This window comes from Lepidochelys kempii, chromosome 2 (assembly GCF_965140285.1).
Source record: "Lepidochelys kempii isolate rLepKem1 chromosome 2, rLepKem1.hap1, whole genome shotgun sequence".
Lineage (NCBI taxonomy): Eukaryota > Metazoa > Chordata > Testudines > Cheloniidae > Lepidochelys > Lepidochelys kempii.
This window is the reverse complement of record NC_136381.1, coordinates 270209751-270492276: the sequence shown is the minus strand read 5'-3', so window position 1 is coordinate 270492276 and position 282526 is coordinate 270209751. Positions and strand designations below refer to the sequence as shown.

Below are 282526 nucleotides of genomic sequence, written 5' to 3'. Positions count from 1 at the left end.
AGTGTGAATCCTTGTGGGATTTATTGTAGCACTGTTCAAACTACAATGACGTTACATCTCTCTCTCCTGCTGATCCCACATCGTTGTGGAGGATCTTCAGCGGCTAGCGTTAGAAGAGCTATCGGAATAATCCACTCAGTCCATTATTCCTATAGTAGGCACCCTTTACTAGACGGGCCTCTGAACTGTCTCTCTGTAGTGTCCAGTCCTCTCCCGGAACACACACAAGTTATTAAGTTCATTGCTCTTTTAAAGAGTCAATACACGCAGCTCATTAATTTCACTGGGGTTTGACAAACACTCACTTTAATCACAGCACTGACCTGGTTTATAATAAAGGTAAAACAAGTTTCGTAAACAAAAGTCATAGATTTAAGTGATATCAAGTGTAAGGTGTAAAGATAGGAAGGGTGATGAACAAACAGAAGTAATAATACGCTTTCTAATAGCTAAGACCTAACTTAACAAGCTACAGACATTGTTCGAGGCACTTTCCTCTCCAGTATTCCTTTCCCAGCAACGGCTGACTAGCTTTTTGTCAGGATGCTCACAGAATCCAAGGTGCTGGTTTTCCTTGTCTCTGGTGAAGGACCACTTAGGGGTTTGCTCCACTTCTCTTTATAGTCCACTCTACCTTGGCAATATATTGTTCTGAAACGTAGCTCCAGATACAGGTCCTTCTCCCTGCTGGGTGTGGATGCTGTGCTGCCAGGAGTGGATTCCATGCTGTCTTCTCCCGCACTGGAGATTTTTCCAGTGCAAAGGATCTTGTCATGCAACCTCTGATACAACTGAATAGCCCATTGAATTTGCCCACATCTGGGAATTTTTAGGCCTAACACATTTTCCAAGCTAAAGCTGGTTGCAACATTACTGTATCATCTTGGATGGTGCATGGCTTCTGCTGCTGCAGGCAGCCACAATCTGCCCGCTGCTCAAGAGATACCACTCCTGAACCCAGCATTCCCATAGGCTGGGGAAACCCCATTATCTGGCCCACTCCCCGTGCCCATTTTCTTCATCTGTTGCTGGGGCCAGAAACCATTCTTGGTCCTCACAGCTCCCCACTCTGGATCTGAACGGGCTCCCAGCTCCTTCTCCCCTCAGCACCTCAGCTCAGATCAGTGATATAAAAGAGAGGTGAACCCACAGTGCAGGACTCCTCTGTCTATTACCTCTCTGGTGCTTTGACACAAGGAGCTTCGGGACGCCTCCTCCGCCAGCCCCGTGGCAAGGGGACAGCAGCTACCTCTGCGGGGGGCAATCTGCTCTACGGAGGGACACCGCCAAATAAAAATTGCATCTGCTCACTCCAGCTCTGCTGACTATACGACACGTTCTGTGGTGTGAACAGAGGAACAGCATCACCCAGGCAGATCCAGGCAGAGCTTCTGCCAGACACTCGTACAGCATCGCCCTCTGCAGAAAGGAGCAAAGATCGTTTTCCCTGACCCCTGATCAAGAAACCAAAAGTCCTGGCTCCAGACCTGAGCCAGAAACCCACCCCAAACAAAGCACACGTTTTCTCCGCTCTTTCCACATCAGAGACCTGCAAACAGCTTGCCTTTCGCAGGACATAGAGTCCTGGGACTGCAGCCAGGAGTTTTCAAGCAAGTAAGATGGATAGATGAGATGAGGCCAGGCTGTCATCCATAAGCAGCACCCCATCTCCTCCTTTGCACATACAATGCTCAGTGCAGAGACACGCCCCTGGGGTTTCAGGTTTGTGACGTATCCCACAGCATGGCAGCAACTTTGTCTGACACCTCACAAAGCTAGAGAAATAGAAACCAAAAGGGTCTCAACCAATCATGCCGGAACCCGGGGGGCCATGTTGCCCCCCAAACTGCAAGCCTTGGGCAGGTGCGAAGTGGCACCGGTAGGGCCTGCACTCCACAGCGGAGGTGCTGCTCTGCTCCTGCCCAAGGCTTGCAGTTTGGGGGGGACAACATTCTCCCCTATCCCCCAAATTACACCCTTTCTAAAAAGTGGGGGGCATGACCCCCAGCCTCCCCGGCTGGCACTGGTGGGCCCCCCACCCCCACCACTTCTACAAAGGTTCCAGAATCCTTGGTTTTAGGAGGCTTATTCCTTCACCCTCTCACTTCCCTGGTCCTTCTCGCATGAATGGAGAGCAGCAATCCCTGAAGTCCAAAGGTGCAAACAATCCAATGTTTATTGGGGTGAATTTCCAGCAAGCATGAGTCCAGTTTCCTTCCTTAGTGTCCCCGTTCCCAGCTCTGACCCCACAGAGCCTTACCTGTGTCCCTGTTCCCATTTCCCGCTTTAGCCAAACATGATTCCCATTCCCCCCCCCCCCCACTTCCTGATTGACTGCGGACTATATAGTAAAACTTGAGTTCTGCTTTGCTATACCTTAACCAATCATTTCCCTGAAATTTAACTAACCAATTGTAACATGATTATTTAACCAATTAGATCCCACACCTTAATTAGTTTACACCCAGCAAAATTAATTACACAGCAGACAGAAACAATCCCAGAAATAGACAGAGATTATACAGACAAACAATAGCAAAGTGGGAACTATAATGACAAAACAATACAGAAGTGACGATTTCCCATCCCAGCTATTGATAGGTGAGTTCTTGCCAGACAGGAGGCTACCAAACTAAGTTTCCTTTTACATCTTCTAGGCACTTCCCTTTCTCTGGAGGCTATAGGCACTATCAGGACAGGATTGTATCCTAAGAGCCCAATAGCACCTGATTTCAATGGGACTAGTTTGGGATGTGAGGAGGGGACCGGTCGCTTCCCAGCTTATGGCTGCCTCTGCTGCTTAGCCAGAGGCCTGAGCCTAAGCACAGGGCCTCCGACTGTCACAGAGAGAGAAGGCCCTTGCACCGGCCGACAGTGATTTTGATTCTTTCTTTTATACCTCTAGAACTAGCCAAGTGATAAGAAGACACCTAAATGCTTACAGTACAGGCCTTTACAGACAGGCCTGAATATCTAGATCCTAATACTTGGTCTCAACTCAAGCCTTTGCTCGGCATCGGTTACTAGCGGCTGTCAAACAGTCCGTAGCTAATAGTGGGGGGGGGGATTACTAGAGGTACGTTCAGATTTTGACAAACAGCCAATATTGAGGACGCTGAAGCCAGAGAAGGGAATTTGCACTGACCACTGGATCAGCTTTCTCCTGCCCCACAAAGACTCTCCAGCAATGCAGCCTGTAATGGGGGTCTGGCCCTTTAAGGCTAGAGGACGGAGTTACTCATTCCATGTGTCCAGGGAAAAGCGGAAGGAGGCCTGGAAGCAGCCCCTGGGAGAGAGGCCGCTGGTCCTGGGGAAAAGTCTGTGTCTGGGAGATCAAGGTACAGAAAAACCCAGAGCACAGTTCCTGCAAAGGCCTGGGACCACGAACCCTGTAGAGTGGGTGGGGCAAAGCTCCCCCTCTCCCAGCTGCCCCAGACAGGTGTTTGGGGTAATTGGACACAACTGGGAAGGGTCAAGGAGTGGTCAGGTGATTGGGGCGGGTGACTCAAAAGGAAGCTCCAAGTGGGGGGGCCTCTCACATTCTGGGAATACCCGACATTCCAGTAGTTCTGGGAACGGTGTGTGCCCACCCCCGCCTGGGTGACCCTGCCCCCGCTGGCATGACCTCGCACTCACCATCACACCGCATGGGGGCACCATTTTGAAGAGCTCGCTGCCCCACCCCAGCCGGTGTGACCTCGCCCGCACTGTGCAGGTAAGGTCATGGCAGCAGGGGTGGGGCGGTGTGATCTTCACAATGGCATCCCCTGTCTGGTCCCAGACAAAACCACCTCTGGCTTTGTCTCTGTACCGCACAGGGGACAAACCTCAGAAAAGCAGAACTGGCCAGTTTATAACCAGAGCAATGGCCTGCTTAGCTCCAAGCGCAGTCAGAGAGAGCTGCCGAGCCAGCTGCTGGGGGAGAGAAGTCACCCAGCACAGAGCCTCGGCAAGGAGGACTGGGCAACCCCTATACTTGAGGAGCGAGTTATGGGCCGGGGAGGCAAGAACTTAAAGCCACAGTCCCAGGGAGGGCTGAGATCCTCGACGTGAGGGGTGAGCAAAGGCTGGGGAGGCCAGGACTGAATGCAGAACACACAGCCCCAGCAAGGAGAGCTGTGAAACACCTGAGCCGGAGGGGAGAGTCTAGAAGCTGGGGGGGCCTGGACTGGGAACACACGTGCCCCACGTTGGGGTGGGAGCAGGGGCTGTGCAATCTCTGAAATGAAAAGGGGAGCTCAGTGGTATTGTTTTAAAGACTCTGGGTGTACGTGAATTATTTTGGGACACAGAGGGAAATTGAGGCAGGGTGCCTGGGGGGCCACCCCTGGCCATGTGGGGAGCACCCTGGGATTGCACTTGGCTACACACCCCTTAGTGGAGAAATACAAAGTCAGCAGCTCTCCACCCACAGGACAAAGAGTCGAGGATCTGTTGTATCATTAACAGTGTATGTTAGGCTCTGCAGTTGAGACACTGGCCCTCTGCAACAAGCACCCTGTCACTCTCCGGTTATTGTCCGAGAATCTCTTATTCTTTCATAGTTTCACACGTGGTTGTTTGTACACAGTCTGGCCCAGTGTTAGCAGTGTGCTCTGGCTGCTCTGCACCCTTCTAGTGATGCCACAAACAGCCAAAACATGAGCTCAACCTGCCCGGTAACCTAGGTTCACAGCTGCTGGGCATTGGCAGAACCGTGCCGGGAACATACTGGTGAATATGACCCAATATAGATATCTACTCTTTTCTGTGTGGATGGCGGAGGGATGGGGGGGCATGGATGCAGGATGTTTGGATACCAGGTTATAGAATCATAGAATCATAGACTATCAGGGTTGGAAGGGACCACAGGAGGTCATCTAGTCCAACCCCCTGCTCAGAGCAGGACCAATCCCCAATTAAATCATCCCAGCCAGGGCTTTGTCAAGCCTGACCTTAAAAACCTCTAAGGAAGGAGGTTCCACCGCCTCCCTAGGTAACGCATTCCAGTGTTTCACCACCCTCTTAGTGAAAAAGTTTTTCCTAATATCCAATCTAAACCTCCCCCACTGCAACTTGAGACCATTACTCCTTGTCCTGTCCTCTTCTACCACTGAGAATAGTCGAGAACCATCCTCTCTGGAACCACCTCTCAGGTAGTTGAAAGCAGCTATCAAATCCCCCCTCATTCTTCTCTTCCACAGACTAAACAATCCCAGTTCCCTCAGACTCTCCTCATAAGTCATGTGTTCCAGACCCCTAATCATTTTTGTTGCCCTCCGCTGGACTCTCTCCAATTTATCCACATCCTTCTTGTAGTGTGGGGCCCAAAACTGGACACAGTACTCCAGATGAGGCCTCACCAATGTCGAATAGAGGGGGATGATCACATCCCTCGGTCTGCTGGCTATGCCCCTACTTATACATCCCAAAATGCCATTGGCCTTCTTGGCAACAAGGGCACACTGCTGGCTCATATCCAGCTTCTCGTCCACTGTCACCCCTAGGTCCTTTTCCGCAGAACTGCTGCCGAGCCATTCGGTCCCTAGTCTGTAGGTGTGCATTGGGTTCTTCTGTCCTAAGTGCAGGACCCTGCACTTACCCTTATTGAACCTCATCAGATTTCTTTTGGCCCAATCCTCCAATTTGTCTAGGTCCCTCTGTATCCTATCCCTGCCCTCCAGGGTATCTACCACTCCTCCCAGTTTAGTATCATCTGCAAATTTGCTGAGAGTGCAATCCACACCATCCTCCAGATCATTTATGAAGATATTGAACAAAAGCGGCCCCAGGACCGACCCTTGGGGTACTCCACTTGATACCGGCTGCCAACTAGACATGGAGCCATTGATCACTACCCGTTGAGCCCGACAATCTAGCCAGCTTTCTACCCACCTTATAGTGCATTCATCCAGCCCATACTTCCTTAACTTGCTGACAAGAATACTGTGGGAGACTGTGTCAAAAGCTTTGCTCAAGTCAAGAAACAATACATCCACTGCTTTTCCTTCATCCACAGAACCAGTAATCTCATCATAGAAGGCGATTAGATTAATCAGGCATGACCTTCCCTTGGTGAATCCATGCTGACTGTTCCTGATCACTTTCCTCTCCTCTAAGTGCTTCAGGATTGAGTCCTTGAGGACCTGCTCCATGATTTTTCCGGGGACTGAGGTGAGGCTGACTGGCCTGTAGTTCCCAGGATCCTCCTTCTTCCCTTTTTTAAAGATGGGCACTACATTAGCCTTTTTCCAGTCATCTGGGACTTCCCCCGTTCGCCACGAGTTTTCAAAGATAATGGCCAATGGCTCTGCAATCACAGCCGCCAATTCCTTTAGCACTCTCGGATGCAACTCGTCCGGCCCCATGGACTTGTGCATGTCCAGCTTTTCTAAATAGTCCCTAACCACCTCTGTCTCCACAGAGGGCTGGCCACCTACTCCCCATGCTGTGCTGCCCAGCGCAGCAGTCTGGGAGCTGACCTTGTTCGTGAAGACAGAGGTTATCGTCAGTCTCTCACAATGCCGTCTTTCCTCTCTAGCTCACTAGGAATCTTTTTTCCCTCCCTTCCTCTCCGGTGTGGGGCGGCTACAGTGACCCTGCTGCCGCGCCCTGCGAGTGTCAGTCCCTGTAAAGACAGCATGTGACGGAGCAGGAGACAGCATCAGCCCAGGAGCAAGGTGGGCGGAGGGCATGTTCAGCCCCCATCCCTGGCTGAGAGTGGGGCGGAGCCGCTTCTCGTTCGGCTGAAGCCGGACGCTCCATGTCGCTGCTCTGTGCAGCGCGGCAGCTGCCGAGAGAGCCCGGCGGGAGAGGCTGCTGCGGCGGCCCACTCCCTGCCCAGGCGTGGCTGCCAGGGATGGGCTGAGCATGCCCGGGGGGAGCCCAGCTCGCTCAGCCCCTGTCCCAGGCAGCCAGACCCGGTTGGGGGGGCTGCCGTCGCAGCCTCTCCCGCCGGGCTCTCTCAGGCAGCTGCCGCGCTGCACAGAGCAGCGACATGGAGCGTCCTGCGTGAGCAGGGTGACCAGATGTCCCGATTTTACAGGGACAGTGCCAATATTTGGGGCTCTCTCTTATATAGGCTCCTATCACCCCCCACCCCCATCCTGATTTTTCTCACTTGCTGTCTGGTCACCCTGGGCATGAGAAGTGGCTGGTCCCACCCCTTCTGCTCCCTGCCCTGGCTGGCTGCTAGGGACAGGGGCAGAGCATGCTGGGGCCAGGCACGGCCGGAGAAGGAGAGAGCCCCTCTCCCTCTCCCTCTCCCTCGACAGGCTGAGCAGTAAGCTGGAGGGGCACTTGAGCCCACATGCCCCCCGTACGGGTCACTTCTGGGTGGTCATGGCTACTGGTCAGTCAGATACCAGGGCCTAGGGTCAGGACTAGGCTGCCCCCAGTGAAGTAAGGCAGGATAAGTCTGGGAACGAGCAGGAACCGCTCCCACACTGCTGCTGGGCTGAAGAGCCAGTCTGCTGCCTCTTCCAGCCAACCAGGTGGGGTAGCCCATCAGGCAGCCTACTACAGCCCAGCTGTGCTCCTTAGGTTGCCAGGAGACTAGCTTTCCTGCAGGCCCTGATTTCTGCCAGTGTGAACACCTCTGCAGCGGGGGTAGCACGGCCCTGTGAGGACATGGGGGAGCTGTGACTTGCTGGGTGTGTGACAGCAGTCGCAAAGCCTAAACTCTTGAATGCAGACAGGACCGGCTCTAGGCACCAGCAAACCAAGCACATGATTGGGGCAGCACATGTCCAGGGGCAGCCTTCCAGGAGGTTTGGTTTGGTTTGGTTTTTTGCTTGGGGCTGCAAAAATCCTGGAGCCGGCTCTGAATGCAGATAAAGCAAAAGAGAAGAGGAGTGAGCGGCTGGGGAATCTATTTGTTTGTTTTCATATGTAAGCAGAGACAGGGTGGGCTCCACCCTGACATCTGGTGGTGAGGTGTGGCAAGTTGTGGAAAAGAACTTCAGGGGCTGATCTCATTTGCATAGGCACACCCACCGTGCCTAGAATGAGGCCATAACTGCCCAAATCGTCACTTTGGCTGCTGTGGGATCCCCAGTGTCTCTGTTATTGGGGCGGGAAGAATAAATTGTTAGTACCCTGATTATGGGAACTGTGCTTGGAACTGTACTTGGCCTTTTTGTTATGATGGAGGACTCACCATCAACTGAGGAGGACTCACCATCAACTGAGTAGCACTCACTAGGCAAGGGACATGGGTTCCAAAACTCTGTGAATTGAGAGAGACTTGAGACAGGTATTAGTGCCTGGTGGTGTAGGCCCCTTTTGTGAGGGCCTGAAGCACCAATTGCACCTCTGTCTCTCTCCACTGTGGAATGTCAGAGCTAATTTTGGGTCTATTAAGAGTTTTGTTACAGGTATTGTGCTGAATTCACTTCAGCCTTATAGTGCACCAGCACTAAGGCTCCCACTACTATGAGCTGAAATCACTGAGAGCTGAAATCACTGAGCACTGTGTCAAGTAGGGGGGAGCCGGAAGTTCTAGTGTGCAGTGGAGCCGGTCGTGAGACAGCAGTGTGTTCGTGAGACGGCGAGCTGAGCGGAGCCGGTCGTGAGACAGCAGTGTGTTTGTGAGACGGCGAGCTGAGCGGAGCCGGTCGTGAGACAGCGGTGTGTTCGTGAGACGGCGAGCTGAGCGGAGCCGGTCGTGAGACAGCGGTGTGTTCGTGAGACGGCGAGCTGTCTGGAGCCGGTCGTGAGACAGCGGTGTGTTCGTGAGACGGCGAGCTGAGCGGAGCCGGTCGTGAGACGGTGAGCTGTGCAGAGCGGAGCCGGTCGTGGTGGAGCGGAGCAGAGCCCTGTGGGGCAGTCAGCTTCAGGACACGTAAGGTGCCCCTTACCTCTTTCCCCCACACCCAGGCACATTTTAGCCAGATTGGGGAGTAACACTCTGCAGGTGAACTTTTGAACTCCGGGGCTGGACTTTTTTTGGACTTTGGGCGATTAGTGGATTGCTGGACTCAAGAGACGTTTGGGTTCTGGGACTCAAGAGCCTGAGGGAAAGGATGTGGCCCAAATTTTCTGGGGTGGGTCAGTGTTCATGGTTTGGTTAATGAACACTAGTTGTGGTGTTTCCCCAATTTAATGCTGATGTTGTTTGCCTCATGTTATTAAAGATTCTCTACTACACCAAGACTCTGTGCTTGCGAGAGGGGAAGTATTGCCTCCTTGAGGCGCCCAGGGGGTGTGTAAGATTTTCCCAGGTCACTGGGTGGGGGCTCGAGCCAGTTTTGCATTTGCTTTAATGAGAGGGAACCCCTGTGTATTGAACCCGGCCCTTGCTGCTATCAACTTGGCCTGGCAGAAGGGTTACATTTGTGGGGGCTCGTCCGGGATCGAGACTGGGTCAGTACCCCTCGCAAGCACATCTTAGGTGAGTCATTAAATTGGGAGAACCCAGAATCTGGTTGTTGTTGTTTTGATCTGTTATATTTGGGAAAGAAATTACAGTTTGTATAATGGCCCTACATTTGCTAGAGGATTGGTGCAAGGGGATGAATATTAACCCTAGGAACTGTGTCCTGGTGACCGGGGTGCCGGAGGCATTCGATGAAGGCTCAATAGAGCCTACCTTAAGGGCATCCACTGAGTACCTGAGTAAGTGTAAAATGCGTGGGCGCATATTTGTGAGGGAGGATGGAGATTTTGCTGTACTGTGTGAGCTGCCGTCGGCTGTGGACCCTCTACAGGTTCCAGGCACGATAGCAGTGGAAGATGGTGAGTGGAAGGTAATAACTACTGGGAGCCAGCCCTCACCGGCTCCTGCATCTGAAGTGGAGTTTTTAAAGAAAATGTCAGCCTTTTTGGGGAGAGAGGGGAAGACCTTGGCTGATATGCCGGGTCTGTTGGGCCTTGACCCAGGAGTCCCAACCCGGGAGGCTGCTCCATCACCTGATGAGTGGGTGAAGGCTTTGGGGCAAGCATTAGAGAAGGTCGTGCCACCCCACCCTGAGTCAAGCCCCTATCGTAAACTGAGGCTGTTTTCTGGGGGTCCCACCCCAATACCCGGGGAGGAAGCATTTGAACCCTGGCTGGAACACACCACTGAAATGCTGCAGGAGTGGGCAGTACCTGATGCTGAAAAGAGAAGGCGACTAGTAGAGTGCCTCAGGGGGCCAGCCCTAGATGTGATTCGCACCCTGAAGCTCAGTAACCCTGGGGTCAAGGTAAAGGACTGCCTAGAGGCCCTTGATCATGCCTTCGGGAGAACCGAGGGCTCAGAGGATGTTTATTGCAAGTTCCTCAATGCCAGGCAACAAAAGGGAGAGAAAGTTTCTGCCTACATACAGAGGTTGGAGAAATTATTACAGAGAGCCATCATGAGGGGAGCAGTAGCGGTTGAGCAAATGGACCGGACTAGATTGGCTCAGATTGTGAGGGGAATTCAATATCAGAACCCAATCCTTCTCCACCTTCGATTAAGGGAGCGCCAAGACAATCCACCGGGTTACTCTCGACTGATAAAAGAGGTCCGAGAGGAGGAAGAGAGGCAGGCAGCTGGTGAGGTTTGGGAGGTTCAGCCACCCCAGGCAACTGCCACAACATCCATACGAGCGCCCAAGGCGCTGATGGTGAATCCTCAAGAGGAACTTACCCAACGAGTGCAGGTCCTGACACAGAAAGTGGCTGAACTAGAGAATACCATCGATTCAGCAAAGACTTCAGCGTACAAGGAACCCCCTGTTACCACGGTCCAGAAGACTACATTTAGAACCTCTGCCCCACCCCGGCAACACGGGAAAGGGCAATCCTTCTTCTGCTACCGGTGTGGCCAGGATGGGCACATTGCTGCCAGGTGTCAGAATGCAGAGAATCCCCCGCTAGTATACCAAAAGCTGAGGACCACCTGGGGAAAGTCGGGAAACGGCCCCAGGGCCTGGGAAGGGAGCCGCCTAGGCCTGCAGGGTTCGGAGGCTCCCCTGCGAAGAACCATGCCACCCGAATCCCACCAGGATTGATAGGACCTCGAGCTGAGGTCACTGTAAAGGTTGAAGGGACAGAATGTAGAGCAGTGCTTGACACGGGATCCCAAGTGACTATCATATTCCAGTCTTTCTACCAGCAGATGCTTATGCATCTGCCTATACAGCCCTTGACAGGGCTTGGCCTGTGTGGTCTCAGCATGGATGAATACCCGTATCAGGGGTATGTCATTGTACACCTGGAATTCCCAGAAGAGATCGCTGGGGTAAGACAGGAGGTGGACACTGCAGCTTTAATATGCCCTGACCCTAAAGGTGTCTCTGATGTGTCCGTGCTGATAGGGACCAACTCCAGCCTCTTTAAGGTACTTGCAGATTACTGCAGACAGCGAGCAGGGGACCAATACCTGAATACCTTGGTGATACACACACATTGTGCTGCAGCCTACAGAAAAATTGAGGACGCAAAAAGAGTGATGCCTGATTTGCCGGTGGGAGCACTGAGGTACGCAGGCCCGGTCCCCTTAGTGGTGTCTGCAATGACAGAAAAGGAGGTGATTGTCATGAGTACCTGCCTGAAAGGCAATAAGAGAACATTAGCAGTGGTGGAGCAGCCAACTGAGGGAGGGCTCCCTGAAGGAGTGCTGGTTCTTAGTGGAGTCATAACCCTACCTGCTGAAGCCCAGGAAGAGGTGACTATACTGATTGCTAATGGGACAAGTCGTGATATTTTTGTGAGGCGAGGACAAAAGATAGCAGACCTCTTTGAACCCGAGTCAATTGTAACCCCCCAGTGTGAAACGCAAGTTCCGACGATAGACCCAGCAAAGTTTGACTTTGGAGATTCACCAGTGTCCGAGGAGTGGAAAGATCGCCTGAGGAAGAAACTTTGTGAAAGATCCAAGGTGTTCTCACTGCATGAGTGGGATGTGGGATGTGCAAAAGGAGTAGAACACAATATCAGACTACATGACTCTCGACCTTTTAGGGAGAGATCTAGGAAGATTGCTCTCTCTGAGATGGAAGATGTGCGACATCATCTTCAGGAGCTGGCTGCGAATGGCATCATTACAGAGTCCCGCAGCCCATACGCCTCGCCCATTGTGGTAGTCCGTAAAAAGAATGGGAAAATCCGGATGTGTATTGACTACCGCACCCTAAACAGCCGTACTGTGGTCGACCAGTACACTATGCCTCGAGTGCAAGATGCCTTAGACTGTCTGCTGGGAAGCCAGTGGTTCTCTGTGTTGGATCTTCGAAGTGGGTACTACCAGATCCCTCTGGGAGAAGAAGATAAGGAGAAGACCGCCTTCATCTGCCCATTAGGGTTTTATCAGTTCGAACGCATGCCCCAAGGGATTTCTGGAGCACCTGCCACCTTTCAACGTCTCATGGAGAGAGTTGTGGGAGACATGAATTTACTGCAAGTGTTAGTTTATTTGGATGACCTGATTGTGTTTGGAAGAACCTTAGAGGAGCATGAAGAAAGACTTCTTAAAGTGCTTGATAGGTTGGAGGATTATGGTCTGAAGCTTTCAATTGACAAATGCCAGTTCTGCAGAACCTCAGTGAAGTATGTGGGTCACATCGTATCCCAAGAGGGTGTGAGTACTGATCCTGATAAAATAGAAGCACTCACTACATGGCCACGTCCAAGTAACTATAGAGAACTCAAGACCTTTCTTGGATTTAGTGGCTACTACCGCAGGTTTGTGAAAAACTATGCTACGATTGTAAAGCCTCTGAATGATCTTACCAGGGGACATCAGTCCAGCAAGAACAAATCTAAGACCAGGAATAAGGGGAGGTTCCCAAAGCCTCCTGTGCAGAGAAACTATGGCCCCTTTGCACCATTTGGGCCACGGTGGGATGAGAGATGTGAAAGGGCTTTTCGAGAAATCATTACTTGCCTAACTCATGCTCCAGTCCTAGTTTTTGCTGACCCAAGCAAACCATTTATCCTGCATACTGATGCCAGTTTGGAGGGTCTGGGAGCAGTCCTGTACCAGGAAGTGGAAGGCAAACATAAACCTGTAGCCTTTGCCAGCCGAGGATTGTCTGATAGTGAAACTCGTTATCCCACCCACAAGCTGGAATTCTTGGCCTTGAAATGGGCCATCACTGAGAAATTTCGAGACTACTTGTATGGTGCTCAGTTCCAGGTGTGGACAGACAACAATCCACTGACCTATGTGTTAACAAGTGCTAAGCTGGATGCTACAGGGCAGAGATGGGTGGCCGCCTTGGCTAGCTATGAGTTTAGCATTCAGTACCGATCAGGGAGAAGCAATGTAGATGCAGATGCATTGTCCAGGCGTCCGCAGGCTCCAGAAGTTGCTGTGATACCTACAGATGGAGTGAGAGCTATTTGCAGTGTGAGTCGTCGAGAGCCAGAGGCCTGTGAGAGCCTTCAGGGATGTATTGCAGAAGCTTTGGGCCTGCCCCCTGAATGCATGCCTTCTGCCTCAGTGAACTATATTGCATTGGACCAATCTCCTTTGCCCATGCTCAATGCGGCTGACTGGCAAGAAGCCCAGCGGCAAGATATTGACATTCGTGATACACTACTTGCCAAAAGGGAGGGGCGAAGCCCAGCTGCAGTTGTCCCACCTAACCCGGAGGGTAAACTACTATTGAGAGAATGGACCAAATTAAAACTGATTCAGGGAGTGCTACACCGAATGACCACCGACTCTTTACAAAAGCAACGAGCACAACTAGTACTGCCAAAAAGGTACAGAGCCCTGGCCATGAGGGCCCTGCATGATGACTTTGGGCATTTAGGGATGGAGAGGACTCTGGAACTTATTCGTAGTAGGTTCTATTGGCCCCGAATGGCTGAAGATGTTCGCAGGAAATGTGAGACTTGTGCTCGATGTGTTCAAAGGAAAACTCTGCCCACGAGGGCTGCATATCTGAAGAACATCACCAGCAACAAACCTTTGGAGTTGGTATGCATTGATTTCTTGTCTGTAGAGGTAGACAAGAGGAATGTTGGGAACATTCTAGTAGTGACTGACCATTTTACACGGTATGCACAGGCATATCCCACACGTGATCAGAGGGCCACCACCGTCGCTCGAGTATTGTGGGACAAATATTTCTCAGTCTATGGATTCCCGGCTCGGATACACTCTGATCAGGGGCGGGATTTTGAGAGTCACCTTCTGAAGGAGGTGCTGAAGATAGCAGGAATTAAAAAGTCTAGGACAACGCCTTATCACCCCCAAGGTGATCCCCAGCCAGAGAGGTTCAACCGAACCCTATTAGATATGTTGGGAACTTTGCGACCAGAGCAGAAGGCAACCTGGAGCCAGCATGTCGCATTTCTGGTGCATGCCTACAATGCCACAAAGAACGATGCTACGGGAGTCACCCCATATCTTTTGATGTTTGGGCGAGAACCAAGATTACCCATAGACTTGTGCTTTGGTGTATCAGAGGATGGAGATAGCTATGAAACTCATCAGCAATACGTATCCCGACTAAGAGAGAGGCTGCAGGATGCTTATCGCTTGGCTACCGCTGCGGCTCGGAAGAACGCAGACCGCAACAAACATCGATATGATGCTAGAGTGCGTTCGCAGGAGCTCCAGCCGGGGGACAGAGTCCTGCTGCGAAATTTGGGTATCGCTGGCAAACACAAGATAGCTGACAGATGGAAGGCAATACCTTACCTGGTGATGGAAAAGCTGGGAGATCTGCCGGTCTACAAGATCAAACCTGAAGACAGTCCAGGGCAAATAAAGACGGTGCATAGAAACCTTTTGCTCCCTGTGGGGGAATTGGTAAGCACCCCTTATGAGATGGGCCATGACAGGGCAGCCGGGCAGAACAGAAGTGCTAGACCAAAGCTGCCATCCAACACAGACAGTGAGCCTCCTGCAGCTAACTTACCCCTATTCTGCACATCTGAGAGTGAGTCTGAGGAGGAAGACACAACCCTGGTGTATCCTGGGATGGAGACAAGATTTCAGTCTCGACCAGCTGAACCGAATGAGAGTTCTCCCTTTTCCACCCTAAACCCTATGGCGGAATTATTTAGGCCCCTTTCTGACACCCCTGTGCCGCTGATGAGACCCCCGTGTGATGACACACACAGGTTATTGGCCAGTGGAGACACTCAGGTAGAGGATGTCCTGGGCACCTTGGACCCTCCCACGTTAGAACTAGGAGTGCAGGGGCCTACGCCAGTAGCCAAGAGACCCTCAAAGGAAGCCTCTCCATCCATCAATCAAGAGGACGTTCCCCTTACCTCAGCAACAGAGATTCTCAATAGACGAGACAGGGTGATAAGACCAGTAAAACGGTTAACTTATGATGCACCTGGGGTGACTAGTGAGGAGCCAATACATTTAGCACACAGGATTGTGGAAGCCAAAGTGGGCTTTCTGAGGCCTTTTGGAGGAAATCAATGAGTTGGTATAAAGGGAGTATGATTTGTCGGGACGCCAAATTCTCGGCTGGGGGGAGGATGTAAGCAGAGACAGGGTGGGCTCCACCCTGACATCTGGTGGTGAGGTGTGGCAAGTTGTGGAAAAGAACTTCAGGGGCTGATCTCATTTGCATAGGCACACCCACCCTGCCTAGAATGAGGCCATAACTGCCCAAATCGTCACTTTGGCTGCTGTGGGATCCCCAGTGTCTCTGTTATTGGGGCGGGAAGAATAAATTGTTAGTACCCTGATTATGGGAACTGTGCTTGGAACTGTACTTGGCCTTTTTGTTATGATGGAGGACTCACCATCAACTGAGGAGCACTCACTAGGCAAGGGACATGGGTTCCAAAACTCTGTGAATTGAGAGAGACTTGAGACAGGTATTAGTGCCTGGTGGTGTAGGCCCCTTTTGTGAGGGCCTGAAGCACCAATTGCACCTCTGTCTCTCTCCACTGTGGAATGTCAGAGCTAATTTTGGGTCTATTAAGAGTTTTGTTACAGGTATTGTGCTGAATTCACTTCAGCCTTATAGTGCACCAGCACTAAGGCTCCCACTACTATGAGCTGAAATCACTGAGAGCTGAAATCACTGAGCACTGTGTCAAGTAGGGGGGAGCCGGAAGTTCTAGTGTGCAGTGGAGCCGGTCGTGAGACAGCAGTGTGTTCGTGAGACGGCGAGCTGAGCGGAGCCGGTCGTGAGACAGCAGTGTGTTCGTGAGACGGCGAGCTGAGCGGAGCCGGTCGTGAGACAGCGGTGTGTTCGTGAGACGGCGAGCTGAGCGGAGCCGGTCGTGAGACAGCGGTGTGTTCGTGAGACGGCGAGCTGTCTGGAGCCGGTCGTGAGACAGCGGTGTGTTCGTGAGACGGCGAGCTGAGCGGAGCCGGTCGTGAGACGGTGAGCTGTGCAGAGCGGAGCCGGTCGTGGTGGAGCGGAGCAGAGCCCTGTGGGGCAGTCAGCTTCAGGACACGTAAGGTGCCCCTTACCTCTTTCCCCCACACCCAGGCACATTTTAGCCAGATTGGGGAGTAACACTCTGCAGGTGAACTTTTGAACTCCGGGGCTGGACTTTTTTTGGACTTTGGGCGATTAGTGGATTGCTGGACTCAAGAGACGTTTGGGTTCTGGGACTCAAGAGCCTGAGGGAAAGGATGTGGCCCAAATTTTCTGGGGTGGGTCAGTGTTCATGGTTTGGTTAATGAACACTAGTTGTGGTGTTTCCCCAATTTAATGCTGATGTTGTTTGCCTCATGTTATTAAAGATTCTCTACTACACCAAGACTCTGTGCTTGCGAGAGGGGAAGTATTGCCTCCTTGAGGCGCCCAGGGGGTGTGTAAGATTTTCCCAGGTCACTGGGTGGGGGCTCGAGCCAGTTTTGCATTTGCTTTAATGAGAGGGAACCCCTGTGTATTGAACCCGGCCCTTGCTGCTATCAACTTGGCCTGGCAGAAGGGTTACACATATTTAAACAATAATCCTCTCTCCCCACTGCAACCAAAGTCACAGGCTGCACTCTAGACAAGAATTCTGTTAAGCTGCACTTTGTTGGAGACGGTTATCGCTTGTTCCTAAAAAACACGCTGATTATGTTGCTAGCACAGCACAGTGTTCACATGCAGCTCTGTGAAAGGGGGAGCAGGGGACACCTTCCCCCAGGAAGGGGCTTGAAAATACCTGTTAGCTGGAGCAAACGAGTCATTCCAAAAGGCCAAAAAGGTGGGGGGGGGGGCTATAGCAGGGTGGCTACCCCACTCCTAAAATAGCCCTGGAGAGGGCTGTGGCTGGGGAGGGCTGATTGGGGAAGCAGCCGCAGCTGGGCCACGTCTCAATCAGGCCCCAGCTGGCCTGTATAAAAAGGCTGGGAGAGAGTAGGGCCTGCCTGCCTGCCAGACAGACAGGGTACTGAGGGTGGTGCCGTGCTGGGGAAGGAGCAGGTTGAGCGGGGGCGCTCTAGGCTGGCAACTCCCCAGGCTGTAGGGTCTGGTCCAAGGCCCATAGAGGTACTAGGAGGCAGAGGAAGGCAACAGGTCCGAACCCCCTTGCTTATGATGAGTGGCCTTTACACGGCAGTCTGCCCCAGGGCGCGGGGGCTTGGTGATGACTGGCAGTAGCCCAGACTGAGGCAAGGTGGGGATAGTGGGTTGGGGGTTCCCCAGGAAGGGGAGACCCAGAGGCAGAGTGTGGGAGTACTGCCAGGGGGCAGCACCCCAGAGAAAGGGGCACCGGGGTCGGTGAGGGACACGGGGGCCAGAGCTGTGGCGGATCACTGGTCTGCAGAGAGTGGTCCATGCTGGAAAAGAGCTAATTCCCAATGACCAGCAGGAGGCGCTGCAGGGGTGAGGCGCCGCACGCTTGCAGGGGCTCTTTACAAGCATTTTATAAGCCCTAGTGACAAGTCAGATGTGGGAGAGAGGATTTAGTAAGAGAGGAGATGGTTCTATCTGAGCCAGGGAAATAATTCCCGCACACGCACCCTTCAATAGGGTGCCCCCACAAGAGACGCTTCAAGCCTAAAGGAACAGAGAGAAGATAGAAAAAGGGAACGGTGGGTGGGTGAGAAAGGTGCTCCTTGCCTGATGCAGTGGTAAGTGAGCAAGTGTTGATTATTGTCAGATTCAGGTTAGAATTATGGCTCTTTCCTCCAGCAGGCAGTTCTTGGCCTATCTGAGATCTGGCTAGAAAAGTGGATCAGAGACAAAGTCCAGATGTCAGATGAAGTTTCCTCTTCTCTCCAGCAGAGACAGTGTCTCTAGAACAGACTATGATACTTTGTTAAATTCTAAGGAACACCCTGGCTTGAGGTTCTTCAGACTTAGATTGGGTGGAGATTAAGAAAAGAGAATTGACAACAAAGCACAGGTGACAAAAATCCCACCTCCCTCCATCTGGATTTTATATATGTACAGTTATAGAAATTATCCAGTCTGTCCATAGGGAGTGTGAATGGTCTTGGAACATGCCAGAAGTTAATTTCTTAAAATAAAATCATAGAATCATAGAATATCGGGGTTGGAAGGAACCCCAGAAGGTCATCTAGTCCAACCCCCTGCTCGAAGCAGGACCAATTCCCAGTTAAATCATCCCAGCCAGGGCTTTGTCAAGCCTGACCTTAAAAACCTCTAAGGAAGGAGATTCTACCACCTCCCTAGGTAACGCATTCCAGTGTTTCACCACCCTCTTAGTGAAAAAGTTTTTCCTAATATCCAATCTAAACCTCCCCCACTGCAACTTGAGACCATTACTCCTCATTCTGTCATCTGCTACCATTGAGAACAGTCTAGAGCCATCCTCTCTGGAACCCCCTTTCAGGTAGCTGAAAGCAGCTATCAAATCCCCCCTCATTCTTCTCTTCTGCAGGCTAAACAATCCCAGCTCCCTCAGCCTCTCCTCATAACTCATGTGTCCCAGACCCCTAATCATTTTTGTTGCCCTTCGCTGGACTCTCTCCAATTTATCCACATCCTTCTTGAAGTGTGGGGCCCAAAACTGGACACAGTACTCCAGATGAGGCCTCACCAATGTCGAATACAGGGGAACGATCACGTCCCTCGATCTGCTCGCCAAGCCCCTACTTATACATCCCAAAATGCCATTGGCCTTCTTGGCAACAAGGGCACACTGCTGGCTCATATCCAGCTTCTCGTCCACTGTCACCCCTAGGTCCTTTTCCACAGAACTGCTGCCTAGCCATTCGGTCCCTAGTCTGTAGCTGTGCATTGGGTTCTTCCATCCTAAGTGCAGGACCCTGCACTTATCCTTATTGAACCTCATCAGATTTCTTTTGGCCCAATCCTCCAATTTGTCTAGGTCCCTCTGTATCCTATCCCTCCCCTCAAGCGTATCTACCACTCCTCCCAGTTTAGTATCATCTGCAAATTTGCTGAGAGTGCAATCCACACCATCCTCCAGATCATTTATGAAGATATTGAACAAAACCGGCCCCAGGACCGACCCTTGGGGCACTCCACTTGATACTGGCTGCCAACTAGACATGGAGCCATTGATCACTACCCGTTGAGCCCGACAATCTAGCCAGCTTTCTACCCACCTTATAGTGCAAAGTTCAGACAAGTTGTGACCAGGTGCCTAGAATGGATCACCACTGACAATGCCACCTCCAGGCAGACTGCAAGAAATAGGGCAGACGCCCCCCCAAAACTGGTGGTTTATTACAATTAGATTCTCCAGACCGGTAACAAAAGAGCTTCTGCAGTACCACACTGGTTAACAGGAAGCCAAACGCAGTCCCCCTTAGGCATTCCAGCCCTTGATTCCCATCCAGACAAATTGGTCTTCTACAGTGAGAGTTTACTGAAAACCTAGTTCATCATACATAAGGTTCTACTAATCCCAAAGGATCAGACACTTATCCCGAGATTAATATATCTTTCAGTTCTTACCCAAATACCACACTGCCAGCCAATTGTTAGTAAACTAACTAAGAATTTATTAATAAAAGAAAACAATGGAGTTCCAAATAGTTAAAAGTCATATACGTACAAATGCAAAAGTGGATGGGAACCTGGGAGGCAGTGACCATGAGATGGTCGAGTTCAGGATCCTGACACAAGGAAGAAAGGAAAGCAGCAGAATACGGACCCTGGACTTCAGAAAAGCAGACTTCGACTCCCTCAGGGAACTGATGGGCAAGATCCCCTGGGAGAATAACATGAGGGGGAAAGGAGTCCAGGAGAGCTGGCTGTATTTTAAAGAATCCTTCTTGAGGTTACAGGGACAAACCATCCCGATGTGTAGAAAGAATAGTAAATATGGCAGGCGACCAGCTTGGCTTCACAGTGAAATCCTTGCTGATCTTAAACACAAAAAAGAGGCTTACAAGAAGTGGAAGATTGGACAAATGACCAGAGATGAGTATATAAATATTTTTCAGGCATGTAAGAATGAAATCAGGAAAGCTAAATCACACCTGGAGTTGCAGCTAGCGAGGGATGTTAAGAGTAACAAGAAAGGTTTCTTCAGGTATGTTGGCAATAAGAAGAAAGCCAAGGAAAGTGTGGGCCCCTTACTGAATGAGGGAGGCAACCTAGTGACAGAGGATGTGGAAAAAACTAATGTACTCAAATGCTTTTTTTTGCCTCTGTCTTCACGATCAAGGTCAGCTCTCAGACTACTGTACTGGGCAGCACAGCATGGGGAGGAGGTGGCCAGCCCTCTGTGGAGAAAGAAGTGGTTCGGGACTATTTAGAAAAGCTGGACAAGCACTAGTCCATGGGGCCGGATGCGCTGCATCTGAGAGTGCTAAAGGAATTGGCGGATGTGATTGCAGAGCCAATGGCCATTATCTTTGAAAACTCGTGGCGATCGGGGGAAGTCCCGGAAGACTGGAAAAAGGCTAATGTAGTGCCAATCTTTAAAAAAGGGAAGAAGGAGGATCCTGGGAACTACAGGCCAGTCAGCCTCACCTCAGTCCCCGGAAAAATCATGGAGCAGGTCCTCAAGGAATCAATTCTGAAGCACTTAGACGAGAGGAAAGTGATCAGGAACAGTCAGCATGGATTCACCAAGGGAAAGTCATGCCGGACTAATCTAATCTTCTATGATGAGATAACTGGCTCTGTGGATGAAGGGAAAGCAGTGGATGTATTGTTTCTTGACTTGAGCAAAGCTTTTGATACGGTCTCCCACAGTATTCTTGTCAGCAAGTTAAAGAAGTATGGGCTGGATGAATGGACGATAAGGTGGATAGAAAGTTGGCTAGATTGTCGGGCTCAACGGGGAGTGATCAATGGCTCCATGTCTAGTTGGCAGCCGGTATCTAGCGGAGTGCCCCACGGGTTGGTCCTGGGGCCGATTTTGTTCAATATCTTCATTAACGATCTGGAGGATGGTGTGGATTGCACCCTCAGCAAGTTTGCGGATGACACTAAACTGGGAGGAGTGGTAGATACGCTGGAGGGTAGGGATAGGATACAGAGGGACCTAGACAAATTGGAGGATTGGGCCAAAAGAAATCTGATGAGGTTCAACAAGGACAAGTGCAGAGTCCTGCAGTTAGGACGGAAGAATCCAATGCACGGCTACAGACTAGGGACCGAATGGCTCGGCAGCAGTTCTGCAGAGAAGGACCTATGGGTGACAGTGGACGAGAAGCTGGATATGAGTCAACAATGTGCCCTTGTTGCCAAGAAGGCCAATGGCATTTTGGGGTGTATAAGTAGGGGCATTGCCAGCAGATCGAGGGACGTGATTGTTCCCCTCTATTCGACACTGGTGAGGCCTCATCTGGAGTACTGTGTCCAGTTTTGGGCCCCACACTACAAGAAGGATGTGGAGAAATTGGAGAGAGTCCAGCGAAGGGGAACAAAAATGATTGGGGTCTGGAACAAATGACTTATGAGGAGAGGCTGAGGGAACTGGGATTGTTTAGTCTGCAGAAGAGAAGAATGAGGGGCGATTTGATAGCTGCTTTTAACTACCTGAAAGGTGGATCCAAAGAGGATGGATCTAGACTATTCTCAGTGATAGCAGATGACAGGACAAGGAGTAATGGTCTCAAGTTGCAGTGGAGGAGATTTAGGTTGGATATTAGGAAAAACTTTTTCACTAGGAGGTTAGTGAAACACTGGAATGCGTTACCTAGGGAGGTGGTGGAATCCCCTTCCTTAGAAGTTTTTAATGTCAGGCTTGACAAAGCCCTGGCTGGGATTATTTACTTGGGATTGGTCCTGCTCTGGGAAGGGGGTTTGACTAGATGGCCTCCAGAGGTCCCTTCCAACTGTGTTATTCTATGATTCTATGATTCTATGAAATGGTTGCAAAGTCCTTATATCAGGTTTGTAGCAGTGATGGAATAAACTGCTGGTTGGAAAATGTCTTTCTGGGAACTTCCAAAAGATTGGAAGGTCCTCAGTCCATTGTTCAAAGTACTCCTTTTAGATGTAAATCCACAGTCCAGAGAAGTGGAGCAGGGAAGAGGCAAAGTGGAGATGTCTCAGGTTCTTTTATATCCTTTGCCATGTGCATGGAAATGTACTGTCCCAAACAAAGCCCATGGCCCCTGTGCGTGGAAAGTTACTGACAAAGATGGAGTCTGAGGTCACATGTCCACATCACATTGTCCTTATATGTTTTGCTGAATCACAGAGGTAGCCATTGGCTCCTTGCTGCCTGAGGTATCTTCAATAAAGGCTATCTGAAGAGTTGATTCTTCTGCATGGCTTATCAACACTTAAATGGTTCATCAACACGGGGCTGGCAAGAGTGGCTGTAAAACTACCTTATGGGTGTCACCCCAAGAACAAACATATTTGAGGTACAAATACATAGCCAATATCCATAACTTCAGATACAATGATGATACATGGATTTGACCAGGATAATCACAGTTGACAGATTGTAACTTTTCCATTGACACCTTACATGATATACTTTGTATAAGATTTGTTGCAATTGTATAACAGTGTTGATAATATTGGTTATGGATAATCACTGAGCCCCCTGATCTACCAGCCTGGGCTCCCTCTCACACTGTGCTGCTGTGACAAGCTGCAAAGCCCTCCAGCCTGCACTTTCACCAGCATTCGCACAGGTAGGGACACACCCAGCTGCAGTTACACACAGGCTCTCTAACCACCAGCTTCCCAGCCTACGACCCCAGAGCAGTACCGGCCTGCCCTGGTCAAATCTGGCCACCACACAGGTTTAGTACCCAGTCCGCCTCTCCCTCAATGTGAAGAGAACAATGCACACTTGTGGTAACTAAGCAGAGATTCTCCCCAAGCACTCCAGTCAAAGCTCACTGGTTTAGATTAAAACAAAAATAAGTTTATTAACTACAAAAGATAGATTTTAAGTGATAATAAGGGATAGCAAACAGATCAAAGCAGATTACCAAGCAAATAAACAAAAAACGCAAACTAAGTTTAATATACTAAATAGATTGGATATGAATTTGCAGATTCTCACTCTAGAGATGATACAAGCAGGCAGCAGATTCTTAAGGGGCAAACTGCACTTGCTTTACAGCTTGGAGTCCCAGGTGTTTCATACACAGGCTAGAAATTCCTTTAGCCTGGGTTCAGAACATCCCCCGGTTCAGTCTTTGTTCCTCGGGTCTTTCCAGGAGTCTCTTGTGTGGGGAGTGAAGAAGAATCGATAATATCACTCCCTGCCTTATATAGCTTTAGTATATGGCAGGAACCCTTTGTTTCAAAGCTTGGTTCCCAGACTGGTCTTTGGAAAAATACTGACATCCCAAGATGGAGTCCAGCATCACGTGGCCTGGTCACATGTCCTTGTAGGGTCATAGCAGCCATTACTTACAGGGTGTCTGGAGTGTTCTCAGGAAGGCTCACCAGGTAGGAGATCAGCTTCTCCTAAATCCTATTCTCTTTCCTAATGGCCATTACCCTGAAGAGGCCCTTCCCCACCAGCTATCTAGACTGAAAGCATCTTATCTAGTGGGTGTTACCTAGGTGTACCTACATTTGAAATACAGATACACAGTCAATATTCATAACTTCAGATACAAAAATGATACATGCATACAAATAGGATAGTCATATTCAGCAAATCATAACTTTTCTAATGATACCTCACATGACTTATCTTGTACAAAATGCATCATAATTATGCTATAATCCTATCATAATAATATCACAGTGAAGAATATAGGGTGCAGTGTCAGAGTCATGACACCACTTTCCTGGCCCTATCCCTGTATCTCACGTGCCCACTCAACAGGCCCAGCCACTGTACTTGTCTCATACACACGAAAAGAGAACAAAGGAGGGAATGTGGCCCATGAAGAAGAGAATAAGCTTCAAATGCAAGATTGCTGTGGGTCTTTATAGCCTCAGATACTCTCACATCACTGAGTACTAAGCACACCTCTCCACCACATACAGCAGACATAAGAGTCAGGCTCTGACAAGGCAATGCCCTGAGCTCAACATTCCTCCCAGAGGGTCACTTGAGGGACAGGTGAAGCTGGGTACCAGAGAGCCCCTAATACTTCAGGTCACCCCACACACACAGGCAGGGAGTAACCATGAACAGAGCTGTGCTTGCCAGATTGTCTCCTGGGTTCTCTTTTTCTGAGAACTGATCTGAGAAAACAACCAAGCAAATTCTAAAGTCCACAGATGTGGACTCATATAGAAAGTGCAATGGAAAACAGTTTAACTGTGTAAGATAGAATCCGAAACTGGATTATAAACAGATGAAACCATATAAAAGTTCCACTTTTCTGTGAAAGCCCCACAGCTCCGGTGGACGGCGTGCAGCCTGCAGGGATGACCAGACTCTGAAGGAAGAATACACGTTGGATCTCTGAGCGGAATTAGCAGCCCCAAGGTACCGTGTTGTGTGTGAGTTTGAAACTTGGGTACAACATTTGAAAGAGGGGCTTGTAACAGTTGTGAAAGCATTGAAAATTCTCATCAGTGGTTTGTCAACAGCAGTGGGTGTTTTTACAGCCCCAACGTTCTGGGCACCTCACACTATGGCCAAGATTGTCAAAAGTGGGTTTGGGGGCCCAGCTTGACACAGCTCAAAGGCGCCTGACTCTCAGAATGTGCTGAGCACCCACCCCTGGAAATCAGGCCCCTTGAAGGGTCTCCAGTTGGGCACCTGAAAACTGAGGCACCCACAGTCACTAGCCACTTTTGAAAATCTTGGGCTAGAAATAGAACGACATGGTCCCACCTCAGATAGATCCAGGCTGAGCTGAGAATGACATGAGGAATACGGGTACCCACCAGTAGGGAGGAATGGGGAACAGAAGGAGGAAGGTTACAGCCATAGAGCCCAGTTGGTGACGCAGTAACAGACACCTGCACGTCTTGGGAACTTAATCTGAACTTTTTATTTTTTATCTTTGATCGTGATTGAGGCCTCACTGTGTTAGGTGCTACACAGCCACATTGGACGTCCCTGTGTGCACACACACAAACACACACACAGACACAGCTTAGTCTTGTTTTTTTTTACTTAAATCATAATCAGTAATGTTGTTCACTGACTTCTTGTGGGAATCATGGAAGGAAACGTGAGAAGAGGGTGAGGACTCGGTGAACTGGATGGACAGGGCATTCCCAGAGTGGAAGGCACCACCAAGCACAAAGCTGGTTTGGCAGAAGCAGATGAATGGGCACTGAGACTGACATTACCGGTGCTGCAGAGGGGATGGCAGGTGCACTGGAATGCGTTACCTAGGGAGGTGGTGGAATCTCCTTCCCTAGAAGTTTTTAAGGTCAGGCTTGACAAAGCCCTGGCTGGGATGATTTAGTCGGGGATTGGTCCTGCTTTGAGCAGAGGGTTGGACTAGATGACCTCCTGCGGTCCCTTCCAACTCTGATATTCTATGATTCTATGATCCTGTGACGTGATAAGGGACTAAGGGGTGCAGACTGGGTATGAGGTGAGGACAAGAAGTTTGAACCACGTGCAGTGAAGTAGGGAAGAGCCAGTGGGGAGATTGAAAGAGGGAGTCGTCTGGTCAGAATGACAGGCTGGGAAGATTATTTTCGCAGCAGCGTCTTGCACTGGGGAGCTGTGATGTGGGTATCCGGGAGGCCAGAGAGGGGGAGGTTGCAGTAATTCACATTGAAGATGATCCAGGAGGACAAGAGGTTTAGCCGTGCCACTGCTGGGATGAGTCTGGCCACGGGCTGCAGCTGAGAGGGTGGCAAAGAGAGGGTTAATCTGTATTGATGTTATATAGGGAACAGTGACAAGACACAGTGCGCGCCGGGATGTGAAGCATCTGATATCGCGGTGTGACATTCTGGGGATCCCCCAGAGCAGTCAGGGGGTCTGTCACCATCTGCCTGTGACCGTGGGTCCCTTAATCCTGTGTGGCTCTGGCTCGGAGCTCTGGCACCAGCATCCAGCCCACAGGCAGAAAGGTCTCACCCTGGCTTCCAGCAGCCTCGTTATCCCTGCAGGGTGACCCCACCAGCCCTTCCAGTCCCAAGCATCCCCAAATCCGCCTACCCCGAGTTCTTCACTACCAGACCTGGGGACTTTTCCACTCTGGTTCCTCACCCCAAAGGCCTGAAGCCAGCCCCCCAGTTCTCAGTTCACTTTGGGACACACTCCACACCGTTTGCACACTAGAGACCCATCATTTGTCTCTCCTGGGTTGTACAATGCGAGGTGCTGGGGGTTAGTCTTGTCTGGCTGGGGAGGCAGCTCCTCCCTGCCTGGCTGGCCACCACCCTGCTGGGAGTGGGAGGTGAAGCTTTAGGAACCAGCTCCAGACTCTACATACACGATACATAAATCCCTAAGCACAGCCTGGATCCATCTCGCACAGTGATCAGTAAATAGAGAACATCACAGGCTTTCAGAAAAGAGCTCACTCAACATTATTATACACAATAGCATTGTACAGTTAATTAGTTAATTCCATTGCTTATTCTTTGGGGTTCAGACCCCCTGTTCTGCCCTTGGGGTGTCTGGACCCTGAGTGGGGGCAGCATATGAACCTAGATTTCAGTGGGGCAGTAGCTGCATGGTAGTTAAGGTTGAGACTCGTACTGGTTAATAGCAGATTTTTCTAAGTGCTCTAAAATCCCCCTGCACACTCAATTGCCTGGAAAATTGCTGCGATACCAATTTTTTTTTACAGTTCTTAGAACTCTTTTGTGCACAGAACTGGGGCTCAGACTATTGCTCTAATGCACCCCAAACTAATATCCTGCAGTCAGGTTTCAACTCAGATAACACCTGGCGCCCACTTCCCCTCTGGGGAGGCAGGATTCTGAAAGCCAGCTCTCCAAGGTGGCTCAAGCCTGGCTGATGAGCGAGAGAGTGAGCTGTGGCAGGCGCAGCTGAGTGAAAAGCGCGCTGAGCCCATCCCTTGTAGAGCACTTCAGGGGAACGTGCTACAGACATCGAACTGTGGGCCCTACCCACCAATTATACGCTGCAGTCTGGCTCTCCGCACGCTTCAGGGCATGCCGGTTCTTGCTGTTCTGTCGGCTCCGGGTGATGGCTGCAGGGCAGCTGCTTTTCAAACTTTTGCCCCGGGGGCAGATCTTTTTCATTAAGAACGGATATTTCAGAATGCCCTAAAATCCATGAGCACGCTCAGATTGGTTTGAAAACCACAGCGGCTCATCAGGGCCAGGGGCAGACTCAGTGGTGTGAAGCCTTGGAAACAAGCAGAGAGAACCAGAGGTCCTGGTGATGTCAAGGAATTTTGACGTGATTGGAATAACAGAGACTTGGTGGGATAACTCACATGACTGGAGTACTGTCATGGATGGGTATAAACTGTTCAGGAAGGACAGGCAGGGCAGAAAAGGTGGGGGAGTAGCACTGTATGTAAGGAAGCAGTATGACTGCTCAGAGCTCCGGTACGAAACTGCAGAAAAACCTGAGTGTCTCTGGATTAAGTTTAGAAGTGTGTGCAACAAGGGTGATGTCGTGGTGGGAGTCTGCTATAGACCACCGGACCAGTGGGATGAGGTGGACGAGGCTTTCTTCCGGCAGCTTGCAGAAGCTACTAGATCGCATGCCCTGGTTCTCATCGGTGACTTTAATTTTCATAGAATCATAGAATCATAGAATATCAGGGTTGGAAGGGACCCCAGAAGGTCATCTAGTCCAACCCCCTGCTCAAAGCAGGACCAATTCCCAGTTAAATAATCCCAGCCAGGGCTTTGTCAAGCCTGACCTTAAAAACCTCTAAGGAAGGAGATTCTACCACCTCCCTAGGTAACGCATTCCAGTGTTTCACCACCCTCTTAGTGAAAAAGTTTTTCCTAATATCCAATCTAAACCTCCCCCACTGCAACTTGAGACCATTACTCCTCGTTCTGTCATCTGCTACCATTGAGAACAGTCTAGAGCCATCCTCTTTGGAACCCCCTTTCAGGTAGTTGAAAGCAGCTATCAAATCCCCCCTCATTCTTCTCTTCTGCAGGCTAAACAATCCCAGCTCCCTCAGCCTCTCCTCATAAGTCATGTGTTCCAGTCCCCTAATCATTTTTGTTGCCCTTTGCTGGACTCTCTCCAATTTATCCACATCCTTCTTGAAGTGTGGGGCCCAAAACTGGACACAGTACTCCAGATGAGGCCTCACCAATGTCGAATAGAGGGGAACGATCACGTCCCTCGATCTGCTCGCTATGCCCCTACTTATACATCCCAAAATGCCATTGGCCTTCTTGGCAACAAGGGCACACTGCTGACTCATATCCAGCTTCTCGTCCACTGTCACCCCTAGGTCCTTTTCCGCAGAAAAGATACCTTTTCCTGATATCTGCTGAGAGAGCAATACAGCGGAGCATAGACAATCCAGGAAGTTTTTGGAAAGCGTAGGGGACAATTTCCTGGTGCAAGTGCTAGAGGAGCCAACTAGGGGGGGAGCTTTTCTTGACCTGCTGCTCACAAACCGGGAAGAATTAGTAGGGGAAGCAAAAGTGGATGAGAATCTGGGAGGCAGTGACCATGAGTTGGTCGAGTTCAGGATCCTGACACAGGGAAGAAAGGTAAGCAGCAGGATTCGGACCCTGGACTTCAGGAAAGCAGACTTCGACTCCCTCAGGGAACGGATGGCCAGGATCCCCTGGGGGACTAACATGAAGGGGAAAGGAGTCCAGGAGAGCTGGCTGTATTTCAAGGTATCCCTGTTGAGGTTACAGGGACAAACCATCTCGATGTGTCGAAAGAATAGTAAATATGGTAGGCGATCAGCTTGGCTTAACGGTGAAATCCTAGTGGATCTTAAACATAAAAAAGAAGCTTACAAGAAGTGGAAGGTTGGACATATGACCAGGGAAGAGTATAAAAATATTGCTCAGGCATGTAGGAATGAAATCAGGAGGGCCAAATCGCACCTGGAGCTGCAGCTAGCAAGAGATGTCAAGAGTAACAAGAAGGGTTTCTTCAGGTATGTTGGCAACAAGAAGAAAGCCAAGGAAAGTGTGGGCCCCTTAATGAATGAGGGAGGCAACCTAGTGACAGAGGATGTGGAAAAAGCTAATGTACTCAATGCTTTTTTTGCCTCTGTCTTCACGAACAAGGTCAGCTTCCAGACTGCTGCGCTGGGCATCACAACATGGGGAAGAGATGGCCAGCCCTCTGTGGAGAAAGAGGTGGTTAGGGACTATTTAGAAAAGCTGGACGTGCACAAATCCATGGGGCCGGACGAGTTGCATCCGAGAGTGCTAAAGGAATTGGAGGCTGTGATTGCAGAGCCATTGGCCATTATCTTTGAAAACTCGTGGCGAACGGGGGAAGTCCCAGATGACTGGGAAAAGGCTAATGTAGTGCCAATCTTTAAAAAAGGGAAGAAGGAGGATCCTGGGAACTACAGGCCAGTCAGCCTCACCTCAGTCCCCGGAAAAATCATGGAGCAGGTCTTCAAAGAATCAATCCTGAAGCACTTACATGAGAGGAAAGTGATCAGGAACAGTCAGCATGGATTCACCAAGGGAAGGTCATGCCTGACTAATCTAATTGCCTTCTATGATGAGATTACTGGTTCTGTGGATGAAGGGAAAGCAGTGGATGTATTGTTTCTTGACTTGAGCAAAGCTTTTGACACGGTCTCCCACAGTATTCTTGTCAGCAAGTTAAAGAAGTATGGGCTGGATGAATGCACTGTAAGGTGGGTAGAAAGTTGGCTAGATTGTCGGGCTCAATGGGTAGTGATCAATGGCTCCATGTCTAGTTGGCAGCCGGTGTCAAGTGGAGTGCCCCAGGGGTCGGTCCTGGGGCCGCTTTTGTTCAAGATCTTCATAAATGATCTGGAGGATGGTGTGGATTGCACTCTCAGCAAATTTGCGGATGATACTAAACTGGGAGGAGTGGTAGATACGCTGGAGGGCAGGGATAGGATACAGAGGGACCTAGACAAATTGGAGGATTGGGCCAAAAGAAATCTGATGAGGTTCAACAAGGACAAGTGCAGAGTCCTGCAGTTAGGACGGAAGAATCCAATGCACGGCTACAGACTAGGGACCGAATGGCTCGGCAGCAGTTCTGCAGAGAAGGACCTATGGGTGACAGTGGACGAGAAGCTGGATATGAGTCAACAATGTGCCCTTGTTGCCAAGAAGGCCAATGGCATTTTGGGGTGTATAAGTAGGGGCATTGCCAGCAGATCGAGGGACGTGATTGTTCCCCTCTATTCGACACTGGTGAGGCCTCATCTGGAGTACTGTGTCCAGTTTTGGGCCCCACACTACAAGAAGGATGTGGAGAAATTGGAGAGAGTCCAGCGAAGGGCAACAAAAATGATTGGGGTCTGGAACAAATGACTTATGAGGAGAGGCTGAGGGAACTGGGATTGTTTAGTCTGCAGAAGAGAAGAATGAGGGGCGATTTGATAGCTGCTTTTAACTACCTGAAAGGTGGATCCAAAGAGGATGGATCTAGACTATTCTCAGTGATAGCAGATGACAGGACAAGGAGTAATGGTCTCAAGTTGCAGTGGAGGAGATTTAGGTTGGATATTAGGAAAAACTTTTTCACTAGGAGGTTAGTGAAACACTGGAATGCGTTACCTAGGGAGGTGGTGGAATCCCCTTCCTTAGAAGTTTTTAATGTCAGGCTTGACAAAGCCCTGGCTGGGATTATTTACTTGGGATTGGTCCTGCTCTGGGAAGGGGGTTTGACTAGATGGCCTCCAGAGGTCCCTTCCAACTGTGTTATTCTATGATTCTATGATTCTATGAAATGGTTGCAAAGTCCTTATATCAGGTTTGTAGCAGTGATGGAATAAACTGCTGGTTGGAAAATGTCTTTCTGGGAACTTCCAAAAGATTGGAAGGTCCTCAGTCCATTGTTCAAAGTACTCCTTTTAGATGTAAATCCACAGTCCAGAGAAGTGGAGCAGGGAAGAGGCAAAGTGGAGATGTCTCAGGTTCTTTTATATCCTTTGCCATGTGCATGGAAATGTACTGTCCCAAACAAAGCCCATGGCCCCTGTGCGTGGAAAGTTACTGACAAAGATGGAGTCTGAGGTCACATGTCCACATCACATTGTCCTTATATGTTTTGCTGAATCACAGAGGTAGCCATTGGCTCCTTGCTGCCTGAGGTATCTTCAATAAAGGCTATCTGAAGAGTTGATTCTTCTGCATGGCTTATCAACACTTAAATGGTTCATCAACACGGGGCTGGCAAGAGTGGCTGTAAAACTACCTTATGGGTGTCACCCCAAGAACAAACATATTTGAGGTACAAATACATAGCCAATATCCATAACTTCAGATACAATGATGATACATGGATTTGACCAGGATAATCACAGTTGACAGATTGTAACTTTTCCATTGACACCTTACATGATATACTTTGTATAAGATTTGTTGCAATTGTATAACAGTGTTGATAATATTGGTTATGGATAATCACTGAGCCCCCTGATCTACCAGCCTGGGCTCCCTCTCACACTGTGCTGCTGTGACAAGCTGCAAAGCCCTCCAGCCTGCACTTTCACCAGCATTCGCACAGGTAGGGACACACCCAGCTGCAGTTACACACAGGCTCTCTAACCACCAGCTTCCCAGCCTACGACCCCAGAGCAGTACCGGCCTGCCCTGGTCAAATCTGGCCACCACACAGGTTTAGTACCCAGTCCGCCTCTCCCTCAATGTGAAGAGAACAATGCACACTTGTGGTAACTAAGCAGAGATTCTCCCCAAGCACTCCAGTCAAAGCTCACTGGTTTAGATTAAAACAAAAATAAGTTTATTAACTACAAAAGATAGATTTTAAGTGATAATAAGGGATAGCAAACAGATCAAAGCAGATTACCAAGCAAATAAACAAAAAACGCAAACTAAGTTTAATATACTAAATAGATTGGATATGAATTTGCAGATTCTCACTCTAGAGATGATACAAGCAGGCAGCAGATTCTTAAGGGGCAAACTGCACTTGCTTTACAGCTTGGAGTCCCAGGTGTTTCATACACAGGCTAGAAATTCCTTTAGCCTGGGTTCAGAACATCCCCCGGTTCAGTCTTTGTTCCTCGGGTCTTTCCAGGAGTCTCTTGTGTGGGGAGTGAAGAAGAATCGATAATATCACTCCCTGCCTTATATAGCTTTAGTATATGGCAGGAACCCTTTGTTTCAAAGCTTGGTTCCCAGACTGGTCTTTGGAAAAATACTGACATCCCAAGATGGAGTCCAGCATCACGTGGCCTGGTCACATGTCCTTGTAGGGTCATAGCAGCCATTACTTACAGGGTGTCTGGAGTGTTCTCAGGAAGGCTCACCAGGTAGGAGATCAGCTTCTCCTAAATCCTATTCTCTTTCCTAATGGCCATTACCCTGAAGAGGCCCTTCCCCACCAGCTATCTAGACTGAAAGCATCTTATCTAGTGGGTGTTACCTAGGTGTACCTACATTTGAAATACAGATACACAGTCAATATTCATAACTTCAGATACAAAAATGATACATGCATACAAATAGGATAGTCATATTCAGCAAATCATAACTTTTCTAATGATACCTCACATGACTTATCTTGTACAAAATGCATCATAATTATGCTATAATCCTATCATAATAATATCACAGTGAAGAATATAGGGTGCAGTGTCAGAGTCATGACACCACTTTCCTGGCCCTATCCCTGTATCTCACGTGCCCACTCAACAGGCCCAGCCACTGTACTTGTCTCATACACACGAAAAGAGAACAAAGGAGGGAATGTGGCCCATGAAGAAGAGAATAAGCTTCAAATGCAAGATTGCTGTGGGTCTTTATAGCCTCAGATACTCTCACATCACTGAGTACTAAGCACACCTCTCCACCACATACAGCAGACATAAGAGTCAGGCTCTGACAAGGCAATGCCCTGAGCTCAACATTCCTCCCAGAGGGTCACTTGAGGGACAGGTGAAGCTGGGTACCAGAGAGCCCCTAATACTTCAGGTCACCCCACACACACAGGCAGGGAGTAACCATGAACAGAGCTGTGCTTGCCAGATTGTCTCCTGGGTTCTCTTTTTCTGAGAACTGATCTGAGAAAACAACCAAGCAAATTCTAAAGTCCACAGATGTGGACTCATATAGAAAGTGCAATGGAAAACAGTTTAACTGTGTAAGATAGAATCCGAAACTGGATTATAAACAGATGAAACCATATAAAAGTTCCACTTTTCTGTGAAAGCCCCACAGCTCCGGTGGACGGCGTGCAGCCTGCAGGGATGACCAGACTCTGAAGGAAGAATACACGTTGGATCTCTGAGCGGAATTAGCAGCCCCAAGGTACCGTGTTGTGTGTGAGTTTGAAACTTGGGTACAACATTTGAAAGAGGGGCTTGTAACAGTTGTGAAAGCATTGAAAATTCTCATCAGTGGTTTGTCAACAGCAGTGGGTGTTTTTACAGCCCCAACGTTCTGGGCACCTCACACTATGGCCAAGATTGTCAAAAGTGGGTTTGGGGGCCCAGCTTGACACAGCTCAAAGGCGCCTGACTCTCAGAATGTGCTGAGCACCCACCCCTGGAAATCAGGCCCCTTGAAGGGTCTCCAGTTGGGCACCTGAAAACTGAGGCACCCACAGTCACTAGCCACTTTTGAAAATCTTGGGCTAGAAATAGAACGACATGGTCCCACCTCAGATAGATCCAGGCTGAGCTGAGAATGACATGAGGAATACGGGTACCCACCAGTAGGGAGGAATGGGGAACAGAAGGAGGAAGGTTACAGCCATAGAGCCCAGTTGGTGACGCAGTAACAGACACCTGCACGTCTTGGGAACTTAATCTGAACTTTTTATTTTTTATCTTTGATCGTGATTGAGGCCTCACTGTGTTAGGTGCTACACAGCCACATTGGACGTCCCTGTGTGCACACACACAAACACACACACAGACACAGCTTAGTCTTGTTTTTTTTTACTTAAATCATAATCAGTAATGTTGTTCACTGACTTCTTGTGGGAATCATGGAAGGAAACGTGAGAAGAGGGTGAGGACTCGGTGAACTGGATGGACAGGGCATTCCCAGAGTGGAAGGCACCACCAAGCACAAAGCTGGTTTGGCAGAAGCAGATGAATGGGCACTGAGACTGACATTACCGGTGCTGCAGAGGGGATGGCAGGTGCACTGGAATGCGTTACCTAGGGAGGTGGTGGAATCTCCTTCCCTAGAAGTTTTTAAGGTCAGGCTTGACAAAGCCCTGGCTGGGATGATTTAGTCGGGGATTGGTCCTGCTTTGAGCAGAGGGTTGGACTAGATGACCTCCTGCGGTCCCTTCCAACTCTGATATTCTATGATTCTATGATCCTGTGACGTGATAAGGGACTAAGGGGTGCAGACTGGGTATGAGGTGAGGACAAGAAGTTTGAACCACGTGCAGTGAAGTAGGGAAGAGCCAGTGGGGAGATTGAAAGAGGGAGTCGTCTGGTCAGAATGACAGGCTGGGAAGATTATTTTCGCAGCAGCGTCTTGCACTGGGGAGCTGTGATGTGGGTATCCGGGAGGCCAGAGAGGGGGAGGTTGCAGTAATTCACATTGAAGATGATCCAGGAGGACAAGAGGTTTAGCCGTGCCACTGCTGGGATGAGTCTGGCCACGGGCTGCAGCTGAGAGGGTGGCAAAGAGAGGGTTAATCTGTATTGATGTTATATAGGGAACAGTGACAAGACACAGTGCGCGCCGGGATGTGAAGCATCTGATATCGCGGTGTGACATTCTGGGGATCCCCCAGAGCAGTCAGGGGGTCTGTCACCATCTGCCTGTGACCGTGGGTCCCTTAATCCTGTGTGGCTCTGGCTCGGAGCTCTGGCACCAGCATCCAGCCCACAGGCAGAAAGGTCTCACCCTGGCTTCCAGCAGCCTCGTTATCCCTGCAGGGTGACCCCACCAGCCCTTCCAGTCCCAAGCATCCCCAAATCCGCCTACCCCGAGTTCTTCACTACCAGACCTGGGGACTTTTCCACTCTGGTTCCTCACCCCAAAGGCCTGAAGCCAGCCCCCCAGTTCTCAGTTCACTTTGGGACACACTCCACACCGTTTGCACACTAGAGACCCATCATTTGTCTCTCCTGGGTTGTACAATGCGAGGTGCTGGGGGTTAGTCTTGTCTGGCTGGGGAGGCAGCTCCTCCCTGCCTGGCTGGCCACCACCCTGCTGGGAGTGGGAGGTGAAGCTTTAGGAACCAGCTCCAGACTCTACATACACGATACATAAATCCCTAAGCACAGCCTGGATCCATCTCGCACAGTGATCAGTAAATAGAGAACATCACAGGCTTTCAGAAAAGAGCTCACTCAACATTATTATACACAATAGCATTGTACAGTTAATTAGTTAATTCCATTGCTTATTCTTTGGGGTTCAGACCCCCTGTTCTGCCCTTGGGGTGTCTGGACCCTGAGTGGGGGCAGCATATGAACCTAGATTTCAGTGGGGCAGTAGCTGCATGGTAGTTAAGGTTGAGACTCGTACTGGTTAATAGCAGATTTTTCTAAGTGCTCTAAAATCCCCCTGCACACTCAATTGCCTGGAAAATTGCTGCGATACCAATTTTTTTTTACAGTTCTTAGAACTCTTTTGTGCACAGAACTGGGGCTCAGACTATTGCTCTAATGCACCCCAAACTAATATCCTGCAGTCAGGTTTCAACTCAGATAACACCTGGCGCCCACTTCCCCTCTGGGGAGGCAGGATTCTGAAAGCCAGCTCTCCAAGGTGGCTCAAGCCTGGCTGATGAGCGAGAGAGTGAGCTGTGGCAGGCGCAGCTGAGTGAAAAGCGCGCTGAGCCCATCCCTTGTAGAGCACTTCAGGGGAACGTGCTACAGACATCGAACTGTGGGCCCTACCCACCAATTATACGCTGCAGTCTGGCTCTCCGCACGCTTCAGGGCATGCCGGTTCTTGCTGTTCTGTCGGCTCCGGGTGATGGCTGCAGGGCAGCTGCTTTTCAAACTTTTGCCCCGGGGGCAGATCTTTTTCATTAAGAACGGATATTTCAGAATGCCCTAAAATCCATGAGCACGCTCAGATTGGTTTGAAAACCACAGCGGCTCATCAGGGCCAGGGGCAGACTCAGTGGTGTGAAGCCTTGGAAACAAGCAGAGAGAACCAGAGGTCCTGGTGATGTCAAGGAATTTTGACGTGATTGGAATAACAGAGACTTGGTGGGATAACTCACATGACTGGAGTACTGTCATGGATGGGTATAAACTGTTCAGGAAGGACAGGCAGGGCAGAAAAGGTGGGGGAGTAGCACTGTATGTAAGGAAGCAGTATGACTGCTCAGAGCTCCGGTACGAAACTGCAGAAAAACCTGAGTGTCTCTGGATTAAGTTTAGAAGTGTGTGCAACAAGGGTGATGTCGTGGTGGGAGTCTGCTATAGACCACCGGACCAGTGGGATGAGGTGGACGAGGCTTTCTTCCGGCAGCTTGCAGAAGCTACTAGATCGCATGCCCTGGTTCTCATCGGTGACTTTAATTTTCATAGAATCATAGAATCATAGAATATCAGGGTTGGAAGGGACCCCAGAAGGTCATCTAGTCCAACCCCCTGCTCAAAGCAGGACCAATTCCCAGTTAAATAATCCCAGCCAGGGCTTTGTCAAGCCTGACCTTAAAAACCTCTAAGGAAGGAGATTCTACCACCTCCCTAGGTAACGCATTCCAGTGTTTCACCACCCTCTTAGTGAAAAAGTTTTTCCTAATATCCAATCTAAACCTCCCCCACTGCAACTTGAGACCATTACTCCTCGTTCTGTCATCTGCTACCATTGAGAACAGTCTAGAGCCATCCTCTTTGGAACCCCCTTTCAGGTAGTTGAAAGCAGCTATCAAATCCCCCCTCATTCTTCTCTTCTGCAGGCTAAACAATCCCAGCTCCCTCAGCCTCTCCTCATAAGTCATGTGTTCCAGTCCCCTAATCATTTTTGTTGCCCTTTGCTGGACTCTCTCCAATTTATCCACATCCTTCTTGAAGTGTGGGGCCCAAAACTGGACACAGTACTCCAGATGAGGCCTCACCAATGTCGAATAGAGGGGAACGATCACGTCCCTCGATCTGCTCGCTATGCCCCTACTTATACATCCCAAAATGCCATTGGCCTTCTTGGCAACAAGGGCACACTGCTGACTCATATCCAGCTTCTCGTCCACTGTCACCCCTAGGTCCTTTTCCGCAGAAAAGATACCTTTTCCTGATATCTGCTGAGAGAGCAATACAGCGGAGCATAGACAATCCAGGAAGTTTTTGGAAAGCGTAGGGGACAATTTCCTGGTGCAAGTGCTAGAGGAGCCAACTAGGGGGGGAGCTTTTCTTGACCTGCTGCTCACAAACCGGGAAGAATTAGTAGGGGAAGCAAAAGTGGATGAGAATCTGGGAGGCAGTGACCATGAGTTGGTCGAGTTCAGGATCCTGACACAGGGAAGAAAGGTAAGCAGCAGGATTCGGACCCTGGACTTCAGGAAAGCAGACTTCGACTCCCTCAGGGAACGGATGGCCAGGATCCCCTGGGGGACTAACATGAAGGGGAAAGGAGTCCAGGAGAGCTGGCTGTATTTCAAGGTATCCCTGTTGAGGTTACAGGGACAAACCATCTCGATGTGTCGAAAGAATAGTAAATATGGTAGGCGATCAGCTTGGCTTAACGGTGAAATCCTAGTGGATCTTAAACATAAAAAAGAAGCTTACAAGAAGTGGAAGGTTGGACATATGACCAGGGAAGAGTATAAAAATATTGCTCAGGCATGTAGGAATGAAATCAGGAGGGCCAAATCGCACCTGGAGCTGCAGCTAGCAAGAGATGTCAAGAGTAACAAGAAGGGTTTCTTCAGGTATGTTGGCAACAAGAAGAAAGCCAAGGAAAGTGTGGGCCCCTTAATGAATGAGGGAGGCAACCTAGTGACAGAGGATGTGGAAAAAGCTAATGTACTCAATGCTTTTTTTGCCTCTGTCTTCACGAACAAGGTCAGCTTCCAGACTGCTGCGCTGGGCATCACAACATGGGGAAGAGATGGCCAGCCCTCTGTGGAGAAAGAGGTGGTTAGGGACTATTTAGAAAAGCTGGACGTGCACAAATCCATGGGGCCGGACGAGTTGCATCCGAGAGTGCTAAAGGAATTGGAGGCTGTGATTGCAGAGCCATTGGCCATTATCTTTGAAAACTCGTGGCGAACGGGGGAAGTCCCAGATGACTGGGAAAAGGCTAATGTAGTGCCAATCTTTAAAAAAGGGAAGAAGGAGGATCCTGGGAACTACAGGCCAGTCAGCCTCACCTCAGTCCCCGGAAAAATCATGGAGCAGGTCTTCAAAGAATCAATCCTGAAGCACTTACATGAGAGGAAAGTGATCAGGAACAGTCAGCATGGATTCACCAAGGGAAGGTCATGCCTGACTAATCTAATTGCCTTCTATGATGAGATTACTGGTTCTGTGGATGAAGGGAAAGCAGTGGATGTATTGTTTCTTGACTTGAGCAAAGCTTTTGACACGGTCTCCCACAGTATTCTTGTCAGCAAGTTAAAGAAGTATGGGCTGGATGAATGCACTGTAAGGTGGGTAGAAAGTTGGCTAGATTGTCGGGCTCAATGGGTAGTGATCAATGGCTCCATGTCTAGTTGGCAGCCGGTGTCAAGTGGAGTGCCCCAGGGGTCGGTCCTGGGGCCGCTTTTGTTCAAGATCTTCATAAATGATCTGGAGGATGGTGTGGATTGCACTCTCAGCAAATTTGCGGATGATACTAAACTGGGAGGAGTGGTAGATACGCTGGAGGGCAGGGATAGGATACAGAGGGACCTAGACAAATTGGAGGATTGGGCCAAAAGAAATCTGATGAGGTTCAACAAGGACAAGTGCAGAGTCCTGCAGTTAGGACGGAAGAATCCAATGCACGGCTACAGACTAGGGACCGAATGGCTCGGCAGCAGTTCTGCAGAGAAGGACCTATGGGTGACAGTGGACGAGAAGCTGGATATGAGTCAACAATGTGCCCTTGTTGCCAAGAAGGCCAATGGCATTTTGGGGTGTATAAGTAGGGGCATTGCCAGCAGATCGAGGGACGTGATTGTTCCCCTCTATTCGACACTGGTGAGGCCTCATCTGGAGTACTGTGTCCAGTTTTGGGCCCCACACTACAAGAAGGATGTGGAGAAATTGGAGAGAGTCCAGCGAAGGGCAACAAAAATGATTGGGGTCTGGAACAAATGACTTATGAGGAGAGGCTGAGGGAACTGGGATTGTTTAGTCTGCAGAAGAGAAGAATGAGGGGCGATTTGATAGCTGCTTTTAACTACCTGAAAGGTGGATCCAAAGAGGATGGATCTAGACTATTCTCAGTGATAGCAGATGACAGGACAAGGAGTAATGGTCTCAAGTTGCAGTGGAGGAGATTTAGGTTGGATATTAGGAAAAACTTTTTCACTAGGAGGTTAGTGAAACACTGGAATGCGTTACCTAGGGAGGTGGTGGAATCCCCTTCCTTAGAAGTTTTTAATGTCAGGCTTGACAAAGCCCTGGCTGGGATTATTTACTTGGGATTGGTCCTGCTCTGGGAAGGGGGTTTGACTAGATGGCCTCCAGAGGTCCCTTCCAACTGTGTTATTCTATGATTCTATGATTCTATGAAATGGTTGCAAAGTCCTTATATCAGGTTTGTAGCAGTGATGGAATAAACTGCTGGTTGGAAAATGTCTTTCTGGGAACTTCCAAAAGATTGGAAGGTCCTCAGTCCATTGTTCAAAGTACTCCTTTTAGATGTAAATCCACAGTCCAGAGAAGTGGAGCAGGGAAGAGGCAAAGTGGAGATGTCTCAGGTTCTTTTATATCCTTTGCCATGTGCATGGAAATGTACTGTCCCAAACAAAGCCCATGGCCCCTGTGCGTGGAAAGTTACTGACAAAGATGGAGTCTGAGGTCACATGTCCACATCACATTGTCCTTATATGTTTTGCTGAATCACAGAGGTAGCCATTGGCTCCTTGCTGCCTGAGGTATCTTCAATAAAGGCTATCTGAAGAGTTGATTCTTCTGCATGGCTTATCAACACTTAAATGGTTCATCAACACGGGGCTGGCAAGAGTGGCTGTAAAACTACCTTATGGGTGTCACCCCAAGAACAAACATATTTGAGGTACAAATACATAGCCAATATCCATAACTTCAGATACAATGATGATACATGGATTTGACCAGGATAATCACAGTTGACAGATTGTAACTTTTCCATTGACACCTTACATGATATACTTTGTATAAGATTTGTTGCAATTGTATAACAGTGTTGATAATATTGGTTATGGATAATCACTGAGCCCCCTGATCTACCAGCCTGGGCTCCCTCTCACACTGTGCTGCTGTGACAAGCTGCAAAGCCCTCCAGCCTGCACTTTCACCAGCATTCGCACAGGTAGGGACACACCCAGCTGCAGTTACACACAGGCTCTCTAACCACCAGCTTCCCAGCCTACGACCCCAGAGCAGTACCGGCCTGCCCTGGTCAAATCTGGCCACCACACAGGTTTAGTACCCAGTCCGCCTCTCCCTCAATGTGAAGAGAACAATGCACACTTGTGGTAACTAAGCAGAGATTCTCCCCAAGCACTCCAGTCAAAGCTCACTGGTTTAGATTAAAACAAAAATAAGTTTATTAACTACAAAAGATAGATTTTAAGTGATAATAAGGGATAGCAAACAGATCAAAGCAGATTACCAAGCAAATAAACAAAAAACGCAAACTAAGTTTAATATACTAAATAGATTGGATATGAATTTGCAGATTCTCACTCTAGAGATGATACAAGCAGGCAGCAGATTCTTAAGGGGCAAACTGCACTTGCTTTACAGCTTGGAGTCCCAGGTGTTTCATACACAGGCTAGAAATTCCTTTAGCCTGGGTTCAGAACATCCCCCGGTTCAGTCTTTGTTCCTCGGGTCTTTCCAGGAGTCTCTTGTGTGGGGAGTGAAGAAGAATCGATAATATCACTCCCTGCCTTATATAGCTTTAGTATATGGCAGGAACCCTTTGTTTCAAAGCTTGGTTCCCAGACTGGTCTTTGGAAAAATACTGACATCCCAAGATGGAGTCCAGCATCACGTGGCCTGGTCACATGTCCTTGTAGGGTCATAGCAGCCATTACTTACAGGGTGTCTGGAGTGTTCTCAGGAAGGCTCACCAGGTAGGAGATCAGCTTCTCCTAAATCCTATTCTCTTTCCTAATGGCCATTACCCTGAAGAGGCCCTTCCCCACCAGCTATCTAGACTGAAAGCATCTTATCTAGTGGGTGTTACCTAGGTGTACCTACATTTGAAATACAGATACACAGTCAATATTCATAACTTCAGATACAAAAATGATACATGCATACAAATAGGATAGTCATATTCAGCAAATCATAACTTTTCTAATGATACCTCACATGACTTATCTTGTACAAAATGCATCATAATTATGCTATAATCCTATCATAATAATATCACAGTGAAGAATATAGGGTGCAGTGTCAGAGTCATGACACCACTTTCCTGGCCCTATCCCTGTATCTCACGTGCCCACTCAACAGGCCCAGCCACTGTACTTGTCTCATACACACGAAAAGAGAACAAAGGAGGGAATGTGGCCCATGAAGAAGAGAATAAGCTTCAAATGCAAGATTGCTGTGGGTCTTTATAGCCTCAGATACTCTCACATCACTGAGTACTAAGCACACCTCTCCACCACATACAGCAGACATAAGAGTCAGGCTCTGACAAGGCAATGCCCTGAGCTCAACATTCCTCCCAGAGGGTCACTTGAGGGACAGGTGAAGCTGGGTACCAGAGAGCCCCTAATACTTCAGGTCACCCCACACACACAGGCAGGGAGTAACCATGAACAGAGCTGTGCTTGCCAGATTGTCTCCTGGGTTCTCTTTTTCTGAGAACTGATCTGAGAAAACAACCAAGCAAATTCTAAAGTCCACAGATGTGGACTCATATAGAAAGTGCAATGGAAAACAGTTTAACTGTGTAAGATAGAATCCGAAACTGGATTATAAACAGATGAAACCATATAAAAGTTCCACTTTTCTGTGAAAGCCCCACAGCTCCGGTGGACGGCGTGCAGCCTGCAGGGATGACCAGACTCTGAAGGAAGAATACACGTTGGATCTCTGAGCGGAATTAGCAGCCCCAAGGTACCGTGTTGTGTGTGAGTTTGAAACTTGGGTACAACATTTGAAAGAGGGGCTTGTAACAGTTGTGAAAGCATTGAAAATTCTCATCAGTGGTTTGTCAACAGCAGTGGGTGTTTTTACAGCCCCAACGTTCTGGGCACCTCACACTATGGCCAAGATTGTCAAAAGTGGGTTTGGGGGCCCAGCTTGACACAGCTCAAAGGCGCCTGACTCTCAGAATGTGCTGAGCACCCACCCCTGGAAATCAGGCCCCTTGAAGGGTCTCCAGTTGGGCACCTGAAAACTGAGGCACCCACAGTCACTAGCCACTTTTGAAAATCTTGGGCTAGAAATAGAACGACATGGTCCCACCTCAGATAGATCCAGGCTGAGCTGAGAATGACATGAGGAATACGGGTACCCACCAGTAGGGAGGAATGGGGAACAGAAGGAGGAAGGTTACAGCCATAGAGCCCAGTTGGTGACGCAGTAACAGACACCTGCACGTCTTGGGAACTTAATCTGAACTTTTTATTTTTTATCTTTGATCGTGATTGAGGCCTCACTGTGTTAGGTGCTACACAGCCACATTGGACGTCCCTGTGTGCACACACACAAACACACACACAGACACAGCTTAGTCTTGTTTTTTTTTACTTAAATCATAATCAGTAATGTTGTTCACTGACTTCTTGTGGGAATCATGGAAGGAAACGTGAGAAGAGGGTGAGGACTCGGTGAACTGGATGGACAGGGCATTCCCAGAGTGGAAGGCACCACCAAGCACAAAGCTGGTTTGGCAGAAGCAGATGAATGGGCACTGAGACTGACATTACCGGTGCTGCAGAGGGGATGGCAGGTGCACTGGAATGCGTTACCTAGGGAGGTGGTGGAATCTCCTTCCCTAGAAGTTTTTAAGGTCAGGCTTGACAAAGCCCTGGCTGGGATGATTTAGTCGGGGATTGGTCCTGCTTTGAGCAGAGGGTTGGACTAGATGACCTCCTGCGGTCCCTTCCAACTCTGATATTCTATGATTCTATGATCCTGTGACGTGATAAGGGACTAAGGGGTGCAGACTGGGTATGAGGTGAGGACAAGAAGTTTGAACCACGTGCAGTGAAGTAGGGAAGAGCCAGTGGGGAGATTGAAAGAGGGAGTCGTCTGGTCAGAATGACAGGCTGGGAAGATTATTTTCGCAGCAGCGTCTTGCACTGGGGAGCTGTGATGTGGGTATCCGGGAGGCCAGAGAGGGGGAGGTTGCAGTAATTCACATTGAAGATGATCCAGGAGGACAAGAGGTTTAGCCGTGCCACTGCTGGGATGAGTCTGGCCACGGGCTGCAGCTGAGAGGGTGGCAAAGAGAGGGTTAATCTGTATTGATGTTATATAGGGAACAGTGACAAGACACAGTGCGCGCCGGGATGTGAAGCATCTGATATCGCGGTGTGACATTCTGGGGATCCCCCAGAGCAGTCAGGGGGTCTGTCACCATCTGCCTGTGACCGTGGGTCCCTTAATCCTGTGTGGCTCTGGCTCGGAGCTCTGGCACCAGCATCCAGCCCACAGGCAGAAAGGTCTCACCCTGGCTTCCAGCAGCCTCGTTATCCCTGCAGGGTGACCCCACCAGCCCTTCCAGTCCCAAGCATCCCCAAATCCGCCTACCCCGAGTTCTTCACTACCAGACCTGGGGACTTTTCCACTCTGGTTCCTCACCCCAAAGGCCTGAAGCCAGCCCCCCAGTTCTCAGTTCACTTTGGGACACACTCCACACCGTTTGCACACTAGAGACCCATCATTTGTCTCTCCTGGGTTGTACAATGCGAGGTGCTGGGGGTTAGTCTTGTCTGGCTGGGGAGGCAGCTCCTCCCTGCCTGGCTGGCCACCACCCTGCTGGGAGTGGAAGGTGAAGCTTTAGGAACCAGCTCCAGACTCTACATACACGATACATAAATCCCTAAGCACAGCCTGGATCCATCTCGCACAGTGATCAGTAAATAGAGAACATCACAGGCTTTCAGAAAAGAGCTCACTCAACATTATTATACACAATAGCATTGTACAGTTAATTAGTTAATTCCATTGCTTATTCTTTGGGGTTCAGACCCCCTGTTCTGCCCTTGGGGTGTCTGGACCCTGAGTGGGGGCAGCATATGAACCTAGATTTCAGTGGGGCAGTAGCTGCATGGTAGTTAAGGTTGAGACTCGTACTGGTTAATAGCAGATTTTTCTAAGTGCTCTAAAATCCCCCTGCACACTCAATTGCCTGGAAAATTGCTGCGATACCAATTTTTTTTTACAGTTCTTAGAACTCTTTTGTGCACAGAACTGGGGCTCAGACTATTGCTCTAATGCACCCCAAACTAATATCCTGCAGTCAGGTTTCAACTCAGATAACACCTGGCGCCCACTTCCCCTCTGGGGAGGCAGGATTCTGAAAGCCAGCTCTCCAAGGTGGCTCAAGCCTGGCTGATGAGCGAGAGAGTGAGCTGTGGCAGGCGCAGCTGAGTGAAAAGCGCGCTGAGCCCATCCCTTGTAGAGCACTTCAGGGGAACGTGCTACAGACATCGAACTGTGGGCCCTACCCACCAATTATACGCTGCAGTCTGGCTCTCCGCACGCTTCAGGGCATGCCGGTTCTTGCTGTTCTGTCGGCTCCGGGTGATGGCTGCAGGGCAGCTGCTTTTCAAACTTTTGCCCCGGGGGCAGATCTTTTTCATTAAGAACGGATATTTCAGAATGCCCTAAAATCCATGAGCACGCTCAGATTGGTTTGAAAACCACAGCGGCTCATCAGGGCCAGGGGCAGACTCAGTGGTGTGAAGCCTTGGAAACAAGCAGAGAGAACCAGAGGTCCTGGTGATGTCAAGGAATTTTGACGTGATTGGAATAACAGAGACTTGGTGGGATAACTCACATGACTGGAGTACTGTCATGGATGGGTATAAACTGTTCAGGAAGGACAGGCAGGGCAGAAAAGGTGGGGGAGTAGCACTGTATGTAAGGAAGCAGTATGACTGCTCAGAGCTCCGGTACGAAACTGCAGAAAAACCTGAGTGTCTCTGGATTAAGTTTAGAAGTGTGTGCAACAAGGGTGATGTCGTGGTGGGAGTCTGCTATAGACCACCGGACCAGGGGGATGAGGTGGACGAGGCTTTCTTCCGGCAGCTTGCAGAAGCTACTAGATCGCATGCCCTGGTTCTCATCGGTGACTTTAATTTTCATAGAATCATAGAATCATAGAATATCAGGGTTGGAAGGGACCCCAGAAGGTCATCTAGTCCAACCCCCTGCTCAAAGCAGGACCAATTCCCAGTTAAATAATCCCAGCCAGGGCTTTGTCAAGCCTGACCTTAAAAACCTCTAAGGAAGGAGATTCTACCACCTCCCTAGGTAACGCATTCCAGTGTTTCACCACCCTCTTAGTGAAAAAGTTTTTCCTAATATCCAATCTAAACCTCCCCCACTGCAACTTGAGACCATTACTCCTCGTTCTGTCATCTGCTACCATTGAGAACAGTCTAGAGCCATCCTCTTTGGAACCCCCTTTCAGGTAGTTGAAAGCAGCTATCAAATCCCCCCTCATTCTTCTCTTCTGCAGGCTAAACAATCCCAGCTCCCTCAGCCTCTCCTCATAAGTCATGTGTTCCAGTCCCCTAATCATTTTTGTTGCCCTTTGCTGGACTCTCTCCAATTTATCCACATCCTTCTTGAAGTGTGGGGCCCAAAACTGGACACAGTACTCCAGATGAGGCCTCACCAATGTCGAATAGAGGGGAACGATCACGTCCCTCGATCTGCTCGCTATGCCCCTACTTATACATCCCAAAATGCCATTGGCCTTCTTGGCAACAAGGGCACACTGCTGACTCATATCCAGCTTCTCGTCCACTGTCACCCCTAGGTCCTTTTCCGCAGAAAAGATACCTTTTCCTGATATCTGCTGAGAGAGCAATACAGCGGAGCATAGACAATCCAGGAAGTTTTTGGAAAGCGTAGGGGACAATTTCCTGGTGCAAGTGCTAGAGGAGCCAACTAGGGGGGGAGCTTTTCTTGACCTGCTGCTCACAAACCGGGAAGAATTAGTAGGGGAAGCAAAAGTGGATGAGAATCTGGGAGGCAGTGACCATGAGTTGGTCGAGTTCAGGATCCTGACACAGGGAAGAAAGGTAAGCAGCAGGATTCGGACCCTGGACTTCAGGAAAGCAGACTTCGACTCCCTCAGGGAACGGATGGCCAGGATCCCCTGGGGGACTAACATGAAGGGGAAAGGAGTCCAGGAGAGCTGGCTGTATTTCAAGGTATCCCTGTTGAGGTTACAGGGACAAACCATCCCGATGTGTCGAAAGAATAGTAAATATGGTAGGCGATCAGCTTGGCTTAACGGTGAAATCCTAGTGGATCTTAAACATAAAAAAGAAGCTTACAAGAAGTGGAAGGTTGGACATATGACCAGGGAAGAGTATAAAAATATTGCTCAGGCATGTAGGAATGAAATCAGGAGGGCCAAATCGCACCTGGAGCTGCAGCTAGCAAGAGATGTCAAGAGTAACAAGAAGGGTTTCTTCAGGTATGTTGGCAACAAGAAGAAAGCCAAGGAAAGTGTGGGCCCCTTAATGAATGAGGGAGGCAACCTAGTGACAGAGGATGTGGAAAAAGCTAATGTACTCAATGCTTTTTTTGCCTCTGTCTTCACGAACAAGGTCAGCTTCCAGACTGCTGCGCTGGGCATCACAACATGGGGAAGAGATGGCCAGCCCTCTGTGGAGAAAGAGGTGGTTAGGGACTATTTAGAAAAGCTGGACGTGCACAAATCCATGGGGCCGGACGAGTTGCATCCGAGAGTGCTAAAGGAATTGGAGGCTGTGATTGCAGAGCCATTGGCCATTATCTTTGAAAACTCGTGGCGAACGGGGGAAGTCCCAGATGACTGGGAAAAGGCTAATGTAGTGCCAATCTTTAAAAAAGGGAAGAAGGAGGATCCTGGGAACTACAGGCCAGTCAGCCTCACCTCAGTCCCCGGAAAAATCATGGAGCAGGTCTTCAAAGAATCAATCCTGAAGCACTTACATGAGAGGAAAGTGATCAGGAACAGTCAGCATGGATTCACCAAGGGAAGGTCATGCCTGACTAATCTAATTGCCTTCTATGATGAGATTACTGGTTCTGTGGATGAAGGGAAAGCAGTGGATGTATTGTTTCTTGACTTGAGCAAAGCTTTTGACACGGTCTCCCACAGTATTCTTGTCAGCAAGTTAAAGAAGTATGGGCTGGATGAATGCACTGTAAGGTGGGTAGAAAGTTGGCTAGATTGTCGGGCTCAATGGGTAGTGATCAATGGCTCCATGTCTAGTTGGCAGCCGGTGTCAAGTGGAGTGCCCCAGGGGTCGGTCCTGGGGCCGCTTTTGTTCAAGATCTTCATAAATGATCTGGAGGATGGTGTGGATTGCACTCTCAGCAAATTTGCGGATGATACTAAACTGGGAGGAGTGGTAGATACGCTGGAGGGCAGGGATAGGATACAGAGGGACCTAGACAAATTGGAGGATTGGGCCAAAAGAAATCTGATGAGGTTCAACAAGGATAAGTGCAGGGTCCTGCACTTAGGACGGAAGAACCCAATGCACAGCTACAGACTAGGGACCGAATGGCTAGGCAGCAGTTCTGCGGAAAAGGACCTAGGGGTGACAGTGGACGAGAAGCTGGATATGAGTCAGCAGTGTGCCCTTGTTGCCAAGAAGGCCAATGGCATTTTGGGATGTATAAGTAGGGGCATAGCGAGCAGATCAAGGGACGTGATCATCCCCCTCTATTCGACATTGGTGAGGCCTCATCTGGAGTACTGTGTCCAGTTTTGGGCCCCACACTAGAAGAAGGATGTGGATAAATTGGAGAGAGTCCAGCGAAGGGGAACAAAAATGATTAGGGGACTGGAACACATGACTTATGAGGAGAGTCTGAGGGAAATGGGATTGTTTAGTCTTCAGAAGAGAAGAATGAGGGGGGATTTGATAGCTGCTTTCAACTACCTGAGAGGTGGTTCCAGAGAAGATGGTTCTAGACTATTCTCAGTGGTAGAAGAGGACAGGACAAGGAGTAATGGTCTCAAGTTGCAGTGGGGGAGGTTTAGGTTGGATATTAGGAAAAACTTTTTCACTCGGAGGGTGGTGAAACACTGGAATGCGTTACCTAGGGAGGTGGTGGAATCTCCTTCCTTAGAAGTTTTTAAGGTCAGGCTTGACAAAGCCCTGGCTGGGATGATTTAATTGGGGATGGGTCCTGCTTTGAGCAGGGGGTTGGACTAGATGACCTCCTGAGGTCCCTTCCAACCCTGATATTCTATGATTCTATTATTCTAATTTGGGGTGGTTTGAAAAAGGGCTTCCTCAGATATAGCCACATAGTAATTAGCTGAATTTAATATTCAAATTGCTGTAAAACCCATGTGGAGAGGGAAATTGTCCTCGGAATGGGTGTGCCACAACTGGAAATGCGGGAGTGTTAGTGATACAAAGTTGGGGTGGTTTGATCAAGGGACTCACAAGATACAGTTTTCTCCCTTCTCAAAATGAGCTGCTAATAAAAATGTCAGATGCTTGTATCTTTTTAGAGGTAATGCTACAGAAAAATAAGGCTCTTACCTTCCTAATGGTTTATATCACTGGATTGCCCCTGAGCTCAGCTACTGAATTGTACAAAGGACCAGGTTAGAAATATTTAAAATCAGAGGCAGCGCTAGGGGCGGCTTGCAGGACCTATAGCAACCCCCGTAGCCACCCCACAGCAGCTGCTGCTCTCCAGCCACCCAGCTCTGAAGGCGGAGTGGAGAGCGCGGTGGCTGCTGGCTGAGTGCTCAGTTCTAGCAGCAGCAAAGAAGTAAGCTGGGGCAGGGGGGTCAGGGAGCCCAACAACAGCCCATGTCCCAGCCCACCAGGCAGGCCACCCAGGGCAGGGAGAGGGGCCAGGGCTCCCCACGGTGGCCTGGATTGACCTGCTCTGGGCTGGGCTCCTGCACCCTGTGCCCTGCAGTCACAGCTCCCCAAGGCCTCTGTTGGCCCCAGAGCCAGGTCCCCCCAGAAGGCTCTTACTGGCTGTGAGCAGCAAATGCCCTACACTGCCCAGCTCCGGCTTCCGGCCTCCAACCTGGCCAGAGCGTGGGGCCTTGGGGGAAGGGAGAGGAGGAGGCAGGGCCGGCACTTACCTGAGGAGGAGCAGGGGACAGGGCCATGTAGAGGAGAGGGGTGGGGCCTTGAGGCGAGGGGGGGGCACAGCCCCTGCAATTTTCTGTCTAGCCCACCTCAGTCCCCTCACCATCGGGAAGAGGCTGGTGCTGCCCCTGTTTAAAATATTATTGCCCTATGAAGCTTTGGCCCCTCTGCTTTCAGAGAGTTGGCACTGCTGCAAGCTATCCATTCCTCAGAGAACCTCCTTGAGCAGCCCTATTAATAATCAGCTGGCTCGGGGAACAAGTGCTGCTTTTTGACTCAAAGGGCCATGAGTTCAAAACTGGTCCTTGTGAGAGTTTCCTGCTGTGCGCACCGGGCCTTTGTGTGCTGGGGCCAAGGGGTTTCCCTTTGGCAGTGTGAGCGGTGTGTCTTCTTTTGAGGAAGTTCGGCACCTTACATGTGCACCCTTGCCACCTCCCCAGGGACAGTCTGATGGGCAGTGCTGTGTAGGCAATACGAAGCCCAGTGGGAGGTGCAGGTATTGATAAATTGGGTAGTCAGTTGCTTAATCACACATACCAGATAATATCAGCAAGGTTTATTGCTAGAAGTCAATAATAGAACACATGCTTCCCAGAGGAGACCCATGGGCCCCTCCCCAGGTCACAGGGGGAGGGCAAGGGCCCAGCATAGCACCCAGGGGTGAGTGTGGATGGAATGAGATGAGTATCTGTGCTGCTAACCACTCCCACCCTGGGAGTTTGTTTAGACACAGCGGGAAGCAGGGTGATTAAGATAACAGAAGGCTTGTCATTAAATTAAATTAAGGATCCTTAGATGATCCTGAAAGCATTGCCAGGCACTCCAGTTAAAAGATAGGAAACAAAGGGGAGGAATAAACGGCCAGTTTTCACAATGGAGAAAGGTAAATGTTGGTGTCCCTTAGGGGGTCTGCACTGGGACAACTGCTTGTTCAACATATTCATAAAAGATCTGGAAAAAGAGGTAATCAGTGAGGTGGCAAAATGTGCAGACGATACAAAATTACTCAGGATAGTTAAGTCCAAAGCAGACTGCGAAGAGCTACAAAAGGATCTCTCAAAACGTGCAGGACTTGGCAACAAAATGGCAGATGAAATTCAATGTTAAATGCAAAGTAATGCACGTGGAAAAATATAATCCCAACTATCCATACAAAATGATGGTGCCTAAATTCAGTGGTAGCCATGCTAGTCTGTATCAGCAAAATAAAACGAGGAGTCTTTGTGGCACCTTAGAGACTAACAAATTTATTTGGGCATAAGCTTTCGTGGGCTAAAACCCACTTCATCAGATGTATGAAGTAAAAAAAACAGGAGCAGATATAAATACATGAAAGGATGGGGGTTGCTTTACCAAGTGTGAGGTCAGTCTAACAAGATAAATCAATTAACAGCAGGACAGCAAGGGAGGAAAAATAACTTCTGAAGTGGTATGAGAGTGGCCCATTATAGACAGTTGACAAGAAGGTGTGAGTAACAGTAGGGAGAAATAAGTATTGGGGTGTGAAGAAGTGGGACTGTTCTTGATGTTTCCTCTGGGTAGTGTGGGGGTGCCTCAGTTTCCCCTAGGCAGTTCTTGGGTATCTAGGTGGTGGGGTAAGGGTGTACGATCGTTGCAGAGCCCTAGAGGGCATGTGTGTGCAGGGGTCTGGACACAGAGAATGGCCAACACCCTGTTTCCTGGCCACTAATGGCCTGGCCCTTCCTCCCTGCAAGGTGAGAGCTGAAGGGTTGGAGAACAAAGGAATCAGGTGACCTACTGGCCCGGGAAAGGGACAAAGCCCAGAGGAGGGGGGGCTGGAGAGAGTTTCAGTTTGGGGCTGGCTGGAGACATGGAGTGAAGTACAGACGGGGTTGTCTGGCTCACTGCCCCCCAGAATGGGCCCGGCTGAGGGGTCCTGTTCTCTGCACCTACAAGCTCTGTGTTAGACCATGTTCCTGTCGTCTAATAAACCTTCTGTTTTACTGGCTGGCTGAGAGTCCCGTCTGATGCGGAGTTGGGGGGCAGGACCCTCTGGCTTCCCCAGGACCCCGCCTGGGCAGACTCGCTGTTGGAAGCGCACGGAGGGGCAGAGGATGCTGAATGCTCCGAGGTCAGACCCAGGAAGGTGGAAGCTGGGTGAGCTGTGTGTCCTGCAGACAGGCTGCTCGCAGAAAGGAGACTTCCCCAGAGTCCCGACTGGCTTCGTAGGGAGCAGTTCCAGAGCATTGCCCGGGGACTCCGTGACATGGGGAAGTTAAATTTAGGTTTTGTAATGACCCAACCACTCCCAGTCTCAATTCAGGCCTAATCTGATGGTATCTAGTTTGCAAATTAATTCCAGTTCTGCAGCTTCATGTTGGAGTCTGTTTTTGAAGTTTTTTTGTACCCATCAAGAAAGAGATCTTGGAATCATTTGCATAAGAATCCTTCTCACTGTGTCTGGATCATCCCGAACTCACTCTCCAGCTTCAGAAGACCTAAAACTTATCTCCAGTCATCAATGGAGAAGACCCAACTGTGACGAAGTGGGACTGTTCTTAATGTTTCCTCTGAATAGTGTGGGGGTGCCTTACTTTCCCCTAGGCAGTTCTTAAGTATCTAGGTGGTGGGGTAAGGGTGTATGATCATTGCAGAGCCCTAGAGGGCATGTGTGTGCAGGAGTGTGGACATAGAGAATGCCCGACACCCTGTTTCCTGGCAACTGTTGGCCTGGGCCCTTCCCCGCTGCAAGGTGAGAGCTAAAGGGTTGGAGAACAAAGGAATCAGGTGACCTCCTGGCCCGGGGAAAGGGACAAAGCCCAGAGGAGGAGGGGCTGGAGGGAGTTTCAGGTTGGGTCTGGCTGGGACATGGAGTGAAGGGCAGATGTGGTTGTCTGGCTCACTGCCCCCCAAAATGGACCCGGCTGAGGGGTCCTGTTCTCTGCACCTGCAAGCTCTGTGTTAGACCATGTTCCTGTCGTCTAATAAACCTTCTGTTTTACTGGCTGGCTGAGAGTCCCGTCTGACTGCGGAGTTGGGGGGCAGGACCCTCTGGCTTCCCCAGGACCCCGCCTGGGTGGACTCGCTGTGGGAAGCACACGGAGGGGCAGAGGAGGCTGAAGGCTCCGAGGTCAGACCCAGGAAGGTGGGAGCCGGGTGAGCTGTGTGTCCTGCAGACAGGCTGCTCCCAGAGAGGAGACTTCCCCAGAGTCCTGACTGGCTTCATGGGGAGCAGTTCCAGAGCATCGACCAGGGACTCCGTGACACCAACTGAATAGTGTAGCTGTCCTTAACATGCAGGCCACGCGGGTCACATGCCCTGCCCCCCATTTAGCTGGTGCCCGCCTTCGTGTCCCTCCCAATAGTTGCCCGTCGCTTCTCCTTGGGCAGGCTAGCTCTCCCTCCCGCCTCTTCCACCCATGGTCTCGCCCACACTCCACCCCAGGCCCTGCCCTCTGAGCCCAATTCACCATGTCCCTCCTCCCTCTCTGCTCATGCTCCCCCATCCCTCCTCCCACCAGAGCTCCACAATTCTCCCCCTGCTCCTCGATTCCCCTGTATTGCCCCATCCCCCTGGCAGGGCACTCATTGTCCCCACTCCTCCATCTCATCCTGCCCCCTGCATCTCCCTTCCCCTTCCCCTTCCCCTTCCCCTGCCTTAACACACCCAATTCCCCTTGAATCCCCTCTCGCCCACACCCCCGACCAGCTGATGTGCGGATTGTCCCTGCAAGAGGCGCACGGGGCTGCCCTGCTCCAGAGGACACAGGCTCCAGAATACCACTTTCCAAAGCAGTAGCAACTTTCCCTTTAGATTCAGAGCAAGGGGGTTTGGTAGAAGAAATTAAAGGCTCGTCAGCAAAACTCTGATACCTCGGAAGTAATCTCTTCCGTAGAGTCTCTTTCACCTAAGCCAATAAAGCCAGTCTCTTAACATACAAAGGGGAGCAGTAAAACTGTGTTTGAAAGGAACATTCTCGGTTTCTTGTTTTAAATGACACACGAAGGGTAACTGTGCGCAAATGTTGCACTTTGCTGTCCAAGCTGTTAGTGCGTCTGATCAAGCCAATATTGGCTTGTTATAAGCAGAGTTGGCTTATAGTTTCTGAGGGTTGCTTGTTGGCTTGTTTTGGGTTTCTCTGTCTTGTCTGGGTTACAGATTGTTGTAATAAGCCATAAATCCAGTGTTTTTGTTCAGTCCATGATTTCTACTTTCTAGCAAAGTTCACTAGCGGATTTGGATAATTTTTGGTTGTGCCCAGAACGGGTCCAAGTTCCACACACACCCACACACACACACCCACACACACACACCTGCCTAAGGCTCTGGGAAGGAGTTTGGGTGCAGGAGGGGGTTCGGGGTCTGGGAGGAAGATTGGGTACAGAAAGGGGTTTGGGGTCTGGGATGGGGCAGGGGGTTAGAGTGCAGGAGGGGGGCCAGGGCTTGGCCAGTGCTGGCTCCCAGAAGTGACCCACATACCCCTCCGGCAGCAGCTTGGCTCTCGGGGCAGGGGCAGCACGCAGAGACACACGCACACACCCAGGGGCCGCAGCGACGTGCCAGCCACTTCCAGGAGCGTTGCAGAGTAGGCGGCAGGAAGCCACCTTAGCCCTGCCCTGCTGCCGGTGGCCCCTGGGCCCTTTTAAATTGCTCAGGGGTGGCGGGGGGGGGGGGGGACCGGAGACACTCTGGGGAAGGCACAAGTGGCTGGGAGAGAGGCCTGGCCCTGAACATTGATAGAGCTGGGCCCCTGGGCCCTAAATGTTCCTGGAGCAGGGGCACCATGGGCCCATATAACTCGCCAGCCTGGCAAAGTTATGAATTTAAGCTCCCGGGCTTGTCTTGTGAAGGTGTTGTGCAGGTTTCCTTTGAGGATGAGGGCAGAGAAGTCAGATACAGAGGGATCATTTTGTGAAAAGTGTCCTCCCACAGGTGATGTTGTTTTTTCTCTATTATCATTTTCCTGTGTGAGTTCATTCGAGAGGGTAGAGATTGTCTGGTTTCACCCACATCCTGACAGAAGTCTTTCCTCAGCCCCCTCTTCTGGCCTTCTAACAACCCCCCCAACCTCTCCAAGCTCGCCATCAGAAGCCAGCTCCCCACAGACCAGGATTCACCCACTCGAAGCAGCACCAGACCCTGCCAGAGCAACAGAGGGAAAGTCCGATATTTTGATTTCAGTTTTCATCCTGAATCAGGACAAAGTCAAAATATCAAAAATTTTCACAGAATCTAAAGTTCCAAAAGATTTTGACTTAGAACATTCCCAGCTCAAAACGTTCCTTTTAGGTTTGTTGGACCAAATTGTAACATTTTGTTTCAGCTCAGCTCAACACTGAACGGCGACCGCCCTCATTACTGTGGTGTCTCGTGTCCCCATTCTCCCCTACGGCCGGGCTTCCCAGCAAACTACATCTCCCTTGGTGCACCGTGGCTATTCAGCCAGAGGGGAGATCACAGTGTATCATGGGAGATGTAGTCCAGCCAGGGAGTTGAGCCCATAGGGTTACTGGGGGCAGGAAGCACCAAAACAACAACTTCCCTGAGGCACTGGAGTAGCTCAGGTGGACCCAGACTAATGTCAAATTGACGCAAAACAAAATGTTTTGTTTGGGTCCCACAGCCTGAAATGTTTCAATTCAGGACGAGCAAAGCCAAAAAATAAATATTTTTGTTTCATTTTCCTGATGGAAAAATAATAAAAATTCAGCAAAATCAGTTTTTCTCACAGGAAGTTTCAGTTTTGCAGAAACCACATTTTCTATCTGGGGTGGGGTGTCCACCCCACACAAGGCCTGAAAGGAGTAAATTAGGCCAATTAAACTTAGGTTGTGCCTGGAGAAAACCTTGGGAGTGCTAAGGCCTAACTGCAGGTGAAGTCCAGCTGGGAGAGGAGCTGAGCGGGATCTATAAAGGGAGGAAGTTGGCCGGCTGGGAGAGAAGGAGGAGGCCAGAGGTTGCACGCGCTGATACAAGAGAGAAGAGCAGGAAGCTGTACCGTGACACAAGGAAGCCGTCCAGGGAAGGAGCAGCGAGGGGTGGGAAAGAAGAAGCCCAGAGCTGCTGACTTGAGGGTCTCTGGACAGGAATCTGGTGCAGAGGGCAAGTCCAGGTTACCCCACCAGCCACTGAGGGAGTGGCGCAGACCAAGCAGTGGGGAGCAGACTGCCAGGGACAGTTTTCCTTAAAGGATTTGGAATACCCTGGAATTTTAATGTGACTTGGCCGGAGGGCTAAGCCTGGACGAGGAAAGGGCTGCTGCTCCCGGTGCCAGGGAGGCCATGCTGTCACTGAGGGGAACAACGGCCTGAGTAGCCGCAGGAAGGGGCGTCAGCCCAGGTGGCAGAGCTCATTCCTCAGAAGAGCCCCGAGGAGGCTCCACTGAGCCGTGAGCGGACCAACCCTGTCACACTGTCCAAGAACAAAACATTCAGACAGAAGGTTCCTGGCCAGCTCTAGAAATAGCTAGGAGCAGGACCAGCTGACACAGTGTTGAAAACACGTCTCCTTTTCTACACTAGTTTAAAAACGTAGTAACCACAACTGATCAAAACTTCCAGTTGAATGGTTTTCCAATAGAAAATGCTGATTGCAAGGATCAGCATCTTCCACGGGAACGTGTCAGTTCAGGGGAACGTTCTTCCTCCTCCTGCCGGGCTGCTGCGGGTATCTAGGGAATACATTGTGTTTCAGGGACACCAAAACAGCAGCCCGGGTAGCTGGAACATTTAGGTATTTCCAAAATAAAATGTATCAGACTTTTAGTCCCAGTAAAAATTTCCAGTTTTTGGCTTTCGGTCCTGACTGAGGATGAAACATTTTTCAAAAACTCAAAGTTTTTTATAGGATGGAAATTCCGTTTCCTGGCCAAATAACAAAACCATCCCAGCTTCCCCCGTGCTATTCACCTACTGGATACGGTGATCATTCTCTGTAGTGAGGGCAGGACTACAGGATTCATTGTGCGAAATGCACAGGCACAGAATTAAATGTATTAACAATATGACAAATCGTCACTAGTGATTTAAAAGCTCAGGGTCCAAATCACTCTTGTCCTGCACCCTGTGTAGTCACTTATACCAGTGCAAGGTGGGTGTGAAACACGACCATTCTGACCGGCAGCATTTCACACCCACTCTCAGCTCACTTCGCTCTGGTGTCTCCATAGTGTGCAGAGCTGCAGTGAATCAAGTCCCTTGTCCTCACCCTCCAGGCCCTGCTTGTTCTCTTCCCTGCCTACATCTCTCCTCACACTGTCTCCTAGTCCCCTCTTCTTACCGCTTCCTTCGTTCCTAACGGCTTAGATCCTGAGTCTCCCCTGCCTGGTGCCTGCGTCATTTTTGACACCTAGTGGGTTTAAAATGCTACTAGATCAGAGTGGAAGCGTTTCATACTCACTTTGTAGGGGCGTCAATGATAGCTGTAAAGCAGTGGAGAATCAGGCCATGGTCTCCTACCCCAGTCTGCCTTATGCTGTCCAACCATCTCCTTCTCTCCCCCTTCAACTTTCTCCTTTAAACCCACTTCTTCCAGCAATCCTGCCCTAGCTGATCTCACCAACGAGCTTTCCACATTCACATTTCCCTTCACTGTTGCCCAGTGCTCTGTGTTTACACTAGACAGTGAGATCACTGAAGTCCCCCAGTCATGTCAGTAGCATCAAAATGATGCACAGAAGAGCAAAACTAGCCCTTTTGCCAGGTTTCTACAAGGACTAGTTACTGTTGGGAATCAGTTTCAGGGGCCTCAGTATGATGCACCTGAGTGTGTGTCAGGAAATGACACAGAACCATGCTCACAAACTCACACTTCCAGTGTGATGAACCAAACTCACCTGGTCGGAGAGGTGTGAAGTCCGCAGCCAAGGAGAAGCGTTTGACTCTGCGCCCTGGAGGATTTCAGTGTAACGCGAGTTATTTCTTGCAGGTGAGACACAGAGGAAAGGGTTTGGACGTTAAACCATGGCCATGTCAGCTGAGACCATTGAGATGCCGGCTCTGGGCCGCCCTTTCCAGCTGGGGATGCTGTACGACTGCCGCAAAGATGCCCTTATCCCAGGTAATTCCCCAGCTGTAGCCCTGAACTCAGGAGTGAAAGGAGGAAAGGGTCACCGTCCGAACCCCTTCATACCTGAGAATGAGCCAAGTGTGCTTTGAGTGGCCCTGCTTATGGGTATTATGGAAAAGGCCCAGCACATTCCCCCAGGGTCAGGGTCTGAAGTAACTGGAGGTACGTGCCTTGGGCTGGTGACCTGCTGCCATTTGTTCTAGATCATGTAGAACTAAAACATCTTGTGTGCCTGATTAAATGAAACTACCCACTGCCCTCTTGGGAAGGTTTATTTTCTCCTGATCTTTTCTCAGGGTAACTGCCCGCTCACATACCCACCCACCAACCAAGAGACTCTAAATATCCCCTCACCCTCATAAGAACAGTCACACTGGGTCAGACCAAAGGTCCACCTAGACCAGTATCGTGTCTTCCAACAAAGGCTGATGCCAGGTGCCCCAGAGAGAATGAACAGAACAGGGCAATCATTGAGTGATCCATCCCCTGTTGTCCAGTCCCAGCTTTTGGCAGTCAGAGGTGTAGGGACACCCAGAGAATAGGGTTGGATCCCTGACCATCTTGCCTAATAGCCATTGATGGACCTGTCCTCCATGAACTTTTTAAATGCTTTTTTGAACCCAGTTATAGCCTGTCTTGGGACGGACTCTTAACTGGTCACCCCCTGTCTATCTTGAGGCCACCCCAGTTCCAGCCACCCAACAGCTGCTCTGTGCACAAGGAGGCTAATTTGGGGAGATCACAAGTATCTTGGTGGCTCAGTTGAAGGGAACAAGAGTCTGACTCTTCTCACAGATTCATGGATATTAAGGCCGGAAGGGACCATCAGATCAGCTAGTCTGAACCCCTGAATATCACAGGCCCTTAAATTTCACCCTGTTACCCGGTATTGAGCCCAGGAACTTGTGTTTGACTAAAGTCAGCTTGTGTTTGACTCGGATGCCAGGCAGCCACTTTCTCCCTGACTGTTCTCCAGTGCCCCCGTCCCCTGAGGAGCTCTCCCACCCGACGGTGCACCCTACGGGACCTCCAGCAGGGGCGCTGGCTCTGCCCTATGCATGGCCACGTGCCGGCCTCCTCCCCAGTTCCTCGCAGGCCGAGCCTTTAGCAGAGCTCCCTTTGCCACAACAGGAGTCACTAGTGCGGCTGAACAAAAAACATCCAGCATCCCCGCTCCCACGTGGAACTGCAGTCCCAGTCCCTGGGCGGCTCCCACTCCACGTGGACCCAAGAGTTGAACTTGACACTTAGGACCGTTCCCTAATTACTGAGTTTCAGCCAGTGTAGAGAACCAGCAGGGCAAGAGAGCAAACTCTTCTCTTCGTGCGCACACAGCATGTCCCTGCTGAAATCCATAACCCGCCTGTTGCTGAACTTGCAAGGTATTTGCACTAACAGAGCAGCGATGTAAAGTCCATGCAAAAGGAGGTTTCCCCTTTACCAAGAATTAATTTCTGCTCCTTGTGTCGTTTCTGGCTTTCTGGCTACGGTCCCGTGAAGTGCTGTGGAGAGACAGTCGTGTCAAACTCTGTTTTCTGGTTCATTGGTTTCAATCAGGAATAATTCCAGTGACTTCAGTACACGCTGGGGTGAGCAAGAGCGGAACATGGCCCCGTAGCATAGTCAGGGTGAAGCTAACGTTCCATGACAGGCCTGCTTTCTTACCCCCTCACCCTCACCCTCACCACCAACAGTTCAGCTAGAGAAAACACTGGCCACCTCCCACGGAAACTTGTCCCTGTGGGCTGTGGTCCCTGTGCAGTGGAACTGCATTGGTCCTTCTAACTTTCAGGCCTTGGATTTGGGCTTTAATGTGGTCGATGAAGCCACTGGAAACTCAGCAGAGGCCACAGGTGCGTACAGCACAGCTCCATGCCTTAGCAAGTCAGTAACAGCCTTGTGCGGCAAGCGGGTCTGGGTGAACTAAGGGTGGGCCTGGTAGCCAGGACCCCCGCGTTCTGTCCTACCCCTACTATATCATTTGCCCAGGGCTGGAGCACCCACTGACAGCCAGCTCCCCCCTTCCCGCCAGAACCTCCCGTCCACTGGCGTCTCCACCAATCAACTCATCTCCCTCCCTCCCGGCAGCTCCCGCCTGCTGCAGTCAGCTGTTCCGCAGCATGCTGGAGGTGCTGGGGCGGGAGGGAGAGGAGTGAGGATTGGGCACGCTTGGGGGAGGGGACAGAACTGGGTGGGAGGGGGCAGAGCAGGGTCAGGAAGAGGCGGGGCACAGGTGAGGCCTTGGGAGAAGAGGTGGAGGGGGCAGAGCTGGGGCGGTGCGAGAGGGTTGAGCAGCCCCGGGGCCCGGAGGAAGCCGGAGCCTGTGTCATTTAAAAAATACTTTGCAGTATAGAAACATTATTAAGACAGGTCTCAAACAGCCCTGTGAAAGTGTAAATGTCAGCGTCACAGCCGGGCCAAGCGACTTTGAGAGGTTACGTGGTTTGTCCAAGGTCCCACTGAAAATCAGCATCAGAACAGTAATGAGAATGGAGCGGGGAGATGACAGAATGAGCCAGAAGCCAAGCGGGGCAGGCCAGCCAGAGACAGATTGATCCAGGTGGAGACTGAAGGTATGTCTACACTACGAAATTAGGTCGAATTTATAAAAGTCGTTTTTTTAGAAATCGGTTTTATATATTCGAGTGTGTGTGTCCCCACAGAAAATGCTCTAAGTGCATTAAGTGCAGTAACTCGGCGGAGCGCTTCCACAGGACCGAGGCTAGAGTCGACTGCCGGAGCGTTGCACTGTGGGTAGCTATCCCACAGTTCCCGCAGTCTCCGCTGCCCATTGGAATTCTGGGTTGAGATCCCAATGCCTGATGGGGCTAAAACATTGTCGCGGGTGGTTCTGGGTACATATCGTCAGGCCCCCGTTCCCTCCCTCCCTCCGTGAAAGCAAGGACAGACAATCGTTTCGCGCCTTTTTTCCTGAGTTACCTGTGCAGACGCCATACCACGGCAAGCATGGAGCCCGCTCAGGTAACCGTCACCCTATGACTCCTGGGTGCTGGCAGACGCTGTACTGCATTGCTACGCAGCAGCAACCCATTGCCTTGTGGCAGCAGACGGTGCAATTGGACTGGTAGCCGTCATCGTCATGTCCGAGGTGCTCCTGGTCTCCTGTGGGCGCAGGGACTAAATCTGGAGTGACATGGGTGCAGGGACTAAATCTGGAGTGACTTGATCAGGTCATTCTCTTTAGTCCTGCAGTCAGTCCTATTGAACCATCTTATGGTGAGCAGGCAGGCGATACGGATTGCTAGCAGTCGTACTGTACCATCTTCTGCCGGGCAGGCAGGAGATGAGGATGGCTAGCAGTCCTATTGTACCATCTTCTGCCGAGCAGCCATGAGATGTGGATGGCATGCAGTCCTTCTGCACCGTCTGCTGCCAACCAAAGATGTAAAAGATAGATGGAGTGTATCAAAACAAGAAATAGACCAGACTTGTTTTGTACTCATTTGCAAAGCCCCCTCTGCCCCCCATCTAGGGGACTCATTCCTCTAGGTCACACTGCAGTCACTCACAGAGAAGGTGCAGCGAGGTAAATCTAGCCATGTATCAATCAGAGGCCAGGCTAACCTCCTTGTTCCAATAAGAACGATAACTTAGGTGCACCATTTCTTGTTGGAACCCTCCGTGAAGTCCTGTTTGAAATACTCCTTGATGTAAAGCCACCCCCTTTGTTGATTTTAGCTCCCTGAAGCCAACCCTGTAAGCCGTGTCGTCAGTCGCCCCTCCCTGCATCAGAGCAACGGCAAACAATCGTGCATCTGAGTTGAGAGTGCTGTCCAGAGCAGTCACAATGGAGCACTCTGGGGTAGCTCCCGGAGGCCAATACCGTCGAATTGTGTCCACAGTACCCCAAATTCGACCCGGCAAGGCCGATTTAAGCTCTAATCCACTTGTCAGGGGTGGAGTAAGGAAATCGATTTTAAGAGCCCTTTAAGTCGAAATAAAGGGCTTCATCGTGTGGACGGGTGCAGGTTTACATCGATTTAACGCTGCTAAATTAGACCTAAAGTCCTCGTGTAGACCAGGGCTGAGACATGACCCAGAAGGGGAAAGGAAAGGAACCAGGAGCTGCGGGAGGGACACTGTCCCAGGGACAGACTGCAGACAGGGCACAAGACTGGGACCAGGGTAGCAGGGGTCAGCCTTGGTGGGGGGGAGTGTTATGGCAGATTGCTTCCCACCAGGGCGTGCTACCGTGCGACAATGATGTATAGGAACTTGTTCAGGACGCGCCTGTGGGGAAAGCACAGTCAATACGGAGGAAGGACAATGCCAGAATGGTGCACTGGCTTGGCTCTCTCCCGCTTCGTGTTTGATCACTGGACATACGTGGCTCCTCACAGCTGCCCGGACGCTTGGCTCTCACCATGGCCGGGCTGCGGCTCCGAGGCCCCATCCCCCAGCCAGAGCCAAGTCAGTGTAAGAGCCACGTGGGCAGCTGTGAGAAGCCACGAACCCACCACCTGCCCTGGGTGGGGGGCCACATGGGTTGCGGACACAGGCTGGGGGCTGCTCTTGGCCCCCACACTCCAGGCAGGTGGAGGGTCTGCAGCTCCCGGCCTGCTCCGGCTTCCGGCTTGGCTGGCAGTGGGTCCTCAGGTGGAAGGGGCAGGGATCCCTGCCCCCCTACTTTTGGGGGGAAGACTCCACTGCCCCTGCACAGCAAATTGCTGCAAATCCCACTGGAAGACGTGTCTCTCTTTCCCCTCTAGTAGCTGGTCAGATCTGCAGAAGTGCTGAGTGCTCACGGCAACTCCCATCGACTCCAGGGGCAGCTCTCAAACATGTCAAGTTCTATAAACCTGCTAAAGGCTCTGGAAAAAATCAGGCCCTGGGCTTCTCAAATTGGGCACCCAAATTAGTGGATGTTTTCAACAATTTAGTCCTTACTCTCTTTGCCTCAGTTCCTCATCTGTAAAATAGGGATATTAACATCTCTCTGCCTCACAAGCGTGTTGTGAAGAGAGGTGTCTTAATGTTGTTGAAGGACTTAGATCTTACGGTGATGGGCACCCAGGAGGAAATGAACAATTCCGTATTTAGTGCAGGGTTTGAATGGTACACAGTACATAAGGCCTGGGGCCGCACATTGAATGAGAAGTATAAAAAGAAATATTAAATCAGAACCATTCCAGAGAGAACCATTCCAACTGTGCAGTGAACGAGGAGTTCTGTGGAATAGACACTATTTGATCATGTAATTAAAGACGGGTCAGAATGCATAAACACAAGGCGGCTGAATGAAGGCTGCATGGAAACCTTAATTATGGCATTTTCTAACTTTTGACTGCTTGGCTTTGCAACCTTCATTTTCTTAATGTAAAATGGTTTTGTAATTTAGGTGTATAGATATTGTACTGCAGAAGGAGGTAGTACAATCTTTCAGGTGCTTTGGGATCCACGTGGATGGTAAGTGCATATACACGTAACACTCTCATGATCAGCTGCTGAAACCGCCACAGGCGCAGCAGGCTAACGTAAAAATGTCATTGTAATCGTAGCTTTGCAGAGTTACAGTCTGTGGGTTTATGTTAAACTTTATATAAAGAAGAACAGGAGGCCTTGTGGCACCTTAGAGACTAACACATTTATTTGAGCATGAGCTTTCGTGAGCTACAGCTCACTTCATCGGATGCTCATGCTCAAATAAACTGGTTAGTCGCTAAGGTGCCACAAGGCCTCCTGTTCTTTTTGCGGATACAGACTAACACGGCTGCTACTCTGAAACCTTTTAAATGTATTGTGACAGGGTCGGGCCAGATGGCTATGGGAGAGTAATAGAAGGCAGATATATTAGCCCCAGGCTAAGTAGGTCCCTTTTCCCTGGGTAAGGCAACAGGGAAGGTTTTCTTGAAACAGAAAGGAAATTTATTTGTAACAATTACAAAGAATACAAAAGGATAAAAAAAAACTTAGCAACAAAACAACGCAATCAGAAGGTATACAACAGCTTTCAGGAGGGAGAGGTGTTCAGGTTAGCCCAGGCCCAGAGCGGGGGGGCTTCCTCGACACTCGTGGTCTTCCACCCTCCTGAGTTACCTGGTGGCCTAGAGCGGGGGGGCTTCCTCGACACTCGTGGTCTTCCACCCTCTCGAGTTACCTAGTGCCGCGCCCAGGGTCACTGACCCACCCTCTCCTGAGAGTGCCCGACAAGATGGGCACGGCTGCGGGGTGGGTGGTTGGGAGGGAGGGGGGTACACCCATGTATTATACGACCCCTCCTAGAAGACAGTAATAATGGTATTCACAGCAACTAACGGCTGTGGCCGGCGGCTCTCGCTCTTTCCCTCATTCAGAGGGTCAGACGGAGGGAACCGGACGGGGTCACCGAGCAGAGAACCCCGGACAGCGCCCACCGCTCCTCGAAGGTGTCAAGGGAGTCGGTGGACGCTGCCCAGAGGAACTCCGCCCGGATACGTGAATGTACTGAGAGTCGGAAAACGGCGCAACAGGGAAGGTTCCAGAACAATCAGGAACCTTCTGGAGACAATTAAGACAGGCTGATTAGAACACCTGCAGCCAATCAAGAAGCTGCTAGAATCAATTAAGGCAGGCTAATCGGGGCACATGGGTTTTAAAAGGGAGCTCACTTCAGTTTGTGGGGTGCGTGTGAGGAGCTGGGAGCAAGAGGCACTAGGAGCTGAGAGTGAGAACGTGGACTGTTGGAGGACTGAGGAGTACAAGTGTCATCAGACACCAGGAGGAAGGTCCTGTGGTGAGGATAAAGAAGGTGTTGGGAGGCCATGGGGAAGTAGCCCAGGGAGTTTAGCTGTCACACAGCTGTTCCAGGAGGCACTCTAGACAGCTGCATCCCACAGGGCCCTGGGCTGGAACCCGGAGTAGAGGGCGGGCCCGGGTTCCCCCCAAACCTCCCAACTCCTGGTCAGACACAGGAGGAGTCGACCTGGACTGTGGGTTCAGAAAAACGGCCAAGCTGAGGTCTGCCGTGAAGCTCCAAGGCGAGCAAATCCACCAGTAAGCGCAAGACCCACCAAGGTAGAGCAGGAACTTTGTCACAGTATGTTAATCTATTTTTATTCTCACACACAGACACAGTGAGTGAAGCATGTTATCAGATCAGACACTTTGTTCAGGAACATTCAGCTCTTATTTTTAGAAAATGTCTGGCAGTTACAGAACAGAAAGGTTTCTCACCCTCTCTGCCATTGACCATGTGTCTGTCTGTACTATTCTAGGCATCACTTTATGGGACCTGGAGACACTTCGAAATGATGTAGATGCAAAACCACAATCCAAGACTGATTTTCAGATTATTGCATCTGACACCACTGAAGACAAGGCCTCTGCCCTCAATGTCACAGCATCGCTGAAGGCCAGTTTCCTGCTTGGCCTGGTGAAAGTGGGTGGATCCGCAGAATATTTAAGTGATACCAAGACATCAAAACATCAAGCCCGTGTTTCTCTCCAGTACTCAACTACAACACAGTTCAAGCAGCTGACTATGAGTCATATTGGTCGCCAGAATGTTTCTTACCCTGATGTGTTTGACCAAGGCACGGCCACCCATGTGGTCACGGCTGTGCTGTATGGGGCACAGGCTTTCTTTGTCTTTGATCGGGAAGTTTCCTCATCTGAGAACATACAAGACATACAGGGAAACCTCCAGATTGCAATTAAAAAGATACCCCTGGTTTCCATAGAGGGGGAAGGAGCTCTCCGAATGGATGACAGGGAAAAAGCACAAGCTGAAAAATTTAGTTGTAAGTTTTATGGTGATTTTTCTCTTGAAAACAATCCAGTTACTTACCAAGATGCCATGAAAGTTTATTCCACCCTCCCCAAGCTGCTGGGTGCCCAGGGGGAGAAGGCCGTCCCAGTGAGAGTCTGGCTGTACCCGCTGACCAAGCTGGATTCCAAAGCTGCTCAGCTGGTTCATGAGATCAGCTTAACACTGATCTTTGATATTCAAACCGTCCTGGAGCAGCTGACAGAATTAGACATGCGATGCAATGATGCAGTGAAGAATCCGATCGCCACAACGTTCTCCGAAATCAAGAGGAAAATCCAGCAATTCAAAGATCTGAGTATGCAACACAGACAGACTTTCCAGAAACAGCTAGCAAGAATCCTACCCTCCATCCGTGGAGGTGGAAAAGAGGAAGGGGACCTGGTGGACATTTTAACCTACAAAAACCAATCCCCGTTCAACACCCAGCAACTCAATGAATTTCTGGATAAAAAGGAACGAGAAATGAATTTCATCAATTCCTATCTTTCTGTACTAAAGGATGTGGACGTGGTGTCCTCCCGGAATAAACTGGATGAAATAGTACTTGACCCCAGCAATAACTTTGTCGTCGCCTTTATGTTCACTTCATTACATGAAGAGGAGCCATATTTATCCGATTTAAAACTTTGGCTTCAGACCCAGTTTATGAAGAATACCCAAGATCCTGCATCAGCCAGTTCTGTCAGTGAGAAATCCAAACTGTGGTTTGAGGACAAAGAGAGAAACCAAAAAGCCCGAAAATCTGCGAAATCCATTTCACACTTTGCCCGGGTCAATAAATCTAATGGGAAAACTCGATTCATTGTGGCCTCGGTCCCAGATGAGGACAATCCTGGAGCTTCAATTTACCTCTATGAAAATGGAGACCTGGTCAACACTAACTATGAACTTCCATCGAAACCTCTTTCTCTTGTGACAGATGGAGTCAGACATGACCATGTGCAGCTCACGTTTAAACCAGCAGCCTTTGGGAGAAAGGAGATATCCTGCTATCGGGTGGAGTACAGAATTATAGGGCAGGAGAACTGGATGGCTGTGGATACAAATGATAAACAAGAGACCTTCACAGTAACGGGGCTCCGTCCAAACACCACATACCAGTTCCAATATGCTGCAGTGAGCAAACCAGGGTTCAGTGAGAGCAGTGATGTGAGTGATCCTGTGAAGATGCTTCCTACCAGCCCTCCTGGAAAACCAGAAAAAGCTACTGTAGTATCATCAGCCATAGACCTCACCTGGGAGAGTCCAAGCATCATTGGAGATGGAGTCAGTATAAGGGAGTATAAGGTGGAATACAAAGAGCAAGCTGAAGGTGAAAGACATGAGGGGAAAGACAAATGGCTGGAACGAAGAACAGGAAAGAGAGCAGAGTTCTGTACCATTGATGGATTGAGGCCTCAGACGTCCTACAGATTCCGGGTGTCAGCTGTGTGTGCAGACGGGACTGTGAGTCACCCAGGTGAGGAGGGATCAATTTCCACATCGGGATTAGAATTAAGGACACTAGCACAAGATTTCTTCGAGAAGAGCGCTCTGATAGAAAAAGGGCAGCCCTCAGTTTATGCACTTCCAATAGAGAAGGCGGAGTTTGATTCTAACGCAACACATCCAAAGTTTCGACTGGGAAAAGAGAACCTACAGATCCCTAACAAAGTCATTATGGTGCTGGGAGCAACTGGGTCAGGAAAAACTACACTCATCAATGGGATGATCAACTATGTCCTGGGTGTGCAATGGAAAGATGAATTCAGGTTCAAACTAATCCATGAGACTACAAACAGAAGCCAAGCTGAGAGCCAGACATCTGAAGTGACAGCCTATGAAGTTAATCACAAAAATGGTTTCAAAGTCCCCTACTCCCTGACTATAATAGACACGCCGGGATTTGGCGACACCAGAGGGATCGAGCAAGACAAAGAGATAACAAGGCAGATCCGAGAGTTTTTCTCCACCCAAGGAGCCACTGATCACATAGACGCCGTCTGCGTCGTAGTTCAGGCCTCACTAGCTCGTTTGACACATGCCCAGAAATACGTGTTTGACTCCGTGCTCTCCATTTTTGGGAAGGATATAAAAGACAATATACAAATCCTGATCACCTTCGCCGATGGACAGACGCCCCCTGTTCTAGAGGCTATTAAAACAGCTGACGTCCCTTGTGCTAGAGATGCTAAGGGCAACCCTATTCACTTCAAATTCAATAACTCCGCGCTCTTTGCCTGTCATGCTGGAGCTGACGAGGGCAGTTTTAATTTTGATGAAATGTTCTGGAAAATGGGAGCCATGAGCATGAAGACATTTTTTGAATCCTTAGTTAAAATAGAAACCAGAAGTTTAACATTAACGCAGGAAGTCCTCAGAGAGCGGAAGGAGCTGGAGACGGCCGTGGAAGGGCTGCAGCCGCAAATCAAAGCTGGTCTGGTGAAGCTAGAAGAACTGAGAAAGACACAGGAAGCTCTGGAACAGCATCAGGGGGATATGGAGGCCAATAAAGACTTTGAGTATGAGGTAGAGAAAACAGTGCCAGTGCAGGAGGACATCTCTGGTACAGGTCAGTATATAACAAACTGCCAGCAGTGTCACTATACCTGTCACTACCCCTGTGGAATCCCTAACGATGCTGGTAAGCACAACTGTGCGGCTATAGACGGGAATACAGGACGTTGCACAGTTTGCCCTGGTAAATGTGTCTGGAACGTTCATTTCAATCAAAAGTACAGGTGGGAATATAAACTAGTAAAAGAGAAACAGACCTATGCACAACTGAAAGAAAAGTATGAGAAGGCATCTGGTGAGGTGTTATCGACAAAGAGTGTGGTTGAGAAGCTGTCTCAGGAATACGCTGCAGTGGAAGAGATATTAATGAAGCTTATTGATAAATCATCTCACAGCCTCCAGCGTTTGCAAGCAATTGCTCTGAAACCCAACCCGCTGTCCACTCCGGAATACATTGACCTGCTGATCATGTCGGAACAACAGGAACTAAAGCCTGGGTACCAAGAAAGAATAAAATCACTGAGAGAGGTTAGGGAAGTAGCTGAGATCATAAGAAAGATTGCCAATAAGGAGGCCCTGCTGCCAGGAGAGAAGAATATGTACAAGAAGCTTGAAGAAAAACAGTCTACATTCAAAAAATTTGTGAAAGAAAAAGTGGATATGGTTAAAAGCTGGTTTAGATAAAACCTGACTGCAACTTATCCATGAAAATGAAAGCGCCGTTTAAACAAAGCATGTAGCTGAGCTGTGATTCACGATTGGTGTCTCTCGTTGTTTTATAACATTTACTTTTAAGATTCAAGAACCTGATTCTCCTCTGACTTACCCCACTTTTATTGCACTGACATCAGTTTACACCAGTGTAACTGACAGCAGAATCTGGCCCCTGGAATCTGGGGGGGGAAACCATTTTTCTAAAAACAACAAAAAATGCAGCTGGACTCCTTCAGAGGAAATTGCTTCGGTGTCAGATGTTCACAAGGAAGTGTCTCAGGTCAGGGTTAGAAACCCTTGTTCCGTCTGTACGAGCGCTCTCTGTGTTCCTGCTCAAACCGAAGCTGCACCCGTGTAAGGGCCACAGCGAGACGTTTCCTCCCAAATGCTGCTGCTGACAACGCTTTTCTTTTGTCTCTCCGTGCCGGTGGTTTGTGAGCTGAAAACAAGACAACAAGAAATAAGTAATCGCAGCCAAAAGAAATGTTACGCTCACCCCAAGTCTTCTCTCCCACTCATGTAAACTGGAGTGACTCAGCTGAAGTCAATTTAGTTTTACCCCTAAGCAAAACTATTGCAAGGGGAGAATGCGACCCAGTGTATATGTTAAGCAAAGCCTTAAAGAGGCCGAAGCTGGGACAGATTTGCCAGGTCTCAGAATGGTTAATCAGGGCGTGGGTGGGAGCTGTTCCATCAGCAGCAAGGGACAGTCAGCACCTCCAAGAGCAGCTGCATTTTCTCTCTTCTGTGTTCTTGTCTCTCCCCTTGTGCGTGTGTTTGTCCTGTTTTGTCTTAAAAGAAATAGAATTGGACTTCAGCAAGCACAGCAGCTGCTTCAGAGCATCCGAACAAACTTTATCTCTTTTTCCCCAAAAGGTACAGTTAAGCCCGTCTTTAATACCACCTAAGAGGCTGTCGGGCAAGAGTTTCCCACTCTGTGAGGCTCTCTACGGCGAAAGGGAATCAGGGGTATGGTCAGAATGGAAGTCTTAGGCCATGTCTACACTGGCACTTTCATCATTAAAACTTTTGTTGCTGAGGGGTATGAAAAAAAATACCCCCCCGAACAACAAAAGTTTTACTGATGAAAAGCACAGGTGTGGACAGCACCTCGGCAGCGGGAGCTGCACTCCCAGCGAAAAAGCTGCCGCCCCTCGTTGGGGATGGCTTTATTTTGTCACGGGGAGAGTGCTTGCCCCCCACCCTCAGATTGCTACGGCCGTCAATGGAATTTGGGGAGAGACAACAGAATATAGGATTAACCCTATAAACAAGTTTTCATAAACTTTACAGCACCTCGTGCACTACTGGGGCTATAGAACAAAACACCCCCTTTCCCCCCCATATCTGAGCATTGTCCTTGTAGGGCCGAGTCCCTCCTGGCTGCCTGCACACAAGGTTTGGACACAGCTAACTTGGGAAATCGCTCCCTGGTGGTGATGTGTATAGTTATTTAATCTGCACATTTTCACTGGTCCGGGGCAGAGAAATGGACAGAACTCGTGCCTTCTGTTTGGCACCATGCCCTGCCCTCACTCCAGTTAGTGCTTTGGCTCAAGACCTTTGCAGAAGGAGAATTTTGCCCTACAAGCGGGTGACTGTCTAGCTCTAACTGTCTAGCTCTGAATTAGCCAGGCTGGGGAGCTCAGCTGCTGGAAAGTCCCCACAGTGAGAGTGTTACACTGAGAAACAGGAGCTACAGAATTCAGGATGTGATAGCAAACGGCAGCAGCCCTGGCAACAAAGCTCAGCAGCGACCCCTTGAAGAGAAGGAAAGAGATGACAGCCCTGGAAATCCACCCTGCTCGCAGACCAGGTGTTAGCTCCTCACCTCTGCTGTGGGGTGCAAGACTAGATAAAAGGGGCTCTAAGAGGATGTCTACACTGAAATTTGAGTCTGTCTACACTGTAATTAGACACCTGCAGCTGGCCCGTGCCAGATAATTCAGGCTCATAGGGCTTAGACTAAGGGGCTGTTTAACCGCAGTGTAGACATTAGGGCTCCTGGGCTCTAGGACCCTCCCACCTTGCAGGGTCCTAGAGCCTGGGCTCCTGCCTGAGCCCAAACATCTACAGCACAATTAAACAGCCCCAACTCAGCTGGCACGGGCCAGCTGCAGGTGTCGAATTGCAGTGTACACATAGCCTAAGAGACCACTAGGATGAGGAGCAGCAGCTGGGAGGGGAACAGAAGTGGCTGGAAGGCTAGTAAGACTATTTACTAATGTTTTAACTATAACGAAGCTCGGGTCGGCCCTGAGAGGGGTTTAGAAGCATCCAACTGCTACAGCTGTATCAGAGACTTTGTGGCAGGTGGAAAGTGCCCAGTCACGCTGGCAGCTGAAATCACCGTTCACGCTGAGGATATTTCACTCACACCTGCTTATTTGCTCGTGCTCATTAGCTGTGCTGGGTGATAAGACCCGTCCCTGCCGGGACTGATTTACCTGGTTCTGTTCAGAACTGCGCTGGAGGAGCTGGTGTGTCTTACGAGCAAATTCTACCTTCCCTCTATTACCTTGTTATTCCAGTATAGCCTATAATCAAGAACCAGTGTGTGTGTTTGTAACAATCTGCATTTAATAACCCGTGTAATTAGACAAGCTTTATTCGATGACGGGTGTATCCACACTCAGTATGTTCTAGTCCATTCCCTGTGTGTTCCTGTATTCCAAGTTTTTATTAAATCATGTAGCGGTAGTTTTATAGTTTAATAAAAACGGATTTGATCTGGATCAGGCATTTGTGTCTGTCTTTTCCAGACCTCATTCTAACACCAAACCACCAGGAAGGATGACCCCAGACCTCAATCAACCCTTCCCCCGTTCTGGAGTTTTTTGATTATTACCGTGTTGATTACCATGATTTCTTAACATCAGAAATGATTTCTTCTGAGGTGACAGAACCGTCAGGGCTGATAAAGGAATGAATCCCACATTGTGCCAAGCCTCTGTCCCAGCTAGCTACAGCTGCCTCTCCCCTCAGGTCACTACCTAAAGATCAGTGTCACATGTTTGAGCCTCAGAGAGACACAGTGGGTGAGGGAATATCGTTTCCTGTACCACCTTCTGGAGAAGGCATCGTGCACTGGCCTGCAGATTCCTCAGGCACAGCTCAGTCCCTTGGTGCATCTGGCTCAGGCCTGTCCCCACACACTCCTGTTTGCAGGCCCCTCCTAAGCAGCCCCCTGCCCTGGCAATCACTGCACCCCTGCCTGCAACAGGCTGTTTCCAGCTAGCAATCCTTCCCTCCCCGCTCCTAAGCCGCCCAGCCTGGCTCCACAGCCGGTTCCCAGACAGCTGCCTCTGGCCTGCAGCTCCTGATCTCACACAGCCTCTGGCCCCCCCGAGCCAGGGCCCTGCTGCCCTCCGGCAGACCTGGCCTCCCTTTGCCGTGGGTTACGGAGCCCCGGGCGGGCTGGAGGTTGTGCTGCTGGTTACCGGCGCCCAGTAAGGAGCCGGCAGGTTTCTAACAGGGGCCTTTCGGGGAAGCCGCTCTGCCCCCATTTGTTTGTGAGCATTTCAGGCCATAAATACAAAATGGAACAGGGGATCGCTTTATCCTCCCCTGAGCTTAGGGAACTGCCTTTCTGTTCCTCTCCATCTGCCCCCATCTCCTGGCCCCACCTGCCCCCCACCGCCATATTTACATCCCTATCCCATATTCCCCTGCACTCTGCTGTCTCCCTCTTGCCCCCATCTCCCACCAAACTCCCCATTTCCTGCCCAGTTTCCAGACATGGAGCACAGGGCCCTGAGGGCAGCCTGGCTTCAGTCCCACTGGGAACACGGGCAGAGAGAGGCCATCTTTATTCGGGCCAGCCTCCCGGGCACCTGCTGTAAAGAACCATCTTGACTGAGTCAGCCTGTGGCTCGCGCCCCGTGGGAATCATGGGAGACAGACATTCTGAGCAAGGCGAGACCTGTGCAAGGTTGATGCCAACGACCACGAGAGCCTTAAAAATCAAATAAACTGTTCAACAGCCGCATAGCAACACTGAGCAGCCATGTTGGAAGGAGAATCCTGAAACCAAGTGAAATTGCAGGGGAGAGGGGTGTGACAAAGTGGGAATTTTGGTAATATTTTTTATGATTCCTTTGTGTGCCTCAGTTTACCTCTGAGCTTTGCATTGCTGTGCATGGAGTGTAAAGTGTTAAATAGCTGCGCTTGAGGCAGAGCAGGGGACATGAGGTGTGTGTGTCACCCCAATGGCGAGCAGCCAAGAGGAAGGAGGTTTTCCCCACCTCTCTGCAAGGAAGCAGAGCCAAGGCCCCTGTCATAAATATAAAGGGAAGGGTAAACACCTTTAAAATCCCTTCTGGCCAGAGGATAAACCCTTTCATCTGTAGAGGCTTAAGAAGCTAGGATAACCTCGCTGGCACCTGACCACAATGACCAATGAGGAGACAAGATACTTTCAAAAGCTACTTTCAAAAGCGGGAGGGAGAAAACAAAGCTCTCTTTGTCTGTGTGATGCTTTTGCCAGGGACAGAACAGGAATGGAGTCTTAGAACTTAGTAAGTAATCTAGCTAGATATGCGTTAGGTTATGATTTCTTTAAATGGCTGAGAAAATAAGCTGTGCTGAATGGAATGGATATTGCTGTCTGTGTGTCTTTTTGTAACTCAAGGTTTTGCCTAGAGGGATTCTCTATGTTTTGAAACTAATTACCCTGTAAGGTATTCACCATCCTGATTTTACAGAGGTGATTCTTTTTTACTGTTTCTTCTATTAAAATTCTTCTTTTCAAGAACTGAATGCTTTTTTCATTGTTCTTAAGATCCAAGGGTTTGGGTCTGTGGTCACCTTTGCAAATTGGTGAGGATTTTTACCAAACCTGCCCCAGGAAGTGGGGTGCAAGGGTTGGGAGGATTTTAGGGGGAAAGACATTTCCAAACAACGCTTTCCTAATAAAATAAACCCGGATAAACATTTGGTGGCAGTGGAAGTCCAAGGGCAAAGGGTAAAATAGTTTTTACCTGGGGGAAGTTTTAACCTAAGCTGGTAAAAGTAAGCTTAGGAGGTTTTCATGTAGGTCCCCACATCTGTACCCTAGAGCTCAGAGTGGGGAAGGAACCTTGACAGCCCCAGATGGAGAACAAAGGGGAGATGGGTTCATAGCTGACCTTTGGGGAGATACATGCATACGTGGGACTAGGGACACAGGGGCAGAGACAGGGAAAGAGCCAAGATGGCTTCGACGGCAGCATGACTCAGGAGAGCTCTGGCCAGTCTGAATCCATCTTAACCCCTGTCTCTCTGCTACCTAAGAATTCCAGAATGGGTGGGGACAGTGACCAATAAATTCTTACCGTGTTTGAAAAGGCTGGGGAAGAGCCAGAGGATGTGAAATCGAACAGGGCTTTGCTGATGAGAGGCTTAGAGGCTGCTTCCCCAGGCTTGCTCAGGACAGAACCCAGCATTAATCACTGGAAAGTGAAACACGCCCAGGGAAACATCACAGCGCTCCAGAGACCCACAGTGACTGTGGAGGGGCCGCAGACAACCCCTGAGCCCAAGGGAAAGGTGCCAACGGCCCCGACAAGCAACCCCAGCCAGAAATCCCTTTCGGCCTCTGACCGCAGGGGGGCTGTGGCCGCCAGCACCGAGCCGGTGAAACGCCCGCGAGCCCACGCTGCCGAGCGGCCGTTCACGTGCACCGAGTGCGGAAAGAGCTTCCAGCACCGGGGAAACCTCATCACTCACCTGCGGGTGCACACGGGCGAGAAGCCCTTCACCTGCACCGAGTGCGGCAAGAGCTTCAGCCAGAAGGGCGACCTGATGCGGCACCAGCGCATCCACACGGGCGAGAAGCCCTTCGAATGCAACGTGTGTGGGAAGAGCTTCTGCTCCAAGCAGACCTTCATCCTGCACCAGCGCATCCACACCGGGGAGAAGCCCTTCTCCTGCACCGAGTGCGGCAAGTGCTTCAACCGCAAGGCCAACTTCATCACCCACCAGAAGATCCACCGCGGGGAGCGCCCCTTCGTCTGCGCCGAGTGCGGCAAGGGCTTCTGCGCCAAGAAGACCTTCATCCTGCACCAGAAGATCCACATCGGGGACCGGCCCTTTGGCTGCTCCGAGTGCGGCAAGAGCTTCAGCCGCAACGGGGATCTGACCCGGCACCAGCGCATCCACACTGGGGAGCGGCCCTTCGCCTGCGCCGACTGCGGCAAGTGCTTCAGCCACAACGGGGAGCTGATCAAGCACCAGCGCATCCACACCGGGGAGAAGCCCTTCACCTGCACCGAGTGCGGCAAGAGCTTCAACCGCAAGGACACCCTTATCACCCACCAGCGCATCCACACCGGGGAGCGCCCCTTCGTCTGCGCCGAGTGCGGCAAGACCTTCAACCTGAAGACCACGCTGATGAAGCACAAGCGGATCCACACGGGGGAGCGGCCCTTCACCTGCGTGGAGTGTGGCAAGAGCTTCAAGTACAAGGGCAACCTGCGGACCCACCACCTCACCCACACGGTGGAGCGGGTCTACCCCTGCACCGAGTGCGGGAAGATCTTCAGCCACAAGAAGGAGCTGACGGTGCACCAGGCCGTCCACACGGAGGAGAGACTCTTGTCCTGCTACGGAGACGGGGAGTCGTTCAACCCCTTCCTCCAGATGCACCCGCTTCTGCTGTCTGTGCCCCAAGCCAAATGCCTCTGGAAGCCTTAACGCAGTGTACATAAGGAGGGAGTTAGAGACATGCTACGTCCCCTGAGCAGGAGCAGAGGAGGAGCAATGCTGTAATTTAGGATTTGGACATGCCGTGGTGCTGATGAAATAACAGGCTCCCTGGCACAAGGAGCTCCCAGGCTGAAGGCCTGCGCTGACGAACCAACCGTGCATCCCTAAGGAAAACACAACTGCACATTCCCTGCACAACGCAGCTCGAATTCCAATGAAAACAAGGGCCCGAGTCTTGCCCTGAAGGATGCCAACACTGTAGTACTAATCCCATTTGCTGGGTTGGACGTAACCCCCAGAGGTGCTAGAGAACGTCTGGCAGGAGGGACGGGAGATTTCTGGGAAGGGATCTGGCTTATGGAGCAGCGCTTGGAGGGCGTTGGGAATGACATGGCCCGGGTTGACCGATGTGGGGTCTTCATCTTACTACTGAAAGGAGCGGAGGGTGCTAGCAGGACTCTCCTGCCCGTTCCTGTGTGGAGCAAACACGGGAGCGTCGTGCTCATTGGGATAGTTCTGGCGAAGACCAGTGGTTTCTCAGGGCGGGGGGTGCTGTGCTGTGTGGTGTTGTTAGGTCAGGCCCAGTGGGTACTGGGGGGCGGGCGAAACTTTGCTACTGCGCTGTAGTTATGGCTTATGCCAGCAGCTCCTCAGTGGAGCTACTGGACAGACCTGACGGACAGCGCCTGTTCCAGCCGGGCCGGTGACAGTCTGGGAAATGAAAGAAAACCTCAGTCGAGTGTGGACTTGAGGACTCCAGGTGCAATGCCCTGGAGCAATAATTACTGTAGTGCTCTTTCCTCTCTGTTCTCTTACTGACTATTTACCCACCAGGAGTGTGCGCCGGGCTTCACAACTGCGTACGGCCTGATCCCTGACCTGAGAAGTGACCATCTCACTGAGACCACCTAGAGGTCTGACAGAGATTCACAGAGTCCTAGGGCTGGGAGGGACCTCAGGAGGTCGTCTAGTCCCGTCCCCTGCACTCCCAGCAGGACTAAGTATTATCTAGACCATCCCTGGCAGGTGTTTGTCCAACCTGCTCTTAAAACCCTCCAGTGACAGAGACTGGTTAGAGCTGGAAAAGACCGATTGGTCATTTTGCCCATTCCTAGCCAATGCAGGGTCGGGCTCTACTCTGTATTTTCTAGGAATATGTCCAGCCTGTTAACCCTCTCCAGCGATGGGTCGCCCCTCGCTCCCTTGTGAGGTCCGTGCACAGTCTAATAGACACTGACTACTTCTCATCTTGTGTGAAAGGGACTTGGGTTTAGTTGCTAGTTTGTAGTTAGGCAAAGGGTCATTTTAACGTTAAAATTTGTCGTTCTCCGTGTGGATAGCCTAGAATCCTAGTTGTTAGATTTGGAAAAGAACTAATAAGTCTTCTAATAAACTCTAGTACTTCTCCCTGGCACTGCACGCCTGTTCCCTCCAGTGCTTGGTCCGTCTAACTGTACGTGTCCCAAACTCTGGGGTGTCACCTCTCTGGGGGGGTGGTTCCACAGCCTGAAACGTCTCCCCCTTAGGAAGTTTTTTTCTGACATTCAGCTTTAATCCTTGATTTCGTCCAGTCATCCCCACCTTGAATTACTGTAAAATTCTCTCTCCCGTGCCCGCCCCCCCGTGTTTCCCACGGATTGTTATCGGGTCCCGTCAGGTCACTGCTCAGTGAAGCTGGACCTACTTGTCTCTTTTGCTCATTCCTCACCAGTCAATCCCTTGTGCCCCCAGATCACATTGTGGCTGTTCTCTGAACGGGCCATCGGTATTTTTCCAGCTCTCCTGAGGAGCCCTGAACAGCATGCCGTCTCCAGTGGGGTTATCCCAAGGCAGAGAGATGGGGGCTGTCACCCCTTTGCTCCGTTACACAAAGCCTCTGTGTATTGGCCTTTTCAGGTGCCAGGATGGACTGGAAGCTCCTGTCTAATCTGCTGCTGTCCACTGTCTTCCCCCAGGTCCCGATCAGTGTTTCCTGCTTCCTGGATTCTTTCCTTCCCACTGACTCTCTGCAGGGCAGATGCTGCTTCCCTAATAACATGCTCTTACTGCCTCTGCTAGGTGATTCGTGAAGAAATGGCATAAATCAGGAGCTCCCAGTAACACAGCCGTGGCACCCGCTGAGCACCTGCTCCCAGCTCCGTCCCGTGGCCTGTTGTTATTACTCTTGGCTAACACGTCTGCAGCCAGCGTTCAGTCCGTGGGATGGTCTCTGCTGACGCTGGGTCAGCCGGGACAGTACGTTTTGATGAGATGCTCTGTCAAGTGCTTTACTCACAACCAAGTGCGTCTTATCTCGCGCTTTCCCTCCACCCGCTAACTGTCCGAACAAGCAATCCGGGCACTGCCTTCTGCTGCTCCCTGCCCCAGGCACCTTCTGGGGGCGGGAACGAAGACACCCTGGCTCTCCCTGCTCCGGCCTGTGCTGTGCTGTGCTTTTCCCACCGTGGCCGAGAGGGGCTCGGGGCTGGAGTGCTTGAGAAAACGGAGCGTCCGTGGGGTTGGTCTGCCAGGTTCCGGATGAAGAACTGACCGAGAACCACAGCGAGTAGGAGGGGATGGGATGTGGAGACAGAGTCCCCTGTTGGGTCCACTCTTCCCCCACCCCCAAACCCAAATCCCTCTGTTGTTAAAGGAGCCCGGGGGGCAGGCGCTATGCGAACATTTCACGATCCAGCCATTTCACATCAACTTGTGATTTACAGACACCGCGTGAAGGGCGTTGGTTTGGGCCAAGTGAGTGACTGGGGGAAAATGGCAGCCAAAGGGACTGGCCGGAGTCAGGGTGGAATGATTGGTGCGTTGGTCCAGGAGACCAAAATCCCCCATGGGGGAAAGGAGAACAAGGGGGATTTCTATAGGGCTGAAGTGGTGTCTAGGCCTGGTCTGGCTCTGTATCGGGTTGTGCTCACCACCCACGGTGCCTCCTACCGGTTGCTATGGGAATTCGCTCTGTCCAGCAGGGCACCCTCCTCTTGTAGTGTCTCACTCCCGTCACTGCTTCTCCACCGTCTCCGCTGTCTGGGACTCCCGAACTGTGGCGTCCTCTTCAGGGCACGGCCCTCCGGCTGTGCCCCAACTCCGTTGTCTCCCCGCTTCCAGGGAGCCCGCAGTCCTTTGCCCAGCTTCTCGCCGCAATGGACTAGAGCGCCTAGTCCAGCCCCTTGCTCAGGGGCAAACTGCAGTCCTTTGGCTGGCCACTTCCCTCAGCGGCCAGTGGGGCAAAAGGGGGCGCCCAGGCCTGCCCACTACTCTGGGCCCCAACCCACGGACCCTCTCGCTGGCAGCTGCTCATGGCCTCTCCTTCCCCTCTGCCGCTACCTGCTTTCCCTGGGCCACTTCTCCATAGCCCCAGCACCTACTCGGCCCCTGTGTCAAGGACGCGGTCTGGGAGCCAGCCGGGCTGGAGCTCCACTTGCTCCCCCGACCCTGCCCAGCACGGCTCTGTCGCACGCACTTCTCTCTACGGGCAGCCAGGCCCTCTCCCTCAAGCTCCAGGAGAGACTGAGCTCCTCGCTGCCCTGCAGCCCTTCTTATAGGACCCAGCCTGGCCCTGATTGGCTGCTTCTAAGCCTTCCTCTGGTTGGCTGGGTTCTGCACAGCCACTCCAAGGGCTGCTATTAACCCTTTGCCAGCCAGTGAGGGGCTGCTGCCCCGTCACAGGCTCCTCTGCACAGGGTGAATTTCACCCCTCACTAAATCATATTTTCAGGACCCTTCTTTTCTAGCGGGTGCTGAGAGCCGGGGTCCAATAGTTAAAGTCTCTGAAATAATTTGCTAGGAAGCAGCTTGTTCCCATCTCCCTTGTGAAAGGAATTTCCTCTGGTCCCAGCTCAGGGTACCCCACAAATGCCTTCAAAGTTATTCACCCAGCTAAACTGAGGACGAGTTAGCAAGGGGTGAAACTCCTCTTTGCAGATGCTGCCATCGCTAAAGGAGTTTTGGCTGCTAGAATCTCATCTGTGACTCAGAGTCTGAAGAGAGGTTGGATGACGATAAACCAGGCAGGAGCTGTGGGTCTGGACCTGCCAGATTTATAAAGGGAGTGGCTAGTTCTTTACTAATATGGTTATTTTGTTGCCTATTGACTCATTTATTTGTAACTTCCTTTTGGGCTGTTTGGACAGAATTCTTCACTGACCTCTTCTGCATGACCTTGCTAGCGATAGAAAGCAAATTAATCGGTGTGTGTGGTGTATATTCTGCAAATGTATTTGTATGTAAAATTACTCTTCTGCCATTGGTTATTGGTCTCCAATCCTGGGCTTTCTGGTGTCAAATGGGAAAATTCCCCTTGGCTCCAGTGGGGGTCAGGACAGGGCCCACTGATGGTATTTATTATTCTTATGCAAAAATCTTCCCCTCTGATGATTCTTATTGTGACAATAGGGTCACTGTGCTGAGAGGTTGTGTAGCCTAGAGCAGTGGTTCTCAAACTTATTTGATTGGGCCCACCTTCTTTGTGTCTGTGGTTCTTTGTGCCTCCCTCCCCACCGCCCCCCAAGTACATATATCGCTACCCAGCTCTGAAGCACAGAAGTAAGGGTGGCAATGTGGAAAGTGACTTTTCACAGCAGACTTAGCGTCCCAGTGCCACCCTTTCTTCTGCTGCCGCCCCCCTGGGGCTGACAGACGGAGGCCCACCACCTCCAGGTGAGGGATGGGGGTGGGGGAGAAGGAGAGCCCAAGTCCAGGCTGCTTCCTGGGGAGGGATTGGGGAGAGCCCGAGCCTGGGTGGCTCCACACTTCCCGGGCATGCACGGCCCTTCTGCACAAGCCCCAGCCACCTGGGGCTGTCAGCCCCAGCTCTTATTAAAAAAAACAAAAAAAAAGCTCACAGCTTGTGCCTCCCTTGGGCGGCCCACCCCATAGTTTGAGAACTGCTGCCTAGCCTTTGGGAACTCCTGGAATCCAGGGCTCCTGAGGTCTAATCCTGGCTCTGGACTTAAGCTCTCAGTCTCAGTTCCTCCATCTGTAAAATGGGGATAATAATACTTACCGCACCTACCTCACAGGGGTGTTGTGAGGGTAGCTAATCACCGGCTGTTTGAACAGTGCTTAGAAGAGACTGTAGAGCACGTGGCCGGAAGACTAAGTATTATTATTGCTGTGGCCTGGGGCCTGCTCTTCCCTGGGGACCGGATGTGTAAGAATTTCTCCAGAGACGCCCTTAGATTGCTGTAGAGCAAGGTCCATGTGTATTTATATTTTCATTCTTTTTCCTAATCTAGAAACTAATAAAAGGTTAGAAATGAAACAAGCCACCTCTCTGGTTTGGCGCTGTTTGTCCTGGGACCACGGTGCTGCTCGTTGCTCATGTTTCCATTGCTGGAGTGGAATCCCCCCGCCCCCCAGCGCTCGTTCTGTTGTGTTACTAGGTACAGAGGCAACATTGACAAGGCAGGAATTGTCGGCTCACTCGTTCCTCTTTGGGCAATTAGTGCTTCATTTGCATTCTTTCACCACCAAAGCAAGTCTCCTGCCTCGGCTCCTGTTAACTTCCCCTAGCACCCGGTAGCCCTTTTATAGAAGCTTTGTTCCCAGCATGCCTTTCTGGAGCTGGCAGTTCAAACTCCCCTGAGCCATAAATGCCCTTTTTCCAGCTAGTAGCCGTTGGCTCCGTCTTTCTCTCTCCCGGCTGGGAAGGAAGTACCTGTTGTGTTTGCCCTTCCTTAGGGCTAGATTTTTCACATGCTCACCACTCGTCGCTGGGGTCAGGTTTCCAAAAGCACTCGGCACCTAATCAAGGGGACAATTTTTCCGAAGTGCCCAGGACCCCGTTTCCGAGCTGTTTTGAAAATCCCGACCTCCCTGCTCTGGGATGGCTCATTCTCACATCCAGTCTTAAGATCTCTCCTGTTAATGATTTTTCAGAAACACGGGATTGCCGCTGCTGCAGTGATTCGTTGGCCGTGGTGCTAGGTTGTATGTTACTTAGGCTTGCTTTAGACCAGTGGTTCTCAAGCCGCGGGCCGCTTGTGGCCCAATCAGCACACAGCTGCGGCCCATGTGACATCCTCAGGGCCATACAGGTCGTGCGTATGTCGTGTGGCTGTGGCCCACATAACACAGAGAGAGCTGCACGTGCGGCCCACAGTGGTAATTAGGTTGAGAGCCATTGCTTTAGACCAGTGGCTCCAACCGTTCCAGACTACTGCACCCCTTCAGGAGTCTGGTTTGTCTTGTGCACCCCCAAGTTCCACCTCACTTAAAAACGACTTGCTCACAAAATCAGACATAAAAATACAAGAGTCACAGCCACACTGTTACTGAAATGTTGCTGGCTTTCTCATTTTTACCATATCATTATAAAATAAATCAACTGGAATATGAATATTGTACTTATAGGAGTGATCCCATAGCAGCTGTTTTTACAGGGTTGTCCTCCCTGCCCAAGCGTTTTGCATATCTTGTCTTTTCAAAGCAGCACAAAAGGGAAGAAGTGAGGCAGTCTCTCCGGAAGTAGTCATCATTAATTTCAACCTAGGTACTGATCTAGCGCCCCTCAGTGGGGCAGCCGGAGCCCTTGGTCACTGTGGGTAGGACCTTACTCCCCGGTCAGTCCCAGTGGGTCACTTGAAGCGTAAGGTGGTATTCAGTGTGCGGGTGGGCAGGCCTGGGACCCAGGCACAGCTGTGGGAGGTGAGGCCCTGAGGGTATTTCAGTCCTGTCTAAAGAACAGGAGGATTTGTGGCATCTTAGAGACTAACCAATTGATTTGAGCATGAGCTTTCGTGAGCTACAGCTCACTTCATCGGATGCATTCAGTGGAACATACAGTGGGGAGATTTTATGTACACAGAGAACATGAAACAATGGCTGTGACCACACAGACTGTAACGAGAGTGATCAGGTGAGGTGAGCTATTACCAGCAGGAGAGAAAAAAAACCTTTTGTAGTGATAATCAAGGTGGGCCATTTCCAGCAGTTGACAAGAACGTGTGAGGAACAGTGTGTGTGGGGGGGAATAAACATGGGGAAATAGTTTTACTTTGTGTAATGACACATCCACTCCCAGTCTCTATTCAAGCCTAAATTAATTGTATCCGGTTTGCAAATTAATTCCAATTCAGCAGTCTCTCCCTGGAGTCTGTTTTTGAAGTTTTTTTGTTGAAGAATTGCCACTTTTAGGTCTCTCTGGTCACTCGATTACAGACCTAAAAGTGGCAATTCTTCTTCAATAAAAAAACTTCAAAAACAGACTCCAGGGAGAGACTGCTGAATTGGAATTAATTTGCAAACCGGATACAATTAATTTAGGCTTGAATAGAGACTGGGAGTGGATGTGTCATTACACAAAGTAAAACTATTTCCCCATGTTTATTCCCCCCCACACACACTGTTCCTCACACGTTCTTGTCAACTGCTGGAAATGGCCCACCTTGATTATCACTACAAAAGGTTTTTTTTCTCTCCTGCTGGTAATAGCTCACCTCACCTGATCACTCTCGTTACAGTCTGTGTGGTCACAGCCATTGTTTCATGTTCTCTGTGTATATAAATCTCCCCACTGTATGTTCCACTGAATGCATCCGATGAAGTGAGCTGTAGCTCACGAAAGCTCATGCTCAAATCAATTGGTTAGTCTCTAAGGTGCCCCAAGTCCTCCTTTTCCTTTTTGCGGATACAGACTAACACAGCTGCTACTCGGAAACCTGTCAGTCCTGACTGTTTCTTTTCCCTTATTTCCCCTCAGCATGTGGGAAACGACCTTATTGCCTTACAGGACCCAGCAAGTTCCTCCTTACGTGCACCTTTGATAGCATCTCCTCTGACTTGTGACGTTGGTGTAGTGTGTTCCTGGTCTGGGGACGCAGGCGCCCGCAGGACCCCAGCTCTGACCCCGGTCTCTCGGCCGGCCGGGAGCCCCACGCAGCAGGGGTGGCTGGCTGGCAGGCAGCAGAGGGGGAGGAGGAAGCAGAGCATGCGTGGTGGGGGCAATAGCTTGCAGGGAGGGGATACCCCACCGGCCTGTCCCCCAGCCAGTGTGAGCGGGGAATGAGTGCGGGTGGCTGGGGCAGTGAATACGGCCTTGCAAAGGGGCTGAGTTCGTATCCTACCCCCCCCCCCCCCGCGGCAACCTGGATCGAATGTCCAAACTCCCTCCTCCCTGGAGCTTGGCTCGGCCAGGAGCTCAGCAGAGTCGCCCAGCAGGGGCCCTGGCCTGAGCCTGGCTGTGGATAGGGCTGCCCTGCAGCATGGTCCCTCTCCCTGCATAGGCTGGTTGGAGCTAACACGAGTCACCCGCCGGCACGAATCCGTGCGAATGACCCTGCATCTTTAGCCAGGGTTCTGGCCCCGAGCCTCAAGCCACCCAGCATTCTGCAGCGTGAACCAGTAGGGAAGGCAGTGGAGGGGGAATCAGGAGACCCCAGGTCTAGTCGGGGTTCTGCCACTGGCCTACTGAGTCACCCCTCCTCCCCCCACTCTGTGCCTCAGTTTCCCCTCCATCCTTTGTCTATTTAGACCCTAAGCCCTTTGGAGCAGGGGCTGTCACTGACTGTGTAGTTATGCAGCACCTAGCCCCAGGGGGCCCTGCCTTCAGCTGGGGTCTGTACCTGCTACCGTAACACAAATAAAAAAACCACCCCCCAAATTCCTGACGTTTGGCACGTTCCTCTCAGAGGCCTCCCGCCAGGCAGCGCAGCCCTGGGCTGTTGTACTCAGGTGTGTGCAGTGCTGGTCTCAGTGCATCAGAGACGGGGGTGGGGAGGGAACAGCTTTTAGTGGCGAGAGACCAGCTTTCGAGCCGCACAGCCTTCTTCAGGTGCAACGGTTCCAGGACCTGCCCGGGCCCAGCATCCTCCACCGGCGGCTGCAATTCACTGCCATCGCCTCCCTACCCCGCCGCGCTCGTGGGGGCAGGCCCAGGGTCCCCCAGCGTGCAGGGATGGCAGGATCGTGGCTCAGCAGCTCTCCAGCCCTTCCACTCTGCAAACCACTTCGATTCCTGCTGCAGCGTGTTGGGGGAGAGAGCTGGCGAGAGCTTCCTCAAAGCGTCACCGGGGGGCCTTCCTGGAGCGTTTCATTTCAAGGGACATCCCCAATGCAGCTGCATTTCAGGCCTCCAGCCCCCGGAGTGCAATGCCAGGCCAAGGGCCCAGCCATCTTTACCTGGCTGACCAGTTCCTGGGAGTTGGAAGCCGTAGGAGAGACGTTACCCCAGCCACAAACGCTAACAGGGTCTGTCTTCCACCTACCAGTCGAACTCCCTGCTCTGGCTGCCTGGGGCTCCGGGGGGCATCTCCTAGGAAGAATCCGCCAGCCCTGCACACGCCAATATACTCTCCCCCGTGATTTCCACAGTGCCATAAGCGGATCCAGCACTGGGCAGGGCAAGGCTAGGTCTGCGCCCAGAAGGGCTTGTGGAGAGAAATCACAACACGCAGAGAAGGGAGCAGTCCCTGGCGTTTGGCTAGACGGTTGCAGGCCGCCAGAAATGGTGCCGCACCATTGACGGTGCAGATGAAGTGAGACTTCCTGCTGGGCCAGCCTGATTCTGGGCCGTCGAGTTCGATAGGGGCAGGAAGTGGCTTGTGTAGAATGGGAGGATGCTGGGGCTGACAGGCCGATTGCTGCAACTGGTATTAGCTGGGGTTTGTAAAGGGATTTTGTTAATCGCAGCGGCCGACACAGTAAGTCATTTATCAGAGCAGGACCAGATCAAGGAAATCAGGATTGCTCTGAGCGCATTTCAACATCGAAACCCCTGGCCCTGGGCCAACCTGTCAGCTGACTGCTGGGACGGCCAGGCCCTGAACTGGGGCTGGGTGGCTCTTGTATGCTAACGGATTGGGAGCTTCTAGATTGAATCACGCAGATGCTGTAGATAGTCTTAAAACACGTTTCCACAGGCCACTGATGTAACCCTGCACTCACCACCACAGCCTGCAGCTTCGCCCTTTGTAGCTACCTGCCCTCGCTAGTCAAAACCAGAACCAGGAGTGACTAGCGTGGCCTGGCTGCGATACGCCGTACTCGAAAGCGTAGCCACGGAGTGGATTCTCCAAACACTGCACTGGCCAACTTAAGGTTTTGCCTAGAGGGATTTTTTATGTTTAAATCTGATTACCCTGTAAGGTATTTACCATCCTAATTTTACAGAGGTGATTCTTTTACCTTTTTTATAATTAATTTTTTTTTAAGAACCTAATTTTTTTTTATTGTTCGTAAGATCCAAGGGTTTGGGTCAGGTCAAAGACCCTCTCCAGCCACTCCCCATCATTGAGGTTCCATTTCAGCGAGTAGCTGTGGATATTCTGGGTCCTTTTCCGAAAAAGACACCCAGAGGAAAGCAGTACATACTGACTTTCATGGATTTTGCCACCCGATGGCCGGAATCAGTAGCTCTAAGCAACACCAGGGCTAAAAGTGTGTGCCAGGCACTAGCAGACATTTTTGCCAGGGTAGGTTGACCCTCCAACATCCTTACAGATGCAGGAACTAGTTTCCTGGCAGGAACTATGAAAAGCCTTTAGGAAGCTCAGGGGTAAATCACTTGGTTGCCACCCCTTACCACCATCAAACAAATGGCCTGGTGGAGAAGTTTAATAAAACTTTGGGGGCCATGATACGTAAATTCGTAAATGAGCACTCCAGTGACTGGGACCTAGTGTTGCAGCAGTTGCTCTTTGCCTACAGACCTGTACCACACCCCAGTTTAGGGTTTTCCCCATTTGAACTTGTATATGGCCGTGAGGTTAAGGGGCCACTACAGTTGGTGAAGCAGCAATGGGAGGGGTTTACACTTCTCCAGGAACTAACATTCTGGACTTTGTAACCAACCTACAAACCACCCTCCGAACCTCTTTAGCCCTTGCTAAAGAAAACCTAAAAGATGCTCAAAAAGAGCAAAAAGCCTGGTACGATAAACATGCCAGAGAGCGTTCCTTCAAAGTAGGGGACCAGGTCATGGTCTTAAAGGTGCTCCAGGCCCATAAAATGGAAGCGTCGTGGGAAGGGCCATTCACGGTCCAGGAGCGCTTGGGAGCTGTTAATTATCTCATAGCATTCCCCACTTCCAACCAAAAGCCGAAGGTTTACCATATTAATTCTCTACAGCCCTTTTATTCCAGGGAATTAAAGGTTTGTCAGTTTACAGCCCAGGGAGGAGACGACGCTGAGTGGCCTGAAGGTGTCTACTACGAAGGGAAAAGTGCTGGTGGTGTGGAGGAGGTGAACCTCTCCATGACCCTTGGGCGTATGCAGCGACAGCAGATCCAGGAGCTGTGCCCTAGCTACGCGCCGACGTTCTCAGCCACCCCAAGACTGACTGAACAGGCATACCACTCCATTGACACAGGTAATGCTCACCCAATTAAAGTCCAACCTTACCGGGTGTCTCCTCAAGCTAAAACTGCTATAGAACGGGAGATCCAGGATATGCTACAGATGGGTGTAATCCGCCCCTCCCGCAGTGCATGGGCATCTCCCGTGGTTCTAGTTCCCAAACCAGATGGGGAGATACGTTTTTGCGTGGACTACCATAAGCTAAATGCGGTAACTCGCCCAGACAACTATCCAATGCCAAGCACAGATGAACTATTGGAGAAAATGGGATGGGCCCAGTTCATCTCTACCTTGGACTTAACCAAGGGGTACTGGCAGGTACCGCTAGATGAATCTGCCAAGGAAAGGTCAGCCTTCACCACACATCTCGGGCTGTATTAATTTAATGTATTCCCTTTCGGGCTGCGGAATGCACCCGCCACCTTCCAAAGACTCGTAGATGGTCTCTAGCGGGATTAGGAGAATATGCAGTCGCCTACCTTGACGATGTGGCCATATTTTCAGATTCCTGGGCAGAACACCTAAAACATCTACAAAAAGTCTTCAAGCTCATAAGGGAGGCAGAACTAACTGTTAAGGCTAAGAAGTGTCAAATAGGCCTAAACAAAGTAACTTACCTTGGACACCAGGTGGGTCAAGGAACTATGAATCCCCTACAGGCCAAAGTGGATGCTATCCAAAAGTGGCCTGTCCCAAAGTAAAAAAAACCAGGTCCAATCCTTCTTAGGTTTGGCCGGATATTACAGGTGATTTGTACCAGAATACAGCCAAATCGCCGCCCCACTGACAGACCTAACCAAAAAGAAACAGCCAAATGCTGTTCAGTGGATTGAAGAGTGTCAGAAAGCCTTTAACCAGCTTAAAGCGACACTCGTGTCTGACCCTGTGCTAAGGGCCCCAGACTTTGACAAACCGTTCCTAGTAATCACAGATGCTTCTGAGCATGGTGAGGGAGCAGTCTTAATGCAGGAAGGACCGAATCAAAAGTTCCATCCTGTCGTGTTTCTCAGCAAGAAGCTGTCTGAGAGGGGAAGCCACTGGTCAATCAGTGAAAAGGAATGTTACGCCATTGTCTACACTCTGGAAAAGCTACGCCCATACGTTTGGGGACGGCGTTTCCACCTGCAAACCCACCATGCTGCGCTACAGTGGCTTCATACCGCCACGGGAAAATAACAAAAAACTTATTCGGTGGAGTTTAGCTCTCCAAGATTTTGATTTCGACATACAACACATCTCAGGAGCTTCTAACAAAGGGGCTGATGCACTCTCCCGTGAAAGTTTCCCAAAATCAACTGGTTACAATCGTCCTTGAGATGTGGAAAATATTGTTAGTCTTTATAAAGTTGGTAGTCTATTTAGAGGTGCATGTGTCTTATTAACTTTGTTTTCTTCTAGAGCTCCAGGAAGAAATCACAGCCAGTGTTTCACCCTATCTGTAATTTGGGGGGCTTGTCATAAATATAAAGGGAAGGGTGACCACCTTTCTGTATACAGTGCTATAAAATCCTTCCTGGTCAGAGGCAAAACCCTTTCACCTGAAAAGGGTTAAGAAGCTAAGATAACCTCTCTGGTACCTGACCAAAATGACGAATGAGGAGACAAGATACTTTCAAATATGGAGGGGGGGAACAAAGTGTTCGTCTGTCTGTCTGATGCTTTTGCCGGGAATAGATCAGGAATTCAGCCTCATAAATCCTTAAGTTAGTAAGTAAGCTAGCTAAAAATGCGTTAGATTTCCTTTTGTTTAATGGCTGCTAAAATAAGCTGTGCTGGAGGGAATGTATATTCCTGTTTTTGTGTCTTTTTGTAACTTAAGGTTTTGCCTAGAGAGATTCTCTATGTTTTAAATCTGATTACCCTGTAAGGTATTTACCATCCTGATTTTACAGAGGGGATTCTTTTACTTTTTCTTTAATTAAAATTCTTCTTTTAAGAACCTAATTAATTTTTTATTGTTCTTAAGATCCAAGGCTTTGGGTCTGTGTTCACCTGTACAAATTGGTGAGGATTCTTATCAAGCCTTCCCCAGGAAAGGGGGTGTAGAGCTTGGGGTGATATTTTGCGGGAAGGCGTCTCCAAGTGGTCTCTTTCCCCGTTCTTTGTTTAAAACGCTTGGTGGTGACAGCATACGGTTCAAGGACAAGGCAAAGTTTGTACCTTGGGAAAGTTTTTAACCTAAGCTGGTAAGAATAAGCTTAGTGGGTCTTTCATGCAGGTCCCCACATCTGTACCCTAGAGTTCAAAGTGGGGAAGGAACCTTGACAGTCTCCTTCCCCAGCAGGCCTCCGGCAGGCTGTGGGGCGAGAGCTCATCTCCCAGGAGCTCCAGCCCCAGCTTCTGAGGGCCAAGACGAGGCCCCTCAATCGCAGCCGCACCCTCATGTTTTCTATATTTGTAAAACAAGAAGTTTCTGTTTGTTGCTACTGGCTGGGCTGGGGAAAAGCAGTGTTTGCATTTACTGTTCAGGGCAGGTGCTCAGCTACCACGGGGATGGGTGAGACATACAAACTGCGCTCGATCCTGAGTGGCCCCTTGGGATGTGGACTAGATGGGGCCTGACAGGTCTCTTCCTCTCCGTTGTCCCCTTACTTCTGTGGCTCTGTGACACTTGAGGAATTGACCTCAAAGGCACCCGTAGGGTATGAAGAGGTGGATGAATGCACTTGGGAGCTGTTCATTGTTTGTGCTAAGCTGTAATTAGTGCTATTTGTTAAGAGCCGGCTGCTACAGAAAACAGAGATAACTGCACAGGCCCTGCCCCCAGGGGATTGCGTTAGACAGAAACACACTGGTGGATCCAGAAGTGGACATAACACAGTCCATGTGGGTGTTTGTTTTCATAGTGCAGAGTTAAGGTGCAATGTCTGAGCTGTTATGATGTCACACCCAGCCAGGTTGTGTGGGCAGGGTTTTCTGGTACTCTATACATTACTTTTACAGCTATGGTCTATTCTAATGTCAGTAACCAGAACCCGGGGCACTGTATTATCTATATCCCGTTGCATCCTTTGGGCCTGGATGCTAATGTCTTTACTGGATCAATGGTTACATTCTGTATGTGCCAGAAGCACCCAGGAAAGGTTCTGCTTGCAGACCAGCTATGTTCAAGTCTGAGACTTAATAGACTCTTTAGATTTCATGCTGAATATTTTCTCCCTTAAATAAAGATAAGTTGTATCTAATTCAACGCAGGGTAAAATTCCCACCTTCACAAAGGACTCATACAAGGCTTATGTGCTCCTTAAGTAACACCTGCTTCAATGATAGATTGACCTAGTCTGGGTCCCAGTGATGATTTCCCCCAAGTGAGCAGGGATTACACATGCTGGAGACGGAATGGGAGCTCGAGGGGAGAAACATCAAATGGTGAAGGGCTGTTTCTTTGTGAATTACAGTAACTTTAATCAAGAACCCACTATACGCCTACCATCACTTCCTGGGCTCCAAATGCAGCCTCATCCCTGGTCCGTGCCAGTTGAAATGATCTTGAACTGAGTCCGTTGTATTCTCTGCTGTGTCCGCAGGACTGAGGTGTAAGTGCCAGGTGCCCTTAGAAGGACAAGTGTCCTGTGGAAATCCTACTTGTGTATTTGTAAGGAAAAGTACAAGGGCAATGCAAGTACTTTCAATTTCCGAATTCACTGGAATCGTCTGTTCAGTACCTGGACATTAACCAAACTAATATAAGCTCATAGTGGAAGAGAAAGAAAAAGGGCAACAACTGAAATGTTATTCATAGGAACGGCCCTGCTGGGTCAGACCCAAGGTCCATCTGTCACGGAGTCCCTGGGTGATGCTCTGGAACTGCTCCCCATGAAGCCAGGCAGGACTCTGTGGAAGTCGCCTTCCTGTGAGCAGCCTGTCTTCAGGACACACAGCTCACACAGCTTCCACCTTCCTGGGTCTGACCTCGGAGCATTCAGCCTCCTCTGCCCCCCCATGCAAGTCGCCCCCTGAGTAACCATGAACAGAGCTGCGCTTGCCAGGTTGTCTCCTGGGTTCTCGTTTGCTGAGAACTAATCTGAGAAAACAACCCTGGTAAACCAGCTCCAAGGTGTTTTCCCGTCAATGGAATTCACTGACCAAGTAACTCCTCCTACAGCTCCTGGGTGTGACCCCAAATAGAAAGTGAAACGGAAACAGTTTAATCCGAAACCATGTGAAAGTTTGACTTTTCTGTGAAAGCCGCACAGCTCCGGTGGACGGCGTACAGGCCGCAGGGACCAGCAGCCCCTGAAGGATGAATACACGTTGGGTCTCCAAGCTGAATTAGCAGCCCCAAGGTACCGTGTTGTGTGTGAGTTTGAAACTTGGCTCCATTTGAAGGAAGGACTTGAAAGGAAGGGCACGGAAGGAGGAAGGTTACAGCCATAGGGTCAGTTGGTGATTCGGTAACAGACACCTGCACGTCCTGGGGACTTATATAATAAAAAGAGAACGCAGTAAGACTGAGCCACAGAGAGCGAGCGAGAGATGAAACCAAGGAAGCAGGATACAGGGAGATGACGCAGGTAACAGGCTGGACTCTGCTCAGTGACTCTGATTTCCTGTCACCCGGCCCCTTGTGAAGTGAATTACACCAGTGTACTTTGGGGTGTGAAGCACTTTCGTTCCTGCTGGGCAACGTTTTACATCCATTTTGCGCTGGCGTAGGTGACAAGGTGCAGGGCAATGGGGCTCAAGCCCACAGAATATGGATTGAACGTGGTAACAGGCCAGAAGTCAGTGAGGGGAAGTGAGGAGGACAGAATGCGCTTGGAGAGGGAGTGACTTTAGCAGCAGCATTTGTGATAGACAGGAGGGGAATGAAGTTAAAGCAGGGAAGCTGGAGATTTTGATACAGTAGAAGATATTGATACAGCCCCTTGGATAATACCCCCACCTCAGAGAGCCCCTAGGCCCCCTCTCCAAGACCCCAGCACAGAGGAGTAACGGGGTGTTCTGGGGTGCGCCAGGGGCTGGAGGAGACATGGCAGGGGCATTCTTACATCTCTGCAATGGCCCAGAGGAAGCACTGAGGCAGGGCACAAGTTAAGGCACCCCTGAGCATACGAGCCACCCCCCTGCACCAGCCACAGTGCCAGTGTGGGGATGAATCTGGCCACGGGCTGCAGCTGAGAGGGTGGCAAAGAGAGGGTTAATCTGTATTGATGTTATACAGGGAATAGTGACAAGACACAGCGCGAGCCTGGATGTGAAGCATTCTGATATCGTGGTGTGACATTCTGGGGATCACCCCAGAGCAGTCAGGGGGTCTGTCACCACCTGCCCTGTGACCGTGGGTCCCTTAATCCTGTGTGGCTCTGGCTCGGAGCCCTGGCACCAGCATCTAGCCCACAGGCAGAAAGGTCTCACCCTGGCTTCCAGCAGCCTCGTTATCCCTGCAGGGTGACCCCACCAGCCCTTCCAGTCCCAAGCATCCCCAAATCCGCCTACCCCGAGTTCTTCACTACCAGACCTGGGGACTTTTCCACTCTGGTTCCTCACCCCAAAGGCCTGAAGCCAGCCCCCCAGTTCTCAGTTCACTTTGGGACACACTCCACATTGTTTGCACACTAGAGACCCATCATTTGTCTCTCCTGGGTTGTACAATGCGAGGTGCTGGGGGTTAGTTTTGTCTGGCTGGGGAGGCAGCTCCTCCCTTCCTGGCTGGCCACCACCCTACTGGGAGCGGGAGATGAAGCTTTAGGATCCAGCTCCAGACTCTACATACACGATACATAAATCCCTAAGCACAGCCTGGATCCATCTCGCACAGTGATCAGTAAGTAGAGAACATCACAGGCTTTCAGAAAAGAGCTCACTCAACATGATTATACACAATAGCATTGTACACAATCCTTTGAGTCCATTGCTTGTTCTTAGGGGTTCAGACCCCCTGTTCTGCCCTTGGGGTGTCTTTTGTCCTTCTCCACCCCTTTATATAGATTTGGCCAAAGGCGGGAGTCCTTTGTCCCAGTTTGACCCCCTCCCCAGCCTCTGATGGAAAAGTACAAGGTTTAAGATGGATTCCAGTATCAGGTGACATGGTCACATGTCTCTGTAAGACTCCAGAGTAACAGCCGTGTTAGTCTGTATTCGCCAAAAGAAAAGGAGGACTTGTGGCACCTTAGAGACTAACCAATTTATTTGAGCATGAGCTTTCGTGATGAAGTGAGCTGTAGCTCACAAAAGCTCATGCTCAAATAAATTGGTTAGTCTCTAAGGTGCCACAAGCACTCCTTTTCTTTTTGTAAGACTCCAGTCTCCATTTTCCCTGGGCTGGCCCACACCTACACAGGAAGGCTTGCAGGTAAACAAAGCCATTTACAGCTTTTGGTTTCTTGCTTAAGAGTCATCAAGTTTCTGAAGTATCCTTAATGACTCTTGCTTTGCATAATTATATAAGTGATACAAGTTCATACCTCATATTTCTAACTTCAGACATAGAAATAATACGTGCATACAAATAGGATGAACACATTCAGTAGATTATAAGATTTCTAACGATACCTTATAAGGGGTATTTAGCATAAAGCATATTCCAGATATGTCATATTCATAAGTATATTTTCATAAAGCATATGGAATGCAACATCACAGTGATAACTGTGGATTCTTAAGTAATCAATATAATTAATACATAATCTATAGATCAGGCTACAAGTAAGCCCAAGCTTGAGTGTGTGTAGGGCAGCTGTGAGCTGCTCTACTTCATGAAGTGGTACTCCCTGCCCACATGAGCCTCTAGCCTGATTGACCTGGTCAGCAAAACCTGCTCAAGTTAATGAGTGAAGGGCAACAACAGAGCCAGTGGACAAAGGCCAAGTGCCCCCATGACGGTGAAGGTGGATGAGCCATGAGTGTGGATGCGCAGACCACACAGGGTGGAAGAAGAGCTACATCTTCATAAGGGTGACCCACACCCACAGGAACTTACAGTTGGTGGAAGAGTTAATGGGATGGGGGATGGTGTCCCTCCCCCCAAAATAAGCCCCCTCTACATCTTCCCAGTTGCAAAGAGGCAGAGTGAAACATGGGGCAACCAGCCATGACAGACCATAACAGCAGCAGGGGTAAAACCCCTGCTTTTACCAACTAGTGCCCATCTTTAAAAAAGGGAAGGAGGAGGATCCTGGGAACTACAGGCCAGTCAGCCTCACCTCAGTCCCTGGAAAAATCATGGAGCAGGTCCTCAGGGAATCAATTCTGAAGCACTTAGAGGAGAGGAAAGTGATCAGGAACAGTCAGCATGGATTCACCAAGGGCAAGTCATGCCTGACTAATCTAATTGCCTTCTATGACGAGATAACTGGCTCTGTGGATGAGGGGAAAGCGGTGGACATGTTGTTCCTTGACTTTAGCAAAGCTTTTGATACGGTCTCCCACAGTATTCTTGTCAGCAAGTTAAAGAAGTATGGGCTGGAGGAATGGCCTATAAGGTGGATAGAAAGCTGGCTAGATCGTAGGGCTCAATGTGTAGTGATCAATGGCTCCATGTCATGTTGGCAGCCAGTATCAAGCAGAGTACCCCAAAGGTCGGTCCTGGGGCCGGTTTTGTTCAATATCTTCATAAATGATCTGGAGGATGGTGTGGATTGCACCCTCAACAAGTTTGCAGATGACACTAAACTGGGAGGAGTGGTAGATATGCTGGAGGGTAGGAATAGGACACAGAGGGACCGAGACAAATTAGAGGATTGGGCCAAAAGAAATCTGGTGAGGTTCAATAAGGATAAGTGCAGAGTCCTGCACTTAGGACGGAAGAATCCCATGCATCGCTACAGACTAGGGACCGAATGGCTCAGCAGCAGTTCTGCAGAAAAGGACCCAGGGGTTACAGTGGACGAGAAGCTGGATATGAGTCAGCAGTGTGCCCTTGTTGCCAAGAAGGCTAACGGCATTTTGGGATGTATAAGTAGGGGTATTGCCAGCAGATCGAGGGACGTGATCGTTCCCCTCTATTCAACCCTGGTGAGGCCTCATCTGGAGTACTGTATCCAGTTTTGGGCCCCACACCCCAAGAAGGATGTGGAAAAATTGGAAAACGTCCAGCAGAGGGCAACAAAAATGATTAGTGGACTGGAACACATGAGTTATGAGGAGAGGCTGAGGGAGCTGGGATTGTTTAGTCTGCGGAAGAGAAGAATGAGGGGGGATTTGATAGCTGCTTTCAACTATCTGAAAGGGGGTTCCAAAGAGGATGGATCTAGACTGTTCTCAGTGGTAGCAGATGACAGAACGAGGAGTAATGGTCTCAAGTTGCACTGGGGGAGATCTAAGTTGGATATTAGGAAAAAGTATTTCATTAGGACGGTGGTGAAGCACAGGAATGGGTTGTGATGTTATTGACATGAACTGGGACCGTATAGATCATTGTTGCGACCAAAGTCCTGTAGTGGCACCAAATCTTGTATAAAGGGGGTCAAATGAGGTGTCTCAGACAAGGTGATGGTTGGCTGGTTCTGATTATGTGATCTGTTTGCATGTATCATTTTTGTAGTTAAAGTTATGAATATTGGCTCTCTACTGTCTGTAGTTCAAACGTGTGCTGTGCTTCTGGGTGACACCCCAGACAAGTTGGTGTCAGCTCTGCCCAGCCTGCTGGATGACCCATTAAGGACCATCAGCTACACAACTGACCCACTGAGAGAAGGCAGACACGTCTTGGGACTCAGCCAGGCAGGCAGGGACCTGCCTAGGGACAGAACTCTGAGGTGTTTCCAAACCATGGGATGGACAGCTTGTCTTTGGGACAAAGAAAGCAGAGACCACATGGCAAGAGACTATAAACAGCTGCTGCGGCTCCTCCATCTGGTCTTCAATCCTCCTTCTTACCTCTGGAGGGACTTTGCTACAAACGGAAGCTCTACACAAAGGACTGAATGACCCATCCCAGCTGGGGATGTTCTCCAGAGACTTGATTTAAACCTGCAGTTTATTCTATCTCTGCTACAAGCCTGAACCAAGAACTTTGCCATCACTGTATGTCATTGATTCCATTTCACCACTGCTAGCTCTCATCTCTATCTTTTTCCTTTTAAGAATAAACCTTTAGATGTTAGATTCTAAAGGATTGGCAACAGCGTGATTTGTGGGTAAGATCTGATTTGTATATTGACCTGGGTCTGGGGCTTGGTCCTTTGGGACTGAGAAACCCCAGTAAAAGAAAAAAGGTTATTGGTTTTCATAACCATTTGTCCCCATAACGAGGGGCACTGGTGGAGATACTGGGCAACTGGGGTGTCTAAGGGACTTGCCTGTGTGACTTGTGGTTAGCCAGGGGGGTAAAACCAAAGTCCTCTCTGTCTGGCTGGTTTGGTTTGCCTTAGAGGTGGAAAACCCCCAGCCTTGGGCCGTAACTGCCCTGCTTTAAGCAATTTGTCCTGAATTGGCACTCTCCGTTGGGTCCCACCAGAACCAGCATTGTTACATGGATTACCGAGGGAGGTGGTGGAATCTCCATCCTTAGAGGTTTTTAAAGCCCAGCTTGACAAAGCCCTGGCTGGGATGATTTAGTTGGGGATTGGTCCTGCTTTGAACAGGGGATTGTAGTAGGTGACCTCCTGAGGTCTCTTCCAACCCTAATATGCTATGATTCTATGATTCATTGGTTGAGGGTTTCTCTCCAAGAGGTGTGGATGTTACCCTTGGAACAAGAGAGTTGGAAGATCCTGGCAAGGAAAGGAAAGACCATACTGGTTTTTGGCCATGGAAAAATATTAAGAATCCCCCATTGTACATTTGTGACAAAGCCAGAGGCTGTTGCTTTTATTAAGTTATTATTACATAATTCTCATGCCAGTGCTGCTGCTCAGGGCTGAAACTAGTCTCTTCCCGTCCTTTCTGTCATTGCCTGCTGCTTCCATCAGTTCTAGGGATTTGAAATCAACTGTTCTGCCCTCCCTGCTAAGGGTTCTTCTTTTCTTGGCGGCCTTGTTTTCTCACACCAGTTGGTTTCCACTTGACAGCTTCATGTGGGAGTTTGTGGTTTGGCATCTGGAGTATATGCACCAGATATATCCAGTGCTTCTTTCTAATTCTTGCGGAAACCAGCTGCTGGTTGGTGATTTCTCAGATCTCTTCATTAGTAATGGCCTCTTTCCAGCCAATGCCCAGAATCTTTTGTAGGTGCTTATTTTAGAAGGCACCTAGTTTTCTTCTGACATATTAGTAGATCTCCTGCTCTCACAGCCATATATTAGCAGTTTGATTACGTTTGTACTAAATATTCTCAGTTTGGTCTGGTGTTGTATGTCTTTGATTTCCATACATTGTTGAGTTTGGTAAATACTGTGTATGCCTTTCCTACCCTTGATATCACTTCCTTGGTTTCATCTCACTAACCAGTTGGCCTCAATAATATTTTGGGATAGTGAGATCCATAGATTAATTGTGTGTTTTATAAAGCATTTGAATGTATTATTTTGTATTTCATTGTTCTACCATATGACAAATGTAAACTGAAGAGTCTAATTTACCTTTTCTAAACTGTTGATTTTTTTATACAGATCTAATATGTCATCTATTATTCATCTGCTTTTTAAACTATGTAATCTTAATCTTTTTATTATCTCCTCATAGGAAGTAATCTCCGTGACCTTAAACTTTTTTGTTGCCTTTTTAGGCTCCTTTCCTATCTCTACTATATCCTTTGTGAGATAAAGTCACCATAACTAACTCCAAATTTCAAGAGACAAGGTATCTCTCATATCCTGGGAGTGACTTGGGCCACAACTACACTGCATACAACAATCTAGATTTCAATGGTAGAGTGTACCATTAATTTGTACAACAGTATTACTACAATTTCCTTTACTACAACAACACTAACGGGACTCAATAGGTGTCTCTTGTGATCACTGTGCCTACAAATTTACCCTTATTGTGAGTTCAACTGTAAGAAGTGAGTGTAAATTCACAAATGTTGATGGGAAAAAGAAGGAAAGAGAGACAAACTGAAGTAGTCCAAACAAAAGATTGTGCTAAGATCATGCCAGGTAAACAAGAAGAGTGAGGGGCCAGAAATCAATGAACCAAAACTGGAGTGCTGGAAACTAGGCCTACTAGTTAAAAAATTAGTAATGAGGGGATGGGCTAGTCCACACACCGCTCCCTTTGTGGATCCTTAACTAACGAAACTTTGGGGAGAAAGATTGGCTACTGGAGTGAACTTCGCCATCATGGCTGCCATGCCCATTGTCCTTTGGAACCCTGGAACTTCTTTATCCTAAGCCTGAGAGATGTCCTAACCAGATTGGGCCAGAGGTAGGGGCTCAGATGACATCACCACCCCTCCCAGGATGAAACCACATTGGACTTAACGCCAGCAACAATAACAACGGCTCCAGCACATCTCCAAATTCTTCTCTGTTCCCCCAAAGAACAATTACCATCTTTGATACCATCTAAAAGACTTCCAAATTGGAGCAGAGGCGGTGTTCATTCTAAAACTCTCTGCAAAGGGAAAGAGAAGAAGGGATTTTGTTAAGATGACAGCCTTATTTAGTACTTTACATGTCAAATTCTTTGACTGTTTTTCCTTCTCTTTCAAGTACTATATATTTCATCAAGTCAATTCAAACAGATTTTTTTTCCTGAACCTTTCTCCTGGCCATAATTGCAACCTCAATTATGCGCATGTACCATGTGCCTAAGGGTGGGAAATCTCTTATCCAGCATTTATATTTGGAGAAAGGCAAACATTCAATAAGCACAAGGTTACTGATCAAATCTAAAGAAGCTAAACTAGCAGTAAGTTTGAATGATAACTGAGGGAGTTTTTAGAGGGTGTTGGAGAGATTGTCTCTGCTAAGGGCACATAGCAGATTATAAAGTTTGTTATCTTGAGATGACTCATTTATTTTGTTATGTTTAGTTTTACTTTCGTGTTAACCTTTCTAATGTACTTTTCAGAGTAGCAGCCGTGTTAGTCTGTATCCACAAAAAGAACAGGAGTACTTGTGGCACCTTAGAGACTAACAAATTTATGTGAGCATGAGCTTTTGTGAGCTAAAACCCACTTCATCGGATGCATGCAGTGGAAAGTACAGTAGGAAGATATATATATATACACACAGAGAACATGAAACAATGGGTTTCATGGGAAATGGCCCATCTTGATTATCACTTTTTTTTTTCTCTCCTGCTGGTAATAGCTCACCTTCGTTACAGTCTGTATGGTAACACCCATTGTTTCATGTTCTCTGTGTATATCTATATCTTCCTACTATATTTTCCACTGCATGCATCTGATGAAGTGGGTTTTAGCCCATGAAAGCTTATGCTCCAATAAATTGGTTAGTCTCTAAGGTGCCACAAGTACTCCTGCTCTTTTTTCTAATGTAGGAATCTTATCTGCTTTAGCTACTGCCTTCTTCTTGAGAAAACTTGGTAAATGATTCATTTGTCTTATATTGTACAGGTGCTCTTCCCAGGAGAGGTTTCTTGATTTACAAGAAACTTCCTCGATAAAACAGGTTGACTGTGAGATGATCCTGAACCTGATGTGTAATTAAATCAAACAACTTCTATTAAGGCTGCACTGAAAGAAGAGATTTATTTTTATCATATGCAATTAAGTGCTGTCCTGACACACACTGTCTTGCTCAGAAGTAATTAAATTGGGTTTAATTAAAATCTTTTCTTATTTCAATCCAACGCTGTGTGGGCTCTGCTATTTCAGAATAAAAGTGCCTATTTAAATACTGTCAAACTAAATGGAAATAAGTGTCCACATAGACTTGCTCTGAAATAACAAAAGGGGTACATGAAAACAGATTTAGTTATTTCAGTGCAAGTTAGTGTGTAGACAAGCCCTCTGGTAACGTTTCTCCCTCTCTAGATACTTCTAAAATTCTCTACCTGTAATGACATATCCTTGTGTCATACATAATAATACTAATAAAAATAAACCCATCTTTTTTTCTCCTTTACCTAATGGACTTGACTGCACCCAATGTCAAATATTTAGTTCTAAAAACAAAACAAACTCCCACACAAGAACCTGTGGGGAAGTACATGTACACTTTTCTAGTATCTACTAAACTGGGAGGAGTGGTAGATACGCTGGAGGGGAGGGATAGGATACAGAAGGACCTAGACCAATTGGAAGATTGGGCCAAAAGGAATCTGATGAGGTTCAATAAGGATAAGTGCAGGGTCCTGCACTTAGGACGGAAGAACCCAATGCACAGCTACAGACTAGGGACCGAATGGCTAGGCAGCAGTTCTGCAGAAAAGGACCTAGGGGTGACAGTGGACGAGAAGCTGGATATGAGTCAGCAGTGTGCCCTTGTTGCCAAGAAGGCCAATGGCATTTTGGGATGTATAAGTAGGGGCATAGCGAGCAGATCGAGGGACGTGATCGTTCCCCTCTATTCGACATTGGTGAGGCCTCATCTGGAGTACTGTGTCCAGTTTTGGGCCCCACACTACAAGAAGGATGTGGATAAATTGGAGAGAGTCCAGCGAAGGGCAACAAAAATGATTAGGGGACTGGAACACATGACTTATGAGGAGAGGCTGAGGGAACTGGGATTGTTTAGCCTGCAGAAGAGAAGAATGAGGGGGGATTTGATAGCTGCTTTCAACTACCTGAAAGGGGGTTCCAAGGAGGATGGCTCTAGACTGTTCTCAATGGTAGCAGATGACAGAATGAGGAGTAATGGTCTCAAGTTGCAGTGGGGGAGGTTTAGATTGGATATTAGGAAAAACTTTTTCACTAAGAGGGTGGTGAAACACTGGAATGAGTTACCTAGGGAGGTGGTAGAATCTCCTTCCTTAGAGGTTTTTAAGGTCAGGCTTGACAAAGCCCTGGCTGGGATGATTTAACTGGGAATTGGTCCTGCTTCGAGCAGGGGGTTGGACTAGATGACCTTCTGGGGTCCCTTCCAGCCCTGATATTCTATGATTCTATGATTCTATCTCAAATCTCCTCTCTGTGGCACACTCACCTCTGATACATGGATCTTTACACGTGCTAACAGAAAAACATTTCCTTGGGAAACATTTACTTCATTTTAACACAATGTTGCACATACGAACCCTAACCCACCCCACTTTCTCACACATTCCAACCATCAGCTTGGGCTGAGGTACATGGCAGAGAGGGATGATGGGTGTTGAGCAGTGGAACATTCACATCAGAGATTACTCCGAGAAGCCTACTTCCAGGGATGCCAATTTGGGAAGGTACTGGGGGGCTCTCCCACCCTGAGTTTCCTACTGAAGGTATGCTCACAGCCCATGACCTAGCCACAGATGGAGCTCCTAACTGCAACACAGCTTGAGTGTGATGTGTGATGAGTTCTGTGCTCCTCCCAGCTTCAGCTCCTGGGGCAGGGAGTTTATTTATAAACTGTGGCAGGGTGATTACGATAACAAAAGTTTGTCATTGAATTAATAAAGGATCATTAGATGATCCTGAAGGTATTGCCAAGCATTCCTCCAGTTAAAAGATAGGAAACAAAGGGAGGAATAAATGGTCAATTTTCAGAATGGAGAGAGGTAGTGGTGTCCCCCAGAGGTCTGTACTGGGCCCAGTCATATTCAACATATTCATAAATGATCTGGAAAATGGAGTAAATAGTGAGGTGGCAAAATTTGCAGATGATACAGAATTACTCAAGATAGTTAAGTCCAAATCTGACTACAAAGAGCTACAAAGGGATCTCACAAAATTGGGTGAGTGGGCAACAAAATGGGCAACAAGATGAAATTCAATATTGATAAATGCAAAGTAATGTACACAGCAAAATATAATCCCAACTCTACATACAAAATAATGGGGTCTAAATTAGCTGTTACCTGTCAAGAAAGAGACCTTGCAGTCATTGTGGGTAGTTCTCTGAAAACATCTGCTCAATTACCAGTAGCAGTAAAAAAAAACTGTCGGAGTTTTGGGAATCATTAGGAAAAAGAAGGATAATAAGACAGAAAATATCATAGTGCCTCTATATAAACCCTGGGACACCCACATTCTGAATACTGCATGCAGACATGGTCGCCCCATCAAATATATGTATATATATTGGATTTCAAAAAGAGATGGGCAACAGAAATTATTATGGTTATGGAACAACTTCCATTTGAGGAGAGATTAAAAAAACTAGGACTTTTCCGCTTCAAAACGAGATGACTAAATAGGATATGATGGAGGTCTATACAATCATGGATGGTGTGGAAAAAACTGAATAAGGAAGTGTTATTTACTCCTTTACAGAACACAAGAACTAGGGGTCACCCAATGAAATTAATAGGCAGCTGATTTAAAACAAACTAAAGAAAGTATTTCTTCACATGCAGCCTGTGGTCCTCTTTGCCAGGGGATGTTGTGAAGGCCAAAACTATAACAGGGTTAAAAGAAGAACTAGATAAGTTCATGGAGGGTAGGTCCATCAATGGCTATTAGCCAGGATGGGCAGGAATGCAACCCCATGCTCTGGGTATCCCTAATCTCTGTTTGTCAGAAGCTGGGAGTGGGTGCCAGGGGATGAATCACTTGAAGATTGCCTATTTTGTCCATTCCCTCTGAAGTACCTGATATTGGCTACTGTTGGAGACAGGGTACTTGGCTAGATTGACCATTGGTCTGACCCCATATGGCCAGTCAGATGTTCTTATACAAAACCCAGCTGTGTCTGTCCCCCACTGTAACCCACTAGACCCCCATGATAAATGAAGTGTGTGTGTGTGGAGGGGGGGGGGGAGCTCCCTTTGATGGACATACAGACAGCCAGTTAGCTGTAAAATCCCTCTTGGTAGCTGTTCTCTGGTTGCTTTACCTGTAGCTGGCTGGGTGTCCATCAAAGGTAGCTACCCACACACACACACACACACTTCATTTATCACAACCCCATTCCCCACTACGAGCTGAGATAGAACCCAGGAGTCCTCACGTGGTCTGTCTCTCATAGATCATAGAATCATAGAATATCAGGGTTGGAAGGGACCTCAGGAGGTCATCTAGTCCAACCCCCTGCTCAAAGCAGGACTGATCCCCAATTAAATCATCCCAGCCAGGGCTTTGTCAAGCTTGACCTTAAAAACTTCTAAGGAAGGAGATTCCACCACTTCCCTAGGTAACGCATTCCAGTGTTTCACCACCCTTCTAGTGAAAAAGTTTTTCCTAATATCCAACCTAACCCTCCCCCACTGCAACTTGAGACCATTACTCCATGTCCTCTCATCTGCTACCACTGAGAAGAGTCTAGATCCATCCTCTTTGGAACCCCCTTTCAGGTAGTTGAAAGCAGCTATCAAATCCCCCTCACTCTTCTCTTCTGCAGACTAAACAATCCCAGTTCCCTCAGCCTCTCCTCATAAGCCATGTGCCCCAGCCCCCTAATCATTTTTGTTGCCCTTCACGGGACTCTCTCCAATTTTTCCACATCCTTCTTGTAGTGTGGGGCCCAAAACTGGACACAGTACTCCAGATGAGGCCTCACCTCCACAGAGTTAGTAACAAAGTAAGAATATGCATTACAATTTTAAACCTAACCAGTGTCCCTTAAGTGACTGGCCACAAGATGTCAGAACATGTTAGAATATATTAGTAGTAGAGCTGAGTGGGTTTAATATTTTTTTAATGTTCTTTATTCTATATAGGAATTAGATAGTGCTCCTTTCAGCTAATTGCAACACTATCTGCCAAAAATCTAGTTTTCAGGTGCCTAAATAGCCCCTGGAATTATGCTTAAAGTTGCCCCTCCCCACCAAAATCTGAAATGGTGCCCCTGTCCACTTCTGCAGCAGGGAATATGGATGTTTCCCCGGCTGGGTGCTGCTCTGGGGTGGAGGAAGAAGAAGCAGATGCAACGTCCTGTGCTGATGCTCACCAGAGGGGAAAAGCAGGAGCCTCCCTGAACTGCTAGGGTCTCTGATTCCCCAGCCCCTACAGTGAGAACGGCTTTGGGTTTCTAAGGGAAGGGAAATGGGAGTGAGCTCTGCCTGTTGCAGCTCTGATTGGTTACTGTATACCAGGAGGTGGACAAGTGGAGGGTGAAGCCAATCAGAGGGCCCAAATTCACATGAGGGCAGGAGCTTCTCCCGTTAAGTGTCACACCAGTTCCAGCCCTTGCCAACAGCATTTCAAAATACAGATGTGGCCTTAGCAAAGGGAATAAAGTCTTATGATGAGGCGGGGTCACCACACCACACAACCAACCCTGAGGAGGGGAGATGAACCCATAACTGACCAGAGCTAAGGGGATACCTGAGGCCACAGCGAAAATACAGAGCTCCCTGCTGGCCCCAAAACTTCCATATGAACTAGCGCTGGAAGCGAGGACACATGCTTTTTTGGAGAGGAAGGAAGTGTGATGGTGGGCCTGAAAACAGGGGATTAAATTCCCCATCAGCCTCATCCACATTGCACTTGACTTTCCCCTGGCAACCAAAGTCCTACCCGGCTTCTGGCATGCCAAGTGAGTCCAGTGGTCAACTTCTCAAAGCTTCCATCCATGGAGGTTTGGCCTATTATAGAGCCTTGCGACTGCCATGAGTATTCACATACATGTGCAGCCTCCTTTGTGCATAACTGACTTCCTCACACTCATGATGTTGGGATGTCCTTATCCTACAGGACAGTATATTAATGGTCTCAACTTATGATCATCTATGTCAATTTGTGTCCAATGGAAGATTGTGATTATGCATCTTTGGATGTTCCTATCCTAAACTATCCAAAAGCTGGTATAAGTACATATTCCTGGAGTTGCCTATTACAATTTTATACAAAACTCCCCTAAACATAATATTCCCAATTCCCCGGTAACTCAGGGTCACTGTTGGGTAGCTCACTTCAGCTACCCAAAGCCTTATATATCTGCTCAAGCTAAATATCTTACATGATGTAGGTCTGTAGGTTACTTGTGTTGCTGCTACATAAAATACCTGAAAGCTAGGTCTATGGGCTACAGCCTGTAAAAAGAAAGAAAGAAAGAACGAAAGAAAGAAAGAAAAGGACTTGATAAAGGAACCCTTTGGCTCACCACTCTCTGGAGTAAGAGCCATGACTTGGGACAGATTTTCAGGACTCTGAGGTTTTACTTCTGAGTTATTGTCTGAAAAAGTCAGCCCCTATAAGGAGGACGATTGGATAAACAAGTGTACAGAGTCTCTGCAACAGGGCCTGGAAGAGAAACAAGAAAGGGCAGACCAGGGCAGATCACCACAGACACAAGAGGGTGGACAGGGCCAGACAACCACCTACAAGGGGGGGTTCACTAGACACAGTGTCAGTTCCATCACCAACACTCACAATCTCACCGACAATGTTACTGGTAAATCATAGAATCATAGAATATCAGAGTTCAAAGGGACCTCAGGAGGTCATCTAGTCTAACCCCCTGCCGAAAGTAGGACCAATCGCCAACTAAATCATCCCAGCCAGGGCTTTGTCAAGCCTGACCTTAAAAATATCTAAGGAAGGAGATTCCACCACCTCCCTAGGTAACGCATTCCAGTGTTTCACCACCCTCCTAGTGAAAAAGTTTTTCCTAATATCCAATCTAAACCTCACACACTGCAACTTGAGACCATTACTCCTTGTTCTGTCATCAGCTACCACTGAGAAGAGTCTAGATCCATCCTCTTTGGAACCCCCTTTCAGGTAGTTGAAAGCAGCTATCAAATCCCCCCTCATTCTTCTCTTCCGCAGACTAAACAATCCCAGTTCCCTCAGCCTCTCCTCATAACTCATGTGTTCCAGTCCCCTAATCATTTTTGTTGCCCTCCGCTGGACTCTTTCCAATTTTTCCACATCCTTCTTGTAGTGTGGGGCCCAAATCTGGACATAGTACTCCAGATGAGGCCTCACCAATGTTGAATAGAGGGGAACGATCACGTCCCTCAATCTGCTGGCTATGCCCCTACTTATACATCCCAAAAAGGCCATTGGCCTTTTTGGCAACAAGGGCACACTGTTGACTCATATCCAGCTTCTCGTCCACTGTCACCCCTAGGTCCTTTTCTGCAGAACTGCGGATAAATCAATAAACTCTTCTGGGAATATGGCTGTGAAATAGAAATCAAGTCAATCATTAAGCACCTTTTCTGCAGCATATCTAAAAGAGAAGGATGTGAGCAACACCTGTGAGACTCCTAGTGAGGAAGTGTACAGAGGTAAACCTGAAAATAAAACTAAAGATAAAAGACACAATAATGTCTTTCAAAGCCAGTAATTCTGTACATTGCCTGCTGTTTGCAGCTGCCAGCAGGGCAATGTCTCTCCACTCCCTTCCAGGAACTCTGTGATTTGGAGTTCAAACTCCTGATTTATTGAGATACAATTATTTAGATACGCTCATGAAATTATTTACTATTCATCTAGTCCAAAGGTAAGAAATCTGCTGTGGAATGGGTCCTGTCCTTGGGCCAGTGCTCCAGCTCAGTATGAGACCAAAGGTTACCTGTTCCCTAACAACTCCTCAGCTGCCCTATATCTCTGGCTTTGGTGGAGAGAGACATGGCTGGAGGATACAGAAGGGTCCTGCTATAGGTGGGATGACGTGTGGTGTGGGGGAGACAGAGAGACCCTGGTAAGCGCGTAGGATATTGGGAGGGATATAGATCACCCAGGCATGGAGGTGGACATGGGCGGGATTCAGACAGTCCTTGGCTTGTGAGGGGATGTGGACACAGAGTCATGTTCTCCACACACAGAACTCACCTGACAGAAAACACAAAAATCAAGGAAATTAAAATTCACGACACCGAAATGGACATACCCTCGACTCTTCCACCAAAGGCGCAGACTTTACTGCTCCACCAACCACTGTGGATCCCTGAGCACACACCACAGCCGTAACTCTGTTCTCCTCGCCCCTTTCATCTGCACAAACCTTTGCCAAACTGCGCCCGGCCAACACTCTGAGTCAGGGATGTTTGCTGTAGTTGTCTGCAGTGGGTAGTTTTTTAAAGGAGATGGAAGGCTGGGATTTCTAGTGAGTCAGAACTAAGGTTATGGTTTGTAATCTGTGACATATGGTAAAGTGGAGGGAGATGTTTCTCCAGGACCTGCCAACAGCAACTCCGGGCCCTGCAGCAGAACAGTCTATGGGCTGCCATATACTCACAAGAGGCGCCCGCATGGATGCAGTCCTCCTGACATTTGGGCAGTGCCGCACCTGTGCTAGCCAGTGCCCAGCGAGCTGCTGGCTGCCGTTCTGCTCTCTTCTGATACGGCCGGGGCTTCCACATGCCCACCTGGTAGTGTTGCCAACTGTCTAATCGCACAAACTCAAAGACCCTTTCCCCGCCCCTTCCCTGAGGCTAGGCCCCTTTCTTGCCCCTTTTCCAAGCCCCCCCCCCACACACTCACTCAATTCTCCCTCCCTCCATTGCTCACCCCCCCACACTCACTTTCATGAGGCTGGGGCAGGGGCTTTGGGTGCAGGAGAGGGGGCAGGGGGCAGGCTCTGGGAGGCAGGTTTGGTGCTGGCTCTGGGCTGTGGCAGGGGGTAGGTGTGCCGGAGGGGGTCAGGGGCTCAGTGCTTAACTCAGGTGGCTCCTGAAAGTGACTGGCACACCCCTCTCACAGCAGTTCCTAGGCAGCGGGGACAGGGGGTCTCCACGCACACTGCCTATAGGCACCAGCCAATGGGAGCTGCAGAGTCAGTACTCAGGGTGGGGGCAGTGCACAGAGGCCCCCCCCACCCCGGGGCTGCAGGGACATGTCCTGCCACCGGCTGCTTCCGGGAGTGGAGTACAGCAAGGGCAGGCAGGAAGCCTGCTTTAGCCTGGCTGCACTGCCGGCGGCAACAGTGGTGGCCAGGAGTCCGCAGGCCTTTTATACCACCCAGGCCCCTGGGCAATTGCCCCTGTTGCCTGCCCCATCAGCAGGCCTGTGTTTCTCTGTGGGTGTGGGAGCAGCGGTTATCAAGGAAAATGGCTTAACTTTTCATTTCTTTGCTTTTACATATTTGAGTCAGGTATGTTAAGCAGTGGCCACCTTAATTGTTTCCTGAGAATGTTGTTTGTGTATTAATTTGCTAGGTTTTAGTCAGTGGTTAATCTGGGTGGTTTGGGTTGGAGCTGTATCACAGAGCTGCACTTGCTGACAGAAGATATTTTCCGTTCGCAGCTGTACATAAAATCTTTGTCGAAAGATCAAATTTAACAGAAAACCAGTGATGCTGTGTGACGTTATCTGATTAAAATATCACCATATAGATCATTGCAGCCACCACTATTGTACAGTTGCAAGATTGTCAAGTAAGGTGTCTATAAAAAGGTTGTAATTTGCTCGTTATGATTGTGCTATTTTTATGCATGTTTCATTTTTGTATTTGAAGTTGTGAGTATTGGCTATGTACTTGTATTTCAATGCGTTTGATTCTGAGTAGTACCAGTGAAGCATTTGGCCAGCTTATTGAGAAGGGGCTATTCAAATTAAGTGGCTCATCAAGAAATATTTAACTGACAGTGAACCTTGGGACATGCTAAACCACATCCGATGAGCCTTCCTGGGAACGTTCAAAGTAGCAAGTGAATAATGGTGTCTGCCTGTAAAGAACTGAGTCAGGCAAGGACATGTGTCTTGCCCATGTGACTCCAGGCTCCATCTTGCTGCTGTAGTTTTCCACAGAACAAAGGGGTGTCCTTCCACAGGGCAGAGGATATAAAAGGCCCTGGAAATCCCTCCGTTATGTCTTCAATCCTGCTTCTGACCTCTGGAGGAACTTTGCTATAAACTGAAGCTCTGAACAAAGGACTGAATGACCCAGCCAAGCTGGCATGTAATCCAGAGTACGGATTTGAGCGAGCAGTTTATTCCACCACTGCTACAAGCCTGAACCAAGAACTTTGCAATTGTTGTATATGTTTGATTTCTCTAACCAATTTTAACTCTCATCTATGTTTCTTTCTTTTTATGAATAAACCTTTAGATTTTAGATACTAAAGGATATTGGCAACAGCGTGATTTTTGGTAAGATCTAATTTGTATATTGAGCTGTGTTGTGTGGCAGGTCCTTTGGGATCAGGAAGACGCGGTCCGGCCGACATATGAGCAGCGCTGCACCTGCGCTGGTTGGTGCCCAGCGAGCAGCCGGCTGCACTGCTGGGTGTGCTCTTCTGGCACAGACATGACTTTGACATTCCCGCCCGGTAGGGTTGCCAACTTTCTAATCATGCAAACCCAAAGACCTTGCCCTGCCCCTTCCCTGAGGCCATGCCCCTGTCCCTCCTCTTCTCCGAGGCCCCACCCCCTGCTCACTCTATCCCCTCTCTATCACTCACTCTCCCCCACCCTCACTCACTTTCACTAGGCTGGGGCAGGGGGTTGGGGTGCAGGAAGTGGGTGCGGGTGCAGGATCTGGGTGGGAGTTTGGGTGCAAGGTGCTGGTTCCTGGCTGGGGCAGGGGGTTGGGTTGAAGGAGGGGATGAGGTGGGTGGCACTTACCTCGGGCGGCTCCTGAAAGTGACTGGCACACCCCACAGGCAGCGCCTCCTAGGCGGGGGAGCCAGAGGGTCTCTGCACGCCACTGCCCACAGGCACCACCCCCGCAGTTCGCATTGGCTGCAGTTCCTGGCCAATGGGAGCTGTGGAGTCAGTGCTGGGGGTGGGGGAAGCATGTGGAGACCTCTTCCCCCCTCCCCCGGGGCCGCAGGGACAGGGTCTGCCGCTTCTGGGAGCAGTGCAGAGCGAGGGAGGGCAGGAAGCCTGCCTAAGCCTGCTGTGCTGCCAGCGGCGGTGGCTGGGGGACCCCGGGCCCTTTTAAATCACGTGGGCCCCTGGGCAATTGGCCCCTTTGACCCTCCGCCCCCCGTCAGCGTGCCTGAACTTGGGACAGTGAGATCCACAGATTAATTATGAGTAGTATGCAGAAAGTATTTTTTATCATTTTAATCTGTAGCTTTGTATTACATTGAGTGTTCCTTTGTTCTACCGTAATGACTATCGGGACATTTATCTGTTAGACTGTCACACTGCAAGGTGGGAATCTGAGTCAACGGATACTGCCTGACGCACTCTCAGGCGGTCTTTAATTATGTTTTCATGCTCTTGAATTCATATTAATGCTGGTTCCCCCTCCCTTGTAATAAAATTTTTCTTTTGTTATACACAGGTGCAGCGGCTGCGAGTGGGGAAGTATTCTCTCCTAAAGGCATCCAGAGTTTTCCCAAATTAGTGGGTTAGGGGGTCGAGCAGGTTCTGTTCTGCAATGTTAAGAGTGACTCCTAAATATTGTGCTTGGCCTTGTTGCTGCTGACACCACACAGCAGAAGGTGTCAGCAGTTACATACCTGCTATCCGTATAAGCGACTGAAGGGAAACGAAAAACTCTGATAAGAGAATAGTTTGGTTTAAGGACTGGGTGAGTTGGAGCTGTGGTATGCGCCGATGATTCCCAATTGTTGAGTCACTTCTATTGTTGATTTCTTTGTGTTTATTTGTAGGCCGAGGTTTTGGAAACTGTGTTTCGCCATTTGCACGGAGCGCACAGCTTCAGACTGGGTGTGCGCCTTCAGGAGACAGGTGTCCAGGTAAGGAAAAATTATGATGCCTTGCTTTCTCAGGTGTGCCATTGACCGGTGAGGATCCTGGAGAGAACACGGGGTGCTGCTGACAGGCCAAAAGGTGGTACCTTGTACTGATAGTGATCTGTGACCAAAGTAAATTTCAGAAACCACCTGTGGGCAGGATGTATCATAAAGTGAAAATAAACATCTTGCGGGTCGAGGGCTGAAACCAGTCTTCCTCCTCCAGCACCGCTATTATTGTTAAAGTGACCATCCTGAATCTTTGCTTCCTCGCAAACTTGTTTAGTTGTTGGTTGACACCCCCTGCTTTTCTTTTGTGTTAAAAAATAGTGGGAGTAAAAACCCTTCCCCCATGTTGTACAGAGACAGATTCCACTGCCCCCAATTGGAGGAGATGAACTACCTCTTGGCATAACAAGTGTTTGTGAGGGGGTCCCTGAAGAGGGATGGGGACGTGGAGTGGATAGAGGGTATAGACAGGAAAGCGAAGGTGTAGCTCAATTGAATTACTTCTAGGGCCCATTTATCTGTGGTAATAGCTGCCCGGTTGATGTAGAAAGGGAGCAAATGGTCTCCACAGAGCTGGATGATTAGCATATGCACTGGAATGGATGAGAGATCATCTAGACCCTCGACCAAGACTTCTGTCAAGGTTCCTTCCCCACTCTGAACTCTAGGGTACAGATGTGGGGACCTGCATGAAAGACCCCCTAAGCTTATTCTTACCAGCTTAGGTTAAAAACTTCCCCAAGGTACAAACTTTGCTTTGTCCTTGAACCGTATGTTGCCACCACCAAGCATCTTAAACAAAGACCAGGGAAATAGCCCACTTGGAGATGTCTTTGCCCCAAAATATCCCCCCAAACCCTACACCCCCTTTCCTGGGGAAGGCTTGATAAGAATCCTCACCAATTGGTACAGGTGAACACAGACCAGGAATGGATATTCCTGTCCGTGTGTCTTTTGGTAACTTAAGGTGTTGCCAAGAGGGATTCTCTATGTTTGGAATCGGATTACCCTGTAAGGTATTTACCATCCTGATTTTACAGAGGTGATTCTTTTACCTTTTCTTTAATTAACATTCTTCTTTTAAGAACCTGATTGCTTTTTCATTGTTCTTAAGATCCAAGGGTTTGGGTCTGTGTTCACCTGTACAAATTGGTGAGGATTCTTATCAAGCCTTCCCCAGGAAAGGGGGTGTAAGGCTTGGGGGGATATTTTGGGGGAAGGCGTCTCCAAGTGGGCTCTTTCCCTGGTCTTTGTTTAAGATGCTTGGTGGTGGCAGCATACGGTTCAAGGACAAAGCAAAGTTTGTACCTTGGGGAAGTTTTTAACCTAAGCTGGTAAGAATAAGCTTAGGGGGTCTTTCATGCAGGTCCCCACATCTGTCATCTGCTACCACTGAGAAGAGTCTAGATCCATCCTCTTTGGAACCTCCTTTCAGGTAGTTGAAAGCAGCTATCAAATCCCCCCTCATTCTTCTCTTCCGCAAACTAAACAATCCCAGTTCCCTCAGCCTCTCCTCATAACTCATGTGTTCCAGTCCCCTAATAATTTTTGTTGTCCTCCGCTGGACGTTTTCCAATTTTTCCACATCCTTCTTGTAGTGTGGGGGTCCAAAACTGGACACAGTACTTCAGATGAGACCTCACCAAAGATGACCCAGGAGTGATCACTGGCCTAGTAGGTTCCAGGATATCTCCTATTATGGGTTATAAACTACATAGTTACAAGGCCTCTAGGACCAATGGGTAACTAAACTCCCATTATCTTCTGATAAACTGAGGTTCCTTCTTTTGGACCTTTGATAATTATTCATTTGACCATTACTTTGTGTTACCATGGACTTGAGCCCCAGGACGCACAACACACTGCTTCAGCTGAACTTGGACTTGTCCTTAGAGCTAGGTGAGTTGGGGTGTAGCTTTGGCTGCTCCACACCAGAAGCCTCATCTCCAGCTTACTTTTTTCCAATTTTCTCTCTAAGTCCCATCTTTCATGGGTGAGGGCCAGATGTGTCTCAGTTAAGGAATGCATCTGGTCTCTCCGTTCCTGGGTGGCCTTTTTCTTTACCACTTCTACATTTAACATCAAGGCCCATGGGTTAGGATGATCAAAAATAGCTCAGCTTTGTTCTATTTGTATGAAACCTGCTTCATGCCCCTTAATATACTTGAACACAAAAACCGCTAGAGCCATATTCAAACTCACCCTGGCATGGTCTGCTGGGAACTTGGCCAGATCCATTTCTCTTCCAGGTTTTCTTCTGGGGCATTAATAAAGAAGTTAAATAATGTAGGGCCAAGAACGACCTGTGCGGGATCCCACTGTAAGAGGCCTGCTTGATGACAATTCCCCACTTACACTTTCATTGTGAAATTTATCAATTAGCCATTTTTTAATCTATTTAGTGTGTCATGTTCATTTTATATCAGTCTAGTTTTTTAATCAAGCTGGTGTACGGTACCAAGTAAAACACTTCACAGAAGTCTAAGTATATTGCATCAGTGCTATTACCTTTATCAACCAAACTTGTAATCTCAAAAAAAAAGATATCAAATTAGTTTGACAGGATCTGTTTCCCATGAACCCAGGTTGATTTGCATGAATTACATCACCCGTCTCTAGTTCTTTATTTAGTGAATCTTTATGATCTTTCCTAGGAAAGACGTCTGTTCCTTGTCTTGACAGCTAGCAACTCATTGCCTTTTAGACTTTGGCACACTATGTGATGGATTAGAGAAGGGTGATGTAATTCATGCAAATCAACCAGGGTTCCTGTGAAATAGATCCTGTCAAACTACCTGCCGGGCTGGTAACCCCTTACCTATTACCTGGTTTTATGTGCTTCATACAATTCCTTATAGTCTCCAAAAGAATTGACTTTTGGTCCCCCCTGCAGAGGAGGGGAACGGCAGTCTTTCCCTCTCCAAACTGGACCTAAAGAGGGTACCGTTACTACAATTAATACCTATAAGTCATAATTCAAATCACAAATCTCCCTTTAACGCGTGTATATCTTAACCAAGGCTAATTTCCTTCTTGTGGAATTACAAATAGCAAAACAACCCGTCAATAATAGATTACTATTGCCCCACAAGAATTAATCACAGAGTTGGTCCAGCAAGATCAAATCAGAAGGAATATAGTAAACAGGCGAGAAACAAAAAAGAGGAACAAAAGCAAAGCAAAAGAGGAATTCTCATATTCCAAAAAGCTGCAGGGTTATCACTGTATCTGGTCTCCAACTGAGAAGTCCAAATTGTTTTTATCTCCGATTTTTCTAAGGGGAGCTGAATCCATCCTGGGCTTTTGGCCACAGGAAGGGGATCTCCCCTTGCATGCCTTGGGGTCCCCGTTTGGGTGCCTGATCTACTGATTGTGTTTTAATTATATTAATTACTAAAGAATTCTCATTTAACACTCTGTGCTTTGACTGGGTCTAGTCCCACAACCAGGTCCAGAGCTGTTGGCATTACTATTGATTTCGGAACCCTGATGTGCACACTTCAGAAAAACCTTTGGACTCTGCAATAGTTTTACTGGAACAATCAATAAAAATTCAAACCCTCCCGCCCAGCAAAGGAGGCAGAGAGAGTGTTAGTCAGTATCCTCACCATCGTCATCACCACCAGTGGTTGGCACCTCCCAAGGCATGCAGGCCAGGAGACAACTTTTGTAAAGGGTTATGCTGATGCTCGCTATGCTTAGTGCATAGTCTGTAGGGGTTGCAGCCCCTTTTCCTTAGCTGTATTTCCGCACCCTACTGATGTCGGGATGCCCTTCTCCCATAGCTTATTAGGCCTTTTACCTCAAGCTTATTTATGTCAATTAGTTACTGTGACATTCTTGTGGTTGGACATCTGCTGGTGTTCCTAACCTAAAATATATAACGCTGATTTCAGCTGGCATCTTGTGGTAACCTGGCAGCAGTTTAGTCAGACTTGGCGATTACAGCATTCTGTCTTGGGCTATCTTGGGCCATTGCTACCTTATGATAACTTATGATATAGGGTCACTTACTGGTTAGTTGCTTATGCTAAGGCTTTTGGGGCCCTATGCCTTGATTAGCTTAGCTAAACTATTGTCTTCCAGCCCTTGAGGCTGGTAGGCTCATTGCATTAGTGCCTTAACTTATCCCTAGACCTTACCTAGCAAATACCTACACCTATAGGCTACAAGTCCCCCTCCCCCTCCCACCACCACCTTGATAGGATAAAGACCCCATCACATAAACTCAGATCAGTGATTGACTGTCTGGGACAAATAGTTGCGTGGGAGTATTCTAGTACCTGATACAACTTTGTTGTAACTGCAGGCCACATAATTATTCGGTTCTTTGTATTGTGTTACTGCATCTTGAGGGATTATCTGGAATTGAGTGGTGCTTTGTGTTGATTGGTTACCACCTGAGCTGCAATGGGATTGGGAGCACATATAATTTGGGAAAAAGAAAAGGAGGACTTGTGGCACCTTAGAGACTAAGCAATTTATTTGAGCATAAGCTTTCATGAGCTACAGCTCACTTCATTGGATGCATTCAGTGGAAAATACAGCATCCAATGAAGTGAGCTGTAGCTCACAAAAGCTTATGCTCAAATAAATTGGTTAGTCTCTAAGGTGCCACAAGTCCTCCTTTTCTTTTTGCATACACACTGTAACAAGAGTGATCACTTAAGATGAGCTATTACCAGCAGGAGAGTGGGGGGGAAGGAAACCTTTTGTAGTGATAATCAAGGTGGGCCATTTCCAACAGTTGACAAGAATGTGTGAGGAACAGTGTGGGGGGAGGGGGGAATAGTTTTACTTTGTGTAATGACCCATCCACTCCCAGTCTTTATTCAAGCCTAAGTTAATTGTATCCAGTTTGCAAATTAATTCCAATTCAGCAGTCTCTCGCTGGAGTCCGTTTTTGAAGTTTTTTTATTGAAGAATTGTCACTTTTAGGTCTGTAATCGAGTGACCAAAGAGATGGAAGTGTTCTCCCACTGGTTTTTGAATGTTATGATTCCTGATGTCAGATTTGTGTCCATTTAGTCTTTTGCGTAGAGACTGTCCGGTGTAACCACTGTACACGGCGGAAGGGCATCGCCGGCACACGATGCCCAGCCCAGTGCAAGGGCAGCGTTTACAGACTGGCAGCCGCCAGGTGCATACTGGCACGTCCGGCCCTGCACTGACAGCGCACTCTTTCCCCCCGGGGGTGGGCCTGTGCCACCTTCCCCACACCCCCATCCAGCACCCCTGCTCCCATGCCCAGCAGCCCTCCACCCAGAGACCCCCACAGATCCCCCCACCACAACTGCACAGGGCTCCGCACAGCACCACCCCTGCCCAGCACCCCCCGCCCACAGGCCCAGGGCACGGCACCACCCCCACTGAGAACCCTGCCCAGTGCCCCCCAGCCCTGCTATGCCCAGCACCCCTCCACCCAGAGACTGTGGCAGTCTCTGCCTGAAAGCAGCACCGTGGAACCCGCATATTCCCCACTGTCATCTAATTAGGATCTGTTTTGTGCAAAGCATGCCTTGTGAGGTATCATGCTAAACGTCTTGATATGTTGAACATTAGTATCCCGTTGGACGGTATGTGCTATCATTGTACGGGAAGTTATGAAGTTTCGCTGTGTGTGTATGTTACTGAAATGTGTTGTGCAGTTAGACACACCTACAACCAGCCTTTCAGGTGCAACAAGAAGGAAGTCAGACACGCTCATGGCTCATTAAAGGGAATCCACACCCACAAGGACTGGCACAGAATTGGTGTACAGTGAAGACTTCTCAGAGGGAGCATGTAGCCAATGGCGACTGCTTGAGCCACGTCACCAGCATAGACATATCCAGCAAGCTGGAAGAAGCTATAAAAGAGGAGAAGTGACATTGTGACTTAGCCTCACTCCCCCACAGCTCAACACCTGGAAGGACGTCTGGTGGATAAAGGCTTTGGACGGGGATCCCAGGCTAGAAAGGAGGATTCCAACCTGTGTACTGAAGATCTGTAACCTGTTTGTTCCATTTATCAAGGTGAGAAACTGCTCGATTCAAATCCTGTCTTGTTTATAGAACTCAGATTGCAAATTTGAAGGAAATCCCTAACCCTAACCCTGATTGAAGGAAATAGATTTTAAGAGCCCTTTATGTCAAAAAAAAGGGCTTCATCATGTGGACGGGTGCGGGTTTACATCAATTTAATGCTGCTAAATTCGACCTAAATTCCTAGTGTAGACCAGGGCTTAGGTAACCAATGATCTGGATGCTTATTACTTATAATCACTTACAATCTTTCTGTAGGTAATAAATCTGGTTTATACTTTACCTAAACCAGTGTGTTTTGGTTGAGTGCTTGGGAAATCTGCTCAGAGTGGCAGATTGGGTAATAAACTTACACTGCTCAGGCTTCTGCCCAGGGCAAGATGGTACAGCTCTGGGATGCAAGGCTGGGGACCTGGGGGGAATTGGCTGGAGTCTCTCTATTGTTGGTTCATGAGTGGCTGGCCAAAGCATTCATGTAACTCAGTGGGGTGTGTCCCTGCCTGTGAATGTCCTATAAGTGCAGGACCTGCCAGAGGGTTGTAGCTTGTCACAGCATCACACAGCGCGAGGGAGCCCAGACTGGTGGGACAGAGGACGTAGCGACACCCCAGTTCCAGATTGCACCCCGGGGAACCCATCACAGAGATCCCTCACAGATTCCCCACCACAACTGCCCAGCACCCTGCACACCACCCCCTGCCCAGCACCTTCCACCCACAGACCCCTGTGCCCAGTGCCCCCCACAGCTCCCCCACAGCTCCCCCACTGCCCAGCTCCCCTGCAGAGCCCCACTACCACAACTGCACAGCGCCCCACACAGAGCCCCCCGCCCAGTGACCTGACACACATCGACCTCCCCCACTACCAGCCCCCCCCACCACACCCCCTATACCCAGCACCCCAAAACACACAAAGCAGGAACGTAGCCACGGGTGGGCCACAGCCCACCCGCTTAGCATCCAGCCCCAGCCCCAGCTCTGCTCCGGCCCCAGCTTGCCCCACTCTGCCTGCCCACCTGGCGCTCCAGCTGCACAGCATGGTCGGGGGCTTTCCCAGCTCTGTCCGCCTGCCTGGCCCTCCAGCCAGGGAATGGGGTCAGGGCATGGGGGCTTGTCCCATTCTGCCTGCCCGCTGCTTCTGTTAGGGAGCTGGGTGAGGGCGTGGGAGCTTACCCCGCTCCGCCTGCCCGGCACTCCCAACAGGGACCTCGGTCAGGGTGCAGGGGCTTGCGATTCCCCCCATCCTGACCCTGCTCCCTGGCTGCAGCAATGGGCGGTGATGGAGGGGGTAGGGCAGAGCAGGTAGGGACACCCATTTTTCTGGGGCACCCCAATTGGGGGCGCCCGTTAGGAGGCTTATTCCTTCACCCACTCACTTCCCTGGTCCTTCTCGTATGAACAGAGAGCAGCAATCCCCGAAGTCCAAAGGTGCAAACAATTCGATGTTTATTAGGGTGAACTTCCAGCAAGCATGATTCCAGTTTCCTTCCTCAGTGTCCCCCTTCCCAGCTCTGGCAACACAGAGCCTTACCTGTGTCCCTGTTCCCATTTCCCGCTTTAGCCAAACATGATTCCAATTTCCCCACCCCCATTCCCTGTTCCCATTTCCGCCCCCTCACTTCCTGACTGACTGCAGACTATACAGTAAAACTTGAGTTCCGCTTAGCTATACCTTAACCAATCATTTTACTGAAATGTAACTAACCAATCCTAACATATTGTAACATGATTATGTAACCAATTAGATCCCACCACCTTAATTAGTTTACACCCAGCAAAATTAATTATACAGCAGACAGGAACAATCCCAAAACCAGACAGAGATTATACGGACAAACAATAGGGAAATGGGGACTACACTGACAGAACAACACAGAAATGCATCCGATGAAGTGAGCTGTAGCTCACGAAAGTTTATGCTCAAATAAATTGGTTAGTCTCTAAGGTGCCACAAGTCCTCCTTTTCATTTTGCGAATACAGTTATATATATAGTTGAGTTATACTAAAATCTTTAAACTGAGCAGAGGAAGTCCATAAAACAGGAAGGCAAACCAATCTTGGCTCCATTAAACCAACCAAGCTTTAAGGCCAAGTGGTAACTCATTTGGAATGCTTTCAAAACTGATTGCGAGACTCAAGATAACACATTTTCAAATTGTGACCACCATAAACTCAATGCTAATGTTTAATACACATTAGAGATGCAACTCGCTCTCAGAGCTTGGGTTAGACAAATAAATTTCAGTCAGAGCCTGAGGTTCCTCTTGAAATAGAAGGCAAACAGCATTTGATTGGTAAAATTTCACTCTGTCTCTTTGGAGTTAGTTCTGCTAGTGTGGAACAGGGGTAATCAGGATAAATCTAGAAAGAGGCATTTCAAGACTGGAACACATACACAGGTAATCTAATGTTGAAGTGATGTGAAAATTATGAGAGGTTATTCTTGTCTCTCTCGTCACTCACAGCATGAGCAGCAGGTTGTGAACAGGAAGGTGAAATGGAGATTACCTGTCACTCGTTCACTCACACACACACACAGGCAAGAGCAGTGGCAAAGAAGGTGTGAGGGAAATGGAGGTACAGAAAGTAGGCCTTTAATGCAGTTTAAACCTGAGTTCATTTGAAAGGCAGAATGAAAGGCAGAAGTCTAGTAATGCTCTAACACCCTTCTGTCCCCTGCAGGTAAAATAACACAAGGCGCAGTTTAAAGCAGATAGCACATAAAAAGGTGAAATTATAAGCATTTGGATAACAACTAACTTTAACTAGTAGGCTTGAGGAATGGTTAAATCAGCCTTAAAGCATAAGCATACAACAGTATTGGTGCAGAAATACAGTGCTAGTTACAGAAGTGACGCACTGGAATGGGTTCCCTAGGGAGGGGGTGGAATCTCCTTCCTTAGAGGTTTGTAAGGTCAGGCTTGACAAAGCCCTGCCTGGGATGATTTAGTTGGGCGTTGGTCCTGCTTTGAGCAGGGGGTTGGACTAGATGACCTCCTGAGGGCCCTTCCAACCCGGATATTCTAGGATTCTAACAGCATTTTAGGTGCTACTGCAAAACCGATATCTCTCAGTTCTAAGAACCTGTTCTTGTTTGCTAGCATGGAAAGGATTTTAGATTTCTAAGATACTTACAGCAGTAAGTTTTCTGGTTCCTTGGCCTTATTCACAGTTTGTCTTTCAGTTATTTGGAACAGAATATTTGGCAATATTCCCATGGAAGTTAAGTTAGACTTCTTTTTGCCTCGAAAGGATTCCACCAGTACTAGAGCCTGGCATTACAGAACTCAGGAATTTGGTCCAAGTGGTTAATTACATAGGAAATCATTATAGTTCTCTCCCCATGGAACTTCTGGCCTCCCTTCAGAGCCCAGAGCTTGCCTATGGGTTTGTTGAGGGGAAAAATATCATCTGGCTAAAGTGGAGACAACAGCAGGTTGTGCTGAAAGGGGAACTGTTGGGCTGGAGGCAGGTTACTAGCAGAGTTCCTCAAGGATCAGTACTGGGAATAAGCTATTACCAGCAGGACAGTGGGGTGGGAGGAGGTATTGTTTCATATTCTCTGTGTGTATATAAAGTCTGCTGCAGTTTCCACGGTATGCATCCGATGAAGTGAGCTGTAGCTCACGAAAGCTCATGCTCAAATAAATTGGTTAGTCTCTAAGGTGCCACAAGTCCTCCTTTTCTTTTTGCGAATACAGACTAACACGGCTGTTACTCTGAATACTGGGAAAATGTTTATTTAGAACTCTCATTAATGACCCTGGCCCAAAAAGAAGGAGTTTGCTAATGAAATGTGTGGATGATACAATTTGGAATGCCTCATTGCTACAGAGGAAGATAAAAATATCATACAGGAAAAATCAGATAACCTGGAGGACTGCAGTAATAGAAATGGGATGAAATTCAATAGTACAAAGTGCAAGGCTGTGCATTTAGGGGTTACTAATAAGAATTTCTGCTATAAGCTGGGGGCCCATCAGCTGGAAATGATGAAGGTAAAGTCCCGTCTGTATTCGTAAATCCCAGGATGACCAGGAGTCACCAATGTGATGTGGCCGTGAAAGAGGCAAATGTGATCCTAGGATGTATCAGGCAAGGTATTTCCTGTAGAGAAAGAGAAGTATTAATGCCATTGTACAAGGCACAGGTGAGACCTCAGCTGGAATCCTGTGTGCAAGTCTGGACACCCATGCTTAAGAAATATGAATTCAAACTGGGACAGGTGCAGAGAAGGGCTGCTAGGATCATCACAGGAAAGGAGGGCCTATCTTACTAGAGAAGACTAAAAGCACTTTGCTTGTTTCGCCTCGGGTAATGAAGGCTGAGTGGGGTTAGGATTGCTCTCTAGAAATACATCAGCAGGGTAAGCACCAGGGAGGGAGCAGAACTATTTAAACTAAATGACAATGTTGGTACAAGAACAAATGGCCATGAGTATATTCATGCTGGAAATTAGAAGGAGGTTGCTAACCACCAGAGGAGTGAGGTTGTAGAACAGCCTCCCATTAGGAGTAATGAGCTAGTTTTAAGAAGGAGCTTGGTAAATTTATGAACAGGACAATATGACAGGCTGCCTACTGTATCAGAGGACTGGACTCAACCCGGGAGGTCCCTTCCAGTCCTATGTTAGCTTATATACGAGTATTAAGAAGTACAATTAGTTGATACTATTAAGCTATGGTTTGTTCTAGGAACAATAGGACAATTATATTTCCATCCTGCTAAATATAAATCAGTGACAATTCCTAATACTAGACAAATAATTTCCTACATCATTTGAAATCTCTCAGCTACAATTGTGGGGTACGGCATTTTGGAAAGAGGGCACAGCTGTCCCGTGCGCATGCTAGGAGTATGGCTTACGTAGTGCGCAGCTACTAGTGTGCGTCAACTCAGTGCCAACGTACCCCCATGTGGACAAGGCCTGAGTTCATACATTCGCTGAGATTAAACTTTAAAACAACCCTCTGTAGGGCACATATCAAGAGGAGGCTGGTGTGATGGATTCTGGGGTAAACGTGTAACAGGAAGACAGTTGGTGGGTGGCTTGCGGTTCTGTAAGTGTAGGTAAGAGACATGAAATGGAGCCGTTCCCTTTAACTCTCCTCTGGGAATGGTCTCGGAGAGGGAGATTTCCTTATGCTATATCTATTGGCAGATGTTCCTGCTCTATTCCACGGTGCAAGGCCTGCAAGCAGTGGTGAGTTGGAGCCAGTTCACACCGGTTCACTAGAACCAGTTGTTAAATTTAGAAGCCCTTTTAGAACCGGTTGTTCCGCGGGGGAGAACCAGTTCTAACAGGGCTTCTAAATTTAACCGGCCAAGAGTGGCACCTTAGGCGCCGACTCCATGGGTGCTCCAGCCCTGGAGCATCCACAGGGAAAATTTGGTGGGTGCAGAGCACCCACCGGCAGCTCCCCACCCCCCCCCCCAACCCCAGCTCACCTCCGCTCTGCCTCCGCCCCTGAACACGCCGCCCTGCTCTGCTTGTCCGCCCCCCCTCCCCCAGGCTACCCGGGAATCAGCCGTTCGCGTGGGAAGCCAGGGGGGTGCAAGGAGGGCCACCCACACCGCAGCAGGTAACCCGGGGTGGGGGGGGTGCAGGGGAACCGCTCCCCGCCCCAGCTCACCTCCGCCACCCTCGGCCTGAGCGGGAAGCCACCGCCTGCTTCTCAGCCCTCCCCAGCTTCCCGCCGAAGAGCTGATTCACGGGAAGCCAGGGCTGGGGTGCGAAGAAGCAGAGCGGGGCGGTGGGTTCGGGGGAGGAGGCGGAACGGAGGTGAGCTGGGGCCGGGCGTGGGGTGGGGAGCTCCTGGTGGGTGCTCTGCACCCACCAAATTCTCCCCGTGGGTGCTCCAGCCCTGGAGCACCCAGGGAGTCGGTGCCTAAGGCACCACTTTTGATGTGATCAGTGGGGGGAGCGGCCGCTCCCCCTGCTCCCCCCCAGCTATGCTCCCCCACCCCTAGGAGCCAGAGGGACCTGCTGGATGCTTCCTGGGAGCTGCCCCAGGTAAGCACCGCCGGGACTCCCCACCTCACCCCCCGGCAGGTGCCTCTGGCTCTTAGGGGCGGGGTGGGCACCCACTACGGTGGCCCACAAGACCCTCCTGCCCGGTTCTAGGGGCAGTCAGGGAACGAGGGAGGGGGATGGATGGGGCAGGGGTCCTGGGGGGCGGGGCGTCAAGGAACGTGTGGGGGGGTTGGACGGGGCAGGAGTCCCGGGAGGCGGGGGTGGGCAACAACCCCCTCGTGGGGTGAGGAGGGAACCCGTTGTTAAGATTTTGGCAGCTCATCACTGCCTGCAAGGTGTATGGTTTTATTTAGAGGGAAGCTCTGGCTTGTGTTCAGTAAGAGCTGTTGCCAGTGTTGTCTTAGCCATTGGGCAGCAGGAATTTATGGCTTCCTGGGCTGCAGCTTAGCCCCCTATCAGGACATAAATTGCATCAAATTATAATTATTTCCCATTCTTGCTAAAAGGAACAATTCTTTTGAAATGTAAAACTGAGAATTCATAATCTGAGGCGAGAAAAGGGAGAGGTAAATCTGTGAGTGACTTTCTTCCTCTCCTGTCCCCTGTGGAGACTAGAAGATCCGTCTTTCTTTCACAGCTCTGTCTTTTCCAAAAGACCGAATAACAGACAGACTCAAGGCACGGTTTTGTAGGCACAGGACTCGGTTTTCTGGCTAGGAGAAAGTTCAGAGAGAGGTTACTTCGGCCAGGTTGAAAACTCAAGGCCTTTGGTTCAGTTTTACTATTCAATTTCTAACCCAACATTTCATGTTAACGTCTTATTACAAATTGCATATTCATGAGTTGACCCCAACATCCAGAAGCAGGTGCTGAGGCCCAAATATGTTGCACCTGTGCAAGTGTTACTGAGATGATACCGGCTCACTCTCAGAAATTTCCTTTCCAGGGCAATGTTCAGAAAAAGCTCTGAAGACTGAAGCCAGTGACTCGATTCTAAATCTGCTCCCCAGAAACTTAAGTGTAACCCCAGTTCTTTCTTGCAGGTCAGACAGAGGAGAGAGCATCTGGGTGTGGAACAATGGCCGGATCAGATGACACCATTGCGATGCCGGCTCTGGGCCGCCCTTTCCAGCTGGGGATGCTGTACGACTGCCGCAGTGACTCCCTCATCCCAGGTAATTGTCACCCGGGGGGAGCCCGGGGCCCAACTTAGCGTTTCAGAAAAAAGAAGCATTTGGCACCTGTTTCTTTTAGGAACATTTGGGTTTGGGATTTGAGTTGGGGAAAAAACAAAGGGCATCCAAACCTGCCCGGGTACTGTCCTGCTGACCCTCCTTACAGCACTGGCTGCACTAGGAGAAAGGAGAAACTTTCCATCCACTCCCCTGCCACTGCGATATCTCTGCAGCCCCACCCGCATGGCAGTCGGCCTAGGAAAGGGGGACAGTGCCCCCGAGCTGGCTCATCCCCCCATTTCCACATGGGACAGGTGAGGTCCTGGTGAGAAGGGTCCTCTCTACACACAGATCTTCGGGGCATGAGGGGACCCATTAGAAGGAAACACTTCAGCTATTCACACGCATCACTGTGACCCATATGAACTGTCCCCCGCTCCCGGAAAAGGCCTGGCATCGCTGTGGACAGCTCAGTGAAAACACCCACTCTGTGTCCAGTGGCAGGCCAAGCCGTGAACAGGGTGCTCGGGTGCCCGAGGAACAGCATGGAAAATGCCACCAGACCTATTCCAATGGCATTATATAAATCAACGGGCCACGCTCCCCTGGAATGTGTGCTCCGTGCTGGCCGTCCCATCACAAAGAGGGTATCACAGAAATCGAGGCAGTTTGGACAATGATGATAAAAATGACTAGAAACCTGGGGAGAATTTCACAGGAAAAGACAAAACAAAATATTTCATATAGAGACAAGAATAAGCTGGAGGTGAAACAGGGATACAGAAGAATGAATGGGCTAGAGAAGGTAAATAGGAAAGGGCTAGAGAAGGTAAATAGGAAGTACCTATTTACTCTCTCATAGAAAGATAACAAGGGGACACTCAAAATTAAAATACAACTAGTTTAAACTCGATAAAGGAAATACATTTTAAAGCAACATAATTAGCATGAGGAACTCACCCCACCAGACATCACTGAATCATAGAAATTTAGGGCTGGAAGGGCCCTTAAGGGGACACCTAGTCCAGCTACCTGCATTGAGGCAGGAATAAGTGCACCAGGGCCATCTCTGAGAGGTATTCGTCTAACCTGTTCTTTAAAACCTACAATGATGGTATCAAGAACATAAGACCGGCCCTACTGGGTCAGACCAAAGGTCCATCAAGCCCAGTATCCTGTCCTCTGACAGTGGCCAATGGCAGGTCCCCCAAAGGGAATGAACAGACAGGTTATCATCAAGTGATCCATCCTCTGTCACCCAATCGCAACTTCTGGCAAACAGAGGCTAGGGACACCATTTTCTGCACATCCTGGCTAATAGTCACTGATGGACCTATCTTCCATGAATCTATCTAGCTCCCTTTTGAACCCCATCATAGGATTGGCCTTCACAACACCCTCTGGCAAGGAGTTCCAGAGGTTGACAATGCGCTGCGTGAAAAAATACTTTCTTGTGTTTGTTTTAAACCTGCTACCTATTAATTTCATTTGATGACCCCTTGTTCTTGTATTATGAGAAGGAGTAAATAACACTTCTTTATTTACTTTATCTATACCACTCATGATTTTTTAGACCTCTGTCATATTCCCCCTTAGTTGCCTCTTTTCCAAGCTGAAAAGTCCCAGTCTTATTAATCTCTCTCATACAGAAGCCATTCTATACCCCTAATCATTTTTGTTGCCCTTTTCTGAACCTTTTCCAATTCCAATATATCTTTTTGAGATAGGGTGACCACATCTGCACGCAGTATTCAAGGTGTGGGCGAACCATAGATTTATATAGAGGCAATAGGATATTTTGTGGCTTATTATCTATCCCTTTCTTAATTCTTCCCAGCATTCTGTTAGCTTTTTTGACTGCCGCTGCACATTAAGTGGATGTTTTCAGAGAACTATCCATGTTGTACCAATAAAATAAAAACCAGCAGGATCTTATTAAAGGGAAAAAGGCAAAATACCACATTTATTGTGAATACAGAAAGAATCATAGTAAGCAGTTAGTTATAGCTATAACATTCCATTCAATCTCATATTTAGTCACACATTCATTCATACAAACACACACCCACACCCACAGGTTCTGCAAGGTTGTTATCATAGTTACCAGCCTTAGAGTTGCTCATGCCAAGTCACTGGCCAGGTGGCCTGGACATGAGGAGGGAGCAGGGCCTTGTCAGATGCTCATCTGATGCTCCTGGAAGTTGGTTTTCAGAATCAGACCCCAAAATTCTCACTTTTTAGAGTCTATTTTTATAGGAATTTCTTCCTATGCCAGTCTATGGGAATTGCTTCATCATGCTGTTGCTGAATCAATCAGCAGATAGCACATTCCTGACGGCTCCAAGATGTTATCTTGTTCTTTGGTTCTCCCATCCTTGAGGCTGTTGGGTGGATTCCAGTCTGCCCTCCGGGGGGTCCTCTGGTTATTTCCACTTGACGCCTTCTTCAGCCGATGGACACTGGATTCTTAGGCTGGCACCTCCCTGATCATTCAGTTATTATCCACACCAAGCATCCATCCACATACATCCTCTATCTCTATTTTAATCACAATGGTTAATACAACAAAAGGGCGGGGAGTCTCTGGGTGCTGTTTCTGTTGTTAGAGTATTGCTTTGAGTCTCTCTCTCTGTGAACTGCTTTGAGAACAGACTCTGTCTTAGAATGTACTAACACAGTTAGCAGCTTGCAGGTTTCACACAGAGAGGGAGAGAAACAGCACCAAAAACCAAGAGACCTCTTAATTAGTAATTCCCCAGAGTTTCAATTCCAGGGTATCAAACTCATTTGTGATTTTAATACAGAACTTCTTTAATATGATCCAACATCCATACTGACTCCGAGATCTCTTTCTTGAGTGGTAACAGCTAATTTAGACCCCTTAATTTCATACATAGAGAATCATAGAATCATAGAATATCAGGGTTGGAAGGGACCCCAGAAGGTCATCTAGTCCAACCCCCTGCTCGAAGCAGGACCAATTCCCAGTTAAATCATCCCAGCCAGGGCTTTGTCAAGCCTGACCTTAAAAACCTCTAAGGAAGGAGATTCTACCACCTCCCTTGGTAACGCATTCCAGTGTTTCACCACCCTCTTAGTGAAAAAGTTTTTCCCAATATCCAATCTAAACCTCCCCCACTGCAACTTGAGACCATTACTCCTCGTTCTGTCATCTGCTACCATTGAAAACAGTCTAGAGCCATCCTCTTTGGAACCCCCTTTCAGGTAGTTGAAAGCAGCTATCAAATCCCCCCTCATTCTTCTCTTCTGCAGGCTAAACAATCCCAGCTCCCTCAGCCTCTCCTCATAAGTCATGTGTTCCAGACCCCTAATCATTTTTGTTGCCCTTCGCTGGACTCTCTCCAATTTATCCACATCCTTCTTGTAGTGTGGGGCCCAAAACTGGACACAGTACTCCAGATGAGGCCTCACCAATGTCGAATAGAGGGGAACGATCACGTCCCTCGATCTGCTCGCTATGCCCCTACTTATACATCCCAAAATGCCATTGGCCTTCTTGGCAACAAGGGCACACTGCTGACTCATATCCAGCTTCTCGTCCACTGTCACCCCTAGGTCCTTTTCCGCAGAACTGCTGCCTAGCCATTCGGTCCCTAGTCTGTAGCTGTGCATTGGGTTCTTCCATCCTAAGTGCAGGACCCTGCACTTATCCTTATTGAACCTCATCAGATTTCTTTTGGCCCAATCCTCCAATTTGTCTAGGTCCCTCTGTATCCTATCCCTCCCCTCCAGCGTATCTACCACTCCTCCCAGTTTAGTATCATCCGCAAATTTGCTGAGAGTGCAATTCACACCATCCTCCAGATCATTTATGAAGATATTGAACAAAACCGGCCCCAGGACCGACCCCTGGGGCACTCCACTTGATACCGGCTGCCAACTAGACATGGACCCATTGATCACTACCCGTTGAGCCCGACAATCTAGCCAGCTTTCTGCCCACCTTATAGTGCATTCATCCAGCCCATACTTCCTTAACTTGCTGACAAGAATACTGTGGGAGACCGTGTCAAAAGCTTTGCTAAAGTCAAGAAACAATACATCCACTGCTTTCCCTTCATCCACAGAACCAGTAATCTCATCATAAAAGGCGATTAGATTAGTCAGGCATGACCTTCCCTTGGTGGATCCATGCTGGCTGTTCCTGATCACTTTCCTCTCATGCAAGTGCTTCAGGATTGATTCTTTGAGGACCAGCTCCATGATTTTTCCAGGGACTGAGGTGAGGCTGACTGGCCTGTAGTTCCCAGGATCCTCCTTCTTCCCTTTTTTAAAGATTGGCACTACATTAGCCTTTTTCCAGTCATCTGGGACTTCCCCGGTTCGCCACGAGTTTTCAAAGATAATGGCCAATGGCTCTGCAATCACAGCCGCCAATTCCTTCAGCACTCTCGGATGCAACTCGTCCGGCCCCATGGACTTGTGCACGTCCAGCTTTTCTAAATAGTCCCTAACCACCTCTATCTCCACAGAGGGCTGGCCATCTCTTCCCCATTTTGTGATGCCCAGCGCAGCAGTCTGGGAGCTGACCTTGTTCGTGAAGACAGAGGCAAAAAAAGCATTGAGTACATTAGCTTTTTCCACATCCTCTCTCACTAGGTTGCCTCCCTCATTCAGTAAGGGGCCCACACTTTCCTTGGCTTTCTTCTTGTTGCCAACATACCTGAAGAAACCCTTCTTGTTACTCTTGACATCTCTGGCTAGCTGCAGCTCCAGGTGCGATTTGGCCCTCCTGATATCATTCCTACATGCCCGAGCAATATTTTTATACTCTTCCCTGGTCATATGTCCAACCTTCCACTTCTTGTAAGCTTCTTTTTTATGTTTAAGATCCGCTAGGATTTCACCATTAAGCCAAGCTGGTCGCCTGCCATATTTACTATTCTTTCGACTCATTGGGATGGTTTGTCCCTGTAACCTCAACAGGGATTCCTTGAAATACAGCCAGCTCTCCTGGACTCCTTTCCCCTTCAAGTAAGTCCCCCAGGGGATCCTGGCCATCCGTTCCCTGAGGGAGTCGAAGTCTGCTTTCCTGAAGTCCAGGGTCCGTATCCTGCTGCTTACCTTTCTTCCCTGCGTCAGGATCCTGAACTCAACCAACTCATGGTCACTGCCTCCCAGATTCCCATCCACTTTTGCTTCCCCCACTAATTCTACCCGGTTTGTGAGCAGCAGGTCAAGAAAAGCGCCTCCCCTAGTTGGCTCCTCTAGCACTTGCGCCAGGAAATTGTCCCCTACGCTTTCCAAAAACTTCCTGGATTGTCTATGCACCGCTGTATTGCTCTCCCAGCAGATATCAGGAAAATTAAAGTCACCCATGAGAATCAGGGCATGCGATCTAGTAGCTTCCGTGAGCTGCCGGAAGAAAGCCTCATCTACCTCATCCCCCTGGTCCGGTGGTCTATAGCAGACTCCCACCACTACATCACTCTTGTTGCACACACTTCTAAACTTAATCCAGAGACACTCAGGTTTTTCTGCAGTTTCGTACCGGAGCTCTGAGCAGTCATACTGCTCCCTTACATACAGTGCTACTCCCCACCTTTTCTGCCCTGCCTGTCCTTCCTGAACAGTTGGGATTATGTTTTCCAATGTGCATTATTTTGCATTTATCAACATGAAATTTCATCTGCCATTTTGTTGCCCAGTCACCCAGTTTTGAGAGATCCTTTTGTAGCTCTTCGCAGTCTGCCTGGGACTTAACTATCTTGAGTAGTTTTGTATCATCTGCAAATTTTGCCACCACACTGTTTACCCCTTTTTTCAGATTGTTTATGAATATGTTAAATAGGACTGGGCCCAGTACAGATCCCTGGGGGACACCACTATTTACCTCTCTCCATTTGGAAAACTGACCATTTATTCCTACCCTTTGTTTCCTATCTTTTAACCAGTTACCAGTCCATGAGAGAACCTTCCCTCTTATCCCATAACTGCTTATTTTGCTTAAGAGCCTTTGGTAAGGGACCTTGTCAAAGGCTTTCTGAAAATCTAAGTACACTATATCCACTGGATCCCCCTGTCCACATGCTTGTTGACCCCCTCAGAGAATTCTAGTAGATTGGTGAGGCATGATTTCTCTTTACAAAAACCATGTTAGCTATTTCCCAACAAATTATGTTCATCTATGCGTCTGACAATTTTGTTCTTTACGATAGTTTCACCCAATTTGCCCAGTACTGAAGTGACATTTATTGGCCTGTAGTTACCAGGGTCACCTCTGGAGCCCTTTTTAAAAACTGGCATCACATTAGCTCTCCTCCAGTCATTTGGTACAGAAGCTGATTTAAATGATAGGTTACAGACTACAGTTAGTAGTCCTGCAATTTCACATTTGAGTTCCTTCAGAACTCTTGGGTGAATACCATCAGGTCCTGGAGATTTATTACTGTTTAGTTTATCAATTTGTTCCAAAACCTCCTCTAATGACACCTCAATTTGGGACAGTTCTTCAGATCTGTCACCTAAAAAGAATGGCTGAGGTTTGGGAATCTCCCTCACATCCTCAACAGTGCAGACCGATGCAAAGAATTCATTTAGTTTCTCAAGGCTGAATCCCAACTCTGTCACTCCGAGTGCGGAGTGGGGCACGCAAGGATTTTAAAAATTAATACTGGCCACTCCAGGCTTGTTTTAAACTCCCAAGGTTACAGCTTCTCTCTGACCTTGGCTTGGTAAATGCTGCCACCAACCAAATGCAAAAAACACCCAACCCCTTTCAACCTAGGAAGGAACACTTGGGAATTCCTCCCTATGGGGTGCCCTCAAGCCCTTTCACCCCAGCTGAGAAACAGTCTGGGAACAGCTGAGAAAGAAAACAAAGGAAATTAGCTGTGGCTACCAGCTAATCAAACAACATGCATAAACCTCTTAGCACACCAAAACTCCAATTCTGTTCTTAAAAAAGGAAATTTTATTAAAAATAAAAAAAAAGAAAATTCATCTGGAATTTAGGCTTCTGCTAGATTTTAAAAGAGCAATTCCAAAAATCAAGCACCCAAAATAGCTTTCTTGTGGGTTTAGCTTAAAGGTTACAAGCAAACAAAAGCATCTGGGGTTATGACAGAGGAGTCCACAAGCCAATAAGAAATAAAGTAAATAACCCTAATCGCATCTGGCTAAACACTCTGATCTGTTTACACATTGGAGTTCAGATAAGTCGTTCTAGGCATGATCCGATGACTTATAATCTGGGGTGAGCTGAATTCGCGCCGGTTCGCGCGAACTGGGTGTTAAATTTTGAACCAGTTTTAGAACCGGCTGTTAACCCACTTCCCTGCAGGGGGCGCTGAGGCTTTGCTGGGCTCCGGCCGGGAAGTGATGTGATTCCTCCTCTGGCCACCGGGGGCGCTGCGCTGCGGGAGCGACGTGGGCTGCCCCCCCGGCCCTGGGACTCCCGCTGCTGCCTGGGGGGTCCCCGGCTGCTCTGCTCGGCCGGGGCTGCGTCCTGCTGCTCGGGCTGCTCCCCGTGAGCCCCTGCCCGCAGCCAGCCCCGCCGCACGCACCCCCTGCACCCTCTGCCCGCAGCCAGCCCGTCTCCAGCCACCCCTGCACCCTCTGCCCTGCCCGCAGCCAGCCCCTGTCTCCAGTCAGTCCCTGCACCCCCCTACCCTGCCTGCAGCCAGCCCCTACCTCCAGTCAGTCCCTGCCGTACCCCCTGCCTGCAGCCAGCCCCTGTCTCCAGCCACCCCCACACCCCTTGCCCTGCCCGCAGCCAGCCCCTGCCGCACCCTCTGCCCTGTTTCCAGCCAACCTCTGCCGCACGCACCCCCTGCCCTGCCCGCAGCCAGCCCGTCTCCAGCCACCCCTGCACCCTCTGCCCTGCCCGCAGCCAGCCCCTGTCTCCAGTCAGTCCCTGCACCCCCCTATCCTGCCTGCAGCCAGCCCCTACCTCCAGTCAGTCCCTGCCGTACCCCCTGCCTGCAGCCAGCCCGTCTCCAGCCACCCCCACACCCCTTGCCCTGCCCGCAGCCAGCCCCTGCCACCTGCACCCCCTGCCCTGCCCACAGCCTGTGCCTGCCTGCAGCCACCCCCTGCCTGCAGCCAGCCCCTGCCCTGCTCACAGCCAGCCCGTCTCCAGCCACCCCTGCACCCCCTGCCCTTTCTGCAGCCAGCCCCGCCCTGCCTCCAGCCACCCCCACACCCCCTTCCCTGCCCGCAGCCAGCCCCTGTCCCCAGCCAGTCCCTGCCGCACCCCCTGCCCACAGCCAGCCCCTGCCGCACCCTCTGCCCTGTATCCAGCCAACCTCTGCTGCACGCACCCCCTGCCCTGCCTGCAGCCAGCCCCTGTCTCCAGCCAGCTCTGCCGTACCCTCTGCCCACAGCCAGCCCGTCTCCAGCCACCCCCACACCCCCTGCCCTGCCTGCAGCCAGCCCCTGCCGCACCCTCTGCCCTGTATCCAGCCAACCCCTGCCGCACGCACCCCCTGCCCTGCCTGCAGCCAGCCCCTGTCTCCAGCCACCCCCACACCCCCTGCCCTGCCCGCAGCCAGGCCCTGCTACCTGCACCCCCTGTCCTGCCCGCAGCCTGTCCCTGTCTCCAGCCAGCCCCACACCCCCTTGCCTCCAGCCAACCCTGCACCCTCCTGTCTCCAGCCAGCTCCGCACCATCTGCCCTGCCCACAGCCAGCCCCGCACCCCCTTGCCTCCAGACAACCCTGCACCCTCCTGTCTCCAGCCAGCTCTGCTGCCCCTGCCCTGCCCGCAGCCAGCCTGACCCCCCTGCCTCCAGCTAGCCCTGCCCCATGCCCCTGTCTGCAGCTGTCCCCGTGTCCACTGGTGCCCTGCAGTTCCCAGGGCAGTAACCCTGCACACCTGCTTCAATAAGTGGGGAAGGGAGCAGCTGGGACCCACACTTGTGCACACCCTAGGGTGACCAGACAGCAAGTGTGAAAAATCAGGACAGGGGTTGGGGGGTAATAGGAGCCTATATAAAAAAAAGACCCCAAAACCAGGACTGTCCCTATAAAATTGGGACATCTGGTCACCCTAGCACATGCCCAGGGCATGGCGGGGACCCACACCTGTGAAACGGAGGTAATTTCTAGGTCAGGCCCATCTTTTTAAAAAAAGAACTTTCGGCAGGGTTAACATACATCCCTATTTTCCCAGACAGGTCAGGCCTTTTTGTTCTTAAATCGCCATCCGGGAGGAATTTTTAAAATTTAAAAATTCCTCCCAGGAAAATACACACCTATGGTAACCCTGTTGGTACAAAAAATACATACTGAGGCACATCCCTCAGGGAACAGGTTGTTAAGATTTTGGCAGCTCATCACTGCTTATAATCATACCTGGCTTAGCTGCTTACAACATGGCTGCTCTGTCCCTCCAGCCCAGAGAACAACAGACAAAGGCAAACTTTCCCAATTTTAAAAAGTTCTAGCCTTCCCATTGGCTCTTTTGGTCAGGTGCCCACTTTTTTTTTCTTTACCTGGGGGACTTTTAACCCTTTACAGGTAAAGCAAGTAAAGAACAGCTATCAAGAGGGATTTTACAGCTAACTGATTGGCTGGGTGTCCATCAAAGGGAGCTACCCCCACTTTATTTATCACAGATGGGGATTCCACAACCTCCCTTGGAAGTCTATTCCAGTGCTTAATTATCCTTACAATTAGAAAGTTTTCCTAATATCTAACTTAAACCTCCCTTGCTGCAGATAAAGCCAATTACTTTTTGGCCTCCCTTCAGCGGACATGGAGAACAATTGATCACTGTCCTCACTGTCAACAGCCCTTAACAGATTTGAAAACCGTTATCAGCTCTGCTCTCAGTCTTCTTCTCTTAAGACTAAACATACCCACTGTTTCTAATCTATCTTCTATAGGGCAGGTTTTCTAAACCCTTTATCAGTTTTGTTGCTCTCCCCTCACCCTTCTAGTTTGTCCAGATTTTTCTTGCAGTGTGGCGCCCCAAACTGGACACAGTACTCCAACTCAGGCCTTTCCAGTGCTGAGAAGAGCAGGACAACTACCTCCCACCCCAGAATTATATTAGCCTTTTGCACAACTGCATCCCATGGTTGTCTCATATTCAATTTGTGATCCGCTATAATCCCCAGGTCCTTTTCCGCAGTACTACTGCCTAGCCAGTTATTCCCCATTTTGTAACGGTGCATTTGATTTTTCCTTCCTAAGTGTAGTACTTTGCACTTGTCTTTATTGAATTTTATCTTGTTGATTTCAGACCAATTATCCAATTGATCAGATCATTTCTAATAGAAGTCAGAGTAGCAGCCGTGTTAGTCTGTATCCGCAAAAAGAAAAGGATGACTTGTGGCACCTTAGAGACTAACCAATTTATTTGAGCATGAGCTTTCGTGAGCTACAGCTCACTTCATCGGATGCATCCCTGTAGCTCATGAAAGCTTATGCTCAAATAAATTGGTTAGTCTCTAAGGTGCCACAAGTCCTCCTTTTCTAATAGAAGTGACATTTCAATCATAAATATAGCACTTGCTTCCTGGGACAGTGTACTCCTGAGGGGGGAGTGAACTCAGTCATTCTGGAGAGGGATATATGAAAAAAAACAGAAAAGATCACATCTTCCAAAGTCCTGTAAGAAGCCGGGGGCAAGGGAAGTATGTTAGTCGTGTAGTTCAGCCTTGACTTGGCACGTTTGTATGTTACCAGGTCAGTTTACTTGATGTCCTTCACTCGTTATTTTTCAATCTCAGAAATGAGACACAATTAAAGGATGGATACACTCTGTGTCCTGTGCATCTATCAGTTACGTTACCATGTGTCTGTCTCTACTATTCCAGGGATCACACTGTGGGGCCTGGAACAGCTTCGCAAGGATGTAAACACAAAACCACAACCCAAGACTGAATTTGAGATCATCGCATCCGACACCATTGAAGAGAAGGCCAATGCCCTCAATGTCACAGCCTCGCTGAAGGCCAGTTTCCTGGGGGGGCTGGTTGAAGTAAGTGGATCTGCCAAATACTTAAATGACACCAAAAAATCCAAACAACAGGCCCGAATTACTCTCCAGTACTCTGCCACAACAAACTTTGAGCAACTAACTATGAACCATTTAGGACCAGAGAATGTTTCTTATCCTGCTGTATTTGACCAAGGCACCGCCACCCATGTGGTCACGGCTGTGCTGTACGGGGCTCAGGCTTTCTTCGTGTTTGATCGGGAAGTTTCTTCTTCTGAGAATGTACGTGAGATAGAGGGAAAGCTCCAGATTGCAATTAAAAAGATACCCATGTTTTCCATAGAAGGGGAAGGAGCTGTCAAAATGGATGAAAGTGAAAAATTAAATGCTGCAAAATTTAACTGCAGGTTCCATGGTGATTTTGCTCTTGAGAGAAATCCAACTAATTTCCAAGATGCCATGCAAACATATTCCACCCTCCCCAAGCTGCTGGGTGCCCAGGGGGAGAAGGCCGTACCAGTGAGAGTCTGGCTGTACCCGCTGACCAAGCTGGATTCCAGAGCTGCTCGGCTGGTGCGTGAGATCAGCTTAACACTGATTTCTGATGCTCAGACTGCTCTGGAGGAACTGGCAGAAGTAAACATGCGATGCAATGACATGGTGAAGAATCCGATCGCCACAAGCTTCCCCGAAATCAAGCTGAAAATACAGCAATTCAGAGATCTGTGTAAGCAACACAGACAGACTTTCCAGAAACAGCTAGCAGGACTCTTACCATTAATCCGTGGAGGTGGAAAAGAGGAAGGGGGCCTGGTGGATATTTTGTCATGTAAAAACCAGTCACCGTTCAATACCCAGAGCCTCAGTGAATTTCTGGATACAAAGGAAAAAGAGATGAATTATGTGAATTCCTACCTTAGGATCCTAAGCAATGTAAAAGTGGTGTCCTCTCAGAGTGAACTAGATGAAATAGTACTCGACCCTGAGCTTGACTTTATCGTCTCCTTTACATTCACCTCACTGCATGAAGAGGAGCCATATTTATCAGTTTTAAAACAGTGGCTTCAGACCCAGTATATAAAGGAAACTCATGATCCTGCAGCAGCCAGTTCTGTTGCTGAGAAACCAAAATCCAAAATGTGGTTTGAGGAACAAGAAATTAATAGAAAAGCTCGAAAATCTGCAAAGTCCCTTTCACGTTTTGTCAATGTCAACAAATCTAACGGGAAGATTCGGTTCATTGTGTCCTCTGTTCCAGACAAGGACAATCCAGGCACTTCCATTTACCTGTATGAGGAGGGAGAGCTGATCAGCACCAACTTTGAGGCTCCATCAAAGCCTCTTCCTCCCCTGATTGATGGAATCAAACATGACCGTGTGCAGCTCAAGTTTAACCCAGCAGCCTATGGAAGGGCTGAGATATCCGGCTATCGGGCAGAGTACAGAATTGTAGGACAGGAGAACTGGACGGCTGTGAATGTAAATAACACGCAAGAGACATTCACAGTAACAGGGCTACGTGCAAACACCGAGTACCAGTTCCGATACGCTGCAGTGAGCAAACCAGGGCTCAGCGAGAGCAGCGATGTGAGTAATCCTGTGAAGACTCTCCCTCCTACCAGCCCGCCTGGGAAGCCCGTAACAGTTATTGTAGATTCATCTGCCATCGCCCTCACCTGGGAGAGTCCAAGTGTCATTGGAGATGGAGTCAGAATAAGGCAGTATAAGGTGGAATATAAAGTAGAGGCAGGAGATACAAGTCAGGAGGGGAAAGACAAATGGCTGGAACGAAGGACAGAAAAGAGAACCGAGTTCTATAGCATTGATGGACTGAGTCCTGAGACACCCTACAGAGTCCGGGTTTCGGCTGTGTGTGCGGATGGGGCTGTGAGTGACCCAAGCGAAGAGACTTGCATCTCAACCCTAAAGAAAGGTAACATTTAAATATATTTGCATATTTCTTCCCACCCCAAACACAGGACTCTGGAGTAGTTCATTCAGGTAAAACTATATTTATCTTTGGAAGAAAAATTGAGATGTCCCAAGTGTATAATGTAGGCGTGACTTCAGAATCAAACTATTTCTTGCAATTTAATATCTGAACTGGAGTAATGCATACAGGGCCCAACCCAACCACCGGGATCTGCTGGGGACTGTACAAATGATACTGAGCTGCCAGGTCTGGTCAAGTTAAGGTACCAACTAGCTTTCTGTGAAAAGCTTCATTCTTCTAAGTGCTCTAAAATTGTCATGGTTACATGGATTGCCTTGAAATTTGATATGCCTCAGGGGGCACTGGCTAGGGTCAGTGATCCAAATCTGAGATCATTTGACCAAGGGGTTCCTGGGATACAATCTCCTCTCCCTCCCGCCCCCCCAACTCCCTAAAAAAACCATAGTTTTTAAAGGTTGACATATTCTACCACCGTGGTTTTGCCCAGACCTGGGGATCAAGCCCTGGCTCTGATCCTGCCACAAGGGTCTCACTGACTGGAGGATAACACGCAGAGAGTGAACGGCACCCACTAGGCCTCTGGGGGGAGCAACATTCAGAACATTATTGGACAGATAGTACTGCTCATGAACTAAGGGGATCATACTGAGCACAGAGGAGCCAAGAGACTCTGGAGGTGGAGAGTTTCCACTGTAGCTGGATAGGGCTCTGTAGATAGGGCAATTTCCTGCAATATCACTGAAAGATCTTATTGTACTAACTGTATGTACTGCTGTGGGCCAGGATTGTGTATAACCTCTCTAGTTAGGAGATGTGATGGATGTAAGACGTGGCGGTTCAAAAGGCTGTATTGAAAATGTGCCAGACAAGTATGGACTTTTGGGACAATAAATATTAAGTGGATTTTCTGGGGAGTCCCTAGGGCGAGGTTAATGCAAATTACTTACCTCTGGTCAATGCAAAAACCCAGCTTTTTGAAGTTAAGCTCTGAGGGGAGGGTTTTTTCTGTTGATTACCTGTTACAGAAGGCGAAGATCAAAGGCCAGAGTTGGATAAAGATATGGCTGATCTGCCCAGCCATTGCTCTGGTTCTGGATCTAAACTTCTAACCCCGGAGAATACCCAGATGTGGGGTTTGAAGGACTAAAAGCTTCTAGAGCTGTAGATTGGATTTGGGGGGACGGGGAAATCTCAGGTCAGCTTTCGAGCTTTATTGTTTTAATATTTATTCTCTGTCATGCTTTTACCTAAAAGAAGAAACGTGGTTGCTTAGAAGGAGCTGTGTGGAAACATATAGCTGTGGGCAATGCACTGCTCGTTGTCTTCAGAGAGAAAGCAAAGCGCAGGCCCTGGCCTGTTTAGACAGTCTGGCTTGCTGGGGATATCCCAGGGTGAGGCGGGGAGCTGTGCAGCCTTAAAAGCCCATACAGGGGCCGGGGAGAGAGGGGGACACACACACACACACGCGCGCAGAGGGCCACAGTCGCCCAGATCACCTCCTATCCCAATCACAGATCTTCCAAGATGGTTCAATTTATTCCTCCACCCTTCAGTACAGCAACACCTACCACAGGGATTACAGCTGCAGTGCATGGAGATAATTCCCAGAGGCCATTGCCAGCTCCAGAGGGCAGAGTTAAGGTTGCAAAGGTGTTTACCTAAACTCGCTATCTCCCGGCATTCACAAGATTCAGTTTTGCTGAACTGACTTTCTTGAGGGGTGCAAGGTCTCACCAGGCATCTTAACGCTGCGTTAGTGAAGTATTTTTGCCATGTTATCTCTCTCTCTGTGTCGATAGTTAGCTGTATAAAGAGCAGCACCGACTGGCATACATATATGTTACACAGTATTGTTCCGAAGTGGGTGAGTGCAGGGGGGAAGATTCTGAGGCTCAGGTCTGGCCCAGCCGATCCTTTCGCTCTGTCATTGACCCATGTGTGCCGATAACGCTCTGATTCTGTCTCTCCCCAGCGAATGTGACTCTGGATCCAGACACGGCACATCCTGAGCTCGTCCTGTCTGATGATCGAAGAACCATGAGCCGGGGCCCCGAGAGCCAGATGTTGCCTTACAAACCGGAGAGATTTGATTATTTGCTGAGTGTGCTGGGCTCTGAGGGCTTCACCTCGGGGAAACATTCCTGGCAGGTGAAGGTGGAGGGAGGAGTAGCCGGAGACTGGGCTGTGGGGGTAGCTAGACAGTCTGTGCTGAGGAAGGAAGAGGTTGGCTTTACCCCCGAGAATGGGGTCTGGGTGGTGCAGAAATGGGGCAATGCCAGAGACTATCGGGCTCAAACCTCGCCTGTCACCCGCCTGTCCTTGAGTAGAGAACCCAGCAGGATCCGGGTCTCTCTGGACTATGAAGGGGGGTTGGTGGCATTTAATTATGCTGATGATCTGGCCCCGATCTTCACTTTCCCACAGGCTTCTTTCAATGGGGAGAAAATCTTCCCTTTCTTCTGGGTCTGGGGTGGAGGATTCCAGCTGAGCATCCATCCCTGAGACTCAGGGTAGCCCGGGGCCCTGTCAGTACCATACAGAGCAGGCTAGACCCATCTCACGGTCCTGCAGTGACTGCCCAGTCTGCTTGTTCTCATGCTGTATGGTTCTGTAGGATTATATCCGTGAACAGGGTCAGAATGGGCACCAGGAGCTCCTCCCTTTGAGCCCTGTGCCGGTCTTGGCCAGAATCCCCCGTGGTGCTCACTGTTTGAAAGGGGCAAAGTAAAACCAGGGCTCTCGCCCGGCATCTCCACCCCCTCTTCCTGTCAGGGCACAAGGCTGGCAGCTCACTGCACTGTCTCCAGGTCCTCATCAGGGGGCTTCCAGCTGAGCCACGGACAATTGCTCCACTCGCAGCATGGGCCCTTTGCACAGTCTGAGGGGGCAAAGGCAGAACCCTGCCCCAGGATCAGCCCCTACCATTGTGCTAAAATGATTACTCACATCTTCTCTCTGAGTTGCTCAGAGGTGTTTCTATCCTACTGTAAACATGTCATTCTCTTGCAGTAAGGAATGCAAAGTCTTTTAGCAGCAGAAATTATGAAATAAAATCCTACTTTATGCTTTCAGACCATTGTCAGATTGTGTGTTAGGTATATCTTACAATGAAATGTGTTGCTTTATGCCAGAGCTAATCAAAATTTGACATTTCAGAAAACAAACAAATTCCTTCACCAGGAGTAGCAGGCAGATCGTTCCCATGGCTATTGCCAGCACCAAGGGGCAGAGTTATGGTTGCATGGGATTTATCTGTATTTCCTGGTTTTCAGAGGTCTGAGGTTTGCTGAACCTGATGTCCTGGAAGGACACGAGAGACCACCGCATATGTTGTATTTTGTACTACATTGAATATTCGTTAAACGATAAGTGTTTTCTTTTTTCGTTGACTCCATCACGATAGTTTTCAGGGTGCCCACCCAGGTAACTGATAGAAGTTCTGATTATTGCAGATTCAATATGGATCTCATAGTTTTGGGGTTCAGAGTGTGAATCCTTGTGGGATTTATTGTAGCACTGTTCAAACTACAATGACGTTACATCTCTCTCTCCTGCTGATCCCACATCGTTGTGGAGGATCTTCAGCGGCTAGCGTTAGAAGAGCTATCGGAATAATCCACTCAGTCCATTATTCCTATAGTAGGCACCCTTTACTAGACGGGCCTCTGAACTGTCTCTCTGTAGTGTCCAGTCCTCTCCCGGAACACACACAAGTTATTAAGTTCATTGCTCTTTTAAAGAGTCAATACACGCAGCTCATTAATTTCACTGGGGTTTGACAAACACTCACTTTAATCACAGCACTGACCTGGTTTATAATAAAGGTAAAACAAGTTTCGTAAACAAAAGTCATAGATTTAAGTGATATCAAGTGTAAGGTGTAAAGATAGGAAGGGTGATGAACAAACAGAAGTAATAATACGCTTTCTAATAGCTAAGACCTAACTTAACAAGCTACAGACATTGTTCGAGGCACTTTCCTCTCCAGTATTCCTTTCCCAGCAACGGCTGACTAGCTTTTTGTCAGGATGCTCACAGAATCCAAGGTGCTGGTTTTCCTTGTCTCCTCTAGTGAAGGATCACTTAGTTGTTTGCTCCACTTCTCTTTATAGTCCACTCTACCTTGGCAATATATTGTTCTGAAACGTAGCTCCAGATACAGGTCCTTCTCCCTGCTGGGTGTGGATGCTGTGCTGCCAGGAGTGGACTCCATACTGTCTTCTCCCGCACTGGAGATTTTTCCAGTGCAAAGGATCTTGTCATGCAACCTCTGATACAACTGAATAGCCCATTGAATTTGCCCACATCTGGGAATTTTTAGGCCTAACACATTTTCCAAGCTAAAGCTGGTTGCAACATTACTGTATCATCTTGGATGGTGCATGGCTTCTGCTGCTGCAGGCAGCCACAATCTGCCCGCTGCTCAAGAGATACCACTCCTGAACCCAGCATTCCCATAGGCTGGGGAAACCCCATTATCTGGCCCACTCCCCGTGCCCATTTTCTTCATCTGTTGCTGGGGCCAGAAACCATTCTTGGTCCTCACAGCTCCCCACTCTGGATCTGAACGGGCTCCCAGCTCCTTCTCCCCTCAGCACCTCAGCTCAGATCAGTGATATAAAAGAGAGGTGAACCCACAGTGCAGGACTCCTCTGTCTATTACCTCTCTGGTGCTTTGACACAAGGAGCTTCGGGACGCCTCCTCCGCCAGCCCCGTGGCAAGGGGACAGCAGCTACCTCTGCGGGGGGCAATCTGCTCTACGGAGGGACACCGCCAAATAAAAATTGCATCTGCTCACTCCAGCTCTGCTGACTATACGACACGTTCTGTGGTGTGAACAGGGGAACAGCATCACCCAGGCAGAGCTTCTGCCAGACACTCGTACAGCATCGCCCTCTGCAGAAAGGAGCAAAGATCGTTTTCCCTGACCCCTGATCAAGAAACCAAAAGTCCTGGCTCCAGACCTGAGCCAGAAACCCACCCCAAACAAAGCACACGTTTTCTCCGCTCTTTCCACATCAGAGACCTGCAAACAGCTTGCCTTTCGCAGGACATAGAGTCCTGGGACTGCAGCCAGGAGTTTTCAAGCAAGTAAGATGGATAGATGAGATGAGGCCAGGCTGTCATCCATAAGCAGCACCCCATCTCCTCCTTTGCACATACAATGCTCAGTGCAGAGACACGCCCCTGGGGTTTCAGGTTTGTGACGTATCCCACAGCATGGCAGCAACTTTGTCTGACACCTCACAAAGCTAGAGAAATAGAAACCAAAAGGGTCTCAACCAATCATGCCGGAACCCGGGGGGCCATGTTGCCCCCCAAACTGCAAGCCTTGGGCAGGTGCGAAGTGGCACCGGTAGGGCCTGCACTCCACAGCGGAGGTGCTGCTCTGCTCCTGCCCAAGGCTTGCAGTTTGGGGGGGGCAACATTCTCCCCTATCCCCCAAATTACACCCTTTCTAAAAAGTGGGGGGCATGACCCCCAGCCTCCCCGGCTGGCACTGGTGGGCCCCCCACCCCCACCACTTCTACAAAGGTTCCAGAATCCTTGGTTTTAGGAGGCTTATTCCTTCACCCTCTCACTTCCCTGGTCCTTCTCGCATGAATGGAGAGCAGCAATCCCTGAAGTCCAAAGGTGCAAACAATCCAATGTTTATTGGGGTGAATTTCCAGCAAGCATGAGTCCAGTTTCCTTCCTTAGTGTCCCCGTTCCCAGCTCTGACCCCACAGAGCCTTACCTGTGTCCCTGTTCCCATTTCCCGCTTTAGCCAAACATGATTCCCATTCCCCCCCCCCCCCCCACTTCCTGATTGACTGCGGACTATATAGTAAAACTTGAGTTCTGCTTTGCTATACCTTAACCAATCATTTCCCTGAAATTTAACTAACCAATTGTAACATGATTATTTAACCAATTAGATCCCACACCTTAATTAGTTTACACCCAGCAAAATTAATTACACAGCAGACAGAAACAATCCCAGAAATAGACAGAGATTATACAGACAAACAATAGCAAAGTGGGAACTATAATGACAAAACAATACAGAAGTGACGATTTCCCATCCCAGCTATTGATAGGTGAGTTCTTGCCAGACAGGAGGCTACCAAACTAAGTTTCCTTTTACATCTTCTAGGCACTTCCCTTTCTCTGGAGGCGATAGGCACTATCAGGACAGGATTGTATCCTAAGAGCCCAATAGCACCTGATTTCAATGGGACTAGTTTGGGATGTGAGGAGGGGACCGGTCGCTTCCCAGCTTATGGCTGCCTCTGCTGCTTAGCCAGAGGCCTTAGCCTAAGCACAGGGCCTCCGACTGTCACAGAGAGAGAAGGCCCTTGCACCGGCCGACAGTGATTTTGATTCTTTCTTTTATACCTCTAGAACTAGCCAAGTGATAAGAAGACACCTAAATGCTTACAGTACAGGCCTTTGCAGACAGGCCTGAATATCTAGATCCTAATACTTGGTCTCAACTCAAGCCTTTGCTCGGCATCGGTTACTAGCGGCTGTCAAACAGTCCGTAGCTAATAGTGGGGGGGGGGATTACTAGAGGTACGTTCAGATTTTGACAAACAGCCAATATTGAGGACGCTGAAGCCAGAGAAGGGAATTTGCACTGACCACTGGATCAGCTTTCTCCTGCCCCACAAAGACTCTCCAGCAATGCAGCCTGTAATGGGGGTCTGGCCCTTTAAGGCTAGAGGACGGAGTTACTCATTCCATGTGTCCAGGGAAAAGCGGAAGGAGGCCTGGAAGCAGCCCCTGGGAGAGAGGCCGCTGGTCCTGGGGAAAAGTCTGTGTCTGGGAGATCAAGGTACAGAAAAACCCAGAGCACAGTTCCTGCAAAGGCCTGGGACCACGAACCCTGTAGAGTGGGTGGGGCAAAGCTCCCCCTCTCCCAGCTGCCCCAGACAGGTGTTTGGGGTAATTGGACACAACTGGGAAGGGTCAAGGAGTGGTCAGGTGATTGGGGCGGGTGACTCAAAAGGAAGCTCCAAGTGGGGGGGCCTCTCACATTCTGGGAATACCCGACATTCCAGTAGTTCTGGGAACGGTGTGTGCCCACCCCCGCCTGGGTGACCCCGCCCCCGCTGGCATGACCTCGCACTCACCATCACACCGCATGGGGGCACCATTTTGAAGAGCTCGCTGCCCCACCCCAGCCGGTGTGACCTCGCCCGCACTGTGCAGGTAAGGTCATGGCAGCAGGGGTGGGGCGGTGTGATCTTCACAATGGCATCCCCTGTCTGGTCCCAGACAAAACCACCTCTGGCTTTGTCTCTGTACCGCACAGGGGACAAACCTCAGAAAAGCAGAACTGGCCAGTTTATAACCAGAGCAATGGCCTGCTTAGCTCCAAGCGCAGTCAGAGAGAGCTGCCGAGCCAGCTGCTGGGGGAGAGAAGTCACCCAGCACAGAGCCTCGGCAAGGAGGACTGGGCAACCCCTATACTTGAGGAGCGAGTTATGGGCCGGGGAGGCAAGAACTTAAAGCCACAGTCCCAGGGAGGGCTGAGATCCTCGACGTGAGGGGTGAGCAAAGGCTGGGGAGGCCAGGACTGAATGCAGAACACACAGCCCCAGCAAGGAGAGCTGTGAAACACCTGAGCCGGAGGGGAGAGTCTAGAAGCTGGGGGGGCCTGGACTGGGAACACACGTGCCCCACGTTGGGGTGGGAGCAGGGGCTGTGCAATCTCTGAAATGAAAAGGGGAGCTCAGTGGTATTGTTTTAAAGACTCTGGGTGTACGTGAATTATTTTGGGACACAGAGGGAAATTGAGGCAGGGTGCCTGGGGGGCCACCCCTGGCCATGTGGGGAGCACCCTGGGATTGCACTTGGCTACACACCCCTTAGTGGAGAAATACAAAGTCAGCAGCTCTCCACCCACAGGACAAAGAGTCGAGGATCTGTTGTATCATTAACAGTGTATGTTAGGCTCTGCAGTTGAGACACTGGCCCTCTGCAACAAGCACCCTGTCACTCTCCGGTTATTGTCCGAGAATCTCTTATTCTTTCATAGTTTCACACGTGGTTGTTTGTACACAGTCTGGCCCAGTGTTAGCAGTGTGCTCTGGCTGCTCTGCACCCTTCTAGTGATGCCACAAACAGCCAAAACATGAGCTCAACCTGCCCGGTAACCTAGGTTCACAGCTGCTGGGCATTGGCAGAACCGTGCCGGGAACATACTGGTGAATATGACCCAATATAGATATCTACTCTTTTCTGTGTGGATGGCGGAGGGATGGGGGGGCATGGATGCAGGATGTTTGGATACCAGGTTATAGAATCATAGAATCATAGACTATCAGGGTTGGAAGGGACCACAGGAGGTCATCTAGTCCAACCCCCTGCTCAGAGCAGGACCAATCCCCAATTAAATCATCCCAGCCAGGGCTTTGTCAAGCCTGACCTTAAAAACCTCTAAGGAAGGAGGTTCCACCGCCTCCCTAGGTAACGCATTCCAGTGTTTCACCACCCTCTTAGTGAAAAAGTTTTTCCTAATATCCAATCTAAACCTCCCCCACTGCAACTTGAGACCATTACTCCTTGTCCTGTCCTCTTCTACCACTGAGAATAGTCGAGAACCATCCTCTCTGGAACCACCTCTCAGGTAGTTGAAAGCAGCTATCAAATCCCCCCTCATTCTTCTCTTCCACAGACTAAACAATCCCAGTTCCCTCAGACTCTCCTCATAAGTCATGTGTTCCAGACCCCTAATCATTTTTGTTGCCCTCCGCTGGACTCTCTCCAATTTATCCACATCCTTCTTGTAGTGTGGGGCCCAAAACTGGACACAGTACTCCAGATGAGGCCTCACCAATGTCGAATAGAGGGGGATGATCACATCCCTCGGTCTGCTGGCTATGCCCCTACTTATACATCCCAAAATGCCATTGGCCTTCTTGGCAACAAGGGCACACTGCTGGCTCATATCCAGCTTCTCGTCCACTGTCACCCCTAGGTCCTTTTCCGCAGAACTGCTGCCGAGCCATTCGGTCCCTAGTCTGTAGGTGTGCATTGGGTTCTTCTGTCCTAAGTGCAGGACCCTGCACTTACCCTTATTGAACCTCATCAGATTTCTTTTGGCCCAATCCTCCAATTTGTCTAGGTCCCTCTGTATCCTATCCCTGCCCTCCAGGGTATCTACCACTCCTCCCAGTTTAGTATCATCTGCAAATTTGCTGAGAGTGCAATCCACACCATCCTCCAGATCATTTATGAAGATATTGAACAAAAGCGGCCCCAGGACCGACCCTTGGGGTACTCCACTTGATACCGGCTGCCAACTAGACATGGAGCCATTGATCACTACCCGTTGAGCCCGACAATCTAGCCAGCTTTCTACCCACCTTATAGTGCATTCATCCAGCCCATACTTCCTTAACTTGCTGACAAGAATACTGTGGGAGACTGTGTCAAAAGCTTTGCTCAAGTCAAGAAACAATACATCCACTGCTTTTCCTTCATCCACAGAACCAGTAATCTCATCATAGAAGGCGATTAGATTAATCAGGCATGACCTTCCCTTGGTGAATCCATGCTGACTGTTCCTGATCACTTTCCTCTCCTCTAAGTGCTTCAGGATTGAGTCCTTGAGGACCTGCTCCATGATTTTTCCGGGGACTGAGGTGAGGCTGACTGGCCTGTAGTTCCCAGGATCCTCCTTCTTCCCTTTTTTAAAGATGGGCACTACATTAGCCTTTTTCCAGTCATCTGGGACTTCCCCCGTTCGCCACGAGTTTTCAAAGATAATGGCCAATGGCTCTGCAATCACAGCCGCCAATTCCTTTAGCACTCTCGGATGCAACTCGTCCGGCCCCATGGACTTGTGCATGTCCAGCTTTTCTAAATAGTCCCTAACCACCTCTGTCTCCACAGAGGGCTGGCCACCTACTCCCCATGCTGTGCTGCCCAGCGCAGCAGTCTGGGAGCTGACCTTGTTCGTGAAGACAGAGGTTATCGTCAGTCTCTCACAATGCCGTCTTTCCTCTCTAGCTCACTAGGAAACTTTTTTCCCTCCCTTCCTCTCCGGTGTGGGGCGGCTACAGTGACCCTGCTGCCGCGCCCTGCGAGTGTCAGTCCCTGTAAAGACAGCATGTGACGGAGCAGGAGACAGCATCAGCCCAGGAGCAAGGTGGGCGGAGGGCATGTTCAGCCCCCATCCCTGGCTGAGAGTGGGGCGGAGCCGCTTCTCGTTCGGCTGAAGCCGGACGCTCCATGTCGCTGCTCTGTGCAGCGCGGCAGCTGCCGAGAGAGCCCGGCGGGAGAGGCTGCTGCGGCGGCCCACTCCCTGCCCAGGCGTGGCTGCCAGGGAAGGGCTGAGCATGCCCGGGGGGAGCCCAGCTCGCTCAGCCCCTGTCCCAGGCAGCCAGACCCGGTTGGGGGGGCTGCCGTCGCAGCCTCTCCCGCCGGGCTCTCTCAGGCAGCTGCCGCGCTGCACAGAGCAGCGACATGGAGCGTCCTGCGTGAGCAGGGTGACCAGATGTCCCGATTTTACAGGGACAGTGCCAATATTTGGGGCTCTCTCTTATATAGGCTCCTATCACCCCCCACCCCCATCCTGATTTTTCTCACTTGCTGTCTGGTCACCCTGGGCATGAGAAGTGGCTGGTCCCACCCCTTCTGCTCCCTGCCCTGGCTGGCTGCTAGGGACAGGGGCAGAGCATGCTGGGGCCAGGCACGGCCGGAGAAGGAGAGAGCCCCTCTCCCTCTCCCTCTCCCTCGACAGGCTGAGCAGTAAGCTGGAGGGGCACTTGAGCCCACATGCCCCCCGTACGGGTCACTTCTGGGTGGTCATGGCTACTGGTCAGTCAGATACCAGGGCCTAGGGTCAGGACTAGGCTGCCCCCAGTGAAGTAAGGCAGGATAAGTCTGGGAACGAGCAGGAACCGCTCCCACACTGCTGCTGGGCTGAAGAGCCAGTCTGCTGCCTCTTCCAGCCAACCAGGTGGGGTAGCCCATCAGGCAGCCTACTACAGCCCAGCTGTGCTCCTTAGGTTGCCAGGAGACTAGCTTTCCTGCAGGCCCTGATTTCTGCCAGTGTGAACACCTCTGCAGCGGGGGTAGCACGGCCCTGTGAGGACATGGGGGAGCTGTGACTTGCTGGGTGTGTGACAGCAGTCGCAAAGCCTAAACTCTTGAATGCAGACAGGACCGGCTCTAGGCACCAGCAAACCAAGCACATGATTGGGGCAGCACATGTCCAGGGGCAGCCTTCCAGGAGGTTTGGTTTGGTTTGGTTTTTTGCTTGGGGCTGCAAAAATCCTGGAGCCGGCTCTGAATGCAGATAAAGCAAAAGAGAAGAGGAGTGAGCGGCTGGGGAATCTATTTGTTTGTTTTCATATTTAAACAATAATCCTCTCTCCCCACTGCAACCAAAGTCACAGGCTGCACTCTAGACAAGAATTCTGTTAAGCTGCACTTTGTTGGAGACGGTTATCGCTTGTTCCTAAAAAACACGCTGATTATGTTGCTAGCACAGCACAGTGTTCACATGCAGCTCTGTGAAAGGGGGAGCAGGGGACACCTTCCCCCAGGAAGGGGCTTGAAAATACCTGTTAGCTGGAGCAAACGAGTCATTCCAAAAGGCCAAAAAGGTGGGGGGGGGGGCTATAGCAGGGTGGCTACCCCACTTCTAAAATAGCCCTGGAGAGGGCTGTGGCTGGGGAGGGCTGATTGGGGAAGCAGCCGCAGCTGGGCCACGTCTCAATCAGGCCCCAGCTGGCCTGTATAAAAAGGCTGGGAGAGAGTAGGGCCTGCCTGCCTGCCAGACAGACAGACAGGGTACTGAGGGTGGTGCCGTGCTGGGGAAGGAGCAGGTTGAGCGGGGGCGCTCTAGGCTGGCAACTCCCCAGGCTGTAGGGTCTGGTCCAAGGCCCATAGAGGTACTAGGAGGCAGAGGAAGGCAACAGGTCCGAACCCCCTTGCTTATGATGAGTGGCCTTTACACGGCAGTCTGCCCCAGGGCGCGGGGGCTTGGTGATGACTGGCAGTAGCCCAGACTGAGGCAAGGTGGGGATAGTGGGTTGGGGGTTCCCCAGGAAGGGGAGACCCAGAGGCAGAGTGTGGGAGTACTGCCAGGGGGCAGCACCCCAGAGAAAGGGGCACCGGGGTCGGTGAGGGACACGGGGGCCAGAGCTGTGGCGGATCACTGGTCTGCAGAGAGTGGTCCATGCTGGAAAAGAGCTAATTCCCAATGACCAGCAGGAGGCGCTGCAGGGGTGAGGCGCCGCACGCTTGCAGGGGCTCTTTACAAGCATTTTATAAGCCCTAGTGACAAGTCAGATGTGGGAGAGAGGATTTAGTAAGAGAGGAGATGGTTCTATCTGAGCCAGGGAAATAATTCCCGCACACGCACCCTTCAATAGGGTGCCCCCACAAGAGACGCTTCAAGCCTAAAGGAACAGAGAGAAGATAGAAAAAGGGAACGGTGGGTGGGTGAGAAAGGTGCTCCTTGCCTGATGCAGTGGTAAGTGAGCAAGTGTTGATTATTGTCAGATTCAGGTTAGAATTATGGCTCTTTCCTCCAGCAGGCAGTTCTTGGCCTATCTGAGATCTGGCTAGAAAAGTGGATCAGAGACAAAGTCCAGATATCAGATGAAGTTTCCTCTTCTCTCCAGCAGAGACAGTGTCTCTAGAACAGACTATGATACTTTGTTAAATTCTAAGGAACACCCTGGCTTGAGGTTCTTCAGACTTAGATTGGGTGGAGATTAAGAAAAGAGAATTGACAACAAAGCACAGGTGACAAAAATCCCACCTCCCTCCATCTGGATTTTATATATGTACAGTTATAGAAATTATCCAGTCTGTCCATAGGGAGTGTGAATGGTCTTGGAACATGCCAGAAGTTAATTTCTTAAAATAAAATCATAGAATCATAGAATATCGGGGTTGGAAGGAACCCCAGAAGGTCATCTAGTCCAACCCCCTGCTCGAAGCAGGACCAATTCCCAGTTAAATCGTCCCAGCCAGGGCTTTGTCAAGCCTGACCTTAAAAACCTCTAAGGAAGGAGATTCTACCACCTCCCTAGGTAACGCATTCCAGTGTTTCACCACCCTCTTAGTGAAAAAGTTTTTCCTAATATCCAATCTAAACCTCCCCCACTGCAACTTGAGACCATTACTCCTCATTCTGTCATCTGCTACCATTGAGAACAGTCTAGAGCCATCCTCTCTGGAACCCCCTTTCAGGTAGCTGAAAGCAGCTATCAAATCCCCCCTCATTCTTCTCTTCTGCAGGCTAAACAATCCCAGCTCCCTCAGCCTCTCCTCATAACTCATGTGTCCCAGATCCCTAATCATTTTTGTTGCCCTTCGCTGGACTCTCTCCAATTTATCCACATCCTTCTTGAAGTGTGGGGCCCAAAACTGGACACAGTACTCCAGATGAGGCCTCACCAATGTCGAATACAGGGGAACGATCACGTCCCTCGATCTGCTCGCCAAGCCCCTACTTATACATCCCAAAATGCCATTGGCCTTCTTGGCAACAAGGGCACACTGCTGGCTCATATCCAGCTTCTCGTCCACTGTCACCCCTAGGTCCTTTTCCACAGAACTGCTGCCTAGCCATTCGGTCCCTAGTCTGTAGCTGTGCATTGGGTTCTTCCATCCTAAGTGCAGGACCCTGCACTTATCCTTATTGAACCTCATCAGATTTCTTTTGGCCCAATCCTCCAATTTGTCTAGGTCCTTCTGTATCCTATCCCTCCCCTCAAGCGTATCTACCACTCCTCCCAGTTTAGTATCATCTGCAAATTTGCTGAGAGTGCAATCCACACCATCCTCCAGATCATTTATGAAGATATTGAACAAAACCGGCCCCAGGACCGACCCTTGGGGCACTCCACTTGATACTGGCTGCCAACTAGACATGGAGCCATTGATCACTACCCGTTGAGCCCGACAATCTAGCCAGCTTTCTACCCACCTTATAGTGCAAAGTTCAGACAAGTTGTGACCAGGTGCCTAGAATGGATCACCACTGACAATGCCACCTCCAGGCAGACTGCAAGAAATAGGGCAGACGCCCCCCCAAAACTGGTGGTTTATTACAATTAGATTCTCCAGACGGGTAACAAAAGAGCTTCTGCAGTACCACACTGGTTAACAGGAAGCCAAACGCAGTCCCCCTTAGGCATTCCAGCCCTTGATTCCCATCCAGACAAATTGGTCTTCTACAGTGAGAGTTTACTGAAAACCTAGTTCATCATACATAAGGTTCTACTAATCCCAAAGGATCAGACACTTATCCCGAGATTAATATATCTTTCAGTTCTTACCCAAATACCACACTGCCAGCCAATTGTTAGTAAACTAACTAAGAATTTATTAATAAAAGAAAACAATGGAGTTCCAAATAGTTAAAAGTCATATACGTACAAATGCAAAAGTGGATGGGAACCTGGGAGGCAGTGACCATGAGATGGTCGAGTTCAGGATCCTGACACAAGGAAGAAAGGAAAGCAGCAGAATACGGACCCTGGACTTCAGAAAAGCAGACTTCGACTCCCTCAGGGAACTGATGGGCAAGATCCCCTGGGAGAATAACATGAGGGGGAAAGGAGTCCAGGAGAGCTGGCTGTATTTTAAAGAATCCTTCTTGAGGTTACAGGGACAAACCATCCCGATGTGTAGAAAGAATAGTAAATATGGCAGGCGACCAGCTTGGCTTCACAGTGAAATCCTTGCTGATCTTAAACACAAAAAAGAGGCTTACAAGAAGTGGAAGATTGGACAAATGACCAGAGATGAGTATATAAATATTTTTCAGGCATGTAAGAATGAAATCAGGAAAGCTAAATCACACCTGGAGTTGCAGCTAGCGAGGGATGTTAAGAGTAACAAGAAAGGTTTCTTCAGGTATGTTGGCAATAAGAAGAAAGCCAAGGAAAGTGTGGGCCCCTTACTGAATGAGGGAGGCAACCTAGTGACAGAGGATGTGGAAAAAACTAATGTACTCAAATGCTTTTTTTTGCCTCTGTCTTCACGATCAAGGTCAGCTCTCAGACTACTGTACTGGGCAGCACAGCATGGGGAGGAGGTGGCCAGCCCTCTGTGGAGAAAGAAGTGGTTCGGGACTATTTAGAAAAGCTGGACAAGCACTAGTCCATGGGGCCGGATGCGCTGCATCTGAGAGTGCTAAAGGAATTGGCGGATGTGATTGCAGAGCCAATGGCCATTATCTTTGAAAACTCGTGGCGATCGGGGGAAGTCCCGGAAGACTGGAAAAAGGCTAATGTAGTGCCAATCTTTAAAAAAGGGAAGAAGGAGGATCCTGGGAACTACAGGCCAGTCAGCCTCACCTCAGTCCCCGGAAAAATCATGGAGCAGGTCCTCAAGGAATCAATTCTGAAGCACTTAGACGAGAGGAAAGTGATCAGGAACAGTCAGCATGGATTCACCAAGGGAAAGTCATGCCGGACTAATCTAATCTTCTATGATGAGATAACTGGCTCTGTGGATGAAGGGAAAGCAGTGGATGTATTGTTTCTTGACTTGAGCAAAGCTTTTGACACGGTCTCCCACAGTATTCTTGTCAGCAAGTTAAAGAAGTATGGGCTGGATGAATGGACGATAAGGTGGATAGAAAGTTGGCTAGATTGTCGGGCTCAACGGGGAGTGATCAATGGCTCCATGTCTAGTTGGCAGCCGGTATCTAGCGGAGTGCCCCACGGGTTGGTCCTGGGGCCGATTTTGTTCAATATCTTCATTAACGATCTGGAGGATGGTGTGGATTGCACCCTCAGCAAGTTTGCGGATGACACTAAACTGGGAGGAGTGGTAGATACGCTGGAGGGTAGGGATAGGATACAGAGGGACCTAGACAAATTGGAGGATTGGGCCAAAAGAAATCTGATGAGGTTCAACAAGGACAAGTGCAGAGTCCTGCAGTTAGGACGGAAGAATCCAATGCACGGCTACAGACTAGGGACCGAATGGCTCGGCAGCAGTTCTGCAGAGAAGGACCTATGGGTGACAGTGGACGAGAAGCTGGATATGAGTCAACAATGTGCCCTTGTTGCCAAGAAGGCCAATGGCATTTTGGGGTGTATAAGTAGGGGCATTGCCAGCAGATCGAGGGACGTGATTGTTCCCCTCTATTCGACACTGGTGAGGCCTCATCTGGAGTACTGTGTCCAGTTTTGGGCCCCACACTACAAGAAGGATGTGGAGAAATTGGAGAGAGTCCAGCGAAGGGGAACAAAAATGATTGGGGTCTGGAACAAATGACTTATGAGGAGAGGCTGAGGGAACTGGGATTGTTTAGTCTGCAGAAGAGAAGAATGAGGGGCGATTTGATAGCTGCTTTTAACTACCTGAAAGGTGGATCCAAAGAGGATGGATCTAGACTATTCTCAGTGATAGCAGATGACAGGACAAGGAGTAATGGTCTCAAGTTGCAGTGGAGGAGATTTAGGTTGGATATTAGGAAAAACTTTTTCACTAGGAGGTTAGTGAAACACTGGAATGCGTTACCTAGGGAGGTGGTGGAATCCCCTTCCTTAGAAGTTTTTAATGTCAGGCTTGACAAAGCCCTGGCTGGGATTATTTACTTGGGATTGGTCCTGCTCTGGGAAGGGGGTTTGACTAGATGGCCTCCAGAGGTCCCTTCCAACTGTGTTATTCTATGATTCTATGATTCTATGAAATGGTTGCAAAGTCCTTATATCAGGTTTGTAGCAGTGATGGAATAAACTGCTGGTTGGAAAATGTCTTTCTGGGAACTTCCAAAAGATTGGAAGGTCCTCAGTCCATTGTTCAAAGTACTCCTTTTAGATGTAAATCCACAGTCCAGAGAAGTGGAGCAGGGAAGAGGCAAAGTGGAGATGTCTCAGGTTCTTTTATATCCTTTGCCATGTGCATGGAAATGTACTGTCCCAAACAAAGCCCATGGCCCCTGTGCGTGGAAAGTTACTGACAAAGATGGAGTCTGAGGTCACATGTCCACATCACATTGTCCTTATATGTTTTGCTGAATCACAGAGGTAGCCATTGGCTCCTTGCTGCCTGAGGTATCTTCAATAAAGGCTATCTGAAGAGTTGATTCTTCTGCATGGCTTATCAACACTTAAATGGTTCATCAACACGGGGCTGGCAAGAGTGGCTGTAAAACTACCTTATGGGTGTCACCCCAAGAACAAACATATTTGAGGTACAAATACATAGCCAATATCCATAACTTCAGATACAATGATGATACATGGATTTGACCAGGATAATCACAGTTGACAGATTGTAACTTTTCCATTGACACCTTACATGATATACTTTGTATAAGATTTGTTGCAATTGTATAACAGTGTTGATAATATTGGTTATGGATAATCACTGAGCCCCCTGATCTACCAGCCTGGGCTCCCTCTCACACTGTGCTGCTGTGACAAGCTGCAAAGCCCTCCAGCCTGCACTTTCACCAGCATTCGCACAGGTAGGGACACACCCAGCTGCAGTTACACACAGGCTCTCTAACCACCAGCTTCCCAGCCTACGACCCCAGAGCAGTACCGGCCTGCCCTGGTCAAATCTGGCCACCACACAGGTTTAGTACCCAGTCCGCCTCTCCCTCAATGTGAAGAGAACAATGCACACTTGTGGTAACTAAGCAGAGATTCTCCCCAAGCACTCCAGTCAAAGCTCACTGGTTTAGATTAAAACAAAAATAAGTTTATTAACTACAAAAGATAGATTTTAAGTGATAATAAGGGATAGCAAACAGATCAAAGCAGATTACCAAGCAAATAAACAAAAAACGCAAACTAAGTTTAATATACTAAATAGATTGGATATGAATTTGCAGATTCTCACTCTAGAGATGATACAAGCAGGCAGCAGATTCTTAAGGGGCAAACTGCACTTGCTTTACAGCTTGGAGTCCCAGGTGTTTCATACACAGGCTAGAAATTCCTTTAGCCTGGGTTCAGAACATCCCCCGGTTCAGTCTTTGTTCCTCGGGTCTTTCCAGGAGTCTCTTGTGTGGGGAGTGAAGAAGAATCGATAATATCACTCCCTGCCTTATATAGCTTTAGTATACGGCAGGAACCCTTTGTTTCAAAGCTTGGTTCCCAGACTGGTCTTTGGAAAAATACTGACATCCCAAGATGGAGTCCAGCATCACGTGGCCTGGTCACATGTCCTTGTAGGGTCATAGCAGCCATTACTTACAGGGTGTCTGGAGTGTTCTCAGGAAGGCTCACCAGGTAGGAGATCAGCTTCTCCTAAATCCTATTCTCTTTCCTAATGGCCATTACCCTGAAGAGGCCCTTCCCCACCAGCTATCTAGACTGAAAGCATCTTATCTAGTGGGTGTTACCTAGGTGTACCTACATTTGAAATACAGATACACAGTCAATATTCATAACTTCAGATACAAAAATGATACATGCATACAAATAGGATAGTCATATTCAGCAAATCATAACTTTTCTAATGATACCTCACATGACTTATCTTGTACAAAATGCATCATAATTATGCTATAATCCTATCATAATAATATCACAGTGAAGAATATAGGGTGCAGTGTCAGAGTCATGACACCACTTTCCTGGCCCTATCCCTGTATCTCACGTGCCCACTCAACAGGCCCAGCCACTGTACTTGTCTCATACACACGAAAAGAGAACAAAGGAGGGAATGTGGCCCATGAAGAAGAGAATAAGCTTCAAATGCAAGATTGCTGTGGGTCTTTATAGCCTCAGATACTCTCACATCACTGAGTACTAAGCACACCTCTCCACCACATACAGCAGACATAAGAGTCAGGCTCTGACAAGGCAATGCCCTGAGCTCAACATTCCTCCCAGAGGGTCACTTGAGGGACAGGTGAAGCTGGGTACCAGAGAGCCCCTAATACTTCAGGTCACCCCACACACACAGGCAGGGAGTAACCATGAACAGAGCTGTGCTTGCCAGATTGTCTCCTGGGTTCTCTTTTTCTGAGAACTGATCTGAGAAAACAACCAAGCAAATTCTAAAGTCCACAGATGTGGACTCATATAGAAAGTGCAATGGAAAACAGTTTAACTGTGTAAGATAGAATCCGAAACTGGATTATAAACAGATGAAACCATATAAAAGTTCCACTTTTCTGTGAAAGCCCCACAGCTCCGGTGGACGGCGTGCAGCCTGCAGGGATGACCAGACTCTGAAGGAAGAATACACGTTGGATCTCTGAGCGGAATTAGCAGCCCCAAGGTACCGTGTTGTGTGTGAGTTTGAAACTTGGGTACAACATTTGAAAGAGGGGCTTGTAACAGTTGTGAAAGCATTGAAAATTCTCATCAGTGGTTTGTCAACAGCAGTGGGTGTTTTTACAGCCCCAACGTTCTGGGCACCTCACACTATGGCCAAGATTGTCAAAAGTGGGTTTGGGGGCCCAGCTTGACACAGCTCAAAGGCGCCTGACTCTCAGAATGTGCTGAGCACCCACCCCTGGAAATCAGGCCCCTTGAAGGGTCTCCAGTTGGGCACCTGAAAACTGAGGCACCCACAGTCACTAGCCACTTTTGAAAATCTTGGGCTAGAAATAGAACGACATGGTCCCACCTCAGATAGATCCAGGCTGAGCTGAGAATGACGTGAGGAATACGGGTACCCACCAGTAGGGAGGAATGGGGAACAGAAGGAGGAAGGTTACAGCCATAGAGCCCAGTTGGTGACGCAGTAACAGACACCTGCACGTCTTGGGAACTTAATCTGAACTTTTTATTTTTTATCTTTGATCGTGATTGAGGCCTCACTGTGTTAGGTGCTACACAGCCACATTGGACGTCCCTGTGTGCACACACACAAACACACACACAGACACAGCTTAGTCTTGTTTTTTTTTACTTAAATCATAATCAGTAATGTTGTTCACTGACTTCTTGTGGGAATCATGGAAGGAAACGTAAGAAGAGGGTGAGGACTCGGTGAACTGGATGGACAGGGCATTCCCAGAGTGGAAGGCACCACCAAGCACAAAGCTGGTTTGGCAGAAGCAGATGAATGGGCACTGAGACTGACATTACCGGTGCTGCAGAGGGGATGGCAGGTGCACTGGAATGCGTTACCTAGGGAGGTGGTGGAATCTCCTTCCCTAGAAGTTTTTAAGGTCAGGCTTGACAAAGCCCTGGCTGGGATGATTTAGTCGGGGATTGGTCCTGCTTTGAGCAGAGGGTTGGACTAGATGACCTCCTGCGGTCCCTTCCAACTCTGATATTCTATGATTCTATGATCCTGTGACGTGATAAGGGACTAAGGGGTGCAGACTGGGTATGAGGTGAGGACAAGAAGTTTGAACCACGTGCAGTGAAGTAGGGAAGAGCCAGTGGGGAGATCGAAAGAGGGAGTCGTCTGGTCAGAATGACAGGCTGGGAAGATGATTTTCGCAGCAGCGTCTTGCACTGGGGAGCTGTGATGTGGGTATCCGGGAGGCCAGAGAGGGGGAGGTTGCAGTAATTCACATTGAAGATGATCCAGGAGGACAAGAGGTTTAGCCGTGCCACTGCTGGGATGAGTCTGGCCACGGGCTGCAGCTGAGAGGGTGGCAAAGAGAGGGTTAATCTGTATTGATGTTATATAGGGAACAGTGACAAGACACAGTGCGCGCCGGGATGTGAAGCATCTGATATCGCGGTGTGACATTCTGGGGATCCCCCAGAGCAGTCAGGGGGTCTGTCACCATCTGCCTGTGACCGTGGGTCCCTTAATCCTGTGTGGCTCTGGCTCGGAGCTCTGGCACCAGCATCCAGCCCACAGGCAGAAAGGTCTCACCCTGGCTTCCAGCAGCCTCGTTATCCCTGCAGGGTGACCCCACCAGCCCTTCCAGTCCCAAGCATCCCCAAATCCGCCTACCCCGAGTTCTTCACTACCAGACCTGGGGACTTTTCCACTCTGGTTCCTCACCCCAAAGGCCTGAAGCCAGCCCCCCAGTTCTCAGTTCACTTTGGGACACACTCCACACCGTTTGCACACTAGAGACCCATCATTTGTCTCTCCTGGGTTGTACAATGCGAGGTGCTGGGGGTTAGTCTTGTCTGGCTGGGGAGGCAGCTCCTCCCTGCCTGGCTGGCCACCACCCTGCTGGGAGTGGGAGGTGAAGCTTTAGGAACCAGCTCCAGACTCTACATACACGATACATAAATCCCTAAGCACAGCCTGGATCCATCTCGCACAGTGATCAGTAAATAGAGAACATCACAGGCTTTCAGAAAAGAGCTCACTCAACATTATTATACACAATAGCATTGTACAGTTAATTAGTTAATTCCATTGCTTATTCTTTGGGGTTCAGACCCCCTGTTCTGCCCTTGGGGTGTCTGGACCCTGAGTGGGGGCAGCATATGAACCTAGATTTCAGTGGGGCAGTAGCTGCATGGTAGTTAAGGTTGAGACTCGTACTGGTTAATAGCAGATTTTTCTAAGTGCTCTAAAATCCCCCTGCACACTCAATTGCCTGGAAAATTGCTGCGATACCAATTTTTTTTTACAGTTCTTAGAACTCTTTTGTGCACAGAACTGGGGCTCAGACTATTGCTCTAATGCACCCCAAACTAATATCCTGCAGTCAGGTTTCAACTCAGATAACACCTGGCGCCCACTTCCCCTCTGGGGAGGCAGGATTCTGAAAGCCAGCTCTCCAAGGTGGCTCAAGCCTGGCTGATGAGCGAGAGAGTGAGCTGTGGCAGGCGCAGCTGAGTGAAAAGCGCGCTGAGCCCATCCCTTGTAGAGCACTTCAGGGGAACGTGCTACAGACATCGAACTGTGGGCCCTACCCACCAATTATACGCTGCAGTCTGGCTCTCCGCACGCTTCAGGGCATGCCGGTTCTTGCTGTTCTGTCGGCTCCGGGTGATGGCTGCAGGGCAGCTGCTTTTCAAACTTTTGCCCCGGGGGCAGATCTTTTTCATTAAGAACGGATATTTCAGAATGCCCTAAAATCCATGAGCACGCTCAGATTGGTTTGAAAACCACAGCGGCTCATCAGGGCCAGGGGCAGACTCAGTGGTGTGAAGCCTTGGAAACAAGCAGAGAGAACCAGAGGTCCTGGTGATGTCAAGGAATTTTGACGTGATTGGAATAACAGAGACTTGGTGGGATAACTCACATGACTGGAGTACTGTCATGGATGGGTATAAACTGTTCAGGAAGGACAGGCAGGGCAGAAAAGGTGGGGGAGTAGCACTGTATGTAAGGAAGCAGTATGACTGCTCAGAGCTCCGGTACGAAACTGCAGAAAAACCTGAGTGTCTCTGGATTAAGTTTAGAAGTGTGTGCAACAAGGGTGATGTCGTGGTGGGAGTCTGCTATAGACCACCGGACCAGGGGGATGAGGTGGACGAGGCTTTCTTCCGGCAGCTTGCAGAAGCTACTAGATCGCATGCCCTGGTTCTCATCGGTGACTTTAATTTTCATAGAATCATAGAATCATAGAATATCAGGGTTGGAAGGGACCCCAGAAGGTCATCTAGTCCAACCCCCTGCTCAAAGCAGGACCAATTCCCAGTTAAATAATCCCAGCCAGGGCTTTGTCAAGCCTGACCTTAAAAACCTCTAAGGAAGGAGATTCTACCACCTCCCTAGGTAACGCATTCCAGTGTTTCACCACCCTCTTAGTGAAAAAGTTTTTCCTAATATCCAATCTAAACCTCCCCCACTGCAACTTGAGACCATTACTCCTCGTTCTGTCATCTGCTACCATTGAGAACAGTCTAGAGCCATCCTCTTTGGAACCCCCTTTCAGGTAGTTGAAAGCAGCTATCAAATCCCCCCTCATTCTTCTCTTCTGCAGGCTAAACAATCCCAGCTCCCTCAGCCTCTCCTCATAAGTCATGTGTTCCAGTCCCCTAATCATTTTTGTTGCCCTTTGCTGGACTCTCTCCAATTTATCCACATCCTTCTTGAAGTGTGGGGCCCAAAACTGGACACAGTACTCCAGATGAGGCCTCACCAATGTCGAATAGAGGGGAACGATCACGTCCCTCGATCTGCTCGCTATGCCCCTACTTATACATCCCAAAATGCCATTGGCCTTCTTGGCAACAAGGGCACACTGCTGACTCATATCCAGCTTCTCGTCCACTGTCACCCCTAGGTCCTTTTCCGCAGAAAAGATACCTTTTCCTGATATCTGCTGAGAGAGCAATACAGCGGAGCATAGACAATCCAGGAAGTTTTTGGAAAGCGTAGGGGACAATTTCCTGGTGCAAGTGCTAGAGGAGCCAACTAGTGGGGGAGCTTTTCTTGACCTGCTGCTCACAAACCGGGAAGAATTAGTAGGGGAAGCAAAAGTGGATGAGAATCTGGGAGGCAGTGACCATGAGTTGGTCGAGTTCAGGATCCTGACACAGGGAAGAAAGGTAAGCAGCAGGATTCGGACCCTGGACTTCAGGAAAGCAGACTTCGACTCCCTCAGGGAACGGATGGCCAGGATCCCCTGGGGGACTAACATGAAGGGGAAAGGAGTCCAGGAGAGCTGGCTGTATTTCAAGGTATCCCTGTTGAGGTTACAGGGACAAACCATCCCGATGTGTCGAAAGAATAGTAAATATGGTAGGCGATCAGCTTGGCTTAACGGTGAAATCCTAGTGGATCTTAAACATAAAAAAGAAGCTTACAAGAAGTGGAAGGTTGGACATATGACCAGGGAAGAGTATAAAAATATTGCTCAGGCATGTAGGAATGAAATCAGGAGGGCCAAATCGCACCTGGAGCTGCAGCTAGCAAGAGATGTCAAGAGTAACAAGAAGGGTTTCTTCAGGTATGTTGGCAACAAGAAGAAAGCCAAGGAAAGTGTGGGCCCCTTAATGAATGAGGGAGGCAACCTAGTGACAGAGGATGTGGAAAAAGCTAATGTACTCAATGCTTTTTTTGCCTCTGTCTTCACGAACAAGGTCAGCTTCCAGACTGCTGCGCTGGGCATCACAACATGGGGAAGAGATGGCCAGCCCTCTGTGGAGAAAGAGGTGGTTAGGGACTATTTAGAAAAGCTGGACGTGCACAAATCCATGGGGCCGGACGAGTTGCATCCGAGAGTGCTAAAGGAATTGGAGGCTGTGATTGCAGAGCCATTGGCCATTATCTTTGAAAACTCGTGGCGAACGGGGGAAGTCCCAGATGACTGGGAAAAGGCTAATGTAGTGCCAATCTTTAAAAAAGGGGAAGAAGGAGGATCCTGGGAACTACAGGCCAGTCAGCCTCACCTCAGTCCCCGGAAAAATCATGGAGCAGGTCTTCAAAGAATCAATCCTGAAGCACTTACATGAGAGGAAAGTGATCAGGAACAGTCAGCATGGATTCACCAAGGGAAGGTCATGCCTGACTAATCTAATTGCCTTCTATGATGAGATTACTGGTTCTGTGGATGAAGGGAAAGCAGTGGATGTATTGTTTCTTGACTTGAGCAAAGCTTTTGACACGGTCTCCCACAGTATTCTTGTCAGCAAGTTAAAGAAGTATGGGCTGGATGAATGCACTGTAAGGTGGGTAGAAAGTTGGCTAGATTGTCGGGCTCAATGGGTAGTGATCAATGGCTCCATGTCTAGTTGGCAGCCGGTGTCAAGTGGAGTGCCCCAGGGGTCGGTCCTGGGGCCGCTTTTGTTCAAGATCTTCATAAATGATCTGGAGGATGGTGTGGATTGCACTCTCAGCAAATTTGCGGATGATACTAAACTGGGAGGAGTGGTAGATACGCTGGAGGGCAGGGATAGGATACAGAGGGACCTAGACAAATTGGAGGATTGGGCCAAAAGAAATCTGATGAGGTTCAACAAGGACAAGTGCAGAGTCCTGCAGTTAGGACGGAAGAATCCAATGCACGGCTACAGACTAGGGACCGAATGGCTCGGCAGCAGTTCTGCAGAGAAGGACCTATGGGTGACAGTGGACGAGAAGCTGGATATGAGTCAACAATGTGCCCTTGTTGCCAAGAAGGCCAATGGCATTTTGGGGTGTATAAGTAGGGGCATTGCCAGCAGATCGAGGGACGTGATTGTTCCCCTCTATTCGACACTGGTGAGGCCTCATCTGGAGTACTGTGTCCAGTTTTGGGCCCCACACTACAAGAAGGATGTGGAGAAATTGGAGAGAGTCCAGCGAAGGGGAACAAAAATGATTGGGGTCTGGAACAAATGACTTATGAGGAGAGGCTGAGGGAACTGGGATTGTTTAGTCTGCAGAAGAGAAGAATGAGGGGCGATTTGATAGCTGCTTTTAACTACCTGAAAGGTGGATCCAAAGAGGATGGATCTAGACTATTCTCAGTGATAGCAGATGACAGGACAAGGAGTAATGGTCTCAAGTTGCAGTGGAGGAGATTTAGGTTGGATATTAGGAAAAACTTTTTCACTAGGAGGTTAGTGAAACACTGGAATGCGTTACCTAGGGAGGTGGTGGAATCCCCTTCCTTAGAAGTTTTTAATGTCAGGCTTGACAAAGCCCTGGCTGGGATTATTTACTTGGGATTGGTCCTGCTCTGGGAAGGGGGTTTGACTAGATGGCCTCCAGAGGTCCCTTCCAACTGTGTTATTCTATGATTCTATGATTCTATGAAATGGTTGCAAAGTCCTTATATCAGGTTTGTAGCAGTGATGGAATAAACTGCTGGTTGGAAAATGTCTTTCTGGGAACTTCCAAAAGATTGGAAGGTCCTCAGTCCATTGTTCAAAGTACTCCTTTTAGATGTAAATCCACAGTCCAGAGAAGTGGAGCAGGGAAGAGGCAAAGTGGAGATGTCTCAGGTTCTTTTATATCCTTTGCCATGTGCATGGAAATGTACTGTCCCAAACAAAGCCCATGGCCCCTGTGCGTGGAAAGTTACTGACAAAGATGGAGTCTGAGGTCACATGTCCACATCACATTGTCCTTATATGTTTTGCTGAATCACAGAGGTAGCCATTGGCTCCTTGCTGCCTGAGGTATCTTCAATAAAGGCTATCTGAAGAGTTGATTCTTCTGCATGGCTTATCAACACTTAAATGGTTCATCAACACGGGGCTGGCAAGAGTGGCTGTAAAACTACCTTATGGGTGTCACCCCAAGAACAAACATATTTGAGGTACAAATACATAGCCAATATCCATAACTTCAGATACAATGATGATACATGGATTTGACCAGGATAATCACAGTTGACAGATTGTAACTTTTCCATTGACACCTTACATGATATACTTTGTATAAGATTTGTTGCAATTGTATAACAGTGTTGATAATATTGGTTATGGATAATCACTGAGCCCCCTGATCTACCAGCCTGGGCTCCCTCTCACACTGTGCTGCTGTGACAAGCTGCAAAGCCCTCCAGCCTGCACTTTCACCAGCATTCGCACAGGTAGGGACACACCCAGCTGCAGTTACACACAGGCTCTCTAACCACCAGCTTCCCAGCCTACGACCCCAGAGCAGTACCGGCCTGCCCTGGTCAAATCTGGCCACCACACAGGTTTAGTACCCAGTCCGCCTCTCCCTCAATGTGAAGAGAACAATGCACACTTGTGGTAACTAAGCAGAGATTCTCCCCAAGCACTCCAGTCAAAGCTCACTGGTTTAGATTAAAACAAAAATAAGTTTATTAACTACAAAAGATAGATTTTAAGTGATAATAAGGGATAGCAAACAGATCAAAGCAGATTACCAAGCAAATAAACAAAAAACGCAAACTAAGTTTAATATACTAAATAGATTGGATATGAATTTGCAGATTCTCACTCTAGAGATGATACAAGCAGGCAGCAGATTCTTAAGGGGCAAACTGCACTTGCTTTACAGCTTGGAGTCCCAGGTGTTTCATACACAGGCTAGAAATTCCTTTAGCCTGGGTTCAGAACATCCCCCGGTTCAGTCTTTGTTCCTCGGGTCTTTCCAGGAGTCTCTTGTGTGGGGAGTGAAGAAGAATCGATAATATCACTCCCTGCCTTATATAGCTTTAGTATACGGCAGGAACCCTTTGTTTCAAAGCTTGGTTCCCAGACTGGTCTTTGGAAAAATACTGACATCCCAAGATGGAGTCCAGCATCACGTGGCCTGGTCACATGTCCTTGTAGGGTCATAGCAGCCATTACTTACAGGGTGTCTGGAGTGTTCTCAGGAAGGCTCACCAGGTAGGAGATCAGCTTCTCCTAAATCCTATTCTCTTTCCTAATGGCCATTACCCTGAAGAGGCCCTTCCCCACCAGCTATCTAGACTGAAAGCATCTTATCTAGTGGGTGTTACCTAGGTGTACCTACATTTGAAATACAGATACACAGTCAATATTCATAACTTCAGATACAAAAATGATACATGCATACAAATAGGATAGTCATATTCAGCAAATCATAACTTTTCTAATGATACCTCACATGACTTATCTTGTACAAAATGCATCATAATTATGCTATAATCCTATCATAATAATATCACAGTGAAGAATATAGGGTGCAGTGTCAGAGTCATGACACCACTTTCCTGGCCCTATCCCTGTATCTCACGTGCCCACTCAACAGGCCCAGCCACTGTACTTGTCTCATACACACGAAAAGAGAACAAAGGAGGGAATGTGGCCCATGAAGAAGAGAATAAGCTTCAAATGCAAGATTGCTGTGGGTCTTTATAGCCTCAGATACTCTCACATCACTGAGTACTAAGCACACCTCTCCACCACATACAGCAGACATAAGAGTCAGGCTCTGACAAGGCAATGCCCTGAGCTCAACATTCCTCCCAGAGGGTCACTTGAGGGACAGGTGAAGCTGGGTACCAGAGAGCCCCTAATACTTCAGGTCACCCCACACACACAGGCAGGGAGTAACCATGAACAGAGCTGTGCTTGCCAGATTGTCTCCTGGGTTCTCTTTTTCTGAGAACTGATCTGAGAAAACAACCAAGCAAATTCTAAAGTCCACAGATGTGGACTCATATAGAAAGTGCAATGGAAAACAGTTTAACTGTGTAAGATAGAATCCGAAACTGGATTATAAACAGATGAAACCATATAAAAGTTCCACTTTTCTGTGAAAGCCCCACAGCTCCGGTGGACGGCGTGCAGCCTGCAGGGATGACCAGACTCTGAAGGAAGAATACACGTTGGATCTCTGAGCGGAATTAGCAGCCCCAAGGTACCGTGTTGTGTGTGAGTTTGAAACTTGGGTACAACATTTGAAAGAGGGGCTTGTAACAGTTGTGAAAGCATTGAAAATTCTCATCAGTGGTTTGTCAACAGCAGTGGGTGTTTTTACAGCCCCAACGTTCTGGGCACCTCACACTATGGCCAAGATTGTCAAAAGTGGGTTTGGGGGCCCAGCTTGACACAGCTCAAAGGCGCCTGACTCTCAGAATGTGCTGAGCACCCACCCCTGGAAATCAGGCCCCTTGAAGGGTCTCCAGTTGGGCACCTGAAAACTGAGGCACCCACAGTCACTAGCCACTTTTGAAAATCTTGGGCTAGAAATAGAACGACATGGTCCCACCTCAGATAGATCCAGGCTGAGCTGAGAATGACGTGAGGAATACGGGTACCCACCAGTAGGGAGGAATGGGGAACAGAAGGAGGAAGGTTACAGCCATAGAGCCCAGTTGGTGACGCAGTAACAGACACCTGCACGTCTTGGGAACTTAATCTGAACTTTTTATTTTTTATCTTTGATCGTGATTGAGGCCTCACTGTGTTAGGTGCTACACAGCCACATTGGACGTCCCTGTGTGCACACACACAAACACACACACAGACACAGCTTAGTCTTGTTTTTTTTTACTTAAATCATAATCAGTAATGTTGTTCACTGACTTCTTGTGGGAATCATGGAAGGAAACGTGAGAAGAGGGTGAGGACTCGGTGAACTGGATGGACAGGGCATTCCCAGAGTGGAAGGCACCACCAAGCACAAAGCTGGTTTGGCAGAAGCAGATGAATGGGCACTGAGACTGACATTACCGGTGCTGCAGAGGGGATGGCAGGTGCACTGGAATGCGTTACCTAGGGAGGTGGTGGAATCTCCTTCCCTAGAAGTTTTTAAGGTCAGGCTTGACAAAGCCCTGGCTGGGATGATTTAGTCGGGGATTGGTCCTGCTTTGAGCAGAGGGTTGGACTAGATGACCTCCTGCGGTCCCTTCCAACTCTGATATTCTATGATTCTATGATCCTGTGACGTGATAAGGGACTAAGGGGTGCAGACTGGGTATGAGGTGAGGACAAGAAGTTTGAACCACGTGCAGTGAAGTAGGGAAGAGCCAGTGGGGAGATCGAAAGAGGGAGTCGTCTGGTCAGAATGACAGGCTGGGAAGATTATTTTCGCAGCAGCGTCTTGCACTGGGGAGCTGTGATGTGGGTATCCGGGAGGCCAGAGAGGGGGAGGTTGCAGTAATTCACATTGAAGATGATCCAGGAGGACAAGAGGTTTAGCCGTGCCACTGCTGGGATGAGTCTGGCCACGGGCTGCAGCTGAGAGGGTGGCAAAGAGAGGGTTAATCTGTATTGATGTTATATAGGGAACAGTGACAAGACACAGTGCGCGCCGGGATGTGAAGCATCTGATATCGCGGTGTGACATTCTGGGGATCCCCCAGAGCAGTCAGGGGGTCTGTCACCATCTGCCTGTGACCGTGGGTCCCTTAATCCTGTGTGGCTCTGGCTCGGAGCTCTGGCACCAGCATCCAGCCCACAGGCAGAAAGGTCTCACCCTGGCTTCCAGCAGCCTCGTTATCCCTGCAGGGTGACCCCACCAGCCCTTCCAGTCCCAAGCATCCCCAAATCCGCCTACCCCGAGTTCTTCACTACCAGACCTGGGGACTTTTCCACTCTGGTTCCTCACCCCAAAGGCCTGAAGCCAGCCCCCCAGTTCTCAGTTCACTTTGGGACACACTCCACACCGTTTGCACACTAGAGACCCATCATTTGTCTCTCCTGGGTTGTACAATGCGAGGTGCTGGGGGTTAGTCTTGTCTGGCTGGGGAGGCAGCTCCTCCCTGCCTGGCTGGCCACCACCCTGCTGGGAGTGGGAGGTGAAGCTTTAGGAACCAGCTCCAGACTCTACATACACGATACATAAATCCCTAAGCACAGCCTGGATCCATCTCGCACAGTGATCAGTAAATAGAGAACATCACAGGCTTTCAGAAAAGAGCTCACTCAACATTATTATACACAATAGCATTGTACAGTTAATTAGTTAATTCCATTGCTTATTCTTTGGGGTTCAGACCCCCTGTTCTGCCCTTGGGGTGTCTGGACCCTGAGTGGGGGCAGCATATGAACCTAGATTTCAGTGGGGCAGTAGCTGCATGGTAGTTAAGGTTGAGACTCGTACTGGTTAATAGCAGATTTTTCTAAGTGCTCTAAAATCCCCCTGCACACTCAATTGCCTGGAAAATTGCTGCGATACCAATTTTTTTTTACAGTTCTTAGAACTCTTTTGTGCACAGAACTGGGGCTCAGACTATTGCTCTAATGCACCCCAAACTAATATCCTGCAGTCAGGTTTCAACTCAGATAACACCTGGCGCCCACTTCCCCTCTGGGGAGGCAGGATTCTGAAAGCCAGCTCTCCAAGGTGGCTCAAGCCTGGCTGATGAGCGAGAGAGTGAGCTGTGGCAGGCGCAGCTGAGTGAAAAGCGCGCTGAGCCCATCCCTTGTAGAGCACTTCAGGGGAACGTGCTACAGACATCGAACTGTGGGCCCTACCCACCAATTATACGCTGCAGTCTGGCTCTCCGCACGCTTCAGGGCATGCCGGTTCTTGCTGTTCTGTCGGCTCCGGGTGATGGCTGCAGGGCAGCTGCTTTTCAAACTTTTGCCCCGGGGGCAGATCTTTTTCATTAAGAACGGATATTTCAGAATGCCCTAAAATCCATGAGCACGCTCAGATTGGTTTGAAAACCACAGCGGCTCATCAGGGCCAGGGGCAGACTCAGTGGTGTGAAGCCTTGGAAACAAGCAGAGAGAACCAGAGGTCCTGGTGATGTCAAGGAATTTTGACGTGATTGGAATAACAGAGACTTGGTGGGATAACTCACATGACTGGAGTACTGTCATGGATGGGTATAAACTGTTCAGGAAGGACAGGCAGGGCAGAAAAGGTGGGGGAGTAGCACTGTATGTAAGGAAGCAGTATGACTGCTCAGAGCTCCGGTACGAAACTGCAGAAAAACCTGAGTGTCTCTGGATTAAGTTTAGAAGTGTGTGCAACAAGGGTGATGTCGTGGTGGGAGTCTGCTATAGACCACCGGACCAGGGGGATGAGGTGGACGAGGCTTTCTTCCGGCAGCTTGCAGAAGCTACTAGATCGCATGCCCTGGTTCTCATCGGTGACTTTAATTTTCATAGAATCATAGAATCATAGAATATCAGGGTTGGAAGGGACCCCAGAAGGTCATCTAGTCCAACCCCCTGCTCAAAGCAGGACCAATTCCCAGTTAAATAATCCCAGCCAGGGCTTTGTCAAGCCTGACCTTAAAAACCTCTAAGGAAGGAGATTCTACCACCTCCCTAGGTAACGCATTCCAGTGTTTCACCACCCTCTTAGTGAAAAAGTTTTTCCTAATATCCAATCTAAACCTCCCCCACTGCAACTTGAGACCATTACTCCTCGTTCTGTCATCTGCTACCATTGAGAACAGTCTAGAGCCATCCTCTTTGGAACCCCCTTTCAGGTAGTTGAAAGCAGCTATCAAATCCCCCCTCATTCTTCTCTTCTGCAGGCTAAACAATCCCAGCTCCCTCAGCCTCTCCTCATAAGTCATGTGTTCCAGTCCCCTAATCATTTTTGTTGCCCTTTGCTGGACTCTCTCCAATTTATCCACATCCTTCTTGAAGTGTGGGGCCCAAAACTTGACACAGTACTCCAGATGAGGCCTCACCAATGTCGAATAGAGGGGAACGATCACGTCCCTCGATCTGCTCGCTATGCCCCTACTTATACATCCCAAAATGCCATTGGCCTTCTTGGCAACAAGGGCACACTGCTGACTCATATCCAGCTTCTCGTCCACTGTCACCCCTAGGTCCTTTTCCGCAGAAAAGATACCTTTTCCTGATATCTGCTGAGAGAGCAATACAGCGGAGCATAGACAATCCAGGAAGTTTTTGGAAAGCGTAGGGGACAATTTCCTGGTGCAAGTGCTAGAGGAGCCAACTAGGGGGGGAGCTTTTCTTGACCTGCTGCTCACAAACCGGGAAGAATTAGTGGGGGAAGCAAAAGTGGATGAGAATCTGGGAGGCAGTGACCATGAGTTGGTCGAGTTCAGGATCCTGACACAGGGAAGAAAGGTAAGCAGCAGGATTCGGACCCTGGACTTCAGGAAAGCAGACTTCGACTCCCTCAGGGAACGGATGGCCAGGATCCCCTGGGGGACTAACATGAAGGGGAAAGGAGTCCAGGAGAGCTGGCTGTATTTCAAGGTATCCCTGTTGAGGTTACAGGGACAAACCATCCCGATGTGTCGAAAGAATAGTAAATATGGTAGGCGATCAGCTTGGCTTAACGGTGAAATCCTAGTGGATCTTAAACATAAAAAAGAAGCTTACAAGAAGTGGAAGGTTGGACATATGACCAGGGAAGAGTATAAAAATATTGCTCAGGCATGTAGGAATGAAATCAGGAGGGCCAAATCGCACCTGGAGCTGCAGCTAGCAAGAGATGTCAAGAGTAACAAGAAGGGTTTCTTCAGGTATGTTGGCAACAAGAAGAAAGCCAAGGAAAGTGTGGGCCCCTTAATGAATGAGGGAGGCAACCTAGTGAGAGAGGATGTGGAAAAAGCTAATGTACTCAATGCTTTTTTTGCCTCTGTCTTCACGAACAAGGTCAGCTTCCAGACTGCTGCGCTGGGCATCACAACATGGGGAAGAGATGGCCAGCCCTCTGTGGAGAAAGAGGTGGTTAGGGACTATTTAGAAAAGCTGGACGTGCACAAATCCATGGGGCCGGACGAGTTGCATCCGAGAGTGCTAAAGGAATTGGAGGCTGTGATTGCAGAGCCATTGGCCATTATCTTTGAAAACTCGTGGCGAACGGGGGAAGTCCCAGATGACTGGGAAAAGGCTAATGTAGTGCCAATCTTTAAAAAAGGGAAGAAGGAGGATCCTGGGAACTACAGGCCAGTCAGCCTCACCTCAGTCCCCGGAAAAATCATGGAGCAGGTCTTCAAAGAATCAATCCTGAAGCACTTACATGAGAGGAAAGTGATCAGGAACAGTCAGCATGGATTCACCAAGGGAAGGTCATGCCTGACTAATCTAATTGCCTTCTATGATGAGATTACTGGTTCTGTGGATGAAGGGAAAGCAGTGGATGTATTGTTTCTTGACTTGAGCAAAGCTTTTGACACGGTCTCCCACAGTATTCTTGTCAGCAAGTTAAAGAAGTATGGGCTGGATGAATGCACTGTAAGGTGGGTAGAAAGTTGGCTAGATTGTCGGGCTCAATGGGTAGTGATCAATGGCTCCATGTCTAGTTGGCAGCCGGTGTCAAGTGGAGTGCCCCAGGGGTCGGTCCTGGGGCCGCTTTTGTTCAAGATCTTCATAAATGATCTGGAGGATGGTGTGGATTGCACTCTCAGCAAATTTGCGGATGATACTAAACTGGGAGGAGTGGTAGATACGCTGGAGGGCAGGGATAGGATACAGAGGGACCTAGACAAATTGGAGGATTGGGCCAAAAGAAATCTGATGAGGTTCAACAAGGATAAGTGCAGGGTCCTGCACTTAGGACGGAAGAACCCAATGCACAGCTACAGACTAGGGACCGAATGGCTAGGCAGCAGTTCTGCGGAAAAGGACCTAGGGGTGACAGTGGACGAGAAGCTGGATATGAGTCAGCAGTGTGCCCTTGTTGCCAAGAAGGCCAATGGCATTTTGGGATGTATAAGTAGGGGCATAGCGAGCAGATCAAGGGACGTGATCATCCCCCTCTATTCGACATTGGTGAGGCCTCATCTGGAGTACTGTGTCCAGTTTTGGGCCCCACACTAGAAGAAGGATGTGGATAAATTGGAGAGAGTCCAGCGAAGGGGAACAAAAATGATTAGGGGACTGGAACACATGACTTATGAGGAGAGTCTGAGGGAAATGGGATTGTTTAGTCTTCAGAAGAGAAGAATGAGGGGGGATTTGATAGCTGCTTTCAACTACCTGAGAGGTGGTTCCAGAGAAGATGGTTCTAGACTATTCTCAGTGGTAGAAGAGGACAGGACAAGGAGTAATGGTCTCAAGTTGCAGTGGGGGAGGTTTAGGTTGGATATTAGGAAAAACTTTTTCACTCGGAGGGTGGTGAAACACTGGAATGCGTTACCTAGGGAGGTGGTGGAATCTCCTTCCTTAGAAGTTTTTAAGGTCAGGCTTGACAAAGCCCTGGCTGGGATGATTTAATTGGGGATGGGTCCTGCTTTGAGCAGGGGGTTGGACTAGATGACCTCCTGAGGTCCCTTCCAACCCTGATATTCTATGATTCTATTATTCTAATTTGGGGTGGTTTGAAAAAGGGCTTCCTCAGATATAGCCACATAGTAATTAGCTGAATTTAATATTCAAATTGCTGTAAAACCCATGTGGAGAGGGAAATTGTCCTCGGAATGGGTGTGCCACAACTGGAAATGCGGGAGTGTTAGTGATACAAAGTTGGGGTGGTTTGATCAAGGGACTCACAAGATACAGTTTTCTCCCTTCTCAAAATGAGCTGCTAATAAAAATGTCAGATGCTTGTATCTTTTTAGAGGTAATGCTACAGAAAAATAAGGCTCTTACCTTCCTAATGGTTTATATCACTGGATTGCCCCTGAGCTCAGCTACTGAATTGTACAAAGGACCAGGTTAGAAATATTTAAAATCAGAGGCAGCGCTAGGGGCGGCTTGCAGGACCTATAGCAACCCCCGTAGCCACCCCACAGCAGCTGCTGCTCTCCAGCCACCCAGCTCTGAAGGCGGAGTGGAGAGCGCGGTGGCTGCTGGCTGAGTGCTCAGTTCTAGCAGCAGCAAAGAAGTAAGCTGGGGCAGGGGGGTCAGGGAGCCCAACAACAGCCCATGTCCCAGCCCACCAGGCAGGCCACCCAGGGCAGGGAGAGGGGCCAGGGCTCCCCACGGTGGCCTGGATTGACCTGCTCTGGGCTGGGCTCCTGCACCCTGTGCCCTGCAGTCACAGCTCCCCAAGGCCTCTGTTGGCCCCAGAGCCAGGTCCCCCCAGAAGGCTCTTACTGGCTGTGAGCAGCAAATGCCCTACACTGCCCAGCTCCGGCTTCCGGCCTCCAACCTGGCCAGAGCGTGGGGCCTTGGGGGAAGGGAGAGGAGGAGGCAGGGCCGGCACTTACCTGAGGAGGAGCAGGGGACAGGGCCATGTAGAGGAGAGGGGTGGGGCCTTGAGGCGAGGGGGGGGCACAGCCCCTGCAATTTTCTGTCTAGCCCACCTCAGTCCCCTCACCATCGGGAAGAGGCTGGTGCTGCCCCTGTTTAAAATATTATTGCCCTATGAAGCTTTGGCCCCTCTGCTTTCAGAGAGTTGGCACTGCTGCAAGCTATCCATTCCTCAGAGAACCTCCTTGAGCAGCCCTATTAATAATCAGCTGGCTCGGGGAACAAGTGCTGCTTTTTGACTCAAAGGGCCATGAGTTCAAAACTGGTCCTTGTGAGAGTTTCCTGCTGTGCGCACCGGGCCTTTGTGTGCTGGGGCCAAGGGGTTTCCCTTTGGCAGTGTGAGCGGTGTGTCTTCTTTTGAGGAAGTTCGGCACCTTACATGTGCACCCTTGCCACCTCCCCAGGGACAGTCTGATGGGCAGTGCTGTGTAGGCAATACGAAGCCCAGTGGGAGGTGCAGGTATTGATAAATTGGGTAGTCAGTTGCTTAATCACACATACCAGATAATATCAGCAAGGTTTATTGCTAGAAGTCAATAATAGAACACATGCTTCCCAGAGGAGACCCATGGGCCCCTCCCCAGGTCACAGGGGGAGGGCAAGGGCCCAGCATAGCACCCAGGGGTGAGTGTGGATGGAATGAGATGAGTATCTGTGCTGCTAACCACTCCCACCCTGGGAGTTTGTTTAGACACAGCGGGAAGCAGGGTGATTAAGATAACAGAAGGCTTGTCATTAAATTAAATTAAGGATCCTTAGATGATCCTGAAAGCATTGCCAGGCACTCCAGTTAAAAGATAGGAAACAAAGGGGAGGAATAAACGGCCAGTTTTCACAATGGAGAAAGGTAAATGTTGGTGTCCCTTAGGGGGTCTGCACTGGGACAACTGCTTGTTCAACATATTCATAAAAGATCTGGAAAAAGAGGTAATCAGTGAGGTGGCAAAATGTGCAGACGATACAAAATTACTCAGGATAGTTAAGTCCAAAGCAGACTGCGAAGAGCTACAAAAGGATCTCTCAAAACGTGCAGGACTTGGCAACAAAATGGCAGATGAAATTCAATGTTAAATGCAAAGTAATGCACGTGGAAAAATATAATCCCAACTATCCATACAAAATGATGGTGCCTAAATTCAGTGGTAGCCATGCTAGTCTGTATCAGCAAAATAAAACGAGGAGTCTTTGTGGCACCTTAGAGACTAACAAATTTATTTGGGCATAAGCTTTCGTGGGCTAAAACCCACTTCATCAGATGTATGAAGTAAAAAAAACAGGAGCAGATATAAATACATGAAAGGATGGGGGTTGCTTTACCAAGTGTGAGGTCAGTCTAACAAGATAAATCAATTAACAGCAGGACAGCAAGGGAGGAAAAATAACTTCTGAAGTGGTATGAGAGTGGCCCATTATAGACAGTTGACAAGAAGGTGTGAGTAACAGTAGGGAGAAATAAGTATTGGGGTGTGAAGAAGTGGGACTGTTCTTGATGTTTCCTCTGGGTAGTGTGGGGGTGCCTCAGTTTCCCCTAGGCAGTTCTTGGGTATCTAGGTGGTGGGGTAAGGGTGTACGATCGTTGCAGAGCCCTAGAGGGCATGTGTGTGCAGGGGTCTGGACACAGAGAATGGCCAACACCCTGTTTCCTGGCCACTAATGGCCTGGCCCTTCCTCCCTGCAAGGTGAGAGCTGAAGGGTTGGAGAACAAAGGAATCAGGTGACCTACTGGCCCGGGAAAGGGACAAAGCCCAGAGGAGGGGGGGCTGGAGAGAGTTTCAGTTTGGGGCTGGCTGGAGACATGGAGTGAAGTACAGACGGGGTTGTCTGGCTCACTGCCCCCCAGAATGGGCCCGGCTGAGGGGTCCTGTTCTCTGCACCTACAAGCTCTGTGTTAGACCATGTTCCTGTCGTCTAATAAACCTTCTGTTTTACTGGCTGGCTGAGAGTCCCGTCTGATGCGGAGTTGGGGGGCAGGACCCTCTGGCTTCCCCAGGACCCCGCCTGGGCAGACTCGCTGTTGGAAGCGCACGGAGGGGCAGAGGATGCTGAATGCTCCGAGGTCAGACCCAGGAAGGTGGAAGCTGGGTGAGCTGTGTGTCCTGCAGACAGGCTGCTCGCAGAAAGGAGACTTCCCCAGAGTCCCGACTGGCTTCGTAGGGAGCAGTTCCAGAGCATTGCCCGGGGACTCCGTGACATGGGGAAGTTAAATTTAGGTTTTGTAATGACCCAACCACTCCCAGTCTCAATTCAGGCCTAATCTGATGGTATCTAGTTTGCAAATTAATTCCAGTTCTGCAGCTTCATGTTGGAGTCTGTTTTTGAAGTTTTTTTGTACCCATCAAGAAAGAGATCTTGGAATCATTTGCATAAGAATCCTTCTCACTGTGTCTGGATCATCCCGAACTCACTCTCCAGCTTCAGAAGACCTAAAACTTATCTCCAGTCATCAATGGAGAAGACCCAACTGTGACGAAGTGGGACTGTTCTTAATGTTTCCTCTGAATAGTGTGGGGGTGCCTTACTTTCCCCTAGGCAGTTCTTAAGTATCTAGGTGGTGGGGTAAGGGTGTATGATCATTGCAGAGCCCTAGAGGGCATGTGTGTGCAGGAGTGTGGACATAGAGAATGCCCGACACCCTGTTTCCTGGCAACTGTTGGCCTGGGCCCTTCCCCGCTGCAAGGTGAGAGCTAAAGGGTTGGAGAACAAAGGAATCAGGTGACCTCCTGGCCCGGGGAAAGGGACAAAGCCCAGAGGAGGAGGGGCTGGAGGGAGTTTCAGGTTGGGTCTGGCTGGGACATGGAGTGAAGGGCAGATGTGGTTGTCTGGCTCACTGCCCCCCAAAATGGACCCAGCTGAGGGGTCCTGTTCTCTGCACCTGCAAGCTCTGTGTTAGACCATGTTCCTGTCGTCTAATAAACCTTCTGTTTTACTGGCTGGCTGAGAGTCCCGTCTGACTGCGGAGTTGGGGGGCAGGACCCTCTGGCTTCCCCAGGACCCCGCCTGGGTGGACTCGCTGTGGGAAGCACACGGAGGGGCAGAGGAGGCTGAAGGCTCCGAGGTCAGACCCAGGAAGGTGGGAGCCGGGTGAGCTGTGTGTCCTGCAGACAGGCTGCTCCCAGAGAGGAGACTTCCCCAGAGTCCTGACTGGCTTCATGGGGAGCAGTTCCAGAGCATCGACCAGGGACTCCGTGACACCAACTGAATAGTGTAGCTGTCCTTAACATGCAGGCCACGCGGGTCACATGCCCTGCCCCCCATTTAGCTGGTGCCCGCCTTCGTGTCCCTCCCAATAGTTGCCCGTCGCTTCTCCTTGGGCAGGCTAGCTCTCCCTCCCGCCTCTTCCACCCATGGTCTCGCCCACACTCCACCCCAGGCCCTGCCCTCTGAGCCCAATTCACCATGTCCCTCCTCCCTCTCTGCTCATGCTCCCCCATCCCTCCTCCCACCAGAGCTCCACAATTCTCCCCCTGCTCCTCGATTCCCCTGTATTGCCCCATCCCCCTGGCAGGGCACTCATTGTCCCCACTCCTCCATCTCATCCTGCCCCCTGCATCTCCCTTTCCCTTCCCCTTCCCCTTCCCCTTCCCCTGCCTTAACACACCCAATTCCCCTTGAATCCCCTCTCGCCCACACCCCCGACCAGCTGATGTGCGGATTGTCCCTGCAAGAGGCGCACGGGGCTGCCCTGCTCCAGAGGACACAGGCTCCAGAATACCACTTTCCAAAGCAGTAGCAACTTTCCCTTTAGATTCAGAGCAAGGGGGTTTGGTAGAAGAAATTAAAGGCTCGTCAGCAAAACTCTGATACCTCGGAAGTAATCTCTTCCGTAGAGTCTCTTTCACCTAAGCCAATAAAGCCAGTCTCTTAACATACAAAGGGGAGCAGTAAAACTGTGTTTGAAAGGAACATTCTCGGTTTCTTGTTTTAAATGACACACGAAGGGTAACTGTGCGCAAATGTTGCACTTTGCTGTCCAAGCTGTTAGTGCGTCTGATCAAGCCAATATTGGCTTGTTATAAGCAGAGTTGGCTTATAGTTTCTGAGGGTTGCTTGTTGGCTTGTTTTGGGTTTCTCTGTCTTGTCTGGGTTACAGATTGTTGTAATAAGCCATAAATCCAGTGTCTTTGTTCAGTCCATGATTTCTACTTTCTAGCAAAGTTCACTAGCGGATTTGGATAATTTTTGGTTGTGCCCAGAACGGGTCCAAGTTCCACACACACCCACACACACACACCCACACACACACACCTGCCTAAGGCTCTGGGAAGGAGTTTGGGTGCAGGAGGGGGTTCGGGGTCTGGGAGGAAGATTGGGTACAGAAAGGGGTTTGGGGTCTGGGATGGGGCAGGGGGTTAGAGTGCAGGAGGGGGGCCAGGGCTTGGCCAGTGCTGGCTCCCAGAAGTGACCCACATACCCCTCCGGCAGCAGCTTGGCTCTCGGGGCAGGGGCAGCACGCAGAGACACACGCACACACCCAGGGGCCGCAGCGACGTGCCAGCCACTTCCAGGAGCGTTGCAGAGTAGGCGGCAGGAAGCCACCTTAGCCCTGCCCTGCTGCCGGTGGCCCCTGGGCCCTTTTAAATTGCTCAGGGGTGGCGGGGGGGGGGGGGCCGGAGACACTCTGGGGAAGGCACAAGTGGCTGGGAGAGAGGCCTGGCCCTGAACATTGATAGAGCTGGGCCCCTGGGCCCTAAATGTTCCTGGAGCAGGGGCACCATGGGCCCATATAACTCGCCAGCCTGGCAAAGTTATGAATTTAAGCTCCCGGGCTTGTCTTGTGAAGGTGTTGTGCAGGTTTCCTTTGAGGATGAGGGCAGAGAAGTCAGATACAGAGGGATCATTTTGTGAAAAGTGTCCTCCCACAGGTGATGTTGTTTTTTCTCTATTATCATTTTCCTGTGTGAGTTCATTCGAGAGGGTAGAGATTGTCTGGTTTCACCCACATCCTGACAGAAGTCTTTCCTCAGCCCCCTCTTCTGGCCTTCTAACAACCCCCCCAACCTCTCCAAGCTCGCCATCAGAAGCCAGCTCCCCACAGACCAGGATTCACCCACTCGAAGCAGCACCAGACCCTGCCAGAGCAACAGAGGGAAAGTCCGATATTTTGATTTCAGTTTTCATCCTGAATCAGGACAAAGTCAAAATATCAAAAATTTTCACAGAATCTAAAGTTCCAAAAGATTTTGACTTAGAACATTCCCAGCTCAAAACGTTCCTTTTAGGTTTGTTGGACCAAATTGTAACATTTTGTTTCAGCTCAGCTCAACACTGAACGGCGACCGCCCTCATTACTGTGGTGTCTCGTGTCCCCATTCTCCCCTACGGCCGGGCTTCCCAGCAAACTACATCTCCCTTGGTGCACCGTGGCTATTCAGCCAGAGGGGAGATCACAGTGTATCATGGGAGATGTAGTCCAGCCAGGGAGTTGAGCCCATAGGGTTACTGGGGGCAGGAAGCACCAAAACAACAACTTCCCTGAGGCACTGGAGTAGCTCAGGTGGACCCAGACTAATGTCAAATTGACGCAAAACAAAATGTTTTGTTTGGGTCCCACAGCCTGAAATGTTTCAATTCAGGACGAGCAAAGCCAAAAAATAAATATTTTTGTTTCATTTTCCTGATGGAAAAATAATAAAAATTCAGCAAAATCAGTTTTTCTCACAGGAAGTTTCAGTTTTGCAGAAACCACATTTTCTATCTGGGGTGGGGTGTCCACCCCACACAAGGCCTGAAAGGAGTAAATTAGGCCAATTAAACTTAGGTTGTGCCTGGAGAAAACCTTGGGAGTGCTAAGGCCTAACTGCAGGTGAAGTCCAGCTGGGAGAGGAGCTGAGCGGGATCTATAAAGGGAGGAAGTTGGCCGGCTGGGAGAGAAGGAGGAGGCCAGAGGTTGCACGCGCTGATACAAGAGAGAAGAGCAGGAAGCTGTACCGTGACACAAGGAAGCCGTCCAGGGAAGGAGCAGCGAGGGGTGGGAAAGAAGAAGCCCAGAGCTGCTGACTTTGAGGGTCTCTGGACAGGAATCTGGTGCAGAGGGCAAGTCCAGGTTACCCCACCAGCCACTGAGGGAGTGGCGCAGACCAAGCAGTGGGGAGCAGACTGCCAGGGACAGTTTTCCTTAAAGGATTTGGAATACCCTGGAATTTTAATGTGACTTGGCCGGAGGGCTAAGCCTGGACGAGGAAAGGGCTGCTGCTCCCGGTGCCAGGGAGGCCATGCTGTCACTGAGGGGAACAACGGCCTGAGTAGCCGCAGGAAGGGGCGTCAGCCCAGGTGGCAGAGCTCATTCCTCAGAAGAGCCCCGAGGAGGCTCCACTGAGCCGTGAGCGGACCAACCCTGTCACACTGTCCAAGAACAAAACATTCAGACAGAAGGTTCCTGGCCAGCTCTAGAAATAGCTAGGAGCAGGACCAGCTGACACAGTGTTGAAAACACGTCTCCTTTTCTACACTAGTTTAAAAACGTAGTAACCACAACTGATCAAAACTTCCAGTTGAATGGTTTTCCAATAGAAAATGCTGATTGCAAGGATCAGCATCTTCCACGGGAACGTGTCAGTTCAGGGGAACGTTCTTCCTCCTCCTGCCGGGCTGCTGCGGGTATCTAGGGAATACATTGTGTTTCAGGGACACCAAAACAGCAGCCCGGGTAGCTGGAACATTTAGGTATTTCCAAAATAAAATGTATCAGACTTTTAGTCCCAGTAAAAATTTCCAGTTTTTGGCTTTCGGTCCTGACTGAGGATGAAACATTTTTCAAAAACTCAAAGTTTTTTATAGGATGGAAATTCTGTTTCCTGGCCAAATAACAAAACCATCCCAGCTTCCCCCGTGCTATTCACCTACTGGATACGGTGATCATTCTCTGTAGTGAGGGCAGGACTACAGGATTCATTGTGCGAAATGCACAGGCACAGAATTAAATGTATTAACAATATGACAAATCGTCACTAGTGATTTAAAAGCTCAGGGTCCAAATCACTCTTGTCCTGCACCCTGTGTAGTCACTTATACCAGTGCAAGGTGGGTGTGAAACACGACCATTCTGACCGGCAGCATTTCACACCCACTCTCAGCTCACTTCGCTCTGGTGTCTCCATAGCGTGCAGAGCTGCAGTGAATCAAGTCCCTTGTCCTCACCCTCCAGGCCCTGCTTGTTCTCTTCCCTGCCTACATCTCTCCTCACACTGTCTCCTAGTCCCCTCTTCTTACCGCTTCCTTCGTTCCTAACGGCTTAGATCCTGAGTCTCCCCTGCCTGGTGCCTGCGTCATTTTTGACACCTAGTGGGTTTAAAATGCTACTAGATCAGAGTGGAAGCGTTTCATACTCACTTTGTAGGGGCGTCAATGATAGCTGTAAAGCAGTGGAGAATCAGGCCATGGTCTCCTACCCCAGTCTGCCTTATGCTGTCCAACCATCTCCTTCTCTCCCCCTTCAACTTTCTCCTTTAAACCCACTTCTTCCAGCAATCCTGCCCTAGCTGATCTCACCAACGAGCTTTCCACATTCACATTTCCCTTCACTGTTGCCCAGTGCTCTGTGTTTACACTAGACAGTGAGATCACTGAAGTCCCCCAGTCATGTCAGTAGCATCAAAATGATGCACAGAAGAGCAAAACTAGCCCTTTTGCCAGGTTTCTACAAGGACTAGTTACTGTTGGGAATCAGTTTCAGGGGCCTCAGTATGATGCACCTGAGTGTGTGTCAGGAAGTGACACAGAACCATGCTCACAAACTCACACTTCCAGTGTGATGAACCAAACTCACCTGGTCGGAGAGGTGTGAAGTCCGCAGCCAAGGAGAAGCGTTTGACTCTGCGCCCTGGAGGATTTCAGTGTAACGCGAGTTATTTCTTGCAGGTGAGACACAGAGGAAAGGGTTTGGACGTTAAACCATGGCCATGTCAGCTGAGACCATTGAGATGCCGGCTCTGGGCCGCCCTTTCCAGCTGGGGATGCTGTACGACTGCCGCAAAGATGCCCTTATCCCAGGTAATTCCCCAGCTGTAGCCCTGAACTCAGGAGTGAAAGGAGGAAAGGGTCACCGTCCGAACCCCTTCATACCTGAGAATGAGCCAAGTGTGCTTTGAGTGGCCCTGCTTATGGGTATTATGGAAAAGGCCCAGCACATTCCCCCAGGGTCAGGGTCTGAAGTAACTGGAGGTACGTGCCTTGGGCTGGTGACCTGCTGCCATTTGTTCTAGATCATGTAGAACTAAAACATCTTGTGTGCCTGATTAAATGAAACTACCCACTGCCCTCTTGGGAAGGTTTATTTTCTCCTGATCTTTTCTCAGGGTAACTGCCCGCTCACATACCCACCCACCAACCAAGAGACTCTAAATATCCCCTCACCCTCATAAGAACAGTCACACTGGGTCAGACCAAAGGTCCACCTAGACCAGTATCGTGTCTTCCAACAAAGGCTGATGCCAGGTGCCCCAGAGAGAATGAACAGAACAGGGCAATCATTGAGTGATCCATCCCCTGTTGTCCAGTCCCAGCTTTTGGCAGTCAGAGGTGTAGGGACACCCAGAGAATAGGGTTGGATCCCTGACCATCTTGCCTAATAGCCATTGATGGACCTGTCCTCCATGAACTTTTTAAATGCTTTTTTGAACCCAGTTATAGCCTGTCTTGGGACGGACTCTTAACTGGTCACCCCCTGTCTATCTTGAGGCCACCCCAGTTCCAGCCACCCAACAGCTGCTCTGTGCACAAGGAGGCTAATTTGGGGAGATCACAAGTATCTTGGTGGCTCAGTTGAAGGGAACAAGAGTCTGACTCTTCTCACAGATTCATGGATATTAAGGCCGGAAGGGACCATCAGATCAGCTAGTCTGAACCCCTGAATATCACAGGCCCTTAAATTTCACCCTGTTACCCGGTATTGAGCCCAGGAACTTGTGTTTGACTAAAGTCAGCTTGTGTTTGACTCGGATGCCAGGCAGCCACTTTCTCCCTGACTGTTCTCCAGTGCCCCCGTCCCCTGAGGAGCTCTCCCACCCGACGGTGCACCCTACGGGACCTCCAGCAGGGGCGCTGGCTCTGCCCTATGCATGGCCACGTGCCGGCCTCCTCCCCAGTTCCTCGCAGGCCGAGCCTTTAGCAGAGCTCCCTTTGCCACAACAGGAGTCACTAGTGCGGCTGAACAAAAAACATCCAGCATCCCCGCTCCCACGTGGAACTGCAGTCCCAGTCCCTGGGCGGCTCCCACTCCACGTGGACCCAAGAGTTGAACTTGACACTTAGGACCGTTCCCTAATTACTGAGTTTCAGCCAGTGTAGAGAACCAGCAGGGCAAGAGAGCAAACTCTTCTCTTCGTGCGCACACAGCATGTCCCTGCTGAAATCCATAACCCGCCTGTTGCTGAACTTGCAAGGTATTTGCACTAACAGAGCAGCGATGTAAAGTCCATGCAAAAGGAGGTTTCCCCTTTACCAAGAATTAATTTCTGCTCCTTGTGTCGTTTCTGGCTTTCTGGCTACGGTCCCGTGAAGTGCTGTGGAGAGACAGTCGTGTCAAACTCTGTTTTCTGGTTCATTGGTTTCAATCAGGAATAATTCCAGTGACTTCAGTACACGCTGGGGTGAGCAAGAGCGGAACATGGCCCCGTAGCATAGTCAGGGTGAAGCTAACGTTCCATGACAGGCCTGCTTTCTTACCCCCTCACCCTCACCCTCACCACCAACAGTTCAGCTAGAGAAAACACTGGCCACCTCCCACGGAAACTTGTCCCTGTGGGCTGTGGTCCCTGTGCAGTGGAACTGCATTGGTCCTTCTAACTTTCAGGCCTTGGATTTGGGCTTTAATGTGGTCGATGAAGCCACTGGAAACTCAGCAGAGGCCACAGGTGCGTACAGCACAGCTCCATGCCTTAGCAAGTCAGTAACAGCCTTGTGCGGCAAGCGGGTCTGGGTGAACTAAGGGTGGGCCTGGTAGCCAGGACCCCCGCGTTCTGTCCTACCCCTACTATATCATTTGCCCAGGGCTGGAGCACCCACTGACAGCCAGCTCCCCCCTTCCCGCCAGAACCTCCCGTCCACTGGCGGCTCCACCAATCAACTCATCTCCCTCCCTCCCGGCAGCTCCCGCCTGCTGCAGTCAGCTGTTCCGCAGCATGCTGGAGGTGCTGGGGGGGGAGGGAGAGGAGTGAGGATTGGGCACGCTTGGGGGAGGGGACAGAACTGGGTGGGAGGGGGCAGAGCAGGGTCAGGAAGAGGCGGGGCACAGGTGAGGCCTTGGGAGAAGAGGTGGAGGGGGCAGAGCTGGGGCGGTGCGAGAGGGTTGAGCAGCCCCGGGGCCCGGAGGAAGCCGGAGCCTGTGTCATTTAAAAAATACTTTGCAGTATAGAAACATTATTAAGACAGGTCTCAAACAGCCCTGTGAAAGTGTAAATGTCAGCGTCACAGCCGGGCCAAGCGACTTTGAGAGGTTACGTGGTTTGTCCAAGGTCCCACTGAAAATCAGCATCAGAACAGTAATGAGAATGGAGCGGGGAGATGACAGAATGAGCCAGAAGCCAAGCGGGGCAGGCCAGCCAGAGACAGATTGATCCAGGTGGAGACTGAGGGTATGTCTACACTACGAAATTAGGTCGAATTTATAAAAGTCGTTTTTTTAGAAATCGGTTTTATATATTCGAGTGTGTGTGTCCCCACAGAAAATGCTCTAAGTGCATTAAGTGCAGTAACTCGGCGGAGCGCTTCCACAGGACCGAGGCTAGAGTCGACTGCCGGAGCGTTGCACTGTGGGTAGCTATCCCACAGTTCCCGCAGTCTCCGCTGCCCATTGGAATTCTGGGTTGAGATCCCAATGCCTGATGGGGCTAAAACATTGTCGCGGGTGGTTCTGGGTACATATCGTCAGGCCCCCGTTCCCTCCCTCCCTCCGTGAAAGCAAGGACAGACAATCGTTTCGCGCCTTTTTTCCTGAGTTACCTGTGCAGACGCCATACCACGGCAAGCATGGAGCCCGCTCAGGTAACCGTCACCCTATGACTCCTGGGTGCTGGCAGACGCTGTACTGCATTGCTACGCAGCAGCAACCCATTGCCTTGTGGCAGCAGACGGTGCAATTGGACTGGTAGCCGTCATCGTCATGTCCGAGGTGCTCCTGGTCTCCTGTGGGCGCAGGGACTAAATCTGGAGTGACATGGGTGCAGGGACTAAATCTGGAGTGACTTGATCAGGTCATTCTCTTTAGTCCTGCAGTCAGTCCTATTGAACCATCTTATGGTGAGCAGGCAGGCGATACGGATTGCTAGCAGTCGTACTGTACCATCTTCTGCCGGGCAGGCAGGAGATGAGGATGGCTAGCAGTCCTATTGTACCATCTTCTGCCGAGCAGCCATGAGATGTGGATGGCATGCAGTCCTTCTGCACCGTCTGCTGCCAACCAAAGATGTAAAAGATAGATGGAGTGTATCAAAACAAGAAATAGACCAGACTTGTTTTGTACTCATTTGCAAAGCCCCCTCTGCCCCCCATCTAGGGGACTCATTCCTCTAGGTCACACTGCAGTCACTCACAGAGAAGGTGCAGCGAGGTAAATCTAGCCATGTATCAATCAGAGGCCAGGCTAACCTCCTTGTTCCAATAAGAACGATAACTTAGGTGCACCATTTCTTGTTGGAACCCTCCGTGAAGTCCTGCCTGAAATACTCCTTGATGTAAAGCCACCCCCTTTGTTGATTTTAGCTCCCTGAAGCCAACCCTGTAAGCCGTGTCGTCAGTCGCCCCTCCCTGCATCAGAGCAACGGCAAACAATCGTGCATCTGAGTTGAGAGTGCTGTCCAGAGCAGTCACAATGGAGCACTCTGGGGTAGCTCCCGGAGGCCAATACCGTCGAATTGTGTCCACAGTACCCCAAATTCGACCCGGCAAGGCCGATTTAAGCTCTAATCCACTTGTCAGGGGTGGAGTAAGGAAATCGATTTTAAGAGCCCTTTAAGTCGAAATAAAGGGCTTCATCGTGTGGACGGGTGCAGGTTTACATCGATTTAACGCTGCTAAATTAGACCTAAAGTCCTCGTGTAGACCAGGGCTGAGACATGACCCAGAAGGGGAAAGGAAAGGAACCAGGAGCTGCGGGAGGGACACTGTCCCAGGGACAGACTGCAGACAGGGCACAAGACTGGGACCAGGGTAGCAGGGGTCAGCCTTGGTGGGGGGGGAGTGTTATGGCAGATTGCTTCCCACCAGGGCGTGCTACCGTGCGACAATGATGTATAGGAACTTGTTCAGGACGCGCCTGTGGGGAAAGCACAGTCAATACGGAGGAAGGACAATGCCAGAATGGTGCACTGGCTTGGCTCTCTCCCGCTTCGTGTTTGATCACTGGACATACGTGGCTCCTCACAGCTGCCCAGACGCTTGGCTCTCACCATGGCCGGGCTGCGGCTCCGAGGCCCCATCCCCCAGCCAGAGCCAAGTCAGTGTAAGAGCCACGTGGGCAGCTGTGAGAAGCCACGAACCCACCACCTGCCCTGGGTGGGGGGCCACATGGGTTGCGGACACAGGCTGGGGGCTGCTCTTGGCCCCCACACTCCAGGCAGGTGGAGGGTCTGCAGCTCCCGGCCTGCTCCGGCTTCCGGCTTGGCTGGCAGTGGGTCCTCAGGTGGAAGGGGCAGGGATCCCTGCCCCCCTACTTTTGGGGGGAAGACTCCACTGCCCCTGCACAGCAAATTGCTGCAAATCCCACTGGAAGACGTGTCTCTCTTTCCCCTCTAGTAGCTGGTCAGATCTGCAGAAGTGCTGAGTGCTCACGGCAACTCCCATCGACTCCAGGGGCAGCTCTCAAACATGTCAAGTTCTATAAACCTGCTAAAGGCTCTGGAAAAAATCAGGCCCTGGGCTTCTCAAATTGGGCACCCAAATTAGTGGATGTTTTCAACAATTTAGTCCTTACTCTCTTTGCCTCAGTTCCTCATCTGTAAAATAGGGATATTAACATCTCTCTGCCTCACAAGCGTGTTGTGAAGAGAGGTGTCTTAATGTTGTTGAAGGACTTAGATCTTACGGTGATGGGCACCCAGGAGGAAATGAACAATTCCGTATTTAGTGCAGGGTTTGAATGGTACACAGTACATAAGGCCTGGGGCCGCACATTGAATGAGAAGTATAAAAAGAAATATTAAATCAGAACCATTCCAGAGAGAACCATTCCAACTGTGCAGTGAACGAGGAGTTCTGTGGAATAGACACTATTTGATCATGTAATTAAAGACGGGTCAGAATGCATAAACACAAGGCGGCTGAATGAAGGCTGCATGGAAACCTTAATTATGGCATTTTCTAACTTTTGACTGCTTGGCTTTGCAACCTTCATTTTCTTAATGTAAAATGGTTTTGTAATTTAGGTGTATAGATATTGTACTGCAGAAGGAGGTAGTACAATCTTTCAGGTGCTTTGGGATCCACGTGGATGGTAAGTGCATATACACGTAACACTCTCATGATCAGCTGCTGAAACCGCCACAGGCGCAGCAGGCTAACGTAAAAATGTCATTGTAATCGTAGCTTTGCAGAGTTACAGTCTGTGGGTTTATGTTAAACTTTATATAAAGAAGAACAGGAGGCCTTGTGGCACCTTAGAGACTAACACATTTATTTGAGCATGAGCTTTCGTGAGCTACAGCTCACTTCATCGGATGCTCATGCTCAAATAAACTGGTTAGTCGCTAAGGTGCCACAAGGCCTCCTGTTCTTTTTGCGGATACAGACTAACACGGCTGCTACTCTGAAACCTTTTAAATGTATTGTGACAGGGTCGGGCCAGATGGCTATGGGAGAGTAATAGAAGGCAGATATATTAGCCCCAGGCTAAGTAGGTCCCTTTTCCCTGGGTAAGGCAACAGGGAAGGTTTTTTTTCATTAAAACAGAAAGGAAATTTATTCGTAACAATTACAGAGAATACAAAAGGATAAAGAAAAACTTAGCAACAAAACAACGCAATCAGAAGGTATACAACAGCTTTCAGGAGGGAGAGGTGTTCAGGTTAGCCCAGGCCCAGAGCGGGGGGGCTTCCTCGACACTCGTGGTCTTCCACCCTCCTGAGTTACCTGGTGGCCTAGAGCGGGGGGGCTTCCTCGACACTCGTGGTCTTCCACCCTCTCGAGTTACCTAGTGCCGCGCCCAGGGTCACTGACCCTCCCTCTCCTGAGAGTGCCCGACAAGATGGGCACGGCTGCGGGGTGGGTGGTTGGGAGGGAGGGGGGTACACCCATGTATTATAGGACCCCTCCTAGAAGACAGTAATAATGGTATTCACAGCAACTAACGGCTGTGGCCGGCGGCTCTCGCTCTTTCCCTCATTCAGAGGGTCAGACGGAGGGAACCGGACGGGGTCACCGAGCAGAGAACCCCGGACAGCGCCCACCGCTCCTCGAAGGTGTCAAGGGAGTCGGTGGACGCTGCCCAGAGGAACTCCGCCCGGATACGTGAATGTACTGAGAGTCGGAAAACGGCGCAACAGGGAAGGTTCCAGAACAATCAGGAACCTTCTGGAGACAATTAAGACAGGCTGATTAGAACACCTGCAGCCAATCAAGAAGCTGCTAGAATCAATTAAGGCAGGCTAATCGGGGCACATGGGTTTTAAAAGGGAGCTCACTTCAGTTTGTGGGGTGCGTGTGAGGAGCTGGGAGCAAGAGGCACTAGGAGCTGAGAGTGAGAACGTGGACTGTTGGAGGACTGAGGAGTACAAGTGTCATCAGACACCAGGAGGAAGGTCCTGTGGTGAGGATAAAGAAGGTGTTGGGAGGCCATGGGGAAGTAGCCCAGGGAGTTTAGCTGTCACACAGCTGTTCCAGGAGGCACTCTAGACAGCTGCATCCCACAGGGCCCTGGGCTGGAACCCGGAGTAGAGGGCGGGCCCGGGTTCCCCCCAAACCTCCCAACTCCTGGTCAGACACAGGAGGAGTCGACCTGGACTGTGGGTTCAGAAAAACGGCCAAGCTGAGGTCTGCCGTGAAGCTCCAAGGCGAGCAAATCCACCAGTAAGCGCAAGACCCACCAAGGTAGAGCAGGAACTTTGTCACAGTATGTTAATCTATTTTTATTCTCACACACAGACACAGTGAGTGAAGCATGTTATCAGATCAGACACTTTGTTCAGGAACATTCAGCTCTTATTTTTAGAAAATGTCTGGCAGTTACAGAACAGAAAGGTTTCTCACCCTCTCTGCCATTGACCATGTGTCTGTCTGTACTATTCTAGGCATCACTTTATGGGACCTGGAGACACTTCGAAATGATGTAGATGCAAAACCACAATCCAAGACTGATTTTCAGATTATTGCATCTGACACCACTGAAGACAAGGCCTCTGCCCTCAATGTCACAGCATCGCTGAAGGCCAGTTTCCTGCTTGGCCTGGTGAAAGTGGGTGGATCCGCAGAATATTTAAGTGATACCAAGACATCAAAACATCAAGCCCGTGTTTCTCTCCAGTACTCAACTACAACACAGTTCAAGCAGCTGACTATGAGTCATATTGGTCGCCAGAATGTTTCTTACCCTGATGTGTTTGACCAAGGCACGGCCACCCATGTGGTCACGGCTGTGCTGTATGGGGCACAGGCTTTCTTTGTCTTTGATCGGGAAGTTTCCTCATCTGAGAACATACAAGACATACAGGGAAACCTCCAGATTGCAATTAAAAAGATACCCCTGGTTTCCATAGAGGGGGAAGGAGCTCTCCGAATGGATGACAGGGAAAAAGCACAAGCTGAAAAATTTAGTTGTAAGTTTTATGGTGATTTTTCTCTTGAAAACAATCCAGTTACTTACCAAGATGCCATGAAAGTTTATTCCACCCTCCCCAAGCTGCTGGGTGCCCAGGGGGAGAAGGCCGTCCCAGTGAGAGTCTGGCTGTACCCGCTGACCAAGCTGGATTCCAAAGCTGCTCAGCTGGTTCATGAGATCAGCTTAACACTGATCTTTGATATTCAAACCGTCCTGGAGCAGCTGACAGAATTAGACATGCGATGCAATGATGCAGTGAAGAATCCGATCGCCACAACGTTCTCCGAAATCAAGAGGAAAATCCAGCAATTCAAAGATCTGAGTATGCAACACAGACAGACTTTCCAGAAACAGCTAGCAAGAATCCTACCCTCCATCCGTGGAGGTGGAAAAGAGGAAGGGGACCTGGTGGACATTTTAACCTACAAAAACCAATCCCCGTTCAACACCCAGCAACTCAATGAATTTCTGGATAAAAAGGAACGAGAAATGAATTTCATCAATTCCTATCTTTCTGTACTAAAGGATGTGGACGTGGTGTCCTCCCGGAATAAACTGGATGAAATAGTACTTGACCCCAGCAATAACTTTGTCGTCGCCTTTATGTTCACTTCATTACATGAAGAGGAGCCATATTTATCCGATTTAAAACTTTGGCTTCAGACCCAGTTTATGAAGAATACCCAAGATCCTGCATCAGCCAGTTCTGTCAGTGAGAAATCCAAACTGTGGTTTGAGGACAAAGAGAGAAACCAAAAAGCCCGAAAATCTGCGAAATCCATTTCACACTTTGCCCGGGTCAATAAATCTAATGGGAAAACTCGATTCATTGTGGCCTCGGTCCCAGATGAGGACAATCCTGGAGCTTCAATTTACCTCTATGAAAATGGAGACCTGGTCAACACTAACTATGAACTTCCATCGAAACCTCTTTCTCTTGTGACAGATGGAGTCAGACATGACCATGTGCAGCTCACGTTTAAACCAGCAGCCTTTGGGAGAAAGGAGATATCCTGCTATCGGGTGGAGTACAGAATTATAGGGCAGGAGAACTGGATGGCTGTGGATACAAATGATAAACAAGAGACCTTCACAGTAACGGGGCTCCGTCCAAACACCACATACCAGTTCCAATATGCTGCAGTGAGCAAACCAGGGTTCAGTGAGAGCAGTGATGTGAGTGATCCTGTGAAGATGCTTCCTACCAGCCCTCCTGGAAAACCAGAAAAAGCTACTGTAGTATCATCAGCCATAGACCTCACCTGGGAGAGTCCAAGCATCATTGGAGATGGAGTCAGTATAAGGGAGTATAAGGTGGAATACAAAGAGCAAGCTGAAGGTGAAAGACATGAGGGGAAAGACAAATGGCTGGAACGAAGAACAGGAAAGAGAGCAGAGTTCTGTACCATTGATGGATTGAGGCCTCAGACGTCCTACAGATTCCGGGTGTCAGCTGTGTGTGCAGACGGGACTGTGAGTCACCCAGGTGAGGAGGGATCAATTTCCACATCGGGATTAGAATTAAGGACACTAGCACAAGATTTCTTCGAGAAGAGCGCTCTGATAGAAAAAGGGCAGCCCTCAGTTTATGCACTTCCAATAGAGAAGGCGGAGTTTGATTCTAACGCAACACATCCAAAGTTTCGACTGGGAAAAGAGAACCTACAGATCCCTAACAAAGTCATTATGGTGCTGGGAGCAACTGGGTCAGGAAAAACTACACTCATCAATGGGATGATCAACTATGTCCTGGGTGTGCAATGGAAAGATGAATTCAGGTTCAAACTAATCCATGAGACTACAAACAGAAGCCAAGCTGAGAGCCAGACATCTGAAGTGACAGCCTATGAAGTTAATCACAAAAATGGTTTCAAAGTCCCCTACTCCCTGACTATAATAGACACGCCGGGATTTGGCGACACCAGAGGGATCGAGCAAGACAAAGAGATAACAAGGCAGATCCGAGAGTTTTTCTCCACCCAAGGAGCCACTGATCACATAGACGCCGTCTGCGTCGTAGTTCAGGCCTCACTAGCTCGTTTGACACATGCCCAGAAATACGTGTTTGACTCCGTGCTCTCCATTTTTGGGAAGGATATAAAAGACAATATACAAATCCTGATCACCTTCGCCGATGGACAGACGCCCCCTGTTCTAGAGGCTATTAAAACAGCTGACGTCCCTTGTGCTAGAGATGCTAAGGGCAACCCTATTCACTTCAAATTCAATAACTCCGCGCTCTTTGCCTGTCATGCTGGAGCTGACGAGGGCAGTTTTAATTTTGATGAAATGTTCTGGAAAATGGGAGCCATGAGCATGAAGACATTTTTTGAATCCTTAGTTAAAATAGAAACCAGAAGTTTAACATTAACGCAGGAAGTCCTCAGAGAGCGGAAGGAGCTGGAGACGGCCGTGGAAGGGCTGCAGCCGCAAATCAAAGCTGGTCTGGTGAAGCTAGAAGAACTGAGAAAGACACAGGAAGCTCTGGAACAGCATCAGGGGGATATGGAGGCCAATAAAGACTTTGAGTATGAGGTAGAGAAAACAGTGCCAGTGCAGGAGGACATCTCTGGTACAGGTCAGTATATAACAAACTGCCAGCAGTGTCACTATACCTGTCACTACCCCTGTGGAATCCCTAACGATGCTGGTAAGCACAACTGTGCGGCTATAGACGGGAATACAGGACGTTGCACAGTTTGCCCTGGTAAATGTGTCTGGAACGTTCATTTCAATCAAAAGTACAGGTGGGAATATAAACTAGTAAAAGAGAAACAGACCTATGCACAACTGAAAGAAAAGTATGAGAAGGCATCTGGTGAGGTGTTATCGACAAAGAGTGTGGTTGAGAAGCTGTCTCAGGAATACGCTGCAGTGGAAGAGATATTAATGAAGCTTATTGATAAATCATCTCACAGCCTCCAGCGTTTGCAAGCAATTGCTCTGAAACCCAACCCGCTGTCCACTCCGGAATACATTGACCTGCTGATCATGTCGGAACAACAGGAACTAAAGCCTGGGTACCAAGAAAGAATAAAATCACTGAGAGAGGTTAGGGAAGTAGCTGAGATCATAAGAAAGATTGCCAATAAGGAGGCCCTGCTGCCAGGAGAGAAGAATATGTACAAGAAGCTTGAAGAAAAACAGTCTACATTCAAAAAATTTGTGAAAGAAAAAGTGGATATGGTTAAAAGCTGGTTTAGATAAAACCTGACTGCAACTTATCCATGAAAATGAAAGCGCCGTTTAAACAAAGCATGTAGCTGAGCTGTGATTCACGATTGGTGTCTCTCGTTGTTTTATAACATTTACTTTTAAGATTCAAGAACCTGATTCTCCTCTGACTTACCCCACTTTTATTGCACTGACATCAGTTTACACCAGTGTAACTGACAGCAGAATCTGGCCCCTGGAATCTGGGGGGGGAAACCATTTTTCTAAAAACAACAAAAAATGCAGCTGGACTCCTTCAGAGGAAATTGCTTCGGTGTCAGATGTTCACAAGGAAGTGTCTCAGGTCAGGGTTAGAAACCCTTGTTCCGTCTGTACGAGCGCTCTCTGTGTTCCTGCTCAAACCGAAGCTGCACCCGTGTAAGGGCCACAGCGAGACGTTTCCTCCCAAATGCTGCTGCTGACAACGCTTTTCTTTTGTCTCTCCGTGCCGGTGGTTTGTGAGCTGAAAACAAGACAACAAGAAATAAGTAATCGCAGCCAAAAGAAATGTTACGCTCACCCCAAGTCTTCTCTCCCACTCATGTAAACTGGAGTGACTCAGCTGAAGTCAATTTAGTTTTACCCCTAAGCAAAACTATTGCAAGGGGAGAATGCGACCCAGTGTATATGTTAAGCAAAGCCTTAAAGAGGCCGAAGCTGGGACAGATTTGCCAGGTCTCAGAATGGTTAATCAGGGCGTGGGTGGGAGCTGTTCCATCAGCAGCAAGGGACAGTCAGCACCTCCAAGAGCAGCTGCATTTTCTCTCTTCTGTGTTCTTGTCTCTCCCCTTGTGCGTGTGTTTGTCCTGTTTTGTCTTAAAAGAAATAGAATTGGACTTCAGCAAGCACAGCAGCTGCTTCAGAGCATCCGAACAAACTTTATCTCTTTTTCCCCAAAAGGTACAGTTAAGCCCGTCTTTAATACCACCTAAGAGGCTGTCGGGCAAGAGTTTCCCACTCTGTGAGGCTCTCTACGGCGAAAGGGAATCAGGGGTATGGTCAGAATGGAAGTCTTAGGCCATGTCTACACTGGCACTTTCATCATTAAAACTTTTGTTGCTGAGGGGTATGAAAAAAAATACCCCCCCGAACAACAAAAGTTTTACTGATGAAAAGCACAGGTGTGGACAGCACCTCGGCAGCGGGAGCTGCACTCCCAGCGAAAAAGCTGCCGCCCCTCGTTGGGGATGGCTTTATTTTGTCACGGGGAGAGTGCTTGCCCCCCACCCTCAGATTGCTACGGCCGTCAATGGAATTTGGGGAGAGACAACAGAATATAGGATTAACCCTATAAACAAGTTTTCATAAACTTTACAGCACCTCGTGCACTACTGGGGCTATAGAACAAAACACCCCCTTTCCCCCCCATATCTGAGCATTGTCCTTGTAGGGCCGAGTCCCTCCTGGCTGCCTGCACACAAGGTTTGGACACAGCTAACTTGGGAAATCGCTCCCTGGTGGTGATGTGTATAGTTATTTAATCTGCACATTTTCACTGGTCCGGGGCAGAGAAATGGACAGAACTCGTGCCTTCTGTTTGGCACCATGCCCTGCCCTCACTCCAGTTAGTGCTTTGGCTCAAGACCTTTGCAGAAGGAGAATTTTGCCCTACAAGCGGGTGACTGTCTAGCTCTAACTGTCTAGCTCTGAATTAGCCAGGCTGGGGAGCTCAGCTGCTGGAAAGTCCCCACAGTGAGAGTGTTACACTGAGAAACAGGAGCTACAGAATTCAGGATGTGATAGCAAACGGCAGCAGCCCTGGCAACAAAGCTCAGCAGCGACCCCTTGAAGAGAAGGAAAGAGATGACAGCCCTGGAAATCCACCCTGCTCGCAGACCAGGTGTTAGCTCCTCACCTCTGCTGTGGGGTGCAAGACTAGATAAAAGGGGCTCTAAGAGGATGTCTACACTGAAATTTGAGTCTGTCTACACTGTAATTAGACACCTGCAGCTGGCCCGTGCCAGATAATTCAGGCTCATAGGGCTTAGACTAAGGGGCTGTTTAACCGCAGTGTAGACATTAGGGCTCCTGGGCTCTAGGACCCTCCCACCTTGCAGGGTCCTAGAGCCTGGGCTCCTGCCTGAGCCCAAACATCTACAGCACAATTAAACAGCCCCAACTCAGCTGGCACGGGCCAGCTGCAGGTGTCGAATTGCAGTGTACACATAGCCTAAGAGACCACTAGGATGAGGAGCAGCAGCTGGGAGGGGAACAGAAGTGGCTGGAAGGCTAGTAAGACTATTTACTAATGTTTTAACTATAACGAAGCTCGGGTCGGCCCTGAGAGGGGTTTAGAAGCATCCAACTGCTACAGCTGTATCAGAGACTTTGTGGCAGGTGGAAAGTGCCCAGTCACGCTGGCAGCTGAAATCACCGTTCACGCTGAGGATATTTCACTCACACCTGCTTATTTGCTCGTGCTCATTAGCTGTGCTGGGTGATAAGACCCGTCCCTGCCGGGACTGATTTACCTGGTTCTGTTCAGAACTGCGCTGGAGGAGCTGGTGTGTCTTACGAGCAAATTCTACCTTCCCTCTATTACCTTGTTATTCCAGTATAGCCTATAATCAAGAACCAGTGTGTGTGTTTGTAACAATCTGCATTTAATAACCCGTGTAATTAGACAAGCTTTATTCGATGACGGGTGTATCCACACTCAGTATGTTCTAGTCCATTCCCTGTGTGTTCCTGTATTCCAAGTTTTTATTAAATCATGTAGCGGTAGTTTTATAGTTTAATAAAAACGGATTTGATCTGGATCAGGCATTTGTGTCTGTCTTTTCCAGACCTCATTCTAACACCAAACCACCAGGAAGGATGACCCCAGACCTCAATCAACCCTTCCCCCGTTCTGGAGTTTTTTGATTATTACCGTGTTGATTACCATGATTTCTTAACATCAGAAATGATTTCTTCTGAGGTGACAGAACCGTCAGGGCTGATAAAGGAATGAATCCCACATTGTGCCAAGCCTCTGTCCCAGCTAGCTACAGCTGCCTCTCCCCTCAGGTCACTACCTAAAGATCAGTGTCACATGTTTGAGCCTCAGAGAGACACAGTGGGTGAGGGAATATCGTTTCCTGTACCACCTTCTGGAGAAGGCATCGTGCACTGGCCTGCAGATTCCTCAGGCACAGCTCAGTCCCTTGGTGCATCTGGCTCAGGCCTGTCCCCACACACTCCTGTTTGCAGGCCCCTCCTAAGCAGCCCCCTGCCCTGGCAATCACTGCACCCCTGCCTGCAACAGGCTGTTTCCAGCTAGCAATCCTTCCCTCCCCGCTCCTAAGCCGCCCAGCCTGGCTCCACAGCCGGTTCCCAGACAGCTGCCTCTGGCCTGCAGCTCCTGATCTCACACAGCCTCTGGCCCCCCCGAGCCAGGGCCCTGCTGCCCTCCGGCAGACCTGGCCTCCCTTTGCCGTGGGTTACGGAGCCCCGGGCGGGCTGGAGGTTGTGCTGCTGGTTACCGGCGCCCAGTAAGGAGCCGGCAGGTTTCTAACAGGGGCCTTTCGGGGAAGCCGCTCTGCCCCCATTTGTTTGTGAGCATTTCAGGCCATAAATACAAAATGGAACAGGGGATCGCTTTATCCTCCCCTGAGCTTAGGGAACTGCCTTTCTGTTCCTCTCCATCTGCCCCCATCTCCTGGCCCCACCTGCCCCCCACCGCCATATTTACATCCCTATCCCATATTCCCCTGCACTCTGCTGTCTCCCTCTTGCCCCCATCTCCCACCAAACTCCCCATTTCCTGCCCAGTTTCCAGACATGGAGCACAGGGCCCTGAGGGCAGCCTGGCTTCAGTCCCACTGGGAACACGGGCAGAGAGAGGCCATCTTTATTCGGGCCAGCCTCCCGGGCACCTGCTGTAAAGAACCATCTTGACTGAGTCAGCCTGTGGCTCGCGCCCCGTGGGAATCATGGGAGACAGACATTCTGAGCAAGGCGAGACCTGTGCAAGGTTGATGCCAACGACCACGAGAGCCTTAAAAATCAAATAAACTGTTCAACAGCCGCATAGCAACACTGAGCAGCCATGTTGGAAGGAGAATCCTGAAACCAAGTGAAATTGCAGGGGAGAGGGGTGTGACAAAGTGGGAATTTTGGTAATATTTTTTATGATTCCTTTGTGTGCCTCAGTTTACCTCTGAGCTTTGCATTGCTGTGCATGGAGTGTAAAGTGTTAAATAGCTGCGCTTGAGGCAGAGCAGGGGACATGAGGTGTGTGTGTCACCCCAATGGCGAGCAGCCAAGAGGAAGGAGGTTTTCCCCACCTCTCTGCAAGGAAGCAGAGCCAAGGCCCCTGTCATAAATATAAAGGGAAGGGTAAACACCTTTAAAATCCCTTCTGGCCAGAGGATAAACCCTTTCATCTGTAGAGGCTTAAGAAGCTAGGATAACCTCGCTGGCACCTGACCACAATGACCAATGAGGAGACAAGATACTTTCAAAAGCTACTTTCAAAAGCGGGAGGGAGAAAACAAAGCTCTCTTTGTCTGTGTGATGCTTTTGCCAGGGACAGAACAGGAATGGAGTCTTAGAACTTAGTAAGTAATCTAGCTAGATATGCGTTAGGTTATGATTTCTTTAAATGGCTGAGAAAATAAGCTGTGCTGAATGGAATGGATATTGCTGTCTGTGTGTCTTTTTGTAACTCAAGGTTTTGCCTAGAGGGATTCTCTATGTTTTGAAACTAATTACCCTGTAAGGTATTCACCATCCTGATTTTACAGAGGTGATTCTTTTTTACTGTTTCTTCTATTAAAATTCTTCTTTTCAAGAACTGAATGCTTTTTTCATTGTTCTTAAGATCCAAGGGTTTGGGTCTGTGGTCACCTTTGCAAATTGGTGAGGATTTTTACCAAACCTGCCCCAGGAAGTGGGGTGCAAGGGTTGGGAGGATTTTAGGGGGAAAGACATTTCCAAACAACGCTTTCCTAATAAAATAAACCCGGATAAACATTTGGTGGCAGTGGAAGTCCAAGGGCAAAGGGTAAAATAGTTTTTACCTGGGGGAAGTTTTAACCTAAGCTGGTAAAAGTAAGCTTAGGAGGTTTTCATGTAGGTCCCCACATCTGTACCCTAGAGCTCAGAGTGGGGAAGGAACCTTGACAGCCCCAGATGGAGAACAAAGGGGAGATGGGTTCATAGCTGACCTTTGGGGAGATACATGCATACGTGGGACTAGGGACACAGGGGCAGAGACAGGGAAAGAGCCAAGATGGCTTCGACGGCAGCATGACTCAGGAGAGCTCTGGCCAGTCTGAATCCATCTTAACCCCTGTCTCTCTGCTACCTAAGAATTCCAGAATGGGTGGGGACAGTGACCAATAAATTCTTACCGTGTTTGAAAAGGCTGGGGAAGAGCCAGAGGATGTGAAATCGAACAGGGCTTTGCTGATGAGAGGCTTAGAGGCTGCTTCCCCAGGCTTGCTCAGGACAGAACCCAGCATTAATCACTGGAAAGTGAAACACGCCCAGGGAAACATCACAGCGCTCCAGAGACCCACAGTGACTGTGGAGGGGCCGCAGACAACCCCTGAGCCCAAGGGAAAGGTGCCAACGGCCCCGACAAGCAACCCCAGCCAGAAATCCCTTTCGGCCTCTGACCGCAGGGGGGCTGTGGCCGCCAGCACCGAGCCGGTGAAACGCCCGCGAGCCCACGCTGCCGAGCGGCCGTTCACGTGCACCGAGTGCGGAAAGAGCTTCCAGCACCGGGGAAACCTCATCACTCACCTGCGGGTGCACACGGGCGAGAAGCCCTTCACCTGCACCGAGTGCGGCAAGAGCTTCAGCCAGAAGGGCGACCTGATGCGGCACCAGCGCATCCACACGGGCGAGAAGCCCTTCGAATGCAACGTGTGTGGGAAGAGCTTCTGCTCCAAGCAGACCTTCATCCTGCACCAGCGCATCCACACCGGGGAGAAGCCCTTCTCCTGCACCGAGTGCGGCAAGTGCTTCAACCGCAAGGCCAACTTCATCACCCACCAGAAGATCCACCGCGGGGAGCGCCCCTTCGTCTGCGCCGAGTGCGGCAAGGGCTTCTGCGCCAAGAAGACCTTCATCCTGCACCAGAAGATCCACATCGGGGACCGGCCCTTTGGCTGCTCCGAGTGCGGCAAGAGCTTCAGCCGCAACGGGGATCTGACCCGGCACCAGCGCATCCACACTGGGGAGCGGCCCTTCGCCTGCGCCGACTGCGGCAAGTGCTTCAGCCACAACGGGGAGCTGATCAAGCACCAGCGCATCCACACCGGGGAGAAGCCCTTCACCTGCACCGAGTGCGGCAAGAGCTTCAACCGCAAGGACACCCTTATCACCCACCAGCGCATCCACACCGGGGAGCGCCCCTTCGTCTGCGCCGAGTGCGGCAAGACCTTCAACCTGAAGACCACGCTGATGAAGCACAAGCGGATCCACACGGGGGAGCGGCCCTTCACCTGCGTGGAGTGTGGCAAGAGCTTCAAGTACAAGGGCAACCTGCGGACCCACCACCTCACCCACACGGTGGAGCGGGTCTACCCCTGCACCGAGTGCGGGAAGATCTTCAGCCACAAGAAGGAGCTGACGGTGCACCAGGCCGTCCACACGGAGGAGAGACTCTTGTCCTGCTACGGAGACGGGGAGTCGTTCAACCCCTTCCTCCAGATGCACCCGCTTCTGCTGTCTGTGCCCCAAGCCAAATGCCTCTGGAAGCCTTAACGCAGTGTACATAAGGAGGGAGTTAGAGACATGCTACGTCCCCTGAGCAGGAGCAGAGGAGGAGCAATGCTGTAATTTAGGATTTGGACATGCCGTGGTGCTGATGAAATAACAGGCTCCCTGGCACAAGGAGCTCCCAGGCTGAAGGCCTGCGCTGACGAACCAACCGTGCATCCCTAAGGAAAACACAACTGCACATTCCCTGCACAACGCAGCTCGAATTCCAATGAAAACAAGGGCCCGAGTCTTGCCCTGAAGGATGCCAACACTGTAGTACTAATCCCATTTGCTGGGTTGGACGTAACCCCCAGAGGTGCTAGAGAACGTCTGGCAGGAGGGACGGGAGATTTCTGGGAAGGGATCTGGCTTATGGAGCAGCGCTTGGAGGGCGTTGGGAATGACATGGCCCGGGTTGACCGATGTGGGGTCTTCATCTTACTACTGAAAGGAGCGGAGGGTGCTAGCAGGACTCTCCTGCCCGTTCCTGTGTGGAGCAAACACGGGAGCGTCGTGCTCATTGGGATAGTTCTGGCGAAGACCAGTGGTTTCTCAGGGCGGGGGGTGCTGTGCTGTGTGGTGTTGTTAGGTCAGGCCCAGTGGGTACTGGGGGGCGGGCGAAACTTTGCTACTGCGCTGTAGTTATGGCTTATGCCAGCAGCTCCTCAGTGGAGCTACTGGACAGACCTGACGGACAGCGCCTGTTCCAGCCGGGCCGGTGACAGTCTGGGAAATGAAAGAAAACCTCAGTCGAGTGTGGACTTGAGGACTCCAGGTGCAATGCCCTGGAGCAATAATTACTGTAGTGCTCTTTCCTCTCTGTTCTCTTACTGACTATTTACCCACCAGGAGTGTGCGCCGGGCTTCACAACTGCGTACGGCCTGATCCCTGACCTGAGAAGTGACCATCTCACTGAGACCACCTAGAGGTCTGACAGAGATTCACAGAGTCCTAGGGCTGGGAGGGACCTCAGGAGGTCGTCTAGTCCCGTCCCCTGCACTCCCAGCAGGACTAAGTATTATCTAGACCATCCCTGGCAGGTGTTTGTCCAACCTGCTCTTAAAACCCTCCAGTGACAGAGACTGGTTAGAGCTGGAAAAGACCGATTGGTCATTTTGCCCATTCCTAGCCAATGCAGGGTCGGGCTCTACTCTGTATTTTCTAGGAATATGTCCAGCCTGTTAACCCTCTCCAGCGATGGGTCGCCCCTCGCTCCCTTGTGAGGTCCGTGCACAGTCTAATAGACACTGACTACTTCTCATCTTGTGTGAAAGGGACTTGGGTTTAGTTGCTAGTTTGTAGTTAGGCAAAGGGTCATTTTAACGTTAAAATTTGTCGTTCTCCGTGTGGATAGCCTAGAATCCTAGTTGTTAGATTTGGAAAAGAACTAATAAGTCTTCTAATAAACTCTAGTACTTCTCCCTGGCACTGCACGCCTGTTCCCTCCAGTGCTTGGTCCGTCTAACTGTACGTGTCCCAAACTCTGGGGTGTCACCTCTCTGGGGGGGTGGTTCCACAGCCTGAAACGTCTCCCCCTTAGGAAGTTTTTTTCTGACATTCAGCTTTAATCCTTGATTTCGTCCAGTCATCCCCACCTTGAATTCCTGTAAAATTCTCTCTCCCGTGCCCGCCCCCCCGTGTTTCCCACGGATTGTTATCGGGTCCCGTCAGGTCACTGCTCAGTGAAGCTGGACCTACTTGTCTCTTTTGCTCATTCCTCACCAGTCAATCCCTTGTGCCCCCAGATCACATTGTGGCTGTTCTCTGAACGGGCCATCGGTATTTTTCCAGCTCTCCTGAGGAGCCCTGAACAGCATGCCGTCTCCAGTGGGGTTATCCCAAGGCAGAGAGATGGGGGCTGTCACCCCTTTGCTCCGTTACACAAAGCCTCTGTGTATTGGCCTTTTCAGGTGCCAGGATGGACTGGAAGCTCCTGTCTAATCTGCTGCTGTCCACTGTCTTCCCCCAGGTCCCGATCAGTGTTTCCTGCTTCCTGGATTCTTTCCTTCCCACTGACTCTCTGCAGGGCAGATGCTGCTTCCCTAATAACATGCTCTTACTGCCTCTGCTAGGTGATTCGTGAAGAAATGGCATAAATCAGGAGCTCCCAGTAACACAGCCGTGGCACCCGCTGAGCACCTGCTCCCAGCTCCGTCCCGTGGCCTGTTGTTATTACTCTTGGCTAACACGTCTGCAGCCAGCGTTCAGTCCGTGGGATGGTCTCTGCTGACGCTGGGTCAGCCGGGACAGTACGTTTTGATGAGATGCTCTGTCAAGTGCTTTACTCACAACCAAGTGCGTCTTATCTCGCGCTTTCCCTCCACCCGCTAACTGTCCGAACAAGCAATCCGGGCACTGCCTTCTGCTGCTCCCTGCCCCAGGCACCTTCTGGGGGCGGGAACGAAGACACCCTGGCTCTCCCTGCTCCGGCCTGTGCTGTGCTGTGCTTTTCCCACCGTGGCCGAGAGGGGCTCGGGGCTGGAGTGCTTGAGAAAACGGAGCGTCCGTGGGGTTGGTCTGCCAGGTTCCGGATGAAGAACTGACCGAGAACCACAGCGAGTAGGAGGGGATGGGATGTGGAGACAGAGTCCCCTGTTGGGTCCACTCTTCCCCCACCCCCAAACCCAAATCCCTCTGTTGTTAAAGGAGCCCGGGGGGCAGGCGCTATGCGAACATTTCACGATCCAGCCATTTCACATCAACTTGTGATTTACAGACACCGCGTGAAGGGCGTTGGTTTGGGCCAAGTGAGTGACTGGGGGAAAATGGCAGCCAAAGGGACTGGCCGGAGTCAGGGTGGAATGATTGGTGCGTTGGTCCAGGAGACCAAAATCCCCCATGGGGGAAAGGAGAACAAGGGGGATTTCTATAGGGCTGAAGTGGTGTCTAGGCCTGGTCTGGCTCTGTATCGGGTTGTGCTCACCACCCACGGTGCCTCCTACCGGTTGCTATGGGAATTCGCTCTGTCCAGCAGGGCACCCTCCTCTTGTAGTGTCTCACTCCCGTCACTGCTTCTCCACCGTCTCCGCTGTCTGGGACTCCCGAACTGTGGCGTCCTCTTCAGGGCACGGCCCTCCGGCTGTGCCCCAACTCCGTTGTCTCCCCGCTTCCAGGGAGCCCGCAGTCCTTTGCCCAGCTTCTCGCCGCAATGGACTAGAGCGCCTAGTCCAGCCCCTTGCTCAGGGGCAAACTGCAGTCCTTTGGCCGGCCACTTCCCTCAGCGGCCAGTGGGGCAAAAGGGGGCGCCCAGGCCTGCCCACTACTCTGGGCCCCAACCCACGGACCCTCTCGCTGGCAGCTGCTCATGGCCTCTCCTTCCCCTCTGCCGCTACCTGCTTTCCCTGGGCCACTTCTCCATAGCCCCAGCACCTACTCGGCCCCTGTGTCAAGGACGCGGTCTGGGAGCCAGCCGGGCTGGAGCTCCACTTGCTCCCCCGACCCTGCCCAGCACGGCTCTGTCGCACGCACTTCTCTCTACGGGCAGCCAGGCCCTCTCCCTCAAGCTCCAGGAGAGACTGAGCTCCTCGCTGCCCTGCAGCCCTTCTTATAGGACCCAGCCTGGCCCTGATTGGCTGCTTCTAAGCCTTCCTCTGGTTGGCTGGGTTCTGCACAGCCACTCCAAGGGCTGCTATTAACCCTTTGCCAGCCAGTGAGGGGCTGCTGCCCCGTCACAGGCTCCTCTGCACAGGGTGAATTTCAGCCCTCACTAAATCATATTTTCAGGACCCTTCTTTTCTAGCGGGTGCTGAGAGCCGGGGTCCAATAGTTAAACTCTCTGAAATAATTTGCTAGGAAGCAGCTTGTTCCCATCTCCCTTGTGAAAGGAATTTCCTCTGGTCCCAGCTCAGGGTACCCCACAAATGCCTTCAAAGTTATTCACCCAGCTAAACTGAGGACGAGTTAGCAAGGGGTGAAACTCCTCTTTGCAGATGCTGCCACCGCTAAAGGAGTTTTGGCTGCTAGAATCTCATCTGTGACTCAGAGTCTGAAGAGAGGTTGGATGACGATAAACCAGGCAGGAGCTGTGGGTCTGGACCTGCCAGATTTATAAAGGGAGTGGCTGGTTCTTTACTAATATGGTTATTTTGTTGCCTATTGACTCATTTATTTGTAACTTCCTTTTGGGCTGTTTGGACAGAATTCTTCACTGACGTCTTCTGCATGACCTTGCTAGCGATAGATAGCAAATTAATCGGTGTGTGTGGTGTATATTCTGCAAATGTATTTGTATGTAAAATTACTCTTATGCCATTGGTTATTGGGCTCCAATCCTGGGCTTTCTGGTGTCAAATGGGAAAATTCCCCTTGGGGTCAGGACAGGGCCCACTGATGGTATTTATAATTCTTATGCAAAAATCTTCCCCTCTGACGATTCTTATTGTGACAATAGGGTCACTGTGCTGAGAGGTTGTGTAGCCTAGAACAGTGGTTCTCAAACTTATTTGATTGGGCAGATCATTTATGAAGATATGGAACAAAACCGGCCCCAGGACTGACCCTTGGGGCACTCCACTTGATACCGGCTGCCAACTAGACATGGAGCCATTGATCACTACCCGTTGAGCCCGACAATCTAGCCAGCTTTCTATCCACCTTATAGTCCATTCCTCCAGCCCATACTTCTTTAACTTGCTGGCAAGAATACTGTGGGAGACCGCGTCAAAAGCTTTGCTAAAGTCAAGGAATAACACGTCCACTGCTTTCCCTTCATCCACAGAACCAGTTATCTCGTCATAGAAGGCAATTAGATTAGTCAGGCATGACTTGCCCTTGGTGAATCCATGCTGACTGTTCCTGATCACTTTCCTCTCCTTTAAGTGCTTCAGAATTGATTCCTTGAGGACCTGCTCCATGATTTTTCCGGAGACTGAGGTGAGGCTGACTGGCCTGTAGTTCCCAGGATCATCCTTCTTCCCTTTTTTAAAGATGGGCACTACATTAGCCTTTTTCCAGTCATCTGGGACGTCCCCCGTTCGCCACGAGTTTTCAAAGATAATGGCCAATGGCTCTGCAATCACAGCCGCCAATTCCTTCAGCACTCTCGGATGCAACGCATCCCCCCCCATGGACTTGTGCACGTCCAGCTTTTCTAAATAGTCCCTAACCACCTCTTTCTCCACAGAGGGCTGGCCATCTCTTCCCCATGCTGTGATGCCCAGCGCAGCAGTCTGGGAGCTGACCTTGTTCGTGAAGACAGAGGTTATCGTCAGTCTCTCACAATGCCGTCTTTCCTCTCTAGCTCACTAGGAAACTTTTTTCCCTCCCTTCCTCTCCGGTGTGGGGCGGCTACAGTGACCCTGCTGCCGCGCCCTGCAGGCTGGCTTGCTGGGCTCCTGCTCCAGCTGGGCAGGATGTGGCGCCCACCAGCTCTGCTCTCGGCCCCCAGGAGCGTAGAAGGCTCACACGCAAGTCCCTCCACCGGTGCCCGGTGAGCTCCCAAGAGCAGTCTAAGGTTTTGAGCCTAATCAAGGCTCCCCCATGAGAGCTGCGCTCCCCGGGGACAAGGCAGATGGCAAGGCCTGTGAGCGCTGGGGATAAAGCGTCTCAGCGGCGGGGACCCGGCTGTGGCACACGCTCAGAGAGGAGCCCCGGAGAATCCCGAGTCTGACCAGCTTCAGCTAACGCTGTAAAATCTTCTCCTTCAGAAAGCCCCTTGCACTGTAAGACCAGCACTCACAGCACTGGCCCCGCATGCTGCCCCCAGCCCCCAGCCAGAAAAGGAAATTAATAAAATCTAACATCCCCGCCCAGAGGTTTTACCCCAAAAAGGGAGAAATGTCGGAGACGCCATGAAACCCACCAGGGACTTTGCTATTGATCGTGTGTGGAAGGTGCTCAGATACAGCGGGGATGGGCAGCAGCATAGAACCATGACATCAATACACAGAGTAATGCTCGCAACCTCCGGCCCTGTTTTATGCTCCTGTGGCTTTAAAAATTAAAAATATTTTAAAAGGCGGCTTGTGAATGTTCCAATTTCAGGCACATGATGGCGCTGCCCCTCCCAGCTGCCTTCTCGCAGCACAGCACTCATAAGGGAGGGGACTACAGAGGTCCTGGTTTGGGCCCCGCTCAGACAGGAGGTCTGTGAGCGTCAGTCCCTGTAAAAAGAAAAGGAGGACTTGTGGCACCTTAGAGACTAACCAATTTATTAGAGCATAAGCTTTCGTGAGCTACAGCTCACTTCCTCAGATGCATATATATATATATGCTCACGAAAGCTTATGCTCTAATAAATTGGTTAGTCTCTAAGGTGCCACAAGTCCTCCTTTTCTTTTTGCGAATACAGACTAACACGGCTGTTACTCTGAGTCCCTGTAAAGACAGCATGTGACGGAGCAGGAGACAGCATCAGCCCAGAAGCAAGACCGGTGGAGGGAGAAGGAAAAGCAGGGAAGAGGGAGATCTCTCTCTAAGATACACGCCGAATCCACTGGAGTTGCACTGACAAGGCTTCCCCTGGCTGGCAACGCCCCTTGCAAGGGGTGTTTCTCACTGCAGAGGGGTCCCCAGGCGAAACCTAGTGCAGGCTCAACCTGCGTTAATTTGGGGTGGATTTCCCACGGTGAGCCCAGTGGCCAATGTGGATCCTGAAGGCTCCGCACATGCGCTAGGCCAGCCTCTTGCCTCGGTAAGAGCATTAGATCATCTAGTCTGACCTTCTGCATGGCACAGGCCAGTTACCCCTGTGCTGAGCCCAATAACTTGCTTTGGCTGAAGCGTTTTCCAGAAAGGCTCCAGTCTGGATGTGAAGACATCAGGAGATGGAGAATTCACTCCCTAGGAGTTTGTTCCAATGGCTAATCACCCTCACTGTTAAATTTCTCATTTGAATTTGTCTGGCTTCAGCTTCCAGCCATTGGTTCTTGCTGGGACTTTCTCCATTAGATTAAAGAGCTCTTTACTACCGGTATTTGCTCTCTAGGAAGGAATTTACACACTATAATCAAGTCACCTCTCAATCTCCTTTCTGATAAACTAAACAGATTGCATTCTTTACATCTCTCCCTGAAAGCCATTTTCTCCAGCCCTCGGGTCCTTTTGGTGGCTTTTTGCTGCACCCTCTCCAACGAATGTCAGTGTTAAATATCAATCAATTAATCAATACCAGGATTGAAAACATGAACCTGTCCTACGACAGCTCATGGACTAGCTCCTCGAGCCCAGAGGCTGCTGCAGACTCATTAACCGCCACTGGCCTGTGGACTGCGCGCTGACCATCGGGGGAGAAGGGGGGAGAGACTTCTCTTTCGGTTGACAGACTCTGAGGAAGGCAGAAAGTAGGGGAGACATTTCAGGGATGCGGGGCCTGTGCAGTGACTGGGAATGCACTGAACAGTGGCTGCTGAGCAGCCTTCGAGCAGGCTAGGCTAGGGACGGGCCAAGAACATCTTGTTCATAAATCTGCAGCCTGTCATCCCAGTCAAAGGGAGGTGGAAACAGTGTCAGAGGCTCCATGCAGACCTCCCTGGGGCTCCAGGGGAACTGGTGCTGTGTTGGGGATGGGTTTCCTCCCCTCTTCCCCCATCCCTAGAATTCACCCTGGTAGGACACCTCACAGAAAGGGGTTTCCAGGCTGGTCCCATGCTGGTTTGTTGGCAGTGTCTGTACTGGTCAGCAGATCTCTGGGTGGTGCTGCAGCACTGTTGTGTCTGGGGCTGCCCTCCAGTGGTTCCAGTCACACCGAGAGGCTAGGAGTCCCCTGGGGGTGATGGGTCATCGTGTGCCATCACCAAGGATTGCCAGCGTCCTACGAGGTTCTGTCCCATCCCCCCTGCTGCTCCGTGTGCAGGCGAGACCTCCTGGCAAGATCATTTCCAAGCATGGGGCAGAGCATCACTCCCCTGCTGATCCATAATTGTCTCTTTCTTGTCCCGTGGACCCTGCGTGTTTGGTCTGTTTGTTGGAAGAGGCTGGATGCTGCTGCTGGAGCCACCTCTTGCTCAGCCCTAGGAGGTCAGAAGTCTCACTCCGCGGCTGGGTAGAGTCCATTGCTGGAAGGCTGCTCGCTTCCCTCCTGTCCCTGGTTATTAAGGGGATTCACCGGGGGCAGCGAGCCTGGTGACGAACAGCGATGTCTCTTCCAGCCTTGCCCACACAAAACAGGAGGGGGAGGTGGTGCCGTGCCTTTTTTTGCCTTTGAGCCCAGTGGTTCGAGCACTCCCTGGGATGTGGGAGATGCGTGTTTAATTCCCCACTCTGACTGAGCGGGAGAAGTCCTACAGAGCCCCCCGGTGAGAGACCGTGCACACACTGACCAGCCAAGAGTTGTGGGTAGACTGTGGGCGGGCACCTGTTCGATTCTGTCATCTGTCTGTGGGATTCCAATTATACTTCAATAGACGGGATAGGATTATGCGTGGAAGGGAGTGTTCAATTACTGTGGCGAGGTTAATGACCTACATGACTATTTCCTTGACTTTACGTCTTCATTCCAGTCTTTTGCTGAAAAACTGTGTTAATTTCTTTTTGCAACAAATTGGTCTTTGACTCCTTTAAAGCATAAGAATTTGTAATGCCCTAAAGGTCATAGAGCTGGATATTCGTTCAGGGCCTGATTCAAAGCCCAGCTGAGTCCACTGAAATCTTCTCGCTGACTTCAACAGGCTTTGCCTCCGGCTCCTATTCACCTGACCACTCAGTGGAGAAATAGCACCTGGAGTATCCAGTGCAGTTCTGTAGGCCAACGTCTTTCTGCAGGAAGAAGCAGCAGCCATGAGCTAAGAAGCAGGGAGTCACGTCCCATCTAAACTGCACCAAAACAATATGATATCGGGTTGTTAAGACACATTTCTGCCCTAATCGCACCAACAGCGACCACACAGACAAATCTTAAGATGTGCAAAGGGAACTTCGCAAGGTAACCCTCTGTCTGGCAACACCGCTTACCAGCACTTTCGGTTGAAAAGATGCCATCGATTACTTTTGTCTGTGCTTCCATTTGCTTCCCTATCGTTATCACTGTCTGGTCTTTCATCTGTTTGTGTCAAAATTTAAATCAACTCCGGTGGTGGGGTCTGATTGGCTAAAAAATTGTTTCATAGTGGGCTAGGTTGGGTGAAAAATACAGTTTTGTAATGCATTAGTTTAAAATGACTGGTTACTGTAGAGCTAAGTTTTAACTATATAAACTGGGGTCCAAAAGGAAGTTCTTTGGGAACCAACTCCAGGACCCAGCCCCGAGATCAGAGCTGCCAGACCTCAAAACCCTGCCAACCACACCGTGCGGAAGCTGGAGTCCCCCAGATGACCTGATCCCGACTGGCCAGCAGGAAGATTCTGTCTTCTTGGGAGTGGGGAGCACTGTAGGCTTAGCGTGTGCTGTCTGGTTTTGGTGATTGTTAATAGAGGCTCAGGATATTACTGTATAAGGCTCTTTCACTGGGGAAAGGCCCTGCAGATCCTCAAAAGATGATGCCCTGAGCCCTAGGAAAATTAAATTATGTAAATTAACCAGGTGACATCCTGAGCCCAGGGCTGGCCTTAGGGAAAATGGCACCCTGGGAGAACTTGTATTTTGGCAACCCCCACAACAGCCCTGGCCCCCCAGGCTTCTCACCCCCATCACCTCCGGGCCCCACTGACTCCTCCCATTGCTAAATTTGCATTGAAAGATGCGCCAGAGCTCAGCCCTGGCACAAATGAAGCACTGGCTGGGCGGCCGGATCCCGGAGGGTGCTGGCCGGGTGCCCCGCTCCGAGGGCAATGTCACCGCCCGCGGCAGCGCAGAAGTCAGGGTGGCCTGGTGTCTGGTGTGTTGCCTTCCTTACTGCTGCGACTGTGGCTTGTGTAAGGTGACCAGACAGCAAATATGAAAAATCGGGACAGGGGTGGGGGGTAATAGGAGCCTATATGAGAAAAAGCCCCGAATATTGGGACTGTCCCTATGAAATCGGTCACCCTGGTCTTGTGGTGCCTGGCACTAGGCCTGCGGTTCAAGGCAGACTTGGTGTTGTCATACGGGGGCTGCATGTTGCCACAGGAGTGAGTGTGTGTGTCTGTGTGTGTGCTGGGGGGAGTGTGCATTAGAGGCCGTGCACTGTCTCTTTAAGCAGAGCACTCACTAGTCTCACTAGCCGCCAGCAGCTCCCACTCCTGCCCCAGAGGCAGCCGCACAAACCCTTCAGCGGAGGCAGGGAACCCGGGCAGGGGGATGGGGCACCCTGACATCAGGAGGCTCCCGGGAGCAGCTTGGCCGGGGGGGCTCCAGGGGGAGAGGGGGCAAGGAAAGGGCAGGGGCAGCGGGTTGCAGATGGCTGCCAAGTGGGTGGAGGGAGGGACAGGACACCCCTGCTCCGGAAACCCCCACTCAGCAAGGTGCGCCCCGGGTGGTCGCCCAGCCCGCCGACCCCTAGGGCCAACCCTGCCTCAGCCCGAGGAGCTGGGTGAGGGCAGGTGCCTTTGGCCCCGAGCCCGAGCAATCGGGTCAGGACGGGGGGTTAAGTGAAGCGGGTGAGGCCCGGAGGCCAGGGAAGGGGAAAGGCGGGTGCCTGGGGTGTGCGGGGAACAGTCCCAGGAGACCCGCACGCTAAGGCCGGAGATTTACCATCCGCCCAAGGGGCAGGAAGGATCCAGGGACCTATGGTGGGTCCCACTCGGGCAGGGGGAAGAATCCGGCTTCGCACCCTTGGGGTTGGAGGCTCCTGGAGAGGCCTGAAGTACTGAGGCCTCACACAGCGCCGCTGCGGGGAGTCTAAGGGTTTTAATTTCCCTGCTGTTTGATATCGACGTTCAAATCCTCAGGCTCAGCATAAAGGCCGTTTATTAAGCAATGAAGCTTTTTTAACCAACTTCCTCACTTCTCCTCACCCCCCACCCCCAATTCCCCTTTCTAACGTTTAGTTACAGGGTTTGGTAGGATTCTTTCAGTGAGGAGGTTGAAGTTAATTATATAGGGATAAGTTTCATTACAACTCATTGACAGTGGCACCCATTGCGGGGCTGGGTGCCTCCAATCACTCAAGAATTAGTGGGAGGCAACATGGCCTAGTGGGTAAAGCACTAGACTGGGACTCAGGAGGCCTAGATTCCGTTCCCCGGTTTGCTGGTGGATGACCCTGGGCAAGCCACCTCACCCCTCCAGGCCTCAGGGATACTCCTCTCCTTGGTAGGGCGCTTCAAGATCTCCTAATAGAAGCACTGGATCAGAGGTAGGATGTGCTGTGACGCGGATGGTCCTTGTTCCAAGGTGCTCCCAGTCTAAGGACAGACAAGCAGAGTGAGGCCGGGAGAAGAGGAACAACAGTGGGCGACTTACATGCAATCCCCTCAATTCACTGTAAGTAGCACAGCAGGAATGGAGTTTTTAAAAGTCCTTAAATGTTGACAAGCTCGGGTCTTTGCAGATGAGCTCCGGGAGGTTGTATCATGCATTCGGTAGCTGACTTGGAGGTGACTGCGAGAAGCTGACAGATGGGTGTCCATTCAACAGGCCCAGCCCCTGTACTTGTCTCATACACCCAAAAAGAGAACAAAGGAGGCAAGGTGGCCCATGAAGAAGAGAATAAGCTTCAAATGCAACATCACTGTGGGTCTCCATAACCTCAGACACTCTCACGTCACTGTGTACCGAGCACACCTCTCCACCATGTACAGCAGACGTAAGAGTCAGGCTCTGACAAGGCAATGCCCAGAGGGTCACCTTGAGGGATAGGTGAAGCTGGGTACTCAGAGGGCCCATAGGAGCGGCCGGTTTGTATAATTTTTGGTGGTGCCCAGAATGGATCCAAGTCCCGCCCCCCAAACCAGCTTAAAGCTCTGGGAGGGAGCTTGGGTGCTGGTTGCAGGCTCTGGGCTGGGGCAGGGGGTTGGGGTGCAGGAGCGGGTGTGGGGTGCAGGCTCTGGGAGGGAGTTTGGGTGCAGGAGGGGGTTTGGGGTGCAGACTCTGGGAGGGAGTTTGGGTGCTGGGTGCTGGCTCTGGGCTGGGACAGGGGGTTGGGGTGCAGGTGGGGCACAGGGGTGCACAGGGACGGCAGGTGGGGGTGGGGGAGGCACTGGGGCAGTAGACAGGGCTGGGGGATGCTCTGGGGAGGGGGTGCAGGGGCTGCAGGCCGAGCCAGGGAAGAGGCGTGGTCCCAAACATTGGTGGAGCCGGACTCCCGGGCCCTGAATTTGCTGGAGCTCAGGCACCAGGGGCCCCTACAACTCGCCACCCTGAGTAACCATGAACAGAGCTGCGCTTGCCAGGTTGTCTCCTGGGTTCTTGTTTTCTGAGAACTGATCTGAGAAGACAACTCTGGTAAACCAGCTCCAAGCTAAAACAACGAGGAGTCCTTGTGGCACCTTAGAGACTACCAAATTTATTTGGGCATAAGCTTTCGTGAGCTAAAAAGCTTATGCCTAAATAAATTTGTTAGTCTCGAAGGTGCCACAAGGACTCCTCGTTGTTTTTGCTGATAGAGACTAACACGGTTACCACTCTGAAACCTGTCACCATGCAAAGCTCCAAGCTGTTTTCCTGTAAATGGAGTTCACTGACCAAGCAATTCCTAAAGGCCCTGGGCTTGACCCCATATAGAAAGTGCAATGGAAAACAGTTTAATTGTGTAAGATAGAATCCGAAACTGGATTATAAATAGAGGAAACCATGTAAAAGTTCCACTTTTCTGTGAAAGCCCCACAGCTCCGGTGGACGGCGTGCAGGCCGCAGGGACCAGCAGCCCGTGAAGGAAGAATACACGTCGGGTCTCCGAGCTGAATTAACAGCAGCAAGGTACCGTGTTGTGTGTGAGTTTGAAAGAGGGGCTTGTAACAGTTGTGAAAGCATTGAAAATTCTCATCCGTGGTTTGTTAAGAGCAGTGGGCGTTTTTACAGCCCCAGTGTTCTGGGCACTTCACACTATGGCCAAGGTTGTCAAAAGTGACTCGTGGAGTCGGGGGCCCGGCTTGACACAGCTCAGAGGCGCCTGACTCTCAGAATGTGCTGAGCACCCACCCCTGGAAATCAGGCCCCTTGAAGGGTCTCCAGTTGGGCACCTGAAAACTGAGGCACCCACAGTCACTAGCCACTTTTGAAAATCTTGGGCTAGAAATAAAACAACATGGTCCCACCTCAGATAGATCCAGGCTGAGCTGAGAATGACGTGAGGAATACGGGTACCCAACTGTGGGGAGGGAGGGGGAAGGTTACAGCCACACAGACACCTGCACATCCTGGGGACTTACTCTGAACTTTTTATTATTTATCTTTTATCAGAATCGAGGCCTCACTGTTTTAGGTGCTGCACAAACACATAAGACATCTGTGTATGTACGCACACACACAGAGTCCCTGCCACAAGCAGCTTAGTTTTATTTTTTTTTTTAATTAAATAATAATAATCAATGTTGTTCACTGGCTCCTGGTGGGAATCCTGGAGGGAAACGTGGGGACTGGGTGAGGACTCGGTGAGCTCGCTGGACAGGGCATTCCCAGAGTGGAGGGTATCACGGGAGCAGGCATGGAGCTGGTTTGGCAGAAGCAGATGAATGGGCACCGAGCCTGGCATTCCTGGTGCTGCAGAGGGGATGGCAGGTGACGTGATGAGGGACGAAGTCAGGGGTGCAGAGAGGGCTGGCATTATGCAGGGCTGTGGAGGTGAGGACAAGAAGTTTGAACCACGTGCAGTGAAGTAGGGAAGAGCCAGTGGGGAGATCGAAAGAGGGAGTCGTCTGGTCAGAATGACAGGCTGGGAAGATGATTTTCGCAGCAGCATCTTGCACTGGGGAGCTGTGATGTGGGTATCCGGGAGGCCAGAGACGGGGAGGTTGCAGTAATTCACGTTGGAGATGATCCAGGAGGACAAGAGGTTTAGCGGTCAGGCTGGAGAGGAAAGGTTGGCTCTTACAGACATTGTGGAGGCAGGAGCAGCAGGATTTGTCCATGGTCTGGGGGTGAGATCCAGAGGAGCTGTCTGGGGAGAGGCTGAAACGTAGGACTGGGCAGTGAGAGGACGCAGAGAGCCAGAGCCAGAGAGAGAGCGAGAGATGAAACCAAGGAAGCAGGATACAGGGAGATGACGCATGTAACAGGCTGGACTCTGCTCAGTGACTCTGATTTCCTGTCACCCGGCCCCTTGTGAAGTGAATTACACCAGTGTACTTTGGGGTGTGAAGCACTTTCGTTCCTGCTGGGCAACGCTTTCCATCCACTTTGCACTGGCGTAGGTGACAAGGTGCAGGGCAATGGGGCTCAGGCCCACAGAATTTGGATTGAACGTGGTAACAGGCCAGAAGTCAGTGAGGGGAAGTGAGGAGGACAGAATGCGCTTGGAGAGGGAGTGACTTTAGCAGCAGCATTTGTGATAGACAGGAGGGGAATGAGGTGAAAGCAGGGAAGCTGGAGATTTTGATACAGTAGAAGATATTGATACAGCCCCTTGGATAATACCCCTGTCAAGCTTCCTCCCCCACTCTGAACTCTAGGGTACAGATGTGGGGACCTGCATGAAAACCTCCTAAGCTTACTTTTACCAGCTTAGGTTAAAACTTCCCCAAGGTACAAATTAATTTTATCCTTTGTCCTTGGAATATCCACTGCTAGCACCAAACTCTAACTGGGTTTACTGGGAAACGTAGTTTGGACACGTCTTTCCCCCCAAAATCCTCCCAACCCTTGCACCCCACTTCCTGGGAAAGGTTTGGTAAAAATCCTCACCAATTTGCTTAGGTGACCACAGACCCAAACCCTCGGATCTGAGAACAATGAAAAAGCATTCAGTTTTCTTACAAGAAGACTTTTAATAGAAATAGAAGGAAATAGAAGTAAAGGAATCACCTCTGTAAAATCAGGATGATAGATACCTTACAGGGTAATTAGATTCAAAACATAGAGAATCCCTCTAGGCAAAACCTTAAGTTACAAAAAAGATACACAGACAGAAATAGTTATTCTATTCAGCACAGTTCTTTTCTCAGCCCTTTAAAGAAATCATAATCTAACACGTACCTAGCTAGATTACTTACTAAAAGTTCTAAGACTCCATTCCTGGTCTATCCCCGGCCAAAGCAGCCTACCCACAGACACACACCCTTTGTTTCTCTCCCTCCTCCCAGCTTTTGAAAGTATCTTGTCCCTCATTGGTCATTTTGGTCAGGTGCCAGCGAGGTTACCTTTACCTTCTTAACCCTTTACAGGTGAGAGGATTTTTCCTCTGGCCAGGAGGGATTTTAAAGGGGTTTACCCTTCCCTTTATATTTATGACAACCCCCACCTCGGAGAGCCCCTAGGCCCCCTCTCCAAGACCCCAGCACAGAGGGGTATCGGGGTGTTCTGGGGTGCGCCAGGGGCTGGAGGAGACATGGCAGGGGCATTCTTACATCTCTGCAATGGCCCAGAGGAAGCACTGAGGCAGGGCACAAGTTAAGGCACCCCTGAGCATACGAGCCACCCCCCTGCACCAGCCGCCGTGCCAGTGTGGGATGAGTCTGGCCACGGGCTGCAGCTGAGAGGGTGGCAAAGAGAGGGTTAATCTGTATTGATGTTATACAGGGAATAGTGACAAGACACAGCACGAGCCTGGATGTGAAACATTCTGATATCGCGGTGTGACATTCTGGGGATCCCCCAGAGCAGTCAGGGGGTCTGTCACCATCTGCCTGTGACCGTGGGTCCCTTAATCCTGTGTGGCTCTGGCTCGGAGCCCTGGCACCAGCATCCAGCCCACAGGCAGAAAGGTCTCACCCTGGCTTCCAGCAGCCTCGTTATCCCTGCAGGGTGACCCCACCAGCCCTTCCAGTCCCAAGCATCCCCAAATCCGCCTACCCCGAGTTCTTCACTGCCAGACCTTTTCCCCTCTAGTTCCTCACCCCAAAGGCTTGAAACCAGCCCCCCAGTTCTCAGTTCACTTTGGGACACACTCCACACCGTTTGCACACTAGAGACCCATCATTTGTCTCTCCTGGGTTGTACAATGCGAGGTGCTGGGGGTTAGTCTTGTCTGGCTGGGGAGGCAGCTCCTCCCTGCCTGGCTGGCCACCACCCTGCTGGGAGCGGGAGATGAAGCTTTAGGAACCAGCTCCAGACTCTACATACACGATACATAAATCCCTAAGCACAGCCTGGATCCATCTCGCACAGTGATCAGTAAGTTGAGAACATCACAGGCTTTCAGAAAAGAGCTCACTCAACATAATTATACACAATAGCATTGTACACAATCCTTTGAGTCCATTGCCTGTTCTTAGGGGTTCAGACCCCCTGTTCTGCCCTTGGGGTGTCTGGACCCCGTGACACATGGCAAAGGGGGCAGCATTTGAACCTAGATTTTAGTGGGGCAGTAGCTCCACGACAGTTAAGGTTGAAACTCTCCTCCTGTGTAGCAGTCTAAAATCCCCCTGCACACTCAACTGCCTTGAAAATTGCTGTGATACCAACAATTTTTTGCACATAGGTGGGGAGGGGGGGGTGCTTAACTTCATCAGTCTCAGCTGATGACACCTGTCAGGATAGACCTCAACCAGAGGAGCATCCCTGAGGGAACCAGGACGCAAACTAAAACAGAGATTTATTTGTCAAAATCAGCGCTATGAACGGCCCCCGAAACGAAGTGGAAGTGAGGTTGAGGCTGTGGAACAGACGTCCAATAGGAATAGTGGGGGCAGACGGACTAGTTTTAAGAAGGAGCTTGGTAAGTTTAGGAACGGGACGATATGACGGGGCTGCCTACGGTATCAGAGGACTGGACTCAACCCAGGAGGTTCCTTCCAGCCCTATGTCTTATTGTTCCCGAATCAAACCACAGCTTAATAATACCAACTAATTATACTTCCCTGAATGCTCATATATAAGGCTATGATTTCATCATGGTAAAGGCCACGGACCAGTCAAGGGCAATAAAAAAAAGTCACAGCCTGTGATCTGTCCGTGACTTTACTAAAAATGCCCCTCACTAAATCTTAGGTGCTGGGGGAGGAGGGGTGCTCCAGGGGAGGCTGCTGCTGGGGGGGGTGCTCCGACAGTCACTGCTGCTCCTGGGGGGGTGGCGGCCAGTAGCCCCACCGCCGCTGCTGCTCCTCCAGGCGGGGGGGGAACCCGGGGCCCCACCGCTGCTGCTCCTGGACTGCTGCTCCGTGGCAGGGCCCGGGATCAGTTGTCTGGGGCCGCCGAAGCAGTGGCCAGAGTGGCTGGCCCCGGGGTCACCCAGGTGCTGGGGCAGCCCTAGGGTCAGCTACACCAGCCGCTGCAGCTGCAGAAGTCATGGAGGTCCTGGAAAGTCATGGACTCTGTGACTTCCAGGACCTCCATGAAAGACTCACAGACTTACTCATATATAAGCTAACAATCACATTTTCATCCTGCTCAATAAATATCAGTTGACAATTCCTAATACTAGACAAATAATTTCCTAAATCATTTGAAATCTCTCAGCTACAATTGTGGGGTACGGCATTTTGGAAAGAGGGCACAGCTGTCCCGTGCGCATGCTAGGAGTATGGCTTACGTAGTGCGCAGCTACTAGTGTGCGTCAACTCAGTGCCAACGTACCCCCATGTGGACAAGGCCTGAGTTCATACATTCGCTGAGATTAAACTTTAAAACAACCCTCTGTAGGGCACATATCAAGAGGAGGCTGGTGTGATGGATTCTGGGGTAAACGTGTAACAGGAAGACAGTTGGTGGGTGGCTTGCGGTTCTGTAAGTGTAGGTAAGAGACATGAAATGGAGCCGTTCCCTTTAACGCTCCTCTGGGAATGGTCTCGGAGAGGGAGATTTCCTTATGCTATATCTATTGGCAGATGTTCCTGCTCTATTCCAAGGTGCAAGGCCTGAAAGGTGTACGATTTTATTTAGACTTTAAAGTAGGGGTGGGCAAACTTTTTGGCCTGAGGGCCACATCGGGGAATACAAATTGTATGGCGAGCCATGAATGCACACAAAATTGGGGTTGGGGTGCGGGAGGGGGGTGTCCCTTCTCTGGCTCATATGCGTGGAGCGGCCCCCGACTGTCGGAGCGGGGCCATGTGGCTGCTTCCGGGAGCTCAAGCAGCCCCCAACCCGGCACCCCGGCTGGAGCGCCAGAGCAGAGCAAGCCCCAGACCCTGCTCCCCAGCAGGAGCTCATGGGCCAGCTTACAACGGCTCGACCCGCGGGCCATAGTTTGCCCACCCCTGCTTCAGAGGCATGCTCTGGCTTGCGTTAAGTAAGGGCTGTTGCCTCTCTTCTTAACCATTGGGCAGCAGGTATTTATGGCTCCCTGGCTGCAATTTAGCCCCCTATCAGGACATCCAGCTTGCTGGCATGTCACAGCGTTCTTTCAATACGTCTGGGATCTTACATGAGAGCAGCAAAATACAACAGTTGTTTTGCTTTGTGGCTTACATCTCTCTAAATTGCATCAAATTATAACTATTTCCCATTCTTCCTAATAGGAACAATTCCTTTGAAATATAAAATTTAGAATTCATAATCTGAGGCAAGAAAAGGGAGAGGTAAATCTCTGAGTGACTTTCTTCCTCTCCTGTCCCCTGTGGAGACTAGAAGATCCATCATTCTTTTAAAACCAAGGCAATGTTCGGAAAAAGCTTTGAAGACTGAAGCCAGTGACTCGATTCTAAATCTGCTCCCCAGAAACTTAAGTGTAACCCCAGTTCTTTCTTGCAGGTCAGACAGAGGAGAGAGCATCTGGGTGTGGAACAATGGCCGGATCAGATGACACCATTGCGATGCCGGCTCTGGGCCGCCCTTTCCAGCTGGGGATGCTGTACGACTGCCGCAGTGACTCCCTCATCCCAGGTAATTGTCACCCGGGGGGAGCCCGGGGCCCAACTTAGCGTTTCAGGAAAAAGAAGCATTTGGCACCTGTTTCTTTTAGGAACATTTGGGTTTGGGATTTGAGTTGGGGAAAAAACAAAGGGCATCCAAACCTGCCCGGGTACTGTCCTGCTGACCCTCCTTACAGCACTGGCTGCACTAGGAGAAAGGAGAAACTTTCCATCCACTCCCCTGCCACTGCGATATCTCTGCAGCCCCACCCGCATGGCAGTCGGCCTAGGAAAGGGGGACAGTGCCCCCGAGCTGGCTCATCCCCCCATTTCCACATGGGAGGGGTGAGGTCCCGGTGAGAAGGGTCCTCTCTACACACAGATCTTCGGGGCATGAGGGGACCCATTAGAAGGAAACACTTCAGCTATTCACACACATCACTGTGACCCATATGAACTGTCCCCACCCCGGAAAAGGCCTGGCATCGCTGTGGACAGCTCAGTGAAAACACCCACTCTGTGTCCAGTGGCAGGCCAAGCCGTGAACAGGGTGCTCGGGTGCCCGAGGAACAGCATGGAAAATGCCACCAGACCTATTCCAATGGCATTATATAAATCAACGGGCCACACTCCCCTGGAATGTGTGCTCCGTGCTGGCCGTCCCATCACAAAGAGGGTATCACAGAAATCGAGGCAGTTCGGACAATGATGATAAAAATTACTAGAAACCTGGGGAGAATTTCACAGGAAAAGACAAAACAAAATATTTCATATAGAGACAAGAATAAGCTGGAGGTGAAACAGGGATACAGAAGAATGAAAGGGCTAGAGAAGGTAAATAGGAAAGGGCTAGAGAAGGTAAATAGGAAAGGGCTAGAGAAGGTAAATAGGAAAGGGCTAGAGAAGGTAAATAGGAATGGGCTAGAGAAGGTAAAGAAGAAGTACCTATTTACTCTCTCATAGAAAAATAACAAGGGGACACTCAAAATTAAAATACAACTAGTTTAAACTCGATAAAGGAAATACATTTTAAAGCAACATAATTAGCATGAGGAACTCACCCCACCAGACATCACTGAATCATAGAAATTTAGGGCTGGAAGGGCCCTTAAGGGGACACCTAGTCCAGCTACCTGCATTGAGGCAGGAATAAGTGCACCAGGGCCATCTCTGAGAGGTATTTGTCTAACCTGTTCTTTAAAACCTACAATGATGGTATCAAGAACATAAGACCGGCCCTACTGGGTCAGACCAAAGGTCCATCAAGCCCAGTATCCTGTCCTCTGACAGTGGCCAACGGCAGGTCCCCCAAAGGGAATGAACAGACAGGTTATCATCAAGTGATCCATCCCCTGTCACCCAATCGCAACTTCTGGCAAACAGAGGCTAGGGACACTATTTTCTGCACATCCTGGCTAATAGTCACTGATGGACCTATCTTCCATGAATCTATCTAGCTCCCTTTTGAACCCCATCATAGGATTGGCCTTCACAACACCCTCTGGCAAGGAGTTCCAGAGGTTGACAATGCATTGCGTGAAAAAATTCTTTCTTGTGTTTGTTTTAAACCTGCTACCTATTAATTTCATTTGATGACCCCTTGTTCTTGTATTATGAGAAGGAGTAAATAACACTTCTTTATTTACTTTATCTATACCTCTCATGATTTTATAGACTTCTGTCATATTCCCCCTTAGTTGCCTCTTTTCCAAGCTGAAAAGTCCCAGTCTTATTAATCTCTCTTATACAGAAGCCATTTTATACCCCTAATCATTTTTGTTGCCCTTTTCTGAACCTTTTCCAATTCCAATATATCTTTTTGAGATAGGGTGACCACATCTGCACGCAGTATTCAAGGTGTGGGCGAACCATAGATTTATATAGAGGCAATAGGATATTTTCTGTCTTATTATCTATCCCTTTCTTAATTCTTCCCAGCATTCTGTTAGCTTTTTTGACTGCCGCTGCACATTAAGTGGATGTTTTCAGAGAACTATCCATACTGACTCCAAGATCTCTTTCTTGAGTGGTAACAGCTAATTTAGACCCCTTCATTTCATACGTAGAGTTGGGATTATGTTTTCCAATGTGCATTATTTTGCATTTATCAACTTTAAATTTCATCTGCCATTTTGTTGCCCAGTCACCCTGTTTTGAGAGATCCTTTTGTAGCTCTTCGCAGTCTGCCTGGGACTTAACTATCTTGAGTAGTTTTGTATCATCTGCAAATTTTGCCACCACACTGTTTACCCCTTTTTTCAGATTGTTTATGAATATGTTAAATAGGACTGGGCCCAGTACATATCCCTGGGGGACACCACTATTTACCTCTCTCCATTCGGAAAACTGACCATTTATTCCTACCCTTTGTTTCCTATCTTTTAACCAGTTACCAATCCATGGGAAAACCTTCCCTCTTATCCCATAACTGCTTATTTTGCTTAAGAGCCTTTGGTGAGGGACCTTGTCAAAGGCTTTCTGAAAATCTAAGTACACTATATCCACTCGATCCCCCTGTCCACATGCTTGTTGACCCCCTCAGAGAATTCTAGTAGATTGGTGAGGCATGATTTCTCTTTACAAAAACCATGTTAGCTATTTCCCAACAAATTATGTTCATCTATGCGTCTGACAATTTTGTTCTTTACGATAGTTTCAACCAATTTGCCCAGTACTGAAGTGACATTTATTGGCCTGTAGTTACCAAGGTCACCTCTGGAGCCCTTTTTAAAAACTGGCATCACATTAGCTCTCCTCCAGTCATTTGGTACAGAAGCTGATTTAAATGATAGGTTACAGACTACAGTTAGTAGTCCTGCAATTTCACATTTGAGTTCCTTCAGAACTCTTGGGTGAATACCATCAGGTCCTGGAGATTTATTACTGTTTAGTTTATCAATTTGTTCCAAAACCTCCTCTAATGACACCTCAATTTGGGACAGTTCTTCAGATCTCAGAGTAACAGCCGTGTTAGTCTGTATTCGCAAAAAGAAAAGGAGGACTTGTGGCACCTTAGAGACTAACCAATTTATTTGAGCGTGAGCTTCTGTAGCTCACGAAAGCTCATGCTCAAATAAATTGGTTAGTCTCTAAGGTGCCACAAGTCCTCCTTTTCTTTCTTCAGATCTGTCACCTAAAAAGAATGGCTGAGGTTTGGGAATCTCCCTCACATCCTCAACAGTGCAGACCGATGCAAAGAATTCATTTAGTTTCTCAAGGCTGAATCCCAACTCTGTCACTCCGAGTGCAGAGTGGGGCACGCAAGGATTTTAAAAATTAATACTGGCCACTCCAGGCTTGTTTTAAACTCCCAAGGTTACAGCTTCTCTCTGACCTTGGCTTGGTAAATGCTGCCACCAACCAAATGCAAAAAACACCCAACCCCTTTCAAGCTAGGAAGGAACACTTGGGAATTCCTCCCTATGGGGTGCCCTCAAGCCCTTTCACCCCAGCTGAGAAACAGTCTGGGAACAGCTGAGAAAGAAAAAGGAAATTAGCTGTGGCTACCAGCTAATCAAACAACATGCATAAACCTCTTAGCACACCAAAACTCCAATTCTGTTCTTAAAAAAGGAAATTTTATTAAAAATAAAAAGAAAGAAAATGCATCTGGAATTTAGGCTTCTGATAGATTTTAAAAGAGCAATTCCAAAAATCAAGCACCCAAAATAGCTTTCTTGTGGGTTTAGCTTAAAGGTTACAAGCAAACAAAAGCATCTGGGGTTATGACAGAGGAGTCCACAAGCCAATAAGAAATAAAATAAATAACCCTATCATAGAATCATAGAATATCAGGGTTGGAAGGGACCCCAGAAGGTCATCTAGTCCAACCCCCTGCTCGAAGCAGGACCAATTCCCAGTTAAATCATCCCAGCCAGGGCTTTGTCAAGCCTGACCTTAAAAACCTCTAAGGAAGGAGATTCTACCACCTCCCTAGGTAACGCATTCCAGTGTTTCACCACCCTCTTAGTGAAAAAGTTTTTCCTAATATCCAATCTAAACCTCCCCCACTAATCTAACTAATCCCACTGCAACTTGAGACCATTACTCCTCGTTCTGTCATCTGCTACCATTGAGAACAGTCTAGAGCCATCCTCTTTGGAACCCCCTTTCAGGTACTTGAAAGCAGCTATCAAATCCCCCCTCATTCTTCTCTTCTGCAGGCTAAACAATCCCAGCTCCCTCAGCCTCTCCTCATAAGTCATGTGTTCCAGACCCCTAATCATTTTTGTTGCCCTTCGCTGGACTCTCTCCAATTTATCCACATCCTTCTTGTAGTGTGGGGCCCAAAACTGGACACAGTACTCCAGATGAGGCCTCACCAATGTCGAATAGAGGGGAACGATCACGTCCCTCGATCTGCTCGCTATGCCCCTACTTATACATCCCAAAATGCCATTGGCCTTCTTGGCAACAAGGGCACACTGCTGACTCATATCCAGCTTCTCGTCCACTGTCACCCCTAGGTCCTTTTCCGCAGAACTGCTGCCTAGCCATTCGGTCCCTAGTCTGTAGCGGTGCATTGGATTCTTCCATCCTAAGTGCAGGACCCTGCACTTATCCTTATTGAACCTCATCAGATTTCTTTTGGCCCAATCCTCCAATTTGTCTAGGTCCCTCTGTATCCTATCCCTCCCCTCCAGCGTATCTACCACTCCTCCCAGTTTAGTATTATCCGCAAATTTGCTGAGAGTGCAATCCACACCATCCTCCAGATCATTTATAAAGATATTGAACAAAACCGGCCCCAGGACCGACCCTTGGGGCACTCCACTTGATACCGGCTGCCAACTAGACATGGACCCATTGATCACTACCCGTTGAGCCCGACAATCTAGCCAGCTTTCTACCCACCTTATAGTGCATTCATCCAGCCCATACTTCCTTAACTTGCTGACAAGAATACTGTGGGAGACCGTGTCAAAAGCTTTGCTAAAGTCAAGAAACAATACATCCACTGCTTTCCCTTCATCCACAGAACCAATAATCTCATCATAAAAGGCAATTAGATTAGTCAGGCATGACCTTCCCTTGGTGAATCCATGCTGGCTGTTCCTGATCACTTTCCTCTCATGCAAGTGCTTCAGGATTGATTCTTTGAGGACCTGCTCCATGATTTTTCCAGGGACTGAAGTGAGGCTGACTGGCCTGTAGTTCCCAGGATCCTCCTTCTTCCCTTTTTTAAAGATTGGCACTACATTAGCCTTTTTCCAGTGATCCGGGACTTCCCTGGTTCGCCACGAGTTTTCAAAGATAATGGCCAATGGCTCTGCAATCACAGCCGCCAATTCCTTCAGCACTCTCGGATGCAACCTAATCGCATCTGGCTAAACACTCTGATCTGTTTACACATTGGAGTTCAGATAAGTCATTCTAGGCATGATCCGATGACTTATAATCTGGGGTGAGCTGAATTCGCGCCGGTTCGCGCGAACCGGGTGTTAAATTTTGAACCTGTTTTAGAACCGGCTGTTAACCCGCTTCCCTGCAGGGGGCGCTGAGGCTTTGCTGGGCTCCGGCCGGGAAGTGATGTGATTCCTCCTCTGGCCACTGGGGGCGCTGCGCTGCGGGAGCGACGTGGGCTGCCCCCCCATCCCTGGGACTCCCTCTGCTGGGCCGGGGCTGCGTCCTGCTGCTCGGGCTGCTCCCCGTGAGCCCCCACCACCCTGCCCGCAGCCGGCCCCGCCGCACGCACCCCCTGCCCTGCCCGCAGCCAGCCCGTCTCCAGCCACCCCTGCACCCTCTGCCCTGCCCGCAGCCAGCCCCTGTCTCCAGTCAGTCCCTGCACCCCCCTACCCTGCCTGCAGCCAGCCCCTACCTCCAGTCAGTCCCTGCCGTACCCCCTGCCTGCAGCCAGCCCCTGTCTCCAGCCACCCCCACACCCCTTGCCCTGCCCGCAGCCAGCCCCTGCCGCACCCTCTGCCCTGTTTCCAGCCAACCTCTGCCGCACGCACCCCCTGCCCTGCCTGCAGCCAGCCCCTGTCCCCAGCCAGTCCCTGCCGCACCCCCTGCCCACAGCCAGCCCGTCTCCAGCCACCCCCACATCCCCTGCCCTGCCTGCAGCCAGCCCCTGCCGCACCCTCTGCCCTGTATCCAGCCAACCTCTGCCGCACGCACCCGCTCCCCTGCCTGCAGCCAGCCCCTGTCTCCAGCCACCCTCACACCCCCTGCCCTGCCCGCAGCCAGGCCCTGCCACCTGCACCCCCTGTCCTGCCCGCAGCCTGTCCCTGTCTCCAGCCAGCCCCACACCCCCTTGCCTCCAGCCAACCCTGCACCCTCCTGTCTCCAGCCAGCTCCGCACCGCCTGCCCTGCCCACAGCCAGCCCCGCACCCCCTTGCCTCCAGACAACCCTGCACCCTCCTGTCTCCAGCCAGCTCCGCACCGCCTGCCCTGCCCACAGCCAGCCCCGCACCCTCCTGTCTCCAGCCAGCTCTGCTGCCCCCTGCCCCTGCCCTGCCCGCAGCCAGCCTGGCCCCCCTGCCTCCAGCTAGCCCTGCCCCATGCCCCTGTCTGCAGCTGTCCCCATGTCCACTGGTGCCCTGCAGTTCCCAGGGCAGTAACCCTGCACACCTGCTTCAATGAGTGGGGAAGGGAGCAGCTGGGACCCACACTTGTGCACACCCTAGGGTGACCAGACAGCAAGTGTGAAAAATCAGGACAGGGGTTGGGGGGTAATAGGAGCCTATATAAAAAAAAGACCCCAAAACCAGGACTGTCCCTATAAAATTGGGACATCTGGTCACCCTAGCACATGCCCAGGGCATGGCGGGGACCCACACCTGTGAAACGGAGGTAATTGCTAGGTCAGGCCCATCTTTTTAAAAAAGAACTTTCGGCAGGGTTAACATACATCCCTATTTTCCCAGACAGGTCAGGCCTTTTTGTTCTTAAATCGCCATCCGGGAGGAATTCCTCCCAGGAAAATACAGACCTATGGTAACCCTGTTGGTACAAAAAATACATACTGAGGCACATCCCTCAGGGAACAGGTTGTTAAGATTTTGGCAGCTCATCACTGCTTATAATCATACCTGGCTTAGCTGCTTACAACATGGCTGCTCTGTCCCTCCAGAGAACAACAGACAAAGGCAAACTTTCTTTTCCAATTTTAAAAAGTTCTAGCCTTCCCATTGGCTCTTTTGGTCAGGTGCCCACTTTTTTTTTCTTTACCTGGGGGACTTTTAACCCTTTACAGGTAAAGCAAGTAAAGAACAGCTATCAAGAGGGATTTTACAGCTAACTGATTGGCTGGGTGTCCATCAAAGGGAGCTACCCCCACTTTATTTATCACAGATGGGGATTCCACAACCTCCCTTGGAAGTCTATTCCAGTGCTTAATTATCCTTACAATTAGAAAGTTTTCCTAATAACTAACTTAAACCTCCCTTGCTGCAGATAAAGCCAATTACTTTTTGGCCTCCCTTCAGCGGACATGGAGAACAACTGATCACTGTCCTCACTGTCAACAGCCCTTAACAGATTTGAAAACCGTTATCAGCTCTGCTCTCAGTCTTCTTCTCTTAAGACTAAACATACCCACTGTTTCTAATCTATCTTCTATAGGGCAGGTTTTCTAAACCCTTTATCAGTTTTGTTGCTCTTCCCTCACCCTTCTAGTTTGTCCAGATTTTTCTTGCAGTGTGGCGCCCCAAACTGGACACAATACTCCAGCTCAGGCCTTTCCAGTGCTGAGAAGAGCAGGACAACTACCTCCCACCCCAGAATTATATTAGCCTTTTGCACAACTGCATCCCATGGTTGTCTCATATTCAATTTGTGATCCGCTAGAATCCCCAGGTCCTTTTCCGCAGTACTACTGCCTAGCCAGTTATTCCCCATTTTGTAACGGTGCATTTGATTTTTCCTTCCTAAGTGTAGTACTTTGCACTTGTCTTTATTGAATTTCATCTTGTTGATTTCAGACCAATTATCCAATTGATCAGATCATTTCTAATAGAAGTCAGAGTAGCAGCCCTGTTAGTCTGTATCCGCAAAAAGAAAAGGAGGACGTGTGGCACCTTAGAGACTAACCAATTTATTTGAGCATGAGCTTTCGTGAGCTACAGCTCACTTCATCGGATGCATCCCTGTAGCTCATGAAAGCTCATGCTCAAATAAATTGGTTAGTCTCTAAGGTGCCACAAGTCCTCCTTTTCTAATAGAAGTGACATTTCAATCATAAATATAGCACTTGCTTCCTGGGACAGTGTACTCCTGAGGGGGGAGTGAACTCAGTCATTCTGGAGAGGGATATATGAAAAAAAACAGAAAAGATCACATCTTCCAAAGTCCTGTAAGAAGCCGGGGGCAAGGGAAGGTTGTTAGGGTGTAGTTCAGCCTTGACTTGGCACATTTGTATGTTACCAGGTCAGTTTACTTGATGTCCTTCACTCGTTATTTTTCAATCTCAGAAATGAGACACAATTAAAGGATGGATAGATTCTGTGTCCTGTGCATCTATCAGTTACGTTACCATGTGTCTGTCTCTACTATTCCAGGGATCACGCTGTGGGGCCTGGAACAGCTTCGCAAGGATGTAAACACAAAACCACAACCCAAGACTGAATTTGAGATCATCGCATCCGACACCATTGAAGAGAAGGCCAATGCCCTCAATGTCACAGCCTCGCTGAAGGCCAGTTTCCTGGGGGGGCTGGTTGAAGTAAGTGGATCTGCCAAATACTTAAATGACACCAAAAAATCCAAACAACAGGCCCGAATTACTCTCCAGTACTCTGCCACAACAAACTTTGAACAACTAACTATGAACCATTTAGGACCAGAGAATGTTTCTTATCCTGCTGTATTTGACCAAGGCACCGCCACCCATGTGGTCACGGCTGTGCTGTACGGGGCTCAGGCTTTCTTCGTGTTTGATCGGGAAGTTTCTTCTTCTGAGAATGTACGTGAGATAGAGGGAAAGCTCCAGATTGCAATTAAAAAGATACCCATGTTTTCCATAGAAGGGGAAGGAGCTGTCAAAATGGATGAAAGTGAAAAATTAAATGCTGCAAAATTTAACTGCAGGTTCCATGGTGATTTTGCTCTTGAGAGAAATCCAACTAATTTCGAAGATGCCATGCAAACATATTCCACCCTCCCCAAGCTGCTGGGTGCCCAGGGGGAGAAGGCCGTACCAGTGAGAGTCTGGCTGTACCCGCTGACCAAGCTGGATTCCAGAGCTGCTCGGCTGGTGCGTGAGATCAGCTTTTCACTGATTTCTGATGCTCAGACTGCTCTGGAGGAACTGGCAGAAGTAAACATGCAATGCAATGACATGGTGAAGAGTCCGATCGTCACAAGCTTCCCCGAAATCAAGCTGAAAATCCAGCAGTTCAGAGATCTGTGTAAGCAACACAGACAGACTTTCCAGAAACAGCTAGCAGGACTCTTACCATTAATCCGTGGAGGTGGAAAAGAGGAAGGGGCTCTGGTGGATATTTTATCATGTAAAAACCAGTCACCGTTCAATACTCAGAGACTCAGTGAATTTCTGGATACAAAGGAGAAAGAGATGAATTATGTGAATTCCTACCTTAGGATCCTAAGCAATGTAAAAGTGGTGTCCTCTCAGAGTGAACTAGATGAAATAGTACTCGACCCTGAGCTTGACTTTATCGTCTCCTTTACATTCACCTCACTGCATGAAGAGGAGCCATATTTATCAGATTTAAAACAGTGGCTTCAGACCCAGTATATAAAGGAAACTCATGATCCTGCAGCAGCCAGTTCTGTCTCTGAGAAACCAAAATCCAAAATGTGGTTTGAGGAACAAGAAATTAATAGAAAAGCTCGAAAATCTGCAAAGTCCCTTTCACGTTTTGTCAGTGTCAACAAATCTAACGGGAAGATTCGGTTCATTGTGTCCTCTGTTCCAGACAAGGACAATCCAGGCACTTCCATTTACCTGTATGAGGAGGGAGAGCTGATCAGCACCAACTTTGAGGCTCCATCAAAGCCTCTTCCTCCCCTGATTGATGGAATCAAACATGACCGTGTGCAGCTCAAGTTTAACCCAGCAGCCTATGGAAGGGCTGAGATATCCGGCTATCGGGCAGAGTACAGAATTGTAGGACAGGAGAACTGGACGACTGTGAATGTAAATAACACGCAAGAGACATTCACAGTAACAGGGCTACGTGCAAACACCGAGTACCAGTTCCGATACGCTGCAGTGAGCAAACCAGGGCTCAGCGAGAGCAGCGATGTGAGTAATCCTGTGAAGACTCTCCCTCCTACCAGCCCGCCTGGGAAGTCTGCAACAGTTATTGTAGATTCATCTGCCATCGCCCTCACCTGGGAGAGTCCAAGTGTCATTGGAGATGGAGTCAGAATAAGGGAGTATAAGGTGCAATATAAAGAGGAGGCAGGAGATACAAGTCAGGAGGGGAAAGACAAATGGCTGGAACGAAGGACAGAAAAGAGAACCGAGTTCTATAGCATTGATGGACTGAGTCCTGAGACACCCTACAGAGTCCGGGTTTCGGCTGTGTGTGCGGATGGGGCTGTGAGTGACCCAAGCGAAGAGACTTGCATCTCAACCCTAAAGAAAGGTAACATTTAAATATATTTGCATATTTCTTCCCACCCGAAACACAGGACTCTGGAGTAGTTCATTCAGGTAAAACTATATTTATCTTTGGAAGAAAAATTGAGATGTCCCAAGTGTATAATGTAGGCGTGACTTCAGAATCAAACTATTTCTTGCAATTTAATATCTGAACTGGAGTAATGCATACAGGGCCCAACCCAACCACCGGGATCTGCTGGGGACTGTACAAATGATACTGAGCTGTCAGGTCTGGTCAAGTTAAGGTACCAACTAGCTTTCTGTGAAAAGCTTCATTCTTCTAAGTGCTCTAAAATTGTCATGGTTACATGGATTGCCTTGAAATTTGGTGTGCCTCAGGGGGCACTGGCTAGGGTCAGTGATCCAAATCTGAGATCATTTGACCAAGGGGTTCCTGGGATACAATCTCCTCTCCCTCCCGCCCCCCCAACTCCCTAAAAAAACCATAGTTTTTAAAGGTTGACATATTCTACCACCGTGGTTTTGCCCAGACCTGGGGATCAAGCCCTGGCTCTGATCCTGCCACAAGGGTCTCACTGACTGGAGGATAACACGCAGAGAGTGAACGGCACCCACTAGGCCTCTGGGGGGAGCAACATTCAGAACATTATTGGACAGATAGTACTGCTCATGAACTAAGGGGATCATACTGAGCACAGAGGAGCCAAGAGACTCTGGAGGTGGAGAGTTTCCACTGTAGCTGGATAGGGCTCTGTAGATAGGGCAATTTCCTGCAATATCACTGAAAGATCTTATTGTACTAACTGTATGTACTGCTGTGGGCCAGGATTGTGTATAACCTCTCTAGTGAGGAGATGTGATGGATGTAAGACGTGGCGGTTCAAAAGGCTGTATTGAAAATGTGCCAGACAAGTATGGACTTTTGGGACAATAAATATTAAGTGGATTTCCTGGGGAGTCCCTAGGGCGAGGTTAATGCAAATTACTTACCTCTGGTCAATGCAAAAACCCAGCTTTTTGAAGTTAAGCTCTGAGGGGAGGGTTTTTTCTGTTGATTACCTGTTACAGAAGGCAAAGATCAAAGGCCAGAGTTGGATAAAGATATGGCTGATCTGCCCAGCCATTGCTCTGGTTCTGGATCTAAACTTCTAACCCCGGAGAATACCCAGATGTGGGGTTTGAAGGACTAAAACCTTCTAGAGCTGTAGATTGGATTTGGGGGGACGGGGAAATCTCAGGTCAGCTTTCGAGTTTTATTGTTTTAATATTTATTCTCTGTCATGCTTTTACCTAAAAGAAGAAACGTGGTTGCTTAGAAGGAGCTGTGTGGAAACATATAGCTGTGGGCAATGCACTGCTCGTTGTCTTCAGAGAGAAAGCAAAGCGCAGGCCCTGGCCTGTTTAGACAGTCTGGCTTGCTGGGGATATCCCGGGGTGAGGCAGGGAGCTGTGCAGCCTTAAAAGCCCACACAGGGGCCGGGGAGAGAGGGGGACACACACACACACACGCAGAGGGCACAGCCGCCCAGATCTCCTCCTATCCCAATCACAGATCTTCCAAGATGGTTCAATTTATTCCTCCACCCTTCAGTACAGCAACACCTACCACAGGGATTACAGCTGCAGTGCATGCAGATAATTCCCAGAGGCCATTGCCAGCTCCAGAGGGCAGAGTTAAGGTTGCGAAGGTGTTTACCTGAACTCGCTATCTCCCAGCATTCACAAGATTCAGTTTTGCTGAACTGACTTTCTTGAGGGGTGCAAGGTCTCACCAGGCATCTTAACGCTGCGTTAGTGAAGTATTTTTGCCATGTTATCTCTCTCTCTGTGTCGATAGTTAGCTGTATAAAGAGCAGCACCGACTGGCATACATATATGTTACACAGTATTGTTCCGAAGTGGGTGAGTGCAGGGGGGAAGATTCTGAGGCTCAGGTCTGGCCCAGCCGATCCTTTCGCTCTGTCATTGACCCATGTGTGCCGATAACGCTCTGATTCTGTCTCTCCCCAGCGAATGTGACTCTGGATCCAGACACGGCACATCCTGAGCTCGTCCTGTCTGATGATCGAAGAACCATGAGCCGGGGCCCCGAGAGCCAGATGTTGCCTTACAAACCGGAGAGATTTGATTATTTGCTGAGTGTGCTGGGCTCTGAGGGCTTCACCTCGGGGAAACATTCCTGGCAGGTGAAGGTGAAGGGAGGAGTAGCCGGAGACTGGGCTGTGGGGGTAGCTAGACAGTCTGTGCTGAGGAAGGAAGAGGTTGGCTTTACCCCCGAGAATGGGGTCTGGGTGGTGCAGAAATGGGGCAATGCCAGAGACTATCGGGCTCAAACCTCCCCTGTCACCCGCCTGTCCTTGAGTAGAGAACCCAGCAGGATCCGGGTCTCTCTGGACTATGAAGGGGGGTTGGTGGCATTTAATTATGCTGATGATCTGGCCCCGATCTTCACTTTCCCACAGGCTTCTTTCAATGGGGAGAAAATCTTCCCTTTCTTCTGGGTCTGGGGTGGAGGATTCCAGCTGAGCATCCATCCCTGAGACTCAGGGTAGCCCGGGGCCCTGTCAGTACCATACAGAGCAGGCTAGACCCATCTCACGGTCCTGCAGTGACTGCCCAGTCTGCTTGTTCTCATGCTATATGGTTCTGTAGGATTATATCCGTGAACAGGGTCAGAATGGGCACCAGGAGCTCCTCCCTTTGAGCCCTGTGCCGGTCTTGGCCAGAATCCCCCGTGGTGCTCACTGTTTGAAAGGGGCAAAGTAAAACCAGGGCTCTCGCCCGGCATCTCCACCCCCTCTTCCTGTCAGGGCACAAGGCTGGCAGCTCACTGCACTGTCTCCAGGTCCTCATCAGGGGGCTTCCAGCTGAGCCACGGACAATTGCTCCACTCGCAGCATGGGCCCTTTGCACAGTCTGAGGGGGCAAAGGCAGAACCCTGCCCCAGGATCAGCCCCTACCATTGTGCTAAAATGATTACTCACATCTTCTCTCTGAGTTGCTCAGAGGTGTTTCTATCCTACTGTAAACATGTCATTCTCTTGCAGTAAGGAATGCAAAGTCTTTTAGCAGCAGAAATTATGAAATAAAATCCTACTTTATGCTTTCAGACCATTGTCAGATTGTGTGTTAGGTATATCTTACAATAAAATGTGTTGCTTTATGCCAGAGCTAATCAAAATTTGACATTTCAGAAAACAAACAAATTCCTTCACCAGGAGTAGCAGGCAGATCGTTCCCATGGCTATTGCCAGCACCAAGGGGCAGAGTTATGGTTGCATGGGATTTATCTGTATTTCCTGGTTTTCAGAGGTCTGAGGTTTGCTGAACCTGATGTCCTGGAAGGACACGAGAGACCACCGCATATGTTGTATTTTGTACTACATTGAATATTCGTTAAACGATAAGTGTTTTCTTTTTTCGTTGACTCCATCACGATAGTTTTCAGGGTGCCCACCCAGGTAACTGATAGAAGTTCTGATTATTGCAGATTCAATATGGATCTCATAGTTTTGGGGTTCAGAGTGTGAATCCTTGTGGGATTTATTGTAGCACTGTTCAAACTACAATGACGTTACATCTCTCTCTCCTGCTGATCCCACATCGTTGTGGAGGATCTTCAGCGGCTAGCGTTAGAAGAGCTATCGGAATAATCCACTCAGTCCATTATTCCTATAGTAGGCACCCTTTACTAGACGGGCCTCTGAACTGTCTCTCTGTAGTGTCCAGTCCTCTCCCGGAACACACACAAGTTATTAAGTTCATTGCTCTTTTAAAGAGTCAATACACGCAGCTCATTAATTTCACTGGGGTTTGACAAACACTCACTTTAATCACAGCACTGACCTGGTTTATAATAAAGGTAAAACAAGTTTCGTAAACAAAAGTCATAGATTTAAGTGATATCAAGTGTAAGGTGTAAAGATAGGAAGGGTGATGAACAAACAGAAGTAATAATACGCTTTCTAATAGCTAAGACCTAACTTAACAAGCTACAGACATTGTTCGAGGCACTTTCCTCTCCAGTATTCCTTTCCCAGCAACGGCTGACTAGCTTTTTGTCAGGATGCTCACAGAATCCAAGGTGCTGGTTTTCCTTGTCTCTGGTGAAGGACCACTTAGGGGTTTGCTCCACTTCTCTTTATAGTCCACTCTACCTTGGCAATATATTGTTCTGAAACGTAGCTCCAGATACAGGTCCTTCTCCCTGCTGGGTGTGGATGCTGTGCTGCCAGGAGTGGATTCCATGCTGTCTTCTCCCGCACTGGAGATTTTTCCAGTGCAAAGGATCTTGTCATGCAACCTCTGATACAACTGAATAGCCCATTGAATTTGCCCACATCTGGGAATTTTTAGGCCTAACACATTTTCCAAGCTAAAGCTGGTTGCAACATTACTGTATCATCTTGGATGGTGCATGGCTTCTGCTGCTGCAGGCAGCCACAATCTGCCCGCTGCTCAAGAGATACCACTCCTGAACCCAGCATTCCCATAGGCTGGGGAAACCCCATTATCTGGCCCACTCCCCGTGCCCATTTTCTTCATCTGTTGCTGGGGCCAGAAACCATTCTTGGTCCTCACAGCTCCCCACTCTGGATCTGAACGGGCTCCCAGCTCCTTCTCCCCTCAGCACCTCAGCTCAGATCAGTGATATAAAAGAGAGGTGAACCCACAGTGCAGGACTCCTCTGTCTATTACCTCTCTGGTGCTTTGACACAAGGAGCTTCGGGACGCCTCCTCCGCCAGCCCCGTGGCAAGGGGACAGCAGCTACCTCTGCGGGGGGCAATCTGCTCTACGGAGGGACACCGCCAAATAAAAATTGCATCTGCTCACTCCAGCTCTGCTGACTATACGACACGTTCTGTGGTGTGAACAGAGGAACAGCATCACCCAGGCAGATCCAGGCAGAGCTTCTGCCAGACACTCGTACAGCATCGCCCTCTGCAGAAAGGAGCAAAGATCGTTTTCCCTGACCCCTGATCAAGAAACCAAAAGTCCTGGCTCCAGACCTGAGCCAGAAACCCACCCCAAACAAAGCACACGTTTTCTCCGCTCTTTCCACATCAGAGACCTGCAAACAGCTTGCCTTTCGCAGGACATAGAGTCCTGGGACTGCAGCCAGGAGTTTTCAAGCAAGTAAGATGGATAGATGAGATGAGGCCAGGCTGTCATCCATAAGCAGCACCCCATCTCCTCCTTTGCACATACAATGCTCAGTGCAGAGACACGCCCCTGGGGTTTCAGGTTTGTGACGTATCCCACAGCATGGCAGCAACTTTGTCTGACACCTCACAAAGCTAGAGAAATAGAAACCAAAAGGGTCTCAACCAATCATGCCGGAACCCGGGGGGCCATGTTGCCCCCCAAACTGCAAGCCTTGGGCAGGTGCGAAGTGGCACCGGTAGGGCCTGCACTCCACAGCGGAGGTGCTGCTCTGCTCCTGCCCAAGGCTTGCAGTTTGGGGGGGACAACATTCTCCCCTATCCCCCAAATTACACCCTTTCTAAAAAGTGGGGGGCATGACCCCCAGCCTCCCCGGCTGGCACTGGTGGGCCCCCCACCCCCACCACTTCTACAAAGGTTCCAGAATCCTTGGTTTTAGGAGGCTTATTCCTTCACCCTCTCACTTCCCTGGTCCTTCTCGCATGAATGGAGAGCAGCAATCCCTGAAGTCCAAAGGTGCAAACAATCCAATGTTTATTGGGGTGAATTTCCAGCAAGCATGAGTCCAGTTTCCTTCCTTAGTGTCCCCGTTCCCAGCTCTGACCCCACAGAGCCTTACCTGTGTCCCTGTTCCCATTTCCCGCTTTAGCCAAACATGATTCCCATTCCCCCCCCCCCCCACTTCCTGATTGACTGCGGACTATATAGTAAAACTTGAGTTCTGCTTTGCTATACCTTAACCAATCATTTCCCTGAAATTTAACTAACCAATTGTAACATGATTATTTAACCAATTAGATCCCACACCTTAATTAGTTTACACCCAGCAAAATTAATTACACAGCAGACAGAAACAATCCCAGAAATAGACAGAGATTATACAGACAAACAATAGCAAAGTGGGAACTATAATGACAAAACAATACAGAAGTGACGATTTCCCATCCCAGCTATTGATAGGTGAGTTCTTGCCAGACAGGAGGCTACCAAACTAAGTTTCCTTTTACATCTTCTAGGCACTTCCCTTTCTCTGGAGGCGATAGGCACTATCAGGACAGGATTGTATCCTAAGAGCCCAATAGCACCTGATTTCAATGGGACTAGTTTGGGATGTGAGGAGGGGACCGGTCGCTTCCCAGCTTATGGCTGCCTCTGCTGCTTAGCCAGAGGCCTTAGCCTAAGCACAGGGCCTCCGACTGTCACAGAGAGAGAAGGCCCTTGCACCGGCCGACAGTGATTTTGATTCTTTCTTTTATACCTCTAGAACTAGCCAAGTGATAAGAAGACACCTAAATGCTTACAGTACAGGCCTTTGCAGACAGGCCTGAATATCTAGATCCTAATACTTGGTCTCAACTCAAGCCTTTGCTCGGCATCGGTTACTAGCGGCTGTCAAACAGTCCGTAGCTAATAGTGGGGGGGGGGATTACTAGAGGTACGTTCAGATTTTGACAAACAGCCAATATTGAGGACGCTGAAGCCAGAGAAGGGAATTTGCACTGACCACTGGATCAGCTTTCTCCTGCCCCACAAAGACTCTCCAGCAATGCAGCCTGTAATGGGGGTCTGGCCCTTTAAGGCTAGAGGACGGAGTTACTCATTCCATGTGTCCAGGGAAAAGCGGAAGGAGGCCTGGAAGCAGCCCCTGGGAGAGAGGCCGCTGGTCCTGGGGAAAAGTCTGTGTCTGGGAGATCAAGGTACAGAAAAACCCAGAGCACAGTTCCTGCAAAGGCCTGGGACCACGAACCCTGTAGAGTGGGTGGGGCAAAGCTCCCCCTCTCCCAGCTGCCCCAGACAGGTGTTTGGGGTAATTGGACACAACTGGGAAGGGTCAAGGAGTGGTCAGGTGATTGGGGCGGGTGACTCAAAAGGAAGCTCCAAGTGGGGGGGCCTCTCACATTCTGGGAATACCCGACATTCCAGTAGTTCTGGGAACGGTGTGTGCCCACCCCCGCCTGGGTGACCCTGCCCCCGCTGGCATGACCTCGCACTCACCATCACACCGCATGGGGGCACCATTTTGAAGAGCTCGCTGCCCCACCCCAGCCGGTGTGACCTCGCCCGCACTGTGCAGGTAAGGTCATGGCAGCAGGGGTGGGGCGGTGTGATCTTCACAATGGCATCCCCTGTCTGGTCCCAGACAAAACCACCTCTGGCTTTGTCTCTGTACCGCACAGGGGACAAACCTCAGAAAAGCAGAACTGGCCAGTTTATAACCAGAGCAATGGCCTGCTTAGCTCCAAGCGCAGTCAGAGAGAGCTGCCGAGCCAGCTGCTGGGGGAGAGAAGTCACCCAGCACAGAGCCTCGGCAAGGAGGACTGGGCAACCCCTATACTTGAGGAGCGAGTTATGGGCCGGGGAGGCAAGAACTTAAAGCCACAGTCCCAGGGAGGGCTGAGATCCTCGACGTGAGGGGTGAGCAAAGGCTGGGGAGGCCAGGACTGAATGCAGAACACACAGCCCCAGCAAGGAGAGCTGTGAAACACCTGAGCCGGAGGGGAGAGTCTAGAAGCTGGGGGGGCCTGGACTGGGAACACACGTGCCCCACGTTGGGGTGGGAGCAGGGGCTGTGCAATCTCTGAAATGAAAAGGGGAGCTCAGTGGTATTGTTTTAAAGACTCTGGGTGTACGTGAATTATTTTGGGACACAGAGGGAAATTGAGGCAGGGTGCCTGGGGGGCCACCCCTGGCCATGTGGGGAGCACCCTGGGATTGCACTTGGCTACACACCCCTTAGTGGAGAAATACAAAGTCAGCAGCTCTCCACCCACAGGACAAAGAGTCGAGGATCTGTTGTATCATTAACAGTGTATGTTAGGCTCTGCAGTTGAGACACTGGCCCTCTGCAACAAGCACCCTGTCACTCTCCGGTTATTGTCCGAGAATCTCTTATTCTTTCATAGTTTCACACGTGGTTGTTTGTACACAGTCTGGCCCAGTGTTAGCAGTGTGCTCTGGCTGCTCTGCACCCTTCTAGTGATGCCACAAACAGCCAAAACATGAGCTCAACCTGCCCGGTAACCTAGGTTCACAGCTGCTGGGCATTGGCAGAACCGTGCCGGGAACATACTGGTGAATATGACCCAATATAGATATCTACTCTTTCCTGTGTGGATGGCGGAGGGGTGGGGGGGCATGGATGCAGGATGTTTGGATACCAGGTTATAGAATCATAGAATCATAGAATATCAGGGTTGGAAGGGACCGCAGGAGGTCATCTAGTCCAACCCTCTGCTCAAAGCAGGACCAATCCCCAATTAAATCATCCCAGCCAGGGCTTTGTCAAGCCTGACCTTAAAAACCTCTAAGGAAGGAGGTTCCACCGCCTCCCTAGGTAACGCATTCCAGTGTTTCACCACCCTCTTAGTGAAAAAGTTTTTCCTAATATCCAACCTAAACCTCCCCCACTGCAACTTGAGACCATTACTCCTTGTCCTGTCCTCTTCTACCACTGAGAATAGTCTAGAACCATCCTCTCTGGAACCACCTCTCAGGTAGTTGAAAGCAGCTATCAAATCCCCCCTCATTCTTCTCTTCTGCAGACTAAACAATCCCAGTTCCCTCAGACTCTCCTCATAAGTCATGTGTTCCAGACCCCTAATAATTTTTGTTGCCCTCCGCTGGACTCTCTCCAATTTATCCACATCCTTCTTGAAGTGTGGGGCCCAAAACTGGACACAGTACTCCAGATGAGGCCTCACCAATGTCGAATAGAGGGGGATGATCACATCCCTCGGTCTGCTGGCTATGCCCCTACTTATACATCCCAAAATGCCATTGGCCTTCTTGGCAACAAGGGCACACTGCTGACTCATATCCAGCTTCTCGTCCACTGTCACCCCTAGGTCCTTTTCCGCAGAACTGCTGCCTAGCCATTCGGTCCCTAGTCTGTAGCTGTGCATTGGGTTCTTCCGTCCTAAGTGCAGGACCCTGCACTTATCGTTATTGAACCTCATCAGATTTCTTTTGGCCCAATCCTCCAATTTGTCTAGGTCCTTCTGTATCCTATCCCTCCCCTCCAGCGTATCTACCACTCCTCCCAGTTTAGTATCATCCGCAAATTTGCTGAGAGTGCAATCTACACCGTCCTCCAGATCATTTATGAAGATATTGAACAAAACCGGCCCCAGGACCGACCCCTGGGGCACTCCACTTGACACCGGCTGCCAACTAGACATGGAGCCATTGATCACTACCCGTTGAGCCCGACAATCTAGCCAGCTTTCTACCCACCTTATAGTGCATTCATCCAGCCCATACTTCCTTAACTTGCTGACAAGAATACTGTGGGAGATCGTGTCAAAAGCTTTGCTCAAGTCAAGAAACAATACATCCACTGCTTTCCCTTCATCCACAGAACCAGTAATCTCATCATAAAAGGCGATTAGATTAGTCAGGCATGACCTTCCCTTGGTGAATCCATGCTGGCTGTTCCTGATCACTTTCCTCTCATGCAAGTGCTTCAGGATTGATTCTTTGAGGACCTGCTCCATGATTTTTCCAGGGACTGAGGTGAGGCTGACTGGCCTGTAGTTCCCAGGATCCTCCTTCTTCCCCTTTTTAAAGATTGGCACTACATTAGCCTTTTTCCAGTCATCCGGGACTTCCCCGGTTCGCCACGAGTTTTCAAAGATAATGGCCAATGGCTCTGCAATCACAGCCGCCAATTCCTTCAGCACTCTCGGATGCAACTCGTCCGGCCCCATGGACTTGTGCACGTCCAGCTTTTCTAAATAGTCCCTAACCACCTCTATCTCCACAGAGGGCTGGCCATCTCTTCCCCATGTTGTGATGCCCAGCGCAGCAGTCTGGGAGCTGACCTTGTTCGTGAAGACAGAGGCAAAAAAAGCATTGAGTACATTAGCTTTTTCCACATCCTCTCTCACTAGGTTGCCTCCCTCATTCAGTAAGGGGCCCACACTTTCCTTGGCTTTCTTCTTGTTGCCAACATACCTGAAGAAACCCTTCTTGTTACTCTTGACATCTCTGGCTAGCTGCAGCTCCAGGTGCGATTTGGCCCTCCTGATATCATTCCTACATGCCCGAGCAATATTTTTATACTCTTCCCTGGTCATATGTCCAACCTTCCACTTCTTGTAAGCTGCTTTTTTATGTTTAAGATCCGCTAGGATTTCACCATTAAGCCAAGCTGGTCGCCTGCCATATTTACTATTCTTTCGACTCATCGGGATGGTTTGTCCCTGTAACCTCAACAGGGATTCCTTGAAATACAGCCAGCTCTCCTGGACTCCTTTCCCCTTCATGTTAATTCCCCAGGGGATCCTGGCCATCCGTTCCCTGAGGGAGTCGAAGTCTGCTTTCCTGAAGTCCAGGGTCCGTATCCTGCTGCTTACCTTTCTTCCCTGCGTCAGGATCCTGAACTCAACCAACTCATGGTCACTGCCTCCCAGATTCCCATCCACTTTTGCTTCCCCCACTAATTCTACCCGGTTTGTGAGCAGCAGGTCAAGAAAAGCGCCCTCCCTAGTTGGCTCCTCTCGCACTTTCGCCAGGAAATTGTCCCCTACGCTTTCCAAAAACTTCCTGGATTGTCTATGCACTGCTGTATTGCTCTCCCAGCAGATATCAGGAAAATTAAAGTCACCCATGAGAATCAGGGCATGCGATCTAGTAGCTTCCGTGAGCTGCCGGAAGAAAGCCTCATCTACCTCATCCCCCTGGTCCGGTGGTCTATAGCAGACTCCCACCACTACATCACTCTTGTTGCACACACTTCTAAACTTAATCCAGAGACACTCAGGTTTTTCTACAGTTTCGTACCGGAGCTCTGAGCAGTCATACTGCTTCCTTACATACAGTGCTACTCCCCCACCTTTTCTGCCCTGCCTGTCCTTCCTGAACAGTTTATAACCATCCATGACAGTACTCCAGTCATGTGAGTTATCCCACCAAGTCTCTGTTATTCCGATCACGTCATAGTTCCTTGACATCACCAGGACCTCCAGTTCTCCCTGCTTGTTTCCAAGGCTTTGTGCATTCGTATATAAGCACTTGAGATAACCTGTTGATCGCCCCTCATTCCCAGTATGAGGCAGGAGCCCTCCCCTCACAGACATTCCTGCCTGTGCTTCCTCCCGGTATCCCGCTTTCCCACTTACCTCAGGGCTTTGGTCTCCTTCCCCTGGTGAACCTAGTTTAAAGCACTCCTCACTAGGTTAGCTCACCCAATTAAAGTCCAACCTTACCGGGTGTCTCCTCAAGCTAAAACTGCCATAGAACAGGAGATCCAGAATATGTTACAGATGGGTGTAATCCGCCCCTCCCGCAGTGCATGGGCATCTCCAGTGGTTCTAGTTCCCAAACCAGATGGGGAGATACGTTTTTGCGTGGACTACCATAAGCTAAATGCGGTAACTCGCCCAGACAACTATCCAATGCCACGCACAGATGAACTATTGGAGAAAGTATGATACTAAACTGGGAGGAGTGGTAGATACGCTGGAGGGGAGGGATAGGATACAGAAGGACCTAGACAAATTGGAGGATTGGGCCAAAAGAAATCTGATGAGGTTCAATAAGGATAAGTGCAGGGTCCTGCACTTAGGACGGAAGAACCCAATGCACAGCTACAGACTAGGGACCGAATGGCTAGGCAGCAGTTCTGCGGAAAAGGACCTAGGGGTGACAGTGGACGAGAAGCTGGATATGAGTCAGCAGTGTGCCCGTGTTGCCAAGAAGGCCAATGGCATTTTGGGATGTATAAGTAGGGGCATAGCGAGCAGATCGAGGGACGTGATCGTTCCCCTCTATTCGACATTGGTGAGGCCTCATCTGGAGTACTGTGTCCAGTTTTGGGCCCCACACTTCAAGAAGGATGTGGATAAATTGGAGAGAGTCCAGCGAAGGGCAACAAAAATTATTAGGGGACTGGAACACATGACTTATGAGGAGAGGCTGAGGGAGCTGGGATTGTTTAGCCTGCAGAAGAGAAGAATGAGGGGGGATTTGATAGCTGCTTTCAACTACCTGAAAGGGGGTTCCAAAGAGGATGGCTCTAGACTGTTCTCAATGGTAGCAGATGACAGAACGAGGAGTAATGGTCTCAAGTTGCAGTGGGGGAGGTTTAGATTGGATATTAGGAAAAACTTTTTCACTAAGAGGGTGGTGAAACACTGGAATGCGTTACCTAGGGAGGTGGTAGAATCTCCTTCCTTAGAGGTTTTTAAGGTCAGGCTTGACAAAGCCCTGGCTGGGATGATTTAACTGGGAATTGGTCCTGCTTCAAGCAGGGGGTTGGACTAGATGACCTTCTGGGGTCCCTTCCAACCCTGATATTCTATGATTCTATGATTCATCTCTACCTTGGACTTAACCAAGGGGTACTGGCAGGTACCGCTAGATGAATCTGCCGGGGGAAGGTCAGCCTTCACCACACATGTCGGGCTGTATGAATTTAATGTACTCCCTTTCGGGCTGCGGAATGCACCTGCCACCTTCCAAAGACTTGTAGATGGTCTCTAGCGGGATTGGGAGAATATGCAGTTGCCTACCTTGACGATGTGGCCATATTTTTGGATTCCTGGGCAGAACACCTAAAACATCTACAAAAAGTCTTCAAGCACATAAGAGAGGCAGAACTAACTGTTAAGGCTAAGAAGTGTCAAATAGGCCTAAACAAAGTAACTTACCTTGGACACCAGGTGGGTCAAGGAACTATGAACCCCCTACAGGCCAAAGTGGATGCTATTCAAAAGTGGCCGGTCCCAAAGTAAAAAAAAACAGGTCCAATCCTTCTTAGGTTTGTCCGGATATTACAGGTGATTTGTACCGCAATACAGCCAAATCGCCGCCCCACTGACAGACCTAACCAAAAAGAAACAGCCAAATGCCGTTCAGTGGACCGAAGAGTGTCAGAAGGCCTTTAACTAGCTTAAAGCGACACTCATGTCTGACCCTGTGCTAAGGGCCCCAGACTTTGACAAACCGTTCCTAGTAACCACAGATGCGTCCGAGCGTGGTGTGGGAGCAGTCTTAATGCAGGACGGACCGAATCAAAAGTTCCATCCTGTCGTGTTTCTCAGCAAGAAGCTGTCTGAGAGGGGAAGCCACTGGTCAATCAGTGAAAAGGACTGTTACGCCATTATCTACGCTCTGGAAAAGCTACGCCCATACGTTTGGGGACGGCGTTTCCACCTGCAAATCAACCATGCTGCGCTACAGTGGCTTCATACCGCCACGGGAAAATAACAAAAAACTCATTTGGTGGAGTTTAGCTCTCCAAGATTTTGATTTCAACATACAACACATCTCAGGAGCTTCTAACAAAGGGGCTGATGCACTCTCCCATGAAAGCTATGAACTCCCATGAACTCCCATATTAGGAAAAACTCTTTCACTAGGAGGGTGGTGAAACACTGGAATGCGTTGCCTAGGGAGGTGGCGGAATCTCCTTCCTTAGAAGTTTTTAAGGTCAGGCTTGACAAAGCCCTGGCTGGGATGATTTAGTTGGGTATGGGTCCTGCTTTTGAGCAGGGGGTTGGACTAGATGACCTCCTGAGGTCCCTTCCAACCCTGATATTCTATGATTCTATGATTTAGAAGGAAAAGTACAAGTGCAATGTAATTACTTTCTATTTCCAAATTCACTGGAATCGTCTGTTCAGTATCTGGACATTAACCAAACTAATATAAGCTCATAGTGGAAGAGAAAGAAAAAGAGCAACAACTGAAATGTTATTCATAGGAACGGCCCTGCTGGGTGAGACCCAAGGTCCATCTGTCACGGAGTCCTTGGGCGATGCTCTGGAACTGCTCCCCATGAAGCCAGTCAGGACTCTGGGGCAGTCGCCTTCCTGTGAGCAGCCTGTCTGCAGGACACACAGCTCACCCGGCTTCCACCTTCCTGGGTCTGACCTCGGAGCATTCAGCCTCCTCTGCCCCTCCGTGCGCTTCCCCCAGCGAGTCCGCCCAGGCGGAGTCCTGGGGAAGCCAGAGGGTCCTGCCCCGCAACTCCGCAGTCAGACGGGACTCTCAGCCAGCCAGTAAAACAGAGGTTTATTAGATGATAGGAACATGGTCTAAACCAGAGCTTGCAGGTGCAGAGAACGGGACCCCTCAGCTGGGTCCATTTTGGGGGGCAGTGAGCCAGACAACCACATCTGCCCTTCACTCCATGTCCCCAGCCAGCCCCAAACTGAAACTCCCTCCAGCCCCTCCTCCTCTGGGCTTTGTCCCTTTCCCGGGCCAGGAGGGCACCGGATTCCTTTGTTCTCCAGCCCTTTTGCTCTCACTTTGCAGGGGGGAAGGGCCCAGGCCATCAGTTGCCAGGAAACAGGGTGTCGGGCATTCTCTGTGTCCAGACCCCTGCACATACCTGCCCTCTCGGGCTCTGCAATGATCATATACCCTTACCCCACCACCTAGATACTTAAGAATTGCATAGGGGAAACTGAGGCACCCCCACACTATTCAGAGGAAACATTAAGAACAGTCCCACTTCATCACACCATCTAGCCCAGTCTCCCCTCTGCCGACAGTGGCCAGGGCCAGGTGCCCCAGAGGAAGTGAACAGAATGGGGAATCACGCAGGGATCTATCCCACTCCTGCCCCAGCAGCACCCGCACAAACCCTTGTCCCTCCATCCCCAGCTCAGCAGAGGTAGGGAACCCGGGCAGGGGGATGGGGCACCCTGACATCAGGAGGCTCCCGGGAGCAGCCCACCCCTAGGGCCACCCCTTCCTCAGCCGAGGAGCTGGGTGAGGGCAGGTGCCGTTGGCCCCGAGCCCGAGCAATCGGGTCAGGACGGGGGGTTAAGTGAAGCGGGTGAGTCCCGGAGGCCAGGGAAGGGGAAAGGCGGGTGCCTGGAGTGTGCGGGGAACAGTCCCAGGAGACCCGTGCGCTAAGGCCGGAGATTTACCATCCGCCCAAGGGGCAGGAAGGATCCAGGGACCTAAGGTGGGTCCTAGAGTCACTCGGGCAGGGGGAAGAATCCGGCTTCGCACCCTTGGGGTTGGAGGCTCCTGGAGAGGCCTGAAGTGCTGAGGTGTCACACAGCGCCGCTGCGGGGAGTCTGGGGGCAGGGGATGCTCGGGGCAGGAGGACGCTCGGGGGCAGGGGTGTTGGGAACACTGGGGCATGGCCACTAGGTAACTCGAGGGGATGGAAGACCACGAGTGTCGATGAAGCCCCCTCGCACTTGGCCCCGGTGTCCTGCCCCCCCCCCCCTCCTGCCTAGAGGCACTCGCAGCAGCTCTGCGTACTAGGCCCAAGTGTCCTTGGCCCCCCCGCCTGGAGGCACACACAGCAGTTATGCTGAGAATCTGCAACAGTATGTTGCAGAGTCAGACTGCCTGAAACTAAGCAAGGCCACACAGGGGAGATATGGAAGAACAATGCTGAATAAAGCAGCTTTATGTATAGTTTAACAAATGATACAGAAAATCAGGGAACTAGCTGGGAACTGGATTGGCTGGCTAGATGGATACTTGGAGCAGCTTGCTATTGGATAAGTATGCTGGAAAAAAGGATGTATAAAAGCCTGTGTAACTTCCTGCTCTGTTGTACAGGATTTGAGATTCAAATCTCCCTGTACCTTTTTGAAGCTTCAAATAAACTTTTCTGCTTCTCCACCCCGTTGTGATTATTGGGTGCAGCACACCGGGTAACGAACCAACTCAAGCTGTTGTTCAGCCTCTCGGCACTGGGTGCCGGCAACAGGGGCGTGCGCGGCACAGGGATGCTCGGGGGAGGGGGTGCAAGGGGCTGGGGGACGCTCGGGGGAGGGGGCATGCGTGGGGGTGGGGGCGGCAGGCAGAGCCAGGGGAGAGACCCGGCCCCAAACATTGGTGGAGACGGGTCCTGGGGCCCTGAATTTACTGGAGCCCGGGCACCAGGGGCCCCTACAACTCGCCCCCTGAGTAACCATGAACAGAGCTGCGCTTGCCAGGTTGTCTCTTGGGTTCTCGTTTTCTGAGAACTGATCTGAGAAAACAACCCTGGTAAACCAGCTCCAAGGTGTTTTCCCATCAGTGGAATTCACTGACCAAGTAACTCCTCCTACAGCTCCTGGGTGTGACCCCAAATAGAAAGTGAAACGGAAACAGTTTAACTGTGTAAGACAGAATCCGAAACCATGTGAAAGTTTGACTTTTCTGTGAAAGCCGCACAGCTCTGGTGGACGGCGTACAGGCCGCAGGGACCAGCAGCCCCTGAAGGATGAATACACGTTGGGTCTCCGAGCTGAATTAGCAGCCCCAAGGTACCGTGTTGTGTGTGAGTTTGAAACTTGGCTCCATTTGAAGGAAGGACTTGAAAGGAAGGGCACGGAAGGAGGAAGGTTACAGCCATAGGGTCAGTTGGTGATTCGGTAACAGACACCTGCACGTCCTGGGGACTTATATAATAAAAAGAGAACGCAGTAAGACTGAGCCACAGAGAGAGAGCGAGAGATGAAACCAAGGAAGCAGGATACAGGGAGATGACGCATGTAACAGGCTGGACTCTGCTCAGTGACTCTGATTTCCTGTCACCCGGCCCCTTGTGAAGTGAATTACACCAGTGTACTTTGGGGTGTGAAGCACTTTCGTTCCTGCTGGGCAACGCTTTACATCCATTTTGCGCTGGCGTAGGTGACAAGGTGCAGGGCAATGGGGCTCAGGCCCACAGAATTTGGATTGAACGTGGTAACAGGCCAGAAGTCAGTGAGGGGAAGTGAGGAGGACAGAATGCGCTTGGAGAGGGAGTGACTTTAGCAGCAGCATTTGTGATAGACAGGAGGGGAATGAGGTGAAAGCAGGGAAGCTGGAGATTTTGATACAGTAGAAGATATTGATACAGCCCCTTGGATAATACCCCTGTCAAGCTTCCTCCCCCACTCTGAACTCTAGGGTACAGATGTGGGGACCTGCATGAAAACCTCCTAAGCTTACTTTTACCAGCTTAGGTTAAAACTTCCCCAAGGTACAAATTAATTTTATCCTTTGTCCTTGGAATATCCACTGCCAGCACCAAACTCTAACTGGGTTTACTGGGAAACATAGTTTGGACACGTCTTTCCCCCCAAAATCCTCCCAACCCTTGCACCCCACTTCCTGAGAAAGGTTTGGTAAAAATCCTCACCAATTTGCTTAGGTGACCACAGACCCAAACCCTTGGATCTGAGAACAATGAAAAAGCATTCAGTTTTCTTACAAGAAGACTTTTAATAGAAATAGAAGGAAATAGAAGTAAAGGAATCACCTCTGTAAAATCAGGATGATAGATACCTTACAGGGTAATTAGATTCAAAACATAGAGAATCCCTCTAGGCAAAACCTTAAGTTACAAAAAAGATACACAGACAGAAATAGTTATTCTATTAAGCACAATTCTTTTCTCAGCCATTTAAAGAAATCATAGTCTAACACGTACCTAGCTAGATTACTTACTAAAAGTTCTAAGACTCCATTCCTGGTCTATCCCCGGCCAAGACAGAATATAGACAGACCCACAGACCCTTTGTTTCTCTCCCTCCTCCCAGCTTTTGAAAGTATCTTGTCTCCTCATTGGTCATTTTGGTCAGGTGCCAGCGAGGTTACCTTTAGCTTCTTAACCCTTTACAGGTGAGAGGATTTTTCCTCTGGCCAGGAGGGATTTTAAAGGGGTTTACCCTTCCCTTTATATTTATGACAACCCCCACCTCAGAGAGCCCCTAGGCCCCCTCTCCAAGACCCCAGCACAGAGGGGTATCGGGGTGTTCTGGGGTGCGCCAGGGGCTGGAGGAGACATGGCAGGGGCATTCTTACATCTCTGCAATGGCCCAGAGGAAGCACTGAGGCAGGGCACAAGTTAAGGCACCCCTGAGCGTACGAGCCACCCCCCCGCACCAGCCGCCGTGCCAGTGTGGGATGAGTCTGGCCACGGGCTGCAGCTGAGAGGGTGGCAAAGAGAGGGTTAATCTGTATTGATGTTATACAGGGAATAGTGACAAGACACAGCACGAGCCTGGATGTGAAACATTCTGATATCGCGGTGTGACATTCTGGGGATCCCCCAGAGCAGTCAGGCGGTCTGTCACCATCTGCCTGTGACCGTGGGTCCCTTAATCCTGTGTGGCTCTGGCTCGGAGCCCTGGCACCAGCATCCAGCCCACAGGCATAAAGGTCTCACCCTGGCTTCCAGCAGCCTCGTTATCCCTGCAGGGTGACCCCACCAGCCCTTCCAGTCCCAAGCATCCCCAAATCCGCCTACCCCGAGTTCTTCACTACCAGACCTGGGGACTTTTCCACTCTGGTTCCTCACCCCAAAGGCCTGAAGCCAGCCCCCCAGTTCTCAGTTCACTTTGGGACACACTCCACATTGTTTGCACACTAGAGACCCATCATTTGTCTCTCCTGGGTTGTACAATGCGAGGTGCTGGGGGTTAGTCTTGTCTGGCTGGGGAGGCAGCTCCTCCCTTCCTGGCTGGCCACCACCCTACTGGGAGCGGGAGATGAAGCTTTAGGAACCAGCTCCAGACTCTACATACACGATACATAAATCCCTAACCACAGTCTGGATCCATCTCGCACAGTGATCAGTGAGTAGAGAACATCACAGGCTTTCAGAAAAGAGCTCACTCAACATTATTATACACAATAGCATTGTACACAATCCTTTGAATCCATTGCTTGTTCTTAGGGGTTCGGACCCCCTGTTCTGCCCTTGGGGTGTCTGGACCCCGTGACACATGGCAAAGGGGGCAGCATTTGAACCTAGATTTTAGTGGGGCAGTAGCTCCACGACAGTCAAGGTTGAAACTCTCCTCCTGTGTAGCAGTCTAAAATCCCCCTGCACACTCAACTGCCTTGAAAATTGCTGTGATACCAACAGGTTTTTGCACATAGGTGGGGAGGGGGGGTGCTTAACTTCATCAGTCTCAGCTGATGACACCTGTCAGGATAGACCTCAACCAGAGGAGCATCCCTGAGGGAACCGGGACCCAGAATAAAACAGAGATTTATTTGTCAAAATCAGCGCTATGAACAGCCCCCCGAAACGAAGTGGAAGTGAGGTTGAGGCTGTGGAACAGACGTCCAATAGGAATAGTGGGGGCAGACGGACTAGTTTTAAGAAGGAGTTTGGTAAGTTTAGGAACGGGACGATATGACGGGGCTGCCTACGGTATCAGAGGACTGGACTCAACCCAGGAGGTTCCTTCCAGTCCTATGTTCTATTGTTCCCGAAACAAACCACAGCTTAATAATACCAACTAATTATACTTCTCTGAATGCTCATATATAAGGCTATGATTTAGTCATGGGTATTTTTAGTAAAGGCCACAGACTGGTCAAGGGCAATAAAAAAAAGTCACGGCCAATGATCTGTCCGTGACTTTACTAAAAATGCCCCTCACTAAATCTTAGGTGCTGGGGGAGGAGGGGTGCTCCAGGGGAGGCTCTGCTGGGGGGGGGTGCTCCGACAGTCACTGCTGCTCCTGGGGGGGTGGCGGCCAGTAGCCCCACCGCCGCTGCTGCTCCTCCAGGCGGGGGGGGAACCCGGGGCCCCACCGCTGCTGCTCCTGGACTGCTGCTCCGTGGCAGGGCCCGGGATCAGTTGTCTGGGGCCGCCGAAGCAGTGGCCAGAGTGGCTGGCCCCGGGGTCACCCAGGTGCTGGGGCAGCCCCAGGGTCAGCTGCACCAGCCGCTGCAGCTGCAGAAGTCATGGAGGTCCTGGAAAGTCATGGACTCTGTGACTTCCAGGACCTCCATGAAAGACTCACAGACTTACTCATATATAAGCTAACAATCACATTTTCATACTGCTAAGTATAAATCAGTGACAATTCCTAATACTAGGCAAATAATTTCCTAAATCATTTGCAAAAAGAAAAGGAGTTCTTGTGGCACCTTAGAGACTAACCAATTTATTTGAGCATGAGCTTTCGTGAGCTACAGCTCACTTCATCGGATGCATACCGTGGAAATTGGCAGTTTCCACGGTATGCATCCGATGAAGTGAGCTGTAGCTCACGAAAGCTCATGCTCAAATAAATTGGTTAGTCTCTAAGGTGCCACAAGTACTCCTTTTCTTTTTGCGAATACAGAGTAACACGGCTGTTACTCTGAAACTAAATCGTTTGAAATCTCTCAGCTACAATTGTGGGGTACGGCATTTTGGAAAGAGGGCACAGCTGTCCCGTGCGCATGCTAGGAGTATGGCTTATGTAGTGCGCAGCTACTAGTGTGCGTCAACTCAGTGCCAACGTACCCCCATGTGGACAAGGCCTGAGTTCATACATTCGCTGAGATTAAACTTTAAAACAACCCTCTGTAGGGCACATATCAAGAGGAGGCTGGTGTGATGGATTCTGGGGTAAACGTGTAACAGGAAGACAGTTGGTGGGTGGCTTGCGGTTCTGTAAGTATAGGTAAGAGACATGAAATGGAGCCGTTCCCTTTAACGCTCCTCTGGGAATGGTCTCGGAGAGGGAGATTTCCTTATGCTATATCTATTGGCAGATGTTCCTGCTCTATTCCACGGTGCAAGGCCTGCAAGGTGTACGATTTTATTTAGACTTTAAAGTAGGGGTGGGCAAACTTTTTGGCCTGAGGGCCACATCGGGGAATACAAATTGTATGGCGAGCCATGAATGCACACAAAATTGGGGTTGGGGTGCGGGAGGGGGGTGTCCCTTCTCTGGCTCATATGTGTGGAGCAGCCCCCGACCATTGAAGCAGGGCCACGCGGCCGCTTCTGAGAGTCGTGTGGTGCGGCCCCCGACGCCCCAGCTCGAGCAGCCCCCAACCCGGCACCCCAGCTGGAGCGCCAGAGCGGAGCAAGCCCCAGACCCTGCTCCCCAGCGGGAGCTCATGGGCCAGCTTAAAACGGCTCGACCTGCGGGCCATAGTTTGCTCACCCCTGCTTCATAGGCATACTCTGGCTTGCGTTAAGTAAGAGCTGTCGCCTCTCTTCTTAACCATTGGGCAGCAGGTATTTATGGCTCCCTGGCTGCAATTTAGCCCCCTATCAGGACATCCAGCTTGCTGGCATGTCACAGCGTTCTTTCAATACGTCTGGGATCTTACATGAGAGCAGCAAAATACAACAGTTGTTTTGCTTTGTGGCTTACATCTCTCTAAATTGCATCAAATTATAACTATTTCCCATTCTTCCTAAAAGGAACAATTACTTTGAAATGTAAAATTTAGAATTCATAATCTGAGGCGAGAAAAGGGAGAGGTAAATCTCTGAGTGACTTTCTTCCTCTCCTGTCCCCTGTGGAGACTAGAAGATCCATCATTCTTTTAAAACCAAGGCAACGTTCGGAAAAAGCTTTGAAGACTGAAGCCAGTGACTCGATTCTAAATCTGCTTCCCAGAAACTTAAGTGTAACCCCAGTTCTTTCTTGCAGGTCAGACAGAGGAGAGAGCATCTGGGTGTGTAACAATGGCCGGATCAGATGACACCATTGCGATGCCGGCTCTGGGCCGCCCTTTCCAGCTGGGGATGCTGTACGACTGCCGCAAGGACTCCCTCATCCCAGGTAATTGTCACCCGGGGGCAGCCCGGGGCCCAACTTAGCGTTTCAGAAAAAAGAAGCATTTGGCACCTGTTTCTTTTAGGAACATTTGGGTTTGGGATTTGAGTTGGGGAAAAAACAAAGGGCATCCAAACCTGCCCGGGTACTGTCCTGCTGACCCTCCTTACAGCACTGGCTGCACTAGGAGAAAGGAGAAACTTTCCATCCACTCCCCTGCCACTGCGATATCTCTGCAGCCCCACCCGCATGGCAGTCGGCCTAGGAAAGGGGGACAGTGCCCCCGAGCTGGCTCATCCCCCCATTTCCACATGGGACAGGTGAGGTCCTGGTGAGAAGGGTCCTCTCTACACACAGATCTTCAGGGCATGAGGGGACCCATTAGAAGGAAAAACTTCAGCTATTCACACACATCACTGTGACCCATATGAACTGTCCCCCGCTCCCGGAAAAGGCCTGGCATCGCTGTGGACAGCTCAGTGAAAACACCCACTCTGTGTCCAGTGGCAGGCCAAGCCGTGAACAGGGTGCTCGGGTGCCTGAGGAACGGGATGGAAAATGCCATCAGAGCTATTCCAATGGCATTATACAGGTAACCCTTCTGCCAGGGGACATTGACAGCAACCAGGGCCGGATTCAATATCCAGGGGTTCCCTTAGAATCATAGAATCATAGAATATCAGGGTTGGAAGGGACCCCAGAAGGTCATCTAGTCCAACCCCCTGCTCGAAGGAGGACCAATCCCCAGTTAAATCAGTACAACACAGAACCGGTACAAGCTCCCACCCAATAACCCGGGACAATTACACACACCCCTGGGCGCCTCGAAGAGGCTGTCCTACCCCCCTCCCACGCACAGAGCCTGAGTGCAAAAAAGAAACTTTGAATGAAAGGAGGGAAGTCACCGGACATTAAGTTGGGATCACGCTGCAAGCAGGATTCATAACCCTAAAACCGTGAGCAACCCCCCACCCCAGAGTGCGCTGGGCAGGGTCTTTTGCCTCAGGTTCTTGAGTTCTACAACCAAAAGTTCCTTCAACGGGTCTGTCCCTTCTCCCCCACCCCACCCCACCCCACTCACAGTGGCTGTCCTTGGTCAGTGAGGACCCAGACTTCAGAGGTGCAACAGCTCACTTCGAGAGTGCTAATTAGCTCTATCTTTAAACAGTAGCAAGGGGCTAGTTAAACCATGCCTATGATTCTTAGGCAGAACCCACACTTCCCAGCAGGGACACCTGCCCCCCACCCCTTCTTACTTTCACAGGGCTCTGGCATCCGAAACTCCTGCTTAGCCAATTCAGTTCAGTTGAGGGTGACCCCCTCAAACAGGACAGGCTAAGCACAGATCTGCTGCCCTTTACTCCTACAATCAGGATAACAACATTTCATTACCCCTGCATTCAATACAAGTTCAGAGTAGCAGCCGTGTTAGTCTGTATTCGCAAAAAGAAAAGGAGGACTTGTGGCACCTTAGAGACTAACCAATTTATATGAGCATGAGCTTTCGTGAGCTATAGAAGTGAGCTGTAGCTCACGAAAGCTTATGCTCATTCAATACAAAGTGATTTCTAACCCAACACCAGCCAGAGCTGATCACTTTGGCAACACAGCTCTGTCTGCTGGATACCTTGGCAGAGGGGGTGTGTTCATGTGAATACAGTCTTGTCCTGAAGCCTTTCCCCCTCCCCAGCTAGCTGGCAGGGGAGAGCTCATTCAAACCCTGCTTACATATAAATCAATGGGCCACCCTCCCCTGCAATGTGTGTTCAGTGCTGGCCATCCCATCACAAAGAGGATATAACAGAAACCGGGGGGGTTTGGACAGTGATGATGAGAATAACTAGAGGCCTGGGGAGAATTTCACAGGAAGAGAGATTGACAAAACAAAATATTTCATATGGAGAGAAGAATAAGGGGAAATTGCTACAGGGATACAGAAGAATGAATGGGTTAGAGAAGGTAAATACGCAGGAGCTATTTACTCTTTCATAGTACAAGAACAAGGGGACACTATGAAATTAAAATACACCTAATTTAAACAACAAAAGGACATACATTTTAAAGCAACGTGATTAGCATGACGAACTCTCTGCCCCTAGATATCACTGAATCACAGAAATGTAGGGCTGGACGGATCTTTGAGAGGTCATCTAGTCCAGCTACCTGTGCTGAGGCAGGAATAAGTGCACCTTGACCACCTTTGACAGGTGTTTGTCTAACTTGTTCTTCAAAACCTCCAGTGACGGGGATTCCACAACCTCCCTTGGAAGCCTGTTCCAGAGCTTCACTACTCCCATAGTTAGAAAGTTTTCCTATTATCTAACTTAAATCTCCCTTGCTGCAGATTAAGCCAATTACTTTTTGTCCTCCCTTCAGCAGATGTGGAGAACAATTGATCACTGTCATCTTTATAACAGCCCTTAACATATTTGAAGACTGTTATCAGGTTCCCTCTCAGTCTGCTTTTCTTAAGACTAAACATACCTGTTTTTTTAACCTATCCTCAAAGGTCATGTTTTCTAAACCATTTATCATTTTTGTTGCTCTCCTCTGGACTCTCCAATTTGTCCACATCTTTACTGAAGTGTGACACCCAAAACTGGACACAATACTCCAGCAGAAGCCTCACCAGTGCCAAGAAGAATCATAGAATCATAGAATATCAGGGTTGGAAGGGACCCCAGAAGGTCATCTAGTCCAACCCCCTGCTCAAAGCAGGACCAATTCCCAGTTAAATCATCCCAGCCAGGGCTTTGTCAAGAGCGGGACAACTACATCCCGTGTCTTACTCCTGTTAACACACCCCAGAATGGCATTAGCCTTTTGCATAACTGGATCCCATTGTGGGCTCCTATCACTTTGTGATCCACTATAACCCCAGTTCTCTTTTTGCAGTACTACTGCCTAGCCAGTATTCCCCGTCTTGTATTTGTGCATTTGATTTTTCCCTCCTAAGTGTAGTACTTTGCATTTGTCTTTGTTGAATTTCATCTTTATAAACTGGAGAATTGATCTGAAATCAACAAGGTCATTTTGAATTTTAATCCTGTCCTGCAAAGTGCTTGCAGCTTGGTGTCATCTGGTAATTGTATCAGTGTGCTCTCCACCCCATTATCCAAGTCATGGATCAAAATACTGATTAGCACCAGACTCAGGACAGACTCCTGCAGGACCCCACTACCTACATCCTCCTAGTTTGACAGCAAACCATTGATAACTACTCTCTGAGCACAGCCTTTCATCGAGTTACCCACCTACCTTATAGCAATTTCATCGATACCGCATTTCTCTAGTTTCTTATGGGAATGTCACGTGGGACTGTGTCAAAATCCGTATTAAAATCAAGATCTATCATGTCTCCTGCTTCTCCCCCTAAACACTAGGCCAGCAACCCTGTCAAAGAAGGCAGTTCGGTTGGTTTGGCATGATTGGTTCCTGACAAATCCATGTTGGCTATTACTTATTACCCTGTTATCTTCTAGGTGCTTACAAACTGATTGTTTAATAGCTTGTTCCAGTATCTTTCCAGGGTTGAAGGTAGGCTGACTGTTCTATAATTCCCCAGGTCCTCTTTGTTTCCCTTTTTAAAGATAGGTACCATATTTGCTTTTCTCCTGTCCTCTGGGACCGTACCCATCCTCCATGAGTTCTCAAAGATAATCACTAACAGATCCAAGATCTGCTTCAGCTAGTTCCTTAAGGTGAATTTAGTCAAGCCCTGCTGACTTGAATACATCTAATGATCTAAATATTCTTTAAGCTGTTCATTTGCTATTCTGTGTTGTGTGCCTTCCCCCTTATTATTAATTCTAATTGTATTAAGCACCTGGTCACAATTTACTGTTTTAGAGAAGATTGAAACAAAGTAGGCATTAAACACTTCTGTGTTCTTGATGTCATTAGCTTTCCTTCCACACTAAATAGTGGACCTACACTTTTCATCGTCTTTCTTTTGCTCCTAATATATTTTTACAAACCCTCTTCTTACGGCCTTTTATGTCCCTTGCTAGGTGTAACTCATGTTGTCCCTTAGCCTTTCTGAGTTAGTCCCTGTCTGCTTATACTATTCTTTTGTACTCCTCCTTAGCAATTCATCCATGTTCCCACTTTTTGTAGGGTTTCTTTTTGATTTTCAGGTTACTGAAGAGCTCCTGATGAAGCCATATTGTCCTCCTGCTATTTTTCTTATCTTACCTTCAAATCAGAATAGTTTGCAGCTGTGCCTTTAATACCGTCTCTTTTACGAACTGTCAGCTCTCCTGAACTCCTCTTTTTCCTTAGATTTTCTTCCCAGGAACGTTACTGAAGAGTTCTCTGAGTCTAATGAAGTCTGTTTATTCCTTTGAAGTCCATTGTCTTATTCTCTCTTTTCACTCTTCCCTTTCCTTAAAATAATAAAATCTATCATTTTATGAACACTGTCACCCAAATTGCCTTTTACTTTCAGATTTGCAACCAATTTCCTCCCTTTTAGTCAGAATCAAGTCTAAAATGGCTGCCCCCTTGTTACTTCCTCCATCTTCTCAAACAAGAAGTTGTCCCTAACACATTCCAAGAACTTACTGGACACTTTGTGTTTTGTGGGATTACTTTTACAACAGATGTCTGGGTAGTTGAAGTCCCCTATTACTACCAGGTCTTGTGGTACGGATATTTCTGTTATTTGCTCTAGAAATGCCTCATGCGTCTCTTCCTCCGGATTTGATGGTCTATAGAAGACCCCTACCATAACATCACCCCTGTTTTCCCCTGACCACTTTTATCTGTACCCATAGAATTTTAACTGGGTCAGCCTCTTACCTCCTGGACCACAGCATAAGTGTCTATACTCTTGATGTATAGTACAACCCCGCCTCCCTTTTTTGCTTACCTTTCCATCCTGAACATGCTATGCACCAATATTCTAGTCATGAGATTTATCGAACCAAATCTCAGTGATGCCAATTAAATACTAAATTAGCTTATGTACTAAGACTTCCAGCTCTTCCTGTCTATTCCCCATACAACTTGCCTTTTTGTATAGACAAGATATTTAGCAGATTCCCCCTCTGTTATCCCGCTTGTTGCTCCTATGACCCGAATGTAAATTTTCCATTCCACCTCCCACTCACCCCAGCAACATCTAGCCCTCTGTGAAGGTCACTTTTTTGATACTTACCTGTCATCTTTTGTCACCTGCCCCTTTGATCCTAATTTAAAGCCCTCCTCACTAGGTTGGCAAGTCAGTGCTCGAAGATGCTCCCCCGCTTCTTGGTCAGGTGTACTCCATCTCTTCCCAGCAGATTTCCTTCCTGAAACAGCCTCCCGTGACTTAGGAACCCAAAGTCCACCATTTGACACCACCCGCACAGCCATGCATCATCTCCAGGATGTGTGCGTCCCTGCCCGGGCCCTTAACCTCAACCAGGAGGATGGACAAGAACACAACATGCGCCCGTGACTCCTTCACCCTCACTCCCAGAGCCCAGGAGTCACTGCGCAGGGTCAGGCTGGCAGTATCATTAGTGCCCACGTAGATGCGTAGTGTGCGGCAGCAGCCAGATGGTTGGACGAGCCTTGGCAACCTTTCCAGAACACCTGGGGTGAGGGCTCCAGGCAGGCAGCACACCTCCTGGGACGTCAGGTCAGCTCAGCAGATGGAGGCTTCCATCCCTCTCTGCAGGGAGCTCTGACCACTACCACCCTACGTCCCCTCCTGGTGGGTGTGGTGGCCGTGAGCCTCCCAGTCTTGGGAGCAGGTGACTCCTCTTCCTCAGCCACTGGAGTCTGCTCCTCTCCTCCTGTGGCCAGTACAGCGTGCCAGTTCGTGACCTCGATGGATGGCGGGCCGGGGTGGGGAGTGGAGCACAGCCTGCTGTCTAAGGTGGCCAGCAGCCAGTCTCCTTTCTGCAGAGCATCCGGGTCTTCTTCCTCTTCTGGTGCCTCTGTCGTCATCCCTAGTCAGCTAGCGTCCTCCATCCCGGATGTCTCCACGTCCATCCTGGTGATGAAGTCCTCACGCTCCTGGATGCTACACAGATGAGCCACCTCCTCCCGCAGCTCTCTTACTGGCTACCTGAGGGACTCCACCAACAGACACCTCTCACACCAGCTGGTTCCCCCTTCCTGGCTGTTTTCAGCAGGGACATGCAGGCTGCATTCCCTGCAAGTGAAGATGAGGATCTGGGTAGAAGCCTCCAGTCAGGATGTCCGTCTGGCCAGGGCCCCACAGGTGCAGGCAGATGAAGAGCGAGCAGTGGTGTTGGCAGTGCAGCATTGCACGTTCTTCCTTGTGCAGTGCCTTCAAGTTAAAGAAAAACCCTACCTCCCTGCCTGCCTTCACTGGCAAACTCAGCCGGCTAACTCCCTTCATCTCCCAGCTGCCTTCGTCTCACCTCCATGTCCTGAGGCCAGGATTAGACATTGAGAGGGACTGGAAGTTTATATGGGTAACAAGAATACGGGGATTATAACAATGAAAAGAAAGTTTAGAAAGGGATATAAAACCTTATACTTAAGATTTAAGCCAATCTCCAACTATTAGAGATCAATGAGACCTCCACGAGGGCAGATTTTCCAACAATATAGTAGGGTTTCTTGCCTCTTCCTGTGAAGGATCTGGTGCTGGCTACTCTCAGAGACAGAATACTGGGCTAGATGGATCACGGATCAGGTCAACCATGGCAATTCCTAGCTTCTTAAATCAAAGAAACCAGATGTTTCTAATGGAAGTGACATTTCAATCATAACTATAGCACTTGCTACCTGGGACAGTGTACTCCTGAGGGGGGAGTGAACTCAGTCATTCTGAAGGGGGATTTATTAAAAAAAAAAATCAGAAAAGATCACATCTTCCAAAGTCCTCTAAGAAGCCGGGGGCAAGGGAAGGTTGTTAGGGGTGGAGTTCAGCCTTGACTTGGCACGTTTGTATGTTACCAGGTCAGTTTATGTGATGTCCGTCACTGGTTATTTTTCAATCTCAGAAACGAGACACAATTAAAACATGGATACACTCTGTGTCCTGTGCATCTATCAGTTACGTTACCATGTGTCTGTCTCTACTATTTCAGGGATCACGCTGTGGGGCCTGGAACAGCTTCGCAAGGATGTAAACACAAAACCACAACCCAAGACTGAATTTGAGATCATCGCATCCGACACCATTGAAGACAAGGCCAGTGCCCTCGATGTCACAGCCTCGCTGAAGGCCAGTTTCCTGGGGGGGCTGGTTGAAGTAAGTGGATCTGCCAAATACTTAAATGACACCAAAAAATCCAAACAACAGGCCAGAGTTACTCTCCAGTACTCTGCCACAACAAAGTTTGAGCAACTAACTATGAACCATTTAGGAACAGAGAATGTCTCTTATCCTGCTGTATTTGACCAAGGCACCGCCACCCATGTGGTCACGGCTGTGCTGTACGGGGCTCAGGCTTTCTTCGTGTTTGATCGGGAAGTTTCTTCTTCTGAGAATGTACGTGAGATAGAGGGAAAGCTCCAGATTGCAATTAAAAAGATACCCATGTTTTCCATAGAAGGGGAAGGAGCTGTCAAAATGGATGAAAAGGAAAAATTAAATGCTGCAAAATTTAACTGCAAGTTCCATGGTGATTTTGCTCTTGAGAGAAATCCAACTAATTTCCAAGATGCCATGCAAATATACTCCACCCTCCCCAAGCTGCTGGGTGACAGCGGGGAAAAGGCCGTACCAGTGAGAGTCTGGCTGTACCCGCTGACCAAGCTGGATTCCAGAGCTGCTCAGCTGGTGCGTGAGATCAGCTTAACACTGATTTCTGATGCTCAGACTGCTATGGAGGAACTGGCAGAAGTAAACATGCAATGCAATGACATGGTGAAGAGTCCGATTGCCACAAGCTTCCCCGAAATCAAGCTGAAAATCCAGCAGTTCAGAGATCTGTGTAAGCAACACAGACAGACTTTCCAGAAACAGCTAGCAGGACTCTTACCGTTAATCCGTGGAGGTGGAAAAGAGGAAGGGGCTCTGGTGGATATTTTATCATGTAAAAACCAGTCACCGTTCAATACTCAGAGACTCAGTGAATTTCTGGGTACAAAGGAGAAAGAGATGAATTATGTGAATTCCTACCTTAAGATCCTAAGCAATGTAAAAGTGGTGTCCTCTCAGAGTAAACTAGATGAAATAGTACTCGACCCTGAGCTTGACTTTATCGTCTCCTTTACATTCACCTCACTGCATGAAGAGGAGCCATATTTATCAGATTTAAAACAGTGGCTTCAGACCCAGTATATAAAGGAAACTCATGATCCTGCAGCAGCCAGTTCTGTCGCTGAGAAACCAAAATCCAAAGTGTGGTTTGAGGGAAAAGAAATATATAAAAAAGCTCGAAAATCTGCAAAGTCCCTTTCACATTTTGTCAGTGTCAACAAATCTAACGGGAAGATTCGGTTCATTGTGTCCTCTGTTCCAGACAAGGACAATCCAGGCACTTCCATTTACCTGTATGAGGAGGGAGAGCTGATCAGCACCAACTTTGAGCCTCCATCAAAGCCTCTTCCTCCCCTGATTGATGGAATCAAACATGACCGTGTGCAGCTCAAGTTTAACCCAGCAGCCTATGGAAGGGCTGAGATATCCGGCTATCGGGCAGAGTACAGAATTGTAGGACAGGAGAACTGGACGGCTGTGAATGTAAATAACACGCAAGAGACATTCACAGTAACAGGGCTACATGCAAACACCGAGTACCAGTTCCGATACGCTGCAGTGAGCAAACCAGGGCTCAGCGAGAGCAGCGATGTGAGTAATCCTGTGAAGACTCTCCCTCTTACCAGCCCGCCTGGGAAGCCCGTAACAGTTATTGTAGATTCATCTGCCATCGCCCTCACCTGGGAGAGTCCAAGTGTCACTGGAGATGGAGTCAGAATAAGGGAGTATAAGGTGGAATATAAAGAGGAGGCAGGAGATACAAGTCAGGAGGGGAAAGACAAATGGCTGGAACGAAGGACAGAAAAGAGAACCGAGTTCTATAGCATTGATGGACTGAGTCCTGAGACACCCTACAGATTCCGGGTTTCGGCTGTGTGTGAGGATGGGGCTGTGAGTGACCCAAGCGAAGAGACTTGCATCTCAACCCTAAAGAAAGGTAATATTTAAATATATTTGCATTTCTATACTTCTTCCCACCCCAAACACAGGACTTTGGAGTAGTTCATTCAGGTAAAACTATATTTATCTTTGGAAGAAAAATTGAGATGTCCCAAGTGTGTAATGTAGGCGTGACTTCAGAATAAAACTATTTCTTGCAATTTAATATTTGAACTGAAGTAATGCATACAGGGCCCAACCCAACCACCGGGATCTGCTGGGGACTGTACAAATGATACTGGGCTGCCAGGTCTGGTCAAGTTAAGGTACCAACCAGCTTCCTGTGAAAATCTTCACTCTTCTAAGTGCTCTAAAATTGTCATGGTTACATGGATTGCCTTGAAATTTGATGTGCCTCAGGGGGCACTGGCTAGGGTCAGTGATCCAAATCTGAGATCATTTGAGGGAGCAACATTCAGAGCATTATTGGACAGGTAGTACTGCTCATGAACTAAGGGGATCATACTGAGCATGTGTGGACAGAGGAGCCAAGAGACTCTGGAGGTGGAGAGCTTCCACTGTAGCTGGACAGAATCATAGAATTATAGAATATCAGGGTTGGAAGGGACCCCAGAAGGTCATCTAGTCCAACCCCCTGCTCAAAGCAGGACCAATCCCCAATTAAATCATCCCAGCCAGGGCTTTGTCAAGCCTGACCTTAAAAACTTCTAAGGAAGGAGATTCTACCACCTCCCTAGGTAACGCATTCCAGTGTTTCACCACCCTCCTAGTGAAAAAGTTTTTCCTAATATCCAACCTAAACCTCCCCCACTGCAACTTGAGACCATTACTCCTTGTCCTGTCCTCTTCTACCACTGAGAATAGTCTAGAACCATCCTCTTTGGAACCCCCTTTCAGGTAGTTGAAAGCAGCTATCAAATCCCCCCTCATTCTTCTCTTCTGAAGACTAAACAATCCCCGTTCCCTCAGCCTCTCCTCATAACTCATGTGTTCCAGACCCCTAATCATTTTTGTTGCCCTTCGCTGGACTCTCTCCAATTTATCCACATCCTTCTTGCAGTGTGGGGCCCAAAACTGGACACAGTACTCCAGATGAGGCCTCACCAATGTCGAATAGAGGGGGACGATCACGTCCCTCGATCTGCTCGCTATGCCCCTACTTATACATCCCAAAATGCCATTGGCCTTCTTGGCAACAAGGGCACAGTGCTGACTCATATCCAGCTTCTCGTCCACTGTCACCCCTAGGTGCTTTTCCGCAGAACTGCTGCCTAGCCATTCGGTCCCTAGTCTGTAGCTGTGCATTGGGTTCTTCCGTCCTAAGTGCAGGACCCTGCACTTATCCTTGTTGAACCTCATCAGATTTCTTTTGGCCCAATCCTCCAATTTGTCTAGGGCCCTCTGTATCCTATCCCTGCCCTCCAGCGTATCTACCACTCCTCCCAGTTTAGTATCATCCGCAAATTTGCTGAGAGTGCAATCCACACCATCCTCCAGATCATTTATGAAGATCTTGAACAAAACCGGCCCCAGGACCGACCCCTGGGGCACTCCACTTGACACCGGCTGCCAACTAGACATGGAGCCATTGATCACTACCCGTTGAGCCCGACAAACTAGCCAACTTTCTACCCACCTTACAGTGCATTCATCCAGCCCATACTTCTTTAACTTGCTGACAAGAATACTGTGGGAGACCGTGTCAAAAGTTTTGCTAAAGTCAAGAAACAATACATCCACTGCTTTCTCTTCATCCACAGAACCAGTAATCTCATCATAGAAGGCGATTAGATTAGTCAGGCATGACCTTCCCTTGGTGAATCCATGCGGACTGTTCCTGATCACTTTCCTCTCATGTAAGTGCTTCAGGATTGATTCTTTGAGGACCTGCTCCATGATTTTTCCGGGGACTGAGGTGAGGCTGACTGGCCTGTAGTTCCCAGGATCCTCCTTCTTCCCTTTTTTAAAGATTGGCACTACATTAGCCTTTTTCCAGTCATCTGGGACGTCCCCCGTTCGCCACGAGTTTTCAAAGATAATGGCCAATGGCTCTGCAATCACAGCCGCCAATTCCTTTAGCACTCTCGGATGCAACTCATCCGGCCCCATGGACTTGTGCACGTCCAGCTTTTCTAAATAGTCTCTAACCACCTCTTTCTCCACAGAGGGCTGGCCATCTATTCCCCATGTTGTGATGCCCAGCGCAGCAGTCTGGGAGCTGACCTTGGGCTCTGTAGATAGGGCAATTTCCTGCAATATCACTGAAAGATCTTATTGTACTAACTGTATGTACTGCTGTGGGCCAGGATTGTGTATAACCTCTCTAGTGAGGAGATGTGATGGATGTAAGACATGGCGGTTCAAAAGGCTGTATTGAAAATGTGCCAGACAAGTATGGACTTTTGGGACAATAAATATTAAGCGGATTTCCTGGGGAGTCCCTAGGGCGAGGTTAATGCAAATTACTTACCTCTGGTCAATGCAAAAATCCAGCCTTTTGAAGTTACACTCTGAGGGGAGGGTTTTTTCTGTTGATTACCTGTTACAGAAGGCGAAGATCAAAGGCCAGAGTTGGATAAAGATATGGCTGATCTGCCCAGCCATTGCTCTGGTTCTGGATCTAAACTTCAAACCCTGGGAAATATCCAGATGTGGGGTTTGAAGGACTAAAACCTTCTAGAGCTGTAGATTGGAGTTGGGGGGACAGGGAAATCTCAGGTCAGCTTTCGAGCTTTATTGTTTTAATATTTATTCTCTGTCATGCTTTTATCTAAAAGAAGAAACGTGGTTGCTTAGAAGGAGCTGTGTGGAAACATATAGCTGTGGGCAATACACTGCTTGTTGTCTTCAGAGAGAAAGCAAAGCGTAGGCCCTGGCCTGTTTAGGCAGTCTGGCTTGCTGGGGATATCCCGGGGTGAGGCGGGGAGCTGTGCAGCCTTAAAAGCCCAAGTCAGGCGGGAGTGAGACGTGGATCTCTGCCCATGAGAGGTGATGGCTGGGAGTCCAAAACCTTTAAGAGGGTGCCTGGAAGAACTGTGAAGGGTGAATACAGAAGCAGTTACCCTGAAACTGTGATGAACTCAAGGGGATAAGAAGCAAGCCTTTGATCCTGAGTCCACCCAGCCAATGTCAAGCCCACCTAGGGCAGAAATCTGGAAAAAGCTCAAAGGCAAAAGGCATGTTGCTAAATCTGCCCATTGGTTTTAAAAAAAAATATTTATTATTATTATTTTGGGAAATGTATAACGCTTCCCGGGGGTGCCCAGGATTGTGAGGCACCTCGCTGCCACCTGCCCTTAGCATGGGGTCGTCTTGTCTGTGCCTGCCATGGGTCAGCTCCCTGATACCACCAGCTGCAGGGCAACACAAGCACTCCCCGTTCAGCTTGTGCGGGCTCCACTGTCCCTCACACGGGTTAGCGATAGCCACACTCCAACCCCCCAGTCCTCCGAGCATCCCCCAGCGTGTCCAGCCCCTGATAATCAGGACACTCACAGAATTACCAGACCCACTGTTCCCAGAACACACCAGCCTATTAGTTAGACCTTAGAACACAGTTCCACTTAACACATGGCGCTTAGATTTGTTTATACAGAAATCATGTATACGTGTATTTAACATGGAGCACAGACTGAAATGAAGCCAGCAGAAATACCGGAGACTAAGGTTATATAGCAACTAAAATCTTCACACACATCCTAGAGCCTCAACTTAACTAACAAGATGCCTCTTGTCTAATAAGGTCCTGCTCACCCAAAGACCTTCTCACGGCACGTTTCAATCCCGAAGGCCGAGACCTTCCTTTCCTAAGACCAAGCCCTTTGTCAGCTTGTCTTCCCAGATGAAGGATGCCTGGGCATCCGTCTGTATCCACAGATATATTAGACCAGTCCTTTGTTCTTCACCTGAAAACAGGGTTCCACCCCCTTCCCCCACCCCAGCTGTTCACCTCTTCCTGTTAATGTCTTCTCCTGAAGTCCCCACAATTTCTTCATTAGCATTTGACTCCGTATGCAAATACACTGTCATTGTGAGAGACAGTTCACCATAGTCAGCCAGGGTGATACGTGTCTCCTGCCTCCTGTCTGGTGGAACTGCCTTCAGGCATCTACCTCTGGGTGATCTGCCTTTAACTTCAAGGACACGATTGCCAACATACACACCCCTCTCCTTACACATTATCCGCACACACATCCCGCAATGATTACAATGACCAGCGTGACACAGGCTTTCTGTAGAGACTTACGTGACACTCTTTGGTGAACTAGAATGTAAATACCCGTCCCAGGGGATCCCTGTAAACTTCGTGTACCCCTGGACCCTCTGCCAGTTGGCACCAAGAGTCCCCTGGGTCACAGAATATCCTCAAAGTATTTTGTGGGGGGGAAATTGGACACATGAATGTTTGCTTGGAGGGGCGAGATTGGAGCAGGGGATGGGGGAGAGCATTTGGGGTTCAGCAAGGGTAGAGGACGTTATGGGGAGGTGGATAAATGGGGTAGGGGGGAGGGCATGCATATGATCTTTACAAGGCCAGAATGGCCGCTCTCTCCTACTAGCAACATTTCTCCTTTTGTTAAAAAAACTCAGAAATTAAATGTCAGAAACGTCATTAGCCCAGAGCTGAGGCTGCCTGGCAATAACTCGCGCCTTCCAGAACGTCAAGTGCAGCAAAACTCAAACTTGTGAAAACCAGGAAATACAGAGCTAAGGGACATGCCTTAACACACAACCTTAACTCTGCCCACTCAAGCCATGCCTCAGTACACCCATGACATACTCAGGCTCTGCCTTTGCACTGTACTGAGCAGGAGCTCCCTACGCCTGCCCTACGCTCGATCTCAGCCCACGCCACAGAAAGAACACCACAGCTGCTAAATCTTGCAACTCCTTTTACAGTCAGCTCACCCTAATGCACACGATGCCAACTGACACCCTGCTTTCCCTGACCCTGCATTAAACTCACCTTCCACACTCATCGCCCAGCCCCCCCATGGCAAGAGGAGCCCTGTGCCTCACGAGGGACACCAGCCTGCCCAGCGCAGCACTGAAACGAGGCATCCTGGTTCTCCCAAGGTAGACAGGCACCTCTTTCCTTTGATCACCCACACAGGGGCCAGGGAGAGAGGGGGACACACACACACACACACACGCAGAGGGCCACAGTCACCCAGATCACCTCCTATCCCAATCACAGATCTTCCAAGATGGTTCAATTTATTCCTCCACCCTTCAGTACAGCAGCACCTACCACAGGGATTACAGCTGCAGTGCATGCAGATAATTCCCAGAGGCCATTGCCAGCTCCAGAGGGCAGAGTTAAGGTTGCGAAGGTGTTTACCTGAACTCGCTATGTCCCGGCATTCACAAGATTCAGTTTTGCTGAACTGACTTTCTTGAGGGGTGCAAGGTCTCACCAGGCATCTTAACGCTGCGTTAGTGAAGTATTTTTGCCATGTTATCTCTCTCTCTGTGTCGATAGTTAGCTGTATAGAGAGCAGCACCGACTGGCATACATATATGTTACACAGTATTGTTCCGAAGTGGGTGAGTGCAGGGGGGAAGATTCTGAGGCTCAGGTCTGGCCCAGCCGATCCTTTCGCTCTGTCATTGACCCATGTGTGCCGATAACGCTCTGATTCTGTCTCTCCCCAGCGAATGTGACTCTGGATCCAGACACGGCACATCCTGAGCTCGTCCTGTCTGATGATCGAAGAACCGTGAGCCGGGGACATGAGAGCCAGACGTTGCCTTACAAACCGGAGAGATTTCGTTATTTGCTGAGTGTGGTGGGCTCTGAGGGCTTCACCTCGGGGAAACATTCCTGGCAGGTGAAGGTGGAGAGAGGAGTAGCCGGAGACTGGGCTGTGGGGGTAGCTAGACAGTCTGTGCTGAGGAAGGAAGAGGTTGGCTTTACCCCCGAGAATGGGGTCTGGGTGGTGCAGAAATGGGGCAATGCCAGAGACTATCGGGCTCAAACCTCGCCTGTCACCCGCCTGTCCTTGAGTAGAGAACCCAGCAGGATCCGGGTCTCTCTGGACTATGAAGGGGGGTTGGTGGCATTTAATTATGCTGATGATCTGGCCCCGATCTTCACTTTCCCACAGGCTTCTTTCAATGGGGAGAAAATCTTCCCTTTCTTCTGGGTCTGGGGTGGAGGATTCCAGCTGAGCATCCATCCCTGAGACTCAGGGTAGCCCGGGGCCCTGTCAGTACCATACAGAGCAGGCTAGACCCATCTCACAGTCCTGCAGTGACTGCCCAGTCTGCTTGTTCTCATGCTGTATGGTTCTGTAGGATTATATCCGTGAACAGGGTCAGAGAAAGGTGGGGGGCAGAGGGGTGGGGAGAGGAAAGAAAAAGTACCTCCAGGGAGTGGGAAGGAGGGAATGGGAGAGGGGAACTTTGGCGGGGGGACTGGAGAGGGATAGAGGATGGATAACACTGTGAATAGCTAGACGCGGGAGGGTCAGCTACCTTGCAAAGTACACAGATCTTGAAATGAGTTTGCAGCAGTGAGGGTTTAGTACTTCTCCTTGTGGAGTCAGTGGGGGCTTGTCTACATGTCTAAAGGTGTAGCGCTTTCGTGAAGATGTTACTATGGCAGAGATTCTCCCGTCAGCATGGTGACTCCACTGCCTGAGAGGCGGTAGCTACGTTGGCAGGAGATGCTCTTCCGTCTACACAGGGGTTAGGTTAACTGCGTCGCTAGGAGGGTTCACACCCCTGAGCAATGTAGTTATACCGATGTGAGTTTGTAGTGCCCACCTGGCCTGAGAGTCTCTGTCCCAGGGCAGGATCCTTGTCCGGAGCCTGCTCAATGCACCGGTACATGTGACAGAAATGGATCCCTTAGAATGAGTCTGTGGGATGGTTCTGGCTGGAGCTTGCATGGGCGCGGATGGTGGAAAGCTGAGGGATCTGCAGGCAGTGCTAGAATGCCATTGGCAGTGTGATCCCCGCGCCAAGAACCACTGCGACTGGAAGCTCAGCTGCAGAATGGGCACTAGGAGCTCCGCCCTTTGAGCCCTGTGCCGGTCTTGGCCAGAATCCCCCGTGGTGCTCACTGTCTGAAAGGGGCGAAGTAAAACCAGGGCTCTCGCCCAGCATCTCCACCCCCTCTTCCTGTCAGGGCACAAGGCTGGCAGCTCACTGCACTGTCTCCACGTCCTCATCAGGGGGCTTCTAGCTGAGACACGGACAATTGCTCCACTCGCAGCATGGGCCCTTTGCACAGTCTGAGGGGGCAAGTTAGTCAGTTAGGTCATTTTATTATCCATTTATGGTTGTGATGTAATGATTAACTCGGATACTAAGTTACTTCTAATTAAGGTATGCTAACTAGATTTCAATGGTAGGATTATAGAAGTATAAGAGTGATAAGTAGCATTAGGTATATAAGTGCAGCATGGCTGAAATGCAAGGCCTGCAGGCTGAGGCCTGTCAGATTTCAGCTTAGCCGTACTCGGCCAAAGGTTTAAGAATGCTTGACATGAGTAAGGGTATGTCTACACTACGGAATAAGGTCGAATTTATAGAAGTCGGTTTTTTAGAAATCGATTTTATATATTCGAGTGTGTGTGTCCCCACAGAAAATGCTCTAAGTGCATTAAGTGCAGTAACTCGGCGGAGCGCTTCCACAGTACCGAGGCTAGAGTCGACTTCCGGAGCGTTGCACTGTGGGTAGCTATCCCACAGTTCCCGCAGTCTCCGCTGCCCATTGGAATTCTGGGTTGAGATCCCAATGCCTGATGGGGCTAAAACATTGTCGCGGGTGGTTCTGGGTACATATCGTCAGGCCCCCGTTCCCTCCCTCCCTCGTGAAAGCAAGGGCAGACAATCGTTTCGCGCCTTTTTTCCTGAGTTACCTGTGCAGACGCCATACCACGGCAAGCATGGAGCCCGCTCAGGTAACCGTCACCCTATGTCTCCTGGGTGCTGGCAGACGCGGTACGGCATTGCTACGCAGCAGCAACCCATTGCCTTGTGGCAGCAGACGGTACAGTACGACTGGTAGCCGTCATCGTCATGTCCGAGGTGCTCCTGGTGGCCTGTGTGAGGTCGATCAGGAGCGCCTGGGCAGACATGGGCGCAGGGACTAAATTTGGAGTGACTTGATCAGGTCATTCTCTTTAGTCCTGCAGTCAGTCTTATTGAACCATCTTATGGTGAGCAGGCAGGCGATACGGATTGCTAGCAGTCCTATTGCATCATCTTCTGCTGGGCAGGCAAGAGATGAGGATGGCTAGCAGTCCTATTGTACCATCTTCTGCCGAGCAGTCATGAGATGTGGATGGCATGCAGTCCTTCTGCACCGTCTGCTGCCAGCCAAAGATGTAAAAGATAGATGGAGTGTATCAAAACAAGAAATAGACCAGATTTGTTTTGTACTCATTTGCAAACCCCCCCCCCACCCCCCGTCTAGGGGACTCATTCCTCTAGGTCACACTGCAGTCACTCACAGAGAAGGTGCAGCGAGGTAAATCTAGCCATATATCAATCAGAGGCCAGACTAATCTCCTTGTTCCAATAAGAACAATAACTTAGGTGCACCATTTCTTATTGGAACCCTCCGTGAAGTCCTGCCTGAAATTACTCCTTGATGTAAAGCCACCCCCTTTGTTGATTTTAATTCCCTGTAAGCCAACCCTGTAAGCCGTGTCGTCAGTCGCCCCTCCCTGCGTCAGAGCAAAGGCAAACAATTGTGCATCTGAGTTCAGAGTGCTGTCCAGAGCAGTCACAATGGAGCACTCTGGGATAGCTCCCGGAGGCCAATACCGTCGAATTGTGTCCACAGTACCCCAAATTTGACCCGGCAAGGCCGATTTAAGCGCTAATCCACTTGTCAGGGGTGGAGTAAGGAAATCGATTTTAAGAGCCCTTTAAGTCGAAATAAAGGGCTTCATCGTGTGGACGGGTGCAGGTTTACATTGATTTAACGCTGCTAAATTCGACCTAAAGTCCTCGTGTAGACCAGGGCTAAGTGACCAAAGATTGACCCTATGCCAGTAAGATCACAAGACTACTGGAAAGATGTGCCAACAGGTGATGTGGCAGAAAATCAGCTGCAATGTACTGTTCAAGATCACAAGATACCTTATTGTAACATCATTTACAACACGTGTCCTGACCGCAGAGTACATGCTGTGTATAGATGCTAATGAAAATAAGAGGAACTACAGACAACCTGTGAAAAATAGGGTACCCCCAATATTTATGGGGTGTGGAAATACAGATAAGGAAAAAGGAGGGTTGACACCTTCGTGCATAAGGAAGTGTGTCAGATGTAGTCAAAATTACAATATAAATGAGGGTTCCCAGACTGAGTAAAATTGGGAGTAGTCAAGGGAAAATTCCCAGCAGGAGCCATCCCTCTACTGATGTTCAATTGGTGAGGAATCCATCAGACTCTAAGAATATCTTTAAGGATGTGAGTATGACTATATTTATAACTTGGGCATGGGTATTTGTAGGATTTATATATGATTGGTGTGTCACATAGCTAGAAAGTTTTCAGAGTAGCAACCGTGTTAGTCTGTATCCGCAAAAAGAAAAGGAGGACTTGTGGCACCTTAGAGACTAACCAGTTTATTTGAGCATAAGCAATAAGTGAGCTACAGCTCACTTCATCAGATGCATAAAGTGGAAAGTACAGTGACGAGATTTTATATATACACACAGACCGTGAAAAAAACTTACATTGTAAGGAGAGTGACCACTTAAGATGACCTATTACCAGCAGGAGAGTGGGGTGGGGGGAAAGAAAACCTTTTGAAGTGATAATCAAGGTGGGCCATTTCCAGCACATTTCCAGGAGTTAACAAGTCTGAGGAACAGTGGGGGGCTGGGGGGAGGAGGAATAAACAAGGGGAAATAGCTTCACTTAGTATAATGACTCAACCACTCACATTTTTATGGCTGACTTATAACAACGCTTCCTCAGCTCTCGTCCCCTAATGCCTCTACTCTACTTGCGCTACATTGATGACATCTTCATCATCTGGACCCATGGAAAAGAAGCCCTTGAGGAATTCCACCATGATTTCAACAATTTCCATCCCACCATCAACCTCAGCCTGGACCAGTCCACACAAGAGATCCACTTCCTGGACACTACAGTGCTAATAAGCGATGGTCACATAAACACCACCCTATACCAGAAACCTACTGACCGCTATTCCTACCTACATGCCTCCAGCTTTCACCCAGACCACACCACACGATCCATCGTCTACAGCCAAGCTCTAAGATACAACCGAATTTGCCAACCAACCCCTCAGACAGAGACAAACACCTACAAGATCTCTATCAAGCATTCTTACAACTACAATACCCACCTGCTGAAGTGAAGAAACAGATTGACAGAGCCAGAAGAGTACCCAGAAGTCACCTACTACAGGTCAGGCCCAACAAAAAAAATAACAGAACGACACTAGCCGTCACCTTCAGCTCCCAACTAAAACCTCTCCAACGCATTATCAAGGATCTACAACCTATCCTGAAGGACGACCCATCACTCTCACAAATCTTGGGAGACAGGGCAGTCCTTGACTATAGACAGCCCCCCAACCTGAAGCAAATACTCACCAGCAGCCACACACCACACAACAGAACCACTAACCCAGGAACCTATCCTTGCAACAAAGCCCGTTGCCAACTGTGTCCACATATCTATTCAGGGGACACCATCATAGGGCCTAATCACATCAGCCACATTATCAGAGGCTCGTTCACCTGCACATCTATCAATGTGATATATGCCATCATGTGCCAGCAATGCCCCTCTGCCATTTACATTGGCCAAACTGGACAGTCTCTACATAAAAGAATAAATGGACACAAATCAGATGTCAAGAATTATAACATTCAAAAACCAGTCGGAGAACACTTCAATCTCTCTGGTCACTCGATTTGTGACCTCAAAGTGACGATCCTTCAACAAAAAAAACTTTGAAAACAGACTCCAACGAGAGACTGCTGAATTGGAATTAATTTGCAAATTGGATACAATTAACTTAGGCTTGAATAGAGCCTGGGAGTGGTTGAGTCATTATACTAAGTGAAGCTATTTCCCCTTGTTTATTCCTTCCTTCCTCCCCCTCCCCGCCCCCCCACTGTTCCTCAGACGTTCTTGTTAACTCCTGGAAATGTGTTGCAAATGGCCCACCTTGATTATCACTTCAAAAGAAAATGAGTACTTGTGGCACCTTAGAGACTAACCAATTTATTTGAGCATGAGCTTTCGTGAGCTACAGCTCACTTCATCGGTGAAGTGAGCTGTAGCTCACGAAAGCTCATGCTCAAATAAATTGGTTAGTCTCTAAGGTGCCACAAGTACTCCTTTTCTTTTTGCGAATACAGACTAACACGGCTGTTACTCTGAAACACTTCAAAAGATTTTCTCTCCCCTCACCCCACTCTCCTGCTGGTAATAGGTCATCTTAAGTGATAACTCTCCTTACAATGTAAGTTTTTTTCACGGTCTGTGTGTATATATAAAATTTCGTCACTGTACTTTCTACTTTATGCATCCGATGAAGTGAGCTGCAGCTCACGAAAGCTTATGCTCAAATAAATTGGTTAGTCTCTAAGGTGCCACTAGTCCTCCTTTTCTTTTTGTAATAAAGAAGCTGTTTTATGCTGTCTTGGTAAATCTAAGTATTAGAATATCCACCAGCTTTTTGGGTTTGGCTGCCCCATTCTTTGCTGTTCACCCTAATTGAGTGACCACAGCTAGCTCCCCACTAGGACCCCGATCACATTTGGGTAAATATAATCTTGCTTGTGACCCTAAGAAAACGTGTAAAACAGACTAGACGTGGTACTTGTGTGTGTGTGTGTCACTCTCCATGGTCTTCCTGTGCTCCGAGAGGCTCTAAATCTGAAGCAGGTAGCAGAGGAGACTGTCCGTCTGTTCAGCTTGACTCTGTGGCAACCAGAGCCAGACCCATGGTGATGTAGGATCACATCATACATTTATTCTAAATAAAATAAAAGACTACAAAGGGCAGAACCTTGCCTCAGGACCAGCCCATACCATTGTGCTAAAATGATTGCTCACATCTTCTCTCTGGGTTGCTCAGAGGTGTTTCCCACATTACTGCAATTAATAAAGGTCCAGTATTATTTTTCCGCAATTTTCCATGTCTTGTCCACAACTCAGCCGCAATTATTTGACAATCATCCCGCGATTCAAGTAGGGCCTTAACTATAAGTGTTTTCTTTTTTCCTTCTGTTCGTGGTTTCTGGTTGTTGCCTTAGACATGTATTTTTGATTTTTTCTTTTCCTCCATCATGATAGTTTTCCGGGTGCCCACCCAGGTGACTGATAGAAGTTCTGATTATTGCAGATTCAATATGGATCTCATAGTTTTGGGGTTCAGAGTGTGAATCCTTGTGGGATTTATTGTAGCGCTGTTCAAACTGCAATGACGTTACATCTCTCTCTCCTGCTGATCCCACGTCCTTGTGGAGGATCTTCAGCGGCTAGTGTTAGAAGAGCTGTTGGAATAATCCACTCAGTCCCTGCTGCCCTCTGGCAGACCTGGCCTCCCTTTGCCATGGGTTACGGAGCCCCGGGCGGGCTGGAGGTTGTACTGCTGGTTACCGGCGCCCAGTAAGGAGCCGGCAGGTTTATCACAGGGGCCCCCATTTGCATGTGAGTGTTTCAGGTCATAATTACAAAATGGAACAGCCCACATATCTCCTCCTCTGATTGCTGTGCAGGGGACGCCCTTTACTCTCCCCTAACCCCTTAGGGAACTGCCTGTCTGGTCCTCTCCATCTGCCCCTGTGTCCTGCCCCCACCTGGCCCCCGCTGCCATATTTACATCCCTATCCCATATTCCCCTGCACTCCGCTGTCTCCCTCTCACACCCCCAGCCCCTGTACCCTCCATTTCCTGCCCAGTTTCCAGACTTGGAGCACAGGGGCAGCCAACTTCCCTGAGGGCAGCCTGGCTTCAGTCTCACTGGGAACACGGGGAGAGAGAGGCCATCTTTATTAGGGCCAGCCTCCCGTGCACCTGCTCTAAAGAACCATCTTGACTGAGTCAGCCTGTGGCTCGCGCCCCATGGGAATCATGGGAGACAGACATTCTGAGCGAGGGGAGACGTGTGCACAACCGATGCCAAAGGTCATGAGACACCTTAAAAAACAAATAAGCTGTGTAACAGCACCACAGCACCACTGAACAGCCATTCTGGACAGGAAAGGAAGGAGAATCCTGAACACAGGGGAGAGGGTGTGACCAAGAGGGAATTTTGATAATATTTTTATGATTCCTATATGTGCCTCAGTTTCCCTCTGAGGTTTGCATTGCTGTGCATGCAGTGTAACGGGTTAAATAGCTGCTCTTGAGGCAGAGCAGGGAACATGAGGTGTGTGTCACCCCACTGGCCAGCAGCCAAGAGGAAGGAGATTTTCCCCACCTCTCTGCAGGGAAGCAGAGCCAAGGCCCCAGGTGGAGAACAAAGGGGAGAGGGGTTCATAGCTGACCTTTGGGGAGACACATGCACACGTGGGACTAAGGACACAGGGACAGAGACAGGGAGAGAGCCAAGATGGCTTCGACGGCAGCATGGCTCAAGGGAGTTCTGGCCTGGCGCTGGCCAGTCTGAATCCACCTTAACCCCTGTCTCTCTGCTAACCTAAGGGCTCCAGAATCTATGGGGACAGTGACCAATAAATTGTTACCATGTTTGAAAAGGCTGCCTGGTGTCGCTGGAAATACTCCCTGAGGGCACTGCGCCCTGAAGGGGAGCAGGACAAGCCTCCTGCAGGACACTGGCTGGGCTGGACTCACTACAGACAGAGACAGGGATTGCTCAGCCCAGAGACCCAATTTCAGGGCCCTGGGGGGCCACAGGCCCGCCCACGTGGAACTGTAGGTCCCTGGGACCTGACACACTAAAGGGGTGACTCCCAAGGGACTGGTGACAGCTACATCATTGGATGCATCAATGAAGTGAGCCATAGCTCACGAAAGCTTATGCTCAAATAAATTGGTTAGTCTCTAAGGTGCCACCAGTCCTCCTTTTCTTTTTGGATCTGAACTGTTTACATTTTAAACAACTTCCTAACTTCTCACAAGTTGAAGTGGGAAGCCTGCATTGGAATCTGCATGGATGGAGCTCCTTTCTATGTGTGGAGGTAAGGCAGGCTTGAAAGCCAAAGTGTTTGAAATTGCTCCACATATATCATGGACTCATTGTATGACACAGCGTGAAGCCCTTGCACCTCGAAACATGGATCGGGAACTTGCTGATATTCTCAGTTCTGCTATTAAAATCGTGAACTTTATCAAGACACAGCCCACAAAGGCACATCTCTTTGCAATGCTAGTACAGAAATGGGAGTGGAGCAAGATGCTTTGTTGTTTCACACAGAAGTCAGGCGACTATCCAGAGGGAAAGTGTTGCAACACGTTTATGAACTGAGAAATGAAGTTTGACTTTTTCTATTGGATTTGAATTTCAGCAACGTAGACACACTGTGTGAGCCCCGCTGGCTTGTACTTTTGGCTTATCTTGCTGATATTTTTGACAAACTGAATTCTCTAAATGTCTCATTGCAAGGAGCAGAAAGTACTATTTTTGACCTGCACAACAAAATACTGGCATTCAAGAGAGAGAGCTAGATCTCTGGAAAACAAAGATCAAAACTAGTTTAATCAGTCCCTGATACTATTGAGGAAAGAGAATCTGAATTATTGACTGTTATGGAGCCAATCAAGAATCACTTGACTTCTCTCAGAGTGAGTTTGGATAAATATTTTTCTGAAGGAAATGCTCCCCTAAATTACTGGATTATCCAACCTTTTGTAGCTAAGGCAGTAACCTTAGAATCATAGAATCATAGAATATCAGGGTTGGAAGGGACCTCAGGAGGGCATCTAGTCCAACCCCCTGCTCAAAGCAGGACCAACACCAACTAAATCATCCCAGCCGGCGCTTTGTCAAGCCTGACCTTAAAAACTTCTAAGGAAGGAGATTCCACCACCTCCCTAGGTAACGCATTCCAGTGTTTCACCACCCTTCTAGTGAAAAAGTTTTTCCTAATATCCAACCTAAACCTCCCCCACTGCAACTTGAGACCATTACTCCTTGTTCTGTCATCTGGTACCACTGAGAATAGTCTAGATCCATCCTCTTTGGAACCCCCTTTCAGGTAGTTGAAAGCAGCTATCAAATCCCCCCTCATTCTTCTCTTCCGCAGACTAAACAATCCCACTTTCCTCAACCTCTCCTCATAAGTCATGTGTTCCAGTCCCTGCTGCCGAGCCATTCGGTCCCTAGTCTGTAGCGGTGCATGGGATTCTTCCGTCCTAAGTGCAGGACTCTGCACTTGTCCTTGTTGAACCTCATCAGATTTCTTTTAGCCCAATCCTCTAATTTGTCTAGGGCCCTCTGTATCCTATCCCTACCCTCCAGCGTATCTACCTCTCCTCCCACTTTAGTGTCATCTGCAAACTTGCTGAGGGTGCAATCCACACCATCCTCCAGATCATTTACGAAGATATTGAACAAAACCGGCCCCAGGACCAACCTTTGGGGCACTCCACTTGATACCGGCTGCCAACTAGACATGGAGCCATTGATCACTATCCGTTGAACCCGACAATCTAGCCAACTTTCTATCCACCTTATAGTCCAAACTTGTCCCGTCTCTCAAATGACATTCAGGAGAAGCTGACTGAACTTCAAAGTGATAGGACACTGGAAATTCAATTTAAAAAACAGTCTTTGTGGAATTTTTGGTTGAAAGTTGGCTCAGAATATGCAGTTTTGTCGAAGTATGTGATCAAAGCTCTTTTACAGTTTTGTTCATCTTATTTGTGTGAGATCGGATTCTCTGCACTGGCTGTGCTAAAGACAAAGTACCATTCGAGACAGGAAGTGGAGGACGACCTCAGAGTGTCAGTTTGAAAAATCTCCCCACAAATTGATAAACTGTCCGCGAGAAATAGGCACACACTTCACATTAAGTTTCTGTGTATTTGAAACTTACAGGTGTATGTAATATAATTAAACTTCTATTAAGGTCTCTCTTAGGTTTATGAGTAGGCTATCAAGCATACTTTTGCATGTGTCTATTTTTGTCTGGGGTGGGGTGTGACCAAAAATTGTAACTCAAAGGCGGGGGCTCAGCTCAAAAAGTTTCAAAATCACTGTTCTAGAGTGTATTAACAGGAGTGTCATAGGTAAGACAAAAAAGATGATTGTCCTGCTCTACTTGGCACTAGTGAAGCCTCAGTTGGACTGTTGTGTCCGGTTTTGGTCACCACACTTCAAGAAAGATATGGACAAATTGGAGAGAGTCTGGAGCACATTAACAAAAATGATAAAAGTGTTAGAAAACCTGACCTGTGAGGAAAGGTTTAAAAAATTGGGCTTGTTAAGTCTTGAGAAAAGAAGACTGAAGGGGGACCTGATAACAGTTTTCAAATATGGTAAGGGCTGTTCTAAAGAGGATGGTTATCAATTGTTCTCCATGTCCACTGAAGGTAGTACAATGTGGGAGTAGAAAGGAGCTGGACGACAGGTAATTTGCAAAGTAAAATTAGCAAAAGAAGCACATAATTACTAAAACTGATAATTGGCAGAAACCACAGTTAGATAGAATTATTAATTAATTGCTTCTCATATGACTAGTTCAGGAAAACCCTGGAATTACTGATTATGGTTATTAATTAGACTGTACTCATACGGTAACCATATACAATCTTAACAAGGATTCTCAAGAAATTAAAAATTATAAGAGAAACCAACAAACAATTAAATCAACAAGGATTATGCATATGAGATACACCAGATAAAAGGGAAATAAAATGAGCAATGTAGCAATTCTTAAAACAACCTCTTAACTAAACATGAAATTCTAAAATATAAAGTACATTGAAACAAGGTTGTTTAATTATCTTGAACAGACTAGTGATATAAAACTCTGAATATAAAGTTCAAAAACTAAGACCATTAACTGCATTGGTATTCATTTAATTACTTAAGAGCTTCAACAGGTTGATTACCCTAATTAAGATTAACTAGTGGCTAAGCATTAACATCATTCAACAGCTAAATTTATACATCGTATCAGATAAACAAGTATAAATTCAATGAAGTAACTAGATTATAGCAAGTATAATTCAATTTGATATCAAAAGGTAAACTAAAAATGAATTAGGAGGAAGCTAGACAATTGGATAGGACAATATAACTGAAAGTAGTGTCAATCTACAGAAAAGCTAGCAAGCCACCAGAGGCGATCCTGGCAATTACAGGCTGCTAAGCCTAACTTCACTAGCTGACAAATTAGTCAAAACTGTATTAAAGAACAGAATTATCAGATCTGTAGATCAACATGATATGTTGGGGGAAGAGTCAACATGGCTTTTGTAAAGGGAAATTGTGCCTCACTAATCTATAAGAATTCTTTGAGAATGTCCACAAGCATGTGGACAAGGGTGATCTAGTCAATATAATATACTTGGACTTTCAGAAATCCTTTGACAATGTTTCTCAACAAAGGCTCTTAAATCTAAATTAGCTTTTACCACTCAAGAAAGAGATCTTGGAGTCATTGTGGATAATTCTCTGAAGAGAACTGCTAAATGTGCAGCGGTAGTAAAAAAAAAAAAAAAAAAGCGCTAACAAAGTGTTATGAACCATCAGGAAAATGATAGGTAAGACTCATAATACCATTATATAAATCCATGGGACTCCCACACTTTGAAGCCTATGTGCAGTTCTGGTTGTCACTTCTTAAAAAATATAAAAAGTACAGAGAAAGGCACCAAAAATGATGAAGGATAAGGAACAGCTTCCAGATGAGGAGAGATTAAAGTGACTGGGACTGTTTGGCTTTGAAAAGAGATGACTACGTGGGGGATAAGATAGAGGTCTATAAAATTGTGAATGGTGTGGAGAAAGTAAGTAAGGAATTATTTACCCCTCCACACAACCCAAGAACCAGTGGTCACCCAATGAAATGAACAGGCAGCAGGTTTAAAACAAACGAAAGGAAGTCCTTCTTCACACAACTCACAGTCAACTTGTGGAACTCATTACTAGGGATGTTGTGAAGCCAAAAAGGTAACTCGGTGCAAAAAACAATTATATATGTTCCGTAGGATAGGTCCATCAATGACTATCAGCCAAAATGGTCAGGGATGCCACCCCTTGCTTCGGGTGTCTCTAAGCCTCCAACTGCCAGAATTTGGGACTACACGACAGGATGTGTCATGCAATGTGTAGTAAATGCAATGTGATGTGTAAATGTATAGAAAGAACAAGTTTTGTGTGTAACTTGGGATGTGTGGTACTCCCTATACCCATCCCCTATGCTTGAATAACAACCCAGCCCAGCTTTGCTGTCTGTCAAATAAAGGAACCAGAGTGACAAGCCTGGCATTGAACTGTGTTCTTGGGGAACCGAGTGGAAGAGGTTTCAGGGGAACCCCAACAGTGCTGTGCTTTGGAACTCTTTCAGCCTGTTGGTCTAGAATTGTCCCTCTGCTTCTATTGACCTAAGGGGACTGTCTGCCACTTCTTTACTCAAACAGTTTCCACATTATCATTAGTTACCGTTCCTGGCCAGATGGATCACTTTAGTGCAATGGAAGATTGGACTGTAGTCAGTGGATGAAATTCACGCCTGTGTAGAGGGCTAGTACAAGGCCCTCTTAAATCCCACATAAGCCCCTTGAAACATGTGAAAGATTTTGTGAAGCTACAGGCTGAAGGCACCATCTGAGTGTTCAATGTTTATTATCTGAATCTTCTACTTTTTGAGGATTGTCCACAACTATCTACACTAAAGTTAGCAGCTCTCTAACTAAGGATGTCCTGGAGGTTCCAACCCATCCCTCTGTCTCTCCCCAAGTTGTGAGGGTTATTCCCCTCATGACTCACCTGATCAAGGGCTTTGAGAGTGTCTTCTTTCTCTCCAGCCCTGGGAAACTCCCATAAATGGCTCTTCCCCTTACTCCATCTGACAGATGATCTCCAGTTTGACACCAGGACACCCTGTGTAGGGGACAGAGAATCATGGTCTGGCCTGTGAGATGGACTCAGGACAAATATTTTTCCTGCAGCAGTTTCTGGATGCTGATGAACACCATCCAGAAACTGGGGGTGTTAGCTGTACTGGGCATCAATAAAACCCAGAGTTAAGGCTGAAACTCCCGATTGTTTTCCATTTCTCTCAGTCTAAACACTTGACTGCAACACAGCACAGGCAAATGCTCTGCAAGCTTCCAAGTCACAACAAGGATTTATTGATAGACAAAAATCCACAACTGGTGGAATCCTAGCCCCATATTTCATTGTGTGTCACTCATGTCACACCCACAGTCCAGCCAGTGGTCCTGCCTCAACTCCCTGTTTGTCTGCTTCTCCCACAGCCAAGCCTGTGGCTTCTTCCACCCTGCCCCATGCATGGAACACACACCTTGATTGGATCCATAAAGCCAGTACCCTCTCCTCCTTCCATTCCCCGCTCAAGTCCCTCAGAAGGTCAGCCAGCGACCCTTGGAGCAGTCAGTTATAGCTCAGTGTTGGCCAATCAACGATAGCTGATACTTGTTCATAATTCAGAACCATCAGGTTGTGCCCTTTGTGAGCCTAAATAACTGTGCCAGCTTAGCACAATTACCCTCCTCCTCTCCCCCACTTGCTTCCTGTCCCTTGCTGAACTTGCTCATTGCAGCTGTAAATGCTTCAGGGCAGGAACTGGTCTGATTCTGTTCCCAGTGGCCCCAGCACACCAAAGGGTTTTACCTGTCTAGGAGCATTTAATTCCTATTTTTAACATCTAGAAAATGTTGTGTCCACTCAGCATCTCCGTGCCATGGCTCCCCAGGAGACTCAGCGCCAGAGCCTTTCCCTGGAGTTACTGTAGGAGGAATGTTAATTCTCACGATCCTCAAGGAACGTGTAACAGTGACTGGACTCAACAATGATGGGCAGAGGCAGGATGCAAATTCCCCCCACCCCTCCCCTCTGCGACGCCCCTCAGCCCCAGCCTGCAGCCCCTTCCCCCTGCTAGGCCAGTCCTGGACTTCCCACTGCCCCCCACCCTCCCCTCTGCGACGCCCCTCAGCCCCAGCCTGCAGCCCCTTCCCCCTGCTAGGCTAGTCCTGGACTTCCCACTGCCCCCCACCCTCCGCTCCGCGACACCCCTCAGCCCCAGCCTGCAGCCCCTTCCCCCTGCTAGGCCAGTCCTGGACTTCCCACTGCCCCCCACCCTCCGCTCTGCGACACCCCTCAGCCCCAGCCTGCAGCTCCTTCCCCCTGCTAGGCCGGTCCTGGACTTCCCTCTGCCCCCCACCCTCCACTCTGCGACACCCCTCAGCCCCAGCCTGCAGCCCCTTCCCCCTGCCAGGCCAGTCCTGGACTTCCCTCTGCCCCCCACCCTCCACTCTGCGACACCCCTCAGCCCCAGCCTGCAGCTTCCCCCTGCTAGGCTAGTCCTGGACTTCCCACTGCCCCCCACCCTCCGCTCTCCGACACCCCTCAGTCCCAGCCTGCAGCCCCTTCCCCCTGCTAGGCCAGTCCTGGACTTCCCACTGCCCCCCACCCTCCGCTCTGCGACACCCCTCAGCCCCAGCCTGCAGCTTCCCCCTGCTAGGCTAGTCCTGGACTTCCCACTGCCCCCCACCCTCCGCTCTCCGACACCCCTCAGCCCCAGCCAGCTGCCCCTTCCCCCTGCTAGGCTAGTCCTGGACTTCCCACTGCCCCCACCCTCCACTCTGCAACACCCCGCAGCCCCAGCCAGCTGCCCCTTCCCCCTGCTAGGCCAGTCCTGGACTTCCCAGTGCCCCCCACCCTCCACTCCTGGACACCCCTCAGCCCCAGCCTGCAGCCCCTTCCCCCTGTTAGGCTAGTCCTGGACTTCCCTCTGCCCCCCACCCTCCGCTCTGCGACACCCCTCAGCCACAGCCTGCAGCTCCTTCCCCCTGCCAGGCCAGTCCTGGACTTCCCTCTGCCCCCCACCCTCCGCTCTGCAACACCCCTCAGCCCCAGCCTGCAGCCCCTTCCCCCTGCTAGGCCAGTCCTGGACTTCCCACTGCCCCCACCCTCCACTCTGCGACACCCCTCAGCCCGAGCCTGCAGCCCCTTCCCCCTGCTAGGCCAGTCCTGGACTTCCCACTGCCCCCCACCCTCCACTCTGCGACACCCCTCAGCCCCAGCCTGCAGCCCCTTCCCCCTGCTAGGCCAGTCCTGGACTTCCCACTGCCCCCACCCTCCGCTCTGCGACACCCCTCAGCCCCAGCCTCCAGCCTCTTCCCCCTGCTAGGCTAGTCCTGGACTTCCCACTGCCCCCCACCCTCCACTCTGCGACACCCCTCAGCCCCAGCCTGCAGCTCCTTCCCCCTGCTAGGCTAGTCCTGGACTTCCCACTGCCCCCCACCCTCCACTCTGCAACACCCCTCAGCCCCAGCCTGCAGCCCCCTCCCCCTGCTAGGCTAGTCCTGGACTTCCCACTGCCCCCCACCCTCCGCTCTGCGACACCCCTCAGCCCCAGCCTGCAGCCCCCTCCCCCTGCTAGGCTCGTCCTGGACTTCCCACTGCTCCCCACCCTCCGCTCTGCGACACCCCTCAGCCCCAGCCTGCAGCCCCTTCCCCCTGCTAGGCTCGTCCTGGACTTCCCACTGCCCCCAACCCTCCGCTCCGCAACACCCCTCAGCCCCAGCCAGCTGCCCCTTCCCCCTGCTAGGCCAGTCCTGGACTTCCCACTGCCCCCCACCCTCCGCTCTGCGACACCCCTCAGCCCCAGCCTCCAGCCTCTTCCCCCTGCTAGTCCAGTCCTGGACTTCCCACTGCCCCCACCCTCCGCTCTGCGACACCCCTCAGCCCCAGCCTCCAGCCTCTTCCCCCTGCTAGTCCAGTCCTGGACTTCCCACTGCCCCCCACCCTCCGCTCTGCGACACCCCTCAGCCACAGCCTGCAGCTCCTTCCCCCTGCCAGGCCAGTCCTGGACTTCCCTCTGCCCCCCACCCTCCGCTCTGCAACACCCCTCAGCCCCAGCCTGCAGCTCCTTCCCCCTGCTAGGCCGGTCCTGGACTTCCCTCTGCCCCCCACCCTCCGCTCTGCGACACCCCTCAGCCCGAGCCTGCAGCCCCTTCCCCCTGCTAGGCCAGTCCTGGACTTCCCACTGCCCCCCACCCTCCGCTCTGCGACACCCCTCAGCCCCAGCCAGCTGCCCCTTTCCCCTGCTAGGCCAGTCCTGGACTTCCCACTGCTCCCCACCCTCCGCTCTGCGACACCCCTCAGCCCCAGCCTGCAGCCCCTTCCCCCTGCCAGGCCAGTCCTGGACTTCCCACTGCCCCCCACCCTCCGCTCTGCGACACCCCTCAGCCCCAGCCAGCTGCCCCTTTCCCCTGCTAGGCCAGTCCTGGACTTCCCACTGCCCCCCACCCTCCGCTCTGCGACACCCCTCAGCCCCAGCCTCCAGCCTCTTCCCCCTGCTAGTCCAGTCCTGGACTTCCCACTGCCCCCCACCCTCCGCTCCTTGACACCCCTCAGCCCCAGCCTCCAGCCTCTTCCCCCTGCTAGTCCAGTCCTGGACTTCCCACTACCCCCCACCCTCCGCTCCTTGACACCCCTCAGCCCCAGCCTCCAGCCTCTTCCCCCTGCTAGTCCAGTCCTGGACTTCCCTCTGCCCCCCAACCTCTGCTCTGCGACACCCCTCAGCCACAGCCTGCAGCCCCTTCCCCCTGCTAGGCCAGTCCTGGACTTCCCACTGCCCCCCACCCTCCGCTCTGCGACACCCCTCAGCCCGAGCCTGCAGCCCCTTCCCCCTGCTAGGCTAGTCCTGGACTTCCCACTGCCCCCCACCCTCCGCTCTGCGACACCCCTCAGCCCCAGCCTGCAGCCCCCTCCCCCTGCTAGGCTAGTCCTGGACTTCCCTCTGCTCCCCACCCTCCGCTCTGCGACACCCCTCAGCCCCAGCCAGCTGCCCCTTTCCCCTGCTAGGCCAGTCCTGGACTTCCCACTGCCCCCCACCCTCCGCTCTGCAACACCCCTCAGCCCCAGCCTGCAGCCCCTTCCCCCTGCTAGGCCAGTCCTGGACTTCCCTCTGCTCCCCACCCTCCGCTCTGCGACACCCGTCAGCCCCAGCCAGCTGCCCCTTTCCCCTGCTAGGCTAGTCCTGGACTTCCCTCTGCCCCCCACCCTCCGCTCCGCGACACCCCTCAGCCCCAGCCTGCAGCCCCTTCCCCCTGCCAGGCCAGTCCTGGACTTCCCACTGCCCCCCACCCTCCGCTCAGCGACACCCCTCAGCCCCAGCCTCCAGCCTCTTCCCCCTGCTAGGCTAGTCCTGGACTTCCCTCTGCCCCCCACCCTCCGCTCAGCGACACCCCTCAGCCCCAGCCTGCAGCTCCTTCCCCCTGCCAGGCCAGTCCTGGACTTCCCACTGCCCCCCACCCTCCGCTCCTTGACACCCCTCAGCCCCAGCCTGCAGCTCCTTCCCCCTGCTAGGCCAGTCCTGGACTTCCCACCGCCCCCCACCCTCCGCTCCGCGACACCCCTCAGCCCCAGCCTGCAGCCCCTTCCCCCTGCTAGGCCAGTCCTGGACTTCCCTCTGCCCCCCACCCTCCGCTCTGCGACACCCCTCAGCCCCAGCCAGCTGCCCCTTCCCCCTGCTAGGCTAGTCCTGGACTTCCCTCTGCCCCCCACCCTCCGCTCTGCGACACCCCTCAGCCCCAGCCTGCAGCCCCTTCCCCCTGCTAGGCTAGTCCTGGACTTCCCTCTGCCCCCCACCCTCTGCTCCGCGACACCCCTCAGCCCCAGCCTGCAGCCCCTTCCCCCTGCTAGGCCAGTCCTGGACTTCCCTCTGCCCCCCACCCTCCGCTCCGCGACACCCCTCAGCCCCAACCTCCAGCCTCTTCCCCCTGCTAGGCCAGTCCTGGACTTCCCACTGCCCCCCACCCTCCGCTCTCTGACACCCCTCAGCCCGAGCCTGCAGCCCCTTCCCCCTGCTAGGCCAGTCCTGGACTTCCCACTGCCCCCCACCCTCCACTCTGCGACACCCCTCAGCCCCAGCCTGCAGCCCCTTCCCCCTGCTAGGCCAGTCCTGGACTTCCCACTGCCCCCCACCCTCCGCTCTGCGACACCCCTCAGCCCCAGCCTGCAGCCCCTTCCCCCTGCCAGGCCAGTCCTGGACTTCCCACTGCCCCCCACCCTCCGCTCTGCGACACCCCTCAGCCCCAGCCTGCAGCCCCTTCCCCCTGCCAGGCCAGTCCTGGACTTCCCACTGCCCCCCACCCTCCGCTCAGCGACACCCCTCAGCCCCAGCCTCCAGCCTCTTCCCCCTGCTAGGCTAGTCCTGGACTTCCCTCTGCCCCCCACCCTCCGCTCAGCGACACCCCTCAGCCCCAGCCTGCAGCTCCTTCCCCCTGCCAGGCCAGTCCTGGACTTCCCACTGCCCCCCACCCTCCGCTCCTTGACACCCCTCAGCCCCAGCCTGCAGCTCCTTCCCCCTGCTAGGCCAGTCCTGGACTTCCCACCGCCCCCCACCCTCCGCTCCGCGACACCCCTCAGCCCCAGCCTGCAGCCCCTTCCCCCTGCTAGGCCAGTCCTGGACTTCCCTCTGCCCCCCACCCTCCGCTCTGCGACACCCCTCAGCCCCAGCCAGCTGCCCCTTCCCCCTGCTAGGCTAGTCCTGGACTTCCCTCTGCCCCCCACCCTCCGCTCTGCGACACCCCTCAGCCACAGCCTGCAGCCCCTTCCCCCTGCTAGGCTAGTCCTGGACTTCCCACTGCCCCCCACCCTCCGCTCTGCGACACCCCTCAGCCCCAGCCTGCAGCCCCCTCCCCCTGCTAGGCCAGTCCTGGACTTCCCTCTGCCCCCCACCCTCCGCTCTGCGACACCCCTCAGCCCCAGCCAGCTGCCCCTTCCCCCTGCTAGGCTAGTCCTGGACTTCCCTCTGCCCCCCACCCTCCGCTCTGCGACACCCCTCAGCCACAGCCTGCAGCCCCTTCCCCCTGCTAGGCTAGTCCTGGACTTCCCACTGCCCCCCACCCTCCGCTCTGCGACGCCCCTCAGCCCCAGCCAGCTGCCCCTTCCCCCTGCTAGGCTAGTCCTGGACTTCCCTCTGCCCCCCACCCTCTGCTCCGCGACACCCCTCAGCCCCAGCCTGCAGCCCCTTCCCCCTGCTAGGCCAGTCCTGGACTTCCCTCTGCCCCCCACCCTCCGCTCCGCGACACCCCTCAGCCCCAACCTCCAGCCTCTTCCCCCTGCTAGGCCAGTCCTGGACTTCCCACTGCCCCCCACCCTCCACTCTGCGACACCCCTCAGCCCGAGCCTGCAGCCCCTTCCCCCTGCTAGGCCAGTCCTGGACTTCCCACTGCCCCCCACCCTCCACTCTGCGACACCCCTCAGCCCCAGCCTGCAGCCCCTTCCCCCTGCTAGGCCAGTCCTGGACTTCCCACTGCCCCCCACCCTCCACTCTGCTGGCAGCTAATGACTGTCCCCCCCCACAACCAGGACTCCCCCCCCCAGCCAGGGGAGGGGGGCTGGGCAGCCGCAGGGGATGGAGGGGCGCGGGGTCGCCTGGGCCAGC

At 49.9% G+C, this 282526-nt stretch overlaps 3 protein-coding genes across 8 annotated transcripts; all 3 read left to right on the top strand.

Moving 5' to 3' along the window:
- The first annotated feature begins 73997 nt into the window (after positions 1-73997).
- Positions 73998-75911, top strand: LOC144930178 (uncharacterized). Its single transcript, XM_078851347.1, has one exon. The coding sequence runs from the start codon at positions 73998-74000 to the stop codon at positions 75297-75299; it is 1302 nt and encodes a 433-aa protein (XP_078707473.1). The 3' UTR covers positions 75300-75911.
- A 14702-nt stretch (positions 75912-90613) lies between these two features.
- On the top strand, positions 90614-263279 carry LOC140905753 (uncharacterized). 6 transcript variants are annotated; one of them, XM_078851235.1, is made up of 8 exons: positions 90614-90883; positions 109983-110069; positions 115724-116089; positions 123116-123247; positions 134031-136085; positions 224246-226300; positions 254949-257003; positions 262622-263279. In XM_078851235.1, the coding sequence occupies exons 4-8, from the start codon at positions 123151-123153 to the stop codon at positions 263149-263151; spliced, it is 6792 nt and encodes a 2263-aa protein (XP_078707361.1). In that variant the 5' UTR covers positions 90614-90883; positions 109983-110069; positions 115724-116089; positions 123116-123150; the 3' UTR covers positions 263152-263279. The 6 variants fall into 6 exon arrangements, with proteins under 6 accessions (XP_078707361.1, XP_078707359.1, XP_078707358.1 ...); XM_078851233.1 differs by having other exon boundaries at positions 90614-91111; positions 115973-116089; XM_078851232.1 differs by having other exon boundaries at positions 90614-91111; positions 115744-116089.
- Positions 195766-197679, top strand: LOC144930268 (uncharacterized). The gene has a single exon (XM_078851916.1). The coding sequence runs from the start codon at positions 195766-195768 to the stop codon at positions 197065-197067; it is 1302 nt and encodes a 433-aa protein (XP_078708042.1). The 3' UTR covers positions 197068-197679.
- Positions 263280-282526: the final 19247 nt, after the last annotated feature.

What these genes read in the sequence shown, in the direction of transcription:
- LOC144930178 (XM_078851347.1), top strand. Translation starts at nt 73,998, where the DNA reads ATGAGAGGCTTAGAGGCTGCTTCCCCAGGCTTGCTCAGGACAGAACCC.
- LOC140905753 (XM_078851235.1), top strand. Translation starts at nt 123,151, where the DNA reads ATGGCCGGATCAGATGACACCATTGCGATGCCGGCTCTGGGCCGCCCT. An exon ending in CATCTCAACCCTAAAGAAAG is followed by an intron (nt 136,086 to 224,245) that starts GTAACATTTAAA and finishes CTACTATTCCAG; the next exon opens with GGATCACGCTGTGGGGCCTG. An exon ending in CATCTCAACCCTAAAGAAAG is followed by an intron (nt 257,004 to 262,621) that starts GTAATATTTAAA and finishes GTCTCTCCCCAG; the next exon opens with CGAATGTGACTCTGGATCCA.
- LOC144930268 (XM_078851916.1), top strand. Translation starts at nt 195,766, where the DNA reads ATGAGAGGCTTAGAGGCTGCTTCCCCAGGCTTGCTCAGGACAGAACCC.